Here is a 259,645-nt window from a genome sequence, read left to right as displayed (position 1 = left end):
TTCCAGTGCAGCTTTTAATTTCATCAGATGGGCTGATGAGGCTGCTGTGCCCTTCAGCTGTGAGCTCTGGGGGGCTGCCCTGGGGTTTGGGGTGACAGGGGTCTGGTAGTGGCTCTCTGGCCACAGACAGCCATACATAACTTTCCAATTGTCCCAGCAGGCCATCCCCAAATGAGTAATAATTAGCATTGACTCTATGATTTACAGAAGGCTGATCAATCTCTTTATTATATAGATCATTATTAAGAAACTCATTGCTTTTATAGACAGTTATGATACACCTGGACCTTCAATTATAATTGGTCCTTCAATTATAACACTATTGCCATTGGTTAACTAAGAAACTGCTCTTTGGTAAACAAATCTCCATACCACATTCCACATGTTCCCAGTACCAGGTGCAGTGAGTTCAGATGAGAATTGTTCCTCACTCTTTTCTCTGATCTCTCGCAGCCTTGCCCAGAAAGGCCTGGGGCAGTTGTGCTGCTCTCGGTGGCCAGGGAGCTGCAGGTGCCCTCAGAGGTGCTTTAGGAGCTGCTGCCTGCAGGGTTCCCTCTGTGGGAGCAGGTTTGCTGGGGCACAGAGCTGCTGTGCATACCCACTGCATCTGAGCGCTGCCAGAGCAGGGTGAGCCGATTAAACCCGATTAAACCCCTGAATGAACCTTTCCCTGATGGGGTTTCACTCACCTGGAGCAGAGGAGGGCTGGGAAGAGCCTGAGCTCCACGGCTAATTGGATCAGGAGGTGGGAATGGCTCTGCTCCCGTGGGACCAGACCCTTTGTCTGCTGAGGGATCACTGCCAGGCACATCCCAAATCAATCTGTGCCTGGCCAGGGCTCCTGGTGCCTCAGCCCCTGGACAGGAGCTGGCAGGTGCTGGGCTGCTGCTCCTCTGGCTGGCTCAGAGCTGGGAGCAGATCCTGGCAGCTGCTGTGGGAGCTGCAGGGCACGGGGGGATTCTGAGAGCATTTTAAGGGAGGATGAGCTGTGAGCGTGTTTTAGTGGAATTACTGGAGGATTGCAGGATCAGACTGCGTGTCCTGCATTCCTTCACTCTGGAATTCCTTCACTCTGCAGCCCCTCTGGAGCCAGGCTGGGGCACCTGGGGGGCTCACCTGGAGAGGAGAAGCTCCAGGGAGAGCTCAGAGCCCCTGGCAGGGCCTGAAGGGGCTCCAGGAGAGCTGCAGAGGGACTGGGGACAAGGATGGAGGGACAGGAGCCAGGGAATGGCTCCCAGTGCCAGAGGGCAGGGATGGGTGGGAGATTGGGAATTGGGAATTCCTGGCTGGGATGGGATTCCCAGAGCAGCTGGGGCTGCCCCTGCATCCCTGGCAGTGCCCAAGGCCAGGCTGGACACTGGGGCTGGAGTACCTGGGGCAGTGGGAGGTGTCCCTGCCATGGCTGGGGTGGCACTGGGTGGGCTTTGAGCTCCCTTCCCACCCAACCCATTCCTTCATCCTATCAAAATCAGTTTGTGGGGCAGAAAGCCAGGTTGGGCTTCCTGTGTGTGACATTGTGGGGTCACACATTGGCCAGCACAGAGTGTCACTGCAATGGCACATCCAGCTGGGAAACTGCTCAGGAGATTTCCAAAGCAGGTTTAAGGGGCCCCGTGTGCATTCACTCATCCCTGCTGCTCCCCCGAGCAGAAAACAGCTGCTGCAGGGGGTTTAGAAGCTGCTCTTATTTACATCTGAAAACAGGAGGTTTGGCTAAAAGGGTTCCTGAGCCATTGGAAAATGGATTAATGCTGAGCTCTGATCCTGGGGGCTGCAGGCTGCGAGTTACTGAAATGTTCTGCTTTAAAGCCAGTGGCACAAACAGCACTGGGGGGGTTTCAGGGCTGCTCTGTCCCTCTGCACCCCTCAGTGTTCCTGAGCCTCCCCTGGCTCCAGGAGCTGGGGGTTGTGTTGGATTCCCTGTAAACAGGGCACGGCTCTGGGCACAGCAGAGGGGAGCCCTGGGCAGGAGATGGTTCCCCTTTCCTGTGTCCAGCTGGAATGAAATTCCAGCAGCTGGAATGAAAATCAGATTTTAGAAAGCATTTTATGAAGAGACAGAGAAATTTTAAAACCCTGGTGTAATTTCTTAATTAATAGAAATTCTATAATATCATATAAGTCATATAATAATCAGTAATGTTAAAATTCACAATGTGCTACACGTAGAGAGCTCCTAGACGTGATTCTTTATGTTTATACAGTGTACAAGCAAGTTAGAAATGCATGGGTTTATTATATATTACTTTAACAGATGTTTGCCTGGAAGAAGGAATGCAGAAGGAATACGGAAGGAATATAAAAGGAATACAGAAGGAATGTAAAAGGAATACAGAAGGAATACGGAAGGCAGGAGCAGCCCAGCCCCGAGCAGGGATCCCTTTGAGGTGTTGCTCCCTGGCGCATCCCAGCCTGGTCCTGGTCCTGGGCCATCGCTGCGGCAGCCGGAGGGGTCTGGGGGCGTTTGTGCCCCCAGGAGATGCCCCCGGCCCTGGAACCGAGGGTTCCAGTATCGACGTTTCACGGCAGCTTTGCTTTCAGGAAATCAATCGTGCTGCAATTTTTATAAGGCGAGCCGGGCTCTCCTTTCGGGCCGGGCTATAGAATGGCCTGAGCATCGCCCCAGGGAACACGCGGAGCACAATGGCCCCGACACCCCGACAGTGCCACTCCCGGAGCGACAAATCGCCGGCAGCTGCTCTCCTTTAACCACCTGAGACTGAGGGCCCTGGGAGCTGCTCTCCTTTATCCACCTGAGAGTGAGGGCTCTGGGAGCTGCTCTCCTTTATCCACTGAGAGAGACTGAGGGCCCTGGGAGCAGCAGGGAGTTCCTGTGGTTAGCAGAACGATAAACACGGGAGGCTGGGGAAGCACAAAGTGCCTTTATGCAGCTCTTTGGGAGCTTTATTTGGCTTTGGATAACCAGCTTCCACATGGAATTGGATAACCAACTCCCCCGTGGAAGGTCCTGCAGGATCTCGTGAGGCTTCAGCTCGTGTGTGTGTTGCTTCACTGCTCAGGGCCGGTGTAAAGGCTTCTGGAGCTGCTGGAAACTCCAGGAAGAAACCTCCTCATTTTCCTTGCTGTGAAGCACTTTAAAGTTTAAGGATAAACACGTTGGATCAGGCACAGGACTAAAATGTTTTAACAGCTCAAAGTTTGAGCTGTTTTTCCAGACTTTTGCAAAGTTTCCAGTGAATGTTTTAGTGCCATGTCTGCTGAACAGGTTGGATAGTGCCAGTTCTGGTTGGAGGTAAATTTTGTAGGGTTTACTCCAAAAGGTGACGGAACTGCCTTCTGGAAAAGCACCAAAAAGGGGTTTTTTTTGTCCTGTAACCCCTCTGGCAGCACGGTGAGCCTCCGTGTGTGCCTGCAGAGCAGCAGGAGCCCCTGCCAGGCTCCCGGCCCCCCTCACCTGCACTGGGACTGGCCCAGGGCGTCCCCGGGGCTGGGGAGAGCCCAGCAGGGCCCACCTGGCTGGGAGGGGACCCACAGGGCAGGGATGGATCACGGCGGGGACCCAAACCCTCCTGGGAAGCGCCTGGGGGTCAGGCGGGGCCCCAGGCACAGCCTGGAGCATGGGATGGATGCTGGGAAGAGGCCGGGGGAGCCTCCAGGCTCGGGGCAGGGAGGGGAAACCATCCCGAGCTGGTGCCGGCCCTGCTGGGAGCGGGACACTGCACCAGGGCCCCCGAGCTCCCTTTGCCCCGTCCCCGGGACACCCTGCGGGGCGCGGCGGCGATGGCCCCGCTTTGGGGTGATCACGGCGCTTTTGGGGCAGCGGCTCTCAGACCCCGCTGCCTCAGAGCGCTCTGGCTCTGGCTCTCTCGCACACGGCTCTGCCCGTGCTCCCGAAGTGGCCGCTGTGATTAGAGCTGTAATCTCCGTGCCAGCTTTTACATTTCCGACCGGAGAGGGGAATTAATGCGATTCCCGAGTCCGCCCTTTCGTGCATTTTACAAACACCGCTTGCCCGGGAGCGGCCGGAACTTTGCTCTCATCCTAGGGGGGACCAAATCCCCAAATTCCTTCAGATCCCGTGGGGAACAGAAGTTCCTGCTGGATGGGGCACCCGAGGAGCCGCATGAGGAGGAGGAGGAGGAGGAGGGGAGCGATGGGCACGGGGATGCTCCGGGGATGCTCCGCGCTGCAATTTGCCCGGGCCAGCCCACGTGGGGCAGGGCTCGCCCTCAAGGTGACACGTGTGGCTTCACCTCCGATGCTTGCGGCGCCGGGCAGCCGCACGGCTTTTCCAGAAGCCTCCAGCGGATGCCCTCGCTGCTCCGAGGCCGGCAGGGGCGCGGGGCTGTGCCCGGGCTGATGCTTTTGGAGCCCCCGGCACGCCGCAGCCGCCGCAGATGGTTCCATGAGAAGGTCGCAGCTCTCCTTGCCGCTTAAGCCCCGCAGCCGCGTCTCTAATTACAGCTCAGAGGCCGGCGTGAGGCCACGGAGGGAGAAGGAGCGCGGCGGTCACTTGGGATGACTCGAGGCTGAGCGCTCTCGCTCCGAGATGCTGGCGGCGCGCACCGGGACCGTGGGCGGCAAGAGCGCCGAGGAGTCGCTGAAGCTGAGGAAGCCGTCGGTGCTGTCCCTGGGCAGCCGGGAGCGAGCCCTGCGCAGCTCGGCCGACGGCAGCAAGGAGGGCCAGGCCCGGGCCCGGGCCGGGCAGCCCCAGCAGCGGGCGCGGCGCCTGGCGCTGCTGCGGGAGCTGGAGATGAACTGGTACCTGCGGGTGTGCGAGCTGTCCCACGAGTTCACCATCGCCTACACCACCGGCATGCCGCACAGGTACGTCCTGCCCGCTGGCCCCGTGTGCTGCTGCCCGCGGGAATCCGGACAATAATCATCACAGCGATGGTAATAATCATAGAAAGGTCTTTGGTTTTGTAAGTCTGATTTTTCTGGTTATTCATGCTGTACAGAGATGAATATCCTGCAAACTTCTCTGTTGGTTTCCCAGAACTTCTCCAGCACAAGCTGCGTGTGGTTGTTGAGCCTTGTTTCTAATTTGCCCGAGTGAGTGTGGTTTTGTTTGAATAGAGCACAGAAGTTGCTGCTGTCGAGCAGGGACCGTGTGGGTGGCAGGAGGGTCCCTGTCCCCCCTCCCTGCCCGAGGGCTCAGCCTGGGAAGGAGCCCCAGGGAAGGGGAACCTGCAGAGGCTGCATCTCCCATCCCATCGGTCTTAAATGTCGCAGCCTCCAGAATCTGATCTGCTCCTTTAAAAAAATATAAGGGGATCTTGGTATTAGTGGAAATTAGACGTGCGAGTCTCTGATCTCCTGTGCGGGGTCAGACCCTCACTGAAATCGGAACCGCAGCAGGAACGGCCCGGCTGATGCTGCCCCAGCCCCGGGAGCTGCACCCGGGGCAGCTCCGGGACCGCGGGGACGGGAGGGCTCCTGCACCTGGCCCGGGGCTCTCCTGCACCTGGCCCGGGGCTCTCCTGCACCTGGCCCGGGGCTCTCCTTCCCCCCCCGGGGCTCTCCTTCCCCTCCCTTCAGTGTCCGCCCGGGATTCCGGTTGAGAAGCGGCCGAGAGCCTCCCCAGCCCCGGGCAGGATGGGGGTGCCTGCAGTGCCCGGCACAAGCCGAGCTCTCACAGATGTGCTTGGGTAAGAAATGAATCAGAATGTCGGGACAGTAACCAGGAGGGATGGGATAAGTGGAAGGAAAAGGAAGTAAAAGTGGGAGAAAGAGCGAGTGGGTGTTGATGCAGGAGAGTTCACCGGCACCTGAGGGGAGCAGGAGGGGTCTGGGGGCTGGGAGGGGGCAGATTCTGGGCCCGGTGCTCCCCAGCCCCTCCTGCCTGTGGTTGGCACCCAGGGGCTCCAACAGCACCATAAACACAAAGGGCTGGGGAATAACTTTGGGGAGAGCTGAGTTTCTAAAGATCCATACAAACCCTGATCCTCCAAACCAGCAAAACCCTTGTGTCCAGAGAACTCAGGGGAGCTTGCAGGGATATTTCTCAGTGCTGGTTCACCTTTATTGCATTATAGATGAGCTGGGGCTGGCAGGAGGTAAAACCAAAGGCAGCTGCAGCAGAGATCCCAGGAACAGCCCTGGAGTTACACTGCAGGGAGGAAACACAGAGCCCAGGAGGGACAGCCCTGGGGACAGGGCAGGGACAGCCCTGGGACACGCTGCCCTCCCTTGAGTGTCCTTGGGCTGCAAAGAGTTGGGTTGAGGTCCCCCTGCACCCACAGGACCCCATCCTTGGGCAAGACCCTCCCGGGGACACCCAGGGCCACCCACGCCCTGGTGTGACAGTGACACGAGAAGAATAACGGGGTAATGCCACTGTTCCTGCCAAACTCCCCTCTGTGACATTGAATTATCAGCTTTTCAAATATATTCTGGGGCTGGGATCAGTCTTTCTTTATCTGCTTTGAAAGATTTAAGGATTAGTTGAGTTCATGATACATCCATCACTTGATTATTTAACTTATTTTTCTAATGTATTTGGGGCTGAAATGGGGTGAGTTTTTAAAATAGAAGAGTCTCAACATCTGCCTCAGTGGCATGAACCAGACCTTGGCAGGATTGTCTGCTGTGACCAGAAAATGTCACCGTGGCCCTTCTGGGATGGAGACCATAAAAGTCATCCCTGGATTGTTCAGGCCAGGTTGGACACTGGGGCTTGGAGCAGCCTGGGGCGGTGGAAGGTGTCCCTGCCATGGCAGGGGAGTTTGGAATGAGATGGTCTGTAAGGTCCCTGCCAACCCAAACCATTGTGTGGATCTATGAGCCAGAACCTTTTTGTTTGCTGTTCAGCAGTGGTGAAACCATTGTTAACATCATCATTCAGTTCAGATGAGTTGTCACACCCCAGGAGGCTGCAGATGCTGGAGAAGTTCCCAGAGCAGGTAACCCCAGCTGTGAGAGCTGGCAATGCCCTGTGACAGAACAAGATGTTCCCGTGGGCTGCAGAGGAGATGCCTGCAGAGTTCATCTGGCCAGCCCAGGGCCTGAAATACACCCTGGGAGAGTATTTGGTGTATGTTTGTTGGTCTTGGGTCGAATCCCAGGCAAATATTTCTCATTATCTAAATATAAAACCTGGGGAATGGGGTCAGTGCTCTATTCCCACCAGCAGCCCTCACCCCTTGGAGAGCCGGGCCAGGAGAGATCTCAGCAGATGAACAAGATTGCTGATCTTGGCTAAAATCCACCCTGGGCATCTCCCCAAAGGGGCTGGTTGCAGTGGGGTGAAGAACATCCAGGGGAGCAGCCCTGCCCAGCTGGGGACCCGGCACAGGGAGGGCTCCACGACCCAGCACAGGGAGGGCTCTGGGCTCTGTCCCTGCAGGAGCTGCTCAGTGCCAGCCCAGTGGTGGCCCCGTGTCCCCATGCACCTGTACAAGGCGGCGTGCACCAGCATCCCCCCGCCCCGGGTGTGTGCCCGGCGGGCGGGCGAGGCCCCGCGGGCACGGAGCGCTGCCAGCTGGGCCGGGGCACGCGGCCCCCACGCCGAGGGGACACGGCTGGAGAGGTTCCTGCAGCTGCACGGGCTGGGGCTGGCCCTGAGTGACAGCGCCTGCCACCGCAGCACCATGAGCTACAGGTACAGGGCACCATGGGGTACGGGGACGGGGACAGGGCTGTGCCACCATGGGCTACAGGTATGGGGCACCATGAGCTACAGGTACGGGGACAGGGCTGTGACACCGTGGCACCATGAGCTACAGGTACGGGGACAGGGCTGTGACACCGTGGCACCATGAGCTACAGGTATGGGGACAGGGCTGTGCCACTGCGGCACTATGGGCTACAGGTACAGGGACAGGGCTGTGGCACCATGGCACCATGGGCTACAGGTACGGGGACAGGGGGGCTATGCCACCGCGGCACCATGAGCTACAGGTATGGGGACAGGGGGGCTGTGCCACCATGAGCTATAGGTTGGGGACAGGGCTGTGCTACCATGGCACCATGGGGTACGGGGACAGGGCTGTGCCACCATGAGCTATAGGTTGGGGACAGGGCTGTGCTACCATGGCACCATGGGGTACAGGTATGGGGTACTGGGCTGTGCCACCGAGCATGCACTGGGCATGCCTTGGGGGGCTGGCAGCATCCTGGGCTGCCTCAGGGGCTTCTCTGATTTCTCTGGGTGCTGTGGGTATTAGGGTGGCTTTGAGCAAAGCTGAGTGCGTGTGAGCTGTTCTCTTAAAACACTGAATTTGATCTTTCTCTGCTGTGGTGTCACATCATGGAATGGTTTGGGTTTGGGTTGGAAGGGTGACAGTCCATGGGGAAATTTGGTGACAATGCCCAGGGATGAGTGGGGCTGTGAAAGAGCAGTTTTGGAGTCAGAGCAGCAGAAATAGCAAAGGGCTTTGTGCCACTGTGCTGCTGGGCCAGCTGGGCATCCTTGGGGTTAGAGAAAGGGAGTGAGCCCACAGTGCAGGGGGATGAGATGGGAGAGTGTGCCAGGGCCATGGGTGGGCATCCCAGGGCCATGGGTGGGCATTCCAGGGCTGCTGGGCTCGGAGCTGTGGCAGGAGGAACCCCGGGGCTGGCAGGGGCACTGCTGTCCCCAGACAGATCCCCTCATTCACTGGGGCTTCTGGCCTGGAAACTCCACACCTTTAATGAGAAATTCCTTTGCTCCTTCTGGTGATCCTAATCCCACGTTGCAGTTGTATTTGAAAAGGTTGGTGTCCTTTTCGGGACAGGAAAATCCCCATTTAGCTGGTTTCTCTCTGATTCTGCACTTCCCACGGTGCCAGCCCACGCAGACACGATTTAAAATTTTCCCCTCAGTGAGGAGCAGAGGTGTGGGTTCCCAGTGCTCCCACAAGGGCCTGTGATCCCCTGTCTGAAGTGTGTTCTCTCTGTTCTGCTTCACCAAAACGTGCCCAGCCCCGGGGAGAACCTGCAAAGAGCTTGGGGAGAAAATCTCTGCAGGGTTGGATTTGGATGGAGAGGGAGTTTTAAAGCCATAGAAAAATGTGATTAATGAGAAACTGGTGTGGGGGCAGCTGGGGCTGCACACACTTTCAGCCACCTCTGTTTCCTGGCTTAGGCAGTGGAGTTCCCTCGTTCAGCAGAGCCATCAGTCGTGGGCAAATAAAGCATGTGCTCAATTTGTGCTGAAGCTGATGGATTGGAGCCCCTGCTCCATTGTAAGTGCTCACATTTCTCACAGATGACAGAAGCAGCTGTAACTTACTGAGATTTATCCTGTGGGACAGGGGCTGGCCAGGGATGCTCCAGCAGCTCCCACCTGCTGCTCCCACAGGGTATTTCTGTTCCAGAAGTACAGGGACTCTTCTCTCTCACTGTGAGCTTGGGCATTTTCTTCTTCTGCCTCCTGGATGTGTTTTCAGCTCTCTGTGGGTCCCGTCTGAAGCCAGCACAGTAGCAGCTCCTTTTTTATTAGGATTTATTCAATTACACGTGGGAAGTAATGAATTGTGAACAAGAAACACTTACTAAACTCTTGTAAGCTGGTTCATTTGCAGGCTGAGCAGCTCTTCTCCCTTTCATTGCTTCAGCCAGTGCAGCACAGCTCTGCTGTCACAGAAGAGCCCAAAGTGCAGCAGTGCCTGAGCTTGGCTCGTTTCTGGTGACAACAGGATTTCCCTCAGATGAAACACCACTCACAAAGCAAATTTGGTGTTTTGTTACCCAGGGAGGTTCTTGTTCACTGCACAGCTCCTCCCCGTGCACTTTGCTGGGCTGAGGCTCAGGCTGTGGAACCTCCCAGGGTTCTGCTCCCTCCCTGATTCCAGCAGGGTCTGTGAGCTCGGGCAGCTGCTCAGGGCCTGGGGGGAAATCTCAGAGGAGAGGAGGATGTGTCTGCAAGAGCACCCAGGCAGCCCTTGCCGAGCATGCTGCTGGCAATTGCTGGGCTGGAAAGCATTCATGGAGCTCACAGGGCCCCAGGCAGGGCTGGGTTAACCCTGCTGCAGCTGGGCTGGGGCTGCACTCCTGCTTCATCTGTTTGTTAGCTGAGGCTCTGCCCAGGAGGGAGAGCCCTTCCTGCCCACAGCACAGACACCCCTGGCAAGCCCACAGCCTCCTTGGGGTGTGCTGGGACACCCTGAAAGCAGGGACACCCTGAGCTCCTGCAGCCCATCCCAAGGGAGCACTGTCCTCCTTTGTGACCGTGTTCACAGCGGTCTGAGGATGAGGGAAGAGATGAGGATCTGCTCCATGTTCCAGAAGGCTTGATTTATTATGTTATGATATATATTACATTAAAACTATACTAAAAGAATAGAAGAAAAGGTTTCATCAGAAGGCTGGCTAAGCTAAGAATAGAATAGAAAAGAATGATAACAAAGGCTCTGTCTCGGAGAGTCCGAGCCAGCTGGGCTGTGATTGGCCATTAATTAGAAACATCCACACGAGCCCAATCCCAGATGCACCTGTTGCATTCCACAGCAGCAGATAACCATTGGTTACATTTTGTTCCTGAGGCCTCTCAGCTTCTCAGGAGGAACAATCCTAAGGGAAGGATTTTTCGTGAAAGACGTCTGTGACACACTCCTTCTGTTGCTTTTGTTGGTTAAACAATGAATTAAAACCTGGCAATTGAGGATTGTGGAACTCTGATGCAGACTGGCCAGCAGGCAGCCCTTTGCAGGATGTTCCCTTTCCTTTCTCCTTTTCTCCTTCCCCATTTTCCCTCTTCCTGTTTCCTTCTCCCTTTGCTGCAGTGGGAGCTGTGAGGAGCTGTCACCAAGTCCTTGGCCAGTGCTGCCCATCCCATCCCAGGGGGATTCAGCCACCTGGGCTCTGGCAGGGGGTCTGAGGGATGGGATTGTCCTGCCCTGGGAGATTAAACAGGCTTTTGGCTTAGGGAAAGATGATGGACAGGGATTACAGATGTGTTTAAACCAGGAACAGCCTGCAGCCAGTCACTCACCGTGTCCCACAGCACAGGAACTGGGGCAGGGGGAGCAAAGGACGTTTTGTACGACAGGTTTGAGCACAGGAGAGCTTTCCCAGGCTCTGTAATGGAACTGGGGAGCTCCCTGGCACAGGATGTGCTGTGGGCTGCTGGAACTCCAGCAGGCTGAGGGTGTTACCAGGTATCAGCCAAGGCTGATTCTCCATCCCAGGTGCTCAACACCAAGGGGAGATTTAACCCCGAGCTTACACCCCTGCAGAGCTGCCCCAGAAGAGGGGAATTTGGGATTAATCCCTTTGCCATAGCTGCTCTTCCAGGCTTCCTCAGCAAGGCCCATTTTGTGCATTGAAGCTTTAAAATATCTAATCTTTAGATGGCAAAATATAGGAGGGCTCTTGATGGGGTCCTGTAATCCTGCCCTGTAATCCTGTCCTCATCTGCTCTGAGTGCTGCTGCATTATATTTATTGGGATATATCTCCCAGCCTTAATGTTTCCCCTACTTCCTGTGCAGATTGATCCATGGAGCTGCACCCAGCTGTGTCCTTTTTTAAGCAGTCCCTGCCAGGCATCCTAAGTGGTTTTTTACTCTTTTTTAGCCTGTTCAAAGTACACAGCAGCTACCTGGTGCAGTGGTGACAGGACACTTCCCCACGTCTGGCCTTCTTCCTGATGATCTCAGTTCCTTGGGGTTTGTGTTATTTTTGTAGGGTTCTCTCCCTGCCCAGGGATGAGCTTTAAGGTCCCTTCCAACCCAAACCATTCCAAGATGATTCCCTAAAGTCCTCACAGAGCCGTGCTCAGGCTCAGTGTGCTGCTGCTTCCAGGGCCATTCCCACCTTCCTGAGGGAAGTTCCCATGCTGTAGGTGCTGGGTTTTTGGGGAAAACAAAGCAGATTTTGCCATTTTACCCTCCCCATTCCCCACTGCCGCAGTAGATCCCAGCTGACCCTCGGCTGCTCCGGCTGCTGCCCAGCAGGAATTTGCACTTTTTTTGCTGCTTTTCCCCACTTTTGCTGCTTTCCCCCAGCCCTGCTGCACCCGTGGGGGTCTGGCTGGCCGGGCTGGGCCGGCAGGAGCTGCTCCATCCCGGATGCTGGGCAGGAGCCCCTGCTGAGCCTCCTCCTCCTGCTGCTGCTGCAGCCGCTCCTGCACGGGGCTGACTCTGGAATCTGGGATGTTCCTGGTGTATTTATAGACAGGTTTGAAGGCTGCACCCTGGGATGGAGCCCAGCCACGTGGTCCTGGCTAAAAGAGGTTTTGTCTGGAGTCTTTGGGCTGACTTTGGGATGTGCTGAGGAAGGGATGCTGCCGGATGCCGCGCCGACACAAAGCGCTGAGCAAATCTGGGAGCAAAACCTCCTCCCGTGGCTTGCAGCTTTATTTCAAGGCTGCCTCCTTTAGGAATGATGATAAATGCAGGCCCTGGCAGGGCTCAGTGCCAGGGGACAGCAGGGCCTGTGTCACCAGCCTTGGTGCCAGCCGTGCCTGGCACGGCTCAGCTGGGGCTGCTCTTTGCACCCCTCTGTGAGCCAGAACTTGGTTTTTTGCAGTCCAAGGCAGCCAGAGCACTCAGCTGAGGTGTGTTTGCACTGCTCTCTGGGTGCTCAGTGGAGCCTCTGCCCTGCTGTGGGGAGGGGGAGCCTGGAGGAGAGGCAGCTTTGCCATGGACAAAGCTCCTGTGCAGACCTGTCACTGCCTGATAAGCCTTCTCCTCCTTGTTTCCAGTGTATTTGCACGGTTGCTGGCTTCACCCCTGTGCCAGAAAGGCTCCAGAAGCCAGCACAGTGTTTCCATCATTCCAAGGGCACGGGGGCTGCTTTTTCCAGAGGTCTTTGTGGAGAACACGGGGATCCTTGGAGGGTCGGGGGGACAGAGGCTGCTGGGGGAGCTGCTCCCTGTGACCCTGCTGCTGCTGGGCTGGGGCTCTCCCCAGCCCCAGTGTCCCACCCCAGATGGGGAGAGGGAACCGTTGTTCACCGCAGAGAAAGACACAATCTGTAGATTGCAGGAGCAATTATTCATTTCCCCCGAGGGCCTAATGAGCGGTTATGCATTTGGCAGTAAGTAATGATCCTCTTGCAAATCTTTTTGTTAATTAAATGGGCGCCTTTCCAGTGCAAAAGTGGTTGTTCAATGTTTGGGATGTGCCCAGAGATCAGGGACTACTTGCCCGGCCTGGGAAATGCAGAAATCCTTGGCTTGGACGTGCTTGGCAGCGGCTGGAGGTCACCTGAAGTGATGCACTCGATTTGCTAAAACGACACTGCCCCTGCATCCCTGGCAGTGCCCAGGGATGGACGTTGGGGTTTGGAGCACCTGGAGCAGGGAAAGGTGTCCCTTTGGCAGGGTGACACTGGAGGGATTTGAGGGCCCTTCCAGCCCAAATAATTCCGTGCCATTGTGCTGCTCTCAGGTACATGGTGCTCTTGCCTCGTGGGCCAAAAAGAGCATAAAAAAAAATGAAAAGCCTTTGCAGAGGATTCTGGAAGTGAAGAGAGCAAAGGAAAACTCGGGAGCTAAAGAGTCACCCCAGGCTCCTGGCTGGCAGCAGAGTGCTGTGCCTGCACCTGCCCAGGTGAAAAGCACATCCAGAGCTCCTGAAATGCTGATTTTTAACCAGCAGTGTGGGCTGGTAACTGGGAGGCAGGGAAGTGCTGACACAGCAGGTTTTGCCAATCGCTCCCCCAAGAGGAGCCTGGCAGAGGGAAAAGGATCCATTAAAATTAACGGGGCTGAGGATGGTTCCCTGGTAATCTGCTGGGTTTCAGCACAAACCATTGTCCTGGGTGGCTGCTAATTCCCCTGGGTGATTAATTCCAGCAGATGCCTGGTTCTGTGGGGATGCTGGGGGGTGAGGAGCAGGGAGCAAGGGCTCGTGTGCAGCTGATGGGATTCACAGCCTGTGACACTCACGTTAATAATTAGAAATGCTGCTGCAGCTGAAAGGGAGGCTCTCAGGAGAAGACTTAAAATTCTTCTTTGAAAAATGCAATTTGGGAAGGTGGTATTTTTAATAGTGCTTATTATGCAGGGGTGACTTATATAAGATAATGACTGATGGAGACACTTGGCTTTCTCTCAGTTGCTCAGAGGGGCCAAGTCCCTCCTTTGGCTGTAGGAGGAGGTGAAAGCTGAGGGATTCCAGAAGAGGGGGAAGGTTTTTTGATGGGGTGTTCATTGGAAAAGAGTTTCCCAAACAGCACAGTATGATGTAGCTGATCTTTGTGCTGCCCCTCTGCCAGTTAATGTCACAGAATCAGAAATTTCTGCTCCATAATTGCTCTCAGTGTGCTCCAGTGTGTCCCAGAGCGTGCAGCTGGAGCTGTGTGTGTTTGTACCCAGATCCAAACCCTGCTCCTCAGCAGCCCTTCTCCAAACAAGTTAATTTGGAGCTCTAAGCTGTTACAAGCAATGCTCGGGTGAGATCTGACGTGTGTGGATAACACAGCAATGTTCATAATTGCCTGAAATCTGCTATTCAACAAGCACAGCCAAGCTGCAAGAACACAGCTTGGGCTGGGCTTTATTTGGAATACATTTATCCATCGGGTGATGCGAAACACGCGGGGAAATTGTGCATTTTGTGTATGCCCAGGGTAGAACACGAGCATGGCAGAAGGGAAAATCATTTCTGGGCCTCGAGCTGGCACAACAGCCCTGAGTGCCCGAGGGTGCTGCTGCTGCTCTGCTGCAGGCCTGGCATGGATGCTCAGTGCCTGGATACCACGTCAGGGCTCCCAGGGGGAATAAAACACAAAACCCTCTTGTACTGTGCTGTGGAGCTTCCTGCAGCTCTGAGTGTTCTGATACCACAGAATCACAGAGTGGCTTGAGCTGGAAGGGACCTTAAAGACCATTAAGTGCTCAGTGTAGCACGATACGTTAATATAATGGTGACTTCTGGAGCCCTTCATGTGAGGCACTGGCTTGCAGTCAGCTGAGAAATGGAATAGATAGCATGGGAAAATTGAATTACCTGCTTAGGAGCAGGGCTCAGCAGCTCATGGGCAGCAGGCTCCTGGGGGGGTGTTGTCTCCAAGCAGCCCATTAATTGGATTGGGCTCTGATGAGTCCCACCCTCCATGTCAGACACGGAGAGCTCCGCGCTGCCTCCCAGGGCTGACTCCTTCCTGTGCATCCAGAGATTCTTTATTTAATGTTGCCAGAGCTCCTCGGGGCTCCCTTGGGCCGGGGGTGCCCCCACACCCAGGGTGGGGCTGGCCTTGGATCCTGGGGGAGCTGGGGATGGGATGGGAGTTTGGATTTAGAGCAGCACAGAGTTCCAGCCTGGTTTGGGTTGGGAGGGACCTTGGAGCCCATCAGGGCCACCCCTGCCATGGCAGGGACACCTCCCACTGTCCCAGGCTGCTTCAAATCCCGGTGTCCAGCCTGGCCTGGGCACTGCCAGGGATGCAGGGACAGCCCCAGCTGTGCTGCTGGATTGATCCCAGCCTTATCCCGAGTGCTGGCAGGGCAGCGTGCAGCCCTCGGAGCTGTCACACTCCCAGGTTGGGTCCATCCCCATGGATGCAGCCCTCGGAGCTGTCACACTCCCAGGTTGGGTCTATCTCCATGGATGGAGCCCTCGGAGCTGTCACACTCCCAGGTTGGGTCCATCCCGGGCAGGAGAAGCCCTCAGAGCTGTCACACTCTCAGGTTGGGTCCATCTCCATGGATGCAGCCCTCGGAGCTGTCACACTCCCGGGTTGGGTCCATCCCCATGGATGCAGCCCTTGGAGCTGTCACACCCCAGGTTGGGTCCATCCCTGTGGATGGAGCCCTCGGAGCTGTCACACTCCCAGGTTGGGTCCATCCCTGTGGATGCAGCCCTTGGAGCTGTCACACTCCCAGGTTGGGTCCATCCCCATGGATGCAGCCCTCGGAGCTGTCACACTCCCAGGTTGGGTCCATCCCCATGGATGGAGCCCTCAGAGCTGTCACACTCCCAGGTTTGGTGGAGCCCTCGGGGCTGTCACACTCCCAGGTTGGGTTCATCCCGGCCCGATGGAGCCCTCGGGGCTGTTACACTCCCAGGTTGGGTCCATCTCCATGGATGCAGCCCTCGGGGCTGTCACACTCCCAGGTTGGGTCCATCTCCGTGGATGGAGCCCTCGGAGCTGTCGCACTCCCAGGCTCGGTGCAGCCCTCGGAGCTGCCGCGGGTCCCGCAGGTGACAATCCCGTGTGTCACCAGAGGAACCCGCTGGGGCGCTGCCCCCAGCCTGGCTCAGACCCTGCCAGAACGACGCCTTTTAACTAAAAACCGTTTAATGGGAATTTGGATCAGTTTTCCTCAAGTGCAATTACAAATGCAAATGGAGTTTTTGATGTGAAAGCAGCGGAAATGTGATGGCTGTGGGCTCGATAAGCGCCGGGCTTTTGTTCTGCAGCTCATTTCCCCGCGCAGCTTCCAGCAGCGTTATCAAAAAGAGCCAAAAGAGCCATTCCCGGCGGGGCCGGCTGCACCCGAAGGGCTCCGAGCGCCGGAGCGGGGGCTGGCCCTGCCTCGGAACCGGGACGAGCCCCGGGAAACCCGCCGGGAGCTGCCCGCCCTGCTCCGGGGACAGCTCAGCCCGCCCTGCCAGCCTCGCAGGGCACCGAAGGGTCCCCGGCATCCCGGAGCTCTCCCTGCGGCAAACCGAGCCCAGCGGCTCCGGGCAGGAGCGACGGGCACGGGCTGGGGCTGTCACCGCTCTCACCGCCGTCCTTGCGGCCCCAGGGAGCTCCCACTGGCACTGGGACCGGGACTGCCCTGAGCTGTCCTGCGGCAGTGACGGGGGCAGGCTGGAAATCAGGGATGTGGGATCGTTCTTGGGCTCCGGGTGTCTGGAAATCAGGGATGTGGGATCGTTCTCCCACTCCTGATGTCTAGAAATCAGGGATGTGGGATCATTCTCCCACTCCTGGTGTCTGGAAATCAGGGATTTGGGATCGTTCTTGGGCTCCTGGTGTCTGGAAATCAGGGATGTGGGATCGTTCTCCCACTCCTGGTGTCTGGAAATCAGGGATGTGGGATCGTTCTCGGGAACCCACTCCGGGTGTCTGGAAATCAGGGATTTGGGATCATTCTCCCACTCCTGGTGTCTGGAAATCAGGGATTTGGGATCATTCTCCCACTCCTGATGTCTGGAAATCAGGGATTTGGGATCATTCTCCCACTCCTGGTGTCTGGAAATCAGGGATGTGGGATCGTTCTCCCACTCCTGGAGAGAGGCTGCTGCCCACAGTTTCTGCACTGGCTCTGGGGAATATGGCTCTGGGGCCCTGGACAGAATGTGGCCAGCTCTGGGCTGTTGGATAAAGTAAAGAAAGGCCTTTTTTTGGGTGGAAAAGCTCCAAGGGCTCAGATTTTGGAGTAGGATCCTGCCCCCATGGCACTGCCAGCAGCATTTTCAGTGCTGCCATGCCATCTCCCGAGGTCTGGTCCATCCAAGGGCATTGCATGCAAACTCTCACTGAGCATCTGTCTAAATGTCCAGTGTGGCTAAAGCTCTCCTCGTGAAGGCTGAAACCATATTTTTGATGTGTCCCCAGCCTGGAAGCACTGACTGTTCCATCCTGCTGCATCTGCCTGGTCCTGGGGCTGCCTCCAGCCCTGGGAGCAGAGAGAATGTCTCTAACATTGATCACAGAGTCCCACAATGGTCTGGGTTGGAGGAGACCTTGTTGTGCACCTTGTTCCACCCCCTGCCATGGGCAAGGACACCTTCCACTATCCCGGGTTGCTCCAACCTGGCCTGGGACACTTCCAGGGATCCAGGGGCAGCCATCACCTCTGTCATGGGCACTGCTGCAGGTTTGCTGCTAAATTCAGTTGTTGTCCTTTCTCAATACAGAAGAATTTCAGTTAAAGAGCTTAGGCAGGCTGGGTTGGCATCGTTACTGTGACCTGGATTGCTGGAATCACAGGCTGCTGTGGCTGGAGGGGGCCCTAAAGCCCACCTAATCCCAACACCCTGCCATGGCAGGGAGGGTAAATAATTTAGCCTGTGACTGCAGCCACGAGAAGCAGAATCTGCAGCCAGACTTGGCATCCTATTTCAAAGGAGCTCCACTATAAGGTAAAATTTAAAAAAGGAAGGAGCAATCAGCGTGCTCAGCTCCAGCCGTGCTGGGCCAGGGCTGCAGCAGCTCACGAGGTTTCACCCAGCCCAGACTGCAGGACCTTGATTCATGTTCATATTTTGGGCTGCAGAAGCATCCTCCTGCCTCTGGATGCAGCCAGAGCCGTGCTGCCAACTGGGCCTGGAGCTCTGGCCCTGCAGGGAAGGGAAGGGAAGGGAAGGGAAGGGAAGGGAAGGGAAGGGAAGGGAAGGGAAGGGAAGGGAAGGGAAGGGAAGGGAAGGGAAGGGAAGGGAAGGGCTCCTCCCTCAGCCCCGCTCTGAGCCCTGCCCCACAGCCCCTCCAGCTCTGCACGGACCCCACCGCGGCTGCACAAAGCATTTATTCCCTTTTGGGGGTTTCCATCCTGCTCACCGTGGGGTGTACATCACCCTGCCCCTGCAGGGGACGGCCCTGGGGCCATGGAAGGGTTCGTGCAGAGCCCCAGGCAGCCCCTGCTGCCCTGGCCCTGCTGCCCTGGCCCTGCTGGCTCTGGATTTGGCCCCAGGGCTGGGCTGGGGGGTCACAGGGTGGTCACAGGCAGCCGTGTTAAACCGCATTTGCTTGATGAAGCATTTTGAGCGAGTCATTTAATGAGTGCTCGCTGTCTCGCTCAGGGGGAATTGCATGGGCACGTTGTCACAGTGATTTGGTGGCGCTGAGGTGTCACAGGGAGCCCGGGCTCGGCTCGTGGCTGAGTCCTCTGCCAGGGTTGTCACGTACCTCGTCTTCCATAAGCTCAGGGTTTTCATCATGCAGAATTATGTGACTCCAACGTTTCACTCTAGAAGTGATTATCTTGCTCAGGAAATGAAATAAATCCCATATTTAAATACATCTTCTGTGGAGACTGTAACCCCTCCAAAGCTAAGCAGCTTGAGGTGAGGTGCTCTGTGGGATGTGCCAGTGCAGATGTGGCTGTCCCTTTCTGTCCCCTCCCCTGGCACCGCTGGCCATGGGCAGCCCTGGCCGTGGGGACCCGGGTGCAGTGAGCTGGGCTCATCCCCAGCACGGAGTCACAGCACATGGCAGCTCTGGGGCAGTGGGAACTCTCCAGGATGTGCAGGACAGAGGCAGAACAGCCAGAACACCCAGCCCAGCCAGGGGTGTGAGGCCAACAGGGAGGGGAATGTTCCAGGTTTGTCAGTCCTGCTCTGGGCTCTGAGACACAGCTGGGCTCCAAAACCCCGTGGGTGCTGCCAGCAGTGCCCCAGCTGCACCCCCAGTGCCAGGGGGACCCTCAGGCTGTGAGGGGCACCCTGGGCTCAGTGACCCAAGGCTTGTGCCCCCCGATGCCCACTCTGCTGGGTTTACTGGTGCCCTTCAGCGCTGACTCACTGGTGAGGGGTCTGGAAACTCTCCCGGGGGTCCTGCTCCCCCCAAACCCTGCCTGAGGGTGACTCCAAGGAGACCACTCAGAGCTGGGAGTTCGTGGCTCTGCTGCATGATTAACTGTTAATCCTCTCTGGGGAAATATCACACGGCAACTGTCTTTGCTGGGATTTAATGCTCTCCAGCCCCAAAGGGATGTGCTCGGTACCTGTTAATGAGCCATCCAAAGGAGCTGGCCCTGTCAGGGCTGGTGGGTGGCCCTGGCTGGCTGCCAGCCTCCCCCAGCCGCTGTCACACGCCCCCTCCTCAGCAGGGTGGAGGGGACACACGCCGTGGTGCGCCCCTGCTGCAGGGCAGGGCAAAGCTCTGTCACCCTGAGCTCGAACCGGGCTGTGACCGCCCCCCAGCACCCCCAGCTCGCTCTGCCACCGCTCCTGCTCCAGCCCGGGGTGCTCGGGCGGGTCCAGCAGGGGGGCCCGGCCTGGGAGCTGCTCCCACCCCGAGGGGAGGCTCAGGGGCCTGGCAGTGAGCGGGGTGGGCACCAGGAGCTCCGGGCGTGCCCCCAGCTCCAGCCCCCCGGGCAGCCTGGGGCAGGGTGGGGTCTGGGGAGCCCCTCTGGACCATTTCCCGTGGCCAGGGTGACCCTGCCCTGCCGCCCAGGGGCAGCCTCTGCTGTGGGGCTGCACCAGGGGCACGCACTGCCCGTCCCTGCGCAGGGCACTCTGCTGGTGACAGTGACAGTGATGCACGGGGGTCCCCAAACCCGCCCACCCTCCACGGCCTCGGGGTGCCCTCGGTGCCCAAAGCCAGCGCCCGGGAGGGGTGACACAGGGCAGTGCCGGGCTGGGAGGGCAGGCTCGGCCGGGGATGGGATGGGATGGGGATGGGATGGGAGGGGATGGGATGGGGATGGGGATGGGGATGGGATGGGGATGGGATGGGGATGGGATGGGATGGGATGGGATGGGGATGGGATGGGGATGCTTTGATCTGCTCAGGGATGGGGATGTTTTGCCTCCAAGCCTTGCACTGCGGCTCGTTCCGCTGGCGATGCTGGGGGAGCGGGATTAACCCCGGCCCTGCTGCCATTCGGGGGCTGCGGGCGGCGGCTCCGGGAGCACGGCATTAAGGTGTTAACTGCCTCACACACCGGAGCACAGCCATTTTCCTCCCCCTCCCCCTATTTTTTTTTTTCCTTTCCCCCACAATTAACCCATTTTAACAGCGGATTGCTGCCCGCTCTGGAAGACCTCGCTGAGCGATGCCGGCAGCGATTTTTGCGGGCGGATCTGCCTGAACGCCTGCCTTCCCTGCGAGCACAAAGGAGGCCCGTCGCTCGCATCCTCCCCATCGCTGCCATCCTTGCCATCCTTCCCGCAGGCTCTGGCGGGGGATCCCGGCGCCGCTGCGGAGCCGCTGCCAGCGCTCGGCGGGCTGCCATGGGTGGGAGGTAGCGCTGCTGCGCCTGGGCGAAGGAAGGAAGGAGGGAAGGACGGACGGACACCGATGGATGCTGCCGCTCCTTAGGGACGCGCGGCGAGGTTCGGGGCTCGGCTGTGCCTGCTCAGCGCTCGGCGGTCCAGCACTCGCAGGATGCTCGCGGTGATTTAAAAGCAGCGGCCGGGAGCCCGCAGCGAGGCAGAGCGGCTGCGGAGCGATCAGCATGAAGGAGCGGCGCTCCGGGAGCACCTGACTGGATGGATGCTTCTGGCTGAGCAGCAGCAGCGCCTGAGCCGCCGAGAGCCCGGAGCGAGCCCCGAGCCGCTCCCGCGGTCGCCGCCGCCGCAAGTTCGCGTTCCGGGGCCGGCGGCAGCGGGGGCACCCAGCGCGGCTCTCCCGGAGCCCCCGGCGCTCGGGGGGTCCCAGCTCCGCGCTTTGCCGGCCGTGCCGGGCAGCTGAGCCCGTGGGGTCCGCCCGCCAGCCGGCCGGGGCGCCGCGGGCGCGATGCAAGTGTCCATCGCCTGCACGGACCACAACTTGAAGAGAAATGGTGAAGACAGGCTCATCAGCAAGCAGAACACCACCACCCCGAACGTAGTGAATGCAGCCCGGGCAAAATTCCGGACAGTGGCTATTATCGCTCGCAGTTTGGGGACATTTACCCCGCAGCACCACATTTCATTAAAAGAATCCACCGCAAAGCAAACGGGCATGAAATATAGGTATGGGCACGGTCTCGGTCTTTGTTCCCTTGCAGTGTAATAGCTCTTTACTTTGCCTGCCTGGATGCACCTGGTTTTGCAGAGGAGCTCTCTCCTCAGGTTATTAATAGATTTTTGAACTCGGGCATAACTGGGAAGCTTTGGGGTGTCTATGTTTTTGCAGGCATATGCATTTGTGGTTTTGTACCCAAAACCCACTTGCTCGGGGAGATTCTGTGCAACGCCGTGAATTTGTGACAGTGGTGCTAAGATGGTTCCTATGAAGTGTTCAGTGTAACTAATACTGGTGCTAATGAGCAGAAGAATCAATTAGCCAGGCATGCCTGGGGCCGGGCAGGGAAAGTTGGTTCGCAGTGCGCTGTGTGGAGCAGAGGCGTGTGCCGTGGGTATCGGCCCACCGCGGGGGCGGCTCACCGACTTCTCACCCGCTGCACTCGGGCAAGATGAGATCAAAGCCAATTTTAGGCAAATGCAGAAAATAAAATCTCGGGCATTCTTATGGAATGCCTCCTGCTTCTCACAGGTTTTTATTTCTCCTAGCCTAGGCAGCAAAAATGAAGAATGGCCGTGAGTTGGGTCTGAGGTGCTGAGTGTGCGAAGCTGATCGGCTCCTCTGTCCTGCCTTTGGCTGTGAGTGAGAAGGATTTGTGTGCCTTTGGGGCTGGCTTTTGCCTGTCCAGGGTGTCCCTTCCAGCCACCAGCGGGGGAACAAGGGCACAGCCTGGGATCTCTGCACCCCGTGCCCGAGGTGGAGCTGCTGCTGGGGAGGCAGCTGGCGCAGGAGGGCTCCAGGGCAGGCTGAGGGGCTCCAGGCAGCTTTGTCCTGCCAGCCCCCAGCCCGTGGGACACCAGCCAGGGCTCCCGTGCCCCCAGAGCTGCCCAGGGGAGCTGCAGGCTGCAGTTTTGTGGTAATGCTGGCTTTGGGGTCCTGGGACAGCTGCAAAGGCACTCTGGGCTCAGCAGCCACTCCCAGACCCAGGCGTGGTGCAGACAGGGCAGGGGGATCCTGCAGCCTGGGAAATGCCGGTGCTCACTCTCCAGGAGCTGCAGGGCTTGGAAGCAGCGTGGATGGGCTGCTCAGATGTCATTTTCTGTGGTTTCCTTGGATGGTTGGTCAATGACAAGGAGGCTTTGCCCCAGTGGAAGCCCAGCCTTTCCAGCTGCTGGTCCCTGTCCTTCAGCCATGACCAACTTCCAGCAGGGACGTGGCACCCTCCTGCCCTGGTGCTGGCAGCAGAAATCCTCAGTGAGCCCCTGGCCAGGGCAGAGCTGCTGGTTAGTAAATGTTCCTGGAGCCAGCTCCCAGCTGGGCAGGGGCTGGGGTGGCAGGGCAGGAACAGTGTCCATCCAGGGGATCCTGGCAGGGGCAGTGTCCATCCAGGGGGATCCTGGCAGGGGCAGTGTCCATCCAGGGGGATCCTGGCAGGGGCAGTGCCCATCCAGGGGGATCCTGGCAGGGGCAGTGTCCATCTAAGGGAATCCTGGCAGGGGCAGTGTCCAGGGGGATCCTGGCAGGGGCAGTGTCCATCCAGGGGGATCCTGGCAGCGGCAGTGCCCATCCAGGGGGATCCTGGCAGGGGCAGTGCCCATCCAGGGGGATCCTGGCAGGGGCAGTGTCCAGGGGGATCCTGGCAGGGGCAGTGTCCATCCAGGGGGATCCTGGCAGGGGCAGTGTCCATCCAGGGGATCCTGGCAGGGGCAGTGTCCATCCAGGGGGATCCTGGCAGGGGCAGTGTCCATCCAGGGGATCCTGGCAGGGACAGTGCCCATCCAGGGGATCCTGGCAGGGACAGTGCCCATCCAGGGGGATCCTGGCAGGGGCAGTGCCCATCCAGGGGGATCCTGGCAGGGACAGTGTTCAGGGGAATCCCAGTTCCCAGGCCATGGGGAGGGCAGTGCTTGGGGCATGGCAGAAGGCCTTGCCCAAAGGCAGAACATGCAAGATCAGTGTAACTTGTCCTTTAATCACCTTCCCAGTGGAGCAGTGGCAGCCAGCAGCTCCTGTGACCCCTGACCCCTCTGGCAGCCCCATCATGCCTCAGTTTCCCCCTCTGTGGGAGCAGAGTCTTTGATGGTGTCCCTCAGAGACAGCACCTGCTCCCAAGCCACGCTCGCTGGCTGCAGGGGCACTTTGTGTCAATTGCCAGCACTTATCTCCTGATTTCCCCGGGCTCCCTGCCCTCTCCCAGGGCACCAACACCGCGGAGAATCGCAGTCTTTGCTCCTGCAGCCTCCAGACTGCAGGAGGGGCCTTTGGGAGTGCTTTCTGCCTTATTCCTGGATGAGGTTTGGGAGTGAGGGTGGCTTGTCCCACCGGAGTTCTCACAGCCCCGGCGCTCCGTCTGCCCCAGACCCGGGAGCTGCACCAGGAATAGCAGCTCGTTGGCGACAAGGCTGAGGTTTTATCTTTATGACTAATCTCTGTTTCTGCTCGCGGATCTCTGCGTGTGCAGAGCTGATTTCTCCCCAGGAGAAGCAGCTCAGGGGAATTTGGAGGAATGGCTGAGTAACCCTCGGGCTGAGCTGTGCCCTGCCAGCCTCGGGAACCTTTGGGTGGGGAGGTGCCAGTGGAGCTGGAATTCCGTGCTCACCTTGGGACCCGTTCCTCAGCCCGAGGGGAATTCAGAGCCAAAGGCTTTTCCCAGCGGCTGCAACCATAATTCTGCGAACTCCTCAGCTCCCTCACATTTTGAAGCTGAAGTCCTTCCCAATTCATTTTCTGCCTGAATTACGTCCTTGATGCTGAGCTCTGCAGCGCGGGCTGCTCCAAACGCCACCCCAGCCAGGCTGGCCCTCGATTGACGCTAAAAATACCGAGAGCCGCCCCCCGCGCCCCCGGCAGGGCTGCCCCGAGCCCCGCTCCGCTCGGGATGCTCCGGGCCCGGCCGCCTCCCCCGGGACAGCGCTCCCCATCCGCTGCCATTATGTAAAAGGGAGAGACAGCGACTACGCCTGTGACAGGGCTGGGGGCGGGAGAGGAGCCAGCTCGGGGGCTTCTCAGCGGGTGACATGTTTCTGGCCCCGCTCCAGCTCGGGGAGCGAATTGCAATATGAAAGGCAAAAGTTTACGGGAATAAACGCGTTCATCCGCCGGGGAACAGCTGCAAGTACGAGGGCTCAGGTGCGTCCCCGCGGCGCTCACCTGAGCAAACCTCGGCTCTGCCTTCGCAAAACGAGCTCTGCGCTTGGCCTCCTCCCCGGCCGGCTGTGGCAGAGCCGGACAGGGGCTCCCAGGCATCGCCGCCGCTGTCCCCGCCGGGCACGGCCTCGCTGCCTCCTCCTGCGCCAGGCGAACGGGCACAGGGCTGCTCTCCTTCATCCTTTGTAATGCTCCAGTTCAGTCCCGCTGGGGAGCCGGCCCGGAGGCTCGGGGGGAATAGCTGGGATCACTTCAAGCCTTTCTTTGAAAAGGATGCGGTTGCAGCTCTCGGCTTGGGAAATTGCAATCTGCCGCACCGCTGCCGGAGACAAAGGATGAGCCTTTGCTCCCGAGGTGATGCACGGCGGGAGCAGGGACGGCAGCCCGGCTCTGCCCCTGCTTTGGGCCAGCCACAGGTCACTGCCCCGCCTCTGCTCCCTCCTAATTTGCCGTACCTTCCTTAAAATTCTTCTCAGTAAAATGGATCCAGCCCTGCTGCTGGTGCTGGGGGCTGTTTGAGACGTGGTGCTGCTACTGCAGGAAAAACTTCTCCAAGTGAGACTGGCACCGGCCTGCCTGCTCTCAGACTTCCCATCACACCTCTGCAAGAAGTTCTTACAATGAGGCTGTGGATGCCTTGGCAAGGGTCTTTAAGGTCCCGTGTGGCCCAAACCATTCTAGAATTCCCATATTCTTTGATACCACCCCTATCCATCGCAGCTGCAGCACTGCAAGCCTTGCCCAGAGCGCCCCACGTACCCAGGAGCCTGCTCTGTGCCCAGGGTGTGCCCGGAGCTGGGATGTGATGGGAACTGGAATGTGCCCGGAGCTGGGATGTGCTGGGATGTGCTGGGATGTGCTGGGATGTGCTGGGATGTGCTGGGAGCTGAGATGTGCTGGGATGTGCCCGGAGCTGAGATGTGATGAGAGCTGGGATGTGCTGAGATGTGTCTGGAGCTGGGATGTGCTGGGAGCTGGGCTGTGCTGGGATGTGTCCGGGATTTGGGGCCATCAGCAGTTCACAAATAACCCTTTTTGCCGAGCCCTGCCCGCGCATGGGCACGAGGGGCCCAATTTACAGAGCACAACTCTCTATTTGTGCTCATCCATAATTGATGGAGGCAGCTTTGACCATTAACTGCGGCGCGAGCCTAAACAAAAAAATTTATCTGCAAAGGCGAAGTGGTGGAGTTCATGTTCCGGGGAGCCTGGGCAGGGTGAGGAGAGGCCGGGCACCATCCCCCGAGGGGAAACCCATCCTTCCTACCCAAAGGGGTGAGAATCTCCCCTCATTGGAGAGGTGTTACTAGCGTTTGTAAGATAAGAGCTGAAGAACAAGGGAATAACGCAGAAGGGAGGGCAGAAAAGGGCTGTGTCCCTCCCCAGCACTGTTTGCAAATCTGAGGGCAGCTGAGCGTGCGGGGACGGTGAAGGTACAGGGAAGGATCTGCGGAACAAAAGCTGCTGACACTGGAATTACGTAAAGGTGATCTGGGCAGATAAACCTTGAGAAGTAAAGTTTGCTTTCTTCCTCATCCCCTGGGAAAGAGGAGAGATTTATAGAAGGTTTTTTGAAGGAATTGTTCTCTGTGAGGGGGAGGCCCTGGCACAGGGCGCTGCCCCTGGATCCCTGCAGTGCCCAAGGCCAGGCTGGAGCAGCCCGGGGCGGTGGAAGCTTGGGGTGGATGGCAGGGGTGGCACTGGGAGGGCTTTGGAGTCCCTTCCTCGGCTGCGATGATTCTGTGATTGCGCGGAACATCCCGAGCCCTTCCTGGAGGGGTTCCCGGCGCAGCTGCCGAGCGCTGGCGGAGGAGGAGGAGGGATGGGAGCCCTGCGGAGCCCCGGCTGTGTCTGAGGGACCGAGCACCCCCGGCCTCCGCCGTCCCTCCCCGCTCCGAGCGCGCCCCGGGGCTGGAGCTGAAGGGCTTTTGTTAAAATGCCAATTCCCGCTGGGGCATCGCGCAGCGCCTGGCGCTGGGTGCCCTGCAGAGCCCAGAGCAGCCCGGCCCGACGGGCTGGGACACGCACACGGGTCACCTTGGGCTGCGGGATTCCCTTGGGAATTCTGGGCTGTCTTGTGCTTGCCAAGGGGTGTCAGTGGAAGCAGGTATTTCTTAGCAGCGTTCCGGGAGCTGTGTCTTTTCCCTGCGTTTCATTTTCCAAGCATTAACCATAATAACTACCTCACATATTTAGGAAATTGTGGTTTATTTAAGTCTTGCTGCAATTACGAGCAGTTTTAAACTCTCGCATGCAAATGGCACAATTATTTTGGTATCGAGTTCCATATTGTTTCAGTACTCTCCTCATCAGGCTGACTTTTATGGCTCATCGTCTGATCTTCATTTTCCTGCTGCAAATTAAGATTAATCCAGTGAACAGAATGGATTTACGCTGAATTCACAATGCTTTTCCCCCTAGGACTGTAGCTTATCATGGCTACAAAGGAGGCAGGAATAACTCAGAGGGGAAGGAAAAGGAACCATTGAGTAAACAAAATCTGCTGATTTGTGCTGCCTTCACCTTCCCAGGGGCTCCCGGGAGTTCGCAGCTCCCAGGTGAGCCTGGGGTTTGGAGGGGTCTGGATTTCTCTGCTCTCCTCACACTGCAAGGTGAGCTTTGGACACACATTCACCCACAGCTCCCCTCCAAACCCAGGGCAGTGCCCGGGGCTGGGCAGGGCCCCTGTGCCTGGCACTGCTGCCTTGGGGCCGGCTCTGCCATTCCCCAGCTCTTCCCAACCTCAGCAATTCCACAATTCCCTGGCAATCGGGGCCTTTGCAGGTGCCTGTGCTGGTGTGAGCACTGCAGGTGGATCTCCTCCTCCAGGTGCCAGGGGAAGCTAAGCTGGCTCTGCTGGGCGGTGCCTGCCCTGCCCTTCCCTTCCTGCCTGTCCCTGCCCTGCCCTGCCCGTTCCCAGCCCGGCGTGGCCCTGGGGACAGCCCTGGGGACAGCCCTGGGACAGCCCTGCCTGCCGTGTGGGTGGCACTGTGGGCACCGGGCACTGCTGTGATCCCGAGGGGAGCTCAGGAGAGCAGGGCAGGGTTCCCACGGCTCAGCTCTGCATGAGGAGAACGATGGGATTGGAGGAATATTTTAAATAATGCACTGGGACTGTGGGGGCTGCGGTGTGGAGCTGCCCATGGCCAGGGGGCACAGGCGGGACGAGGGCATGGCTGGGTGTCCCTGCCACCCCTGGGTGCCCTTGTCACCTGTCGGTGGGTGTCCCTGCCACCCCTGGGTGTCCCTGTCATCCTTTGTCACTCATGGGTGGGTGTCCCTGTCACCCCTGGGTGTCCCTGTCACCCCCTGTCACCTATGGGTGGGTGTCCCTGTCACCTGTGAGTGGGTGTCCCTGCCATCCCTGGGTTTCCCTGTCACCCCTGGGTGTCCCTGTCACCCGTGGGTGGGTGTCACTGTCACCTGTGAGTGGGTGTCCCTGTCACACGTGGTTGGATGTCCCTGTCACACGTGGGTGGGTGTCACTGTCACACACGGTTGGATGTCCCTGTCACCCATGGATGACTCTCCCTGTCACCCACGGGCGCTGTCCCCATCACCTGCAGCTCTCTGTCCCCATGCCCCACGAGTGGCTGTCCCAGCAGTGCCCCTCGTGTGTCCCCAGCCCCGTGTCCCCTGTCTGGGCAGTGGCAGTGGCAGTGGCAGTGGCAGTGGTGGCTGTCCCCTGCGTGGGGCACCTCCAAGGCTGGGCCAGGTCCTGCCCCACAGCTGCTCAAACCCAGCCTGCTCCACCCTCCTTCCCTGCAGCCTGGTATTTTCCATCTAAAGGCTGCCTGACAGCTTTAATCTAATGCTTAAATGGATGGGAGAGGAGCCGTCGTGCAGGAAGGCTGTAATTTAATTACTTGGGAAGCGCACAGTTTAAGACATTTCAAATGTATTATTTTAGCCTGGCTGCTTTGGCAAAATCCAATTGGAATTTTGAGCGTGCTTATTTTTATTTCAGACTAAGGCTACAGAATGCCTTCTGTAGAATGTGTTTGTTAAGAAATTAATTGTCTTTGAGGAAAGGAAAATGCCCTGGGTGGGACTTGCTCCTCGAAGCATCGAAATGAGTTTGAATTGGTTCTCAAACTATTTTTGTAGCACCATAAACCCAGCTCAGACAGGAGGGGAGCAGGGCCTGGTGTCCTGATCCCTGCCTGGGCTGGCCCTGTGCTCCCTCAGGGCTCTGCAAACGAGTTTTGGGAGATGTTTATTGGCAAAGCTCTGCCCAGAACAGAAATAATCACTGGGACACGGGGTGTGAGGAGCAGGAGAAGCAGGAAGCTTATGGAAAATAAGGTCCTGAAGCTCCTGGATGCCCCTTTGAAGTCCTGGTGCCCTGTCCCTGGCAGCTGCTCAAGAGGGAAGCCGGAGCAGGCTTATCCTTGGTTTTGGTTACAAAATTCAGGGTTGGTATGAGAGCCTGTGCAGGGCCCACAGCACAGGGGGTGCTGTCTGTGCACAGAGGGTGCAGGGCAGGAGGGCTGGGCTGGGCTCTGGATCTGCCCTCAGAGCTCCTGAGCCACCAGGGAAACGTGCCCTTCATGTAAACAAGCTGCTCTGGAGATATTTTGAGGATGAAGTCATAAAAGTTCTATGGCATACCTATATTTTCCTTTTGGCATTGAATTCACCATAAAAACTGACACAGAAAAGCATCTTCAGCTGTGCTGGCTGGGAAACTGCTGCAGCTGCTTCTCAGAGCCATCAAAGCAGCCCACAGTGGGCTGGGTTGGAAGGGCTGCCATGGGCAGGGACACCTCCCACTCTCCCAGCTTGCTCCAAGCCCTGTCCAACGTGGTGATTTTTTCCCAGTATTCCATCCATCCCTGCTCTCTGGCCATGGGAAGCCATTCCCTCCTACCCTGTCCCTCCAGGCCCTTGTTCAGCATTTCTTCAAATCTTTCAAAAAATTTATTTTCTCTGTTAAAAACTGAAAGTCCCGTGCAGGAGTTAAAACATAAATTCCATTATTTTCCCCAGTGGTTCCCCTACCTCAGGCTGCTTGTTTTTATAACAACTCCTGCAAATCACCTTTACCTAACTATTGTGGCAAGGATAAATTGTCCCTCCAAAGGGCAGTGTCCCCTTCCCGGGCCATCCCTGAGGGTGCTGCTGGATGCCAGTGGGATGGAGCTGTGCTGAGAGCCCAGAGTTCCCCTGGGGCTGCTCAGATCCCTTCCCCAGCCCCGGGGCTGTGTCAGAATCAGCCTCTATTGACTACGGAGAAAGTTCCTGGTTCTCATTTCCAGCTGATCACCCACTTCAGCTCGGTGACTGATGCTTCCCACGGTGGGCCAGGGGATGGGGAAGGCAACCCCTGAGAGGCTTTTCCTGGTTTTGGTTTGTCTCTCTGGGTGTGAGGTGGCATGGACAGGAGGGCAGGTGGCATTTCTGCTTCCAGCCCCGAGGGGTTTGGTGGCTGTGCCCCCTGCATGCACGCAGGCATGACTCGGATGCTGATTTCCAGAACTTGGGATGCGGTCAGCGGGCAGGGCAGGGCGTGTCCCAGGGCTCTGTGTCCATCCCCAGCAGGGCTGGGGACCCCAGGGGACGCTGGGGACAGCAGGGACAGCGATCACCCCTCGCACGGACGGGACGGGATGGAGCTCTCCCTGCTCCCCTTATTTCTGGCAGTAACTCGATTCCATCAAGGGTGTTTTGCACGGAACACGTAATCCCCTCAGCCACCTGAAACCCTGCACTTTAAAAACCTCGCTGCAGAATGACAAAGAGGGTTTTTATCCCTCGCAGCCGGGGTCGGGCCGGTGACAAAGCGCAGCGGGGGCAGCGCCGTGGGCTGAGCTGGGATGGGCTGGGATGGGATGGGCAGGGATGGGATGGGCTGGGATGCGCTGGGCTGGGCTGGGATTGTGCTGGGATGTGCCGGGATGTGCCGGGATGCGCTGGGCTGGGATGGGAAAGGTCCTGGGCAGGAGCTGTTCCCATGAAACCCCCACCCCGGCATCCCCGGTGGCCCCACAACTCTGGGGGTCCCCGGGCAGCCGGGCACAGCTCTGGGCGGGCTCGGTGGCCGCGGGCTCGGGGCCATCTCCTCTGCCTTATCTACATTTAATGCGTCATCTGCAACTTGTGCGAGCACTGAGCCCAGGGAAGCGCTGGGGAATTGCAGCTGAGGCGCCCACCCACACAGCCCATGGCCCTGCGAGCTGGGAGGGGAGTTGGGAAGTGAGGAGGGAGCCAGGGAACGGGGGCTGGGCGCCCTTCAGGCACCTGCTCGTCCCCTGTGCCATCCGTGCCTGGGCTGGGTGCCCAGCTGGGTGCCCACTGCTCGGGAGCCTCCTCCTGCCTCCCCCAGTGCCTTCCCAGCCTGTCAGCACGGCCCTGTCTTGTCTCTGCAGCTCCTGCATGAGGAGCAGTTCCCTGGTTTGTGCCACTGACCCAACCCTGAACATCCCTGTCCTGCCTGCAGCAGGGCCTGTGTGCCAAGGAGGATGCACAGAGGGACACCTGGGGTGGGCACGGGCTGGAAGTGTCCCAGGCTGGGCTGGACAGGGCTTGGAGCAGCCTGGGACACTGGAAGGGGTCCCTGCCCCTGGCAGAGTGCAATGGGACAATCCTTAGGGTCCCTCCCGCCCCGAGCCATTCTGGGGTTCTGTGATCCTGCCCTGCCAGCAGGGAGGCAGCTCTGCTCCAGGGGCTCCCCCCTGCACTGCCACTGCAGCACGAGACCCACATCCAGCTCCCTCTCGTTTCTGTAACAGGTAGGAGATCACACAGCAGTGTGCAGAGCAGCAAACACGAGCGCAGTCACACAGTGCAGGTGTCAGATTGAGTGCCAGAGCAAAGTGAAGGATGCACGTGCTCAAGAAGAGCAGAAATCTGCGTTTTCAGCTTGCACAACTTGGGCCACCTACGCTGGTCCAGCTGCTGCAGCTTTGTGTGTTTATCTGTGCTGCTCATCAGTTGGGAACAGAGGTAAAAAATCCCTGAAATTGGTGCTCTGCATAAACATCCAAACTTCATCAAGCCAGAGCAATGCTGTCAGGGATGCACAGGTGGGATTGCTGGGGTGGCTGTGCAGGGCAGGGCTGGGACTGGGTGATCCCTGTGGGTCCCTTCCAGCTCAGGACAGTCTGTGATTCTGGTTCTGTGTCTGTGCTGCAGCTTTGTGGCCTGGAGCTCTCCTCACCTCTGTCCACACAGGGAACCTTGGCTGGATGTGGTGCCTTGCTCTGGGCACACAAAGGTGCCAGGGCCACGGGCTGCTGTGGGGAGGAGGTGGCACTGTGGGGACAGGTGGTACTGTGGGGATGAGGTGGCTCTGTGGGGATCAAGGTGGCACTGTGGGGACAGGTGGTACTGTGAGGATGAGGTGATGCTGTGGGCACAGGTGGCACTGTGGGGATGAGGTGATGCTGTGGGGGACCAGTGGCACTGTGGGGATCAAGGTGGCACTGTGGGGATGAGGTGGCACTGTGGGGATGAGGTGGCACTGTGGGGACAGGAGGGCCCCTCTCAGCTGGGCTGTCTCCGTGGATGGGACAGGGCAGTTTGGGTCATACTGGGGTGAGACAGGTCCCATTTAGGAGCAGGGGATATTTCCGAGGCACGAGCAGGCAGGGGGGCTGTGCCAGAGCAAGCAAAGCTGCCCAGCAGGGTTTGCTCCACCCCACCCTTTTTATTTTGCATTATTGACGGCTTTAACCCCATCCTCGCCGAAGCCAGCAGTGAGCGCTTTCTGCAGCACCCCCAGAGCAGTGGGAACGCTGGGCTTTGTCCCTGCCCGGGGTGCTCATCACCCCCATCCGTGCAGCAGAGGGGTTTGCAATCCCGGGGCAAAACTCGGGGTTTGCAGTCCCGGGCCAGCCCAGAGCTGCTGCTCTGTCGCTGCAATCCCCGCGGCACGGGTGGCAGTCCAGGCGAGCTGCTGTGTGCCTTGGGAAGTGTTTTGCTCCCGACGTGACACAGAAAGCTTTATTTGCCTCTCCTGCCACCCACGGCACGCAGAGACAAGCTCCTGCCACCGGAGCCCGGCCCGGGGCAGCTGCTGACGGCCCGAGAGCCGCAGGGCTTTGGGAGCCAAGGGAGCGGAGGAACCCGGCGCTGAGAGCAGGAAAGCACCCAAGTTAATTAACGGCGACAATTAGCAGCTCCGTAGGGCCCAGCCTCGGCTCCCTGCGAGCCTGACCCCTGTGGATGGTGAGAAATGGATGTACCCGAGGTGTCAGCACCTGCTGAGCATCTTCCAGGACGTGCAGGGAGAGCGACTTTAGACACAGGCAGTGATGGGACACGGGGGAACAGTTGAAACGAAAGGAGGAGAGATTTAAATTAGATGCTGGGGAGAAATTCTTTGCTCAGAGGGTGGGGAAGCCCTGGCGCAGGCTGCCCAGAGAAACTGGCAGTGCCCAAGGCCAGGTGGACACTGGGGCTGGGAGCACCTGGGACAGTGGGAGGTGTCCCTGCCATGGCAGGGGTGGCACTGGAGGGGATTTAATGTCCCTCCAACCCAAACCATTCTGGGATTCTGGGATTCTGTTATTTTCCCCTGCAGGAGCCAGGGATGGAACTGGGGTCAAGGCCAAGCCAGGTGTCATTGTCCCCACTCCACAGGTGACAAATGAGGGACACCAGACAAGCTGCAACAGGAGAGGGAGTGGGGAGGGTCTCTGCTTTCATCAGGATTTGGTGTCTCTTGAAACAGTCTCTTTTTTCAGGGAATAAATTACATATTTTATTCATTTTCTGTACAGAAAGGAGCGGTTCTGGAGCCCTGATGGGGATGTTTCTAAGCAACGTTGTTTTCCTACCACCAGCGTCAGGAGCAGTGACTTTTTTACTTTTTTTTTTTTATATTTTTGTAGCAATAAGACAAACTCTGTGCAGTTTATATCAGGAAAGCTGTGCCATGATTTCCCCAGTTTGGCTGTATCCCCCACCTGCAAGGGGGTGTGTGAGGGGTCCCCTGGGGGTCACCTGCCCCCGGGTTCCTGCGCTGGGACCATCCCCTCAGGTTTTATTTTGGTAGAGTTTGGCTGCTGTGGGCACAAGCACAGACACAGGGCAATGAAACCAGGCTTGGAAGGAGCCAAAAGCAGCTTTATGTGAATTCTGTGGAGCTCTCCCAAGCCTGGAGGTTCTTCTGTGGGTGTGGACTCAGAAATGTTTTAGTCATTGTATGTGTTATTGCAGAGATTTTATTTAAAACTTCTGGTTTTGCATAGGGGGAAAAGCCTCTCCTTTTCTGTCTCATTTCTGATAGACGGGTGGGTGAATAAATGGGAGATGGATGGATGGATGGATGGATAGATAGATAGATAGATAGATAGATAGATAGATAGATAGATAGATAGATAGATAGATAGATAGAAGGGGGAATGGATGGATAGATAAATCAATAGATGGATGAATGGATAGATAAATGGAAGGAAGGAAGGAAGGAAGGAAGGAAGGAAGGAAGGAAGGAAGGAAGGAAGGAAGGAAGGAAGGAAGGAAGGTGGATGAATGGATAGATAAATCAATGGATGGATGGATGGATGGATGGATAGATGGATGGATACACAGATAAACAAGCAGCTAGGATGGTTATTCTGATCCCCTCCAGCTGGGAATGCTGCAGGGGAAGGGAAGGTTTGGGCTGATTTGGGGGGTGTTAATTGGAGAGGCCAAGCCCAAACTGTCCCTGCTCCAAACAGTGAAGGGAAGCAAATCCCCACCTGGGAATGTGTTGTGCTGTAATTGCTCTGTCCCTGAAGGACACAGGAACCGTTGTAGGTTAACGAGGTAATTAAGCAGCACAAGTGTCTCAGGCCATAAATCTCTGCCAGGGAAGGGGGTGGGTGTTGGTTGTGTGCCTGTGTGGGGTTTGTGCTGCTGCTCCAGCTCCGTGCGCCCTGCAGGAGCTGGGCTGATGGGTGGGGAGGCATCCCAAGGAGGGGAACTGGGAGGTGGATAGTGAAGGTTTCCTGAGGAGGGGAATTGGAGGTGGATGGTGAGGGTTTCCAGAGGAGGGGGATTGGAGATGGATGGTGAGGGTTTCCCAAGGAGGGGAATTGGAGGTGGATGGTGAGGGTTTCCCAAGGAGGGGAATTGGGAGATGGGTGGTGAGGGTTTCCCAAGGAGGGGAATTGGGAGATGGGTGGTGAAGGTTCCCAAGGAAGGGAACTGGGAGATGGGTGGTGAGGCATCCCAAGGAGGGGAATTGGAGATGGATGGTGAGGGTTTCCCAAGGAGGGGAATTGGAGGTGGATGGTGAGGGTTTCCCAAGGAGGGGAATTGGAGGTGGATGGTGAGGGTTTCCCAAGGAAGGGAATTGGGAGATGGATGGTGAGGGTTTCCAGAGGAGGGGGATTGGAGATGGATGGTGAAGGTTTCCTGAGGAAGGGAATTGGGAGATGGATGGTGAGGCATCCCAAGGAGGGGACTTGCCCTTCCCTGCTGCTGGCTGAGGGGTTTGCCTGGGGCTGGGCTGTGTTTGGGAGGATGGAGGTGGCCCTGCAGGGACAGGGACAGCCCCTGGGGCTGCTCCCAGCTCCCCCAGCCATTGCAGAGCACTCGGTGCCCCTGCTGGGCTCTCACCATTCCCCTGCTCCAGAGTTAATTACAGCCTCACAATTACAATTGTTTTCTGTGGCACGGGGTGCTTTGCAGGGATGTTTCACCCCTGATTTCTCTCTTTTCTTTGGCTGAAGAGCCTCTTGGCTGTGTCCCCTCTGCAGTGCCCGTGTTCCCCGCAGGGCTCTGCTGTCCCTGTGGCCTCAGCAGTGGGTGGTCACACAGATGTCACCACGCTGGGTTTTTCTCCTAAAGCCTCGATTTGTCTGCCAGAGCTGAGCCTCCTCCTCCCACAGCCCTGCTCTCCAGTTCTCCTTTCTCCTGGCTCCCCAGGATCCTGTGCCTGCTCCCCTGGGAGCTCTCTGCTCCGGGCTCATCCCACATCTCTATGTACATATATACATTGCAATTCCTTTCGTTCTCCTTCAGCTCTGCCTGCACACTCAGCACTTGTCCTTCCCAGGGAATAATTCCACTCCAAACTCCCATGAAAAGCATGAAGGAGGCATGGGGTGAGGGAAAGGCACAAGGAGGGCTGGGAATTTTCCATGTCACGCTCAGTCCTCGCTGCTGCCCTGTGCTGAGGGAGGTTTAGGCTGGGCACTGCTGGTTTAAGGCAGGATTCTGTGCAGCATCCACTTCCCAGGAGCAAGAGAGGGTGAAACCAAATCCCAGGGGATTTTTCCTCGTAATGTGGCCCTGGTTGAAGATTGGATTATGTGTGTAATGTTGACTTCAGTTAGAAGACTCTTGGAAACCTGTGATATTTCCCCGTCTTTTTGCTGTCAGGTTTTATCCCAGATACCTCTGTGCTGCTGCAGGATGTGTTAGTTCTCCCTTTCCCTTTGTGCCATTTTTGACTTTCTGATGTTGAACCTCAGGGCTCCTGAAGCTACAAATGGTCACCTTGCCCTTTGGTGTGCATGTTGGACCCTGGTGCTTTCTTTGGCCACAGAATGAGCCTCCTCACCCAGCACTCCCAACTGGGTGCCTCTCTGTAGGATTTTCCTTGGTTTTGCCCATCATCTCCTTGCAGTTAGGTGGCTGACAAGCAAAATGATGGCTTTTCCCCCAGATTTGAGGAGCTGGAGGGTTTTGCAGCTCAGGGCTGGATCTGGTGCCTCCGTGTCCTGCACAGGCTGGTGTCAGCCCCTGAGCCCCCTGCATTTAACAAAACAATGAACTTGGGCTTTTCCAGCTCTGAAGCAGAGCCCAAGTGTCTGTTCTGAGCAGCATTTCTGCAGTGTGGGGAGGACTGGGGTGGCTTTGGGCTGTGGTGTTTCTGTGGGGGCCAGCTGTGGTCCCCACGGGCTGAGGAGCTGTGTGTGTGCTGGGACTGAGCCAGGGTGGGTCAGAGCCTGCGAGCCCAGATGTGATCCCTGCTGCCAGGGAGGGCTCTGCCCTCTGCTGCAGCCTGGCCAGGGCTCTCCAGGTCTCTGTGCAGCTGGAATGGCCCCTCCAGCTGCAGAGCTGGTGCCCACCTGGGGCAAATCCCTGAGCTCATCCCAGGGAACAAGAACCCCAGCAGGCAGTGGGCATGGAGGCCCTGGTGTGGGTGAGGATGAGGAAGGAGCAGCATGGCTGGCATTGTCCCTGGCAGAGGGGGTGACCAGCCCTGGGGATCCTGTCAGCAGGGAGGTGCCACCCGGGCTGGGCTCACAGCTCCTCACCAGCCTTTTCCCTGCCTGGCACCTGCCTCTGTGGGCTTGGCACAGCTCCTGGGGATGCTGCCCTGGCTCCCTGCAGGGCTCCTGCCCAGCCTGCCAGGATCCCTCAGGGGTGAGGAAAAGCCTAATCCAGGGAGATGCCAGCCCTGCTGGGTGCCCCGGGGCGTTTCCAGCATTGTGCCAGGCTCCAGGCTGTGTTTGCTGTGACTCAGAGCTGGCTCTGCTCGCCAGGCTGTGCTGCAGGGACCTGCTGCCAGCCCAGGCTGCTGCTGGGCAGGGAAATGGCACCCTTGGGTGCTGCCAGCACAGCAGGGCCCAGCTAGACCGGGCCTGGGGGAGCGGGGGGGCCCGGTTAGACCGGGCCTGGGGGAGCGGAGGGGCCCGGCTGGACCGGGCCTGGGGGAGCGGAGGGGCCCGGTTAAACCGGGCCTGGGGGAGCGGGGGGGCCCGGTTAAACCGGGCCTGGGGGAGCGGAGGGGCCCGGTTAAGCCGGGCCTGGGGGAGCGGAGGGGCCCAGTTAAACCGGGCCTGGGGGAGCGGAGGGGCCCGGTTAAACCGGGCCTGGGGAGCAGGGCTCTGGGGGCTGAGGTCCCCTTGTCCTTGGCTGTCCCCTGGTCAGTGCCAGGCACCAGCACAGCCACTGTGCTCACCTGTGCCAAGGCTGCTCCCTGGGGAAGGAGGCTGGAAAGGCTTGAAGTGAAGTTAAAATGCATCTTAGAGCTACAAACAGCAGAAGGACTGGGGTGTCCCTTCTCTCCCCAGAATAAAGCAGTGCCCTGAGGCTCTGTGGGCTGAGGTGGCTGCACCTGTCCTGCCTTGGAGGTTTTGGTGGCCTCAGGATGTTTGTACAGCTCCACTGAGGGCACCGAGAGGGGCTGTGCCATGCTCTGCCCCAAAACCTCTCCTTGTGCCCCTTTCCCTGTCCCATCCCCCTGTGAGGCCTCTGCAGGCCCAGGCTTGGCTCAGCTGGAGCCCAGCTTTGGGCAGCACAGCAGTGTGATGCTGCTTGGCTTTGGGCTCTGGCTTTAAAAGAATTCCAAGCTGAGGTGCTGAGCACCTCCAGGCCTGGCTTGTGGTGCAAGTTTGGGGTTAAGGCAAGGAAAAGGAGGCAGTTCCAGCCTGGGGGTGGGGGCTGTGTGAGGGGGAGCGGGGTGGCTGCAGGGCTGGGGCCCAGCACAGATAAACCCTGTGTTCTCTGTGTGCTGGGCACTGATCTGTGGCAGCAGAGCCATCACAAAGCACAGGGGGCTCTCGGCAGCAGCAGCACACTGGCTGTGCTAATGGAAAACAGGAGAGGATGGATCAGAGCTGACTTTCAATCAGCTGCTTTGGCCAGGCAACCTGATCCTCAGAGACCAGAGGCTCCTGCTTTGTCCTCACTAATAGCTGCTCTCTCACAGAGAGGAATTCCTTCCCAATATTCCACTAACCCACTATTCCCACTAATGGGAAGCCATTCCCTCTTCTCTAGCTCTCCTGGAGCCCCTGGAGCCCAGCAGCTCCAGGTGAGCACCCTGAGCTCACTGGCACAGGCACCCAGCAGCTTCCCAGGAGGATGCTCAGCTGTGCACAGCCAGAGCAGATGGTCCTGATGGGCTGGGATTTGTTCCCATCCCCAGCACCTCCCAGGCCCTGCACCCAGCACAGCCATCCTCGGGGAGCTGTGGGGCTGCTGCCAGTTCAGCTGCAGGCACGGAGCTGCCTCATTGTCCCCGAGCCCAGAATAAGTGCAAGGCAAGCACAAAGAGCTTTTACTGCCCCGTTACTTGGAGACAGCCCATTGATTGTACTTGGCAATTGTGCAGCTTCAGGCACGTGTCTGTCTGTGTGTCTGTCTGTCTGCTCTGTCTCCATCTGCATCCTCCTGGCTGCTGCAGAACGGGTGTAGATGGAGATATATGTGAGTATTTGCGTGGTGGGTTTGTGTGGGTTTGTTTCTTCTGCTTTGGGAGGCAGAGGAGAAGCAGGTCTTGAATGACAAATTCCTGCCCTGCAGGAGGAACCAGGGCTGGGCTCAGTGAGCTCTTACACAGCCCCAGGGCTGGGGCCAGTTCCCCCAGTGTGACCAGTTCCCTGTGCTGCTGGGGCCAGTTCCCCCCAGTGTGACCAGCTCCCTGTGCTGCTGGGGGCTCTCTGCACACCCGGGGGTGTCTCCAGGCTGCCCCATGGGCTCAGCAATCCCCCTGCCCAGCACCTCCCAGCTCCCTTTGCACAGGGACCTGGCCCTGCGGGGATTTGGCATTTCCAGCATCAATTTCCCAAATATCCGGGTCAGGTGTGTGCTGAGCAAATGGCAGAGCTCTGGAAATCCAAACACAGCATTCCTGCCCGCATTTGTTGGCTGGGCAGGCTCCTCACAGAGCTGGGTGTTGCTCCCTGGAGCAAACCTGGTGTGTTTTACCCCAAAAGGGGGGGAGCAGCCCTGGCGTGGTGGCACAGGGGAGCTGTGGGGAAGGACAGGACCATCACTGGGGGCTGGGCTGATCCCACTGCCAGGGGTGGTGAATGCTGTAAATGCAGGGAAACAGCTCAGAAATGCACTCACACCGTGTGTTCCTACAAATGGACTTATCTAGGGATATATACAGGGGTGTATGGAGAGGATCTGCATTTGCACATAGGTACTGGGAATATCTCTGTGTGTAGATATAAGAAGGGGTTTATATAAAGGGTGTGCCCATGGATATAGAGATTTAAAGGGTATATGTGGGTATTTCCATAAAAGGTTACACATAAAGGATCTGTATATGCATAGAGCTGAAGGGCATGTGTGCAAAGGGGGTATGTAAAATATATTTGTATATGTGCAAATATATATAAAGGGTGCATGTGTAGATGTGTATTGATATTTATGTGGAGAGAGGAGTTCATGGCTGAGCTGTGCCCACAGACTTTGAACAGCAAAGATCAGGTTGGTGAGAAATAGGATTAAAAACCTATAAAATAATTGGAAGCTGTGAGGGAATGAGCAGCAGCACTTGACTCCAAGGGGTGTTTTGGGGTGGGTGGGCTGTGTCCAGAAGGAATGCAGAAATCCCCATCCCATGGGTCTGGGAGCCTGGGATTCCTGCCCTCAGTGCTGCAGCTCTGGGGCTTTGCCTTTGAACCTCCCAAGGGTTCCAGTCGTGCTGGGGAGGATGGGGAGGATTTGTGCTGCTGGTGGGCAGGCTCCAGCTGTGTTTGCACTCAAAAGATGGGGAAAAAAAAAAGAAAAAGGGAAAAAAGGAAGGAAAACTAGAAAAGGCATAAAGAAGAAAAAATAGAACACACAGACAAAAAAAAAGAGGTCAGTGCCTGCCCTAGCTGTGCTGTGAGCCTGGGGGCTCGTGGGGCTGGAGATGCAGCTGCAGCTTTTCAAACAGACCTGCAGGCCAGGTTCCTGTTCTCCCAGCAGCTGAAATCCCCATTAGCAGCACTGAATTTTGGGTGCAGCAGTGTGTTAAGGGGTTCTGGAGTGGTGGGAGGGGGGCAGTCCTGCCCCAGGGTCTGGCTGGTGCTGGGCTGGTCCTCCTGCCCCCCCAGGATGCTCCTCAGGGAAATGGAGCTGTAGGAATGAAAACCTGAACCAGCCAGGAAATCCAGTGTGGAAAATGGGACGGGCTGGAAGCACAGGTCAGAGCCTGGCTGTGCTGTCCAAGGGCTGGAAGGGTTTGGGTTTACTGGCAGCCCTGAGCACTCAGGGAGGAGGAGGAGGAGGAGGATGGCAGCACATCCACCCCTCCCCAGCCTGGGTGCCCACCATGGGAGATGTGCCCCTTTTGGAGGAAAACCCACCTTTGGGCAAAAGCTGTGGCTTGTCCCCTTCAGCTGCTGGCTCCCCATGGGGTTATGTTGTGTGTCCCTCAAGGGCTGAACTGCAGTCTTTAATTATTTTCTTTTTCTTCCAGAAACCTTGGCAAGTCTGGGCTGAGAGTGTCGTGCCTGGGGTTGGGTGAGTACCTCTGGCCTCTGTGCTCAGCCCTCTGGGGGAGCTGTGGGAGGGTTTGTGCTGTAAAACCCTGGGGTGTGCCCAGTCTCAGGATGGAGCAGCCTGCAGGGATCCCATGGAGTGTCCCCAGGAGCCCTGAGGGCCAGGGCCAGCCTGGCCTGGGGCAGAGCTCAGTGTCCTCCCATGGATCCCATCCCATCCCATGGAGTGTCCCCAGGAGCTCCAAGGGCCAGCCTGGGCTAGGGCAGAGCTCAGTGTCCTCCCATGGATCCCATCCCATCCCATGGATGCCATCCCCTCCCATGGCTGCCATGCCCTGTGTGCCCTGTTTTCCCCTGGCTCCAAAGCCCACAATTCCACACCAATGGTTCATCCCCCACCCCGTGTGCTGTTTCCTGGGGAAGGGCTCTGCTCAGCTCCTGCTGCCTTTACTCAGAGCAATGCTCTGAAGTGCAGCCCCTGGACACAGACTGAGCTGTGATGGACACCCAGCCCTGCAGGGAGCAGGGTGAGCTGTGCTCTGAGCTCCTCCTGCAGTGCCAGGCTGGGCACCAGGACCCTGCAGCAGCCCAGGGATGGCACATTTTGGTTTGTTGCTACCTAGGCAGAGCATGTGGAGGGAAATCGGGTTCAAGTCAGGTTTAAATCAGTGTGCAGTGGCTGGAGTGGATGCTGGCCACAGGAGGAGGGGTGCAGAGCAGGAGGGAGAGCCTCCCCTGCAGCCCTGGGGGTCAGAGCAGCCCCAGCACCAGGCTCAGCTTCAGAATGATCAGTGCCTCAGGCCTGGGGGGTTTAGCAATGCTCCATCAACACCACAATAGCAGGCCTTAATCAGTTGACTAATTTAACATTTATAAAGTGACTCAAAGGATTTGCTATAAGCACAACAGGCGCTTAATTATGAATCTAAGCTAATTACCAATCTAAGATGGCAAGGTTCATTCTACACTTACTCAGAGTATTTAAATCAATTGATGTACCCACAGATCCAAGGAGTCTGCAGCAAGCTTTAAACCTGTGAAACACTTCAGGGAAACACTGCTGTCTGTAGACTCACAACCTATGGCATGCTTGGCTTTAGTCATCAGGAAATTTCCATCCTGGGTGCAATTTGGCTTGGGAGTTACTGGAATTTTCTTTGAGAAGTCCAGTTATAATAATAATATTATTATTTAACAATTCTATTATTATTATTAGGTCAGAGCAACCTGGTCTACTGGGCAGTTTCCCTGCCCAACAGAGGGGTGGAATGGGATGGGCTTTAAGGTCCTTCCAGCCCAAACCATTCCATGATTCTGTGATTATTCTGCTTAGGCTGTTCAGACAGAAAAATAAGGCCTTGGGGCCGTTTGTTGGAAACCAGGAGTGTGGTAGAGCACAAGCTGTGAGAGCAGAGGGAGTCTGGGGTAAGTTCCAGGGGTCACCTGCCCAGGTGAGCATTGCCAGGGTGAGGAGGTGCTGCTGCCTTGGGGCAGGTGAGGACCTGGGGGGCTCTGCCTGATCATCCCTGCCAGGGATCCTCCCAGGGCAGCTCTCAGCCCTTTGGGATCTGGGCTCACACTGGAGGGAATTGTGAAAGTCACCCTGGAGCACAAGTGGGACAAGCAGGGCCCGTTCTGCCAAGAGCTCTTCTGGTTAAAATAGCCCCAGCCTTGGAAAGAACTTGTCTGGTCTGTGCAGAGGCTTTATTTATCAGTTTTATTTATCAGCCTCACAGCTTCCCCAGGTGCTGCTGCTGTGGTGGAGGAGAAAGCCACAGGAAGGAAGCAGCAGCAGGAAAAGAAAAAAAAGCAAAAACAGTTTTGCAGAGCTTTTCTTTGATTTCAAGTGGAACTGCAGCAGCATCTAAATATACTGAGCCTTTGTGAGTGCAGCTGTGCAGGGGCTGGGGGGGCTGCTGGGCACCTCCTCCTGCTCCAGCACAGGGAGCCCTGAGCCCTGCCCTGTGCAGGGAGAGAAGGGGAGCTGGGAGCCTGAAATCCAGAATTCCACATTCCCTGGGGTGGGCAGGTGTTCCTCCTGCTGCACAGCACCTTTTCTTTTGGGTGCTTGGGTTGGGTTGGAGGGAAATTAAAGCTCATCCTGGTCTCTCCCTGCCACGGCAGGGACACCTCCCACTGCCCCAGGTGCTCCCAGCCCCAGTGTCCAGCCTGGCCTTGGGCACTGCCAGGGATCCAGGGGCAGCCCCAGCTGTGCCAGGGCCTGCCCACCCTGCCAGGGAAGGATTTCTCCCCAATATCTGATCCAAATCTCCTCTCTTTCAGTTTAAAACCCTCGCCCTGGTCCCTCCTGCCCCTCTGCACATCCTCTGCTCCCAGCTCTGCTTTATCTGACTTTCCTAAATGCCTTCTCTCTTGCAGTTCCCCAAAAGATAAATGTGTTTCCCTATGTTCTCTGCAGCATGAAAATCTAATTTAGGGCTCACTGAAGTTTCTGAAGGCTCAGCAGTCTTCCTCAAAAGCCTTGCAAAATCCCAGCAAGGTGGGAGTGTGCTTCATCCTGCGGGATGGGAAGTGCAGGAGAAGGTGAAGGGGGGCAGAGATCCGAGGTGAGCAGGGACCCTTTGGTGGCACCCTGCTCCTCCTGGCTCAGGGGAACGAGGGAGGGCCCTGAGCCCCTGAGAGCAGAGCTGAGCATCATTCCTGGGGCACTGAGCTCCCGTGGAGCTGGGCCTGCTCAGCCAGGCTGAGCTTCCCTGGGAACAGCCCAGCGCTGGGTCCTGCTCCTGCCTGGCTGAGTTTGGGCTGAGCTTTGCCCTCCTGCCTGGCTGAGTTTGGCCTGAGCTTTGCCCTCCTGCCTGGGTGACTTTGGGCTGAGCTTTCCCCTCCTGCCTGGCTGAGTTTGGGCTGAGCTTTGCCCTCCTGCCTGCCTGGGTGAGTTTGGGCTGAGCTTTGCCCTCCTGCCTGGCTGAGTTTGGGCTGAGCTTTGCCCTCCTGCCTGGCTGAGTTTGGCCTGAGCTTTGCCCTCCTGCCTGGGTGACTTTGGCCTGAGCTTTCCCCTCCTGCCTGGGTGAGTTTGGCCTGAGCTTTGCCCTCCTGCCTGGGTGAGTTTGGCCTGAGCTTTCCCCTCCTGCCTGCCTGGGTGAGTTTGGCCTGAGCTTTCCCCTCCTGCCTGGGTGAGTTTGGCCTGAGCTTTCCCCTCCTGCCTGGCTGAGTTTGGGCTGAGCTTTCCCCTCCTGCCTGCCTGGGTGAGTTTGGGCTGAGCTTTCCCCTCCTGCCTGGCTGAGTTTGGGCTGAGCTTTGCCCTCCTGCCTGGGTGACTTTGGGCTGAGCTTTGCCCTCCTGCCTGGGTGAGTTTGCTCCAGGTGAGCCTTTCAGGGACCTGCCAGCCTGGCCCTGGGCTGCTGCCAGGCTCTTTGCTTGGTGCTGGATCCAAAATGTGCTTTTGATTCCAGGGAAAGCCAGGCCATGGTTTTCAGCTGTGCAGCTCAGGGGGACCCTGCCTGTGGGCTCCTGCAGGTTTTGAGAAAACCTTGGCCTCCAGAGAGAGGATGGGCCCTGACTGCAGGGAAAGGAGCAGGGCAAAGCTGCCATCCCAGTCCCATGGACAGAAGGTGACAGCTGGCTGCAGAAATGGTGTTTTGTGAGCCCAGAGGGGGCAGGCAGGTGCTGCTGTCCCCTTGGTGCTTGCTCTGGGGTGGGGTTTGGCACAGGCACTGTCCCTGCCAGCAGCAGCAGCAGGGGCTGGGGCTCAGCCCTGCTCCTGCACAGGTGACACTGGGGCTGTGACACTGGGGCTGTGACACTGGGGCTGTGACACTGGGGCTGTGACACTGCTCAGGTGGGCTCTGCTTTGGCACCACGCCCTGCTGGGCTGCAGTGGGAGCCAAGGCTGGGCCTCGGGCAGGAATTCCCCTTGAGGGTGAGGAAATCCACTTGGAAAACCTTTCAAGGCAGGAGGGAGGAAGGTGATGGGCAAGGGGCAGTGGTGGAATTCTGTCTGCCCTGGGGCAGGGGATGCCTTTCCAAACCATGAGCTGGGCTGGGTGAGAGAGAGACACTCACTTGGACAGGGGAAAGGAGCAATTTAAAAAAATATATGTCTTTCTCCAGAATATTTTTCTTCCCAAATGAGTGTGTTGGCTGAGGTTGTGAATCATCCTTGGCTGTCGTTTGAAATGCCAAATGCTCCTTGTGCTTTTTTTTGCCTTTTTTAACGTGCAGAGGGAGGGGAGCAGCCTGTGCCTCTGCCTGGATGGGGGTGCCTTCCCTGCTCCTGGCTCCTGGAGCAGAGCCCTCCCCTTCCCCAGCTCACCCTGCTGAGCCCAAACTCACATCCCTGCCTGGTCTTTGTGATAATAATGGGGGAAACCCCCTTGGAATCCCCAGCCGTGTGCTCCTGCTGGTGCTGCTGTGCCCAGCTGGGGCTGGGGGCTCAGGCAGGGCTGCCCAGCAGCACAGACATTTATTCCTTGCATTTCAGGGGCTTTCAGGTGCCTGTTGTTCTGATTCGAGCTCTCCCTGTGCCCCGAGCACATTGTCACTCAGTGGGATGTGCTTTGTGTCACAAGGTGGATTCTGAGAGGATGTGCACTCTGTGGGGAGGATGAATAATCCTCTTCCTTCTCACCTGTGCACCTGTGTGCTGCTTATGCAAAAGGGGAAAAAAAAATCACTTTGAGATAAACAGTCTCAACCCATTTTTTGGTACAAACACATTTTAATGTATTCCTGTAAAAATAACACCTCTGAAGCTTTAACATGGAAATCAGGCTTCATTCGGTTATTTTTTTATCTGCATGAAGAAGCTTAAAGATAAAATGAAAACAGGTTTCAGTTTTATCTTTGTTGTGCAGGACCAGAGCATTTAAACTCCAATAATCAGAGAAAATACCTCTCCTGAGCTCTGTAGCCAGCAAGGTGCAGCAGGGGTATTCCTGTCCCATTATTGTTGTCCTTACAGAGCTAAAGAAAATACAAAATTAGCCAGAAAATGTGTGCTCTTTGCTCATTTGTTTAGTTTCCATTTCATCTCTGTTCTGTGGCAAACTTGGCTTTTCCAGCTCGGGTTGTTCTGCGGGAAGTCAGGAGTTGCAGTTTGAACTCACACTTTGTGCATCTTTAAATAGCTTTATTTGCACTGAGAGAAACCTGACGTATTAAAAAATTCAGATTGGCCTTTTTCTGAGGGAAAGGGAGCGAGCTGCTGCTGCCAGAGATGAGGAGGGGCTGTGCTCTGAGCAGGGCTGATCAAAGCCACCCCAGCCCTTCCACCCCTGCTCGGGGTTCATGTCCTGGCACCCAGGGACCCCATTCCTCTTTGATGAGGGTCTGGGAGCAGCTTTTGCATCTTCTCAAGTGCAGGCAGGCAGGGGAGCTGCAATTCCTGTCCCTTGGCAGCATCAGAGCTCAGCCCTGGCCCTGCAGTCCCCGTCCTGCTCCATCCCTGCGTCTCAGGTGGGCTGGGAGGGGGTCCCCCAGTGCCACCCTGTCCTGGCAGGGGCACCTCCCACTGCTCCAGCCCTGTGCAGCCTGGCCTGGGACTCCTCAGGGCTGGGGAAATCTCCCTGGGTGTCCCAGCTGAGCCCCTCTGTCAGTCAGAGCTTTCAGTTCTGGGCAGTGGTGAGGCCACGTGAGCTCTGCCCCATCCATCCGGAGAATGGCTGAGTTTGGCCTCTGGGGTTCTGTGGGGCCCTGCAGGGGCTCAGAGGGACCTTGGGCCAGGCTGGCAGGAGGCCCAGGGCAGCAGGGGTGTCTGGGCACCTGTGACCTGCTGCTTGCCCAGCTCCCTGCAGCCTCACCCGCTGCCTGGGGAGATCTGTATTCCTAAAAGGAGTAATACATGCATGCAAAATCTAGATACAGAAACCCTGTTCCTATGGGAATTCCTTGGGGTTGGACCAGCTGACCTTTAAAGGTCCCTTCCAATCCAAACTGATTTATGATCTTTAAATCCACATGCTGCTTCCACAATTTTTTTTAATTATTTTTTTTTTATTAAGCAATGATCATAAAGAGATAATGCCCCAAGTTTTCCTAATAATAGACCAGAGTCAGCAACTGAGCCTAAACTGCAGCAGCTTTAGGAGCCAGCCTAGGGAAGGCAGTGCCCTTGGGCTGGGCTGGCAGTGGACATTGGCTTCATGGAAAAGCTCCCAGGGAAAAGTCACTTTGGGTTGGAAATCTTTCCTGTCAGAAGAAATATTTCTCTTTTTAATGTCTTTTTTTTTTCTTTTTTTTTTTTTAATTCTAATTTTGACTTTCAGGATGCTAAATGCTGAAGTACATATTTAAGGAGAGTTTCATTCCTCAAATGATGTGCTGTGGCAGCATCACAGATTTTTTCCAATTTGTCAAATTGAAGCTTTGGAAAATGATTTCTGACTTGGAAAGAGCTTCAGATTTCAGGGCCTGGAAGGGTCCCAGGCCAGCCTGGACAGGGCTGGGAACACCCTGGGACAGTGGGAGGTGTCCCTGCCATGGCAGGGGTGGCACTGGATGGATTTTGAGGTCACTCCAACCCAACCCATCCCATGATTCGAATCCAGCTCTGTGTTGGGCACCACAGCATCCCCTGGGTGCTGCCCTGGGCAGCTGCTGGTGCCAGTCCCACCTGGGAGCAGGTGCCCTGTCCTGCCTGGCTGCAGGAGCTCTCTCAGGGCTGCACCCCCCCTGAGCCAGCTCACCCCATGTAAAACCCATTTAATCCCAAAGGGAATTCCGGTGAAGTCTCATTTTTGATGTGGAAACCCTCTTGTAGTAACAGATGACTTTGCTTTTTCCAGGGACCTGGGTCACTTTTGGAGGTCAGATCTCAGATGAGGTGAGTGCATGGAACACCCCACACTCTGGAGGGGGTTTAATTTCATTTTTAAATTAAATTGTGGCTCCTGGAGCCTTCCTGCATGGAGAGACAGCAGGGAGTCACTACACAGAGCTCTGCCACAAGCCCCTGATGAGCCTGACCTTTCCAGAGATGGACTCTCACAAGCCCCATCCACCCCTCAGGGCCATCTCCTGTCCTCTGCTGTCCCCAGCAATGTCCCCTCCTTCCCCTGGGCTCCTGCAGTGGAGTTGGGAACTATTTTTGCGTGTGGACATAATGGACAACAGTCCTAAATACAGTCATGGCTGGCCTTACCAAGGTGATTTATTTTTGACATAATAAGTTGAAACCGCTGCAAACAAGCTCAGGTTTGCCCCGTGCTTTTCCCTGGAGCAGATGGCTCCTGATGCAGGGAATCACCCCCGGAGCCTGGGCTGCACGTGGGCTCCTCTGCAGCCCAGGAGTCACAGATGTGAGTGCCCAGGGACAGCAGCTGCCTGTCCCCAGGATGTGGAACAACCCCAAAACAGCTCTGGCGTGAGGAAAAGAGTCCAGGGGCCTCCATTCCAAGGGATTTTCCTTTAAATTCACTCCATCTGTCAGGGTGTCACTGCTTCTCCTGGTGATCCCCCGGCTTTGGTGCCAGTGGCTCCCCCAGCTTTGGTGCCATGGATCCCCCGGCTTTGGTGCCATGGATCCCCCGGCTTTGGTGCCATGGATCCCCAGCTTTGGTCCCATGGATCCCCATCTCTGGTCCCGGTGGCTGTCCCGGCTTTGGTCCCATGGATCCCCCATCTTTGGTCCCATGGATCCCCAGCTTTGGTCCCATGTCATGGCACTGTGGGATGATGACCAGTCAGGTGATGCTCAGTCAAGGCCAGTTTTGATGTCCACTTTGCTCTCTGGTCCTCCTGCCCCCCTTGCTCACCATAATTCCGTGCAAAGCAGGACAAATTCCGTAGAAAAGGGGGACAGAAGCACAGCCCTGTCCTTGGGGCTGCTCTCCTCGGGATGCTGAGCCTCAGCCTTCATCCCCCTGGGGGCAGCAGGAGCCCCAGGACTCCTCTGGGCTCCACAAACGACCCTCAGGCATTTCCCCACCCCACGGCATCTCTGGGGAGCTGCAGGAAGGCTGGCAGGCAGCCAGAGGAACGCTAACCCCCCAAATTCTGTGTTAAACCCTGCAGAGCATCTCCTGTAACCCTGTTAAATTCCTGGCTGCCTTCCTGACGGGAAGCTCCTGCGGGAGGAGAGGAGCTCCTGCCGGGCTGGCTCCGGGGGGAGGTGGTGTAAATCCGTGTTTTGGTGTCCCTCAGTCCCTCCCTGGTGCCCTGCCGGGGGTGTTCCTGGGCAGGGGCCGTCACAGCCCGGCTGGGCTTGTCCCGCTGTGGGGCTTTCCCTGCTGGGTGTGGTGTCACCCGCTGTCCCCCGTGCTCCCCAGGTGGCCGAGCAGCTGATGACCATCGCCTACGAGAGCGGCGTGAACCTCTTCGACACGGCCGAGGTGTACGCGGCCGGCAAGTGAGTGCCCGGGGGCAGGGTGTGCCCGGAAAGGGCCGGGACAGAGCCACAGCTGGGCAGGTGTGCCCGGAAAGGGCCGGGACAGAGCCACAGCTGGGCAGGTGTGCCTGGAAAGGGCTGGGACAGAGCCACAGCTGGGCAGGTGTGCCCAGAAAGGGCTGGGACAGAGCCACAGCTGGGCACAGAGCCACAGCTGGGCAGGTGTGCCCGGAAAGGGCTGGGACAGAGCCACAGCTGGGCAGGTGTGCCTGGAAAGGGCTGGGACAGAGCCACAGCTGGGCAGGTGTGCCTGGAAAGGGCTGGGACAGAGCCACACCTGGGCACAGAGCCACACCTGGGCAGGGTGTGCCCAGAAAGGGCCGGGACAGAGCCACAGCTGGGCAGGTGTGCCCGGGAAGGGTTGGGACAGAGCCACAGCTGGGCAGGGTGTCCCCGGAAAGGGCTGGGACAGAGCCACACCTGGGCAGGTGTGCCCAGAAGGGCTGGCAGAGCTGCACCTGCCTTCCCTGGGCTCTGGCCGTGCTTGGAAAGCCTCTTTGTCCCTGAGTGGGACGGGAGAACCTTTGTATTTGGGGTACCCATCAAAGAAACCCAGATAATTAACCCGAAGCCTCCTGTACCCAGCAAAGGCTGGAGAGCAGCACCAGTGTCGGCACAGGGAGAGAAACCCCCTGAACAAATGGGAGATCACTGTGGACCCCAGTGCTGCTGGGTGCCTGGGGCTGGCACAGATCCCGGCAGGAATCCCGGGGAGAGCCACTCTGGCTGCTCTCTGAGCCACTGTGGGGTGGGGGACATCACCCGTGCTAAATGGGCCTGGGGTGACCAACAGGGCTCCCAGCTGGGCTGGACAGCGTGTCCTGCTGAGGGACCAGCCCAGCCTCAGGCACCAGGGGCCTGGGAAGGGGCACCGGGGGACAAGAGGCTCTGTGCTGGATGGATCTGTCCCAGCTCGGGGTCACTGTCACCAGGGCAGGGCAGGGCAGCTCAGGCTGGGGGCACTGAGCATCCCTGCCCCCCTCACACCGCGCTCTTCCTGCACAGGGCCGAGGTGATCCTGGGCAACATCCTGAAGAAGAAGGGCTGGAGGTACAGTATGGCACTCCCTCTGACTCGGGGGATTTCCCTCGTTGGGGCCCTGGTCCCACAGGAGCAGCCACACCTCCCCTGGGATTTGGGGTATCCCGGGTGGGAGGGTGGCTGTGGCACCTCATCCCTGCTGGGGTCAGGGATGCAGAGCCCTGCCAGCCCGGGAGGAGCTGACACCTCGTTTAAAGGATGCACATTAGCATATGTTGTGGGTTTTAAGGGATTTGCATAATCCTCAAAGGCCTCCCCTGTGTGTGTGTGTGTCCTAGGCAGGTTCAGCTGAAGGGGGCTCTAGCAGGGCTCTCTCCACACCCAGCCTAGGGGATTAGAGGGGTGAGTGATTACTTGGTAAGAAATACTCTGGGTGATGTGGAGGAAATAAAATGAAGTCCAATAAAAGCTGGGGAAATTGTGTTGTACATGTCTGGTTATGCAGCAAGGTAGCTGGAGGATGATAAATCTTTGATTTAATATGGTGTAGAGTTTACAGATTAATTCAGATGTCTCACACTGGAGTTCAACAGCTCTGGGAGTGCTGCCTGGCAGTGAGAGGCACAGGGCAGGATGGCAGGAGGGAACAGCACTGAAGCCCCTGGAGAGAGGGCTGGATGCTGCTTACTCAGTGATTACAAATGTCTGGGGGTTTTGGTCACATCATTTGGATTCCATTTGGTTTCTATCCCAATGTCCAATCCAAACTTCCCCTGACTTCATTCAATTTCCTCGTGCCCTGACTGTTTATGGGCATATTTTACCAAAACACCTGCAGGATATTTCACTTTCCATCTTCTGAAGGAGCTAATGCCTGGATTCCTGTGCAGCTTACCCCACTGGAGAGGGACAATGCCCTGAGCACAGTGGTGCCATTCCCTGAGGCTCCTGCTGATTCCTGGGGTCTCCCTGGCTGCCAGAGTTCCATTTGCAGGGAATTCCCCCCAAACCAACACTGGAGTCAGTCTCCTCAACGTTTCACAGCTGCTCTTGGCTGTTTGAGCATCCCCAGCAGAAACCCTGCACCCAGGTTTTACAAGTTGCTGATGGGCAGCATCTGTGTTGTTGCTGTTGTTATTATTATTATTATTTTAAAGAAATTATATTAATTTTCCTGTTCTTTTTGCAGGAGGTCCAGTTTGGTGATAACCACAAAGCTGTACTGGGGTGGCAAGTAAGTGTGACAGTCACTTGTCCTGGGCTTTGCTGCCCCAGCCCTGCAGCCAGAGGAGGTCAACGGCACCTGGGGTGCTTTGCTGCTGTCATTGCATTTCTGTTTATTTTACCAAGTGTTTTAAGGAGTTGGAGTTTCTCACCTGGAGAGGAGGAACTCCAGGGAGAGCTCAGGGCCTGAAGGGGCTCCAGGAGAGCTGCAGAGGGACTGGGGACAAGGATGGAGGGACAGGAGCCAGGGAATGGCTGCCAGTGCCAGAGGGCAGGGATGGGTGGGAGATTGGGAATTGGGAATTCCTGGCTGGGATGGGATTCCCAGAGCAGCTGGGGCTGCCCCTGCATCCCTGGCAGTGCCCAAGGCCAGGCTGGACACTGGGGCTGGAGCACCTGGGACAGTGGGAGGTGTCCCTGCCATGGCTGGGGTGGGATGGATGGGATTTAAGGTCCCTCCCAGCCCAATCAGTCCGGGATTCTGTAATTTTGGGGGTGTTTAAATCAGAGCACAGCTCAGTGCTCCCAGGCTCTTGGCACCTCTCCCAGCTGTTGCTGTTTTTCCCTTGCAGAGCAGAGACTGAGCGAGGCCTTTCCAGGAAACACATCATAGAAGGTACCTGGGCTGGGCTGGGGCTGGGGCTGCCCTGCTGGGCTCTGTGCACCTGATCCCAGTGCTCTGCCATGGGCTGGGGCTGCCCTGCTGGGCTCTGTGCACCTGATCCCAGTGCTCTGCCATGGGCTGGGGCTGCCCTGCTGGGCTCTGTGCACCTGACCCCAGTGCTCTCCCATGGGCTGGGGCTGGGGCTGCCCTGCTGGGCTCTGTGCACCTGATCCCAGTGCTCTGCCATGGGCTGGGGCTGCCCTGCTGGGCTCTGTGCACCTGACCCCAGTGCTCTCCCATGGGCTGGGGTCTGCCAGGGGCTGGGGCTGCCCTGCTGGGCTCTGTGCACCTGATCCCAGTGCTCTCCCATGGGCTGGGGCTGTTTGATCCCACTGCCCCCGTACCAGTCCCAATGCAGAGCAGTTCCCAAACTCATCCTGAAATGCCCAAAATGCACCCAAGGATTGTTTTGGCTCCCCTCAGAAAGTGTCAGTGAATGGACTGCACTGGCAGCCCCCTCACTCCCTGGGGCCTGCTGGCTTTGGGGAGCTCTCTGCACACCCCAGCCCTTCCCCATGGGGCCAGACGTGGCCAGGGGTGCCTGGGCTGCCTTTGGAGCTGGGAGGGATGAGGATGAGGATGTGGCATGATGTCAGCCTGCAGAAATAGCCTCTGGAGGGCTGCCAGGCCCCAGCTGGCACAGCTGAGCTCTGCTCCTGGTGCTGCTGCTCCTCAAGGGCTCTGTTCTGCTGCCCCTTCCCTCACACTCCATCCCCTCCTGGGGTTCCTGACCGAAATCCCTGTTCCCCATCCCTTCCTGGGGTTCCTGACCCCAGTCCCTGCTCCCCTCTGGGGTTCCTGACCCCAATCCCTGCTCCCCATCCCTTCCTGGGGTTCCTGACCCCAATCCCTGCTCCCCATCCCCTCCTGGGGTTCCTGGGCCCAGTCCCTGCTCCCCATCCCCTTTCCCTGCTGCTCTGCCTTGTCCCTGTGGCTGTGTCCCTGCAGGGAGGGGACAGCAGGAACTCTGTGTTGTGTTTGTCCACAGCAAAGCCTTGGCTGTGTGTGCTGGGCTGGACCCAGAACTGGCTCTGCAGGCTCAGCTCACAGCACAGGGAGAGCAGTGCCAGGAACAGAACCGTGCCTGGGGACCTGAGGGTCACCTCCTGTGACATTGTCCCTGTGCGAGGAGCCAGCCTGGGCTCTGGAGCAGGAGCATCCTGCAGCTCCTGGGCAGGGGAATGCTGTGGAGGGGCATTGCAGGGCAGTGCCAGCCCCCAGCAGGGCAGTGCCGGCCCCAGGGGAGGATTTCTGCCCCAGCTCCCTGGCTGTGTGCCCCATTTGTGCCTCCTGCCCAGGGGATGTGCAGAACCTGCTGCTGGGGCTCAGGGATGGCATCCTCGGGGCACAGCTCCTCCTTTCTGTGCTGCACACCTGGGAAATGGGAGCCCCAGGGCAGTGTCTGGCTCAGGTGGGGTGGGTGGGGTCAGCAGCCCCTGCCTGGGGTGCAGCTTTGCCTCCCTCCGTCCTCTTCCTTCCTGCTCCTGGCAAGTTTTATCCAGAATTCCTTGCAGAGTTTGATCTTGGAGTGTTCGCAGGATCCTGGGACTTGCCCAGTAAGGTAATGCTGGAGAAAGCTTTTCTTGTAGCAACATTTTGTTGGATTTTCATCTGAATAAACTTCAGTGAGGCGGTGGCACTGAAGGAGCTCAGGGAGGTGGCAGATGTGTCACAGGCACTCCAGACCCATCCTTTCTCATTTCTTGTGGAGCTGCTTCATGAAATGACAGAAAAGCACTGGCAGGAGTTGGAATAATTTCACAGAACACCCAGCAAACAGCGTTAAGGTCAATGAGAGATATTTTATATTTTTATATATATTTATATATATATATCTGTGTGCGTGAGAGAGAGAAGAGGATTTTGAACAGTTATTTTCTACAAATCTTCCCAAGAACAAAATGTTTTTATGAATGTTCATGAAGAATGAGTCAAAATAGAGCAGGCTGGAAATGTTTGCTGAATTTTGAGCTGGATAAAATGCCCATCCTCTGCTCGCCCTCTCTCATACACTCATACATGGATATATAAATATATCTGCAGGGGTTTGATGCCATCTCCCATCAGATCCTCACAGGAAGGCTCTGAAAACCTGGACATTTATGGACTGAGCTGCAGAGGGCTGGGGCTTGCTGTGCCCAGGTCCCTGTGCAGTGTGGGTGGGCACAGGTTGATGCTGTACCTGCTGCCCATGGCCAGTGGCACCACCTGCCCTGCAGTGTCCCCTGGCCTCAGGAGCTGGGCTGGAGCAGGAGAGGCTCTGGGGCACAATGCAGACTGGATTCCCTGCAGGGCACTGAAGCAGTGCCTCTGCCAGGCTGACAGGGCTGCTCTGTAACCAGGACTGGTCAGCACGAACCCTGGAGCTCTGAATAAAGCACATTCCTGGGCAAGGAGGGGCTCTCTGTGGGGCCACACTGGTGCTTTCCTCTCCAGGTGGCTGCAGGGACGTGGGACAGCATCATTCAGCACCCCTCTCACACCCTGACTGTGTGTATCTCTATAAATGTGTGCCTATATAAAAATACATGTATTTAAACACAGCCAGCTGCGTTTGATCCCGTTTTGGGTCTGTTCCCTGCCTCCCTCTGACCCTGCCTGTCCTTGTCTCTGCTCTCCCATGCCCAGGGCTGAAGGCTTCTCTCCAGAGGCTGCAGCTGGAATATGTGGACGTGGTCTTTGCCAACCGGCCGGACAACAACACCCCCATGGAAGGTTGGTGGGAGCTGCACTGCAAAGGGTTAACCCTCAGTGCCTGCTCTGGCCTAAGGGCTGGCACTGAGGAGGGCAGGAAAGGCAATTTGTAATCAGTTATTCAGGTGGGGCAGTTTAAATGTGAAATATCTCATTTTGGTAGCCAGCTCCATGGAAGGGGTCCCTGCCCATGGCAGAGGGTTGGAATTAAGTGTCCTTTAAGGTCCCTCCCAACCTATTTAGGGTTTCTCTGTCTACCCTGCCGTGACGTGAATTTGTGTATTTTGGAAGGAAATGGAAGTTTCCTTTCTGTCCCAGGAGTGGCTTCAATGTTTGGAGTATTTCCTTTCCCAGTTCCTTCAAACAAAGAGGATTTGTGGCTGGATTTGAGGCAGGTGTCCATGGCAGGTGGCACAGGAGCTGTGGTGGATGTTCCATGGGAATCAAACAGGGCTGGAGCTCTGTGTCAGGAGTGCTGGCACCTTGCTGGATGTGGGGCTGTGCCACCCAGGGTGGGTCAGGGACCAGCCTGGGGTTTCAGGAGCTTCCCCAGGAGCTGCTGAGGTCAGGGCAGACCCTGTGTTGTGTCTGGGAGGGAGCTGTGCCCTCTGTGCTCGCTCTGCTGTCTCTGAGCAGCGTGGAGGGGCTCCCCTGCCCAGGGCACAGCTGCTCCCACACCCCAGTGCCAGCCCTGGCACCAGGCACAGGCCCTGGCACTGGCTGAGGCTTGAGCAGGGTGAAAAAAGGGACATTTCTCTTATGAATGGCATGCTGGAGATACTTCCCATCTTCTTCCTGCCTTTTTTATGGCTCACCCACTAAGGCACTTCCATCCCAGAGCATCTGCTGGGCCATCTGTCAGTGCTGCTTGCTGAGCCACTCCATCCTGCTCAGCACCACACACGCCTCAGCTTCTCCCACAGGGAGCCATGCAAGGCACCTTGGAGCTCATCCCACTCCCTGCCACTGTCCCAGGCTGCTCCAAGGCCTGTCCAGCCTGGCCTGGGCTCTGCCAGGGGTGGGGCAGCCCCTCCTGAAGGAGGAGGTGACCTTGAAGTGTTCCCTACTCGTGGCAGCACCTCTGGGTCAGGCTGAGCAGCCAGCACGGTGTGAGCAGGGGGGCACAACCAAACCAAACCAAAACCTGAATGTCCTGTTTGTTTTCCCTGCCTGCTGCTTCTCCAGATCCTTCTGTGAGCCCAGCCAGGGCAGATCCCTCTGCCCAGGCTCTGCTCCTGCCCTGGGGAAGGAGCAGATGAGCATCCATGGGGGTTTCTGTGCTGGCACTCACTTGGGCCTCAGGGCACCTGGCAAAGCTGCTTAACCTAACCCCCCACATGTATTTCATGTTCTTAAAGGTCTCTGAGCAAATTAAAATAGTAAAAGCAGGGGGTGTTGGAGGCAGGGAGCAGCTGGAGAGGAGCACCTTGGGCAGCTCATGGCACGTGGGTCTGGCTGTGCCCCCTGTGCCCCAGGGCCAGGCTGGGGCTGAGGGCTGCCCACCCTCCCTGGGGCTGGCTCAGCTGTGTGTGAGTGTCCTGCCACCCTCTGCCAGCCCAGTCCCTGCTCAGGGGATGGCTGGTGGCACAGCTCCATCCTCTCCACAACTCCTGTGTGCTCTGTTCCTCGGGATGAAGATCTCACCCCACAGCTGGGCAGGCAGGGCTTGTCCTGCATCCCAAGGGGCTCCTCCAGCAGGGGAGAGGAGGGTCCCTGGTGTGTCCCAGTGTCACAGAGCCAGGTGCCCACGCGTGCCCAGCAGCCACACAGGGAGGGAAGGTGGCAAGGTTCCTACCAGGGAACTTTAACCTACCCCAGAGTTATTGTTATGGTGCCAGGGGCTGGTATTGGGATTTGAAGCATTGATTTATCTTTAAAAAAAAACCCAATTCCTGTTCTTGAGTGCTGCCATTTGGGCATCCAGCTGGCAGGACAAGAGATGTGGGCCTGTGCCCTTCCCAAATCCCATTGCTGTCCCCTGGCTCTCTCAACAAGGAGATATCTGTGTATAAATATATTTATATACGGTTTCTGAGTTGACTTAGGAGTTTTTTTGAAAGGAGTAGAGGCTGGAGAAGTGAAAACAACCCCGGGCTGAGATGTGTAAGAGGCGTGTGACGAAATGTTTTCCAAAACTCTGAAATGGTGGCAGGGCAAAAATAGAAAACTAAACCCAGGGAGAAGCTGCTGAGGAGGGAGGGAGGGAGGAAGGGAAGGATCACTTACAGGCTTAGGCTGATGGTGGTAGGAAATGAAAAACAAATTTTAATTAAATATTCAGATGGAGCAGCTTGCAATTGCTCATAATTGAGTTCTGGAGCCCTGGTCAGGTGGAAGGTGTCCCTGCCCACAGCAAGGGTTGGAAGAAGAAGATTTTAAGGTCCTTTACAACCCCAACCAGTCTTTGATTCTATATTTACACTTCACTGAAATGAATTGGTGTTTTTCAGGAAGACCTGGAAGTTTCCTTTGCACGCCAGTGCTGGCTTTAACGCCCTCTGGGGTTTTTATTCCTTTCCCTCATTGCCTCGGATCAGCGGGTTTGTGTTTGGGTCGGAGGCAGGTCTGTGTGTCAGAGCAGCCCTGTGGGTTATGCATGGAGCCTGCAGGAGGGTCCCAGCAGTGCCCAGGCTGGCTCTGGAGCTGCTCTGTGCCAGGCTCCTGCTTCCCTGCCATAAGCAGGGTGAGAGGGCAGAGCCCTGCTGGGCTCGGGGCAGCAGTGCCTGCAGCCCTCACCTTGCCCCTCACCCTCAGGGTGCTCTGGGCACTGCAGGCTCCAGGGCAGCCCCTCAGAGGGCTTTGGGTGCTCAGAGCTGCTGGGGAGGGCGGGCAGTGCCCCCTGACCATGGGGTGCCACAGGCAGCAGTGCCCCAGAGCTGCTTTCTGTCACTTCCCATGTGGGTTCAGCTCATTTCCCCACTCTGTGGGCAGTGGTTGTGGCCCTGCTTCAGCCCTGTCAGAAACAGGGTTTGTCACCACAGCCAGGGCAGGGCTTGGCTGCTCATGGGGACTGTGACACAGGCAGGGATGGAGATGGGGTATTGGGAATTCCCCTGGGAGATGGGGAAATCCCTGGCACAGGTGCCCAGAGCAGCTGGGGCTGCCCCTGGATCCCTGGCAGTGCCCAAGGCCAGGCTGGACAGGGCTGGGAGCACCTGGGACAGTGGGAGGTGTCCCTGCCCAGGACAGGGTGGCACTGGGGGAGTTTTAACATCCCTTCCAGCCCAACCCAGTCTGGGATTCCTTTAAACTCAAGTTCTCGAGGGTTTTTTCACCACCCCAGGCAGGCAGGGAGGTCTGAGGGGTGAAATTCAAGATCCTGTCCTGGTGTGTGTGGCCTTGGAAGCTTCCATATCCCAGAGAGCAGCACTGGGGACCAGGGCACTGCTGTGGTGCAGAGGTGACACCTGAGGGTGTCAGGTGGAGTCAGGTTCAATCAGCCATTCTTGCAGCTTTGTCCCTGGTAAAGAGAGGCAGACCCAGATATGTGCTTTCAGGAAGAAAATTAAAAAAAAAAAAAGAAGAATTTATTTTGAAGTTTATTTTTCCACTGTGCTGCCCTCTTGTGTTCCGTTTAGGAGGAAATGTCCTCCTAAGGCCGTGGAAGGCAGGAGCCAGGTGGGAAAAGCAGTTTTTACCCAGCTGCAGGGTCAGTGTCTCAATGTTCGCACTGAAAATGCTTTTCCAGCCACCCCTGGGCAGGAGAGCAGAGCAGGAGCGTGCTCAGGACTGTCAGTGTGGGGTGTTTGGGAGTGGGCTTGGTGGAAATGTGGCCTCTGGGCCCTTCTCACACTCCTTTTTTTGCTCTCCTTCAGAAATCGTGCGGGCAATGACACATGTGATCAACCAGGGCATGGCCATGTACTGGGGCACGTCCCGCTGGAGCGCCATGGAGATCATGGTGAGGGTCATGGTGGGCCATGGAGATCATGGTGAGGGGCCTGGGGGCCATGGAGATCATGGTGAGGGGTGTGGAGGTCATGGAGATCATGGTGAGGGTCGTGGTGGGGCCATGGAGATCATGGTGAGGGTCATGGTGGGGCCATGGAGATCATGGTGAGGGTCATGGTGGGGCCATGGAGATCATGGTGAGGGTCATGGTGGGCCATGGAGATCATGGTGAGGGGCCTGGGGGCCATGGAGATCATGGTGAGGGGCCTGGGGGCCATGGAGATCATGGTGAGGGTCATGGTGGGGCCATGGAGATCATGGTGAGGGGCCTGGGGGCCATGGAGATCATGGTGAGGGTCATGGTGGGCCATGGAGATCATGGTGAGGGTCATGGTGGGCCATGGAGATCATGGTGAGGGTCATGGTGGGCCATGGAGATCATGGTGAGGGTCATGGTGGGCCATGGAGATCATGGTGAGGAGCCTGCCTGGGGGTCATGGTAAGGAGCTTGGGGGTCATGGTGGGGCCATGGAGATCATGGTGAGGGTCATGGTGGGCTGTGGAGATCATGGTGAGGGTCATGGTGGGGCTGTGGAGGTCATGGTAGGGGCTGTGGAAATCATGGTGAGGGGTGTGGAGGCATGGAGGAGCATGGAGGTGATGGTGAGGGCCACAGAGGTCATGGCATGGTAACCCAGGGCACACTGGGTTCCTCTCCAACCAGGCTTTCCACCTCAAGTAATTTAAAAGGCTGTCCCAGAATGAGCCCAGTGCTAATTAGAAGATGGGCTGACGTGTGGGGGTTTGGGTGGTTTGTTTGGGTTTGTGTCACTTTGGTTTGACTGAAGGCAAGTCCTTCAGTTTGATATCACCCATGGCAGGGGGTGGAAGGAGATGGGCTCTAATGTCCCAAAGCAGGCTGTGAGTCCAGGAGATGCCAGCATTGCAGCATCCTTCTGGTGCCACTTGCCCTGGCCTTGGCCATCTCCTGTACCCTCCTAGAACGTGGCCTGGCGTGTGCTGCAGACATTTCCATTTTCTGAAGGGTTTTCTCCCTGGTTGCCCTCTGCAGGAAGCCTACTCCGTGGCCAGGCAGTTCAACATGATCCCCCCCGTGTGTGAGCAGGCCGAGTACCATCTGTTCCAGAGGGAGAAGGTGGAGGTGCAGCTGCCAGAGCTCTACCACAAAATCGGTGAGGCTGAGCCTGCTGGGCCTTCTGGCTGGGCAGGATGGCCTGGGCCTGCAGGTGGGACCTGTGACAAAGCCAAGTCTCTGTCTCATAGTGACCCAAAAGAAAAACCAGCTTACTGTGCCTCTGATGGATTGCTTAATATTATCTGTTAATAACTAAAGTACGTTAATGAACATATTAAGTATTAATTGGCTTGGCTGCTCCTTGCCCTCTGAGATTCATGTGGTCCATTAAGTGAAATAAATCCTTCAGGGCATCAGCAGCACATTCCTGCAGGAGCAGCTGAGCGTTGCTGCCCGTGGCAACAGAAACAAGCAGCCACCAGTTTGCTCTTGCTTTAGGTTTTGAGTGGAAGCTGTATTTTTGCTACAGCTCTGATCTGTCCCACTCCCCTCAAAGCCCTTTTTCTGTCCTCTCTGCAGGGGTGGGAGCAATGACGTGGTCTCCCCTGGCCTGTGGGATCATCTCAGGGAAATATGGCAACGGGGTCCCTGAAAGCTCAAGGGCTTCACTCAAGGTATTTCTGGGGCATCTTTGAGTTGTGCTGCTTTTGTCAGGGCAGGAAAACAACAAAGGGGAAAGGGCTCCCTCGTGAGAAGGAGGGCTCTGCTTGCATGGATCAGCTTGGTTTCTCTGGCAACCACGCTCCAAAGAGCAGCAGAATCTGGGTTAGAGCCAGCCCAGGCTCCCCACGCAGGGAGCTCGGGGGGCTTGGGGCAGCTCTGGGGGCTGCAGGGGGCTGCTGTCCCCACCCTGCACCGAGGGACATCACCACGAGCCAGGGGCTCTGTGGGGCTCCAGGCTCCTCACTGATGTTAACCCTGGAATTTTAAGGTTGGAAAGGACCTCCAAGGTCACGGAGTCCAAGCCTGAATGGATGCAGCTGCTGCCACTTGCAGCCCCCTGAACCACGTAGGTCCCACAGGCTTGGACATCGTTTCCCTGGGTACCAGCCTGGGCCATGGGGGTGCTCAGCCCCCCAGGATCCCCCCAGAGACCCCCAGGCCAAGGGCAAGCCCACTGAACACCCATGGGCTGCTGGGGCTGCCCTCTCTAACAGGTTTTGGGATTCTGGTGTCGCCACAATTAATTGTGGATTCTCCACAATTATCCTGATTTTATTCTTATTGAGAGTTATGGGATCCAAAAAGAAAACTGGGGAGATTCCAGGTTCTGTAGTGAGAATAAAGCCAGAGAGCTGAGGACAAGAGGAGACATTCTGGTCCTGCCCTAATTGCTTTGGGTAGCCCAGCTTTGTGTTACTCAGCCCCACGACCTTCTGGGCTGGACATGGCTTTTCAAGTGCTGCTATTTATAGATTATAATTACAAATCGCCTTAAACTCCTCACTTTGGAGGCTGAAAGCTGACAGCCTGATGTGCTGTGATTGCCCTGCAGTGCTACCAGTGGCTGAAGGAGAAGATCATCAGCGAGGAGGGCAGGAAGCAGCAGGGGAAGCTGAAGGACCTGTCCCCCATCGCCGAGCGCCTGGGCTGCACGCTGCCACAGCTGGCTGTTGGTGGGTGCCTCACAGCTGCCAAAGGCTAACACAGGAAATCTGCTCCCTTTCCACCCTGGTTTGGGCTGGGCCTGCAGCTGGAGATGTGTTTGTTGTTTAAAATGCGTCAAAAATTATTGATCCCGCAGGGGTTTGGGGTAGAAAGGAATTTAAAGCCCATTTTGTTCCAGCCCCTGCTATGGGGTTCCACTGGCCCAAGTTGCTCCAAAGCTGTCCAGCCTGGCCTGGGACACTCCCAGGGATGCAGGGGCAGCCACAGCTGCTCTGGGCAACAATTAATTAAAGCAGGATTGTTTCCAGCAGCAGCACCAGGCTGTGACTGACAGGGTCAGAGTGTCCTGGGCATCCCCAGGGGTCCCAGCTCCCTGTTCCCCTGGATATCCCCCCTCCATGAAGCCATCACCTTTATGGTGCTGGGCTGGCAGACAAGAGAATGCTGTTCTAAATGAGATCTGGGGTTTTTTCCTAATAATTATCTCCATGCTGCTGAGAGCTGAGGCTGTAAAATACCACATGTCTGTCAGAAAGGTGATCCCTGGTTCAACATCCCTGCAGTGAATCCTTGTGATGGGGAAAATCCAAACCCCACAGCCAGAGAGGTGCTGGGGCAGGGAGCAGGCTCAGGATCCTGGAAGATCTGTGGGGTTTGATATTTGATCTGTGCACCTTCCCCTGGATAGTGCCAGAGGAGCAAAGCTGAGACAGAGAATGAGATTATTGCCAAGAAGAGACAGAGGCTCTGTCAAACACCAGGGACTGGAGCAGGGCCCCGTGAGCCCCCCTGTGTCCTGACCACCTTGTGCCTTTGTTCCCAGCATGGTGCCTGAGGAATGAGGGGGTGAGCTCTGTCCTCCTGGGATCCTCCAACCCCGAGCAGCTGATTGAGAACCTCGGAGCCATCCAGGTGAGTGCAGGGAACACCCCCGACCTCAGCACCCCCTTCTCTCAGCACAGGGCTCTGTCTCTCAGCTCCATTCATGCACCCTCATCAGGCCCATCCCTGCTGTCACCATGGCTTAGCACCTTTTGGGGCATTGCAGGCATGTCCAGTGACAGCATCAGCAGCTTTCATGCACCTGAAAATGCGAGTGAGTCCAGGGCATGTTGTGACAGATTCTGTGCTGCCACGTGTCACCTGCACCCTCCTTAATTATTCCCTGTTGTTTTTCCCCAGTCAGAGCTGCCTCTGCAGTCCTTGCCACCAGCTCGTGTCCCAGTGCAGCCGAGCAACATTCCACACACAAAGCTGAGAGGCTTTGCTGTGATTCTCTCACTGAGTATAGATCCTCCAGAGGTTTTTCTTTTAAGGGAGAAAGTTATTAGATGAATGCTTAATATCTGTCACACAAAAAGCCCAGAGGAAATGTACTTTGATAAAATCTAGGTTTCATTTTGGAACTATCTCAATTAAGCATCGCTTTCTTCCACCCCAGGTCCTTCCAAAGATGACATCCCATATTGTAAATGAAATAGATAATATCCTGGGCAACAAGCCCTACAGCAAGAAGGACTACAGATCCTAATGCAATGCATGAATTTCCTGGACTGCATGGTTTAGAAGTGCTCTGTACTCCAGTACAGCCCTGAATTACTCTCATGAGAATCATTCAGCACTTGCTGCTCGGTGTCTACTGTCACTGGATCCTTCGAGATGTGTGCTCTTGCTACTACTCTGCAGTGAATTTAAAAGCACAGTTGATCTCTCTTCTAACCAGGAATAACCTTGTATTTTCTTACCTTCTTGACCGAGTTCATTAATTTTTACTTTACTCTTTGCACCTCATGCTTGTGCTGTGACAAACACTTGTAAAGCAAAAAAAAAAAAAAAAAAGAAATAATTTATAACCTTCAGGTACTTGGTAATTAAAGAAGGATGTACAGATCTATTTTTTCAATGAAGAAAAGCCAGATACAACTTCAGGTTTTAATAAAACCATGTTTGGGAAATCTCAACTATAAAGTTTCTTCAGGTTAACAGATGGAAGGGGCAAGCTCAAACATTGCTTTTTTATGCTGAATATAAGCTCTAGGATTTCTTTGTAGTTGAATAAAGGCTGTGAGACAGAGAACTAGTTAGCAAGTAGATAGTTCAGCTCCTAATTTTACAGCTGTTCCAGCTGTGGAGTGCTCCTGGAGCAGTGCTAGGAAGCCCAAACACGCATGTCAGGTTACTGAGCACGACAGCTCTGCAAAGTTCTACTTCTCCATAAACCTTAAGCCAAGAAAGCCATGATTAAATATTGGGTTTTGCATCTATAGAAACCTGCCTCTACTTCTGCCTGCTTGTAGACAGAGCTACTGCAAATTTCAATATTCAGGAGCTTTTAAGGATCTAGATACTCTAAATATATACAATATATAGCTGCTAAGAGCTGCAGGAACAATCAGGTATGTACTCCAAAAGGCTACACCTGCTTCCACTTGCTTTGGAACCGGGGATAAGTAAATGCACAGACACATTTTAAACAGATTTTTGTGAGCATTTACAGGAGTTGACAGGAAGAATTTACATCTGGATTTGCCCAGCTCAAGCCCATATTGTACCTTCCCAAGGATTTGCTCTGTACCATGCTCCTCTGATTGCAGTCTGTATTTCTCCCGTCCCTGCTGGGACACAGCTCTGTACAGTATTTGTAGGACCCTTGTACTCCCCCTGCTGCACTCACCTGGGCCAGGTGAGCAGCTCCCCACACCCGAGTGCTCTCCTCCTGTATTTGAAGCTGTGGTGTGTGTAAATGACTCCTGCTGTACATGAGAAATGCAGTCTGACTGGAATTCTGCTTGGACACAATAAAAGCATTTTGTGCATCTACCCTGAGAGCTGCAGACCCGTTACTGACACTGGAGCTGTTCTGGGCCAGCAGCAGGGCCTTCTGCTGAGGATGGGGGTGATGTTCCCCAGGGAATGTTCCAGCTGTGCCCAGGGAATGTTCCAGCTGTGCCCAGGAGGGACGGCAGGGAGCTGGGCTGGCCCCAAGGCGCTGCTGGCCCTCAGTCCCCAAGGAGCACAGCAGTCCCAGGTAAGGTCTGTCCTGTCCTGGCCTGACAGGGATGGGATGGGATTCTGGAGTTCCTGGGTCAGATGGGATTTTGGGAAGGAATTCCTCCCTGGGAGGGTGGGCAGGCCCTGGATCCCTGGCAGTGCCCAAGGCCAGGTTGGACATTGGGGTTGGAGCAGCCTGGGGCAGTGAGAGGTGTCCCTGCCCTGGCAGGGGTGAGGCTGGGTGGGATTTAAGCTCCTTTCTAAGCCATGTTCTGTGATCTGGCCTGGAAGGAGCCCAGTGCAGCTGTCCCCAGCCTCCCCAGGTGACACTGCCAGTCCCAGCCAGCTGGGGTGGAGCCCACCTTGCCCTGCCCTGGGAACATCCCCACTGCTGCATTACCACTAACTACTGTTAATTTTTACAGAGCTTCAACCATTTCACAGTTAACAGCTTTATTAATTTAATATAATTATCCTCCCAGTAACAGACTAATTCCTTTTCCTCCCCCTGGAGGTATAATTTAATGTTCTCTCTTCCCCTTCTCATGTACTTGGGAATCCAGTAATGTATTAAAACTAGATCAATTCCCAGCTTTAATTGAGGAGATGGCATTGTCCCTTACAGGCTCTGAGGGCAATGTAGGGCCAAGCAGCAGCCCTGCTTCAGGTTAACCCTCAGCATTAGACTAGAGAAATATAATTTCAATGTTTTATAATGAATTTTTTATTTATCATTGTAGTGGGGATTGCAAGGGAAAAACCAAACACTGCCTCTTAAAGAACAAAAAAACCCAAACTGAAAAAGTGAACAAAAATCCAAATGCCAACCAAAAAAAAAGGCCCAAACTTTTCTGTGGAAGCTCAAGATTAGTTTTTTTTCAGAATACATCCCACCCCACCCACCCACCTGCTTTTGTTTCAGGCTGTCAGTGCTCAATGTTCCCTCTCCAGGAAAATTGTGACATGCTAAGCTCCAGGCCTCAGCAACTGTCAATACCAAAAAAGCCTTAAGAGAAGATGAAAAGCTGGTAATAAAAGACTCAGTGAGCCGACAGTAATGGCAGAAGAAAGTGCTGCTTCCAAGCACTCTGCAGACAGCAGATTTCCTGGGGAATACACCTGCTAAAGCCCTGCCAGGAAAGTGAGTATAACATTGTCTGTTCAAGGCTTTCAGTTCAGCTCTGGGGGCTCTGAGAGCAACAGAGCAGAAACAGCAACATCAAAGTCCTGCTGCTCCCAGAGGAGCCAGCCTGGCTTTGAGCTGGGCTCTGGATTTTGGAGAGGGCTGTTAAAAATCTGCTCTATGTGAGCTAAATACTCAGCTAAAACCCAGCAATTATATCCCTTATAAGAAGTGAGGCCAAGGAAAGGGAAACTGGCCAAGGCAGGCAGCAAGTTTAGGGAATGTGTCCTTCCAGTGCTGAATAGTCAGGCAGAAAGGATAAAGAGAAATCCATGTATTTTGAGAGAAAACAGTTAATTAAAGAGTATTAAACGAGCAAAAGTACTTGAATTTGTCAGAAATAGAGCCATTACTGTCTCCTGCTCATCACATTCTCTCCATTTTACTCTATTTTCCATTTAATCTTATTGAAGCCAAGATTAGCAGAGTAATTGTTACATTAAATCTCATCAAAAACTTTCTTCTCTCTTTAGGATCCCAAGTCTGTAATGGCAGGATCTGTAACTAGAATTCCATTAGTATCAGTAGAGTTTGGCATTTAAGTGAACAGCTGCTCCAGTGATAGCCAGAAAATAAGGCACAGGATTGTCTGATAAACCCATTATGAAGAGCCAGCTAAAGCATTTTTCTTAAGCTGTGCAGGGAGACTGGCAGGGTTTTTTATTTATTTACAACTTGGAAGATTAATGGAAAAAAGTGCATTCAAACCACTTCAAAAGTGTTTTCCTAGGAGATTCAGGTTTTGTCCTGACTCCATGTTACTCAGAAATGAGGAGTGCTTCCAAGGAATATATTAGCTTGTAGATGTCTCCTCTCTTCTGGAAGCAGAAAGAGTTGACAAACCTAGACATGAAAATCCCTGGTTTTTAAAAAATGAAGAATGAAAATACAAGGAATCAAATGGCAAAAAAAGCTCCTTTTAATTACAACTTTTCAAGTTACAATGATAAATGGATTGTCCCCAGGGTGGAGCTGCAGAAAGAGGATGTCTGCTCACAGCTCACACACCCCACTCCCTCTCCTTGCTAAGTAAAAAAAAACTGAGTAACTCCAGTATCAAATACCATGTAAAGATACCAAAAGTAAATACAATTCAACCATTTTGGATTCAAACCCTCCCCACGTTTTCCTCATGCTAAAAAACAAAAATATTCCTATTCCACCCTTAGGCATTTTCATGGCAGCTGAAGCCTCTCTCAGGAACTGCTGAGGGTTTTGTGTCTACTTGGATCCTGTGGACAGCAGAGCAATCAGTCCTGAGGAAGCACTGATAGAAAGGATGTAGTTTCTGTAGGGAACAGGTTAAGGAATTGTCAAGATCTTTCTTTGGTACACAACATTTGGTAGGAGTTTTATGAAAAGGAAGGAATCGAAATGATCTTTCTCTGGAGTTTTAAAACTGGAGTATTGCAAACACAGCTTCAGAACTCACCTTCAGAATTAAGGCACCCATAAGGTTTAGCCTTTTCTCTTACAAGTTTTATAAATACAGACCTTGAATTAGCTGCCCTGTTGGCAAAACTAATATCCTTCAGGAACAAAACACTTTACATGTGAGCTACTGGAGCTGAAGCATCCTGTCAGGGAAGAGCTCCTGGCACCCAACACTGACACAGTGTTTGCAGGAAACTGAGCTGTGTCCTCACTCCAAAATTACAATGGAAATGGCAAAGCCAGGAGAATTCTTATACACTGTCCAAGCAATACGCTGAAAACATCTCATGTTTTAAGGGACTTTAATTGGGAGACTTTAGTTTGGTAAACTCTTATTTTTGTTTCAGCATTCTAAGCTGCTGTACTAACCATGAGCTGCAGGTACCAAGAGAGGAATGCCACAGCCCACAGGACAACCACAGCCAGTGGTGACAGCCAACAGGAGCGGGGCTGTGGGGGCTTTAGGGTGGGGATAAAGGATACACAGTGGGGTTGAAGTTCTTCAGCACGAAAAAGGAAGCGATGATAACCAGCACCAGAAAGAGGGTGTTGTTGTAGAAGATGGAGAAAGTTGTTGCTTCATAGTCTGCAACTTCATTTTTCTTCCACAGAATCCTAGGAGCAAGTGGAGATAAAATTTCAGATATATTTAAATCAATGGATATCACAGAATCCTGGAATGGTTTGGGTTGGAGGGACCTTAAAGCTCATCCCACTCCACCCCTGCCATGGCAGGGACACCTCCCACTGTCCCAGGCTGCTCCAGCCCTGTCCAGCCTGGCCATGGGCACTGCCAGGGATGGGGATATCCTGGACACCCACATGATGAAGTGTGCAGTAGTTTTTCCAGAAGACACAGAGTCTGGCTCCCAAGCTCCCCTCCTGCACAGTCCCAGTGGGGATTCCCTCTAACACCGAGTGCATCTGAGGCCTTCCCTTAACAACTCACCTCAAAAGCTGAACCACGAGCTACCCTGCAGCTGCTGCTTCCCAGAATACAGCAAAACAGTGCAAGCACAGTCCCTACTGCCCCACCCAGAGCCTCCAAGACATTTAAGGCCCTCCTACAACAAGGGAGAGGAGGAGGAGGACAGAGAGATCACCTTTCATCCTTCTCCTTGCGGGACATCTTCCTGTTGTCTGCCTCAGACAGCTTGCGAGTCACCTCCTTGGAAACAGCATCTTCTCTTTTCTGGGCTACTCTGTAAGTACCACCACTCATGTCACACTTCAGAAAGGAAAAAACCCCACAGCCCAGCCCTGGCTTTACTGGAAGTTTTATGCACAGTGAAGAATACAACTTAGCCAAGATACCCGACAGTTTTGTCAAGGTGAAGGGATAAGAATTAGTAATATAATTCACATCCAATAACTAAAATAATTTATAATTTAAACATAATTTGTGGTGATACCCAGGGAGCACAATGGTGGATTTACTATTTCACCATACTCTTAGCTGACAAGATCTGACTATAATTACAAGAGAAACCAATTAGGAGGTACTTCTAAAAATATGTTTGGAAAATATGTTTTGGAGTAACATTTCAGGCATTCTTGTTAATTAAAAACTACAGTAGTAAATGGCAGTTTTGTTCAATTGTTAAATGATAAATTCAAAGAGGCACCAAACTTACTTGTGTTTGAGGACAAACTTGACGTTTTTATACGCAAAAGCCACGAGATAGGTACTGATGAGGGTCATGACGCTGTACAGGACTGCAGACTGAACAAGATCCATATGCCATATTCTCCAATAAAGCCCTTAAAAAAAAAAAAGAACAATGATACTTGAAGCAGTTTCTCTCCAAGAAAAACGCCCCATACTGGAGACCCATAGAGGATCTGAGCTCTGTAATTCCACAGTCTCTGCCTGAGCAAAGCCAACTCCTCCAAACTCACTCGGGGCTCTTTGAACTGCATTGAAAGTACTTTGGAAGGGGGAAATGAGCTTTGCGCGTGGCTGGAAGGGGCTCCGTGAGAGCACGGCCGAGCCTGCGGGCAGCGCTGCTGCGGTGACACGTCAGTGATGCTGCCCTGCCGGCCGGAACCGGCACCGAACACGGAACCGGGAACCGATAGGGCTGGAACCGGGACCCGGCACCGCTCGGAACCGGGATCCGACACGGCTCGGAACCGGGATCTGACACGGCTGGAACCGGGACCCGACACGGCTGGAACCGGGATCTGACACGGCTCGGAACCGGGATCTGACAGGACTGGAACCAGCACGCGACACGGCCGGAACTGAGACCCAACACGGCCGGAACCGGGACCCGATAGGGCCGGAACTTGGACCTGACACAGCTCGGAACCAGCACCCGACAGGGCTGGAACCGGGACCCGATACGGCCCGGAGCCAGGATCCGACACGGCCGGAGCTGGGATCCGATATGGCTCGGAACCAGGATCCGACAGGGCTGGAACCAGCACCCGATACGGCCCGGAGCCAGGATCCCACACATTCAGAACCAGGACCCGACACTGCCCGGAGCCAGGATCCGCCGGGGCTCGGAGCAGCGGCCCCGGGATCTGCCGCGGGCAGCGGGACAGAGCCCGCGGTGGGCAGTGGGGAGCCCTGATCCCTCTCCCCAACCTCCTGATCTCCTCTGGGGCTGCTGATCCCCCTCTTCCACAGTATTCTGCTCCCCCCAAGGTTGCTGATCTCCCTCTCCCAGGGTATTTTGCTCCCCCCATGGCTGCTGATCCTCCTCTCCCCTCAGCACCCCTGACGGCTGCCGCCCGCCCTCGCCCGCTCACAGATAGGGATGGCGGAGACGATGAAGGCGTTGCCGAAGAAGAGCGCGGAGGACTTGGCCGAGAGGTTGCGGCTGAAGTCCTGGAGCAGCAGATCCTCCTCGGACTGCTGCCGGCCGCCGGGGCCGCCCTTGGGAGCCATGGCGGGACAAGGCAGCGTCAGCGCGGCCGAGCGGCTCCGGGTCAGGCGCCACGGGGCGGGGCGGGCCCGGCGGGCCGGGAGCGCTTCCGGAGCGCGGCCCGATCCCCGCCTCAGCCCGGCCCCGAGCCCGGCCCGATCCCCTCCCTCAGCCCGGCCCCGAGCCCGGCCCGAGCCTGTCCCGATCCCCGCCTCAGCCCGGCCCCGAGCCCGGCCCGATCCTGTCCCGATCCCCTCCCTCAGCCCGGCCCCGAGCCCGGCCCGCTCCCCTCCCTCAGCCCGGCCCCGAGCCCGGCCCGATCCCCTCCCTCAGCCCGGCCCCGATTTTAGGTCCGATCCCCATCCCGATCCCATCCCTATCCTAGTGCCGATCCCGTCCCGATCCCTGTGCCAGTCCCACCCCGATCCCATCCCGTTCCTATCCCGCTCCCATCCCGTCCCGATGTAGCCCCTCTGCCCGCGTGGCTGAGGCAGGTGAGTTCCCTGCGGGCCGGGATCCCTCCGGGCTGTCTCAGCTCTGCTGGGAAGCACTGGAAATGGGCCCTGTTTTCTCTCGTGTTTTCCCCCGCTGTGATAAACCCCACCCTGCAGCTCCCACAGCCGTGTTTCTGTCTTGTTGTAGGCTTTTAGAACCATTGCTGCTCTGCACAGCTCCAGCCCGGCTTGGGGGGCAGTGCAGAGTGCCCCATTTTTCACTGTTTTTAACGTTCCCTCTGCAGTTTGTGGTGACAGATTGCCCGCAGAGGTTTTGGGGATGAACATCAGTGTCCAGCATCAGTGGGGAGCACTTGCCAGTGGGGTACAGGCGTTGTCCCGATGGCCTGGGCTGGCTGCAGCACTCCTTGTCCCCTGGACTGCCAATTCTCTTCATCTCTTTAATGTTTTGGTGTCAACTTCATTTAGCAAAGCATGTATTTCTCTAAAATTTAATTCAAGTAATCTCCCCCATTTATTTCCCTCCAGTTACTAGTGTTCTCTGCTTCCAAGAAAACACTCTCTGTGCATGCTATGAGGAAATGTTACATGGAAATGAGATTAAATTTAAATGAGGTTAAATAGGATCAGAAAGAATGCATTGTGATAGAGCTTTATACAACACTCGAGTGCAGTAGGACTCTGAGCTCATAATAAATTCCCAGGACCAAGCAGAGCAGATTTTCAGACTGAGAGTGTGTTGATGCAGTGTGCTAACAGGATCTGTTGATGTCATGTTATCTGCAGCAGCTATGGGAGTTACACCTCTGCTAGCCAGGCCTTCCCCCATGCTGGGCAATCTGTCTGCTGCAGGGATGCCCAGGCTGCGTTTGCGGAGGCACCAGCCCGTCAGATGAAGCTCAGGAGCTCTGAGGAGCAGCAACAGCACCTGTGAGTACCATTGTGGCCACCCCTGCTGCCACAGCAGGCAGGCAGCCCTCCCCTCAGCACGGGATCATGGAATGGCCTGGGCTGGAAGGGGCTTTAGAGCTCAGCTCATGCCAGCCCTGCCATGGGCAGGGGCAGCTTCCACCATCCCTGCCCAGCCTGGCCTTGGACACTGCCAGGGATGGATGAGCCTCTCCTGAAGTGCTGTCAGCAGTTCCTGGATGCACAGGAACTGGGAAAGGCAGTTTGCCCACAGGTGGCATCCCCAAACGTGTGCTGAGCATGGTTCTTCAGCAAGAGTGGAGATCTGGGTTGGTTTATTTGTAAAACAGGTTAAACCCACAATGTCCCTGCCCATGGCTGTGGGGTGGAACTGGTTGGGCTTTAAGGTCCCTCCCAACCCAAACCCACTCTGTGATTCCAGTAGAAAACATCAGTAATTAATCAATGCTGCCAATCATGTGATTTTTTTATTAAAGAGCATGCTTAGAGTTGTATAAAGTAGTTGGAAACTGTGGGGTAAATTAACTTTAAGATGGTTTCAAGATTTAGATTAGTCATTATTTCTGCCCTTGCCCAGATTTCTTCCTTCCTCTCATCTGGCTAAATTTGTTTTGTGTTGTGGTGGGATGCAATTAAGTCTTTTTGTTCTTGGTTTGGCTTACATGGGAAGGATGCTGTCATTTTGGAATGAAATCTGCCCAGTGACCATCTGTCTCCCCATTAGGATGAAACAGGACATTGATTTAGGCAGTGGAATGATGAAAGATTTTCTTGAAAAAACAAATGAGCACTTTGCTTTTTTAAAGCCCCTGCCACTGGCAAAGTGTGGCCCCAGGCAGAACTCTGTGTACAGTGAGAGCTTCATACCCTGAGTGTCACAGATGCTTTCCCAAAAATACACAGGGCCACCACTTTATTTATTTGACAATAAATAAAACAATCCCAGGTTTTGTTTTAAGTGCCTACATTTGTATCTTGGCTACATCCTCATTCAGAAGCTGTTGGAAGTGTGAGGCATCAAGGTCAGAGGAGCGATGGCTCCTTGACCAAGAAGCAAAAGTTCTCTTGGTAATAGGAAAATGAATGCTGTTGTCTTTGTAACTTAGCAATTAGGTTTCTTATCAAATTTCTTCTGAAGCACAGCAGCAGTGATAAATATTCTGAAAATACATGGATTTGTCTTCACTCCTCATGCTTTTTCTCCAAATTTATAGGTGGACTAAGCTGGAAAATTTAAATGAGGGCAGTGACATTTCCTGTCAGGACTTGCTTTGTTTATTTTATTGTTGCCACTTACCTGTGTATAGAGTCAAAGCACCTTTGTGTCAGATTACTGCAATTTATGATGCAGGAAGGGATTAATGTGCTGAGTTTGGGATCAGCTGATGGGGAATTGTTTAAATACAAAGGAAAACCTCCTTTGGATGAGCGTGACACTCATGAGCTGAGCAGCTTCTCCCTGTGTGTGAGAACTGGGTGAGTGAGAGGCTTTCCAGTTCTCCTGTGTGCTGTGCTTTCCCTGTAACATTCTGTGGTGTCTGAGGTTTAAAATTGGAGCCATAATCTGTGTTATTTTCCAGACAAATCAGTCCCTCCATGTGGTTTAGAATCCCAGAATGATTGGTGTTGGAGGGGACCTTAAAGCTCATCTCCTTCCAAGCCCTGCCATGGGCAGGGACACTTTCCACTGGAATGTAGCCCCCCAAAGAGGTGCCAATCATATCTAAAATCTGGGGAATTGCTGGATTTCTGTGGCATTTGCTGTCAGTGAGGGAAGCTCAGCGTGTAGCATATGTGACCCATTTTTTGATGTCTTGAAATGGTCTCATCTGCTCCAGTTTCCTTCTTTAGCATTTTTAAGGTTCTTGTGCCTGTGGACCACATGAATGAAATCATGTCTAGGAATAGATTCAGCCTTGCTCAGCATTTATTCTGGGAACAGTTAGGAACTGGCCACTTTTGCAAAGCAGCATCAGAGGCACTGTTTGGAAGATAACCACAGCACAAAGGCAGTCAAGCAGCCATGTCCATGGGGGACAGTGAGCTCGTGTCCCTTGGGCAGCAGCCCCACAGGGGCTGTGTGTGATGCCACGCTGGGAGGGGTGAGGTGAGGATCCTGGTGCAGCTCAGCAGGCTGGATCCCTGGCAGTGGGAGGGAGCAGGCAGATGGCATTGCTGAGGCAGGATGTGTCATCCTGGCACCCGCCCACGCCTGTGCTCCATCCCTCAGCACTGTGGGATGCAGGGCTCGGGGTGCTGCTGCCACTTCCCACCTGGGTCTTCTCCAGCCTTCCCCACTCCTGCAGCCTCCAGCTTGGCAAGCACCTGGGCCTGAGCCACAGGAACATTTTGGCCTGTGGTGTGTGGTCAGAAGAGCTGAGCACCCCTGTGCTGAGTGCTCCTACAGTGCTAATACCTAAAGTAAGAAGCATGAGCTAAAGCTGAAGTGCCACGTGAGGAATGGTTGGCTGGGGGAATAGAAGGGGGTGTTACTGCCTGCTTCATCTCCTGGAACAGTTGGGGATTTATGCATCCACAGAAAATTTGTGTTATCCAGCTGACCAATCGTGGCTCAACCTGAGCCTGGTTAGAAAAAAACCTTCCAAGTTTTTTTTCCCTAATTTTAAAAACTTTAGGAAATGGAAAAGACAAAAAGTCATGAACAGAATGAACACAGTAAGGCAGTATCCTGTACCCTTCAGGAATGCTGGATCCAGCAACACACAGATGGATGAATCCCAGGAATAAAGCATTTCTGGTGTGCTCCCACACAGAATTCTTGTGGAAAGAAATGTCCAAATCCAGATTCTCATTTGCAGAGCAGAGCATCTCCTACTCACAGTGCTTCAGGCTGTTTCCAAGAACAGCTGCTGAGCAGAGCAGGCATTTGGCTGTTTCTGCATCATCCTAGGGCTGGTTTTATTTAGGCGTTCTGCAGCCTGGGCCCACCCAGCTGCTCCCTGAGCCTCACATTTTGGTCCTTCAGTTCCTTCATCTTACAAGAAAAAGTGTTGTTGGATTTAGCATTGATTTTGTCCATTCAGTTACGTTATTCTCAGTCTAAAGTGTTTACACTCCTGTCCTGTTTCCCTCCTTGCTGTTTGACTCCTGCAGAGCCTGGGAGGAATTCAAATTTACAAGGCCTCTCCCTTTACTCTTGTACAATTGACCTTTTCCAGGGATATCTACAGGGATCTTCATTCACACCTTCAACTTCTCCAGGAGCAGCTCTTAGCTGGTTGTCACATGTAAAACAGGCCAGTGCTGTTACCTTCCAGGCATCCTTTTGTTAATTTGATGGAATTTGGGGTTGAAGAATGAACTTTATTTGCATGTATGTAGTAAATTACCTGTTAGTAAAATGGAGCTAAGTGTTAATTACATTATTTATTTGAATGTAGATAGTGACCTGTCTGTGTGCTAGGTAGAACTAGCTGGTGATTTTAGAAAATATTTTGCTTTTGGTTGGCCAACACTGCATTGTAAAGGAACATTCCCATTTTGTTTAGTTTGAAAAGGAGTTGGCCTAAAGGAGAAGGACTAAAACACTGCCATCCACACCTTACTGCCCACGTGGTGGCAGGATCCACGTGGCAAGTGTCCAGAATCATCATTATCCTTAAAAAATCTCAAAAGTTCAGTGGTGTTTTATGAATCAGTTTGTTAAGGATTGGCAAGTGTTGCTTTGGCCTTGAATAAATTTCCAGGGTTTACAAGGATTTAAGAGACTTCCACGAGAGGGTGCAGCAGTTCAACAAAATCCCATCTAAACCAGCTGAGCCTGTCCCCACTGTGGCCATATTTTGACTCATTTCATGTATTAATTTGGGTATTTACACCAACTTCCAAATCGGGTGGGTGCTTCAGCAAATCAGTTCAATGTCCCAGAGTGTCCCTCCAGTCTGGTACTTTCTGGTGTCCAGTGTCACCTGGTCTCAGTCTGTCCCTGATTCCCTGCAAGTGCTCACTACATGCATTTTAAAAGTAAAGTGTAGGGATTTTTTTTAAATATTATTGTTTTAGTTTGGAAACATCATAATTCCCCCCTCAGACTGGTCCAGCTGCAGAAGGAAACTCTATCTAGAAGGCTGAGTTCTGGAGAAACTGCTGACCTGAGTGTGGGTGATAGAACAGAAAGAGAAACAAGCTCTGTGCCAAATGATTTCTTGTTCCATGAGATAGTCAGGAGTGACCCAGCTCTCTGGATGGCGCTGCTGTGCTGACATCCTGAAAGCACAGAGGTGGTGTCTGCTCATGGCCAAGGGTCAGGGTCCATTCCTCTGCCTGGGCCACTAAAATACCTCTGCAGAAATGATTAACTCCTGACAAATTTGCAGGAAAAGGGCCCACCTCGGAAACACGTGCTCCCTGTCCAAATTCATCTGTCCTAATCACTTCCTGAGATAAGATTATTTGACAGTGAAATAACCAGAGGTGTGGTGATACTCATGTACAATACATGACTGATAAATGCTGTTTTTACCAGACTTGATATTCAGTAGGAGAAACAGCATGTTGTGCTTTCAAAACTTTTAATTACTAGTACAAGATGTTAAAAGAGGGAGAACTTGAAACCAAATAAATTACTTTGGTTACTGCCAGCTGCAAATGTAAAAGTTGGGTCTGAATTCAAATGGTTTCATTGATCAAGTGGAACCACTCTAGTTTTGGGACTTTTCTTTTGAGCAGTGTAAAAAAGAAAAATATGAGGTTTACTAAAAAATCTCCAACACCCAGTGAATATGTAACCAGCAAGACAATTTTTACTTTAAAGATTAGCGCCACCTTCTTCCATTGACCTGCTCTAGATTATCAGGTATAAACAGATAAGGCCTGGAGATTAATAGAATGAATGAACAGAACCAAATGAATGAGCAGGAAATCATTATAATGAATAGAAATTCATTAATGAATTTAATAAATAGAGAATCTCATCTTGACATGTTTTGACTGTGACGTTTCTGCCTTCCTTGTCTTGAGGACTGACCAGAGCAGGGTGAGCCCAGTAGGTGTCAGTCCAGCCAAGGCTTCCTGAGCGAGTGGAGCTGTGAATGAACTCTGCTGCCCTCCTGCCCCTTCCTTCCCACCAGTGAAACCTGGCTGGCATCATTTCCCAGCACAGAGACACAGCCAGCACATCACAGGTTCCCTTGTCCCTCCTGTTCACTTTGGATTAATGTCCCTCCTGTTAACTTGGAATTAATGTCTGCATCCTTGACCTTTCCTTTCCCTGGGTGCTCTCCTCCCCTGGTAGAGCTTGGGGTGGTGTTTGCAGGGCATTACCATTTGCCATCAAGCACTGGGATGAAAAAGCACAAATCCAGGCATTGGGAGCTGCCCTGAGCATTTGAATTTGGGAGCTCCACATGGCCTGACCTGGCCCAGAACCTTCCCTGCCCCATGCCCTGGGCTGAGCCCCAGCGAGGGCAGCAGGGGAGGGGAAATTCTGCCCCACTCAGGTGAGACCCCACCTGCAGAGCTGCCCCCAGATCTGGGGAACACCATCAGGAGGATGTGGAGGTGCTGGAGAGAGGCCAAGGAGATGCCCCGGGGGCTGGAGCCCCTCTGGAGCCAGGCTGGCAGAGCTGGGGGGGCTCACCTGGACAGGAGCAGCTCCAGGGAGAGCTCAGAGCCCCTGGCAGGGCCTGAAGGGGCTCCAGGAGAGCTACAGAGGGACTGGGGACAAGGATGGAGGGACAGGACACAGGGGCAGGGATGGGTGGGAGATTGGGAATTGGGAATTCCTGGCTGGGATGGGATTCCCAGAGCAGCTGGGGCTGCCCCTGCATCCCTGGCAGTGCCCAAGGCCAGGCTGGACACTGGGGCTGGAGCACCTGGGGCAGTGGGAGGTGTCCCTGCCATGGCAGGGCTGGGAATGAGGTGAGATTTAAGGTCTTTGTCACCCAAACCATTCTGTGATCCCTTTGTTAGTTGTCAGCACGGTGCTGTTTGTTGCCTTGTGTGAAACGCTAGAAAGGACAATGAACTTTCCTGTGCTGGGATGTGTTCTAGGAAGTGAAGAATGTTCATTGTGCAAGAGTTGAGGTGGAAAAGGAGTTCTGTCATTAGAAAAAAATGTGTTGGAGCCTGAGAGCTTTGTTGTTTTATCACAAACATTTAAGTCAGATGTTTCCCCTCTTTTCATCAGCGAATCCAAGTGTGCATACTGATTATCCTGTATTTGCAAGTCAGAGTTGTAAATTGCTGTATTCAGCTGGGGCCGTTTACCATCTGAAAGAAATAATTAAATCTTTCTTTCTCTTGCTTAAGATTTAAACATGTATTTAAAGATGAGATCATGCTTTCATGGTGGTCAGAGTTTCTTTCTATATTTGTGTTGGGTGGCCTCAGAAATGGGTGTCCAAGGGTCTGGTGGCTGTGTTTCCTTTAATTATATATTTGTTTGGGGAAGGATGGCTATTCCAGCCTCTGTCTTTGCCTGGTTCCATCCTCCCAGCCCCAGTGCAGCGGGAGCTGTGCCCATCCCACTGTGCAGATCAGCCATATGTGCCTCTTATTTATAGCTCATGCGTGAAGGGAGCCATTCCAAAGTGGTAATTTCTGTTCTGGTGGTGGCACATAAATACAAGTGTGTGTGAGCAGCTCCTTCTCCCTGAACGAGGATGTGACACATCCCAGTCACCCTGCTCAGGAACGCTCCAGTCCAGACAGACTGGGAGGCTCTGTCTGATGCTTCAGACACTCAAGAGCTCAATTAATTTATAGATGATAATTTGTTTTCAGCTCCTGAAGATATAGATGCCACCTTTACTCAGCCTCTCTTGAGTCATTCTCTCTCCAGCTGCATTGGAGAGGGACTATTTACAAGGACATGGAGGGACAGGACAAGGGGGAACGGCTTCAAAGTGACAAAGAGTAGGTTTAGATTGGATCAAATTCTCCCCTCTGAGGGTGGGGAGGCCCTGGCACGGAGAAGCTGTGGCTACCCCATCCCTGGAAGTCCAAGGCCAGGTTGGACCGGGCTTGGAGCAGCCTGGGACAGTGGAAGGTGGGACTGGATGGGCTATAAGGTCCTTCCCTACCCCAGAAAGTCTGTATGGATTCTATGGAGCTCCATTTCTGTAATTTGTTGGGGAAATGGCATATCCTACCTGCACTCTAAATGCAGCTGTGCAATATTTTCCAACTGTGCTGTACAGTTTGGGCCACCTTAAAACAAGTTTCCTTCCAGCTGCCTTTGTTTTCTGTGTGCATAATTTCATAAAGTCACTGGGCACAAGGAATGAAAGACTGGCTTTAGAAAGAAAACAAGAACACGAGTTGTGGGAGGGAGCCCAGAGCGGTTTGGGATGGAAGGACCTTAAAGCTCATCTTGATCCAGCCCCTGCCCTGGGCAGGGACACCTTCCAAAGGTCAGGTTGCTCCAAGCCCTGTCCAACCTGGCCTTGGACATTTCCAGGGATGGGGAGGGAGTCAGAGGCTCTTGGGGCAGATGATACAATAGGTGTCATCAACACCAGTGTTGCACTCTGAAGTTATTGCCTCCTTCCCAAGTTATCTTATCTGGCCGTTATTAGCGCTGTGGATGCGCCGGCTGTGGCTGGTGTCCGTGTGAGCGGCTGGCCGTGCCCCGCTGGGGTTTCTCGGGAGCAGGCGGTGATTCAGCAGGGAAGCATGCCAGGCCGGCACGGACAGCTGAACCGGCCGTGCTCCCGCACACGTACAGCCAGACGGCGACAGCCCGGGCACGGCGGGGACACAGTGGGGCTGGCTGCTCTTAACCAATCCCACCTATAAAACGCTCTGTAAACAAACACGAACTGCCTCCAGTGCCTTGTTACAGCGCGGCTTGGGTTGGGAAGGACCTTAAAACCGGTCTCATTCCACTGCCTGCCGTGGGCAGAGACACCTCCCGTAGCCCAGGTTGCTCCAAGCCGCCTCCAAGCTGGCCTTGAGCACTTTCCGGGCTGGGACAGGCAGAGCCTCTCCGGGAAACCAGTTCCACTCCACGCTCGCTTTTCCGGAGTGTGTCACCGGCAGGAGCACAGCCCCGATCGGGGCAGCGCCGTGCCAGGGGCTGCGTGTGGGTGCACCGAGTGAGTCAGGGTGACTTTGTTCTGGGACGGGCTCCCTGGTTGTCTCTTACTCATTAATTAGCGCGGCTGGAGAGGAGAGCTCGGCGGCGCGGGGAGGCTCAGGGAGCCGTGCTCGCCTTCTGTGAGGACGGAGTGTTCCTCGGTGCTGCGTGACTGGAGCGCCCGGGCTGACACGGCCCGTCCCCGGCTCGCGTGCGAGCCCCACGCACGCAGCGCCGTGCTCGGGGACATCGCTCCCTCCCCGCCGGCCCGAAACGAAACGCTCGGTGCGTGATAAACGAAACGCGAAGGGGCCTCGCCGTCCTATCGCTCTCGGGAACGGCCTCGGGCGGCGCTTTCGGTTCAGGCCGCTGACACCGGCGCGGGGCGTGCTGCAGCCTGGCCGGCGCCGCGGGGGGACCGGCCCCGGGGCGGGGAACCGGCCCTGCCCGCCCGCGCTCCGCCCCGGCCGCGCTGCCCTCGCGGCTGCCTTGGCAGCGCTATTTAAACGGGCGGCAGAGCGAGCCGGGGGAGCCGGGCGAGGTAGGGCGGGATGCGCGGCCACACGCGGCCCTCGGTGCGGACACGGCGGTGCTGACCCCGCACCGGCCGCGGGCACGGTGTCCGGCACCGCCCGCCGCGTTTATTGCAGCTCCCCCCCGCCTGAAAAGTGATTTCGCTCTGGAGTTACCGTGGATTTGGGTCAGAAGGCGGGAGCAGCGCCGAGGGAGCCCGCGCCGGTAGGTCCCAGCTGCGGGCTGGCTGCCCGGCAGCTCGGCCGCGCTCGGGGTCTGTGTCTGGGCTCCGCGTCCTTTGTTGGTTGTTGCAGCGTGTGCGACCGGCGGAGCGGCTTTCAGCGCACAGGAGGCGCGGCTCGCGTGCCATGGCGAGCGCTCGGGGAGCGAGCCCGGCCAGAGAGCGGCGGCTGCGGGAGCATCGCTGCGGGAGCGCTCCCGCTGCTGCTGCTGCTGCTGCGGCAGGGCTGAGCCTCGTCCTTCCTGCCGCTTTATTTTTAGAGCCGTTGGGGGATCCGGCTCTGCTCACTGAGGCGCTGCTGTAAAAATAGCAGCCAAACTTAAATGCTGGTCGAGCGAGGAATATGAATGTTGAAATGGCAGCGAAGGTATGGCTGAAGGAGATCAGAAGTCACTTGCTCAGCACCTTGGCGCTGCAGGGATCCTTGAGCCCTGGCGGATCCTCTCGCTCCTCGCCAGGGCAGGGAGACCTGGGCTGCAACTGCGGGAACGTCTCATTCTCTCCGGAGTCGAGGATTTTTAAACCTTTGGAGTTACCTGAAGGTGCCTTTGGTGGTTTGGAGGAATTGCCTGGTGTCTGTGGAAGAATAACAGATACGCCGATTACCTTGGGGTTAACTGCCAAACAGATGTACCAGTTGCTTTAAATTTAATCTAAAAATGGGAAAACTGACGAGGCACAACTTTTTTTTTCTTTTCCTGGCAATTGTGACGTGCTGTTTCCCAGGGAAATGGAAAAGCCTTATAAATGAATGTTCCAAAATACAGAAGGCTCAATGAGAAATTTTCCAGGGGAAATCATCAGTAGTAAGAGATTATTTCCAAATTTTCTCTGGTGTTTTGGATTTTGTTTTGAAGCGAGGAGTAACTTTGCTCGGAATGCATTTATCCAGGAAGTAATCCTTAATGTGCTCCGCTCTGAGCATTGAGCCTGCATGCGAGATTGAAGAAGGTTTAATTAGATATAATCAAATATTACAGGATTCCTGATTAAAAGGCATAGCACTTGCTTTTGGTGACGTGCGAGACACACTGCTTATTTGTGCTTTAAAATAATACAATTCTGCAGCTTGCAAGCGATGCCTTTCTCGGTTCCTGAGTAACCATCACCCTCCTGTTTGCTTCCCTGCCCAGTTTTAATTCCTGGTGCCCAGCGTGGCGAGAGGAGCCGGTGTGTCACGCCGGGTGCCACAGGGCGGGGACAGGGACAGGGCCGGGCTGGGAGCTGAGCGATCCCGGGAGCCCCGGCAGGGCCGGGCTGGGGGCGATCCCGGGAGCCCCGGCAGGGCCGGGCTGGGGGCGATCCCGGGAGCCCCGGCAGGGCCGGGCTGGGCACTCTGCGATCCCGGGAGCCCCGGCAGGGCCGGGCTGGGGGCGATCCCGGGAGCCCCGGCAGGGCCGCACGGCGCAGTCCGTGGGAAGTTGGCCGTGGCTCTCCGCAGGCAGCGGTTCGGTTCCGCCGGGCCGTGGGAGGTGACACGAGGGAGGACACATGCCAGTGGAACGGGAACGTGTAGGTTTGCTCCTCCGGTGGGAGAGGAAACGGTGCAGGAATGTCTGAAATGCGGGCGGGGGACGTGTCTCATGCTGCTCAGGTCTGTGTGTGAGGGAGGCACAGGAATCAGCGCTGTCGTGTTCTCTTTTGTGGGATAGAACGAAGCCAAGCGCTCCCGTTTGTGGAACATCCTGACAGGGAGGAGGCGTCGGACCATCCCCCTTTCCTGCCCACCCTCGGGGGACTGCGTGTGCGTGCCGGAGTGTCTCAGAGCCTGCATGTGCCGGGAGAGGAGGAGTGTGGGTTTGGGATTAATTAGCCTGACTTTAGCTGTTTTCATGCTTTACGTGCCTAAGGGCTACCCGCAGTCACAGCGAGGGGAGGAGTTTGCTGTTGCTGGCTCAAAATCCTCTCCAGGGGTGATCTTGTTCGTGTCAACCATGAGCAATTAGAGAGATTAACTGTCTTGTTTTCCTTTCTGCCCTAGGTTGGTTCCTGGGAGGCTCTGGGACGTTTGAAAGTGATTTGGAGAGAGCAAAGTCTGTGTCCGATGGACACCGAGCCGCAGCCGGCGTGCGTGGTGCCCCAGGTTCCCTGCCCAGCCATGAAGTGCTCTCCTTCAGAGGACTTTTCTCCCCAGGTGAGGCTGGCTGATAAGATCCCCCCGGTGAAGCCTTGCTTCAAGAAGAAGCAGCAAGTGCAGAAGAGACTGGACACACAAACTCTGCGGGCTCTGCGGCCCATCTTCACCAGCCTGCTGGGAGCTGGGGCCTTGGACAGGGTCTTTGTGCCCCGAGGCCAGCGTGGGGGCCATGGTGATTTATGTGAACCTGCTGTGAAAAAGACTCTGGACCTCGGTACCTCTTGCCCTCAGACAGAAAATAATGTGACTGTGCTGATGCCAGCAGCTCCAGATGTGCAGGGTCAGCTGCCAGGAGCTCGTCCTTCCCCTGGGCATCCTGAGCAGGACGTGCAGTCAGGAGAGCAAGGTTTCTCCCCAGAAACTCCTGGAACTGCTGCTGATAATGGTAATGAATCATTCCAGGATCATCCTTTGCACCCAAGTGCTGCTGATGGTGCAGCTTGTCCTTTGTTTCCTGACAAGGTTCTGGAAAGCTACACATCTGGCTTACTCCAGGAGAACAGCTGTCCAGTGCAATACAACTTGACCCCGAGCAATAAATTCAGTGCTGGGATATTCCAGGACAAAAGTGAAGAAGCTTCCCTTGACCTGGTGTTTGAGCTCTTGAACCAGCTGCAGTATCACACCCACCAGGAGGACGGGATTGAAATCTGTGTGGATTTTCTCCAGGGCACTTGTGTTTATGGCAGTGATTGTCCCAAGCATCACACGGTGCTACCCTATCACTGGCAGGTGAGGAGGACAGCAACCCAGAGGTGGCAAAGTGTGACCAACGATTCCCAGGAGCACCTGGAGAGGCTTTACTGCAACCCTGACAACGACAAGATCAAAGTCAAGTATCGGTAGGTAACTGAATCTACTCCCTTGCTGGGAAGGGTGCAGAAATATAACAGGATGTGCCTTTTTTTTCCTGATACTTGTATCCAAGCGTGTTATAAACACTGGCATGATGTTTCTTGATTTATATCCAACAAGTTTAACTGGGCAAAAAATTTTGTACACTTGTAAAACTGTAATTTAGCATCTGGAATGTGTTCTTTGAAGCTGGAGGACTTGGAGTGTGTGAAATAAGAAAACTTCAGCTCAGTAGGAATTCAGAGACTGTTGTGGAATGCTGTGCTTGTTCTTGGCGTTCCTAATTAGTGTTTCCTCTGTGTTGGACAAAGTGGCAGCATGAAAGCCTTGGCAGCGCTGGGGACAGGGATGACAGAGCAGTTGCTGTGTGTCACTGTGAGCACAGCCTGCATCCTTCCCTCCCCAGCAGCTAAAGCAGAGGGGAGCTCTGCAGGGCCCTTGGGAAGGGGCACATCACTGTCAGTAAATGAGGATGTTCCAGCTCGTTCCCTGTGAGCAGCCTGAGCCACACGGTCAGAAATGCTGATCATCTCCACTGTTAAAGCAGTTATTGAAGTTATTGTTTTCCCTGTACAGCTTGTTTATTGACTCATTTTCTAAAATTAGCCAGCAGCTGTTAGGTTGATGTGGTTGTGTGACCTGTGTGGGCTCCTGCACCCCGAGAGCTCATTCTTCAGCTCCTCCCCTGCAGGCTCCAGTTCGAGGAGCAGTGGGGAACAGTGATGTTTGCAGGGTCCAGTTAGTGCAGGGTGCAGACTGGTCTGGTTTATTTTTTTGTTTGTTTTGGGAGGAAGTGTGTGGTGCACGTTGTGGCAGGGCAGATAAGAGAGGAGAAGTTTGCCAGGCTGGCACAACTCCAGTTCAAAGTGACATTTCTGGAGTGAAAACTGCACATTGCCTTTGCCACCTGAGCCCGTGGGGGTTCTGCTCACTGCCTCTTCCTTTCAGTTCCTGAAGCATATCCCTACTTTCTCAATATTTTATTTTCATTTATTCAGCTGAGATTTCTCGTTTGGTGCCAGACCAAATCTAGTGCTTAAAGTCAGCGTGAGTCTTTACTTTCACTTAATTTGATGTTGGATTAGACACTGAATTCAGCCTTTGTCATAGACTGGTTTGGGTTGGGAGGGACCTTAAAGATCACACAATGCCGACCCTTCCATGGGCACCTTCCACTGTCCCAGGTGCTCCCAGTGTCCAGCCCGGCCTTGGGCACTGCCAGGGATGCAGGGGCAGCCACAGCTTCTCCAGGCATCCTGTGCCAGGGCCTTTTCAGTGATGGCAATATCGGAATATGGATGCCCCACACTGAAGTGAAAATGAAGTAGGGTATGTAGTAGGGAACAACTACATTTTATAGAATTGTCTTGAAGAAATATGCCAGTCTTTAATAAAAATTGAAAAATCTTCTAAGTGCAGAGCAGATAAAATTTACTGTATTTTACAACAGAGGAACTTTTATTTCTCAAGTGTTAGAAATGATTTCTGAAAACAAAACAGCACAGCCAGAAACGAGCCCCTTAAATGATTTAACTTTGAATTCAGTGTCAATGAGCAAATGGTTTTCTTTTAGAAGTTGTGTCACCGAATCCATCAATGCACATGAGCTCTGTGTCCTAAAGGATGGACTTGGGAATGATTGATGGGAAAGGACACAGTGCTTGGTCATGGCTTAGGCACCCCCGGGCTGGGAGGCTGCTGTGCAGTGACATCTCCCTGCCCTGGCTGTGCAGGTCCCAGCCTGCTGGGGCTGCTGGCACATGGGTTTCTGCCTGTCTGATCCAGCTGGGGACAGGTGTGTGCCAGGGACAGGACGTTCCCTGAGCGTGAGGGAAGGGACAGGAGCAGCCTGGGCTGGGCACAGCCCCGTGGGACCCAGCCCTCAGAGCCTGGCATACAGACCTGGCCTTGCTGGGCTGAGTGGGTCCTGCCAAACTGCGGATTCACACTGGCTGTTGGGGAGAAATTCCTCACTGCAGGGTGGGCAGGGTCTGTGACTGTCCCTGGATCCCTGGAAGTGTCCCAGGCCAGGCTGGAGCAGCCTGGGACAGTGGAAGGTGTCCCTGCCATGGCAGGGGTGGGATCAGCTGATGTTTAACATCCCTTCCAACCTTGGAAGAGCCACATGGCTGGATATGTGTCAGTGAGACCTTTGGAGGGAAGCTCTATTTAGGACCAGAGCTTCTGATTTCAAGCTTTGAGTCTAATCCTCCTTGGATCTTTGGCTTGCCAAGGTTTTAAGCCAGGTTTTGAGGTGGGAGGTCAATGTTTTAGTGTGCATCATCAGCAGCTGCTTCTTATGCAACATCACCTTGTGAGGAACACCTGGCAAGGTGTGGGGAGCCCCAGGTCCCTGGTGGTCACTCAGGCTGGTGGCAGTGTCCCTGTGCTGTGTCCCTGTGCCCAGTGTCCCCAGCTGTGTCCCCTGGCAGTGGCAGCCCGGAGCTGTGCCCGTGCCCCATGGTACTCAGGCTGGTGGCAGTGTCCCTGTGCCCAGTGTCCCTGTGTCCCTGTGCCCAGTGTCCCCAGCTGTGTGCCCTGGCAGTGGCAGCCCGGAGCTGTGCCCGTGCCCTGTGGTACTCAGGCTGGTGGCTGTGTCCCTGTGCTGTGTCCCTGTGCCCTGTGTCCCTGTGTCCCTGTGCTGTGTCCCTGTGCCCAGTGTCCCCAGCTGTGTCCCCTGGCAGTGGCAGCCCGGAGCTGTGCCCGTGCCCCGCCAGCACCGCGTCCCATGGTTACAGCGTTATTTGTTAAAGCCATTAATCTGCCGTGGTCAGACGAGCTTTGCAGGCCTGTCTGCTCCCTGGCAGCCAGAGGAAACGCCTGCTCAGCACTCTGCCTGCCCAGCCAGGCTGCTGTTTGTGCTGCTCCGTGTCCCACAGCTCTGGGGTGTGGTGGCTGCAATGATCCTGGCTGCCCCCAGGGCGCTGGGCCCTTCCACCAAGTGTTGGCCATCAGCTCAATTAGGGAATGAGCTCTAAATCAGGGTGTTCTTCAAGGAGCTATTTATATAAACCTTCCTTCCTCTTAATTATTGGGATGAGTAATGATGGAGATAAGTTATTGAGATGAGTAATGTAAAATACACATTAAGTTGTTGCCTCTCACCTAAGGGAATGTGATCTCAGAGGAGTGGTAAACCTTGTTTAGTTACTTTGTAATGCAACTCCTTCAGCTGCTTCTTGCAGTTTGGCCTCAAACTACAATCATAAATTACTTATGTGTTTTTTTTTGTATTCTTGAGTCTGCCAAGTATGTCGAGCCACATACCAAGCTATCTAAACAAATGGGGGAACATCAGCTTAAGCAGGTTAAAGTATTTAGGAGCACTCAGTTTTCTTCATGGATGTGAGGAGAGGCCCTGGGAGAAGTTCCAGCTTTCAGCAAAGAGAGAGCAGTGCCAAGTGCTGCTTTCCAGCAGGAGATGCCCACGTTGGGATATTTTAAGATGCTCTTTGCTAAGGTGAAATACTTGGCTGAGGAGCTGAGCAGGTTTCCCCACGCTCACACACCTGTCCCATCATGCACACATTGCTTTTCAAAACAAGCAGCAGCATTAGAGATTACAGCAGGATTTGTTTAAAACAACTCTGCAGTTCCTGACCCATCAGTTCCCCCTGCTTTGGCTGAAAATTCCACTTTTCCTCTTGGCAAAAAGGGCTCCCCACTCGCCTGACACAGCAGCTTCTTGCTGTTGCTTTGATTTCTTTCCTTTTCCCATTTTCCTTTGAATTTCTGTAAGTTTATGGGATTCCTTTGAATTTCTGTGAGTTTATGGGATGGCTCCTTGTAGCTGGGAGAGGGGCCAGAGTGGAGTGGCTGCAGTGGGGAAAAGCAGGTGGCTCCCAGTGGGACGTGTCCTGCTGGGAGCTGTTCTCCCTGTGCTCACCCCTGGCCCTTGGGTGAAGTCAGGAAATGACAGCACAGGAGGAAACTCGAGCTGTCCTGGGAAGGTTCAGCTCGGGTATCAGCAGGAATTTCTCCTGGATAGGGTGGCCAGGCACAGGAAGGGTCTATCCAGGGAGGTTTGGAGTGCCCATCCCTGGAGGTGTCCCAGGAATGATGAATGTGGCACTCGGTGCTCTGGGCTGGGCTGGACTCGGTGTTCTTGGAGGGCTTTTCCAACCTCAGTGATTCCATGGCTCTGTAAATACAGAGTGTTCCACTGCAGTTATCAGGGGCATGTGAAGGGACTGGGAAGGAGAGGCATGGACACAACAAAATGTACAGGAAACTGGTTTTCCTTCATTCCTCTGTGTGTGGGATGGCTGCTCCTCTGGTGCTGACAGAATGTGCCTGACGTGTTAAAATCATACAGAGCACAGTGGAGGCATTTCAGGATGGAATCATGGAATCACAGTGTGCTTTGGCTTGGAAAAGACCTTAAAGCCCAGCCAGTGCCACCCCTGTCCTGGCAGGGACACCTTCCACCATCCCAGGCTGCTCCCAGCCCTGTCCAGCCTGGCCTGGGACACTGCCAGGGATGGGGCAGAGCCGCAGCCTCTGGGGCAGCAGCTGTGTGGGGAGTTCTGCAGGTCCTTGGCCCATCAAACAGTTAAATTTCAGGAGTTTTCCGTGTGATCCCCACAGTGCCACAGCGTGTGAGATAAGGCGTGTGTTAGTGATAACAGGGAGATGGGAAAGCAGCTGAGAGTCCCTGTGTCTGAGTTTGGGGGAGGTTCTTGGCTATACCCTCTGAGTGGCTGGGAGCTGCTTTTCATTCCTTTCCAGCAGGAATGCAGGCACAGAGCCTCGAATGAAACTCCTGAAGTGCTTTTGGAAGTGTTTGCCTTGTGCTGTGTGGGTTCCTTTTTGCTGCACTTGGCAGCACCATTTCCATATGAAATGGAACTAATTGGCTCGGAGCTGTACAAAGGCAGGGAGGCCCTGAGCCCGAGGAGCCGGCAATCGCTGCCATCCCTGCTCTTGTTTCCTGTCAACAAACAGATTGCACTTTGGGGAACAGCTGTCACCTGGCTGAGGTCAGCCTGTCCTGGCCATAAAGCAGCCCCTCCTGACACGGAGATCAGGGCTTGCTCGCAGGAGCTGCTCCCAGCTAGGGCAGCAGGCTGGGTGCTGTGACAGGAGTGCCCTGCCAGCACCCAGGGACACAAAAGGGCTGTGACAGTGCTGTGCTCAGCAGGAGCAGTGATCGGGAGGCTCCTTCCTGCTGGGTGCTCCGAGCTGTTGAATCAGAAGGATGAGTAATAATTGGGAATCTGATTCCTGTAGTCATGTGTACACAGGAGTGGTTTCTTTGGGGAAGTTGGTTTTGGAAGGTGTGATGGGGAGCATTCATTTTTAGGAAAAGCCTGGAATGACAGGACAGAGGGGATGAATTTCCACTGCCAGAAGGCAGAGGTAGGTGGGATGTTGGAAAGGAATTCCTCCCTGGCAGGGTGGGCAGGCCCTGGGTCCCTGGCAGTGCCCAGAGCCAGCTTGGAGCAGCCCTGGACAGTGGGAGGTGTCCCTGCCTGTGGCACTGGGTGAGCTTTAGGCTCCGTGCCTGTACCAGCCCTGCAGCACTCAGAGCTGTGCTTGTGCTCCTCTAAAACACCAACAGTTTAGGTTGGAAAGGACCCTTAAAGGTCATCGAGTCCCACCCCTGCCAGGAGCATCTTCCACCGATTTAGCAATGAAACAAACAAAGCAACCCCTCCCAAACAGATCCACATCCCAAGCACATCCACATCCCAAGCACATCCACATCCCAAGCACATCCACATCCCAAACACATCCACATCCCGAGCACATCCACATCCCAAACTCATCCACATCCCAAACTCATCCACATCCCAAACACATCCACATCCCATCCACATCCCAAACAGATCCACATCCCAAGCACATCCACATCCCGAGCACATCCACATCCCGAGCACATCCACATCCCGAGCACATCCACATCCCAAGCACATCCACATCCCAAACTCATCCACATCCCAAACAGATCCACATCCCGAGCAGCTCAGAGCCCCTGGAGCCCAGCAAGCACAGGACCCTCTGTTTGTGCTGCCCTGCAAACAGCTGGGGTTGGAATTAGGAAATAGGGTGCCTGTGCAATCCTTGGGAGAGGGGGACGTGTTCAACATCCTCATTGCTGTGGAGTTTGAGAGCTTACCCATGCCTACACCCCAGCCCCCCTGTCCTAGGACCTCATGTTCAGGAGTGGCCAGGAGTGGGTTCCTGGGAAGAACAAACAACTTCTGGTACAGCCTCTTCTCCTCCAGCAGCCCTGCCTCAAGGACTTCCTGATCCAGAGTGGGGGGAACATTATTTTTTTTTTTTTTTTAATTTTTTTTCCCCTGCCAGGCATTCATCCAAGCTGTACATGTACACCTACATATGCAGGCCAGTGTGTCAGCAGTTGTTTCAGGTTCACAAGCTGCCCCCCTGGCTGTGAAAATTCCAGAAGATTGCTTTTGCAAGCACCCCAGTCACCAACTGTAAAGGCAGGGGAAAACAGTGTTTCCAGCCTTGAAAAAATAAACACAGGAAAAGCAGAAAAGTCACTGCTTTTGGGTTCTTTTGTCCCCTGAGGACAGAGCCTTTGAGCTGAGAGGGAAATGTGTCTGCAGCATCTTTCCCCAGTGTGAGGTGTCACCTCCCACGTGGCCCAGGGTCACCACAGAGAGCAGCATGACTTGATGAGAGGGCAGATGCAGTAAAATCTGAAACTCACGTGCTGCCCTGGCCCTGGTGCCCCTCTCTGGGGTTTGAACTGAGAGGCCCTGATAAGATCAGGCTCAGAGGGGTTGTTTGTGCTCTTGGCCTGCTGCAGACGTTCCTGTGTGCCTGGCACAGCCCAGTCCTGGTTCCTGCTGTGCTCCCACTGCTGTGTTGGGAAGAGCTGCTGCTGAACATCCATCCCTTGGGAGCGTTCCTGGCCTTTCCTCCTGCTGTGCCTTTCCATGGCAGCACATTGGCTCTGCTGTCTGAGCTCTGCTGTTGCTATTTCAGTACCTGTGCTTCCAAACTAAACCCTTGGTTGGGTGCCCAGCCCTGGCACAGGCTGCCTGGTGGAGCCCCATCCCTAGAGGGCTTTGACAGCCCTGGGGAGGTGGCACTTGGGGACATGGTCAGTGGTGGCCTTGGCACTGCTGGGGGAATGGTTGGACTCATGGGTCTGCGGGAGCTTTTCCAATTTAACCAAATCTGTGATTTCCATGATCTTTTGATACCAATATCCTTTAAGTGATGTTTGGTTTCATACAGGAGTTTGAACACTCAGCCCCCCCACCCAAAGCTGGGCCCATCTGTGGGAGGGCCCTTCCCCTGCAGCTTCCATCAAGTGCACCAAGGAGATAAGATCTGCTGCCGTGGTGTCAGCAGCAGTGTCAGAGCCTGTGCAGTGGCTGAGCTCAGCGTGGCTCCCCCAGCCCTGAGCACAAACGTTTCTCGTGCCTCCTCGGGGGCCCTTTGCAGCCCCTGGCTCCGGGGGCCGCCGGGCTGTTGCTGGTGCAGGGAGGAACTGGTTGAGTCAGAGAGAGAAGCTCAGCAGTTTCAGCAGGCAGGGAGCTGGGCTGTGAGCCGTGCTGTGTCTCACAGCTGTTCTGCTGGGAGCAGCTCTCATTTCCTGCTGGGCCCTGCTGCTCGCAGTGTTTCTGTTTTTCTGAACCTGTTTGCGGTAACTGGCGCCACGTCCCCGAACTCGGAGAGGAGCTGCAAACCACACATCCTCCTCCCAGAGCACTCACAAACTGATTTCTGTGCTCATCTCTGTGTACGTGATGTCTGGAGAGTGTTTGTCCTGCTGGGGGGAAAGAGCCCGGGGGATTCACAGACGGGGCTGCAGTTCTGCAGAAGGATGGGAGGAAGAGCCCAAATATCCTTGTTGTGGCTGCACCAGTCTGAAAACATCTATCAGTACTAAAACTTGCCAGTCAAGGAACCTGCTCAGTCCAGTGTCCTGCAAAGTTTACACCTTCTGTTATTTCTTACATTTAGGGAACAGAGAAAATGAAACTTATTATTGGGGTCACATTCTGCTGTTGAGAGCTTGTGGGGTTTTATTTTGAATTGTGCTGTTCTGCAGCACCAAATTTGGGTTGTGTGCCCTGTTCTTCTGAAAGTTCAACGTGCTCATTCTCGCTGTGCAAACAGTTCCACTGAACTGCTTTATTTTATAAATAGAGACCTTTATTTGGTGAGTTGGTAAGGAGAAATTCTTCAGAAATCTGTTCTCACCTCTCAAGTCTCTGTGGGACCTTTAACAAGGGCACTTAGTGCCAAGACAAGGGGAAGGCTTTAAACTGCCTGAGGGCTGGGCTGGATGGGATATTGGGAATTGGGAATTGTTCCCTGGGAAGGTGGGCAGGCCCTGGCACAGCTGGGGCTGCCCCTGGATCCCTGGCAGTGCCCAAGGCCAGCTTGGACACAGGGGCTGGCAGCACCTGGGGCAGTGGGAGGTGTCCCAGGGGTGGCACTGGATGAGATTTAGGCTCCCTCCAACCCAAACCATTTTGGGATTCTACACCTCAGACATCTGCTGGGTTTGAGGTTTTGTCCCTCTGTGCTGAAAACCACGTGTTTAATGGCATACAAAAGGTGAGAATTGTCTCTTTCTCCCATTTTCCCCAGGGGCCAGGAGTGCTGGGTGGATCTGAACCTTATGAAGTTTTATGAAAGCGCAGAGTTCGACCAAATGCGGCGCCTGTCCACAGCCTCCTGCCCCAGCTCCAGCTCCAACTGCTACACGGTGTGGAAGTACTTCTGCAGGGACCACTTTGGCTGGAGAGAGTACTCCGAGGTATGGCCCTCCCCAGCCCTGCTGCTGGGCTGCAGCACACTCTGATACATCCATGCTCAGCCTGGTTCCTCTGCAGCTGCTCAGGGAGCAGATTTGGGGATCCTGGGAGGACGAGGAGTCAGTGTTGAGCTGAGAAAGCAGTGAAGGGACAGCTCTGCTGGCCTGGGCTGTGGGTCTGTGATCCTGTGACTTGAATTACCCTGGAAGCATCAGAGACACCAGGGCTGGCCAGGCTGTCCCTCTGGGGGACAAACCAGCTTGTGGCAGTACCAAGGAAGCTCTTCTGGAGCCTGATTTGGTTTTATGGCAGTGGGACAGCTTCTGCAGCCTTCAGAACAGCACCTCCATTGACCTTGGCAGCTTTTAATTGATTTCCCTGTCCCCAGAGCTCTGCTGAGGCAGGACATGCACTGCCCGAGCTGTGGGGTGCAGCCCTTGGGCTGATGTTTGGAGTGAAACCTCATCAGTGCTGGCAGTCCCAGAAATAACTCCTGAGTGTAAGAGCTGCAGAGAGTTGAGCAGAAACACCACAAACAACACAGTGAGGGTGTTTGAGCTGCGAGGAGAGCTGGGTTTGTGCAGTGTAGAACAGGAATATGAATTTTGGAGCGTGTGGTTTCTCATGTGTACATTTTCCTTCGCCGTTTTCCCCTCCTTTCCCCCCTTTCTCCCCCATTTCTTCCTGTTTTTCCCTCCTTTTCTCCCCTGTTTTCCCCTGTTTTTTTCTGGTTTTCCCTCCGGTTTTCCCCTGTGTTTTCCCCCCATTTTTTCCCCTGTTTTTTCCCCATTTTCCCCCCGTTTTTCCCCCCTGTTTTTCCCCCATTTTCTCCCCTGTTTTCCCCTGTTTTTTTCTGGTTTTCCCTCCGGTTTTCCCCTGTGTTTTCCCCCCATTTTTTCCCCTGTTTTTTCCCCATTTTCCCCCCGTTTTTCCCCCCTGTTTTTCCCCCATTTTCTCCCCTGTTTTCCCCTGTTTTTTTCTGGTTTTCCCTCCGGTTTTCCCCTGTGTTTTCCCCCCATTTTTTCCCCTGTTTTTTCCCCATTTTCCCCCCGTTTTTCCCCCCTGTTTTTCCCCCATTTTCTCCCCTGTTTTCCCCTGTTTTTTTCTGGTTTTCCCTCCGGTTTTCCCCTGTGTTTTCCCCCCATTTTTTCCCCTGTTTTTTCCCCATTTTCCCCCCGTTCTTCCCCATTTCCCCCCCCCATTTTCCCCCCGTTCTTCCCCATTTCCCCCCCATTTTCCCCCCGTTTTTCCCCTCTGTTTTCCCCCCGTTTTCCCCTGCAGCCCGTGGTGAGGCTGATTGAGGAGGCGAGCTGCCGCGGGCTGCGCGAGGTGCGCTTCATCACCTGGCACAACCAGTACATCCTCAACATCAAGGATGGCTTCCAGCAGAACTCCTGCTTCCGCAGGGAGATCAAGAGGAGGCCCCTGCTGCGCTCCTGCCTGCTGCTCATGCCCTTCCTGCAGTAGGTATCCCCAAAACTGAGCCATTCCCACTGCCCTTCCTGCAGTAGGTATCCCCAAAACTGAGCCATTCCCACTGCCCTTCCTGCAGTAGGTATCCCCAAAACTGAGCCATTCCCACTGCCCTTCATGCAATAGGTATCCCCAAAACTGAGCCATTCCCACTGCCCTTCCTGCAGTATCCCCAAACTGAGCCATTCCCACTGCCCTTCCTGCAGTATCCCCAAAACTGAGCCATTCCCACTGCCCTTCCTGCAGTATCCCCAAAACTGGGCCATTCCCACACCCCTTCCTGCAGTATCCCCAAACTGAGCCATTCCCACTGCCTCTCCTGCAGTATCCCCAAAACTGAGCCATTCCCACTGCCCTTCCTGCAGTATCCCCAAAACTGAGCCATTCCCACTGCCCCTCCTGCAGTATCCCCAAAACTGAGACATTCCCACTGCCCTTCTTGCAGTATCCCCAAAACTGAGCCATTCCCACTGCCCTTCCTGCAGTATCCCCAAAACTGGGCCATTCCTACTGCTCCACATGGGGCTGGATGGGGGAGTTTAATTCCAGGCTGTGACATGGAGCAGGCTCTGTTGACTGGGAAATGGGAACGAGAACCCAAAATCTGGGTCATGCTGGCAGCTTTTTCCCCTTCTGCCACTTTCCAAAGGAACATTTATCTGAGGAACTCCTTGTTTAAATGTGTAATGTGCCTTGTGGATGTTGGAACATTGGCTTTGCCAATTCCTGTCCATTTTCCAGCATCCTGGGCTGTGGGAGGTGTCCCTGCCATGGCAGGGGGTGGCTCTGGATGGGGTTGGAGGCCCTGCCAGCCCAAACCATCCCGTGCTGCTGCAGTGGCAGCACTGGGTGTGCTCACAGAGCCCTCACCCCTCTGGGGTTTGGTCACAGCCTCAGCACACGTGGGCTGAGAGGTGTTTTTAGATTGAGGGTTTTTTAGATTTAAGGTTTTACAGGAAGGAAACCCCAGGTTATCAGAGAGAAACTGGAGGGTGCCAGTAAAACACCAGTGGACATGCTGGTTTGAGCAGTCCTGCTTCTCATCCTAATGAAAAATGAGGATTTCAGGGCTCCTGTTTTACCACTGCTAAAATTATGCAATTCCCAACTAATTCCCAGCTAATTTTCTTGGACCTTGAGGGCTCCACACTCGTGAGGGATTGACCAGAACTGTCTGTGCCAGCTACCAAACCTAGAGGCTAAAATCTGAGATTCTCTTCTGTACCAAACTTCATTCTGATTTTATTTATCCAAAGACCTTTTAAAGCTCACTTAAATCATGGATTATTGGCAAGAACAAGAGTATTTTAAATATTTATGGGATCTATCCTTGGATCTATCCTTCAGGAGACAGTGTTGCCTCCGCTTCCCACATGATGCTACCTGAGATTTGTTCTTTCCCTCACCTCCCACCTGCTTAAATCTGTTCTAGAATTGGAAAAGAATCCTTGAGTAGGAATGAAAAATGTTGACTTTTTAATGGCTTCCCCTGTAGAATAAATAACATAAATATTTTACACCAGTCAGAAGAACTGAACAAAGTACAACAAGGGATTGCAGGATTTTTATTGGATTTGATTCTTCCTCATTAATCCACAATTTACTGGCAATCTCTGCTTGCTCTTCCAGTCCAGTGTGAGTGAGGCCCTACAGGAATATTTTTTTCCTCATTTGCCCATCAAAGAGGAACACCAAATTAAAAACAAATGCCCACTTTGGTATTGGATTGCTATTTTATTAGCAATTTGTAGAACAAGTTTCTGGGTTTCTGCTCAGCTGTTAATAACCAGTGAGAAGAACTTGGAGTTGAGTCAAATCCATGCAAATGAAGGGAATCCTGGCCTTGGCCTGGAGCAGGAGGGAACAGCCAGAGAACACTCAGAGAGTGTTTCTGCCCTGAAAAGTGGGAGGGCTGTCACAGCTTTCCATGTGTTGGTTTAAAAATAGACCTTTTTCCACTAAACTTCCCCTCCCAATGCTTTTCCTTGGGCTTGATTTGGTTTCTGGCCATCTGTGGGGTTTGGAGAGCAGCTCCACCCTGGGCTGGCAGCAGCCAGGCCCTCTCCTGCTGCCTGCCCCAGGGCACTGAAGGGTTGGCAGCTTTTCCCAGAGAAATGCTTTGGGAAAATCCTCCTTGGTGGACTTTGGAGCTGGCCCCACGTGTTCCTGCAGCTGCAGGAGCTGTGCTGGTGTGAGCCAGGGCCCTGCAGGTGCCACACGGTCCCAATGGTCCCCTTGGCACAGGGGGGAGAATCCAGGCAGCGAGGAGTTACTCAGCTGAGTAAGGGCTGCTCTCTCAGGTGGGAGCAGGGAACACGAACCACCAAGGGCACTTCTCTCAGTTCAGCAGCTGCCAGAGTGTGAGGATTGCACAGAGCTGCAGGGGTAGGAGCAGGGTCCTGCTGGTCTCCTTTGCTGGTTTTCCCAAGGGCTTTTTCCTGGCATCCATGGGGCATCTTGGCCACAGCTCCCTCCCTCGGCCCTGCCTGTTCTCCAGGCAGCATTCCCAGAGGAGGGGCAGGAAAATAACCAGCTGCAAATGCAAATCCACCTCTGGCTGTGTAAATGGCAGTGAGAATCTGCCTGTTTGGGAAGGGGCCCTAAATCCCATCCAGTGCCACCTCCTGCCACAGGCAGGCACTTCCCATTGTCCCAGGGTGCTCCAAACCCTGGCCAACGTGGCCTTGGACACTCCCATGGTTATCAGAGGCTTTTCAGCCCCGCTGGGGATGAACTGGGGGTGACTGGAGGCTGCTGAGGGTGTCTGAGCACAACCTTTGTCCTCCCCAGGACCCTGGGTGGCAGCTCTGCCGTGCCCTCGCCGTGCTCCGACCCCGCCGCCGCTCACGACCTGTCCCCAGCTGCTGTCACCTGTCCCAGCTTCTACCCCGAGACCTGGATTGGAATGGATCCAGCTCAGGACTTCATCCAAGTGCCTGTTCTGAAGGAAGACAAAAGCTACAGAACCATTTACAACCTGTTCCACAAGACTGTGCCAGAGACCAAATACAGGATTTTGAAAATCCTGCGAGTGCAGAACCAGTTCCTTTGGGAGAAGTATAAAAGGTAAGAGAATTGCAGTTCTTTAATAATGGATATTCCTAGAGGAGGACTTGTATAAGAGGGATTTGCATCTCCTCTCACAGCTGAGCTCTCCCAGAGGGTGATACCGTGGTGAGACCTGCAGCGCACACTCACCCTCGTTCCCATTTTGCGTTCCAGGAAAAAGGAGTACATGTCCAAGAAGATGTCAGGGCTGGACAGGATCATGAACGAGCGGCACCTGTTCCACGGCACGTCCCAGGACGTGGTGGACGGGATCTGCAAGCACAACTTCGACCCGCGCGTGTGCGGCAAGCACGCCACCATGTTCGGCCAGGGCAGCTACTTTGCCAGGAAGGCCAGCTACTCCCACAACTTCTCCAAGCGCTCCCCCAAGGGCGTGCACTTCATGTTCCTGGCCAAGGTGCTCACGGGCAGGTACACGGTGGGCAACCACACCATGAGGAGGCCGCCGCCCGTGGAGCCGGGCAGCATCACCAGCGACCTGTACGACTCCTGCGTGGACAATTACTTCGAGCCCCAGATCTTTGTCATCTTCAACGATGACCAGAGCTACCCCTACTTCATCATCCAGTATGAGGAGGTCAGCAGCACCGTGTCCATCTGACAGCCTGTGCTGCTCCCTGCCACAAACCTCTCAGTTTCTGTGGGAGAGGTAAAATCTGGACACTTCCTAACTGGTGGAATGACTTGGAAGGAAGGTCACTGAGGTGACCAACTGTGCACTTGCCGGTTGATTCCCTATGTGGAAATTGTACATATTTTTCCATTGTTTATAGTTGAAAATCTGTGCCTTTTGTTATAAAACACTGTTTATTTATGTTAGTAAATATTCATGTTTCAGAATGTGCCTGTGGTTGTCATTTCAGTGGCGTTCTGTGCCTGTCACACCCTGATCTCAGCATTTCAGTGTGGCTGTTTCCAGGGACTCAGAACCACATTTCATCCCAAGCATATTAAATAAGACATTCCCCAACCACTACTTCTTATTATCATATATCAGAGACACTGGGGGAGAGATCACAAAACTACCCCCTCCTCATGCTTTGCATTATTGAACAGGACTACACAAATAGAACATTTTCTAAATGCAAGGAAAATCAGGAAGAGAATACCATGGTCTGGGGGGAGGGTTTAAAACCTGGGATGGCTTCCCAGCAGGAGCAGGGACACACAGTCTGTCACTTGTTGGTGTCCCTGCCGTGAAGGGGCTGGTGCAGGATGGGCTTCAAGGTCCCTCCCCTCCCAAACCACTCTGTAATTTTCACCTCCAGGCCTGTGGTTTGGATGTACCTGAGGTGCCCTGTCCTCACTGGGACCTTTTCCAGGGATTGTGTGTCCCTGTGCAGCTCCTGCAGCAGCCCAGGTGTGGCTGGGAGCCCTCACTGCCCTTCATGGAGCTCCTGTGGGGCTCAGGGGATGGGGAGGGACCCTCAGGCTCTGTGTTCCGGGGCTCTCCCCAAACTCAGCTGTGCCCTGCTCCTGTCAGCTTCCTGGGGCCTCAGGGAAACCTGTTTTACCGTGGGAGAGAATTCCCTGCTCCCACCAGCACCAAGAGCTGGTTTCTCTCCTGCTTGCCTGGGATCAGCTGCAGGTGAGCAGAAGGGGAGGCACCACCAGCTGGATCCAGTGACCCCAGCGTGGGCAGCGCCCACGGGAGGTGGGAGCTGCAGCAGGGATGGGCAGCGTGGAGCTGCTCCTGCCCAGGGCTCAGGCCCCACGGGATGGCTGCAGAGAGGTACCGGGGCCAGGGAGGAGGGCTGGGGGCTGCCCCGGGAGAGTGGAGTCACCGAGGGGCTGGAGGTGCCCAAGCTGTGGCACTGGGGGCTCTGTGCAGCTCCGAAGGGGTTAGCACTGGGCTGAGGTGGCTCCAGAATGGAGATTTTGGGTTGACTTCGGAGCCAAAGCCTTGGAATGAGGGTTGCTGTTCTGTGGGGTTGTGCTGAGTCGTTCCTCGCTCGAGGCTGGGCCTGGCATGAGCAGGATGGGAGTGGGAGGTGGCACAGCTGCTCCCCCCGGGTGGGGACACCCTCTCCTCTCCCACTTCCCACGGGCAGCAGTGCTTTTCCTTGGATGTTGTCATGGGGTTTTGCGTTTCTGGGTCCTTCTCCTCTGCAGTGCCTGGGGACACTCCCTGGGAGAGTCTGCTCCCACCTTCCCTTCCCTTCCCTTCCCTTCCCTTCCCTTCCCTTCCCTTCCCACCTTCCCTGGCGCTGTGGGATGGGGCGGGAGGCGCCGCTGACAATGCACTGAAAATATTTATGGTGTTTCCTTGCCAATGTGCTGAGTGTCTGAGCCACCCTGCAGGGCTGAGCCCACGGCGGCTCCGCCTCGGTGACACGGCCTGGGGTTCCCTTCTGGGCCACCTGAGCCTGGCCCGGGGATGGTCCCGGGACTGGGCATGGGGGCCACAGCCGTGTCCCGGTGTCACTGTCCCGGTGTCACTGTCCCGTGTCACTGTCACCGCAGGGCCCGGCCAGCGAGCACTGGTGACCCCCATGGTCCATGGGGGATTTGTGGGATCGCTCCCAGCTCCCTGGGCAGGGGCGGTGGGGCAGAGCTGGCAGGGGCAGAGCGTGCCCCTAATCACGTTAATTGTTAATTGCGGCCCGCGTGCGCCGGCCGTGGCACCGTTTGCTCGAGGGACACCTGAGCCGGGCCTGAGAAATCGCCCGTTCCCAAATCCTGCCCCTGACAGGGACCCTGACATGGAACGGGCCCGACCCCGGCTCTGCCAGGGGATGTCCCCGCTCTGTTCGTGCCGGTTCAGGTGACAACGGGCGGTGACATGGATGGAGCAATAGTGCCCCGCTCCAGCCCCCGCCCTGTCCCACCCGGGGCAGCCTCTGGAGCCCCCAGCCCCTCTGGGGCCAGTCCTGCCGTGCCCCTGCCCTGCTTTCGCTGCTGTCAGCGGGGGAAGGATGGACCTGGTGACAAAGTGACAAAGGAGTGTTTGCGATAAGGATCTCGCTGTGTCACTGCCGGGGTGGTGACACACCTTTGGGCAAGGCCGGCGCTGGGAAAAGCCCATCGGGGACCTGGTGGCCCTGAGGGGGTGGCACCGGTGGTGACATGGCCGAGGGGGCCTGGCTGGGCTGGCTGGGCCATGAGCGGTGCTTCTGTTCCTGTAGTGGGGTGTGGGGTACCCCAGGAGCCTGGGATGGTGTGGGGGTACCCCGGGGGCTGTGGGGGTGCCCCAGGGGGCTCCGGTGACTGCCTGGGGACCCTGCACCTGGGGGCTGCCAGGTCAGGGAGGCACAGGCGGGCAGTGAGGCGGTGCCAGTGAAGGGTGAGGTCACCCCTGCCGCGGTCAGTGCCGTGCCTGGGATGTGTCAGGAAACAGCCTGTTCTGGACAGCGGGATAAAGGTGCCCCAGAGGCCGGGAGGAAGGAACAGCCTGAGCAGGAGCTGATCTGGGAGCTGGGCAGAAGGGCAGGAGCTGTTCCTGGAGCAGCCTCTCGAGTGTCAGCAGCCCAAAGGTGCTCAGGAACAGCCAGACCGTGCCCCCTGCCCACAGGGCACAAACAGGAACAGCCAGACCAGACCATGCCCCCTGCCCACAGGGCACAAACAGGAACAGCCAGACCGAGCCCCCTGCCCACAGGGCACAAACAGGAACAGCCAGACCGTGCCCCTGCCCACAGGGCACAAACAGGAACAGCCAGACTGTGCCCCTGCCCACAGGGCACAAACAGGAACAGCCAGACCAGACCGAGCCCCCTGCCCACAGGGCACAAACAGGAACAGCCAGACCGTGCCCCTGCCCACAGGGCACAAACAGGAACAGCCAGACTGTGCCCCCTGCCCACAGGGCACAAACAGGAACAGCCAGACCGTGCCCCTGCCCACAGGGCACAAGCGCTGCTCCCGGGGCAGCCACCCTGGCCAGGGGCACACACAGTGCTCTGCCCTGCCTGGGGTTTGTTCTGGTGACTCTGGGGCTGTCCAGCTGCAGGATTTCACCAGAGAATGAGCCTGGAGTGGGAAATGTTCCTGTGCCCTCCTCCCGGGCTGCCGGGCAGAGCTCTGCAGGGCTCTTTGGGGAAGTGGCTCCAAGGAAGGCACAGGCAGAGGAGGGGAAGGTTCCTGGGGAGGTTCCTGTGAGTGAAGGAGCCTTGGGAGGTGTCTGCACCAACGTCCTGCTCAAAGCAGGGTCAGCTCTGAGGTCACACCAGGTCCTTCAGGGCTGCATTGAACCAGCCCTGGGAAACTGCAGGGCTGGGCCTGCCCAGCTCCTGCACAGCCTCCAAGCACAGCAATGTCCCCGTGAGGGGTAAAACCCCCTTAAATGCAGGATTGTGGTGGCCCAGGATGAAACACCCCAGCTCCTGGGCTGCAGCCTGGGTATGTGACCTCCAGGCTTGGGGCAGGGGCTCTGGGAGAGGGGCTGGAGATGAGTGGGACCATAAATGGGTGCAGTGAGAGGTTTCTTGGGAGCAGGATGCCAGGGCTGGGTGGCTCTGCCAGGACTTCCGTGGGATTTCTGTGGCTCTCCCATAGCTCACCAGAGTTTTGCCTGGAAAAAAAAAAATCCCTTTGCTTTCTGCTGGGAGAAGCAGAGTGAGACAAGGCCGGGGTGCCTTGGTGTCACAGCAGGATGGGCACAGCCTGGCCCTGGGTTTCCTTCTGCTGGAGGGGAATTTGGTCCCTCATGAGGGGCTGAGTCATGGGTGGCACAGAGCACAACACACCAGAGCCTCGTGATCCCAGCACCAAACCCCTGCCCAGCCTGGGGGCAGGGATCTTTTTATTTGGAGTTTTTGATGTGCAAATCTGAGGTTCTCACACAGGAGTGAGAACTGGGGGTTGGACACAGGGAGCATCTCTGGCTGCCCCTGGGGTTCCTCCATCCCCACCGTGTCATCCCCATCCAACCATCGCAGAACATCCTCTGCATTAATATTTATTTTTCTCTTATGGCTACAAAGTCTGTTTTTATGAGACTAATTTCCCACAGACCCAACAACAAATGTCAGGTTGACCCAAGGGTTGTTGTTGCCTCAATTTTCTTCGGGCTCCCTCTCGTCCAACCAGCCGGGTACAAGTTGTCTCATGCGTAATTAGCCCGTGATAAATCATCTCCTGCCTTCTCCCCGTGCACGAGGAGCACATTCCCATGTGCTGATCCACGCTGGGGTTTGTTTGTCTGTGCACTCTGTGCACTCCTTGTACCTCTGCAGCTCAGCAGGGCCAGCCTCGCCCAGGCCCCTGCAGCTGCACGGGGCAGGATCCATCCAGAGCCTGGGCTGCAGCTGCTCTGGGATGGGCTCCTGGCAGGACATGGGCCCAGCCTGGGCGAGATCCTCCACAGAGCCTGGGGCTGCCCCTGCATCCCTGCCAGTGCCCAGGGCCAGGCTGGAGGGGGCTTGGAGCAGCCTGGGACAGTGGAAGGGGTCCCCAAGGGCAGGGGGGCACGGGATGGGATTTAAGGTCCTTTCCAGCCCAAACCATTCCGTGGTTCTGTGACCCATGGTGGAGGATGGATCTGCTGCCCAGCTCATGGCCCAGCCTGGAGCCTGGGCCCCTCTCTTAGTCCATCCCCAGTGGTGGGGCAGTTCCTGGCTGTTCCCACCTCAGCTCTCCTCCAGAGCAGGTTTTCCCAAGCCCTGTCCAGCCTGGCCTGCTCGTGCTGCTCCCCCAGGCCGGGTGTTCATTGAGAGCCACCCCAGACCCCCTTGGCCGGGTCACAGGAAGGACAGGACAGGGAAGTGCTGCAGTAAATACCACTATGGAATCAAGTTGCTGTTTGTTTCCCATGAACTCGGTGTTTGCACAGGCAGAGCAAAGGGCTCTGCCTTGCACTCGGATGCAGCTCCGAGGCCAAGGCACCCACTGATGCCTCTTCCAGATAATCTCAGCTGGGATCTGCTGAGCTCAGAAGTCTCCTGCTGACAGAGACGTTCCAGGTGCTTTCTGTCTCATTCCTGCCCATTTTCCAGAGCATTAGGCATGGGAAGCACATTTCAGAACTGTCTGATAAAACCACACAAGTGTTTATAGTGCCCACATTTGTACCACGTTCTGGAGGCCATTGTAGTGCACAAAGAGCAATAATTATTGCAGGCAGCAAAGCAGGGAAAGGAGGAATATTGGTTTGCATTCAGGGCACCCCGTGTGTCCTGGTCTGGGGCTGCAGGGGTCAGGCCAGAGGAGGCCAAGGAGATGCCCTGGGGGCTGGAGCCAGGCTGGGAGAGCTGGGGGGGCTCACCTGGACAGGAGCAGCTCCAGGGAGAGCTCAGAGCCCCTGGCAGGGCCTGAAGGGGCTCCAGGAGAGCTGCAGAGGGACTGGGGACAAGGATGGAGGGACAGGAGCCAGGGAATGGCTCCCAGTGCCAGAGGGCAGGGATGGGTGGGAGATTGGGAATTGGGAATTCCTGGCTGGGATGGGATTCCCAGAGCAGCTGGGGCTGGGTCGGTGTCCTGCCAGGCTGGTGATGAGCTCCTGCTGATCTCGGGGTTTATCCGTGTCCGTGCTGCTGCTCCAGGGGCCGCGGCCGGCCGGGCTGGCTGGGATCGCACGGAGCTGCCCCGCTCCATCCCCGGGGCTGAGCGCTGGCTGCTCCTCCCGGCTCTTCCCCGCGTCCTGCCCCTCTCCTGCAGCCCTCCCGAGGGGCTGCAGCACAGCTGGGCAGCTCCAATGGCTCGTTTGTCACTGATAAGGCTGCGATAACGCCGCCGAGAGCAGCACGGGATGTACAAACGATGCCGGGGTTTGTTCTCCCCGACCTCTGCACGGCTCGGGCTGGCCCAAACCTCGGCACGGGCGGTCACAACACAACCCGGGGAGCACAGCTCAGCCTGGGCTCCTCTGAGTGTGCCGGGCAGGGGCAGGGAACCTGGTGAGGCACCGAGGAGATTGGGGAACCGTGGTGCCTCCGAAACCCTCGTCACCTCCCACGCCAGGATGTGAGCAGGGAAAAGGCAGGATTGATCACCCTGGCTCTCAGGGATACAAGAGGGAAAAGGCAGGATTCATCTCCCTGGCTCTCAGGGATACAAGAGGGAAAAGGCAGGATTGATCACCCTGGCTCTCAGGGAGGCAGCACCAAACCCCCCATTCCTGCCTGGGGCATCACCATCCCTGGAAGGGTTTGAGATGTGGCCCTTGGGGATAGGATTTAGTGGGAATGGGGGTGCTGGGTGGAAGGCTGGGCTCGGCAGATTCTCGGAGCCTGGCTTGGAAGTGCAGCATGAGCATCAGCTGCTCCTGTGAGCTCCGTGCTCCCGGCTCGGTGTTGCAAACATCTGGCAGGCCCTTGTTTGTTTGTTTTTCCACCTCACACACATTTTCGTCATTTCTGCCGGGGGTGCTCCGGGGAGGCCGCAGGAAGCCAGTCTAGCCAGGGCAAATCTGGGCTTGCTTTGGGAGGGAAGTCGGGAAGAATGAATATTTGCCCTGTGGCATCAATTTCCTGTCTAGCATTCTCCAGAACGCAGCTGGAGAGGGCCCAGGAGCACAGATGTGTGTGCTGTGTGTGCCTGGCACCCCTCTAGCAGGGCTGGGAAGGGCCCTTTGCTCTTCCCCTCCTCCTGCCAGAGCCCTTCCTCCCTCCAGAATTCCCAGAATCAGCACTTTGCTGGGGAGCTCCTCTGCTCGGGAAACACCAGTGCATTATTCAGTTTAATGGCCCATGTGGGAAAATGCAGATGCTGCCTCGGGACACGGAGTGATGCAAGGGATGGGTTGGGAAGGAGGGAGGGAGAGAGAGAGGCTGGGCCACTGCTGGTGATCCCTGAGCCCCCTGGGCTGGGCAGGCACCTCCTCACTGCCTGAGCTTTAACTGGCAGTGAATTTTAATGATCTCCTTCAGGAGGCTGAGGAGAGGTAGCTCAGCGCCAGGTCCATTGCTGGCATCCTGGTGGGGTGGGAGGGCACAGGAATTGCTGCTGGTTGCTGTGTAGTTACAGTAATAACAAAAAAACCCACTCTAAACCTGATTTATTTTAAATGTGCCTTGTCTGTGACTGACATTTTGTTGTGGGCTTCACGTAGAAGGCTTTTGATGCCTCGGGTTTGGCATGTGTCAGGTTTTACTGGATCACAGAACATCCTGAGCTGGAAGGGACTCACAAGGATCATCGAGTCCAGCTCCTGGCCCTGCACAATCCCAATATATTCCATCTGATCACAGCCTATGATTCCCACAAGGACAAACATCAGCTAACAAAAGCTGGCTTCATGCGGGCCCAAACGAAACCTCTCACCCTCATTTTCACCTTCCTTCTCGCAAAATTTATCTGAGAAAGCCTTTCTTTGTCACTTCACAGAGCGCTGGCAGTTGTTGGTTGTGGTTATGGAAATGCTTTATTTGAATAGTTATGGGAACGAGTTTCAGCTGAGGGCTGGTTTGGCTGCAGCCCCACCCAGCAGAGCTGGAACTGCCCTGGCAGCACTAGGTGGGTGGCACCGGCCCCAGCGCTGCCCAGGACACCTCGGGAGCACCAACTCCCTGCAGCCACCTCCATCCCAGCCTTGTCCTGATCTCCTCATCCTTTGTCCTGATCTCCTCATCCTTTGTCCTGATCTCCTCATCCTTGAGGGCTGATGGAATCAAAAACCCTGCCTGGTTATGGTTGGGAGGGACCTTAAAGCCCCTCCCATTCTCCCCTGCCCTGGGCAGGGACACCTTCCCCAGACCAGGTTTTTCAGAATTTAAACTTTACTTACAAATCAAATACATGCTGAAATTCAAGTGCTCCCCTGATACCGTTGTGGGTTTGGATTTTATTCTTCTTTTCCTATTAAGTCATGTGCTGTGACAGCATAAGTAATGTGACTGAGTGTCTTTGGCAGTCTGGTCATCTGCGGTGTGTCTCGAGGCTTTTGAGGGGGTAAAGCCAGAAGAGCCGTAGCTGTTGGACTGAGCAAGGCTGTGGAAAGGGGATCAGTACCCGGCTGCACAAATAAGTTGATTTTTTTCCATCTTCCAGCGTCTGTTTTCCTTTTGCTGTGTCTCTTATAAGGCCAATTAACATTAATGGGAGTTGTAGAAACAGACCCTTACAGGAGGACCTCGTTAGCTCTTTCTTCCTGTGGTTTTCATGCTGAGTTGCTAAGTTTTATGGATTAGCAAGAATGCTAAAAGATATGGCAAAGCAATGCTGGCTCTTGCCATACTGAAGTGCTTAGTGAGTGAGTTTAACGAGTCAGGTTTGGGAACAGATTGGCAGGTCCATAAGTTACCAGACCTCTGGAAAATCCATACCAAGGCAACCTGATCGGCCAGCTGTACAAATATCCCACTGACCTCTTCCTCCGCTCAGCCTAATTCCTGAGAAACTCTGTTTCCAGGGGAAAACCACAAGAAATTCCCACAAACTTTGCTTTCCCAACCTGCCAGGGAGGGAGTCACAGCCGGGGGCAGGCCCGGGGGATCTCCTTGGCTCAGCAGTGCTGCAAGGATTGCTGATTTCCTGGGATAACTGCGAGTCCCAGCCATCCTCCATCCAACTGAGCTGGGATTTTTGTGGGTGTTGTGTATTTAATTCAGCTGTGAGAAACCTACAGCCCCTGACATCACTTCCCTGGCCTGGGGATGCTTGATTTTTCCCACGTTATGGTGGGATAATGAGATGTGTTTTCCTGTGTGGTCTCCCAAGGGGCCCTCAGGCAGGAAAGATTCTTCCCTCTTTCCCCTTTTCCCCGTGAATTTGAGGGAATGCAACAGCATGAGGAACCTGGGTTGTATCACAGAATGTGAATTTGCAGGTCAAAGAGTGAAATAGCTGAATTTCAAGTCTATCCATGTGGATTATTTATCAGGATCACGGGATAAATGAACGTGGTTGAGCAGGAATGACAGAACTGTGATGGAGAACATGGAGTTTGGGAAACGCCCTCCTTTTTAGAGAGGCAAGTTTAGGAAATCTTAAATAAATGTAAGATTTAAACAGAGAAATGCCCCTGTGCAGTAGCTATTTTGATATTGCCAGCTCACCTTCCAAACCCTGTTGCTTTGAAATGAGCTCTTGGGGTTGAATTTAACATCCTTGCTTTCAAAAAACCAAGCACACAAAAGGACAAGGTTTCCTTTCTCGTTTTTACTGCTGTTTCCAGTCCGGCTCTGTAATGCTATTTTTAGAACCCTGTGTTTTAATGCTGTGGCATGAACTGCTGAGATTTCCCCTGGCTGGTTTTTAAAAGAGAGGATCTGCACTTTGGTATTAGCAGTCAGCCAGGAAATCCGTGCCTGGTGCCAGAAATGGGCCTTCCTTCATAAATCTGTATTTATTTTCATTTCCTTGAGCAGTGGTGACGTGCCAGATCAGCTGTGCTGCTGTCCTGACACATTCTGGAGTGCCATGGAGCAGGGGAGGCTGGGCTGGGAAGCAGAGACAGGATTTGCCTCTGATTCACTGGGGACACACACAGCTGGGAAGTGCTGCCTTTCAGGGAATTGGGGACGGGACTGTGCTCTGATCCCATAAAGAACTGGCAAAAGGCACTTCCACAGGGAGCTTCACACATTTGCAAACATAAGTGATCAGTCCTGCCTGATTGCCCTTACCACCTTGACAGAATTGTCTGTTGTTGATCATAGATTTATTACAAAGCAGGAAAGCTGTGATCCAGTGGGCTGAAATCAATGGAACAATCCCTGGAAGTGTCCAAGGCCAGGTTGGATGGGGTTTGGAGCACCCTGGGATAGAGGAAGGTGTCCTTGCCCACTGCAGGGTGGAATGAGATGAACTTTAATGTCTCTCCCAAACCAAACCATTCCATGATTCTATAATCCAGAGATCTGGATGCTCTTTCGGCTTGGCCTGTCTGAGCAAACCTTTCTTTCAGTGTAAAATGAGGATTATTCTGCCAGTTGATCATTTCACCATCCCTGGAGGCGTCCAAGGAAGGCCTGGCATGGCACTCAGTGCTCTGGGCTGGGGACAGGACGGGGATTGGTCACAGATTTGGTCTTGAAGGGCTTTTCCAGCCCCAGTGATTCTGGGATTTTATGGTTCAATCCACTTTCTGTGCAGTCTGTGAAGGAAAAAGGCTCTGTATAAATAACCTCCAATTACACTTCTTTTTGGCTCCAAGTTAATTCCCAAAACTCCTGTGTACTGTTGCTGGTCCCTTCCCCTCCACTGGGAAGGTTTTACAGGGTAAGGGTTACGTGAAGCACTTTCTAAAGTTCTATTTTTGAGTTCTGAAAGGTGACACCTGTGTGGAAGTTATTGCCATCCTTAAAATAACCGGGGTGGCAGCTCGGGGCACTGTGACATTGGTGGTGAGCAGGGACACACATGGCACGGGGGGAGTGGGACTGGCTCTTATCAGGGTTTTAGAGCACCAGGTACCGTGGAGCTCAATCCTGACAGGGCCTCAAGGTGTGACAGCTCGATAAATATTGAATGTGCCCTTAATCTCGGGGTGGGGAGTGCTGTACCCCCAGCAGGAAGTGCTGATCCTCCCTGTGTGAGTGCAAGATACTACAGCGAGTATCTCCCACCCTATCGGCCCAGATATGGGAAGTGTACTCAGAGGGATATTGTGCAAAGAGCAAACAGCAGCAGGGAGAGCTTTTGTTCTGCAGGCACCGAGCCCAGGTCAGCAGGTGACACACTGCAGAGCTCCCAAAATGCAGGCTTGGAGTCAGATCTTGACTCGGTCTGGAAAGGGAGGTTCCCTCCCCAGAAAGGGGGGCTCAGTGTGGTGCCCTCCCATGAGGAATGGGAGAAGGGAGAGTACAGGCACAGTGGGACACGTTGTGAGCTGATCCCAGTGCTGGGCACCCCAAATCCTGCTGGGGGACGTGGCTCTCACCTCGCAGAACAACCCACGGCCCTTCCTCTCAGCGCTGGGGGAAAGGCCAGCAGGTAAAGGTCAGGGAGCTTGGTGTGTGTGTAACTGTGGGTCCTGCAGGGAGACAGCCATGGCTCGTGAGGGGAGGCTGCAGGGTGGGATGCCGGGCTGGCTGTGCGTGGTTCCCGTGGCGCAGCCGTGACTGATGCCCTGTGACAGCCCGTGCGTGGCGCCTGCTGGTGCAGCTGGGGACTCTGTCACTTCTCACCATCACCACACGACAGCAAAACTCTTTGGGAATGAAATTTTCTGCCGTGAAATGGGGACTCACGAAAGCACTCACTGCAAGCCCTGGGAATGAATTCACTTTTACTTTACTACAGTGCCATGAGAAAACAGTGAATTCTGTAGTGCACTGTCCCTGTGTGGTGTGACAGGGCTGTGGGGTCCTGAGTGGCACCTTTGGCTTTAAGCCATCAGCTGCTGCACTTTAGGATGGACCCACAGAGTGTGGCAGCAGCCTGAATCCCTGCAGGAACCCCAGGTCCAGCCTGAGCTCCCAGCAAGGCTTGGTCTTGCACACAGTGATGAGATCCCAGGATCCCTGAGGCTGGAAAAGCCCTCGCACAGCTTTGAGTCCAAGCTGTGACTGATCCCCACCTTGTCCCCAGCCCAGAGCACCGAGTGCCACCTCCAGCCCTTCCCTGGACACCTCCAGGGATGGGCACTCCAAAGCTCCCTGGGCAGCCCCTGCCAAAGTTTAACCCTTCCCATGGGGAAACTCGTCCTGGGGTCCACCCCTGGCCCAGCCTGGGGCCGTTCCCTCTGCTCCTGTCCCTGTTCCCTGGAGCACAGCCCGACACCCCGGCTGTCCCCTCCTGCCAGGAGCTGTGCAGAGCCACAAGGGCCCCCCTGATCCCCCTTTTCTCCACGCTGAGCCCCTTCCCAGCTCCCTCAGCCCCTCACAGGACAGACTGGATGCAGGTCGTTGTTGCCATTCCCTGAGGAACAATTCCCTGTGACATATCTGGGCCACCCTTGGTGTGCCCTCCCTCGTGCCCTGGTGGCTGCAGGCTGGGGCTGCATCTCCTCCCAGCCCTCCTGCACTGCAGCATCCTGTGGCAGGGCCGGGTTCTGTGTGAGCTGGGGACCTCTTCAGAAACCCTCTGGCAGTGTGTTATCACCATGGTGTGTCACCACGGCTTCCAAATGGTGGTTGCAGGCCACCAGAGATGGGGACAAAGCTGCTGGTGCCATGTTGTGTAAACAGGAAGAAAATCTGCCTGTTCCCTCGGTGACTCCATGGTGACCAGGAAACACTGGCCCATTTCACAAGCCTCCCCTGCCTCTCATGGGTCACACACAGGGTTTGCTTTCCCCAGAGCCATGGACACCTCTCTGTGTGCCTCTGACAACTGAGTCACAGCTGCTTGGGCTGCAAGGGACCTTAAAGCTCAGGGATCCCCGGCAGGGAGTCCCCACTCTTGATCCCAAACACATCAACAGCTCTGGGCCTTCTGCTGGCAGCTGTGCCAAGTCCTTCAATAGCTTTTATTTGGGATAAATCACAAAGAAACCTAAAGATTTTAAAGCAATTTAATCTAAAATCTCCTTCCTTAAACTATTTAGGATACTTTGAAATAGCAAACAGCTTATGGAAACCATCACGTGCTGACAGATCCCCAGGAATGGGGGCAAAGTTTGTGATGCTGAGCAGTGCTAGATGAGCCTCAGAACAACCACGCTGAGGGGTCTGTGCAGGGTTCTGCAGCAGAGCCCTCAGGAAGCAGCCAGCACATCCCCAGGCTCCATGAGCTGCCAGCTGAGATGGCATCGGGCCATGGGTCACCTCAGGTGGCCACGGGTCACCGCGGTGTCCTCAGGACACGACGGCCGAGCTCTTGGTCAGGGCAGTACAGAGGGCCGTCCTCTGGCCATCACCTCCCCCAGTATCTACCTCCAGAGAGCACAAATAACCATTTCTGCACTTCAGTAAACATTATCTCTGTTTGGATGTTAGCTGCAGTCTTGCCCTTGCTCCTCTTGAAGTCAGTGGGTTTGACAGATGAGCAAACAGGTTCTAAAGCAAAGCAAGAAAAATCCTATCCCGCCTTATTTTCATCCCAGTTCCGCACATATAAGGGTAGGGCTGCTTCTTAACAAGTCTGTTGTAGCAACAGCCTGCAACCAACACACACGTGCGGTTATCTCTTTGTGGGAGATAAATTTACATTGTCAGGCCATGCCATGGAAATGCAACATTTGCATTTTCCTGTCAGGATGTGCCAGGACGCTGCAGGGCAATCCCAAAGCAGGAGCTGGGCACTAAGGTGAGCTGGAGGAAGGAGCAGCCTGACCTCCTGCCAGGCACTGCCTGCTGCTGTTTAAAAGGGTTTACAAGGGGATGGAGAGGAGCCCAAACAAAGCTCCAGAGCTGTGTCACCACTAAATATCATAACACAGTCTCAGGGCTTGCAAAGACTGTCCTCACTAGTCCTTACTTGTATGGGTATTCTCATTCCTTGGAGGCTTTCCTTCTAGGCTGGGAGACCCAGGGATTGTTTTTGCATGCTGGATCTCAGAATGATGCACACACACTGATCTTGCCCCCTGGATTCGAGTGAGCCCCACCATCCTCCTTGGGATGCTCCATCCTCTAAACATCCTTCACTTTTGTTTTCTCTTTATCTTTTCCTGTTTGACAGTGACTCCACAGTTCCTTCATCACTGCCCGGTGTTTCTTCCAGTAGCTCACCAAGGCTGTAACATCTGTCTTGTTTCATCCATCCTTGTCCCCTTCCAGTCAGTGGGGAGGGCTTTGTGTGCAGTTTCTGTTTTGGCAGGATTTTCAGGTTTGTTTTTTTTTTTTTTTTTAAGGCATCAGTAGAAACGTTTTGCTCCCTCCAGCTCCTGTGTTTAAATTAGGAAAGAGCAGATTGCTGGTGGCTGGGGGGAGCAGGGAAGATTGATGGGGTTTCTGCCATCCCATGGGAGTTCCCTGGCAGGCTCCTGGGAAACTGCTGAGTCCTGCACCTCACCCTCGTGGTAACAGCTCTGTTTTGCCTGAGGAGCCATCAGGAGTGCCACCATCATTGTCACCCAGGAGCATTAGGAGATCTTACAGCTATGCCCTTGAATGCCTTAAAAATAGAGAACAAAACCTCCCACCCCTCTGCACCATCTCCCAGGGGTTGGGCTTTTGGTTGGACCTTTTGACACAAGAAGAGGAACCAGCCTCAAGCTGTGCCAGAGGAGGTTCAGGTTAGACATCAGGTGAATTTGTTCATGGAAAGGGTTTCTCAGCACTCCAAGGGGCTGCCCAGGGAGGTGTCCAAGGAATGACTGATGTGGCACTCAGGGCTCTGGGCTGGTGACAGTGCAGGATTTGGTCAGTCAAAGGGCGGATTCCATAGTCCTGGGGATCTTTTCCAGCTCTAATGATTCTTTGATTCCCTCTCCAGATTCCATCCTGCTGACTGGTCAGTGCCCTCTGCCCCTCCGTGCCCCTTCCTGACTGCCAGAGCTGCCTCTGTGCTCTGCATTCCCTCCTCACTCCAGCCCTGTATCCCTGACGCTTTTCCTGGCACCCTTCCCAACTCCTCTTGCTGCCAAGTCAGACTCAATACAAGCGTCTTGTATTCCCTTTCAAATCCTTTCCTATCGTGGCAAATAAACCCACTGTCCTCCACGCACACACTCCTGATATTACCCTTGACAGCTCTTCACTTCTGGCACTCAGCTGCTGCTTAATCATATGGTTTCTTTCTCTGAGTCACCTCGTGTGCTCTTGCAGCCAAGAGCTTGACTTTGATTTGGCAATGTCACAGCAGGAGCACATCCCTCGGGATGCCGGTGCTGCCCCGCATGTCCCACTGCCACCAGCACACTCCTCTTGCTCTGCTGTGGGGCCACATCGGTGCCTCTGGGGAGTGGGACCATTCCCTCCCCTCTGCCCTCCAGCACACACCACCAGCACCCCGCTCCATCCTGCTCTCCCTGATTTTATCATTTCCCTGCTGCTCTGCAGAGTTTCTGTTCTTAGCACAGAGCGACCTGCCTGACCTTGACTCCCAGGTAGCCCTGGCGCTCAGATCCCTTCTCCAAACATCCTCCCACTGAGGCCCCTCTCCCCTCACTCTCGTCCTTGTGACATTTGCAAAGAGGGGGCAAACGGAGCAAACCAAACAAACCCAGCAAATAGCGCTGGAAAAGGGGAACCAACGCGATGTGCAGGGAGCACCGGGAATAAATAACCTCACTGCCTTGCGAGCCCTGTCCTTCCCCTGACCCCTCCTGCCGCACGGCTGCTCCGTGCTGCGGGCCCGGCACGGGACCCCCCGCTCCTCCCCAAATCCCCTGTGTACCTACGGAGCGATAACCGAGCTCTGCTCCTCCCTAGGAAAACAACCGGAGCTTCCCAGAGGAGCTGTTTGCAGACAATGCTGCAAAAGCGCTTCCCCGCACCGCTCCTTGTACCGAGCCAATGTAAGGGCAGCCTAAAGCCAGAGGGCTGGGATAAAGTTGGATTTCTCACTGTCCAGAGAATGCTGCAGGTGTGGACACACCTATTCACCCTCCCAGCCCCTCGGCCGGTCCCGCTTTGTGCGAAGAGGGTGTTGATGTTTATTTCCTTTTTCCCCAGCTGCACACTGGCACGGACTTTGCTCCTCTGGGCTGGGATTTCTAAGCAGCGGGGAGGCTTTCCACGTGTGTTTGAGAAGGTACAAAGCCTGCCGGAAAACAATGGAAATAGCTGCCTTATGACTGCTGCGTGTCACGCACTCGGTTCTTGCCCGCTCGTTTGTCCTTGGAGCTGCTCGCGCCGCCTGGAACCTGATCCCGAGCGGTGCCGGGAGCCGGGGCTGGCACGAACAGCGGCACCATGCCACGGGCACGGACACGGCCATGCTCCGGCCCGGCCGCGGCTCGAGGCCTCGGGCAGGGCTGACCGCCCCCCTCAGCCCCCGGAGCCAGCGCGGATGTGTGGAGCGGGCGGTGGGCTCCGTGAGGAGTTTGTCAGGGCTTCCTGCCGGGAGGAAACAGCTGCTTCAGAGCTGAGTGCTTCTCCCGTGCTCTGCTTCCCACAGGGCTCTGGCCTGGGAGCATCCCGGCTGGCCCAGCATGGCTCTGCCAGGGTCTCCACACCTCCAGGACAGGATCTCCCCCGATCCCCTTGGACATCCCCTCAGCCTTCCCGAAGGACAGGCTCCCTCTGTGCAACCTTCCCTCAGACCCCCAAAGACAGGATTTCCTTTATTTCCTCTACGATAGCCTCCCCTCAGCCCTCCGGGACTGGATCTTCTCATCCACAGGCACCCCTTGGTTCATCTCTTTCAGGTCCCCAAGCACAGGATCGCCTCCATCTCCACAGGACTGGATCCCCTCACCTGCTCCTCCAGCACAGGCTCCCCTCAGTCCCTGCCAATAACTGGATGCCCTCAGAACCCTCTGGGACAAGCTCCCCTCAGCCCCTCCAAACACGGGATCCCCAAGACCGGATCCCTTCAGCTCCCTCTGGCCAAGCCCCCTCCAGCCCCTCCTCAGCGGGCACAGCCGGGGGGCCGGGATGCAGCAGCCTCCGTTCCCCCGTCCCTTCCTGCCTGCCTGCCTGCTGCGTGCTGCAGCCCGCCTTCCCCCCCGTCTCCCCCGCCTGCCCTGCCGCGCTCCCCCCGCTCGCCGCCCGCGGTGATCCGCGCTGAGCTCACGGCCGCGCCTCACGACACCCCGGCTCGGCACGTCAGCCCCGCCATCGCGTGAGAGCCGCCGCCCGCCGCCGCCCCCCCGCCCGCCGCCATCACGCACGGCGGGAACAGCTGCCGGCACGGCGCGGCCAGACCCCGCTCCCAGCCAAGGCGGGCTCTCGCCAGCTCCTATTAATGCAGATCTTAATTAATGACCCCCGCGGGGGGCGAGCCGCCCTTCACACGCAACGCGCGCTCCCCCCCGTTCGCCCGCGCCTGGCGTGGAAGCACGAAGAGGTTAAAATGGAGGCGGGGGCGTGAGGCGGCTGCCAAGGCGGGATTAGCGCGGCTCGGAGCTCGGCACGCAACGCGGGACGGGGCACGGCGGCCACACGCGAGGGACCCGCGGTGACACGCGTGGCACCGCCGTACCAAGCCGGGGGGGAGGCGGAGGGCGCCGGGAGCCCGAACGGGCGCACTGTGCTGCCCTCCGTCTCCCCCCGGTTTAGCATACCTCTGTTGAGACAGCACTTATTCACCCATTTTTCCTTTTTTTCCCCCTTACTGATGCAATTTTCCTTTTTTTCCAATAAAGCTTTTGTTTCTGTCCCCTAAAATTCACCACTTTCTTCAATCCAACTCCCCTTTTCTCCCCTATACGTCTCCCAACCTTACTGATGCTTCACCTCAGAGATGGGTCGTGCATAAATTTAATTAAGGTCACCTCGGTTTTGGTTTTTTTTGCCATGGCCTGTCCCCAGTTTTGTGTGTGTGTCCCTAAATTACGGTTTTGGGGGCCTATTGTTTTATATAAGGCTGCAGGGAATGTTTTGGGGATGTAGGAACTGCTTTGGGGATGTAGGAATTCCTTTGGGCAGATGGTCCCTGCTGTGTGATAAAGCCAAGTCCCAACAGGGACTGGGATTTGGAGGAAACAGGAACCCATCAGCGCTGGAAAGAAGGGCAGAAAGTGGAATTAATCCCGCTGAAACTGCCGAATCTCGCTGCCAATCCTTCCCTGATTTATTTATTTTCGTGACTGTGTGTTCACTCCAGTGGGTCTCACCGGGAGCTGGCGGCTCCCGGTTCATCCCGAGGTTGAGCTCGTGCCTCGGGTGTGACACGCAGATGACCCGGCTGGCAGGGCCGGATTTGGGGTGGCGGGGACTAATTGGGGGTGTCAGGGGTGGCTTTGGGGTGTCACAGCCGAATTGGGGCTGGTAGGGCTGAATTAGGGGTGCCAGATGCAGGTTTGAGGCGTCAGGAGGGGCTTTGGGGTGTCACAGTTAAATTTGGGCTGTCAGGGCAGGCCGGAGGGGGGCAGAGGTGGTTTTGGGGTGTCAGTAGAGAATTTGGGGAGTCAGGCACAGGTTTGGGATGCCAGGTCCAAATTCGGGACGTTGGGGGTGGCTTTGCGAGTGCAAGGCCAAATTTGGGGTGGCAGGGCCGAATCTGGGGTGTCAGGGTTTCCCTTCGGGGTATTGGGGGGCTTCGGGGTGGCAGGGTCGAATTTGGGGTGTCAAGGTTTGTCTTTGTTGTGTCAAAGCCGAATTCGGGATTTTGGCGCCGGCTTCGGGGTGGCAGGGTACAATTTGGGGTGTCAAGGTTTGGCTTTGGGGTGTCAAGGCCCAATTCGGGATGTCGGGGCCGGCTTCGGGGTGCCAGGACCGGCTCTGGGGAGCCGTGTTTGCCATGTCAGGGCTGGCTTTGGGGTGTCAGGGGGGTTTTGGGGCGCATTTAACCCCGATCCTGCAGCGGCGCTCCCCTCGCCGCCCTCACCTCAGCCCCTGTGACGCGCACGCGCCGTTGCCGCGGTTACGGCGGACGCCGCGGCCACAAAATGGCGGCGGCCGCCGCGCCCCCCCCGCCCCTCACGGGTCCCCCCGGCCGGGACCCCGGCGGGCCCTGACCCCCGAGCCCCGGCCGCTCCCGGAACCCCGAGCCCTCCCCCGCTCCCGGAGCCCGCCGCCCAGCCCGCGGGAGGCCATGGAGCGGCGCGGCCCCGTCCACGCGCTGCCCGAGGAGATCCGCAAGGTACGAGCTGTGGAAATGCCAGACCCCGACACTCGGAGCTCCTGCAGCAGTTCAGGGATGTTGCACAGGCCTGTGAGCACCGGTGCATTGTCTGCACATTTTGGCCCTGGGTTAGGTTGGGTGTTGGGTTTCCTCACTCTTTTGTGCGGTGTAATTACGGTAATTCTATAGGAACCCTGCAGAGGAACACCTGAGTCTGTGCCGGGGCTGTCACTGCAGGTGAGTTTTGGGGAGCACCTCGCCCTGTGCCGGGGCTGTCACTGCAGGTGAGTTTTGGGGAGCACCTCGCCCTGTGCTGGGGCTGTCACTGCAGGTGATTTTTGGGGAGCACCTCGCCCTGTGCTGGGGCTGTCACTGCAGGTGATTTTTGGGGAGCACCTCGCCCTGTGCTGGGGCTGTCACTGCAGGTGAGTTTTGGGGAACGTCTCGCCCTGTGCTGGGGCTGTCACTGCAGGTGAGTTTTGGGGAACACCTCGCCCTGTGCTGGGGCTGTCACTGCAGGTTGAGTTTTGGGGAACATCTCGCCCTGTGCCGGGGCTGTCACTGCAGGTGAGTCTCAGATTTCCCCTGTTCTGGCGTGTTTTGCTGCCGGGAGCTCGGAAGGACTGCAGAGCATGACATGTTCCAGAGGAGTATCAACACACACAGGGACGGAACATTCCCCTTCCTTTCCCCTCGTGTCTTTGTGTGTTCCTTTGTTTGCCAGACAGATGATTGCCGGTGTAACAGCGCTGCTGTTTATATGGCTCAATTTAGGAGGAGGCTGCACTCAAGTGGAACACGAGTCACTTTTTGTAACACTATCAAGTTTTCACTCTGGCAGTACAACACCCAGCTGTCCTCATTCCTCGGTCTGCAGCTCATAATTGACAAGTCATTTAAAAGCTTTGTGTACTCAGCCTGGAGAAATTCTCCCTGGCTTAGTCCTGGAAACTGTTCAGACAATTTCTGAGATGATTTCTGAGAAATCAAGGATGGGTAAGATGGATAAAGAAAGGGAAAATAAATACTTAGCCTTAAAAAAGAAGAAGGGAAGAAGCTGTGGAACACTTTCAGACTCGTGAGCAGCTGTTTTGGTGGCAGGAAGGATCCCACTAAGTTTGTTAATTTAGCAGTTAGTTTTTTAGCCCCAACGGGGTACAGTGGTGAGCAAAAATCAGTGTAAGCTTCTCCCAGAAACAGTTGTACCAAACTGTTGAACGAGGGAATCCTCCTGGAGCTGGTTACTGCTTAATATTTCCTTTAATGACTTAAAGCTGCAGTTTGGTGGCACTTGGGCCTGTTTTATGTTGGGATCAGTTCCTGAGGCAGTTCCTGCTCCATGTGCTTGGCGTGTGCTGGCACAAGGAGGGAGCAGCAGCCAGGGCAGGCACAGAAATGCAGGGACATGAGTTCTGTCAGCAGCAGTGTCAGTGGCTGCTGGTTACTGTTGAGCCAGGATCTTGGATTAAAATAAGGCATTTAAAATTAATCCAATGCATCAATACAAAATCCATAATAACCCCCTTGTCAAACTTAACAGTCTGAGGGCTGTAATCAGGTTATAAGCAGAATAATATGAACAAAGGGATATTACACAGAAAGAATCTATTAATGTATTAATAGTTTGAATATCTCAATAATTGTAATAGGAATCACATGTGAAACTTGGGTCTTTGTTGTCCATCTGTCCAGGGCTGTTGAGGTTTCAGTTCTGAGCTGCAGGCTTTAAAAGTAATGACGTGACTGATGGGAATTTAGAAAAGAGCAAAAATAGTAAAAAGAGCTTTAAAATCTCCTAAGAAAGGATAACAGAACTGGGTTTGCTCATTCTGGAAAATACCTGAAGGCACAGTAACTGCTCACAGGAGGTGGTGGTTCACTTCCAGGTGCAAATGAGTCTTTTCCTCACATTTCTGGGTGTGCTTTGGTTGGCTGCTCTGAAACTCTGGAGCTGTCCCAGGCCGATGTGGAATTCTCCCAGTGGCATTGTCACTTCAACCTGTCCCTCAAAGTAGCGAGGCAAATCTCTGGAGGTGCCACCAGTGCTGAGTACAAAGGTGATCCCTTTGTACCTTTAACAAAAGATCTGGTGCAGAGGACACAGGATTTGCAGATATGGACAGAGTTCTGCTCCTGTCCCATCCTCCTCGTGCCACGTGTGAGCTCCAAGCAGCGACAGGCCGGGGTTTGGGATGGGAAAGTGCCGGGGTTTGACACATCCTGTGCTGTGCTCATCTCCTCCTCAGCATGGTTACAATGCACTACAAGTCATTCCCACCATTTCCTCTCCTTGTATCTGCCGTCCTTTCTGCACACATGTGCTCCTTCCCTTCCCGTTCTCTGCTGCCCAGATTTTACAGCCTCTCCTTTGGGATCTCCCTGCCAGCTGTGGCTGGCTGTGCCAGCTGTGGCTGGCTGTGCCAGATGGAGCACAGCACGGGCTCCCAGGGTGGCTGTGCAGGCCCAGGGAGCACATGGGGCTGCAGGGATGGAGCCTCTCAGGCACTGAGTGCTGCCCAGAGTGAGGGATGTGCCCTGGCCAGGCGCTTGGATGGAGGGATGATGGATGGATGCATGGATGGATGGATGGATGCTGGATGTTGGGTTGTGGCACTCACATGGCACCCAGGAGCTGCCTCACAGGAAGGGCTCTCATTTTCCTCTCCTTGGAGCTGCACAAGCTGCTTATCAAGGTTTTATTTTCAAGGAGGTTTTAGTCTAGAGGGAAGGAGATTTCTCAGCATTTTGTTAAAGGAATGATGTGAAGGGACTTTGGTTCCTCATGTTCTGATCTATTTTGCCTCAGAGAACTGTGTAAAAACTTCTATGTGTCCCTGCTTTCTTCTCTCTCTCATTCCTCCTGCTCTCACACCCTTTTCACAACATTGCATGGAAGGAGATTTCTCATTTTTTAAGGGAATGGTAGATGTGAAGGGACCTTGGTTCTTTATGTTCTGATCTATTTTGCCTCAGAGAAGTGTGTGAAAACTTCTACATGTCCCTGCTTTCTTCTCTCTCTCTCATTCCTTCTGCTCTCACATCCCTTTCACAACATTGCATTTCACATTCATTGCAAGATGGGTGCTAAATTAAAAAAAAAATCAATAGGTAAATAAAACATCTACAAGTCCATTATTAAAATTTATAGTATTCTTTTATATTTATAGTTGCATACTTCTTGGGAACTAATTGTTAGTAAAGATGGAAATCAGTGGCTTTTAATGCCTACTTGTAATGTATTTACATAGAGTTTCTGTAAGCAGCTCAGCCTGAGAGGTGTCACAGAGCCCAGCAGAGTACAGAAGGGAGTTAGTGTTTCCTTGACCCAATGTCATGGATGTGTATTTTTGGGGACTTCTGGTTTTGTTGCTTGGTTAATGTTTTATTTTGGTTTAATTTTCCCTCAAGGCTTTTATATTTCACCTTGGTAGTTGTTTGTTGCCAGTGGTAGATGAATCATTTTTTTGTGCCTTTGGACTTTAATTAAAGTTCTGTGGGAGTGGAGGGAAATAGGAGGGAAGATGCAGCTTTGCACTGAGGATCTCCCTGAAACAGGAAACAGAACAGCAACAGAATGACCCAAGTCCTCAAAGCAGCAAACACAGTTGTATTTAATTTCATATTTTATTTGAAAAAAAAAAAAAGAAAAAAGAAAAAAAAAAAAAAAAAGCTTTGTTACCATAAATCATAAACTTAATAGGGCCGAGATCCCCTGAGAGATTGAGAGCTGTCTGAGGCCAGGAGTGAGGAGCTGAGGCCGGGGCTGTTCCCCACGAGGACAGAGCGTCCTGTGGTGTCCCCAGGCTATCGGGTACACCACAAGCAGCAAGGGGTGCCCGGAGCCTCTCCACATGTGCTGTAGCCTGGGCACAGTATGGGCTCTGTGTGAGCACATCACGGCACCTTCCCCTCCTCCTGCTCTCTGTGAACCCAGCACTGGGGTTTTCCTGTGGAAGGTTCTGGAACACAGAGTTCCAGCTGTGGCTGGGAGCCCACAGGCCTGTCCCGTCCACCAGGCCAGCACAGCTCTGTGCTTGGGACGTGCTGCAGTGGCACCAACAGGCATTTAAGAGCAGATAAATTTCCAGTTTGTGCCCTCTAGATAAGCATGGTAGGATGGCAGAGCCCTTTTCAGCATCCTGCTGGCCCCCTGGATGCTCCTGGAGGTGATGTCCCCCAGCTGCTCCAGTGCCCACGGAGGTTTTCAGCCCTCAGCTGTGGGATTTGTAATGTTCTGTGCTCTTGGGGTGTCAGGCTCCAGCTGTGGGAGTGTTCTGAGTGCTGGGGAGTGCTCTGGGAGAAAATCCTGCAATGGTTTGGGTTGGAAGGGACCTTCAGGTGCCATGGCAGGGACACCTTCCACCACCCCAGGTGGCTCCAGGCCCCTGGGCACTGCCAGGGTTGTACCCAGATGGTTCAGCATCTGCCCTAAGGGACACTCCCTACCCTCTCTAGGCACTACAGCCAAGCTTTTCTCATCACACCAGGGCTGTATTCTCTATATCCAGGGTTTTCTCACAAAACCAGGGCTGTATTCTCTATATCCAAGCTTTTCTCATCACACCAGGGCTGTATTCTCTATATCCAAAGTTTTCTCACAAAACCAGGGCTATATTCTCTATATCCAAGGCTTTCTCACAAAACCAGGGCTGTATTCTCTATATCCAAAGTTTTCTCACAAAACCAGGGTTGTATTCTCTATATCCAAGGTTTTCTCACAAAACCAGGGCTGTATTCTCTATATCCAGGGTTTTCTCACAAAACCAGGGTTGTATTAACTACAACCAATCTTTTCTCATCAGGCCAGGGCTGTATTCTCTATTTCCAAGGTTTTCTCACAAAACCAGGGTTGTATTCTCTATATCCAAGGTTTTCTCACAAAACCAGGGTTGTATTCACTACAGCCAAGGTTTTCCACCTTTTCTGCACCAGTGTCCAGGCGTGCTGCTGGGACTGCAGGGACTGGCATCTCCTCACCTCCCAGTTACAGCCAGGAGGGGCTTCCTGACAATCCCACCTACGGCTGCAAAGTTACTCGGGCAAAGCTCTGGTTAACAATGGGCTAAATCACGCTTTGTGTGCTGTGTTTTGTCACGAGATGCTTGGCGGCAGCCCTGGGGCGGGGTTCTCAGCTGGAACGTGCCCTGCCACATCCCGGGCAAGGTGGGGAGCTCAGGGAAGGGGTGCTGGGCTGTGCTGCTGTTGCAGGCTCCGTGAGTGTGACAGGGTTAGGGTTCATTATTCTGTTTCCTCCAGGCTGCAATGGGTTCAGCTCCCTGAGCTCCCACTGCTGTTTCCTGTAGTGACACAGGGATTTTCCCAGGGCATGTTTTGGGTGAAGCAACCTCCTGGTTTTACTCCCAGCCTGTTTCTCCACTGTTCACGTGTTCAAAGCGAGCACAGGGATTTTTATTTTGCAACTGTGATTTTTATGGGCAGGGAGCAAATAATGATGTGAGCAGAGTGGCTCAGCAGTACCATCTGTAGTGCTTTGGGGTAGATGCTGATTGAAAACTTGGCTCAAAACACACTTTGTTTCTTTTAAAAGAAGTGAAGTTTCTACTGAGACCTTTTAAAAATATTTCTTTCACTAAGGCAAATATAAATTTCAATCTGGTACCTCCTCATTTTGTATATACATCAAAAAGACTCTCCTTTCTTCCTCAAAAATCAATGGTGTGGTTTGAGTCATCATTTCTTTTTGTGCAGTAGGGATTGACTGGTGTGTCAGAACAGGGACAGACAGGATGAGAAACATGAAAATAATGTGGGAGAGGAGTGAAACAAAAAAGAAAGTAAAATTTGGTAATAAAGTAGAATAAATCAACATACAGAAATAATTCAAGACCACCCAGATGCAGCATAAGGATTATTTATTTTTTCTTGACTTTTATGTTTCCAGCTACAAGTTTAATTTGGACAAATACGGAGTTTTTTGGTTTTGACCAGTCCTTGCTGACTCAATCTCAGTCCTGACAGATCCACCAAGGGAGCAAGGGCTGTGGACCAAGGAGCACAGGGGGGTGTTGGGAGGAATTTCTCCATGGAAAGGGAGAAATCCCAGCCTGGCCCAGCTGTGGTGGGGTGCCCAGGCCTGCAGGGGTTTCTCAGCCCTGTGGATGTGGCACCCGGGGGTGTGGGTGCTGTGGGATGGTGGCGTTCCATGGCCAGGCTGAGCAGTTTGGGGGTTCTGTGATGAGTGGTTCCTGTGCTGCGTGCTCTAACGCCAAAGCCCTGCCAAATGAGAGAGGAGCTCATCCTCTAAACAGGAATCCAGCTCTCCATCCGGGGATGTTTGTGGGTGGAATGTCAAATTCCAGAGGAGAGGGGTGGTGGTGCACGAGCTGACACACCCTGGAGTTATTTGGTCAAGTTCAAGTGGTACAAATTCCTGTCTCATCGTTCAAAAGGCTAAAAATGGTCCAGACCACCAATTTCTTTTTTTTTTTTCCTTGCAGCTTATGCTCTACAGATGAAACTGAGTCAGACAGATGTAATTTGAGTGATTATCCCTCTTGGCTCAGTCCTCCCCTTGCCTTGGTAGCTAAAGAAATCTTTGTAACCAGGGGATAATATTTCCTTCCAAAACCAACTGCAGAGTGGAAACTGCTCCCCCAGATGCTTTACAGCATCTGTGCATCACTCACAACTGTAGCTCAAAGTCTTATGGATAAATATCTTCCCAGATCAAGCCCTTTGTCCTCAGCAAAACTGGTTTTTCAATTCCTAATTGATTTTTTCTGTTCACTGCTTGTCCTCAGTGCTCACTCAGGACACGTAAGTCCCCTTTCTACTCAGAGCTCTGGTAGTTTCCTTTTCTATTCCTTCCAAACTGATTTTCCCCTGATTTTTTCCTGCTTTGAAGTTAAGATGACAACAGTGTTTTTATCAAATGGAAACAGTGAAATATGGAATCTGAAACCATGATTTTGTGTTTAATACACATCCTTTGTGGTTACTCAGCAGTTTCACTGTTCCAGAAAAGGTCAGAAAAGGTAATTTGTAAGCACAAGAGCTGATGAGTTTGTTTCCTACAGATTTTGTTTAAAGGTTGGTCAACTTTGGTGCCCAAGAGACAAGGCCTGGTGGAGCTTTTCTCCTGGAAAGACCATTTATTTACAAGGCTGCCAGGGGGCAGGGATAGATGGGATATTGGAATTCTTGGGTCAGATGGGATATTTGGAATTAGGAATTGTTCCCTGGCAGGGTGGGCAGGCCCTGGCACAGCTGGGGCTGCCCCTGGATCCCTGGCAGTGCCCAAGGCCAGGCTGGACACTGGGGCTGGAGCACCTGGGACAGGGGAAGGTGTCCCTGCCATGGCAGGGGTGGCACTGGGGGGGATTTCAGGTCCCTCTTAACCCAAACCCTTCTGTGATTCCATGAGAGAGGAACCTTGGATTTAGGATGGGAGATCAGGTCAGTGCCTTCCTTGCTCTATTCACGTTCATCTGGGTCCTGGTAATTTTCCAGGTACACTGGACAGATGTGCAGGGTTTAAATTAACTGTGGCTGGCATCACTCAGCGTGTGCCAAATCCATTCCTGGTGCCAGGGAGCTGTTCCATGTATTAAGGTGGATATTTGGAAGCTGTTCAATCTGTACACTTACTGCAGTGCTTGCAGGGTAATTATTAATGTGCAGAGCAAGGTCCTGACTTACACAGCATTTCCTATTCTGTGACTTTTTGACTCTGTAGCAAATACTGTAAAAATCCAACCTGATCAGGAATCCTCCCAGATTTTCATTTCACCTGAGGAATGGATGGGAAGGAGAGCACTTCCAGCTGAGCCCAGACAGGGAGTATTTGTTGTTCTATGACTTCATTTATTTTGACATTCAGTAACAAAACTGTAAACTAAGAAGTTTTGGTACATGCACAAGCCCTTTCCAGTTCAGCCCCCTGGTGATTCTATCTTGTTTTTGATGGGAGCAGCAGTGAAAGTTCTCAGCTGTTTGTGTGAGCAGCAGCAGTGGCCGTGCTGCACAGAGCACCGTGTCCTCCCTGATAAACCCCCTCCTCCTGCGCTCCCTGCACAGCTCGTTTTGTCCTTTTCCACTCATTCCAGTGCTTTGGAACTTCGGGGTACTTATCCTGAAGAACAGTTTCAGGTTTCCAAGCACAGGCTGCAGCTGCCAGGAAAAATAAACTTGCATTTTCGGCTCCTCCAGAGCAGCTGCAACCAGGGGGGGTTTAAACTGGAGCAACACTAAGAAATGGGGAAATAAAGCCTGTCTAGGGCACCCTAAAACGCTGTTTATATCAAACTGTATTTAAACTCCTAAAGGTTGTTGTATTAGTCTTCAATTTAAGATTTTTGAAAGTTCTTTTCTTTCCTCTCGGTAGGGTTTCTTTCTGTTTATCCCAATGTCTCAAAACATCATTTTTTTCTTCTGTAAAGCAAAGTTTCTTAATTGGATTTAAACTGTTTGAACAGGTGCTTGCATGTTCCCTGCTTCAAGGTTAATAACCAGCTCAGTTGGAAAAGTCTGTTTCCCAGTTTAATGCATGGCCTTTCCTCTGTGTTTTGTAACCAGTCCTGAGTCCTTCATTCCTGGCAAAGGGGGTGCAGAATCCACAGCACCCCAGTGCCATGGACACCACATCAGCATCACTCATCGATTATTTTTGTGAAGATTGTGGACTACCTCACTTTATTCACTCTCCCTCCTCTTGCCTCCTTCACTTGGATTTGAATTGTCGGAAACCCAGAGAAATAACATTTATCTGGTAATCCCAGATTCATTAATGAAATAGCTTTATAAAACACAGCATTTCATTTTCCATTAATACCTCCAACCTAACTCAGAAGCACTTCAGCATTTCAGTGGGAGTTCCCACATATCAAATTGATGTATCTTGGGAAGTTGCCAGGAAGGAAAAGTGCTGCTCTAGCTGGGGTTCATTTTGTTAATGAAAATCTTTGTCTTTATTTGCTAAAGCAATAACTTCATCTGATCTTAGCATTAGATTATTTCTTAGCATGACTGAGGGTTTTTTTAGCTGAGCCTGTTTCTCTGAGACACTCTGAAGCATTTCCTCTCTCTGTAGATGCCCCGGGACCAGACAGTGTGCAAATACTGCGGAGTCAGCTACCTGACACTCCACGAGTTCAAGGTGATGGAAGACAAAGTGAAGGCAATGGAGAAGGAGATTAAAGTTTATAAGGGAAGCCTGGAACGGGAGCAGAGGCTTCAGGCAGAGTTGCAGGCCCTCCACCACGACCTTGAGCGCTGCCGGGCTGAGAGCGAATCCAAGACGGAAAGGTCAGAGCACATCATCTCCTCTGGAATCCTCTCCTGTGTGTGGCAGGGAATTGCAGCACAAAGCAGCTTCAGATACAAATAACAGTTGTATTTCTGTTCTCAGATGGCCCATGTACACTGTAATACTTGATTTAAATCATCTTTCACAGCGTCCTGGGGAAGCAGGTTCAGAATTCCTGAGCAGTTTAGGAGCAGTCAATATGTGGAAGGTGAAGGAAAGGCCAGAAGCACTCAGAGGGATTTCCCCTGCACACACTCCCAAAGGGAAAAGATGAATATCTCATCTTATCATCTTATAATAAATCTCTAATATTCCAAATGAAATTCCACAGGACTGGGAGTGCCACAGGTCTGAGATTTGGGCTGGCTGTCTCACAGTAAAGAATTCCCAGTGCTTTTCCCTGGCAATCTCAGGATTCCCTCTCTGCAGGGCTGGTACAGAATCCTAAAGCAGTGAGGAACAGTCTGGCAAATGCCAGGGGCATTTTGCTTCACAAACAGGGGGTTTCAAATCCTTACAGATATGGGAAGGCCCCAGTTAAAGGGGGAGTTTTGTACCATGAAACTCCAGTAATTAATGATGGATCTCAGAGCCACGTTTGGATTTTCAGGGCACAATTAGGACCTTCAAGTGTGTTCTTTCAGCTCATACTTACAGGGTCTGTATCCTTTGCCATGCACACATTTTGGAATCTATTGTTATATTCCATTAATCAATTACAGTAGGACTATAAAGAATTGACGTTTATAGTCAATTAATAAAAGGTATTTTGTAAAAATGCAGTTTGCTCAAGTTTGCTGCTGATGGATTGAAGCTACCAGAAACTCCTGGGTAATTTTTGGCTCATCTGACTGAAACAGACAGAAGTTTTTTTTGTAAGGATGAGGTTCTTATTTTAATTATCAGCTCAGTTTGATTTTTGGGATCCCTAGGAGGGGTGTTCCTTGTGTGACTGCCTCACACCAAGGGATGTAGAGCTGAAGGTGCTCTTGAGATTGGACTGAAATGCTTTGGAAACTTGCTTTTTTGGGGAGAATCACTCAAATACTGTTAAAAAATTAATTAATGGATTTAGTTAGGCTTTTGCTTGCTAATATTAGTAATAAAAGATTCATTTTAGAGCACAAGTTCCCACGAAAGTGAACAAAATGCATTTATCTTGTAAGTTACTCATGATGTTTCTTGCAATATCTTTTAAATTTAAATTTAACATCTTCCACCCCTCCTTCCCGATATTTAATATTTTCTGTGGTTTAAAATCTATTTTTAAAGCTTGTTTGCTCCTTGTCCCTTTAACGACCCTGGGTGGCAGCTCTGGTGGCAGTGTGTGAGCAAATGCACTGACAGCACATTCTTCTTGTTGAGGCTCATTTGCCAGAGCTAAACTTTAAATTTTCATTGAGCTGACTTTCTGTAGTAAAGCTGGAACAGTTAATAAAATTTTTATCTCTGCACTTTTCTCCCCTAAGGCTCCGCTTGATTTAAAAGCTGCTGAAATCAAGTGGGATACTTGCAGTAGGTTTCCATTCCAGCCATAAATCAACCATGGTGCCTTGTTAAGAAACTTGGCTGAATATTCCTTATCTTCTCCTTGCTGTCCTGGGCCTCTCTGACTACCTTGTGCTGTGGTATAAACTATTCAACATCCTGGGTCTGGCCAGGCTGACAAATCACTGCTCCCAGAAGCCAAACATGCCTTTTTCTTACTTTTATCTCTGCTAGACCAAGGGATTGAATCTCTTATCAGTTGCAGGCTGTTTCAGGTTTCTGTTCCCTCTAGGTTCAGCTATCCCTGTTGGTACCTGTGGTTAACCTTGAAAGCCACCTGGGAGTTTGCCTGTCCTTAGTTACCTTTCCTTTGGGATCCTGGCAGGATGAGGGGAACAAACTGCACTGATCCTACTGCTCAACCTTATTCTGTGTTAGAATCACCTCAGTCTTGGTAATTAATTCGATTATTATTAATTTAATTAGCGACATTCAGCCTCATCCAGTGCAGGAAATGTAAAATAGATGTAAATGCTAAAGATGTCCTCAAGTGCCACATCCACATTCCAGGGGTGGTGACTTCACCACTTTCTGAACTGAAAACGAGCAGCTCCTGGCTGTGAAATGAAAGTGAGCAGCTCCTGGCTCTGGGCAGCTCCCCCAGTTTCATGGCAGTGAAAATGCTGGGGTGGGGCCTTTTCTGGACAGGGTGTTCCAGGCTGCCGAGTGCCTCTGTCCTGGCTGGCAGTGCCAGCGCTGCCCCGTCCCACCGGGCCAGGGGAGCTGCTCCTCCTGCTCTGGCACCCTCAGGGTGTTTGCAGCGTGTCCTGACACCTCCCTGTGCCCCAGAGCAGCACCGGGGGATGCCAGCACAGGCTGGGAATGCTCTCTGAGATCAGCCTGTGCCTAGCATTCTCCAAATGCCAGCTTCTGACCGTCCACTGCACTCGCCCTTTGTGCTAAAATCCCCCAAAATAACGGGTTTATAATGGTCTTGCCTTTTCCACGGGTTCTTTAGTGTGTGACTGAGCAGGAAGCATCCCTTTCATGTCAGCTCTGGAATGGAAAGAGGAAGAAAATGTGTCTCTCCTTATTTTCCAGTTTCTTTTTAATCCAAAAGATCTTCAAATGCTCCCCATTCCAGAATGAGAATGGAAAATGAGCATCTGGCTCTCCCTGGCTCCCAGAGTTTGGATTTGTTATTGGTCACTGATAAATCCCCGATTTTTTCCTCAGCTGCAAACTGATTTGAATTCCTGTAGCTGTTTAGGGGATGGACATTTTCTTGTAAGTGACAACAGTTCTGCTGCCAGTCACAATCCAACAGATTTTCTCTCCACCTCCTGGAAATTTGCAGGTAGCAATGGGTAAAATTTCCTAAAAAGGTAATGCCAGGAAGGTCTTCAGTTTTTTTGGAGTTTTTTTTTGTTCCAGGGTTCACAACTGAGCCCCAAAAACTTGCTTTCTAACCCCCAGATGTTCAGTTCAGATTTTGTCAGAGCTCTGCAGATCCAGGTTTCTTAACCAGAACTGATATTGTTTTAAAGGTGCATTTTGGTGCTGATCTGTGTGATAACAGTAACTAATGCACTGTCATAGTTCGGTTTAATTTTTATATATTTTCAGCATAAATCATCCTCGTTCTCTTCTGCTGTTTCAAATTGAAGCCAAGGCTGATGTAGTGCTTCTGCCAGCCTTTGGTTTTGTAAAATTCTTGTCTATTCAAACATTACTTATTTACTTGTGGCAATGAGTCACCAGGAGACAAATAGATCATTTTCTCTGTGTGAGCAGTAGGTGTTGAAAGCTTAAACAGGGGCTGGTTTTTAACAGATGCTTGTCACTGGAGTGGTATTTTTGGGGCTGGAAGGCTGCTTTAGGATGGTTATCTCCAGAAAACAGCTGGGGCTGATGTGCTGTGTGGGATTGTTCCTCACATGTACCACAGGAAGGGAACTGGATTCAGCTCTTTTATTCCTGTGCAGTTCCATTCATTTCCTGACAATTATGGGAGCAAGTGCTGAATTGTTGAAAGAGCAATGTTTGAACTGTGTTTATTTACACTGGGATAGCTGTGCCTGAAAAACAAACTGGTGCTGCAAAGAAGGTTCCCAAGGTAAATGTTAGAGGTGAGGAACACCTCGAGGGGATGGGTCTGGAGGTGTTTGCTGTGCCTGAGGCCAGCACAGAGCTGCCTCCTGCCCTGAGAAAGCTGAAACCAAAGTTGGGGGTTGATTATTGCTGCAAACAATTCTGATTATTGTCTTTATGTCTCTAGGATAAAAACCCTGACGGTGGAACTGAAAACCAAGCAGGAGGAGATGAAAACTGTGAAAGCTGATTTGCAGTATTTCCAAGAGGAGAAGGAAGCTGCCTACAAGCAGTCACAGGTGCTCAGGTGAGAACCCAAAAAGAAATGCTGATGTTGGAAGTGCTCTGTTTCTTACATATATATTATTTATAAAGACTCACCATAAACCTGGGCATACAGGCATTTAAACATGATTACTCTGATTTCTCAATTAAAAATGATTGTACGGTTTCCTGTACCAGATTTTGAAATGATGAAACAAACCCAGTTTTCTTCATGTATGTATAAAAGCTCTAAACATTTAGATGGAGAAACTTATAATACATATATTCAACACACAGCACACTTCATACACTGAATTATTGTAACCCAATGCAGTATAAATTACCAGATTATGGCAGTGTAGTTGTCCAGCTTAGTCCAATTCCCAAGTTTTATTTCCAGAATAATTTATAAATATACATCTGGTATCTTTTCTTTCTTGCAGAACTACCTTGGAACACCATTGCTCCACCCTGAGCAAGGCTGTCTCACTGTTCCCTTTCATTAGAAGTGAATTAGACAGTATTAAAGAGGTCATCTCCAGCAACATGGAGAACTTTGCTGCCATGAAGGAGGAAATTTTCCGGCAAATAAAAGCCATGAGCAAAGAAGCTCTGACAGGTAAAGCATCCTGCAACCATTTTGGGCAAGAGAAAAAAGGATCCTCCAGGGTGCTGGTCCAGCACCCCTGTGGGAGCTGCTGGAGTGTCCTGCAGTGCTGCCCCCCAAGCTGGACAGGCTGCCCCCCTTCCCTTCCAGCTGGCTGGGAGGGCAAGTGAAGAAAAAGGGGAAAATAATGAAGGTGGAGAATGCAGTCCTGCTGTTAATCGCCCATCTTAAGTAGAACATCAGGCTCTGAGGGTAAAATTCAAAGAATTGGTCTCATTTTGAGTGCAGGACCAGCAAGGACCTCTGGAGCAAACCCACACCCAAGAGCAGCAGCTCTCCCTGCTCCATTCCTGGGTGAGAACGAGCTCTGCCAAGTGCAGCCCCCCTTATCTGAGGGGTCCTGGGGCCTGCAAGGGGCACAGAGCAGCCTCTGGGCTGGCCAGAATTCCCTTGGCCCCTTCCTGCTCCCACAAGGGCCAGGAGAGCTGGAGTGGAGCCTTTCTTACACAGGCTCTGTATCCCTCATCCAACATTTCCCCTTCAGACTAGTGCCACACCAGGAATATCACACCCATCCTCAAATCCAGCTTTCCCCATCAAAACTGTTTAGCCCTACTTATTTTTGCTGGCCTGTGAATGCCATTTTAAAAGCTTTGATGTTCTTGTTCATGACTAACATAAAATAGCAGCAGTCTGCATGGGTTTGTTTTGCCTCCTCAGAAATACCCAAATTGAACCAAAGATTGGCAAAATCCCAGCGGGAGAACGAGTGCCTGCAGGAGAAGGTCAAGCACCTCACTGAGGTGGCTGACACAGTTGAGCTGAAAACTCAGCAGCTCCAAACTTCCCTTCAGCAGGGCAACGAGCTCCAGAGTCGGTGCCGGGAGCTGCAGAAGGAAACTCTGGGTAAGAGAAGTTCTTATCTTTTCTAGCAAAAATCCCAGGGGGGGAAAAAGTGTTTTTAAAAGCACCAGAGTTGTTGTGGTTGTTACTGTGAAAAGACTCAACAGGCCTGAATAAAAGGTGGGTGTCTGCAGTGAGAAGGAGGGAATGTCATTCCAAGGAATCTGGACCCTGCTGGGAGCACCAGGCAGCTGGCTGGGAGGGCAAGGCAAGAAAAAGAGGGAAACAGTGAAGGTGGTGGAATACAATCCTGCTGTTAACAGAACATCAGGCTCTGAGGGTAAAATTCAGAGAATTGGTCTCATTTTGAGTGCAGGACCAGCAAGGACTTCTGGCTCTCAGAGCAGGACTGAAAAGCAGCACAGGTCAGGCCAGGCCCTTTCCTCTGAGTCATTAACAGCAGACTCCAATGATCTGCCCTTAATTGTGTCCCAGGAAGCAGAAAATGCTCTTGGGAAGGATGAGAGCAGTGACAGCACTTAGAGTGACACCCTGGGAGCTGTGTGCAGACAAAAACTCACTGCAGAAGGATTATGTATGTGGGTGCCTCTTGGATCTCTTCTCTCTTGCATTCACAGCTCTGGCTCAGAGGTATTGGGATCTTGGGAACACAAGTGAGGTTGTGCTGCTCCAGGCAGGGTTTGCAGTGCCCAGGCAGGCACAGCAGTGCCCAGCTGCCCTGTGCTCAGCCTGGGGACACCCTGAAAGCAGCAGCTCACAGTGATGGTCACTTCCCAGTGATGGTCACTTCACAGAGATGGTCACTTCACTGCTCCTGCAGCACCTGTGGAGACAGCAGGTGTGAGATCCCATCCCTGAGTCACCATCCCTTAGCATGGACATGTCACTCATTATTAGATTGTAATAACAGAATAATATCTTACTATTGAATTATTTATTTTTATAACAATACTGCTAAAAAGCTCCAGCAACGACACCTTCTGTCTTTGTAGAAATTATAAGGAGCAGTGCACATAAATCTCACCAGATGGTCTCTCACACTCTGAAATACATCATAACATCAAACACTTGTATTGCTGTGTTTATGTGATGGGAAAACTGCCCTTAGCTGAGGTTCCCTTTCCCCTCTGTTTACTCCAGAGGTTGCTGCAAACAATGGGTTCAGGGTTTGTTCATGAGCATGGGAAACAAACACTTCCAGTTTCAGCTTTGCCCCCTTTAACTCCATCTACAATTGCCTTTTCTTATCTTAAAAGAGAGGTTTTCACAGTCTCTATTTTATTACATCTTTTAAAGGTTGTTCAATGTGTTCCATATTTTTGGGGCGCCTGCATGGCTTCTTGGATCCTCTGAAAACCTGAATTTGCTTCCTTCCTAAATTGGCATGTTGCACCAGCCCATCACAATTAATTATCACAGAATCCTGGAATGTTTTGGGTCGGGAGGGACCTTAAAGCTCATCCCATTCCCCCCCCTGCCATGGGCAGGGACACCTTCCACTATCCCAGGCTGAAAATTTGCAGTGAAATATAAAACAACTGAGATTTTATGGAGAAAACACAACTAAAACCACAGCTTATTCCATATAGGGAATTCACACAGAATATTAGGACCCTGCAAAATCTTAATGATGAGTAAAAATACCATCTAAGCTGGTTGATGTTTTATGTGATACATTTTAAGATTGATTAATAAAATGTAGCAGTCACTTGCTAATAAATGAGTTATTAAGGAGCAGTTAAACGTTTGATGTGGGTATCCAGAAGGAGTTTCAAGGCAGGAAAGCTGCTGGCTCAGGCATTTGGATTCCACCCTTCCTGAATGGATCAGTAAAACACAAATCCAGCAGGATTTCAAGGGGTCTGGCTCTAGGGAACACATTGCTGGATCAGGGTAATAAACCCAGTTAATGCACTGCTGATAAAAATGGTTCTCTTTGAAATACCAAACAGGGCTGTTTCATGAAACAATCATTAAATATGAAATGAGTTTGCCATTGTATTAAAATAAATGAGTGGGAACAAACAGCATCTTACTGGAAATCAGTTCCAGGGAGTGGATTTGTCCTGTCCAAAGTGGGGTGTGGAAATCAGCCACATCCTCAGTGTCCATGCTTTGGGGGGAGCTTGGGGTTTTGCCTTATTTTGCTTTTTTTCCCTCCCACAAACTACCCCAAAGTCCCTCTTTGAAATAATTTGACACTCCAGAAATAATAAAAACTACCAGGATTTGTGATTTACGTGTTTTTAAAGGATTTTCCTTTCTGCAACCAATATTTTGAAGATTATTCTGTTGCATATTTCTCACAGAATTGCAAAGTCATGATTATTTCCCACCCCAGCAGGCATTTGCAAGAGCAGGGGCCAAGCAGTTGTTTCTGGTGTTGTTTTTTGCTCTCATGCTTGTGGAGGCTTTCTGGAGATTCCCTTTGTGGGGGATTTGTGGGATCAGTTGGATTGCTGGCTTCAAGGCCCTTTTCAGCCTCACAGAGCATCACCCAGTTGAGGGAGGTGACAGGTCTTGACAAGTGCTCCACACAGGGTAAGGTCTGCTGGGGAATTGTTCAATCAATCAGACTCCCCAAATCAAAAACCACTAATGGTGATAATGTGTCTGTGTTCTTGGTGCTGGCTGCAGGAGCACGGGCTCCTAAAGGATTTCTGCTTTCATTTTATTACCAGCTAGATCCTTTACTTCATCACAAATCAAAAAATCATTCTTCTTCCCCAAAGTCCTTGTGGCTTTTCTTTAGCTCTGGCCTTGCTCTGGATGGGTTGAAATTGCTGGTGATGCTCCCAAAATCTGAATTTTCAGTCTTTGGCTGCTCCTGCTCCACAGGCTACTCCAGCTCCCAGTCTAAACCTGGTGGTCTGCTGCCATGATGAGGCTGATGAGAGAGGATGGAAAACTGCAGCTGGAGAGGGGAATGCAAGCACTCCTCATGGAAAGGAGAGGGAATGCAAGCATTCCTCGTGGAAAGGAGGGAATGCTAGCATTCTTTATGGAAAGGAGGGGAATGCAATCATTCCTCATGGAAAGGAGAGGGAATGTTAGCCCTCCTCATGGAAAGGAGAGGGAATGCTAGGATTCCTCATGGAAAGGAGAGGAATGTTAGCCCTCCTCATGGAAAGGAGAGGGAATGCGAGCATTCCTCATGGAAAAGAGAGGGAATGGTAGCATTCCTCATGGAAAGGAGAGGGAATGGTAATACTCCTCCTCATGGAAAGGAGAGGGAATGTTGGCATTCTTCATGGAAAGGAGGGGAATGCAATCATTCCTCATGGAAAGGAGAGGGAATGTTAGCCCTCCTCAAGGAAAGGAGAGGGAATGTTAGCCCTCCTCATGGAAAGGAGAGGGAATGTTAGCCCTCCTCATGGAAAGGAGGGGAATGTTAGCCCTCCTCATGGAAAGGAGGTGTTTTCATCTCCTGGAGCGTCTTTAATGGCACTTTAAAAACCACTTTGAAGAGCTTTGAAAATGCAAAGGGGGAAGAGTTTCCTGAGCTGAAGGTAGTGCAGACAGCACTGTTCATGCTCCAAGTGCTGTTGAAATGTATTTTTTTATGAATTCCAGCTGTGGTGGGAAGGCTGGGGAGGGTCAGAGCTGGGGGGTGCAGGGCTGCTGGTGGAGCAGAGAGTGAGGCAAAGGCTCATTAGAGCTTTTCAGCAGCCTGAGTGCCACAGGAGGCACAGGAATCCATGGCAAACAATCCCAGCTCCTGCCAGGGGCTGGGACCAGGCTGCTGCAGAGAGTGACTGAGGGAAGGGCCACACTTTGCTTCCAGAGGAGAAGCAGGAATCCAGGTTCTCCTGTGGAGCCAGGAGAGGAGCAGCTCCAGGGAGAGCTCAGAGCCCCTGGCAGGGCCTGAAGGGGCTCCAGGAGAGCTGCAGAGGGACTGGGGACAAGGATGGAGGGACAGGAGCCAGGGAATGGCTCCCAGTGCCAGAGGGCAGGGCTGGGTGGGAGATTGGGAATTGGGAATTCCTGGCTGGGATGGGATTCCAGAGCAGCTGGGGCTGCCCCTGGATCCCTGGCAGTGCCCAAGGCCAGGCTGGACACTGGGGCTGGGAGCACCCTGGGACAGTGGGAGGTGTCCCTGCCATGGCACTGGGTGGGATTTAAGGTCCCTTCCAACCCAAACCATAATTCTGCATTAAAGGATGTGTCTTTATTGTCTTTATTTTATTTTGTCTGCTTGGCCTAAAACGCTGAGGGTAAAAAATTATCCCCAAGGAAAATTAAGGTCAGAATCTCCATTTTTTTCCTGTTTAGTTTTTCCAGTATTTCAAAGTAATTTTAATGTGTAGGAGAAGCAGGTCTGTAGGAATTGTGACATATCCCAGTTAGCTTGGCTTCAAACAGGCAGGAATACAGGCAGAAAATTCAGGCTTTAGACCCAGGCCTTTGATGGTGGAGTGTGAACTCTGGCCATGGAGGAGCAAATCCAATCCTTCTGAGTGCAGGCATGCTTGCACTGTGTCACTGGGGGCGTGGGAGGGGAGCAGGCTCTGCCAAAATAACATTTTTTCCCTATTTAAGGATTTTGAAGGTCTTGGAGATTGTCATGTTTGCACGGTTGCAGTTGTTGGTTTATTCTGTTGAGGCTGCCCTTGGTTTGTGCCACTCAGAACTATTTAGGATCCGGTCCCTTTTTCTGCTTTTCTCTGCTGGTTTTCTGCATGAAGGTGTAAGAGCGAGGCACAGGCCCGTGGAGCCCAGCCTGGCAGTGGTCAGCAGCAAATGCTGGGGGACATAAACCCCAGCCCCTCCTCCCCTGGCACATCCTCCCAGTTCCTGGCAGCTCTGGGTGAGTTGGACACTTCCTGATGGCACTGCTGAGGTCTCCTGGAAGGATCGAAATCTGGAGTCCATCCCTGGGCTCCTTCCAGACTTTTGTGAGTCACAAATTAAAAGAAGGACTTTGTTGTGTAGACAAAAAAAAAAATTATCATAGAGAACACAGTACATGAGCTATTAGAAATACAAAGAATTAGTTCTGTTCTGTGCAGGGCCTTGGGGTGTTACTTCACTGCTTTGGTCTCCTTAGAAACACGTGGTGAGGCAACGTTTTCCTGCCTGACACTGTAATTTTTCATGCATGTATTTCATATTTCTCACAGATTGCCTGCTATGCTCTTTAAATAAATGTACTGGGAACTATCTGTGTTAAGTGTACATCTGAATTTGCCTGGAATTGGTGTTCTGAGAAAAATATTTTTGCCTCCTTTGGCGCAGCTGATTGGCCAAATTCAGGGCCCATACAAGGGGTGGTTATTAAGTAAGTTTTAAATAATTGCTACAAATTCCTATTTCCCAAAATCCAAGAGGAATCCAGCACGAGGGGCTGGGTTCCAGTGTGCCTTGGCCAGGGATCTGTGTGCTCTCAGTTCCAGTTCCTGGACCATCTCTGAGCTCCCAGTGGGTTCCAGGCTGGTCCCTGGGGCTGAGGGTCCCCAGGGGAGGGTGGAGGATCCCAGCTGGGGATGGCAGATGAGCCTCAAGCTGTGGCTGCTCCTTCCCTGGAGGTGTCCCAGGCCAGGCTGGGTCAGTGGGAGCACCTGGGACAGTGGGAGTGTCCCTGCCATGGCAGGGCTGGTGCTGGATGGGATTTAAGGTCCCAGCCCAAACCATCCTGGGGTTCTGGATTCCATGATCTGTTTGAGCAGTGCTTATGAACCTCCCCATGAAATCTGAACTTCAGGGAAATAATCTTCTTTTTTGTGCACATGTATGAAACATCGAGCTTGTATTTAGATTACCCTCAAATTGTCAGCAATTATATTGGTTTGGATTTTGTAGGTTTTGCAGGAAAAGCAGAAAATTACACAGCTCTACCACGTGTGCCTCTGATCCGGCCTCCCTGGGAATCTGTTAGGAATTAGCTGTGGAGCTGATGGCTTCCAGAGCGGCTGCTTACCCAATGTGCTGCTTATTATTTTCATTTTTCACTGAAAACTTTACCAGTTGTTGCTGTTTCCAGGCAGGAGCTGGGGCACCGTGCCCTCGGATGCAAACTGGGTGGTTCAATTCCTGCAAGCCAGCTGTGGGCAGGCTCTGCTGCCTGCTTTGCACACACCAGGGGCTGCAGTGATGCAATCTGCCCAAGGAAGAGGAAACAGCCCCCAGTTTGCTCTGTTTCTGTTTCTGTGGTTCCGCAGGTCCTCGTGCACGCTCGGGCCGTGCCCCCGGCCCCTGTCCCTGTCACAGCACAGCTCACAGAGGTTACTGGAAGGTTGGTGACTGTGCTGGGAGCCATTCTGAGTCACAGCAACGAGTCAAGCTCAGCAGGAATGAAACTGAGATGGGTCTGGCCTGCTGGGTCTTTGAGCCGTGGTGGCTGCTGCAGCACTGGGCCCAGTATCAGTATTACACAGTGGGAGCTCTTTCTGTTGGCTTTGCATGTTTTGCAATTGGCTTTATTTTCATTACCAGAGAACATTTTTACATAAGGGTTTGAATACATTTTCCTCTGTTCAGCAGGTTTGCAGCACAAGTTTCCCTTTGTATTGCCATTCTCCTCATTAGCTGCCTCATTTTTGCCATGGTTTTCACTGGAATCTGCCTCCATGGGTGTGGGACTTTCTGCTCACCAGCTCCCATTGACTTTGGTGGGAATTCTCTCAAGAGAAGACTTGCAGAAACTATTTGTGTAATTAAATCCATCTCTTCCCTCATGAAAAACTCCTGTCCATGCTCAGTGAGCATGAAAACTTCTGAGAACAAATGGAGTGAAAGAGGAAACAGCTTTGAGGGAGACCACCCAAAGTACAGAACCAAACCAAGCATCATCCCTCTCCTTTTCCTTTATTCCAGAACTTGTGTCCACACTCCCACACTGAGGGAGAAGAGAAAAGACCACAGTCATTAATCATTGGCAGAAATCTTTTAAAATAACAATTTTAAAAAAGGTCAGAGAGAGTTGTTTGGGAAAATCTTCTGCACAGCAGCCTGTGAGGATGGGCAGAGGGTTCTGCTCCTTCTGGTGTCCACCCACACCGACGTGGGCTTCGTGTGTTTGCACAGGGTCACGTTCCTGCTGGCAGGGCTGTGCTCACATCTGCTGGGCAGCTGCAGCCACAGCTTCTCCCTTTCTGCAGGAATTCCCACAGGCTCTGCCAGGAATGGAAGCTGGGTTCCTTAGCTTTGGGAAGGGCAGGACAGGGCACGGCTGAGGAGTGCCCAGTGAGGGCACCAGCAGGGACTGGTGTGTCCAGAGGGAGCTGGGCCACCACTGCTGGCTCAGGGAGGAAGGAAAGTGCCACCATTGTCACAGCCTGGGGCTCTGCTCACCTCGGTCCAGCTTCCACCCGTGGCAGGGACAGCACCTGAGGGCTGTGCCACAGGTGCAGTGCACAAAAATTACTGATTTGTTTGTTGTTTGATTTGTTTTGGCACCCACAGCAGGTGGTGGAGAAGCTGCTTTTACAATTAACTTCCATGATTTTTCCAAGGGTTCAGAAAAGTCCAAGAAATTTTACTTTTCTCTTCAAAAAGCTCTTTATAAATGCTGATAGTTTGATAGATCCAACAGATCCTGTGTGTTTTACCCTGTATAATTCTCTCCCTGATTTTTTTTTTTTGTTGCAGTCTTATGAACAATTTTCCTTTTCCCTTTACTGAAAAGAGGAGACTCTTCCACTTGTAGGATTTATCAAGATAAGGTGTGGCTGGCAGGAAATCCCACACTGGGATCATCCATCATCATTGCAGGAAATGGCTGACAGACACATGTGGGAAAAGTTATGGAAACTCAGGGAATTGGGGTGAAATGATAAATTTAAGAACAGGAGTGACATATTTGGCTCCTGGGAAGGTATATCAGGGAGCTTTGAAGGACTGTCTTGGGAGCTGCTCCCTTCAGAGACAGGGACACTTCACTTTGCTGTTGCTTTCTGCAGAATAATCTTGTTTTTCCTTTCACTTCCACACCTGTTGCAACGATTTGTCATTGGATTTTTTTCCAGGTATCTTTTGGTACTGTCCTTTTGGTAGAACCTTTGATTTCAAATCATTCCTAGGTTTCCTGGAAAGGCAGCCCTGGTTCACGAGGATGTTTAGAGATGCCCAAGTTGCTGTGGCTGCCCCATCCCTGAGGTGCTCCAGGCCAGGCTGAATGGGGCTGGGAGCAGCCTGGGACAGTGGAGGGGAGCTGGGGCTGGAGGAGCTTTGAGGTCCCTCCCAAGCCAAGGCATTCCATGATTCTGTGAGATGTTCATGGAGACAAAAATCTGATTAAGCCATGTGCTGCTGCTTCAGTTTAAAGGGCTTCACATCTGCAAGTTATGGCTGTTCTCAGGGTCTGAAAGCCTAGAAAAGGAGGATATAATTTAACTAAAAAACCAGGGGTTGTACTGGGAAAAAGGCAGTGGCTGATGGGAGCTGAGGTGATGTGTTCTGAAGGATAACATGTAGAGGGTAAGACAAGTACAACACCATTTAATTACTGCCAGGGTTTCAGATGAAGGGAATTCCAGGTGAGTTTTGGGGCCACCTTCCTGCATCTGTTTGCTCTCAGCTTTATGTGCAAACAATCTGATTTAAAGCAAACAATCTGATTTAAAGCATTTCATGTTTCAGTGCAGTTGAAGTTGGTGTTTTCTGGTGGGATAAAAAGCCCCAAACACACAAACAAACCCCAGCAAAAAGCTGTAAATTCACTCTGCTCGTGTGCCCTGCTCTGCCTGAGGTGGGAGTGAGGAGCTGCAGGTCTCACCTGGAAACAAACCACTAAAGTGGATTAATTTAACATTAACAGAGACACAACCTCGTGTTTTTGCTTTCAGATTTAACAAATCAGGTGGAGACAGCTGGCCTGCAGCTGCAGAAGGTGACAGCAGAGATGGACCACTACAAGAAGCTGTTGCTGTAAGATTCCCATTCCTTGATTGCTTCCCACTGCACATAAAACACATCAACCACTTTTTTCTTCCAGCAAGTCAGAAGACTTTTTCTTCCTGCTTGTCAGAATGCTCTGAGAAGGTTTGGACCAACAGAGGAACTGTTTTATCTTCATCTGATTATTTCTAAGCACCTGCCTGAGCCATGGGAGCAGGGCTGCCTTCCTGCAGCAGGGATTGCTGGAGCTGCAGAGGAGGGAGAAGGAGCCTGATGCAGTGCTTCACCTAACACACAGGTGTAGGAGGCATTTTGGAAAATCCATGGAACTTGAGGATAAAAATGTGTATATACACGTTTTTATGTAGGAAGGAAGGGAGGAATCTATAGTGGTAGAGCACTGCCAGAGGGCAGGGCTGGGGGGGATATTGGGAATTAGGAATTGTTCCTTGGGAGGGTGGGCAGGCCTGGCACAGGTTTTCCAGGGAATTTGTGGCTGTTCCTGGATCCCTGGCAGTGCCCAGGCCAGGCTGGATGGGCTGGGAACCACCTGCTCTGTGCAAAGTGTGGGTGGAACAAGATGGGCTTGGGGGTCCCTTCCAACCCAAACCATTGCAGGATTTTCTCCCATTGCCAGAGCACTCCCCAGCACTCAGAACACTCCCACAGCAGGAGCCTGACACCCCAACAGCACAGAACATTACAAATCCCACAGCTGAGGGCTGGAAACCTCCGTGGGCACTGGAGCAGCTGGGGGACATCACCTCCAGGAGCATCCAGGATGCTGGAAAGGGCCAGGTTGTGTTTGAGAGGCTCAGGGGTCAGAGCTGGCACTGCCAGGCTCCTGAGCACTCACCTGCACTCTGTGCCCCTGACTGCCTGGAACCTGAGCACAGGATTTGTGCTGCTCTGCACCTCCTGTTCCAGCTCCTGCACTCAGGGGTCTGACCACGAGCGAGTTGCAAATATTTGGGATGCTTAGCAACAAAGTGCTCCAGTGATAATGTAAGGATTGAGTGGGAAACAAAGATGTCATGAACACAGTTAAATAAACACGGAGGGCTTTCCAAGTGTAAATTAACATTTCAGCGTAATATGGGCACAGTTTAATAAAACAACATATTCTATATCTGTTTAAATGTAAATATGAACCTTAACCATGGTTATTAATTGCTGCAATGGTGACATAATGACATGAAACCTGCAAAGTTTCCAGCCCTTTTACCTACAAAATTGGGATTTGTTCCACTTTATTCATTTATTACTCAAAATTGTCATCAGTGTTGCAAGATCTCCCTTCTTGTTTGCAACATTTGTGATCCAGGTCAGGCTGAGATGGCACTGGAAGTGTAACTTCCAATGGCCAGTAACCATTGCTGGAGCTGACAGAACTTTGTGTTCGTGGCCTTTTACCTGAAATGGAAAATGCAAGGAGGAAAATACACCCAGAAGTGATCTCGAGGCTGCTGCAGGAGGAAAGGCTTATTCCTTTGGATAATATCCTCTTTCCCAATGTTTTTTAGGGTGAAGTCAACAGAACTTGATGTCTGTCAAAATGAACTGAAAAAGATCAAATATGAGAATGGAATTGCTGAGTCCAGGTAAATGCTGAAATGATATTTCATATTTTTGAGCAATGACAGCAAACATTTTATTATTTTAATGCAGTTTTTATGCAATAAATAAAAAAAAATCTGTCAAGTCAGTAGATTTAACTTCATAAAGAACACATGGAGTTTTAGCCAATATTTTATTTTCCAGGCATTATTATTTCTGTCTATAAATAAGAATATAGTAACTACAATGCTGTTATTTCTTTATTTCATCTGTAGACTTACGAAAGAGCTGAAGGAAAAGGAGGAATCCCTTCTCCTTTGCCAACAAGCCTGCAAACATTTACAGGAGGAGGTGGCTGAGAAAGAAAGGAGAGAAGAAGATCTGAAAAGAAGAACTGGGAGATCAGAGAGTGAGCTGGAAACCCTGAAAGCTCTGCTGAGCCAAACAGAGCAGGAGGTGCTGATGCTGAAACAGGAAAGGTAAAGGGAGCTGAGCTGGACTCAGGTGCTCCTGGAAATTCTGGAGATTTTGGAGGTCATTAGATTGGGATTTTAAATTATTATGGGAGAGACAAAACTTGGATGAAGAGAAGAAAAAGTACTGTTAAAAATAAGAGTAGAGAAGTTCTGCTTGGACTGCAGAGCTTCAGCTTGAATTTAATCTGCGCTCCAAAGCCCCATTTTTGCAGCTGTTCAGCTGCTCTTTGTGCTCAAGGTGCAGGGAATATTCAAACTCTTGAAATGCAGAACAGTTGGTGCCTCCTGGCACTTCTAAATGCTGAAATCAAGCCTGTGGCTGTCAGAGTAAAACTGGAGATGGAGATTCTGCTGCAGGTAATTAAATAAAAATGGATTCAGGTTGCTGAGTCCAAAGCAAAGGCACTCAGGGCAAACAGCCCTCAGCAGCCCAGTGCTTTATTTTGCACATCTCAAAGCAATCCCAGGGACAATGGAGCTTTGTTCACAGCTGAGACCCTTCAGAGCCAGGCTGAACTGGTGGGAAGCTGCTCTCACACCTCCCCAAGCACCAGATCCTGTCCAAGAGCCTGGCTGAGGGAATATTGAGGCATTTTTGAGGTGGACAAGTTGTTAACAACATCAATGAAAGGAATTTACCCTCTCCAGGAGTCTCACCCTACAAGCCCCACGTAACAAACAGTTCCTTGAACGACAGAAAGCACTCAGTAGTTTTCATTCCAAACCCATTACAATTTTTAAATTAATGATCCTAATATTCCAAGCTCATGAAATACAAGTTCTGGGTGGAATATTTTAAGTTTCTCTGTGTTCTTTGAGATTTGTCTTGAAAATATCAAAGAAATATTAAAATGCCATTTGAAGTGGAAGATCAAGCACTGTATTTCCTTTGAAACATTAAATTAAAACATTAAATTCAGGAGGCAAGTGAGTGCATGGTGGGGATTCCAAGTGGTGATTCCTGGGGCAAGGACGAGCAGGACTTCATTTCAAGGCAAGGGGGTTGCAGCAGTGTGGCCAGAGCCCAGGTTTACATGGATTTTGTGTTTTTAGGGAGCTGCTGAAGAGCAGGACAGAGCAGCTGCAGGAGACACTGAGGCAGAAGGTGCAGAGTGAGGACTCCTGGAGGGACAAGGTGACTCTGGGGGCTCTGCTCTGGGGGTTCAGTTCCACACAGGGCACTGGGAAAGGAAACCAGGGAATGATCTCCTCCAGTGCCACGGGTGGTGCAGCCATGGAATCACACACAGCCTGCTTTGGAAGTGACTCAGCCAAAAATTCTGTCAGGAACACACAAATGGTGTTTGCCTTTGGCCTCTGGGGCCTCAAACCCCTGAATTCCCAGGGAAGGCTTTGTCTGGGGAGCCTCCTGTTTCCAAAAGCACATTTAATGTTGGTTCAAGTTCATGGAATCCCAGGATCTCAGCCTGGTTTGGGTTGGAGGGACCCTAAAGCCCCTCCAGTGCCACCCCTGCCATGCAGGGACACCTCCCACTGTCCCCAATGTCCAACCTGGCCTTGGGCACTGCCAGGGACCCAGGGGCAGCCACAGCTTGTCCCTAATGCCCTTTGTCCAAGGAGTTCTCCTGCCAGCCTCTTCCAGTGGGATTTGGGAAGCTGCTTCCCATGAACAGCTGTCACCATGTCAACCATCTGTGTTTTCATCTGCAGCTTTCTCCATGAGCACCAAAAAACCCTGAACTGAATAAGAAATAAAAATATATTCATCTATTAATAAGAATAAGAAATAAAAATATATTTATGTATTAAAAAGAATAAAAATATATATTAAAAAGAATAAGAAACTAAAACAAGTGCATATATCAGTGAAGGAAAATTTGAAAGCAGAGTTGAACAATAACTGTGACTTGTCTGATTTTAGCCTCACATAATTGGTGACTGAAATTACTGTATTTTTTGTTTCAGTGTCTGAAAGCTTTATTTAGTCCCAGGAAAACTTGGGGACTGGTAGCAATTAGGATCAGTTACATTTCTTTGGAAACCCCTTCCCTTCCTTGTCACAGGATATAATTTGGGAAGGGGATCAGGCTGGCTCCATAATCAGAGGTTTTCAACCTGACATGAGGACAAAATAAAGATTGGTGTGGGGGAGAGGGAGCAATTTCAGCTTTGGTGTCACAGCCATTAAAATGCAGCCACAGCAAGGCCCCAGAATTCAGCTCAGCAGCCAAAAAAAATCAACAAAGTGACAAAGTGACAACGTTGCCTTTGGTTGGTGCCACTGCAGAGCAGCAGAGGGTCAAGTTTTCTGTTTAAAATACATAAACCTGAAATGGTTTGAGTGGAACAAAAAGAAGTCACTTTCAGGAAGTAATTTAAGAAATAACTCCATTGGAACACAGCAGATTCATGGAATCCCAGGATTACTGAGTTTCCTCTGGGTGCCACCAGAGCCCTGAGTGCCACTCCAGTCATGCCTGGGCACCTCCAGGTGTGCTCCTGTCCTTCCTGAGCCACCCTTGCCATGGAGAAATCCCTCCTGGCAGGATGGCTGCACACTTCTATCTTCCTGTTTAAATATTAATTAACGAGGGGCATGTAAGTGGCTGTAAATAAATTAGTGGCCAATGTGCTCTCTTGGAACATCAACCTCCACTTTATTTCTGTCCTGGATCTCAGCTTTATTCATTTAAAATATTAAATGGGAAATGTTTTGTATGAATGAGCTCAGGTTCTTATATTGCCTTTGATTGTTTAGTCTGTGGAGTCAAGGAGCCTCCAACAAGTGATCAGGATCTGCAATAATAGGTAGAGTTAATAAATCTGGGAATTTATGTTCAGAATCCTAACTCCCATCTAAGAGCATAGAAATAATAATAATAATAATAATAATAATAATAATAATAATAATAATAATAATAATAATAATAAATATAATATAATTATAATCAATAATATATTTCATATAATCATTAAAATAATATATCATTATTGAATAATTATTATATATAATAATATTAGTATCACATAATATTAATTACTAATATTATAGAATTATAGACTATTTAATATTAATTACATAATAATTATATTTTGAATAATGATAATTATACTAATATAATTATTGTTACTATATTAATATAATTTAACTATATATAATATAATTATAGTATAAATACAATATATTATTATTATTATTATTATTGTTGTTGTTGTTGTTGATATTGTTGTTATTATTATAATAGTCTACTTTGGGCATCCTACAAATACAGCAATTTTTAAGCTATAACTTAGTGGGGAATTTTGCACCTCTTCCACACCCTGAATTGGGTATATTTTGCTTTAAAAAATAATGACAATATTTCCAGTTTCTCTTTTCCCCCTAAAGACATTGGGGAGATTTATTATACTTCTGCTCATAATAATGTGTGGAATTAGATAATTGTAATTAAGCTCATTGTGGGCTTTTGTGCTTTTAATCGTTGAAATAATTAGGTTTGTGTTGTGCATTTAATGTGCCTGTTGTGCTCTCAGCCTGCTGCAATTAAATCCATCAGAATCAGCTGCTCAAAGGGAATAGGAACAGCCTGGGAAAGGAAAAGTGTTCTCCTAAATGCAGCCTTCAGGGTTTCCTCCAGAATCCAGATTTTTCTATTGCGGAAATGATGGCTGAATTTATAATGTGAATTATTGGAGATGCTGTAAGGGCTGGGAAATTTCACCCAGTATTCCAATTGGAGAAATTTCACCCAGTATTCCAACTGGAGAAGGGTCTGGGATGAGCTCCTTGTGACCTTGCAGGGCCTGAAGGGGCTCCAGGAGAGCTGCAGAGGGACTGGGGACAGGGATGGAGGGACAGGAGCCAGGGAATGGCTCCCAGTGCCAGAGGGCAGGGATGGGTGGGAGATTGGGAATTGGGAATTCCTGGCTGGGATGGGATTCCCAGAGCAGCTGGGGCTGCCCCTGCATCCCTGGCAGTGCCCAGGGCCAGGCTGGACACTGGGGCTGGGAGCACCTGGGACAGTGGGAGGTGTCCCTGCCATGGATGGGTGGGATTTAAGGTCCCTTCCAACCCAAACCATCCCATTATCCCATTATCCCATTATCCCATCATCCCATCATCCCATCATCCCATCCCAGTGTGACAATGGCACTGACCCCTCTTGTCCCCCAGCTGGAGATGGACCTGGCCAAAGGGGAGGCTCGGCACAAGGAAGCAATTCTGAAAGTCAGGGAAGAGGCCAGAGTGGAGCTGGAGCTGGAGAGACAAAAACAGCAGGAGCTGATCACAAAGTACCAGAGAGAACACGAGGAGCTCCAGCAGAAGGTGTGCAATGCTCCGGAGAAAACTTGTGGCAGAAGATCACAGAAAACTGTAAAAAATGGGAATGTGAAGGGATAAAACCTCCTCTGTGTGTCATCCTCTCTCTGGATGATACAATGCTTTTTCACAGTCTTTGTATATTTAATTTTTTTTTAATGGAACAAGCTGAAAATAACTATTCCAGTTCAAGTTAATTGGTGTGGAAGTTCTTTCTCATCTTGTATTTTCACCACCAAAACTCCATCTATGTCCCCAGAGTTGCTAATTATATATTTAATCTGACATCATCACTTCTTAAAAGCTTGGGGCTGTTTCAGGCTATGATGAGGTGCCACAATCCCACCCATATTTTTCCCCTTCCCAAGGGAACCCAGCAGCTCCAGGGCCAGTAAAACCTGCTGGGCTGGACTGGTGCTGGCACCACAGGGGGCTGGGAGCTCCAGATCCCCCTCAAGTTTGATGCAGAAATTGAGAAATTGTACCTGGAACCTGAGTTTCCAAAAGGTTTGATACAATTCCTGAGAGAACCTGGGAAATCTGGAAAAACGAAAGGAATGTGATGAGGTTTTATTATTATTTAAAATCGGGGTTGTGGTGATTTAGAGCTGAAAATGAGTTTGGCTTTGTTCACCTGGCAAATGTTTAACCATGGTTTTTAAACCCTGAGGAAACACCGACTTGCAATAAATTTAACTTGAAGTTAAATTTCCCCTTTTATACCTCAGTGTCTCTATTTGATCTTGAACACACAAATTAATCTCTGTGTTCCCAGTGAGTGGTGATTAATTTACAGCTCTCTGGTGTCCTCTGAGGGAATTATGTAGATTCAGAGCTTTTTTTTCTCTCTGAGGACCTGCAAGTTTGAATTTGTTGGTTTTTTCCTCAAGTCACCATTTGTCTGCTATTACTTCTCCATATTTAGAGGTACTGAGATTAATTCCTGTCTGATCTCACCCAGATCCCAGGTTTAATATCCAGTGCCACCAAGAGCTTGAGGATGGAGATGGAAATTCTGGAGAAGAAGCTCCAAGATGCCCAAATGAAAGTGGCAGAGAAGGATGGAGACAAGGAAAAAGAAATCCAGAGCCTTAAAAGGCTCATCAGTGAGCTTGAGTTCCAGCTGACCATGGAAAAGAGCAACAATGAATCATTCCTGGATAAACTGAGGAAAGAAATTAAGCACAAGTCAGATGAACTGGAAAAATTAACCCAGGAGAAGACACAGCTGATTCACAGTTTGAGTCAAGTTCAAGAGGAGGTAGGAACAGGACCCAGGAAATGCCTGGTTATTTTTACTTGGAGACATGTGATTTCTAAAATCATTCAAAGGTCTGTGACCAGAAAATCCATTGAAATGCAAAGATTTCTCAGACAAATCCATCATCATTTCCTAAATACGGTACATCACAAAAGATGTGAACTTGTAATTCAGCAAATGCTTAAATTAGTGCTTCATAGAAAAATATATTACTAAAAATTATTTTTCAGATCCTGCAAGACCTTTCTTAGTTGGTAGCCTACATCCCACTGCCCAAACATGAGTAAACAATGAAGAATTCCCAGTTTTTAGAGTAGAAGCCATGGGTATTTCTCATTCCTTGAACTGGTGCCCCAGCTCCCACCAGTGCAGCCACGTTCCCTAACTCAGGAATGCATCAAAATGAATTAAATGCAAAGAGAAATTCAACTGGTTGATATTCTGACCACAAACATTTGCTGAATGCTTGGAATATAGTGGGAAGGGAGGAGAGAGCTGCTCCATGGGAAATGTGGAGTCAGGGACTGCAGATAAGATTAGGCTGGAATGTCCAAAGCAATTCAGTGGCAGGAAAAAGAATTGGTCAACAGTGAAAATAAAACTCTTCCAAGTGAATTGGTGCTGGGGTTGGTACTGGTTTATTCCTTGGAAAGGTTGGAAAGGTATGAGTGGAATTCCAGTGAGGCTGTGCCCAATCTGTGCCCAAGGATGGGAGAGAAGGGCCTTGGCAGTGCTGGGACAGCAGGGGGACTGCACGGCCTAACCATGAGTGATTGCATGATTCCATGTGTTCATCCCTGGTTCCACACCTGGTTCCATTCCTGATTCCACACCTGGTTCCATTCCTGGTTCTACACCTGGTTCCACACCTGGTTCCATTCCTGGTTCCACACCTGGTTCCATTCCTGGTTCCATTCCTGGTTCCACACCTGGTTCCATTCCTGGTTCCACACCTGGTTCCACACCTGCTTCTATATCTGATTCCACACGTGGTTCCATATCTGATTCCATTCCTGGTTCCACGCTTGGTTCTATTCCTGGTTCCATATCTGATTCCACATTTGATTCCATTCCTGGCTCCACACCTGGTTCCATTCCTGGCTCCAGGCTCCAGGCAGGCTGTGCTCTCCCACTGCAGAGGGTTACAGGGAAAAGCAGCATTAACCCCTTGGTGTCACTGCACCTCTGTCCATTACTGCCTTCCCTCCCCAAGAGCAGCATTCCCAGTTCTCCCCGCTGGGCAGGAGAGCAGGAACAGCTTCTGGGCACTTCCCTGCGATGCCCCACTGGCTCCCCAGGGAACAGCAGGACAGTGCAGGGCGGGTCCCTGTCCCAGGAGAGTCCAGGTGTGATGGCTGGCATATTCCCAGTGTTTCTCGTTGCAGAATTCCCTGCTGCAGGACACGGTGCGCCGGGAGTGCGAGGAGCGCTTCGAGCTGACGGCGGCGCTGGGCCGGGCCCGGGAGCAGGTGCTGGAGCTGCGGCGGCTCAGCGGGACCCTGCCGGGCTCGCCGCGCTCGCTCCCCGCCGGGGGTCTCCGCCTCTCCGGAGCCCTGGGCACGGCCAGGGCTGCCCGCGGCCCCGGCTCGGGCCGGCACGGCGGCAGCAGCGCCGCATCCCTGGAGCCTCCCAAGGGAAGGGCGGCCCCGCCGAGCGAGCCCCGGGGCCGGGTCCCCGCCGGGATGAGGCACCGGCCGAGCCAGCTCTGACAGCTGGGAAACCACTCCAGCCTCCGAAGGAACAGCTCTCGAACTCATCCATTCCTACAATTTAAAATCTAGTTAAATATTTGTTTATTTTTGGTGCAGTAACTTTTATCTGTCCAATAATTTATTCATGGTGTAATTAGATGCTGGGCGCATTTCAAGATGGGAAAAGTGAAAAGAGTCTCTCCAAGAGGAGCACAAAGAGTAGCACATCTTCAAAGAGTGGGACTGAAATCAGAAAATCCCTGGATCCCAGAAGGTTTGGGTTGGAAAGGACCTTAAAGTTCATCCCATTCCAATGTCCTGGCCCTGGGCAGGGAATAATGGCCCAGCATCACAGGATCCAGGAGGGATGGGGTTGGCAGCAGCCTGGGACAGGAACTGGAGGAGCTTTGAGGTCCCTTCCAACCCAAACCAGTCTGTGATTCCATGATTCCATCACCTCACACCTGGGCTCTTATCTCCCTGTTTGTGTCCTGGGGCAGCAGCTGCAGTAAAGGGGGAGCGTGGCCAGGGAGGAACAGCACGTAAAATAACGGGAGCAGGAACAGGATCACAGCTCAGGCACGAGGGAGTGGCCAGGTCCTGGAGCCAAACCAAGTCCAGAACAAATATTTCCCTTCTCCCCCTTCCTCCCAGAACCCAGAGCTTCTGCTGCTAAGCAATAAACAAAATATGGAAATGTCAGGGACCCTTTTTTGCTGGCTTTGCAAACAATGTAATGAATCTCACCACGTCAAGGAAAGTTTACCAAGTGTTTTCCATGGTGGGATGACAGGCAGAGCACAAAGTGCCACGGAGGATGTGGACACCTCATTACAGCCCTGACATTTTAGGAAATCCAGCTTCCTGCAGGAAGTTCTTGTAGGAGTGGTGTCAGGGGCCTTGCCCTCCAGGACTCGTGGCACGAGGCAAAGCCAAACAAAGCTCCAGGAACAAACTTGTCCCTGTGGATCCTGCCCTGCTGGCTGTGGGCAGAATTCCAGCCCTTCCCTTGGAGAAAACACCCCATGGCACAGGGCTGTCCTGTCCTGCCCTGCTGCAAAGGCTCAGAGTGCCCCTGGCAGAGCCAGGCTGGTGCCTGCTCTGGAGGGAGCTCCTGCAGCCCTGACCCTTTCCAGAAAGGATCAGTCCCCTGTGCCAGGCAGGGAAATGGGGCTCGGTGGGCTGGGGCTGGTGCTCTGTGTGAGCCCCAGACACATCCCTGGTGTGGCCAAACCCTCCTGAGTGACCCTGCCAGGAGGGTGGGCAGGGGGATCCATCCCTGCTCCCAGGGGACAAAGGGACAGCACAAGAGGAGCCCTGGAATCTCAGTCAGTGCCTCAGTGTGGCTCATCCTTTTCCCACCTGAAGTTGCCCAAAGTGTAATGTTCTCCACAGATGATTTGATGGAGAGTCCAGCTCCTGTCTGGTCCTGCTGCTCCTTCAGCAGAAATTGGGATCAGCAGTGGCCATGCACAGCTTGCCATGGATATCACTTCATTCCCACTGGGATATCACAAACCAAAGCTGGGATGATCACTAGACCTTGCTCTGAGGTGTGTGTAGGATCTGGGATCCTGACTGTGCCTTGCAGATGGAGTTTTTCTACAAAAGAAGAAATTGGACTGCAGGAAAAAGCATCTTAGTTCCCAAGCAGTGTTAAAAGTGCATGGAAATAGAAACTGATGCCACAGATCATTAAAATGTATTAATCAGAATAAAAGCATGACTGTCTTTCTTTGTGCTGTGCATTTTCAATACCAAAATAGGAGTAAGATAATGAAACTGGGGAGATTTCCTTTCACAGACAACCCCCCAGAGCTGCATTTTTAGTTATTTAAAACAGGCCCTTATTTCCATCATGAAAATTTGATGTTGGTGGTTACAGGTGGTTGAGAGAGCCCTGTTGAAGGGAGAACAAACCCCAAACAGCTGTGATGGTGTGAAACACTAATCCAGGGGTTTCATCCTCACAGCACACACAGAATTCATTGGGGTGGGATGATAAAAAGGGCTGAGATTAATGCTGGGGGATTTTCACACCAGGAATATCATTTGTGTGGAGCTGCTCCCAGGTCATGGCCAGCTCCCATGGATTGTTCTCCTTGACCCTCCAGGCTCTGGAGTGGGGACAGGGCTCAGTGCCAGGGGACTCTGCTCCTGCCCAGAGAGCCAAGGCAGGGGCACGGGTGCCACCAGACCCCTCAGGGGGATGGAGACCCTTCCACGGAGGGGCTTGGCCCAGGGTGTCCCTGAGGCCACTTTTCCAGACCCCACCCTCCCCTCTGCTCCCTGCAGGGGGATGTGGCTGAGACCAGCAGGGCTCAGGCACTGGTGCCAGGCACGGAATTAACTCAGGGTGGGAAACGTCAGGGAAAGGGGGGAATAACCCAGGGGGTCCAGATGGGAGGAAAGAGCTGACATCTGGAAAGGAAAGTCTCAGTGTGAGAGAGAGGAAAATGCCCTCCCTGGAGCTGTGCAGCCAGGGAGGATCCCTGCAGTGGTGGAGCCCCTGTGCTTGAGTCATTCCAAGTGGGTGGGAAACATCCATGGAAAATGTCCTGGCAGGAGCAGCCCTGCGCTGCAGGAGCAGCTGAACCAAAGGGGATTTTCCATCTCCTGATTTATGGTTTGTGGAAAGTGGTTTGGTTTGGCCTGGCACCATTCCATGGAGCAATGCCCAGCTGGCAGTACCTGCTTGGAGCTCTGGGGAAAGAGTCCTGGAAGAAATCTGGTGGGCATAGAGGAAAGGAGCCTGGAGAGCCACAGAATGCAGCAGGTTCTTCTTCCTGCAGGAGGGTCACACTCTGTCCTGCCCAGATATCCTTCACCATCACCATCATCATCATCACAGACTCTGTTGAGTTGGAAGAACCTTAAATCCCACCCAGTGCCACCCCTGCCATGGCAGGGACACCTCCCACTGTCCCAGGTGCTCCCAGCCCCAATGTCCAGCCTGGCCTTGGGCACTGCCAGGGATCTGGGGCAGTCCCAGCTGTGCCAGGGCCTGCCCACCCTGCCAGGGAAGGATTCCTAATTCCCAATATCCCATCCAGCCCTGCCCTCTGGGATGGGATGCCATTCCCTGTGTCCTGTCCCTCCAGCCCCTGTAACTCAGGCACTGCCCTCTCCTGACATCCCTTTCCCCAGTCCAGGGCAGCCGAGCAGCATTTCACTGGCAGCAGAAATCGAGGCTGAAGCATCCCCCAGGCTGAATTTTGGGAGTTCCCTCTGCCCTGCTCCACGGCCGGGGCTGGGGGCGGGCGCTGGGAATTCGGGAATGACGGGCGGGGTGGGGCTGGCTCGGGAATTGTGTTGGTCGGGAGAAGCTCCTCAGGAGCCCGGGGCTGGCCCCGCTCGCCAAACATTTCCGTGAATCATTGGCTTTTATGGAAATCCGTTCCAGCATCCTCTCCCCAGCTGTTTCCTGTGCACTGTGCTGGCCGCAGGGCTTGTTTTAACTTTCCGGGACTGAGCGGTCATTTTAATCACCACCAAGTTCTGAACAAAGAACCACGAGTGCCTTTGGGGGAAAATACCCAAAAAAGGCTCCTCGGGAACAGCTGGGAGGCGCCCGGGCAGGGCAGGCTCCGTGCGTGTAACCCAGGAGCAGCACGGCCCCAGTCAGTGGCTGCCAACCCCATCCTGTTTGCTGGTGTCTGGGTTGAGGGGGTGTTTTTGTGGGTTCCCTCTAAAAATAACCCCAGCATCTCCTTGGAGGGTGGTGGAAGGAAGCAGTAGCTGGAGCTGGATGAGGCACAAATTCACCTGCTCAAGTTGGACACAGGGAGAACTTGGATGTCTGATCTCTGGATGAAAGGCTGGTTCTGGAGACCAGGATTTTCTGTGGATTTTCTGGATTTTTTCAGGATTTTCTGTGTTCACAGAAATCCACAGAAATCCTTTCCTCTGGCTGGCTCTGGGAAAGGATGTTCCAAACCTGCTGAAGATCCATCTGACAGGAAAACAGTCCCTTGTCCACAGGACTTCCATCGGGAGAGGATCTGTGTGTGCACCTGACCCTGGCAGCAGCAGAGACCTGGGGGAACCACGGCTGGCAGAGCCGTGCAGGAGGGCTCTGGAACCAGGGCTCAGATCCCCATCCCAGGATCTGTGGGACATCCCTTCCCCTGGATCACAGCACAACTCAGGGTTCATATCATGAGCAATTAATCCAAAGGCAGTGCCTGAAATAAGAGGAGAGCAAAACATCTGGGCAGGCTCCTGGCACAGAGCAGGATGTGTGCAGGAGATGCACAAATCCCAGAAGGCAAAAGTCTCCAGGGATCTCTCTTAGCCTGACCCAGGGAAAATTATTCTGGGACCTTAAAGCTCATGATCACCACAACCTGAGAGCAGGAGCAGGACACTCGGTGCTCGGGGTGTCCACAGAGCTGGGGCTGCCCTGGACCCCTGGCAGTGCCCAAGGCCGGGTTGGGCAGGGCTGGGAGCGCCTGGGACAGGAGGAGGTGTCCCTGCCGTGGCAGGGATGAGCCGGTCTCACCTGGGTTACAGGTGGCTGAGAACACGTCACTGCTCGCTGGCCACGCCGAGGTCACTGCTGGCTCTGCAGAGGGCAGGGGAAGGGTGGCGGTGCTGCCTTTGTGTCCCCAGCTCTGGCATCCCAGTGTCGGCTCCGCTGCTGCCGGGGAAGCCACGAGGAGCCCTGAAACAAAAAGCAGCCTCGGGGCCATCCCGTCCATTAGGGACGGCAGCCAGAGCTCGCTGATCGCAGCCAGATGTCAGAGATAACATCTCCGCTCGTTCTTGCGGTTTCCTTGACGGCAAAGCACTACTGTGCTCTCACCCTGCCTGGCCACGGCATCGGAGCATCCTGGTGGAGAAAGATACGGAATTCTGGAGGGCTGGTTTGGGGCTGGGCTGGCCCGGGGCTCCCAGCTCGGAGAAGCTGCCGGGGGATGCTGAGGGGGAGGAAGGAGGGTGCTCTGTGCCCTTGGAGGGCGTGCTCTATGCCCTTGGAAGGGACAGGGTGACAGCTCCAGCCTCTCCCCTCCACTCTGTCCCGTTTCAGTCACTGTCACCCCGCTGTCTCCTCAGCATGGGGGGCAAACTTTGAACCATCTCCACCTGGCAGACACTGAAAGCGTTTCCTTTTTTAGAGCTATTGAGGCATAGAAAAACCTTCAGGCTTTGATTAAAACCTCAGGTTCTCACCCTTTAAACGGGTATTGAGGCATAGAAAAGCCTTCAGGCCTTGAATAAAACCTCAGCTTCTCACCCTCTAAATCACTTTAAAACGGGGACCTCAGGCATTTGAGTCTCAGCTCCTGATTGCTCCATACAAACCTGGGTTCCCAAGTCACAGGGAATTTTGGGAAGCTGCAGCAATCCCTGAACAGGGGTAATTAAATCTGTGAGGGCCTTTCAGGACATTCACTTGCTTTAAGGCAATTTTGCTGTGGATTTCCCCCCTCGGCTCCTGCGCACAGGCCCTGGGCCCGCCCAGCCCCTGCCGGGCCTCAGAGGGATCACCCTGGCCTGGAACATTCCAGGGATGGGGCAGCCCCGGCTCCTCTGGGACATCTGGAGAGCCCAGGCCAGGGTGAGGGATCCCCCTTCCCTCCCCTTTGGGGTCACTCGGGGCTGTCCCCGGAGCTGTCCCTGTCCCTGCTCACTCCCGGGGGATCTCCCACAGCTGGTGGCCGGTGCCACCCCTGGAGGCCTTGATCCATCCCCGGCTCCCAGCAGCTGGAACTGGGGGCTCCCAGCAGCTGGAATTGGGGTGTCCAGCCGAGGCCATGCCCCAGGGACGGGGCTGCTCTGTCCCCATGGCCCAGGGTAGGACATTTGTCCCCTGCTCACCTCGGTGTCTCTCGGTATACGCTGCCCCGGCAGAGCCAGGAGGCTCCGCTGGGCTCGACAACACTTCCACCTACAGAGGGATCCCAGAACGGCACCCGGGAGTGAGGGGGGATCCTGGGAATGGGGGGGGATCCCGGGAATGGGGGGGGGAACACCGGGAGTGAGGGGAACCTCGGGAGTGAGGGGGGAACACCAGGAGTCAAAAAAAATTGTCATAGCTACTGAGATAAGAGCAGAGTGTAACCTCAGGTGACTCTGGAGATCAGCACAGGTGCTTGAAGTCCATCAGCCCTGCCGAATGATTAATTTCTGTGACTCAGCTCCATGAAAACGTCAAAATTCAGGGATACTTCACATCCAAGTCTTAGGAGAGCCAGGAGCTGTGGTGCAGGGGCCGTGCCCAGCAGCTCCTCCTGCCAGGTGCTGCAGGGAATGGGGCATTCAGGGTCCCACAGCCCCTGGGCTCGGGGAAGGGAAGCTCTAAGGCACAGAGCGGTGCTCAGTGCTCATACAAACCAGGGCTGAGCCCTCCACGGGTCACTCCAGCACAAATCCCACACCCAAGGCAGGCAGAGGTGCTGCTCCTCCAAACCCAGGGTGTCTCTCTGCTCTGGACTATCTGAGCAGTTCTATCTGGGGGAAAAAAGCTCCTTCAATTCCCATAGCAACAACCACATTTTCCTGAACACCACACACACAAACACAGTTGTTACAGACTGAAAAACAGTGGTAACCAAGAAACAGACATTTTCTTTTCCTCCTTGAAAATACTCACTTTCTGCCTTTCCAGAGCAGCTGCAAAGGGGGCCCAGCAGGACAGGGCAGGGATGAACCAACCATGGAGCTCCTGCTCAGGTGTCCTCTCCTTGCTGGGGCTGTGGAACACCTGCCCAGCAGAGCCTGGCCATGCCCCTGTGACAGGGACCAGCCAGCAGCACCTGGGCCCCAGCCAGAATGGGGAGAGGCACCTGGGGAGAGCCCAGGAGAGCAGGACAGCAAACACCTCTCACCTGCAGGCTCCAGGTTTGGTATTACCTGAGCAGCAGCTGAAGAATCAGATCCTCCTCTCCCCTTGCAGCTCTCCTGTACCACAGCAGGCACAGCTCCAGGCATGGCCCAGCAGCTCCTGCTCTCACAGGGCACAGCAGCAGCCCAGCCCTGCCTCACCCCGCTGAACTTCAGACAAGTCCATGACCATTTATTCCAACTGCTGCGTGGCTCCCCAGATGCACCCCCAGGAGGACACAAACATCCAAAGCTCTCCCAGTTTTCCCCTCCCAACAGCAGCACACCCACATCCCCGACTCCCACTCAGGCACAGGGGTCAAAGCTGTGGTGTGTAAGAAAACCAAGTTTAGTTTCCACACATTTGGCATCCAACAGGCAGTAAAAAAAAAAAAAAAGCTTTATATTTTATTTTTTGTAAAAATCTTTGAACACATGCAGACTAAAACCAGTGTAAGAAAGTCTCCACCATGTTTAAACAAATAACTATACTTAAATATAAGCGTCTGCAATTGACTGGTATAAAAATAATGTACGTTTTGCTTTTTTACAGAAATCCTTTCTCCAGTTCTCAGCTCAATAAACAATACACAACTCTAATACATACAGTGAACCTGATCGTTTGCCACCTCTGGGATACTGCTAAGGTATTATGTGCAAAAGTTGGTAACAGTTTCTTTCCCACGAGAAAAAAAATTCTTCTACACCTTTTAGGAAACCAGATGGGGTTGAAGCTGCTGCAGCCCTGGCAGTGCCCCACAGCCTGTGCACTCCATGCTGGTGCCAGGGCTGGCCCAGCCCCACAGTCCCAGGGATCAGCCCCGCAGCCCCAGGGATCAGCGGCAGTGCCGGAGCTGGCCCAGCCCCAGGGTCCCAGGGATCAGCGCTGGTGCTGGCCCAGCCCCGCGGTCCCAGGGATCAGCGCTGGTGCTGGCCCAGCCCCGCGGTCCCAGGGATCAGCGCTGGTGCCGGAGCTGGCCCAGCCCCAGGGTCCCAGGGCTCAGCGGCAGTGCCAGAGCTGGCCCAGCCCCGCGGTCCCAGGGATCAGCGCTGGTGCCAGAGCTGGCCCAGCCCCAGGGTCCCAGGGCTCAGCGGCAGTGCCAGAGCTGGCCCAGCCCCACGGCCCCAGGGCTCAGCAGCGGTACCAGAGCTGGCCCAGCCCCGCGGTCCCAGGGCTTGGTGCTGGTGCCGGAGCTGGCCCAGCCCCGCGGTCCCAGGGATCAGTGCTGGTGCTGGCCCAGCCCCGCGGTCCCAGGGATCAGCGCTGGTACTGGCCCAGCCCCGCGGGGCCCCGGGGCTCAGCGGCGGTGCCGGCCGTGGCCCGAGCGGCCGCTGCCGTGGTGCTTGCCTCCCTTGTGGGAGCGCTCGAAGGAGCGCGAGCGCTCGCGCCGCTCCCGGTGGTGGCTGCGCTCGTGCCGGTGCTTCTTGGCCGCCTCCGAGTGCTCCCGGGATTTGCTCTGCGAGCGGGAGCGGGACTTTTTCCGCTTGTGGCCGTGCCTGCTGCTGCCCTTGAGCTCCTCGCGGCCGTGCTTGGCCTTGGCGTGGGGCGAGCCGTGGTTGTGGTGCCGCCGGGGGCTCCCGCTGTGGCTGCGCGAGCGGCTGCGCGAGCGGGAGCTGTAGGTGCCCGACAGGCTCCGCCGGTTGTTGTAGCTGTGTGAGAGACAACAACAGTTACAGCGTGTCCCCACGGCGGGAAAAACAGACATCAGCGCTTACAGCTCCCAAGGTACTGCAAGGAATGAGCCTTTGTCCCTCAGGGTAAGTGAGGGAGGACAGGGAATGTCTTGGAAACTGCCCCACGGAAGGCTGGGGTCAGTGATGTGGGATTAAAGGTCCTTCCAACCCCAACCACTCTTGTGAGTCTTTTAGTTGAGCTCATTTGAAATAGACAGCTCAAACTAAAACCAGAACTCAGCATCTTTTGTCCACCTTGTCTCAAGGGTCTTCTGTCAACACCAGATCACTGACTGGGTGTTGCTTTTTTCCTTCAGTGACTACACTGAGCTCTAAGTTGGCAGCCTCCAGTGTGAGCCTGAATGTTCTTAGGAAACCCTATTTAAAGCCAGCAGCTCTCACTGCATTCCTCTCTTCCTGTACCACAAGAGGGGCAGAGCCCTGAAGAGCCAGGCACTGCACCAGGGAGCACTGACACAAGGAGGCTGCACACCTGGGGCACTTCTGTCCCTTTCCAAGGGCACTGTGCTCCCACAGACTGCTCTCACTTGTAATGGGATCCTTGTGAGGACTATCAAGGGAAGACTAGCACCAGCCCAGCACTGACTCCCCAGGTACGGTGCAGTTAGGACAGGCTAATTTTACAGCCTGAGCTCTCAAGCACAGCCCCACACGCAGCACTGAGAGCCTGAAGTGAAGCCAAGCCTCTCCCCCTCCCTTTTGCTGGCCAGCACTCAGGAGTGCCCCTGAAGGCAGCAGCCCCCCAGCCCATCCCCATCCCCAGCCCAGCCCCACTCACTGCCTGCGGGGGCTGTGGGAGCGCGAGCGGGACTTTGTCCGGGAGCGGGAGCGGCTGGCGCTGCGGCTGCTGCGGCTCCTCTTGCTCTCCTTGCGCAGCCTGCAGGGCACAAACCCAACTGCTCAGCACTGACACACCACAGGGGCTTGGGAGGAGCTCCCTGCACTGCATTTGTACTTAAGCCTTCTCTTAGCAGGAGAGTTTTACCTACCCATTGTAAGGGCTCTTGGAGGTTTGCTGCCTCTCTTCTGGCTCTTTTTTAATGGTTTTGGTATTCACAGACACTGGAGATTTCTCCTCTGCTTTTACTTCTCTTGGGGAAGCTAGGAATTAAATTTCAATTCAGAATCAGTTCTTTATTCATCCTTTGTCATCAACACACTGTACACTGCTCAGGCACCTTCACCAGGACTTGCACTAAGTGTAGATACAAATTCTACATTTATTATTTCATCCCATCTCTCCACTTGTACTCACTCCTGGAATGGGATATTCGTGGGGAAACCCTCTGCATATGAAGGAAAAACAGCACTGGCACCTTCAGGGCACACAGCCATGCTGGCCTGAGGCCAAAAGGTACAGAACAGAAGCTGCCCTTGTACCCCACAATACAGAATGTGTTACCTTGGCATTTATTTCCAATGCTATAGAAAGGACTAAGCCTGCCCAGCAAGATTAGATTTCATCTTTACAATAATGGCACAAATATAAATGAGTAACAAATAAAATTACCCAGTTAATATGTCAGTCTGTCTCTACAGACAGTTGGTACAGCTCAGAGATGGATTCACTTTTCATGGAAGGGCTGATAAGAGCCCACCAGAGCTCCTGCTTTTAAACTGTTCCACCCTCGGCTCGCTCCTTGCAGAAAACACTTCCCTTGCTCCATCAGAAATTCACACTGCCCAGCCCAGAGACCTCTGAACACTCAGGACTCTTCAGGAGAAACCATGAGAGTTCAGACAGACTGGCCAGTTCAAAATACACGTTCCAGTTAATTCCCTGTGATGCCAAGGCAGTGCTGGGCCTCTCCCTCCTCCATTTCCTGCCCACCAGCTGTCTGCCCTCACTGCACTAAGCAGTTGCCAAGCACATTAAAAGCCATCAGGGGCAGGAATTTTCACAGATACCTACTGCAAAAGGGGCCATGAAGGCTACTGCAGCACCCCCAAATTAAATCCAAAAAGCCATTCTTCACATCACAGAACACACAGCAACCTCGGCTTCATTATTCTCTTAAGGGTGCATATTATTAATGTATCACTCTCACATCTGGGGAAATGTGGAATAAAGCATCTCTTTTCTTTCTAATCTGGTTTCAAGGTTTTGAGACTGGTTTTAAAATCTATGTTTAAACAAACAAAAAAAAAAACCTAAAAAAGTTTTTCTATTCAGAAAACAGACTTACATGGTTTGGATGCAGGAGAAAAGCCACCCAGCGCTGAGAGTGCTGGAGTTCCATCTGGATTTAAACCTTTTGCTTTCAGTTTTGCCTCCTGTAATGCCATTTTCCTCTTTTCTACTTCTTTATCCAGAAATTCATAATTAGGCTGTGGAATTAACAACCAGATAAGGAAGTGAACTAATATAATTTATATTTCATCTTATTTCTGAAAAATACTGAGTTGGCTTTTAATGATCTGTCCAGTAATGTAACTTCCAGAATTTGTTCTCTCCTTACTGGAGCCCTTCCCATTAGCACATCTGTATTAGGCATTCCCAAACTTTTCTGGACAACCATAACTCAGCTCAAGCTGCACTGAGCATCAAGCAGCAAACCCCAGCATGTCAAACTCACCTTCTTTCTGGTATAAAGCTTCAGAGTTGTTAAGCAGATCTCCTGAATCTCCTCTTCCGTGGTGCCAAAGAGCAGGAACCAGTGGGGACGGGTAGGCAGTGGGATCTGAAAATCAAGCAAGGAGAAGCTTAGTGGAGATTTCAGGTCAGGTTTTGATGAAATATTTCCATGAATTTCCTTGGAAGCAGAGCAGCAGCAGTGGAGGGCAGGGCTCACCTGCAGGGCTCTAGCAGCGAGGTAAATGCACGCACACGCGATGGTCTCCGGCTGGAAGCGAACAAACACGTTCGTCCGGAGGCTGTCGTTCATGTAATTCCTGAAAAAACAAAGCAGCACCGGTTGGAACTCCTGCTTGCTTTTCTTTTAGAGGATAACAATACTGGAGACTCAATTGACTTTATTATTTTTTCTGTTGTTACATTGAACACGTGATTTCCTTCAGGTTGTGCTGGATGTTTACATGTGTCACTGTGACAGTCTGCAGCACTGCCACCGTTTTAAACGCCACGGCAGTAACGTGTAGCAGAAATCCAAGTAGGGTGGAATGGCCACTTCCTAGCTGAAGTTACCCTGGAAGTGTCCACTGAGTTACAATTTAACAACTGTTTTGCATCTCTCCAGTTGATTGTTTTAAACAGCAATGGGTCTGCATTTAAAGATCAATGTAGAACTCAAGAGCCAGCAGGAGAGCAAGGTGCATTTTCAACCTGCCGTTATCCAGAGGCTATGTGCAACCCCCAGAGTTTGTAAAACTCTGAGCACATTTAAATTTGGTGTGCTTTGAGCCACTTTAACTTCATCCAGGGAGATGCACCCCATTTGCTCTCTGAGTGTTGGAAAAGATGTGGGAGTTAGAACTGGGCCCCGACCTCCAGAGCTGCTGCGGTCGCAGAGAGTGGCACTGCCAGTAACACCCGCCCAGAGATGGGGTGAGCAGCAGAGCTCCATGATTTCCAAATTCCCAACATGGGAGAGAGAACAGCAGTCAGTCAGTGAGGACTCTACACCCCCATGCCCAGCCTGGCTGCTAAGTGAACATGCTGCATGCACTGTCACCCTCTGTTTAACTCAAGGGTAAATGTTAAATCAACGAAAGAAACGCTGGCAGAATCGTCCCCCACGTGTCCTTTAACATACAGCAGGTAGGTAACAAAGACATTGAGAAACAGTTGTAAGAGTTACTTCTAGAACCAAATATACAAATCCTGGCGCCAGGACAGAACTAGGAGGTGCTGCCCGATGGCTTTGGGTGACGGCAGTGAATTCGCTGAGGCTTGCACTGGCTTGGCTGGAGAGAAGGGCAGCCAAAGCAGCCATCCCCAGGTCATGGGCTGAGGTGCAGAGGGCAGAGCTCTATGACTTACCAGCAGGGACTACCCTTCAATCAAAGAGTAGAAAAAAGAACAAAGTTAAATTGAGTTCTCCATCGCTACGCTGCAATCAAGCCATGAAAATAGTAAGCAGAAACAAGCACCACGAGATTGTCCAAATGTGTTTGGGTGGTGACTTACATCTCATTGCTTTGCCTAGGGATCAGCAGGCTTGTTATTTCTGCTACTATTTTCCTGGCTAGGAAAAGAATGGAAAATAGCAACTTACCAGGCTGTCTGTACCAGGGTTTGATTACGTTCACATTCTAGGACTTGTAAATACATAACAATGATCTGAGGAATAAGGAGGGGGGAAAGAAAAAAGAGACTCAGTTTCAACACATAAAGCAGGAGTACGTGTATACATGTATCAAAATGAAATCCAACAGTATGCCCAAAGGATGGGGGCTCCTTCTCTCCAAGCACACACTCTAAGCTCTCATACCAGCCCACCACATTCAGACAATTCTTTATCTCACTACTTTCTGCTCTTTTCAAACCAGCCACCTTTACCCTTTCCCAGGGAAGTGACTTTTTTCACAGTCCAAAGGCTGTTTGCCCAAGTACTCTAGCAAAAGCTTTAATAACTATAGGGGAATAAAGAGAAGAATTCAGGTCATTCTGACACCTGTGTTTCTCGTTCCACAGCTCCCAGTGATGCCACCAAGGTAGAGTAAGAATTACAATTACATTATTACTGAGAACTCACCTTATGAGGATGCTTGACATGAACACAAAATCCCAACTCCTTCAGTACCCTCCTTTCTGCTTTGATTACTTGATTTTTGGTGTTTATGTAGTTCTGATCAAGTATCAGTGGGCTTGGAGTCCTATAGTTTGCAAGAAATAAAATCAAAACTGTTTTGCATATCCAAAAATAACGGCAACTCTGTTTTCCCTTCCAACCAACTAATGGCAACAGAAACCGGTTTTCAACTCCTGCAAGCAAGTTTAAGCATTAATCTTGTGCTGTCCAAGTTTAGATAAACTAGTTTAGTTGCTGCTTTTGGCTAGCTACAGATTAGATGGCTGAGATAAAAAAAAATAACCTTCTGCTCCTGTGTATGCAAACTGCACTGCTCCAGCTGCTGGAAGGAGTTGGCTTGATGGGGGCACTCCCAAGAACTTCTCCTCTGCATGCCAGAGGTGGCAGAAGGATTTGCCAGGCAGGATTTCAAAGCAGAAGCCAGACCAGGGTTCTCACTGGCATTAAAGTAGCAACTCATGCCCTAAAAACTGCAGTTTCCTATGCACTGAAGAGCAGCTGATTGGCCCTTCAGAGAAGCCAGCCCTGCCCTGTGATGTGTGAAAAGCACAGGATTAACTCGGGACACGGAGCTGCCTGGGACTCTGGGCCTGCTCCCCTCTCCAGGGGCACCAGGGATGATCCTGCTGCTGTCTGCATGTGCAGAACAACAGCTCACTTCAGAGAGACATTTTAAACTCCAGCACTGGCAATCCTAATTCCTCCCAAGTCCGAACCCTGAACTGTCTAGAGCATGTTTAATCCCAAAAACCTTCTGTACACTTGATCACAAGTGTCACACTCCATTGCATATTTGCTTTGCCCGTGCTTACACTTGACCTTTCAACATTCCACATGGGATATTTTACTCCACTTCCTCCTGAAGACAGACCAGCTTTTTCCCTGTAATACTCCTCACACATTCCATGTGCTTTCCAAAGCAGAATAATGTTTTTGCAGCTCGTTATGCTCTAATGAACCACGGTCTGTGTACACGATACACCCCAAGCATCGGTCACAAATTTATTTTATGTTACCTTCAAAAGAAAAAAAAGTAATGCAAAGTGGATTCAAAACACAGCTTTTGTTGTATCAGACAAAGTATTTCACTGCCAACTGGCAAATTACATGAGTGGATCTCACTTCTCTTCCCTGACAGGTCACAGAACAGAAAAAAATACTGAAAAAACCAAGGTTCCCACCCAGGAAGGGTTAATTAATGACAAGGCTGGAATAACCCAGTTTATGCCATGACCTCTGCAGTCACCTGGACAGGCACTGATGGCCACAGGCAAAGGACATCACAACCATCTCTAATGAAAGCATCTTCTTGTAGCACCATGCACCTGAAGCATGAACTGTCCCTGCTCTTCCCAAGAGGCTGAGATGCAGCTGCCAGCTCTGGAATGAACAACTGCAGCTTCCTGGTGCCAGGCTGGACCTGCAATCCAACTACTGCCTCATTATTTAAAGGTTTTTCCATGTTCCAGCAGAGTAACTTCTCTAGTTAAGCGTTACTCTCACTCATCAGGGCAAGTTTACAAAGTTTTTCATTTCAGCTCCTCTAAATAAGCCCAAAATCGGGAGATTTTTTCCTTCTGTTTATGGTTGGCTGGTTTTCTTTTCTCCCCATAAATTAACTGAAAATGCAAAGTTTTTCAAGCTCTTTAGGATAACTACTTCAATGAGGAGCTGCTTTTGTCCAACACTTCAGCACCACAGAGACAGGCTGAACAGTGCTCTGGAGTGGGACAGTGAACAACCCAGCTGAGCTCTTCCCAGCAGTGAAGCTGATTCACTTCCAACTCATTCCCATCAATTTTACTGGTGTTAATAACCTTTCCTTCAGTACTGCTCTCCACAGTTTCATCTCCAGATCACTGGCTTTAACAGGATCTGCAGAGCAGCACCCACAGGAGCTCAGGCTGTGTGTCAGCAGAAAGCTTCATCACAGGTGGGAGATCTCGGGTTGCACACTTAGGACAGCCATGACTTCCAGTCCATTAACACAACCTCCAGTGGGACTGCTCAGGATCATCCAGCCCACCTTGCACATCTCCCTGCATTCCCTGAGAGCTCTGGCAGGCAGTTCAGGTGGCTCCAAGTGCAGCAGGACACATGGGAGCCTTGACTGCATTTTAAGTTTTCACTGTCCTTGCACGGGGCCACGGGATCAGCACCAACAGGTGACACCTGGCCCAGGTTCCACAGCACAGGGACAGCAAACCCAAGGTGCCCAGTGTGCTTTGCTTTACTCTGCTGTCCCACACTCCTTTGGTCACGAGTTCTACAGCCCTAAGGAAGCCATGAAAACCATCAGTTTATCCAGACAGGACTTCCACATACAGCCTTTTATCCACTCATGGAAAAAGAAAAATCTGCAGGAGACTTTAAGTGTTTTACTGCACCTTATAACTGGCACAGGTAAGTTCTGCAAGTTCTCTACTGCATTGATTCACCAATTTAACACTTTTGCCATAAGATCTGCAATGTTGGTAAACAATTAGTTACAAGTTAGAAACTTCAGAAATTCCCCTTTGAGAAACTTCTTTGTTTTCTACTCCAAAAAAAAGAGGAACTTTGCCAGTGCATTTGCTGCACTTAATTCTCAGTCCAAGAATTATCTTTGGACCAAGTACCAAAGCAGAGAAAAAGAATTTATAAGCTTATATATGAAATATAAGCTTCAAACTCTGTATAGCCAAGGAGTGTTGCAAGTTCCTACTGGGAATCTGTTCCTACAGACCAGCACTAGAGCTCCAGGCAAGACTTCATCTTTAAGAACAGAGCACACAGTGGTCCCTCTGGGAAGTCAATGCAACACTTAGATAAAAACTTGACTGGGATTCAGATCGTGTAACAACCCAGAAGAATAACACACACTGTAACGTGTTTGTAACAATAAATAAATTACAAATACCTTCTTTAAAAATCACACTGACAAATGAGACCTAAGTTCTCCACACAGCTGCAGCTTCATTTGGTGCAATATTGAACTCTGATGTCTTTGGCATGACTAATACTGGGAGGAGCAGTGCCCTGCGTGGAGTTTTGTTCCTAACGAGCACAGCACCCGTGACAAGTACAGCAGGGCACCAGCACCTCACGTCAGAGCAGAGATCTGCTATGCTGGCCAGTACAAGAACACAGCTCTCTGTTTGTCTCCAGGATCACAGCCACAAGCAGCACAGGTTTGCAGCAGTCTGAAGGCACTAAGGACGTTTGTCATTAATGCAGCCCCAGTGCAGGGCCCCTGAGTGAGGAACAGCTGACTGAGCACCTCAAAGCACCATGTGAGATTACAGCACCACTCCAGTCACATTTCCAGTCTCAGGACCTTCTGCAGCTTTCAGGCACAGTTCAGAGAAATAAAATCAACTTCAAACTACATTCTACATTAAACAACAGTTGCACTTTGCTCAGAACAGAGAGGTTTTGGCACACAGTTATTTAAAAAGCAGTTTTTCCATAGTACGAGCTTTTCTCCATGCACACAAACATTTTTACATGCAGTTCTACATCACATATGCTCGTAAAGATCCCAAAGAAAATATGCTTGTCCAAAACACTTGTTTAGCTTTTTCTTACTTCTCAGCATTAGAAATACCACCTCGGTTGACTACATGTCTCATAAAAAGAAAATTCCAATGCAATTCCCAGTTCTGCAAACAAGTACATAGAAGGGACTGCTTACATCATAATTGATAAAAATATACAAATTCAAGACTTCTGTACCCTTGTTTTACTGTGAATTCAAGCTGCAATTATACAGAGCCAGAAAGTGGAACTAAGAACCCAAAACTGGTTAAGAAAGAAAGCAAAGCCTACCCAAACTACCCCAAATTCGTGTGCAGGTTAAGAGCTTCAGTTAACAGAAATGCTAGACTAAAAAAGAAAGTACAGCAGCCTGTTTCAGTTCTGGGTTGTGTATGAGAGACTAACTACAGCCTAAGTGTTAGCTTCAGTAAAAAATAAAATAAAAAAAGGTCAAGCTAGTATTCTAAAAACCTGGACAGCAAAGAAAAAAGCTTATAACAAGATACAGGAGTTCTTCCAAATGGTTCACCAGCGGCCAACCTGTTAGTCCCCCGATTCCAGTGACCTATGCTCAGAGCACTGGCTTCTCCTTGGGGATTTTCGATACTTCACTCACTGTTGCCATGACGACAGCTTCATCTTTATGTACCACTCCACATCACCCAGGCTTTGGTAAATGTAGCTGGTCGCTGTATAGTCGGTTGCAAGGGAAAAAAGAGTTGAAGTTAATAACGTGTACAGGTGATGGGAATTGTCAGCTTGTAAAAAGTACAGAAAAACGTTTACATCCTGCTTGCTAAAAAAAAAAAAAGGGGAGGGGGTTGTGCAAGTCTGAATGTCAGACTGCAGCATTTTTAAGGTTCATTTCATGCAGATTCACTCAGAATCGCAGAGCAACAATACCCATTTCTCCCGAAAATAATGGGTAGCAGTGCACGATTTCTCTGGACATGATGCACTTTAGGCACCACGTAACATGCACAAGTTGGGATTTGGAACAGGCTAGCTGGAAAGATTTAAATTCACAGGTTAAGTTCAGTTTCTCTGATCCTTCACACAGCACAAAGAAACAACTAATTTGTATTCTCGTTGCAAAGAAAAGCAAGGCATATGATTAATTAACCTTCACTGCCTGGATAGAGGCCAGAACGCTACTAATCACTGAGCCTGCTCCAGTAATTCCAATAGCCAGACTCCCTTCCTAAGTGTGGAACACAATCCCACTGAATTCACACCTGGCATAACCTCACACAGCTCTCTCAGGGCCATCGGGGAGAACAGCCTTAAAGGCCAGCCAGAACAAAGCTAAACTCCAAAGTTCAACACCAACTCTTCCTTCTCGGATCTAGAACTAACTAGGACAACGCCATCAGGAGGCAGTAAAAGCCAAAGCTCCGGCTTCAACAGAAGCATAACCAGAATAAAGACGCCAACAAACAGCTGGCTTCCCTAAGGGATTTCTACTCTGTTTCTCAGAAAAGCTTGCACAACACGAGTTTAAATTCCTGCCGTCACCTGGTGACACAGGGCAAGGAAATGAAGTGTGAATTTAACACTGTAGCTGAAAGCAAAATCCTTTTTTAACTACAGAGTACCTGAAACTTTAAGCAATCAGGCACCAGAAACCAAGGTAAAATCTCCAATCCCAGACTGTGACACTGCTGGCGGACAGAATTAAGGAGATTTCGTGTTTAACAATAACCTAGAGAACTCTTTCCCTTCAACCACGCCTTCCTCCTTTCAATGCATCGGTTATTTGCTTTACACATAAAAAACGCTGCTTTCAACACGAAGAGCAGCATTAGAACTCAGATCTGGGACAGCTCTACCCCAGCTGCACACGGCCAGGTGAGCCCCACTCCACCTGCACAAACCACACCAGAACAACGCCGCTCTCACCTTCTGCACCTAAAAATGCCTTCAGCCTCCCAGACTCAATTACACGCTCCTCACCACTACCGCTGCCAACACTGCAGGCCAAACCAGGCCTTATCTCAGGTACTTTCTAAAATAGCTTTTTCTAAAAGGCATTGGCACCACTGAAAGTTCAGCTCCTTCTTAAGTGGTACTTTCTTAACACCACAACCACAGTTGGACAGCCACAGATTAACGAGAAAAAAGCATCAGGACTGCTAAGTATGGCTAAAAAAGTGGAGAATACACAGCAACTCACTAACTGGCTACGCATTCCTAAGACTATCTTACACTAACTATGAGACGCCAAAAAACCAACAAACAGACCTGAAACCACAACCATGGTCCTAAAACTAGAACCAATACTTGCAAATTGTAACTCGTAGCTACGTCAACAACGACAAACGGGTCTACCAAGCGAACAAAAGCAGAAGCAGCCGAGATTGCACTGTACTGCCTACACAGCAGCCAACGGGCACTCCCTTCTCAATTTTAGGTCGTTGAACTTAGCCTGGAAAAATACTGTGAATTGAGAACTGCAGCGAACATTAGTGGTAACAGGTGCTTATGCTCATAACGAAGCTGATCTTACCTTTTTGCTCTTAACTGCCGCAAGTGATGGAACACGTTGATCACGTCCCTTATCCGACGAGGCGCCTCTTCGATTTTGGACGCGAGATTGATGCAGGCCATTGCAACAATCTGAAAAGAAGCCCCGTTTCCGTTAAGCAAACAATTTCCAACCCAGATAAAGAGAGAATTACGTAACTTAGAAGCAAATCTGCCAGGCTCGAAGCGAGCGGCCTGCGTGGCGCGTGGCCGCCCCAGCCGCCCTCTCCCGGTGCCCCCGGGCCGCGCTCACCTCGAAGCTGTGCTTGACGAAGGACTTGGAGTAGAAGAACCGATGGAACAGCACCTGCCCCGTCGCCATGGCCACCTGTGAGGGCAGAGCAGGAGGAGGGAGAAGGAGCCCAGTCAGTGCCCTGGCCCAGCCGCCGCCATTTTGTGTGAGGCGCCGCCGCCCCCCCGCGCCGCCTCACGCCCTTCCCGCCGCCACAATGGCGGCGCCCGCCCTTCCCTTCCCTTCCCTTCCGTCCCTCCCGGCCCCCCTGGAAGCCCCGGCAAGGGCCCACCTGCGGCAGCCGCAGCAGGATGCCGGCCGCCTGGATGAGCTCGCAGCCCAGGATGCGCAGGTCGGTCTCGCACTGCAGGTCCAGCCCGTCCTGCATGGAAGGGGTGGGCGAGAGCCGCTCCTCGGGGATCAGGGAGTGGTCGATGGTCAGCGACACCTCGGAGTAGAGCCGGTCGCCGATGAGGATGCCCGGAGCGGCGGGAGGAGGCGGCGGGGCGGGGGCGGCGGGCGCGGCGGGGCCCGGGTGCGCGGCGGCCATGGCGGCGGAGCGGGCGCTGGGTCCGGGTGCGTTCCCGGCAGCGGCCGCGCGCCGACTGCGCGGCCCCGCGCGTGACGCACGCGCCAGCGCCGCGTGCGCGGGGGGCGGCGGGAAAAAAGAGTCCGCGGGACACGCCCCGGGACCGGGAACCGGGAACTGGGAATTGGAACCGGGAACGGGACAGGCACGGCAAACGGGGGCTTGTGGAAGCAGTGCAGAATAACGGAGGGAGCGGGAATAGTGCTGAATAGAGCCGGATCACCACAGGAGTTGCGGCTGGAAAGGCTCTTCCAGGGTCAATCCAGTCCAACTCCTGCCATAGGCATAGATGTGGTACAGAATAAACATAAAAATATAGAAATAGCGTATAGGTAGTTAACCAGGGCTCGGGATCTGGATCCAAGCCCTGCTTTAGAGGTTTTGGGGCTCGGAATATGTCACATAGGGAAAAAGATCCGTAAACTTCAATAAAAATAAGGTGATTGTGGATTAGTATTGACAAAAAGCGTGCTGCGCCTTTCCACACTGGAAACATCCGGCGGAAAGTTACCTCCAACTTCAATATTAAGGAAAAACAAAATAAAAATTACCAACTCTAGCAGTTTTAGCCGTTCTACGTAATAAATTCACAATAAACGAGAAAACATTCCCACATGGCGATAGGCGCGGAAGAGCACAGCGCCGCGCACGCCGCTGCCTCCGGACACCGCGCTCCCGAACGCTGCCCTGGCAGCGTTCAGTGTCAGCGCCAGCAGTGTCTCAGCGTTCCCGGCAGGGCCCGCATGTCGCAACATCCCCCGCCGCTGTCGCGACCACGCGGGACGCGGTCACCGGGCCAGCCCTGGCGGTTGCGTCACTTCTGGGAACAGCCGCAGCACAGCCGCGCGCCCCAGATCCCTCCGCGGCCGTCACCGCACGCGCGCGCCAACGGAGAAACCCCGCCCACCCGCGGCCCCTGATTGGCTCGCTGGGTTTGAGTGGCAGCGGCACCTGAGGGGCCGTGCCCGCCATGTTGTGTGGGGAGCAGGGAGCCCCGCCTTGCCCGTGTCCGCCGGGGCCCTTGGGAGCCGTCACAGAATCCCAGAGGTTGGAAAAATCCTCCAGCATCGAGTCCAAGCCGTGACGGATCCCAACACTGGCAACAGCCCAGAGCACCGAGTGCCACGTCCAGCCCTTTCTGGGACACCTCCAGGGATGGGCACTCCAAAGCTCCCTGGGCAGCCCTTGCCAAAGTTTAACCCTTCCCATGGGGAAATTCCTGCTGATATCCACCCTGAGCCTGCCCTGTCCCAGCCTGAGGCCGTTCCCTCTCCTCCCGTCCCTGTTCCCTGGAGCACAGCCCGACCCCCCGGCTGTCCCCCCCGGCAGGAGCTGTGCACAAGGTGCCACAAGGGCCCCCCTGATCCCCCTTTTCTCCAGGCTGAGCCCCTTCCCAGCTCCCTCAGCCCCTCCTGGGCTCCAGCCCCTTCCCCATCTCCCCCAGGATCCACGGGATCAGCCGTGAGGAGGAGGCCGAGGTGCTCATGGTCTGCTCATCCTCCTCACAAGGTGTGGAGCAGCGCCTTGTTTCACACCACAGTTATAGTTGCTAATAAACCTCGCCAGTTTTACAAACACGTCTTTTAGAAAGGTCACCACAGTACGTTTGGTTTTCACCTTTCTTTTCCTGTTATATTTTGTGACTTCAGAGTCTGTAACTATCACCAAAATAGTCGGTTTTTAATGGAAATAAAGCATTTAATTGAGAGCTGTTTTATGTGTAGGTTCATGGCTCAGCAGGGATCCTGGCTATTTGGAAAGGACATTATTTATTATTCACTTATTTGGAATAGTTCACCCTATTTTCCTGGCCCTTTGACAACCTCCCCTTTTATAGACATGTGTTGTACAATCCCTGAGATTTTAAAAACAATTTGACATGGAATAAAAAAATCTCACCACCCACCTGGAACAGTCTTTGGAGCTGTGATAACAGAGCCAAAAAAAGTCCTACGAACCCAAATGCTGGTGCTAAACACCTCTGCAATGGCAGAAGCAATTTACAGCCCACAGAATACACTGGAGGTTAAAGAAATAGTGGTAAAAGGAGAGCTGGGAGCAGTTGAGTGTGACCCTCGGGTTACCCTGGAGTGAAATCCCGGGTTAGGTGGTATTTGCAGAGGGCAAACTGCACTTTCCATTTCCCTGCCAGGTACCACCGTGTGCCAGAGGGGCTGGAAAGGAGCAAAAAACGAGTCATGGAAGCAGCAGGTGTCAGCACAATGGAATTTGCCCTTTTTTTTTTTTCCATGCACACACCCATCATTTATAGCTTTTAACGCACTCCAGTTTTCCAGGTCACCCTTTGAAATTTCAAAAAGCTGGAGAGATTTGCTCTGGCTCTCTGTACGCAGCTCAACCCGCCTGACCGTTTCCTTGATGTTTTTTTTATGTGAGTATTTTTGAACTCGATCAGGACCAGCAGTGCCTCGTCCCCTCGGCAGCAGGAGCAGCGCTTGGTTGCCAGGACACTGCTGGAAAATAGCATCAATCAATAATTGCTGCTTGAGTCATGATGAGGCATTAACGAGCCTGCTCCTCCTGGAAGCCCTTTGGCCTGGAGCTCTGCAGGCCATGGAAGCTCCTCTTCAAATCAGTTGTACACAAATGTAAACTGATTTTGTTCTTCCAGGTGTCTGGTTGCAGTGAGAGACACCAAAGCTCAGTGACAGAAAAAGGGGAAAAAGGAAACACCTCATGGAAAGTGAGTTTTGGATATCCCAAACTCTCTCTTCTGGTGGGCAGTGCCTAAATCCCCTCAGGATTTACACACTTGGCAGCTAATGTTTCCCAGAATAAAATACAAAACGTTTCTTAGAAAATTACTAAGAAAATTACACACAAATTGCAGCGTGCAATTACCTTAACAGAAAAGAAGGGATTATTTTGGGAAAATAAGAATTTGTGATGACAGAAAATCTGATTTCCTTGAAAAATGATGGCTGTAAGAAAACAACGTGACAGGAATTTAGGCAGCAAAATATTTTGACATGAGCTGATATCTAAAAGTTTCTGCTGTCATATCAAATAGACAAGACTAAGGCAATGCAGAATATGCTTAGATCAACTTATTGATCAATTTATTCAATAAATTCTAAATTCTCCGTAGTAAAACATCAGTTGAAAGGTGCTAATTTCCTTTTTTTCCTATCAAGTAATTTAGGAGATTGACTTTAATTCTTCATGCTGAATGTGATAAATTAACTGAGAATCTGGAATTCCCTTCCATCTCAGTCATAAAAATCTGCATTATCAGCTGGAACAGGATTTCTGTGGCAAGTACAGCCCCCGCATGTGTCGAGTACTGGGTTTGCATTGATAGAAAAGTTTGGTGCCAAAAAAAACTTGGCAATGGGATTTATTCCAGCTGGATAAACAGTGTTTTGCTCTGCCAAATTATAACTAGAAGAGAAATTCGTTAGATACCTTTATGAAAGATTGATAGAGACTCCAATTTGGGGCTCTGAATTAACAGCTCAGAGGAACAAGGAGGATTATTTGACATCGTTCCCAGAGGGCGAGTTCTTTAAGCTCTTACTCACCGGTTTTGAAAGAGAAAAGAGGAACCGAGCGGTGGAGTCACACCCTGCAGCTTGCACGGTGAATAACCGGCTGTGAAACCAGGGCAGTCGGGGTACACTTGGCTCTGAATGCTTCTCTGTTTCAGCTTAACCGAGCCTTCACCTTCCATTCCCCCAGTCCCTCCCTGCCTCGGTTTCAGCGGAATTCCTCTCGCTCATTTCTCATTTACTGCAGCGGAGGCGCAGCTGACGACTGGCTTAAAGTACCGAGAAACGATTTAAACATTGTTCACGTATGAAAGCAGGTTTGTTTCAATGATTCTGTCATCTAGAACGTAAAATTCACTGTAGAACTGGAAAATTTCTGCTCTTAAAACCTCTTACTCAAGATGTGACATTTGTTGCCTTTTGATTTCTCAGTAAATCTGCATTTTTGTGAGTGTTATACAGATTTTTCGAAGATTTAGTGCCTAAATGAAGCCCATTTCTCTCAGTTCATGAATTTATAGACTCGAGGCTTTAGGTTTCCCATCACAACACACACAGATTGCTTGAACTTCCACCAGAGGTATTGGGAAAACAAGGAAGTAAGGAATACTCACCATGTATTAAAATTAGTTTTTCCTACCTGCTCACCTATCTGCAGCAGCAGTATTAATAGAAACAAATATACAAATATAGCAGTTTGATGCATTTACAAATTGAACATCAGCCTTGAAGTCACTGAAGTTCAAACCTATTTTCCAGCACATTTAGACACCGGTATTCCAGTGCTTTTCTGCACGTGGAATTTGATTTATTGGATCTTATCAAGTCCCCCTGGGGCGTGGATCAGCAGCAATAACGACCTTTAAGGCTGGATCCTTGGGCTCCTGGTGTGCAGAGGTCGGGTGTGAGCAGCTTTAGCCCTTCCCCAGGGTGTGTCCATGCACGGCCTGGCCACGAGCAGCGGGAATTCGGCGTGGGCAGCAGCGGGGGTGGAAGGAGAGCTTTGCACGGCCGTGAGTGATTGCCCCACAGCGTGACAGCGATCTGGTGACACCTCTGCTGCCTCGTGCCTCCCAGGACAGGCGGTTTCTGCTGCGCCCCGGGTTTGACTCAGCACCGCCGGTGACACCCGAAACCGTGAAGGTGGGACAGGAACAAACAGGCTGCTCCAGGCTGCACAGCCGGTCCTGGGCTGTGCCAAACCCTGCTGGCCACCCTTGGGAACGGCGAGAAACGCACAAGCAGCCTGGGTGACACCCCACCGGCGTGTCACTTGAAATCCCATCCAGCCCATGCTGTGGGTCTGCTGGGGTTCCCAGCTGGGGTAAACTGGGAAAACAGCACCTGGGAGAGATGATGCTGAGCACGGCCCAGGTTCCCAAACCCACTCTGCTTCAGCAGGGGGCTCTTGCCTGCTGGATCCTCCTGATGGGGAAAGACCTGAGCAGGGAACGTGTCCTTGGGGTCCATCCCCTCCTGTGTCCTTGTGTGCAGGTGTGGCTGTCCCAAGTCTGTCCCTGCTGAGCGGTGGCAGAGCAGGAGGGAGCAGGGAAGGGCAGGTCAGGGCGTTCAGCTGGAGCAGGTCACGGCAGAGCCCCTGGCTCAGAGGGGACAGAGGAGAACAGGCTGTATCCTGCACGGCTCACATCAGGGACAGATATAGCTCCAGCTCTGGCAGGAGCGCATTTGTCACTATGACGAGACCCCTGAACTATTTTGAGAGCTTTCCTCATGAGTCTGCAGCTTGGAAGGACAGAAAAAGAAAGATGAGGCTGGCTTGGCTGGCCAGGCTTACCCGGCTCTTGTGGGGCAGGAGCTGAGGAGTGAGTGCCAGCAGGGACAAGGCACCTCCAGGAGCTGAGGAACCCTGGACATGGACAAACCACCTCCGGGAGCTGAGGAACACTGGACATGGACAAGGCACCTCCAGGAGCTGAGGAACACTGGACATGGACCAAACCACCTCCAGGAGCTGAGGAACACAGAGACATGGACAAACCACCTCCAGGAGCTGAGGAACACCTGGACAAGGACAAACCACCTCCAGGAGCTGAGGAACCCTGGACATGGACAAACCACCTCCGGGAGCTGAGGAACACCTGGACATGGACAAGGCACCTCCAGGAGCTCAGGAACACCTGGACATGGATAACGAACCTCCAGGAGCTGAGGAACCCTGGACATGGACAATGAACCTCCAGGAGCTCAGGAACACCTGGACATGGATAATGAACCTCCAGGAGCTGAGGAACCCTGGACATGGACCAAACCACCTCCAGGAGCTGAGGAACACAGAGGCATGGACAAGCCACCAAGTGCAATGTCTGGTTCTATCATAACTGTGGCACTCGGCCCACAAAGCCCAGCATCACCTGTGCTCACCTGGGCCAGCAGGCCGAGCCCAGGTGGGCATTCCCAAGTCAAATCTCGGGATTCCATTAAGATGGAGTAGCTTTCCCCAGGAATTGCCTCGCTGTTCAGGCTCAGGGCATTGGGAGCCTTGGGGTGTTTCCTGCCCACCCAGACTGTGTCAGCAACCCTGGCATGGCCCAGAGGGACAGTCCAGTCCCAAAGGGGACACCTCAGTCCCTGAGGGGCACCCCAGTCCCAAAGGGGACACCCCAGTCCCTGAGGGGCACCCCAGTCCCAAAGGGGACACCCCAGTCCCTGAGGGGCACCCCAGTCCCTGAGGGGCACCCCAGTCCCTGAGGGGCACCCCAGTCCCAGTCCCACCCTGCTGAGCAGCAGGAGGCACAGGTGCCTGTCCCAGGCAGCTCTGGGGACACAGCGTGGCTGTGAGCCCCGAGAGGCCCCGTGTGAGCACAGCCAGGCCACATCCTGCTGCTGGGGACAGGGCTGTCACCAAAGCCCTCTGATCAGATCACGGGGAAGGAAGCATCGAGCTGCAGCAGCCCAGGGTGCCACAGGTGCTTCCCCTGCTCAGACACAGCGCTACAGAGCTGCTTCACCTCGTGGAAACACCGAGCACATCTGTCACCACTTCAGCATTTGCACATTTGCATTTCCCGAGCTGTGATCAGCGCGGGGTGAGGGTGAGGTGAGGTCAGGAGGTGTCTGGGTGCACGGCTGGAGGGGCCAGGAAGGCTCCTGGGTGTTCAGATCTGCTCTGCAAGGGCTCTCACACCCTCTCCTGCTCTGCTGCTGGGGTTTTGTGGCCACAACTCACTGCTCTGCTCGTGAGGAAGAGCTCTTTTTGTGTATAAATGAAAAAAGCTGCTTTAATATTAAACAAGCTGTTACTTCTATCATCCAAGTGTTAAAATACCAGCTGGCAAAGCAAGGAGGGCACGGAGCAGAGTGAGGGTAGAGCTGGGGTGATGTCAGCTGGCCCCTTCTCTCCCTGCAGGAATGAATTCCTGTCATGGTCTGTGCGCCCTTCAAGCATTTCTTCATGGCTTTGCAAGTTTGTTCTGCTTTTAAAGCATCTTTTATGCTATTTTTTCCCCCTCAGAGAATGATTCACAGCAGAAAGATCAGGGCCATCAGGTCCTTGCCTCTTCATCTACTGCTCTGCCTGACTTTACTTCTCCTGCAGTATCTGAGTGACCTCTGAGTCAGTGACAAATTCCCCTCTGGCTGCAATAAAACATGAAATTCTGTCCTTGTGTGGGGAGTGGGGCAGCACAAGCTCGTTGAGGTGTGCATTACACTGACACAAGCGGGAGGGTGAGCTCAGGAGGGCACGGGTGAGGAATTCCTCCCTGGCACGGGGTGCCCAGAGCAGCTGCGCCTTCTTCTGCAGCGCCCTGGGACCGTGCAGGTGTTGTCCCTTTAAAGGTCCCTCCCAACCCAAACCATTCCGTGGAAAAGCTCATTTGGGACCTCAACATCCGAGAACGTGAAACAGCTTTAATTTTATATCTTACTACGTGGTTTTTGACAGACTTCGCTGTAGTGTGGGGTTAACTAAAAGCCAAAATGTAACTCCATGAACGGTTTGCCGGTGGTGAATTTCACTGGCTTTGTTTAAATCAGTATTTGTGGGCCTTTTCAAGGAGTTGTTTGCCATCTAGTGGGTTGTTGGGATTTTGCAGAAAAGCCTCAGGATTTTTTTTTTTTTTTTTTTTTTTTGTGTACCCCCTCCATCACGGGACGGCCAAAAGGGACACAAATAGCAAGAGCCTCTCCAGGAAAGGGAGGGGAAATCAAAGTGAGAATATACGGGCAAGATTTTCCTTACTGATGCAACAACAGCAATATTGAACACACCCAGATATTGCCACTGACAGCCCCGTGAGCCATTTGTAAATAGAATAAATTGGTTATTTGAAATAATTGGTTATTGGTGTCATCCAAAAGCTCTCCATCCCCAGAGCACCAAGAGAAAATTGACATTTCAGCATATAGAAGGTGGGCACTGCCAGGGTGTACTGGTGTATAAATTTAGTCTGGAGTATCCATACCTATTTTCAGTTCCTTTTAGTTAAGGGAATTGCAAAAAGATATAAAATTAATTTTTAAAAATCATGTTGATAAGTAATTTATGAGGGTGTGGGAAGACATTTTTTTCAAGGATTGACAGAAATAGGGATTTCTGCCTTTATCAGCAAAGTTGCCCCACAGTGTACAGTATCATAGAGTAAGGCTTTTCTTTAATATAAATCTCCTTTTAGTCAACATTATTGAGTAATTCTGTCACTCATTTTTGGAACAGATCAGAGTCTGAACTAAGGGATTCTTAAAGACGCTTTAGGCCTTCTCTAGTTTCTGAAAAGACTCAATATAATTTTCTAGTATTTTCCTAAATTATTAAAAACATGGGCTTTGGCAAGGACGTGTAATAATAATGCTCAGGAGTGTCTGCAAAGCCTTTTCCAAAGTCCAGGTGAGAGAAACCCTCTGTAATAAATTACTGAGCAGTCTCTTTTACAGGGCCCTGCACCCACCAGGAGGCAGCACTTTGCTGCAAAACAGCCCCAAACTTCGTCACTTCTCTGTGCGACCTCAGGTAAATCTCAATTGTGAGGCGAATTAAACTGGAAAAAGTCAAAATAACACCCGCGCTCTGGTGCCTGTGTGCAGCAGCCGTGGCAGAGCCGGGAGCGGCTCCTGAGTTCTGACCCTGCCCAGGCAGGGAAGGGCTCAGCCCCTCCAGGGGAGGGTGGCAGCTCTGGGGTCCTTCAGAAGGGAAATTCCACATTTCTCCCTCAAATGGGACTGTGCTAGTACAGGGTAATGTCAGGTTCAAAATGTGTTAATTCTGATTTTGTGGCCCTTTTGTGCCTGGAGGTGTTGCCAGGAGAGCTGAAGAAAGACTCCTGACCCCGTTGTGCAGCAGAACAAGACTTGTGGTGATTCCACCCTCAAACCATGCCAGAAGTCTGTTCTGGTATCACAGAGGAACCCAGAAGGGATCAGCAAAATTCAACTGCTCCCCTAAAGCCCATTTGCACACATCTTTATCAAGACATAAGTCCCAATTTACCACAATGACCATTTTTACTGCACTGGAGCTGAATAGAAAAGCTGGATGGCTCAGCCAGCTGCAAGCACCAGAACCCCAGCCATGCATGGAGCAGTTCTGGCTCTCCCAGGCCCACACCACACCAAAATAACCAATTTGGGATTTCAGGCGGGTGGATTTCACAGGCTGGGCTCCCCCAAATGATTGATTGCCCCTCTCCTCTATGTCTGGAGCAGAGCAAGGCTGTCCCTAAAGCTCTTGGCTCCTTTGGGTAACACCAAAGCCCAGGTGCTGGACACTCACCTGCTTCCCTTGGCACACAGGGAGGTGGGACCAGCTGGGACCTCCTGAACCCCAAACCATCTGGATATGAGCAGACATCCTGCTCCTGGAACTCTTCTCAAGGAATCCAGGACCACACCATGGCTTTCTCCAGGTCACCTCCCAGCTTCCAGCACATCCAGGAGCTTCATGGGTCACAACCAAGCATGTTGTTCTTTTAGGTGGACTTTTCCCACTCCACATTTTTGGCCTGTGAGCCAAAAATCTCCCCCCCCCCAGCAGCCCTGAGCCACAATCCCCTCTTTCCATCAGCAGATCCTGCTCACCCTCTCCATGCCCACACCATTTATCCCTCTGCCACTTGCACATTACTGCCCAAACGCCTGCAGCTGGACCTCTGTCAGCACGGGGAGCCAGGCACTCTGCTCTCTTTGCCCACCTTTCCAGGAGCTCAGGAAACCTCGTGTGCTCCATGAGTGATGGGGATGTTCTGGGCAGCTCTGGCACAGTCCAGCTGAGAGCTCTGCAGGGCTGTTTGTCCCAGGCCACATTGTGGGATGCAGCAATGGCTGAGGGAGTGAGAGCTGAGTAACCTCACACTTCAGCCCAAATAAAGGAAAGATGTCTCCATCACAGGCCTGTCAGGGTTTAGGCTGCCCAGACAATCTGTGAGTGTTTAACAAGCTGCTGAAAACCACTGGTGGACAAAAGGCATTTCTGGCATTTTTGGATTTCCTGTCAAGCTGTGCTCCCTAACCCAAAATGTAATGATCAAAACAAGATGCACCTCTCTGGACTTCTGCAGTGACCAGGCCTGGTGGGAACTGTGGCTGTAAAACATCAGCAGCAGCCCCAAGGTGTTGGTGGACACTGTGCTTCCATGGTTTCCCTGGTGCTGGCGTGGTCCTGCTCCCTGGGCAGAGGGACACAGAGGGACTTCATGGAAGCAGCAGCTGTCCCTGGAAGTGTCCCAGGCTGGGCTGGAGGGGCTTGGGGCACCCTGGGACAGTGCAAGGTGTGGGATGGGGTGGGACCAGGTGGTCTTTAAGGTCCCCTCCAATCCAAACCGTTCTGGGATTCTGTGACTCTGTGAGCTGAGGCACAGTGACAGACAGCTGCAAAAACAGACTCTGCTGTTGCCTAAACACCACCTGCACCGGAGCAAAGGCTCCTCACACTCGAGTCCTTCAAAGCACAAACAACGCCCTGGTCACGAATGTTTTCCCCTGGGCTGGAGGCCCCGCACGCAGCCAGGCTGGGCCCTCTGGGCTGGCTCTGCCCTGGGACACGTGGCCTCCTGCTGCTGTGCACCCCAAGGAAAGCTGCTCCCACCTCAGGCAGCCCTGCAGCCTTTGCTGGGAGCTGACGCAGAGTTATCCTTTACAAACTCCTACAAACAAAACCCTCTCTCACACATCTTTTCCACAAAGTGCTGCCAGTGAAAACCAGGGGTTTTTGCTCCTAACCCGGAGGCATTGGCGTGGCTTCTGTCATCCTGGATTTTCAGTGACCTTTACCCACGCTCTGGGTGGTGCAGCCACATCCAAGGCAGTGGCTGAGCAATGCCCAGGGTGGCCGTGGTGCCACTGAGCCCAAGGAGCCACCTGCTGTGGCACTGCCAGCAAAGGCATGGCCTGCTTGGGGACCGGTGTCCCCATCCGTCCCCTCCAGGACACACAGCCACCAAGGTCCACGCTGACTTTCCTGCTCAGGAGGAGCTGGAAGGGAAGGGCAGGGGCAGAGATCAGGAGGCAAATCTTGGCTCTCAAACAATAGCTATTGTGTAAATGTATTTTTACGTCTGTCCTAAAAAAACCCAAGTGATTTCGGTGTGTCCTAAAAGTTGCGGTTCGTTAAATGCCAGGATTTTTGTGGAATCGTAAAAGGGTTTGTGTTGGAAGGGACCCAAAGACCATCTTGTTCCACAGGCAGGGCCATCTTTCTCTATGCCAGATTTGTGCAAGCCCCATTGAACACTTCCAGGGCTGGGGAGTGGATATCCAGAGAAGATGGACACAGCATTTATATTACAGTGTCTGCACCTGTAGAAGTAAATAAATCTAAATCTGTTGATGTCCTGAGACAGTATGAGAGCTGTCAGGGCTGCCTGGGGGATGCCCTGGAGGGGCAGGGACTGGGATCACTGGGGTGGGACAGAGACCCTGGCCTGGGGCACTGGGCTCCCTGGTGGGGCCAGCCAGGGACATCCATGTCCAGGGACATCCATCCAACCCCAGCACAAACTGATTTGAGAGCTCCGGGTCATTTCAGTGAAGCAGTCAAATGAATCAAGTCTGATTTTGCTTCTTTCTTCGCCTAATTAGACAATGGAGAGATTTATGGAATAACTGAGCCAACTCAATGTAGCTGTAATTTGACATCTAATAAATCAATGTCCTGCTCCTTCACAGGTGCAATATCAACCCTTCCTAACTGCTGCAGGCATGTCTCTCGTTTCTGTGGAAAAAAGCCCCAATCAAACCCCATTTCTTGTTTGCTCCTGCCCCTGGAGCACAGAAGCTGCAGGAATTCTGTCATTGCCTCCCAACAGCAGAGGTGACCTGGCTGGGTGCTCCCATCCCCTGATCCCATGGGACGGGCTCAGTGCAGGCTGCTGCAGGCACAGCTGCCTCCTGATGCTGCTAAGAGTTTGGGAAGCAGCTTTTCACACCAAAATACTCCTGGCTGCCCAGTGGGTGCCAAGGTCTGTCTGTGGGGAGGGAGGGAGGGATTGTGTTCCTGCAGCTGGCCGAGCCTGGGGAGGGCAGGGAGCTGCAAAGGAACCACCAGGACACGCGGGGATCCAAGGAAAATCCTGGCCCTATTAGAGTTAATGGGAGTTTTGCATTTGACCTCAGCAAGGTCAGGGATTTTACCCAAGGAACATTAGTCAGCAGCAGCAGGATGAATTAGAGGAGTTGTCAACAAGAAACAGGCAAGGTTGGTCCCACGGGTGGCTGAGCTCGGAATTGGAATGGCTGGAAAAATAATGTGCAGCTTATTCCATTTATCCCTGTGCTGTGTGCAGCACCTCAGCATTCCTCCCTGCTCTGCTCCAGCCCATCAGACACGCTGGGGACCGCTGGGTTTGGGATGGAGGGGAACTGTGGGGTAACATTTCCTTGGGAAGCTTCCCGGAGCCGGGCTCAGCTGTCCCAAAGCAGCCCTGGGCAGGCTGTGCTCAGCCCATGTTCCCATTCCCATGGAATCCCATCCAGCCTGAGTCCCACTGGCTGCAGGGTCCAGCCCAGGGATCCCTGGGCATTGTGTGCATTGCAGGCAGCTGGAAGCTGCTCCCTCCCTGCCAGGGGAAGCTGCTCCCGTGCTGTCCCCTGCACGAGGGGAGGTGACAGAACCCAAGGTGGGAGCCAGCCCTTCCCTGCCAGAGCCCTGGGATCATTCCCAGCTGAGCCCAGCTGGTTTTGGGTGTTCCTGAGGCCACACCCTCACCCAGACTCACATCCCTGAAGGATGCACGGGATGGGGCACGGGAGTCACGGGGTACATCAGCTCTTCAGGAAAACATGGATTATTGTCCTTGCAGAAACCTGCTCGTGGAAGTGGGAGCCAACATTTGGCAGGATTTGTTTCCTAGAGAAGCAAAGCTGATCTGTGAAACTTGGAGGGTTTGGAAATTGCTCACGTTCAGGAATGAGCAGGGCCAGATTTTGGGTTGGTTTAGGTTAAACCCTAAAGCTGGGCCTGTGCCCCCAGGACGTGGGAGGGACTGGGGGTGCTGCTTTGGACTGGGAGCTCTCTTCCATGGCAGAGTCCTGGAGCTGTGGGCTCTGAAGAGGTTGTTTGCATCCAGCCCTTTTTCCAGGATGTGCCCTGGGAGCCTCAGTGAGCTCTCAATGCTGTCACTGCCAAGGACCAGGAGGGTTCCTGCAAGGGTGAGCAAAGCAGCAGAGAAAATACTGCACAGTCAGAGCTACCAACATGTTCCTGGTGGATATTTAAATCCAAAATGTTTTGGATACTTAAATCCAAAGTGGTTCAGATATTTAAATCCAAAATGTTTTGGATATTTAAATCCAAAGTGGTTCGGATATTTAAATCCAAATGTGGGGTATACTTAAATCCAAAAGGTTTTGGATATTTAAATCCAAAATGGTTCAGACATTTAAATCCAAAATGTTTTGGATATTTAAATCCAAACTGTTCTGATACACATTTGAAAACGAACCAACAAAAGCTATTTATACATTTGCTTGAGAAGTTCCCTGCTCTCATTCTTCACTGCATTGATGATCTCTGTGTTTCTCCTTTTAGGAGGGTGACTGCAAGAGGCTGCCAGCTGAATTTCTGTTTTATTTTCCGCCAAGTTTTAATTGAAGTCAGGAGAAGTGTGGCTGGGCTCCCTATTTTAGGGAGTTATTTCCTGGCACAGCACCCAGGGTGCCTCTGACTCCAGAGCATCCCATATTGCTCCCATCAGGCTGGGGACAGGCCTGGGGACAGCAGGTGACACAGAGCTCTGTTGGTGACACCGTGACATCAGTGACATCATTCAGAGGTGGCAGGCTGGGCCTTGGCTCCCAGGGTAGCAAACACAGAGTATTTGGTGGGTAAAAACTGGTTTTGATGGCCAGCTCACCGTTATCTGTGAACTCAGGGTGAATTGCAGGATGTGATTCTGGGACTCAAGGCAATAAATTCCAAGTTCTCACCTGTGAATTTACTTCATTCCCCACAGACCCAGTGGTTTGTCCTGAGGGCAAGGTGAGGACTGGCTGGTCCAGGTGTTGAAGATCAAATGGATGAAATCTCCTTTCCTCATCTCCCAGGCCTCCTGTGGAAATCTCCCATTGTGTGTCCATCCTCAGCCTTGCCCTGCTGCTCTTCCATATCTTCTGTGACTAAATTTGGCTTTAACAAGGTTCTTCTGATCAGTCTGCCACATTCCAGGATCTGACACCCATCTCCATGTTTTAGTTGATACAAAGATTTTCAGGAATCTGAACATTTCACGTCTTTCCCAAGAGCTTTGGGAAGTCTGGAGCCAGTTTTGAGTTCTTTGGTTTTACTCCCCACCCTGCACTCCCTGTGCTGAGCCCACCTGTGGCTTCACCATCTCCCTGCAAGTCCCCTGAAGCACCACTGTCCCCTGGGGCCACCATAATGGGAAGTGATTAAAGCTATGGGGAAAAAGCCAAGCAGGGGAAGGCAGAGTGAGACAGCCCAGGAGGAGAAAGCAAACAGCCTTTTCAGCTCAGCCTGGTTTCCCTGTCCCTGGCAGTTCCTTGCTCCAAGGTGCAGGGTTCCTCCCCAGAGGTTTGAGGGCGTTTGGGTGGATCAGGCTGAGAACCCCTCTGTGCAGCTGCCAGGGCAGCAGAGCTCAGGCACCCCCGTGCTGCCAGCAATTGATTTATCCTCATTCTAATTGGGGTGAGTGCTCCTTCCCAAACGCTGGCACCTCACCTGTCAGGATAACAAGCAGCAGAGCTCTGGAGCCAGGGAGACAACGCCAGGAACACTCAGTGCTTGTGAGGGACCAGCTCCAAGGACAAACATTTGCATTTTGTGGGACAGCATTCCCAGCTTTGAGCCAGAACCCTGGGCAGCAGCCCCACCAAGGGAGCAGAACCCAACACCCTGGCAGAGCCCTCAGGCCCCGCTCCCTCCACTCCCTTTGCAGCCTCAGGCCATCCTCCTCCTCCTCCTCCTCCTCACACACTGCACAGCCACACTGGGTAAGGCCAGCACCATCCCTGCTCCAGCCCTGCAGCCACTGAGTGTGGAAGGTACAGGAAAAAAACAAACAGGTTTTTCCTCATTTTTCCACATTTCTGCCAACTTTTTTTTTTTGCCAAAGATACATTTTTCTAGCTTGGAAAATTTCAAATTTTATTTCTACTCAGCCTTGAATGATCTCTGAGCTCATTTCATCACCTGCAGGCTTCTCAGTTTTTTTTTTTTTTTTGCCCACCTTTTTTCCTTTCAGTCTCTTCTACAGCACTTCCTCCACTTTGGAATCATTTGAAAGTAACAAAGAAAATCAAACAAACTGGGGGTTTTCCAGATTTGCAGAAATTTTGAAAAGTTACAGAATAGAGAAGAGAACTTAAAAAAAAAAAGGAAAATATAAAATTTACATTCAGTTACAAAGTAGAGCAGCAAAAGCAGGAAAAAGAGGGAAAATCAAACCAGTTAAATATTTAAAATTATTTTCCAGTCATACAAAATCTTTCAAATTTCCCAATTTAAACCTGAAAGCAGCAGCAGCACAGACACATAAAAACAATAAAAAGATAAAGTCCACCGGGATTAAATAAGGAAAATTAACTTTTTACATCGAGTTGATTGAGGAAAGCAGAAAGTCCTCACTGCTGGCATTCTCTTGGCAGTGTCCCACAGGCCCTGGGGTGGCCTCATGGCCGTCCTGTGGTGCCACTCGGGCAGGGTTTGGTGGCCCCAGGGTCACAGGTAGGTGGTGGCCCCAGGGTGGTGGCCCCAGGGTGGTGGCCCAGGGTCACAGGTGGGTGATGGCCCCAGGGTGGTGGCCCAGGGTCACAGGTAGGTGGTGGCCCCAGGGTCACAGGTAGGTGGTGGCCCCAGGGTGGTGGCTCAGGGTCACAGGTAGGTGGTGGCCCCAGGGTGATGGCCCCAGGGTCACAGGTAGGTGGTGGCCCCAGGGTGATGGCCCCAGGGTCACAGGTAGGTGGTGGCCCAGGGTCACAGGTAGGTGGTGGCCCCAGGGTGGTGGCCCAGGGTCACAGGTAGGTGGTGGCCTCGCGGCTGTGGCGCTGGCGGGCCTGGGCCACGGCCACGTTGAGGCACTGCAGCCACTGCTCAGCGTTCTTCTCGTCCTTGGCCTTGAGCACGTAGCTCCTGCTGTCCGTGAAGATCTCGAAGGCGCGGGGCAGGCTCCGGTCCCGCCGCTTCTTGGGCAGCACCTTCACGCTCTGCACCTTGCTCAGCTCGATGGGACACTCGTCAGGGTCGTCCTTCTGCAGCACAGGGGCAGGGCAGGGTCACCCGGGGAGGAACCACCCCTCACAAACTGCCCAGGGCTCTTGGCAGCGTCCCAGGCCAGCTTGGACAGGGCTGGGAGCACCTGGGACAGTGGGAGGTGTCCCTGCCGTGGCAGGGGTGGCACTGGATGGCACTCTGGGATTCTGTGAACTCGTCCTTCTTTGTGGAGATGTTCCCAGGTGCCACCAGCTGCTGCTGCCACATTGTGTGGCTGCCCTGTCCCTGGAAATGTCCAAGGCCACAGGGCTTGGAGCAGCCTGGGATAGTAGAAGGTGTCCCTGCCATGGCAGGGGGATGGAATGAGATGGTCTTTATGCCCCCTGGAAACTGGGGACTCAGCAGTGACAGCTCCTGGGCACCACTCTGGCTGCCCTTGGTGTCCCTGCCATGCACTTTGTGAGCGGGAAAACCACCATGGGCGGGCAAAGCTGAGGGGTGACAACCTCTGGGAAAACCACCAGGGGTAAAGCTGAGGGGTGACAACCTCTGGAAAAACCAGAACAGCAAAGCTGAGGGGTGACAACCTCTGGGAAAAGCAGAAGACCAAAGCTGAGGGGTGAAAGCCCATGGGGAAAGCAGAATGGGCAGGTGTGAGGGCTGCAGCCCCGGGAGCAGGGCAGGGAGCAGGAGCAGGGCAGGGAGCAGGAGCAGGGCAGGAGCAGGAGCAGGAGCAGGGCAGGGAGCAGGAGCAGGGCAGGGAGCAGGAGCAGGGCAGGGAGCAGGAGCAGGAGCAGGGAGCAGGAGCAGGAGCAGGGAGCAGGGCAGGGAGCAGGAGCAGGGCAGGGAGCAGGAGCAGGGCAGGGAGCAGGAGCAGGGAGCAGGGCAGGGAGCAGGAGCAGGGCAGGGAGCAGGAGCAGGGCAGGAGCAGGGAGCAGGAGCAGGGCAGGGAGCAGGGCAGTGACTCTGTCACTCACGGATTTGCCCCTGCGGAACAGCAGCTGGTTGCCAGCCAGGGTGAAGTAGCGCGTTTTCCACCTCTTGATGAACTTCCAGCGGACCTGCTTCTCCTTCAGCTTGCCCTCCATCAGGGGCTGCCCATCCTGGTTCACGCCTGGGCAGGGGGAGCACACGGCCAGGGTTAGTCCTGCCCTCCCTGTTGCCAGCCAAAGGCTCTGCCATGCTGCTGGAAGGTCCTGCTGCCTTCCTCATCCTCCCAACGTGCAGCATTCAGCTCTCACTTCACACAGACAGCTCAGCCCTCAGCTGTGTCCTGCTGGGGAGGCTGAGCAGATGGAGCTGACAGCTCACACCCCTCTTCCATCTCCTCTCCTGCTCCCTCAGCCATCCCAAACTCCTCCTCACTGCACCTCCCAGCAGCTCCCCAGCCCTGCAGTGCCCGTTTCTGGCCTTGGGCACTGCCAGGGATCCAGGGGCAGCCACAGCTGCTCTGGGCACCCTGTGCCAGGGCCTGCCCACCCTCCCAGGAGGAATTCCTTCCCAGGATCCCACCTAACCCTGCTCTCTGGCAGTTTAAAGCCCTGATATGTCCTAGGGGTCTCTTTCCTTTCTCCTCTGTCTTTCCATCGATGTCCTGAACACACAGAGGACCAGCCAGACCAGAGGGCAGTGCAAGCACTGCAGTCTGAGCAGGGATGTTTTGGACGGGGTGTTTGCCTTGGAGCCCATCCCAGCATCTGTCAGAGGGGCAGTGATCCCTGGCTGGCTCCTCTCCCAGCCCCCTGTTCCTCCAGCCCCACTTTTCCTTGAAAGCCTTCACTGCCACGGGCAGCTCCTGAGCCCAACGCTGCCCAGGTGCCACCCAAGGGAGTGCCAAAGCCTTTATGGCTTCTGGGCACCCTGCCCCTGTGTGGAAGAGGGCACACGAAGGCCAAGACAAGGCATCAGCTGTAGATAAAGGATGTGTCCTTCCCCCAGCGCTGTTTTCCTTGGCAGCGAGGCTGGCGGGGGGGGCTGCAGTGTGGACTCGTGCAATTTCCTCAGGAAAGACCATAAATATTTCTGTCTCTGCAGGCAGGGAGCGCCTGGAAGGAGATGGATGAATGGAAAGGGGGTTGGCAGAGCCTCAGTGCCGGGGGGAGCTGCAGCTGTGAGTGCCACGGCAGGAGGAGGCCGTGCTCTGCTCCACGCAGCCACTGCAGCCCTGACTCCACAGCCATTCTGGGTGTTCCTGTGCCAGCACCAAACACAGCACCCAGCCTGCCATGGGACACAGGAAGGCACAGGCTTGCTTTCTCCCTGTGTAAATATTGTCACTGCAAAAGGGGATACATTCCCCAGGAGGCTGCTTTGGGGCTGCACCCTCTCCCCACCAGGCTCTTTAGTGGGACAGAACCACACTTTAGCGTCCCCTGTACTAAAACCTTTGTAATTTTGTTAAATATTGTTCCCTGCCTGGCTCCTGGTTCCACAGGAACATCTTCAATCCCATTCCAGAGCTGTAGAAACATGCTTCAACCAAACTAGGAGGGGTGAAGCACAAAAGGCTCAGGGACCAGATAATAGCGAGATAGTTTGTGGTCAGGAGCACAACATGAGAAGGGAAGTGAATGTGCAATTTTGGCCTAAAGTGAATTTTTATGGCCAAAATCTTTCAAACCCAGGATTTGCTAAGAAATGTTGATGTCTGTGAGGAGCCAGTGGCTTTAGGCAATGCTACCAGAGGACTTCTCCTGTGTATCCACAGAGGAGCCCGGGGGAGTTCTGGAGGCAGCTTCCAAAGTGGCCGTAATGAATCCGATGCCAGCGTGTCTGAGGGGCTGATTAGGAGAGAGAGATTCAAGCAGGATAAGAATAAAGCTCTTTTCCAATGTTTTTCTAAGTCCTTCTGCTTATTTTCCTTGCGGTTGACTTCACAGGATCCCAGAATAGCTCAGCTGGAAGAGAGCTCCAGGGGTCTCTGCTCCAGCCCCAAGCAGGGTCACCCACGGGGTCAGACTGGGCTGCTCATGGATTTATCCACTGGGACTTGAAAAATATCCACAACATCCCTGGGCAGGCTTGATATCCTCATGGTGGGAAAGCTTTCACTCACAGGGAACAATTCCTGTCCAATATCCCTTCTAAATCTCTCCCCTTTCAGTTTGAAAAGGTCATGAAATATCCAAAGGTCTTGAAACACCTATTTTTTCTTCAATCATCTCAATTTAGACACACTGACTCCAGTTTAACCCTGAGTAGTTCCCGTTGATGTGTCTGTTGGAATTTTCTACTTTCCATCTTGCTTTCTTTGCAGAACTACAAGACATCCAGCTCTAAGTAGTTTGGGTACTGAATAAAAAGTTAAAAACCCTCCAAACTCTTCCAAGATGAACTCGAGACAGACAAAACCCAAAGCCTTAAATCTTGAATTTGATGAAACATAAAATCCTCCACAAGAATTCATGAATGATCTCAGTGATAATAAACCCCTATGAACTTGAAAGAATGGAATGTGTGGCAGATAAATGCAATTAACCTCAGGGAATATGGATCCAGTCTCTTCCATTAATCACCACGTTGGGTTTTGCTGAAAACCTGGAAGGAACACATGGCTGGATGCCACTTTTGCTGATTTCCCAGTGAGGATTAGAGCTGGGCTCCTTCATTTCTCTGGATAGCTGGCACTGCAGGAGGGGGATAAATGTATTCCCAAGTTAAGGTGGCGTTGGCTTTCCCAGGGAATTGCAGTTTTCCAGAGGAATTCCCAAACACCCTCAGTTTTTCCCCAATCCCAAATCCTTGCCCATGGCTCCTCTGCAGCCCCCAGGGATCCCTGCCTGTCTTTGTGAGCTTCCAGAGGGGGGCAGGAGCTGGGATTGCCTCAATTCCCTCGCTGCTCTCCGGTGGTTTTGCGGAATGTTTTGTGCAAGAGCTCCTGGAGCCAAACCCCCGGTGCAGGGGGTTGTGCTGGAATGAGGTCCCAGCAGGCAGCTTGTCCCAACAGGAGGAATCCTGGTGCTTTCCAGCACTCCAGGTGCCTGGTGGCTGTGCTGGAACGCTGTGAGCTGCTGTTCCTCCCCTGAGCCAGGGCAGAGCAGCAGGGGCTGTGGGAATGCTGCTCCTCAGAGCAGGAAAAGCCAATCCAGGGTGACTGAACAGCACTTCTGGAGAGGTGTGGTTGGACAAGACATGCTTTGGCACCAGAAGAATGCATGAGAAGGAGTCAAACTTTCTCCAGTTGTCACTGTGGGTGCATCACCACTTTGCTTCACCTTAACTGGTTCTTTCCACACAGGATCAGCTTCCAGCCCCAAAATGCCTCCCAGCTACAGCCAACAGGAATCACAGAAACATGGAATGGTTTGGGCTGAAAAGGATCTCAAATATCATCTCATCCCAGCCCTGCCATGGCAGGGACACCTTCCACTGCCCCAGTGTCCAGCCTGGCCCTGGGCACTGCCAGGGATCCAGGGGCAGCCCCAGCTGCTCTGGGAATCCCATCCCAAGGCAAGGCCAGGGCTTTAAGGCAGTCTTTGCCCAAGCCTGGAGGATAAATGGCATCTTGTACCATGGCATCCAAAAAATGCAACAAAACCCCAGCAGACAATAATAGAAAAAACAATTTGCCTCTGAATTCCTTCTTCAACAGGAATTCGGTTGCTAAACAGAATTGCTGAGAGGAAGGAGTTGCTTTCTTGCCTCTCAAAAGTATTTCAGATGTCAAAGGCTCTTTCACACTCTGGAATGAAAATAAAAGATGTTTCACAGCCTTTAAATTCCTTACCAGTCCAAGGAGAGCTCCAAATCCTTGCTTGTGTCAGATCCTACCAACCCAGAGAGACCCTGCAGGGTCCCCCACTCTGCCACAGCTCTGCAGCACCAGCACAAAGCTGGAGTTGTCACTCCCTGCAAATTTTCATTCCACTGAGCTCCCTCTTCCACGTTGCCTTCCTCAGCTTTCACATGACCCATTCAGGGAATTTATTTTCTTGGTTTTCTAAAGGCCTTTGGAGCTCAGAAGCAAATCATGATACTCACCATGAGCGTTTCTTACAGAAATTCTTTTAAAGTGAGACAAAGAGAGGAACTGCTGATGAAAAGGACAGTTACAGCCAGGAGAGCAGGAGTGAGGCAGGGCTGGACTGCTTAAATGTCTTTGGAAATTCAGACCAAAGTTGCTGCATTAAGCTTTGACATTTCAAGCAAGAGTCTCGTTTTCCTCATCGCTCAACATCCCTGACGTGATGGAAACCACACTGAGAGCTCTGTGGAGATGAAGTTTTAACTCAGAGCAGGGTTTCTGTCCTGGTCCTGGAGTCCCAGGGAGCTGGGGCAGGAGAAGATGCTCAAACACCCATGGAGTGAGCAGGGGCAGCACAGTCTGCAGCAGCTGGGCCACTCCTGCAAGACTTCCTAAATTCGGGGTTGATGCAGTCTGAAGAGACACTAACTGTTAGAATAAATCTATGAAACAGCCAATTAGTCAAGCACTTGGCCAAAATAGCCCAAATTCTTGGCCAGGACTGGTCAGACTTTTACAGAGTGGCAGAAAGCATCTGAGAACGAGATTCCTCTGCCTGTCAGGGTACTGACCTGGCACTGCTGCCTGCCAGAGCTTCAAAAGCAGAGCACCAGGAGCTTAGATCTGGGAAAAAGCCTGGTTTTCCCCATTTCCCACTCACCCTCTTCTCCAATACAGCTAAAGTGTTATGCCTTTGTAAGACTTAGTCACATGTCCCTGAGGAGATGTGCACTGTGGAGTAAATTATATTAAAGCAAATAATTCTGAGAGTGAAGAAAGCAGGAACCAGGTGTTGTTTCTGTGCCAATGTGCCCTGACTTGTGGCACCTGGGTGGGCTGCAGGGGAGCTGGGATGTGGTGCAGGAGATGCAGTCCAGTGTCTGGGATGTGGTGCAGGAGGTGCAGTCCTGTGTGTGTCTGGGATGTGGTGCAGGAGATGCAGTCCTGTGTGTGTCTGGGATGTGGTGCAGGAGGTGCAATCCTGTGTGTGTCTGGGATGTGGTGCAGGAGGTGCAATCCTGTGTGTGTCTGGGATGTGGTGCAGGAGGTGCAGTCCTGTGTGTGTCTGGGATGTGGTGCAGGAGGTGCAGTCCTGTGTGTGTCTGGGATGTGGTGCAGGAGACGCAATCCTGTGTCTGGGATGTGGTGCAGGAGGTGCAATCCTGTGTGTGTCTGGGATGTGGTGCAGGAGATGCAATCCTGTGTCTGGGATGTGGTGCAGGAGGTGCAATCCAGTGTCTGGGATGTGGTGCAGGAGGTGCAGTCCTGTGTGTGTCTGGGATGTGGTGCAGGAGGTGCAGTCCTGGGTCTGGGATGTGGTGCAGGAGGTGCAGTCCTGGGTCTGGGATGTGGTGCAGGAGGTGCAGTCCTGGGTCTGGGATGTGGTGCAGGAGGTGCAGTCCTGTGTGTGTCTGGGATGTGGTGCAGGAGGTGCAGTCCTGGGTCTGGGATGTGGTGCAGGAGGTGCAGTCCTGTGTGTGTCTGGGATGTGGTGCAGGAGGTGCAGTCCTGTGTGTGTCTGGGATGTGGTGCAGGAGATGCAATCCTGGGTCTGGGATGTGGTGCAGGAGGTGCAGTCCTTTGTCTGGACACTGGAGGATGGGTGCAGAGCCCTCCCACTCCCCAGAGCTCAGGGATGGTGCAGATTTGGAGTTGTGCCCCTCTAAGCACACACCAAATCAGGTTTGGGCCTGGCTCCCTCACCAGAGATGACTTTAATGGGGAATTCCAACTAAAATAGCCACTGGAAGGTTTGGGTTTCCCTTTCCCCACCACGGCCACACACCCATCACGAGCAGTGAGCTTCACCCCAGCACTGCAGCCCCAGTGGCAGGGGCAGGACCCCTCTGTACCTGTTGCCTTCTCAGGGTTGTTGCACATGAAGCACTGCCAGGCTCCTGCCTCCTCGCTGTAGCCAAACAAATCAAAGAACCTCACCTCCTCCAGGTGCATCTGAACGTTCTCCAGATCCTGGAGGGAGGAGAGAAACCAAACTCATCAGGTGGAGAAGCACCAGAACCCCAAATCCAGAGGGACACGGGGGGTCCTTCCCATGGCTCCTGCAGAGGGACAAGGGGCCAGGGCACTGAGCTGGGCAGGAATGGGCACTGAGCTGGGCACTGAGCTGGGCAGGACAGACAAGCACACAGGGACAAGGCTGACAAAAAGCCCAGGAGCTTCCCCATCTCGTGAAAAATCTGGTGGTGGCTGCCATGAGGCAACTCCGGCCTGCAAGAGAGCAAATCCCACTGAAATATCAGTGCAGAAACCTGCCTGCTCCACTCTGCACTCCAGCACACTTTAAATAACCTGCAAGGAGCCACTTGTTTCAGGAGGGAAAACCCTACTTGGAGAGGAGAGATTTATCTCATCCCTGTGCTCCATCAGCCCGAAAGGCTCAGAGAGCCCTTGGGGCCAAGGTGGCCCTTCCTTCTGCCACAGAACAGAAAGGAGAGGGGAGAACGGAGCCACCCACGGCCCCAGAATGTTAACTGTGCTCTTAAAGCAGCAAAGGGATCCCCGAGGGCATCACATGGGGCCAGTGAAGCAGCCAGCAGCTCAGGGCTGGCACAGAGGAGCCAGGAGGGCTCAGCAGCTCCCTGGGCTGGGCACACTCAGGGCTCTGCACAGCCCAGGGAGCCTGGGAGGAGCCACATCTGGAAGTGCTCTGCTCCTGGCACACCTCGAGCCCTGCTGAATGGGTAAATCAATGTTTTCTGTGGCATGGAGAGGCTGCCCAGTGGAACACAGCGAGCTCTGTGTGAGCCAGGCCCTCAGTGCAGCTCCAGGGATCACCACAGCTGAAGGCATTTCTCAGAATTCAGTCTGGAGTGAAGCACTGATGTCATACATGACCCTCCAGGTTTGAAAAATGCTTTAGAATCCATATTGGAAAAAAATTATCACCTTCCACTGTCCCAGGTGCTCCAGCCCCAGTGTCCAGCCTGGCCTTGGGCACTGCCAGGGATCCAGGGGCAGCCACAGCTGCTCTGGGCACCTGTGCCAGGGCCTGCCCACCCTCCCAGCCAGGAATTCCTTCCCAATATCCCATCCCACCCTGAAAAAGCATTTCAGACTCTGCTAGAACACAATGCATAAGCTTAGTCTCAAATATAGCAGCCAATGTTGATGCTGCATTTGCATCAACACACTTCAAGCTATTGAAAATTAGAAGTGCTGCACTTAATGAAGCAGCCACACCCCCAGAATTTTGCTTCCTGGGAATAACACCAAAAAATACAATAATTTTGTCCAATAATTCACAATAATGCACAATAATTCACTAAGTCCTGTTAGCAGTGAGAAGAACTTCTGAGATGACAAATTGCAATTATGACAGAAGCTGAGGAAAGTAAGGACTAGGTCACGCAGGGAATGTTCCAGGCAGATTTTTTGGAATTGCAAAAGCTAAAGAAAACCTTCCTTATGGCAGTCCTTGTCCTCATTCCCAGAAAACTGAATGGGAATTGCACTAGAGACAAACTTGGGCTCTTAGTAGTAAACAAAACCAGAACAAGCTCTGGTTCTGTGTTAATAAACAAAAGCAATCCAGAAAGTCAATGCAGCAGCAAAGAGCAGAGCCCAGGAGGGGACCTGCAGAGCCAGAGCAGCTCAGGGGGTTCCAGCTGCCCCTCTGTCCTCAGCCTCAGGGCTGCTCCCTGCTCCAGACCCTGCTGGATCTCAGGATCCCCTCCCAGCTCTGCTGCTCTGGGAACTCTCAGGGGTTGGAGCCCTGGTCACTGGGAATTTCAGACTTTCTGTGCTGCCAGGCACTGACCCCTGAGAGAACACTGCACTGGCCTGGGGCTGTGGAGAAGCTTCCAGAATGGAATGATAGAACTGGGATGGTGGGTGTGGAGTTTGAATAGAAATGTGTGATAGCACAGGGTGGGAAACCCAGAGTTTAAGGGTTTAGAACACAGTAATATACATAAAGCAAGATGGAGGTTTTAGGGCAGAGGCTGGTCCTTCTTCTCCACCTTCTTCTTCCTGGGTTTGGGTGGTTTTGTGTAATTGGACAAAAAGTCCCCATTGCCAGCAGGGTGGTTGGTTTTGGGTTAAAAGTAAAAATAATTGAGGTGTCATTTCTTAATTGGACAGTTTATCCTTAAAAGGCCTTGCAGAGAGAGAGAGAGAGATGGGGCTCCATTTTTAGCCTGTTAGAATGAAGTGCTGCAGAACTCAGGGTTGGTGAGACTGTGACATGGATAAGAACTAGCAAGCATCTGAGTCCAAGCAAGTCAAAGCCATGCTGAGCAGCAAAGCTGCTCTAAAGCCTCTGCATGAGCCAGGCTTGGATTCAACAGCAGCTCAGATCCTTAGCACAGCTCCTCTGTGCCTGAGTAAATCTGGCCCCAAAGCTGCTCTCAGATGTGGGGCTGCCCCACTCCTCTGAGCCCCAGCAAGAGCTCCCACTCCTTCACCACATCACCCTGGGAGTTCAGAAGGTGTTCCCAACAAAACTGTGGTTTTAAATCAGCCATAGTCTTGGTAATTTAATCCTATTCCACCAGACATCTTCATGCCCACAATATTCTGAGAGAGTGTTGTAAAATCATGTTTGACAACTCATTTCATCCAAATGAGCTGCATGGAGATGCTCAGGAATAAATAGATATTTGTTTTCCAATCCTACAGTGGCCTTTTCCAAGCAGCTGATGAATAGCTTGGAAAGAGCATTCACTGAAATCCTGGAGACAGAAAAGAGCTTTGGGCTGCAATCCCTTCAGCTGGTGGGGGTAACTAATGGCACATGTGCAGACACATAACTCCATAAAATCCAGGGCTGTGTGTAGATGGGGGAACTTCCAAGGGCTGCCCAACACCCCACAGCAGCAGCTGAGCTGAGCCTGGAGCTCCAGACTGAGAGCAGGACCAAACCCACGTGCAGCATCCCTGCTCTTCATGCCATGGGTCACTTCAGGGATGGGGAACCAGCCTGGACACCTTCCAAAGCTCAGCACAAAACACCCCTGAACACAGAAAAGGCTCCAAAGTGCAGGGCCAAGTCCTCCTGCTCTTTTAACCAGCGAGGAAAGCGATCCCTTACCTTCTGGTGAGGGAAGGTGGACTGGATCATGGCAGCCTCAAAGCTGTGTGTGCCCTTGAGCTGTGTCTTCTCCCACAGCGCCTTGAGGACTTGCACAGAGCTGCTTTGGGTGGACAAAGGTTCTGCAAACAGGCTCTGCAGGAAACATTGGGGATGATTTCAGGTGTTTTTTCACTCAGGTGTTACCAAAGAGCATCTTGTGCTCACAGTGGGACAGCCAGGAGAACCAGGGGTGAGGCCTGGGCAATTCTGATGGGTCCATGGACTCACAACTGGATAAACACCAAACACCTCAGTTCCTCTGGGCTTTCTGAAGCTTATTGCACATCCCACAGCTCTGAGGAATGAAGATTCCCCTTCAATGGCCACTACACGACCCGGTTCTGTATTGAAATGTGAATTTATCACCAGGCAGCAGCCCTGGCCCCTCTGTGTGAACCACACACAGAGACCTGGGGGAGCTGCATCCCCCTGGGCAAACCTGGCATTTCCAGGCAGAGGGAGGGGGTGCCTCCCACCCCTGCAGGGTCTGTTTGGAGCTCCCCAGGTCCCAGTCCTTGAGCAGAGCCTGAGAGTGCCCTGGCCAGAGGGTGGGATGAAGCACAGGAGGGAGAGCTCCACAGGGCTCTCTGTTTAATATTGATTCCAAGAACAGCCCAGTACTTGCACGTGTGTGGAATTTCCTAACAGGTCACAAATAGTGTGAAACTAAGAGAGAGCCCTACATTCACACTTCAAGGTGCAACAGGTGGGGTTTGAGCTGAAATACAATGTTCAGTTTCTTAACACACACAGAGCCTTTCACTGAGGTTCATCCCATCCTCAGGCAGCCTTGGGAGCCCCCAGGATTCATCCAAAATTAACACAGTGAGGGATGCTATGGATGGAACAGCCTGAATTGCTCTGCCCTGGGTGTTTTCCTAGAAATAAATACTTTTCAAGAACACTGGTCAGTTCATTTAAAAAATAATAATGGAGAGTTCTACTGTGTTTCAAAACTCTTGGATAGAAATTGGGAAATTATTAGTGCAGGACAGCAGGATTAGGCTGGATGGGTTTGCTCAGAGAGAGGAGACAGAAAGTCCATCCAGGAATCCCACGTTTGAAGGACATTGCCCATATTGTGAAATCGAATATTTGCAGTATGGAAAATCAGATTTGTTGTGCACTCCCATCTTGGCTCCTGCGTGTAACTGCATGCTTTAATTAAAAGATCACGGAGGAGATGGAGGAGAGGCACAAGTGTTGCCAGCCACAGGGCAGCTGTGAGGGCAGGGCTGCTGGGTCACTCACTGTGCTGTGGCCCAGGGAGCTCTGGGGGACAGCAGCCCCCAGCAAGGTGTCACCTGTCCTGCCCAGGTGCTGAAACTCCTGCAGCCCGTGCTGAGAATGAAACACAGTAGAACTCTCCATTATTATTTTTTAAATGAACTGACCAGTGTTCTTGAAAAGTATTTATTTCTAGGAAAACACCCAGGGCAGAGCAATTCAGGCTGTTCCATCCACAGCATCCCTCACTGTGTTAATTTTGGATGAATCCTGGGGGCTCCCAAGGCTGCCTGAGGATAGGATGAACCTCAGTGAAAGGCTCTGTGTGTGTTAAGAAACTGAACATTGTATTTCAGCTCAAACCCCACCTGTTGCACCTTGAAGTGTGAATGTAGGGCTCTCTCTTAGTTTCACACTATTTGTGACCTGTTAGGAAATTCCACACACGTGCAAGTACTGGGCTGTTCTTGGAATCAATATTAAACACAGGAAAATCACCTGAGGGGTGGTAGAACAGCACTGAGCTGATTTACAAATCCTGCTCAGTCCAAACCTCTGCAGTAAAACCCCAGTGGGTTCTGCCCCTCCAACCTCCTCCTGCAGCCTTGGGGTTGGGGCTGCTCCCCTAAAATCCACTGCCAGCTCCTGGCTGCTTCCCAGGCACCTGGGAGTTCTGCCTGAATAAGAACAATATGCTTTGGTCCCACTTTTTTATCCCCAGACTTTGTAATCTCCCCAGCCAGTTTGAATTTGGGCTATTTAACAGAAATAGAAAAACTTCTACAGCACAAAACAACTTCAGCCCAGTGGGACGAGTTCCTGAGGGACCACAAGGGTCACAAATGGCTGTGAATTAGGGGTGCATTTAATGAGTTTAACCATGAAACATTCTTGTCCAAGTGGCACAGGAGCAGCCCAGAGGGGCCCTGGCTGGTGTGGGCCTCACCTGCTGGAACAGGAACATGATGTGGATCCAGAGGGGAGGCTGCTGGCTCACCAGGGTGAAGCTGGATTTGCTGTACAGGCAGTAGTGGCCCTTCAGGGGACAGCTGAAGAACAGCTTTGCCACACAGCTTTGACCAGTATCTGCAAAGGCAAACATGGCAGGTAAAAACCAGCTACAAAGCAGAGAAAAAGCTCAGTGCCCGTGCTGGGGTGCCAGAGCCACGGGGGAAAACATTCCACTCAGGATTTGGGGCACTCCTGCAGCCAGCAGGGCACTGATGTGTCTGCACCCTTAAAGAAGGAGAGAAATTCAGTGTTCAGTGCTTCAGATCTTACCCTGTAACCCTTTACTGCCAAATGCAGGAGGGACAGCACAGCCCAGCCAGGCTGTTCATAGTCCTTGTGCTTTCTCACGTGTTTGGGGTACCAAACCAGCAGGTCCATCCAAACTGTGTCTCCCTTTTCCTATTTAAACAGCTCGTTGGGAAACCCCTGCCCTGGCAGGGCCCAGCCAGGTGGGGCTGACATCTGTGGGATCCCTGCTGAGGTGAAGGTTTGAACTGGAAATTGAGATGCAAAATTCTGCTTTTGCTAAATATTATAGATCATGGAATGGTTTGGGTTGGAAAGACCCTAAATCCCACCCAGCCCCACCCCAGCCATGGCAGGGACACCTCCCACTGTCCCAGGTGCTCCCAGCCCCAGTGTCCAGCCTGGCCCTGGGCACTGCCAGGGATCCAGGGGCAGCCCCAGCTGTGCCAGGGCCTGCCCACCCTGACAGGGAAGAATTCCTAATTCCCAATATCCCACCCATCCCTGCCCTCTGTCCATATGAAACCATTTCCTCAGCAAACCCAAACAGCTTTGTCTGAGGATGATAAAATGGTTTCCCCTTGCCAGCTTCTGGGGTTTGCTCCCAGCCTCACAGCCACCTGGCCTCTCTGCAGCATTTCTGGCAGGTTCCAACACCCCACTTTGAGATTTTCTGCATTTTCAGGGACAATCTGTGACACCGACACTTTGTCCTGGCAAGGCATTCTTTTGTAGCTCTGGTAAACTCATTCCTCACATGTGACACCTTTACACAAAACACTGAATTTATTACATTTCCCTCCTATGCATTCACATCTTGATTAGATGGAAAATGTTAAACCCAAGCATTTCAAGCCCATCTGTTGTGGACACACAGGCTGCCCCTGCTCTTGTCAGCAGATCCAGAAACCATCTCTGCTTACTCACATTTTCTCCAAAGTCTCAGCTCATTTTTTCAGCCAGGAGATTTTCTTTGAGCATTTTCTTCCTTCCCCTTCTCCCCACGGTGACTCACCAGGACATCAAGGGGCTGACTCACATCCCTGCATGGCTGGCCCATGAGCAACACCCCCCAGCAGGGAAAAACGGGGCATGAACCCCCTTCTCTGGGAGCATGGCATAAAATGCACTCACTTGGATTGCTGGCTATGGGGAAAACTTGAGTTTCATTACCCAGACCTGCCAGTTCTCACCCAAACCTGCCAGTGCTCATGTTCACTGCAACAGAGGGGTTGGGGAAGCCAAAGGGGTTAATGAGAGCCATCCTGGATCCTGGGGCACATGAAAGCACACAATGACATTTCCAGGGAGGCTGCTGACAGATGCTCCTCCAAACTGCAGACCCCTCACAGATGCTGAAATAACCTTCACTCATGCACTCAAGCAGAAATCGGGCTTGGCCTGGGGCCAGGTGTGTGGAAAGTTGACGTTTCAAGATGGGAAATGACTCTTAGCTAAAAATGACCCCAAAGCACGTGAAGAGGAAGGTGAAGAGGAGCAGGCAGCTTGTCCTTCCTCTTGCCTGGAACACAGCCATTACTCCCCCAGTTCCAAACACAGGGACTGACAGAAATCCTGGGAGCAGGGAGAAGGGGCAGGGCTGCAGCCCCTGATGGGAGAAGGCACCCAGGGAGGACCTGCTTGGGGGGCTGGGAAGGACATTCCTGAACGCTGATAAAAATGGCAGAGGATCTGTGGAGAGGCTCCTGAGGAAGCGCTTAGCAAGGGTTTGTGGTGGCACTGAGGAGCACACGGAGGCCAAGGACATGTGCCAAAATCAACGGCAGCTCCAGAGCACAGCCCTGGCTGCCTGAGCACCAAGTTCCTGGAAAACTGCAGCCCTCATTTGTCACTACCACTGCAGAAAGCTCCTTCCCAGATGATCTCCCAGGCTCTGGAATGAGCTGAGCAGCTCCTCAGGGCTGCCCTGCTCTGTTTGAAGTGCTGGTTTGGCACTGGCTGAGCAGCAGCCCACATTTGCTACGTGCAGCTTTCAGCAGCTCCTGATGAGCCACCGGGATCCACCTCTGACAGGGAATATCAGTTATTCCACTTCAGCAGAACCACGGAATTGTGGAGCGCCTTGGGTTGGAAAGGACCTTAAATATCATCTCATTTCAGCCCTGCCAGGGCAGGGACACCTTCTACCAGCCCAGGCTGCTCCAGCCCCAGTGTCCAGCCTGATCCTGGGCACTGCCAGGGATCCAGGGGCAGCCCCAGCTGCTCTGGGAATCCCATCCCAGCCCCTCCCAGCCAGGAATTCCTCCCCAGCCTCCCATCCATCCCTGCCCTCTGGCAGTTTAAGACCATCTTCTCCTGTCCTTTCATTATCTGCCAGGCTCTCCTCCTTCCCCAGCCTTGGCAGGAGAGTCCAAGCAGCACAAGGAAAGGATTTTGAGACACGAGAACACGTGAAGAGCACCACGAGGCACCAACCCACCCACGGAGTCACCAAGTGCCCCAGAAGGCTGGTCAAGACCCCAAGGCAAGGTTCCTCAGCCAAGGAACATTTCTCAGCCCAGCTCTTGGCGCGTCTCTGCCTTCCAGCAAGGGAATAAGCAACAGCTCCTTCCTCCTACAGGAAACAAGGGAATATATGTTGCAATTTTAAAGTTCACAACTGAGTGGTTGTGCCTGGGGAAAGGGAACAAAATATAACCAGAAGAATGTCAGCAGAGCTGTTAATTGTTACCTATTCCAGCTTCACATGCTGGGCTGAACCAGGAGGGTACAGAGTCACTGGCTCTGGGAACAATTAATGTGTTATTTGATTTACATTGGTGATCCTTTACTATTAAATGAAATCTGTTAATAAGAGTAAAAGTATGCTCATAAATTTCCTGAATAGAATCAAACCCATGCATAAACATGGAACCAATAAGAAATGGATGCAACTTTTTAAACTTTGGGTTTAAGCTTTTTCAGCTTCCTCAGTTTCCTTTGCCTGACCTCTTCAGTTTGGGTTGCAAAAAGTATGCAAACAATAAATACATTTATAGGAGGAGAGGGCAATTTTTAAAGCAAGCAGCTTCAAGAAGTGCTGCTTTATATTGTTTTTAACACACTAACTTTGTGTGCAGGGCATAACTCAGTCCAAGGTGTGAGTTACACCAACATCAAGAGAAGGCAGGGCTGTAATGGGGGTGGACACCAACAACGAGGCACTCAGCACAGACTCCACATCCAAGGGGCAAGTCCAGGAGCTCAGAAGCCATAAAATCATCCCAGAATCACAGATGGGGTTGGAAGGGCCTTAAAGCTCTTGTTCTACCTCCCCTTCCTTCCCCTAGACCAGGTTGCTCCAAGCCCCGTCCAAGTCCAAGCCCTCTGATTGATGCCACCACCCACAGGAGCGTCCCAGCTGCCAGGTGAAGCCCACCTAGAGAGCAGCCTGTTCTGAGGGCAGCTGTGAGGCCCCCAGGATGTGCCACACATGTGTGAGGGCAGCCAGGGGACAGCTGGTCACATCCCCAACACTCTGCTGTGGCGCTGGGAATCTCTCCTTGGTCTGACAACGTGGATCACCAGGAGCACCACGGCCATCCTGAGCTGTGGCACTGCCATCCCCAGCAGTGACACTGCCATCCTGAGCTATGGCATTGCCATCCCCAGCAGTGACACTGCCATCCTGAGCTGTGGCACTCCCATCCCGAGGTGTGGCCATCCTGAGCTGTGGCACTGCCATCCCCAGCAGTGACACTGCCATCCTGAGCTATGGCACTGCCATCCCCAGCAGTGACACTGCCATCCTGAGCTATGGCATTGCCATCCTGAGCTGTGGCCATCCTGAGTGGTGGAATTGCCATCCCCAGCAGTGGCACAATGGCCATCCCTAGTGGTGGCACTGCCATCCTGAGCTGTGGCCATCCCTAGTGGTGGCACTGCCATCCCCAGCAATGACACTGCCATCCTGAGCTGTGGCACTGCCATCCCGAGGTGTGGCCATCCTGAGTGGTGGCATTGCCATCCCCAGCAGTGACACTGCCATCCTAAGCTGTGGCATTGCCATCCCCAGCGGTGCCATTGCCATCCCCAGTGGTGGCCATCCCCAGCAGTGACACTGCCATCCCCAGCAGTGGCACTGCCATCCCCAGCAGCTGTACAATGGCCATCCCCAGCAGTGGCACTGCCACCCTAAGCTGTGGCCATCCCCAGCAGTTGCACAATGGCCATCCCCAGTGGTGGCACAATGGCCATCCCCAGCGGTGGCACTGCCATCCCCAGCGGTGGCACAATGGCCATCCCCAGCGGTGGCACTGCCATCCTGAGCTGTGGCCATCCCCAGCGGTGGCACTGCCATCCCCAGCAGTGGCACAATGGCCATCCCCAGTGGTGGCACTGCCATCCTGAGCTGTGGCCATCCCCAGCGGTGCCATTGCCATCCCCAGTGGTGGCACAATGGCCATCCCCAGTGGTGGCACTGCCATCCCCAGCGGTGGCACAATGGCCATCCCCAGCGGTGGCACAATGGCCATGCCCAGCGGTGGCACACTGGCCATGCCCAGCAGTTGCAGACTGGCCATGCCCTGCCTCCCTGGCCCCTGGGGCACTGGGAATGCCAGCCGTGCCGATGCGATGCCAGCTGATGCTCACAGGGCAGCTCCCTGGGAAGGCTCTCCCAAGCCTGCCCACTCTGTGATCCCCCTGCAGGACCCGAGGCCCATCTGTTCCCAATCAGGGGCTGCTGATGGAATGCTGGAATCCACCAGGGCTGAGCAGGGCTGAGCACTGCAGGGGAGCAATGAGCTCTTCCATCCACGCCGGCATCTGGTCCCCATTAGCCCTCAGTACCACATAAAACATAATAACAACCACATTGGGGGCCAGCAGGCTGCAACCTGCTCCCCCTGCAGCCTCCCCCTCTGCCAGGGCTCCCAGGGAATGCTCATGGATGGATTTCCTCCTGCATGGCACCAGCAGCCAGCAGGGACTGCTGCAAAATGGTTCCCATGTTTTTCCATGGGTGTTGCTGACCTGGCCTCAGTGAGCAAGGGGAAATGATTCCATGGTGTCCGAGGGCTCTGTCCTTTCAGAAGGAGCCTGGAGATGGCAAATCCTCCAGCATCCTTGACACACAGATATCATCAGATGCTCTCCTTCCAGCAGCTCACCTGACATTCAAAGCTCTGGGCATTAATGGCAGCTTTTTTATCCAAATTACCTAAAAATGGAGCAGAACTAGAGCAGAACACAAGGGCCTGTCCTTGCTATCCCCAAACCCAGCAGCTGTGCAGGTCCTGCCTGGGAATGGCTGCACCCATTCCAAGGGCAGGGTGCACAGGGCCATGGCTCTGAGGCACTGTCCTGGCAGGGGTGGGGAACAAGGAGAGCAGATCGCAAATCCTGATCAGAAATCCTGATCCACCAGGAGAATACAGCATCCCAACCCATCCCAGAAAATATGGGCTGAGGAAAACACTGCTGAACTCCATGAAAACTGAAGAGCCTGACAAATATGGTGGCCTGTTTTTTTTCTCTTCTTTTGAGGAAAAGATCCCCAGGATTAAGAAGCTTTAAGTGATGAACATAACATTAAAAAATGCCTCAAATTGCATCAGGTATGTCAGAGATGTGGGTCAGGGCTCAAGGCTCCAGGCTAAGCAGGAACTGAACCAATAAATGGCTTTTTTGAGGGTTTGGGTTCCTTCTTTCTGCCCCAGCTCAAATCCCCTCTCTGACTGCAGTGTTATTCCAAAAAAATCCCTTATGCACATGAGCCTGGTGTTGCAGCTTGTCTGCTCTGTGAAACACCCCCAGCTTAAACCTTTCCTTTAGGATAAAACCTTCTGGCCAACAGCCCAGTGCTAGCACTGCTCCTGCTGTAGGATCATCACCCAATTCACAGCTCTCCCCAAGGCACAGCCAGCCAAAACCAGTAAATATTAAACAACACGGCTGACATGGCAATTTTTCAAGGTCTGTAGGAGGCATCTTCAAACTGGCACAGACAGTTCATGGATCCACCCTGACACTTCTTAACCTGCAGCCCTTCCCAGCTGTAAAATCTGACACTGCAGGTAATATTGCATCCATTTGGACAGGGAATATAAATTGAATGAGCTTGGAAGTCAACAAGGAGCCTGCAAATCACACCCTGTAAAGCAAAAATACTCCGTGAGGGGTAAGACCTACACAGCAAACATCTGACTCAAGAGCAAAAAAGCCAATTTGCAAATCACAGACAATTTAGCAGAGCAGAGGTGCCTATTCTGCGTGTTTTGAGCTTGCCTCTGACAACTTCACGGCATGTTCTCCAGTGCCTGGATGGGGGCAGACACTCAGTTAATCCTCCCAGTCACTGGTGATGTTGCAAATCTCTTCTCCAGGCTGCAGAGGCCATTTATCTCCACATGGAGGTCTCTGATTTTCCTCACACTCCTGCAGCCACTCTCATCCTTTATGCTCCAAATTGAGGCTCTAATTAATGCAGGCAGTCCCACAATGGTTTGGGTTGGAAGGGACCTTGGAGCCCCTCCAGCTCCTGGCAGGGACACCTTCCACTGTGTCACTACTGCCCAGATCTGAGGGTCCTGCAGGAAAATTGGGACATTCCCAAGGTTCTGTCCTCACCAGCACACCCCAATCTGGAGGAGCCCCAGTCTGGGGTTAGGAATGAGGAACTCTCCCCATTCCCAGACAGGCTGCCCCAGGTCAGACACCACCAGCAGCAGAGATGCCAGCAGGGGTGGAACTCTGGTCAGGAGAGCAGAATTTGGTCCATCACCCCTTGGAAATTCTTCTAAATTCTTCTTTATTAACACCCTGCTGACCCCCCAGAGCTGCCACTTGAAATCCCAGGAAAGGCCTGAGCAGGGAAAGGAAAGGTTGGGAAATGTGCACTCTTGCAACACATTCTGCCACTATTTCCTTCAAATGCTCTGTGTCATGAGGGGCTGCTCTGGGGTTCTTATCTTTTCATATCTTCCATGTCTCACACATTAAATTTCCAGTTCAGACTCCCCCACAGCCTACATAAAATCAGCCAACTATATTTATTAATGTTTTCTAATCTTGTGGTTTTTTTTTCTGCTAAACACGTTGGTGAAATGTAAAACACGCCTTTGAGTGGGCCCTGTTAGAGTTTGGGGATCTCTGAAGTGCAATAACTGCAGGTTTTTGGAGAGCTTTATGCAATATCTGAAATATTAACAGAGCTGTCCCCTGTGGAATGAGCAGGGCTGCATTTCTTCAACAGATTTAGAGCGAGTCCCATAAATCTCTGCTCTGCACATATGTCCCTGCTCAAGGAATTTCCCTAGGAATGCTGGTTGAGGATTTTCAGGAAATTACAATAGTTTGAATGAATTTAGAAATAGTCACATGCCTAGGATGTATCATAAGAGGTATTGCAGAAAGGAAACTGAGCAATACATTAAAAAATATTCAATATATGGGATTTCATTAATGTGGGGTCAGAGCACTCAGCACTTCAAAAACCACATTGTTCACTCTCATGTTTTCACTGGAATTTTATGCAACACAAGTTTTGTCCTTAATTCTACCAGATAACTATTTCAACTACTAACCCTGGAATTTAAAGTATTTAGGAAACTCTTCAGAAGCATAAGCTTTTAAAATATATATAGAGAAAAAGAATTATATCCCTTTTATGAGTGGAAACTGCTTTTCCACTTCTTAACCACTCAGAAAAGAAAGAAATAAATCTTTTATCAACTTTGGTTGATGCTTGTTGGAGCTGAAGTGATGCTGTATTAGAAGGTGATGTTTGAAGTGACTGGAAATTTAATTTATTAAATTTAATTTAATTGATTGAGGCAGCTGCTCTTTGGGATCAACGTGGCCCATGGAAGGGTTGGGCTGTGAACAGCTCATGGCCACCACTGAGGGGGTTGGATGCACCCAAATTCACCTCAAAGGGAATAAAGGAGGAGGCTCCCAACCCAACCCAACCCAACCCAACCCAACCCAACCCAACCCAACCCAACCCAACCCAACCCAACCCAACCCAAAGCATTCACTTCAAAGAGGAGCAGATCACAGACCCACCAGGGATGAAAGCAGCAAACATGAAAGCAGCCCAGGCATTGGTGAGATGGGATCCAGCCCAACCCAGCCCATGGGGATCTCACCCCGCTGTGCCCTTCGGGAGTTCTGTGGTTGGAATGTGCTGCCCTGAGGGTCCTGCCCTTTGTTGGCCCAGTCCAGCTGATCATGAGGAAGGAGGCCCAGACTTGCCCAAACCAACCCAGCAGGAGCCTCACAGACCAGCACGGGGCCCATGGCACGTGGGCTGTGCAGCACACATCAATCCCTGACATCCCAGCCGGCCCCGCAGCTCCAGCCTGGAGCTGGCAATGTCCCTTCCTGCCCTGCCTTGTTCCCAGAGGCTCTGCCACCCTCAGGGCTCACTCCCCACCACATCCAGAGGGAAATGTTCACCTGAGCCTTTGTGGGAGTCTGGGAGAGGCACGGGATGTGTCCCTGGAGGAAATGGATCCTGGAAGGGTTTAAAAGATTCCGTTTGGGAAATGCTGTTTTCTCCAGCTGATGTTCCTCCCTGCCTGTGCTGGGGGTCTCTGCTCCCCTTTGGGCCCTGAGGGGGGTTTGGGTGGGTACAGAAGCCCTTGGGGGGCTCAATCTGCTTACCTTCGATCACACACTGCTCAGGGATGGGAATCCTCCTCCCCATCTCCATCACAAACTCCTTGACCTTGCCCAGGTTCTCCTTCAGGTGCAGGTACAGCTTGTCCTGGTGCTCCACAGGGCCCGTGGCTGCCTCTGCCCTTCCCTCCAGGGCCTGTTCTGGGGCCAGCTCTGGCAGGCTGCCTGCCTGGGGGTGATCAGCACTCTGGTGTGAAAGCAGGCAGCTCCCCAGGTGCCCTGCCCCAGGCTGCACCCCAAAAGGCTCCTGCTGGTGCTCCTGGCTGAGGCACAGCTCGGAGAAGGAGATGCCAGCAGGGATGTCCCCACCGTCCTCGTCTGTCCCTCCCTCTGAGCTCAGCCCCTTCACCCTGAGTGTGTGCAGGGCCAGGCTCTTGGACCTGCAGGGAGGAAAGGAAAAAGGGTTTGGAACAGAGGCAGGGCACAAAAATCCCCCCAAAACGTGCCCTGTGCAGCTGCCTCAGAGAGCCCAACGTGGGCTCACCAAGGCAGGGGCAGGAACCTGCTGGGAAATCTGCATTTCCTAAGCCAGGCTCAAGCCCCAGCTTTAGTAAGCAAATGAAATGGAACAACATCCAAATGATATGCACATATCCCAGCATCTGCCATGGGGGAGTGAGGCAGCCCCTCTGCAAGGATCCTGGAGCCCTGGGGTGGTGTGGCTGAGGTACCAATCTCACCATAAAAAAGGGAAGCAGTAATTTCACTGAACCAGGACCCTGCCTCCAGCCCTTCCTGCCCTGCGTCCCTGCTGGGATGGAGGGGAGCAAAGAGAGCAGAAGTGGCTGAGAGGGCAAATCCTGGAGCAGGAAGAGCTCTGTGTGGGGCTGTGGAGCAGGGACAGCCCCACACAGCTGTCACTGATAAATACTGTTAGTGATAACACCCTGAGGAAAGCTCTCAGGGCCTTCCTGTCCGTGATATTTCAATGCAGGGCTTCTTTTTTTTCTTGCCCTTTTTTGCTGCTTTAGGGAACAGAAAAGATTAACTGGGTTTCCCAGAGCAGCTGTGGCTGCCCCTGGATCCCTGGCAGTGCCCAAGGCCAGGCTGGATGGGCTTGGAGGGGACAGTGGGAGGTGTCCCTGCCCATGGTGGCACTGGATGGGCTTTGAGGCCCTCCCAACCCAAACCATTCTGGGGTTCTGGGATTTAGAAAGATTTCATCCAGCCCTTAAGTTGATGGATGCAAAAGCTGGTTAAATTCAGGTTTATGCTGCCTGTGGGTATTCCATGAGCAGACCAAACCCTCCGTGTTTGGATAAAGTTTTATGACAGACCTGATCTCCCTAAACCCCTCACACATTTTCCAGAGCCATACCTGTTAAACCTCATATCCTTCCTTTCTTCTTTAGAGACCTGGCCCAGGCTGTATCTCCTCACTGAGCCGGGGGTGCTGTTGTCCACATTTATTTTCTCTTCAAAAGCCTGGATTTTAACTTGCAGCTTTTCATCTTCTTCACTGCCGTTCACGACAGATTTTAAATCATCCAGTGGTACAGGACATTCTGCCTCAGGGTCCTTTTCCATCCTGAGAAAGCACAAAGCAGAGGTTTAACTCTGGCACACTCTGTTCATTGTGCTGATGCTGTGTCTGTGCCTGGGACTTGTGGTTTGGATCTGGTAAAATAATTATGTTTAAACAGAGATTCCCTGAGGTTATTTTCAGGAACATCTTCTAGATCAACATCTCTGGTGGATCAGAAGCATTGAACATCTCTGACAACCCTGGCCTGGAAAGCGCCAAGCAGCAGCAAATCACAACTCTGTCCCTGGCAGTTAAAAGTTTTTCATCTGAACTCAAATAATTCTCTTGAAATTGCTAAACACTGACTTATTGCATTATTTTCACAAGGCAAAAGTCAAGTTAGTTGCAGACTTTATAGAATTCTGTGGTTTTAAAGCTTTGACCAAAGTACATGCAGTTCTTACTGAATTATTGCCCTCTGAGAAATAAAAATACCTTTTAAAACTCAGGAAAAATTATGAGCAATGTGACTCCAGCTCAGCAAAGAGAAAATGAATAGTTAAAATGAGCTTGTAGGACTGCAGGGCAAGTAGTTCTGGTTTGGATTTCTTATGTTTGTCTTAAAATCACAGAATCAGAGAACCAGGGAATGGTGTGGGTTGGAAGGGACCTTAAAGCCCATCCATGGGCAGGGACACCTTCCTCTGTCCCAGGCTGCTCCAAACCCTATCTAGCCTGGCCCTAGGCACTGCCACGGATGGGCAGCCACAATATGCAACATTTTAATGCAAAATTCAAAGGTAACTTTCAAATAAATTGAAGGGAGGCCGTTGATCTTACAGGACAAAATTAAATCTGCTGGAAAAGACACTGTTGGTAGAAATGTGCTGGGTTCCCTCAAACAGCTTTGGAAATGGCTTTTTCTGGGTTCCTGCATCACTCAGAGCCTGCACAGAGACTCAGCTCCCCTGAATATTTGGCCATTTGCTGGAAATCTGAATTTTGAGTGTGGAAATTTGAGTGCTGGAAATTTGAATTTTACAGCCTTGGAGCTGCTGTAGGACTGGATTTCCCAGGGACCCACAGCAACAGCATCACTGCCCTGCTGGGGTGATGTGAACATTCCCCCCTCACTCCTGCAGCAGGGAGGAACTGGCCCCAAAAACCATGGAGCAGCACAGAGCAAACAGGAATCTCTTGGAGAATCAAGGGGGATTGGACACTATTTACTTTTTAAACTCCACCCACAGCTCTAAAACAAGTTTGTTATGCTCCTGACTATTTCTTTGTTTGATTTTCTTTTTCTTCCCCCTGATGAACAAACATCTGAATAGCTAAATCTGTAAACCATGGATATATAAAACCACAAATGAGGGGTTTAACACAGCCCTTCCAAAGCAGCAGAGTCTCACAAGCCACGCTCGCAGTGGGGGAGCCCATTAAAAACTCCCCAAACTGCACATTACCAATTGTAAAAAGCCAGGTTTTTACAAAACAACCAGAAATGTGGCATCACAAAATGCACTTTTTCACTTGTTTTGATAAAGGCAGCTCAGGATATTTCTCAGGGGAGCTGGCAAGTTTTGTCTTGCTTTGTTTTTAATTCAAGCAAGATCTCATAATATATTAACACTGAGGAGCACTTGAAAAATATTCTTCTGCAATAAAGACCCTTGATGTGACCTTTCCTAACAAATCTTTCTGGGGATGTAGGACAAGATTTAATTTATTGGAAAGCAGTCACTCCACCACAGCTCCCAACACTGCTGCCATTGTGGGAGCTGAGCTCTGAGGAAAACTCCTGTTCCCTGTGTAAATATGGGCAAAGCCTCAGGCACAGAGAGGGGATTGATGGACTGATGGGCCTTGGGAGGGACAGACCCCAGCCAGGGAGCCCTGGTGATGTTAGGGATTAAAAATGGTGTTTCAAACAGCACCTCTTTGTGCAGCCTCCTCCTGCTGAGCTCCCATGCCTTTGTGAAGGGAATGCAAGGAAGTTCTTCTCCTAAAGAACCACAAAATCGTTATGGTTGGAAAAGAAACATGGATGAATCCTATTTTATGTATGCAGAGCAGAAAAAAGGGTGTGGAGGGTGGGCTCCTCAAGGCACCATCCCACTGTTGCCCCTGCTGGTGCCAAGATTCCCAAGTGGGAAGCAGAGGGTCTCCGAGTGCCCAGGAGCTCTCCTGTGCACCAGCCCTGTGCCCACATCAGCTCCTTGGGAAGCCAAAGGGACAAACCTGCACAAAATCCTCAGTGAGGGCTCCATCCCACTCCACTGAAACCCTGGCAGCCCTTCCTGCTGGGCTCCCCTTGCAGCTCCTCTCAGACCAACCATTGTCTGCAGCCTTGGCAAGAGGCACTGCTGAGGCTGCTGGAGCAGGATCAGTTTACACCAAAGCTGTTTGCAGGAGGAGGAGGAGGAGGAGGAGGAAGGTGCACGAGCTCATGGGGAAACCATCATCCAAAAATAGTGCCAGGCTGCTGATGGCTTCATGCTTTAAATCCTCTGGGCAAATGCACCCCAGTGCCCAGGTGATGCATTAGCACAAAGGGCATTTCTCCACACCAGCACCAGGGTGCTCACCGTGGGGAAAAGAGCATCCCAAAGGGAGACTAATGAAAATACACCTGGGCTTGTGGCCAGGGCTTCACCTCTGTGCTCATGGAGGCCACAAGGATGGGTCAGGTGTTCGTGGTTTGTTAAGGGAGAGAAAATCACCTCCTCAAACAGGATGGACAAGAAAGTTTGAAGAAGGGGTGGAGGAAAGATCATGGAACTGTCAGCAGAATCCCAGACTGGTTTGGGTTGGAGGGACCTTAAAGATCATCCCATTCCACCCCCTTCCACTGGGACCTCTCCACTGCCCCAGGTGCTCCCAGCCCCAGTGTCCAGCCTGGCGTTGGGCACTGCCAGGGATCCAGGGGCAGCCCCAGCTGCTCTGGGCACCTGTGCCAGGGCCTGCCCACCCTCTGAGCAAAGAACTTCCTCATATTTAACCTAAATCTCTCCTGTGCCAGTGCCAAACAATTCCAAGCAGCCACAGCACTGAGAGTAGCAGCATTGGTGCAGCCCCTTAAGCTCAGTTCCTACCTAGAACAAGGACTTGGAAGCTTTCTTCCCCTTTAATTGACTGCACTGCCCCTCTAGGTTGGCTGAGTCCATTAAAACCCTGCATATGTTCTTTAAAAGCCCCTCTGGGACTGAATAACTTGCAATTTTGGGACAGTAAGGAGCAGCAGGGCATGGCCTGGTTTTAATTATGCTCCCCAGTCCCTGCATGTAAAATTCCCTGTGTCAAACAACACCGGGCCAGCCATGGCTCTGAAAAAATCAGCTTTTCCTTATGTAAACACAGGAGTTTTGGAAGGAATGGCTATAATCCAGGCCCACAGTTTAAAATCCTTCTTTCCCTTCACAGCACAACCACTCTGGATTGCTGCTCTTTAGCTCAGTGACTGCAGCAGCTCCAGAGCTGGGAGAGCACTTCCACCTTCACATCTGGACTGGTCCCACTTCACAAGCACGAGTCAAAACCAGCTCTGCTTAAATCAGCAGAGAGCTCTCATTCAGCCTTGTCTGATCAAGCTGATACTCTGCCTGAAATGTAAAACCAAATAGCTAAAAACTGTGAAAAACCAGCATTCTGCTGTGATCTTTCACAGAGATACTGAGGGCACAGAGGGTTGGGGAGGGAATGAAATTTAAAATAAATAAAGAAATAAATAAAATCAAGGAGCAGAGAGAGAAAATCATCTGTAACCACACTCACACAGACAATAAAGCTTCTACTCTTCAGCCAGTCCTTAACAAAGAGAATTTCAGCTAGAAACAGCCAGATTTTGATGAAAACCTTGTTTTTAACTAGGTTTTCTTAGCAGCTCTAAGAGATAAATGTGAAGCCCAGAATATAATAAGGAACAGGAATATCACCGTGTTTTAACAAAGTAATTTTTCAACCATAAATGGGGGGACCACGATGGGTTGGGAATGCCAAGGGCTGCTTTCTGCTGAGGTTCTGCCCCCAGGTGAGGCTTGGACATTTCTCACAGCCTCACAGTCAGATGAGGGGCTCTGTCTGGGTTCCTCTCCTTTCTCATTTTTACCTCTCTCCAGGACACCAATTATTTGTTTCCCCACTGACCTCAATGTTTTGGCTCCACTGCTCCCAGTCTGGCTCCAGGGCTGGCCTTCACTGTCAGGAGTTTTCTGACACCTCTGTTCCATTTTCCCAAAGAATCACTACTCCTGTGTGCCCCCCTGACCTATGCAAGATACACAACTCAAATTCTCAGTCTCTCACTAATTAGAAGTGACTGCCACCCTGTATTTAAATAACATTCCTATCCTCACTGTGACAAACCCCACAACACTTCAACCTTAGGATGCACAGCCAGAAGCAGCTGAGCAAGCAGAACATCTCATTGTGGATGCTTCAGAAATTCTTTTCAGACTTTTTTTGGGGCAAATCTTCATCAGGGAGCTCGGCCAGCCATTGTTCTCCTCACCCTCAGTGGGCATTTTCTAGAATAAACTCACTGATAATTGTGAGCTTGACTTCACTGATTTATTTTTAACTGAGGTTTTTTTAGCTTGCTTAAATTTACTTATCTGGGGTATGGCTTTCTTCATGGCAATGGGAGCATATTTAATGGGAATTTTGGTGCCTCACAGTGATGCCAAAAGAGGCTACCTGGAAAAGAGGCTACCTGGAACAGAGGCTAGACAGAGTTAAAGGAATAAAGTACGGAATTATTAAAACGCCTTCAAAGGAACTTGGGCACTACAAGAGCCTGGCCGGGGCTCCACCTAAGATGGACCCAAGATGGACCCCAAGTCATGATTTTTCACACTTTTACAAGTTTTGGTCCATTTCCACATTGGGGTTAATTGCCCAATTCCAGCTCCAGGTGATGCAGTCCCACCCTCCCAGTTCGCTCTCCTCAATTCAGTGTTTGCACCTGTTGGGCGCAAAGCAGAGGCGTCCTTGGGAACTGCTGACACTTTCTGTGCAGCTCAGAGTCGCACACTAGGGCAGCACAGACTCTGGAAACTGTGCAAGCCAAGCTGCAGGCCCGAGCGGGGCAGTGAGAGAGCAGCAGTACCTGGCGGCCGCGCCGTCGGCGCCGAGCTGCCGCGCCAGCAGCCTGGCGATGGCAGAGAAGCTGTTGCTCATGCGGTAAATGTCCCTGCTCTGGGAGCCCAGGATGCTCGAGAAGCTGTCGGTGAGGCTCTTGATCTCCAGCAGCAGGAGGTGGTGAAAGGAGTGCTCCATGTTGGCCAGCTGGTTCACCAGATACAGCAAGGAGGTTCTGGCTCGCTCCTGGGCAGCGTGGGAGATAAGAACAGGGCTGAACACACGAATTCATTGTTTGCTGCTGTCAGGGGTTTGTTTGTGTGCTGGGACTGAGTCACCGTCCCTGGGGAAGAGTGGCTGCCCCACCATGACACAGGCAGCTGCCTCAAACACAGCTTATTTGTGGTTACACTGAAGTGACTTTTGTTCCTCTTGGTGTTACCTAACCCAGACTAACTCAGGACATCTTGTCTCCTCCTCAGACCCAAGCCAGATCCCTGAAGGCTCTTTAAGGGCCCTGCATCCTTCTGGGTTGGTGGATCAGCCTGGCTCAGTGATCAGGGCCCCAGCAGCACCAAGCTCCCCTTTCACCTCTGATGAGCCTGACTCAGCTACTTCACAAAACCAGAGAATGGTTTAGAAGGGACCTTAGAGACCACCCAGTCCCACCTTCCAGATTGCTCCAAGCCCCACCAACACCTCCAGAAATGGGGAACATCCAGCCTGGATCTAAACATCTCCAGATTAGGGCTCCTCTGTTAGAGCTGTCCTAATTAGATTGGGTTCCACAGTCCTAAAAACACCCAAGTGGGAAAAGCAGTGGAAAAACCAGCAATTAACTCAGGAACTCCCATCAGATCCTTCACTGGGGGAATCCTTTTACTCAGGGAAGCCCACTTGGTCCTCAGCAGATTGATGGAGAACTGGGAGATGTTTGGATTTCAGCCTGTGCTGAAACACAAAGAAAGGCAGAAAAACAAACAGCTTTCTTCTTCCCAAGGGCCAGCAGGGAGCTCATGTGCCACGCACGTGCTCTGGGCTCTGCAGGGTCCCAGCCCCATTTCCTCCTCTCTTCTGGGACCTCCTAACCAGAGAGAAAATCTGCTGAAAGGTTGATTCCAGACCCAGCTGGGCTGTAAAAATACCCAGGAGGCTTTGGCAGGACATGGCCCTGCATCACGGGTGAGGCTTTTTTTGAAGAGCAAACCAACGTAATTCAAGGAAAAGCAGCTCTACCATGACAGAGATAAATGGCAGGAGTGGATCAGACAAACTGCACCCTTCAGCCATATGGGGGAAAGCTCCAGCTACACCCTGGGCTGGGCTGATGTGACCAAGGTTTTTCCTCAATGGCTTGGACGAGGTTGACTCTTTGGTGCACAGTTACTCATTTATTTGAAAGCCGATCCTTCCTCCAAGAGATAAACAGAGGTTCAATTAACATTTAAAACACATTTTTGTTTTCTAAACAAACTGTGCAGCAGACTAAATGGGGAGCAGTTTTGACCATTTTCCTGTCACTTTGATCCAGCTGGAGAGTCTCCAGCCATGCTGAAATGCTGCTACTCGCCTGGAGTGAGGTAAAAGAACAATAAACTCGCCTGAGTAATATAATATGTAACTGTTATACAAAACAAAATTACAGCAAAACAGCTCAACATGAAAGCAGCCGTTATCCCTGCCACAGTTCTAATCCAAAATGTTTCACAAAGCCTATTTGGATGCACATAACCTCTTGTTATTTCAGCAATGCCTGTTTGATGTATTCGTGTATTTTCTCGTAAGCAGCCCTTGCATTTTATGGCATTACATCTGCCAGAAGGTGAGGAGCTAAAGCACAAGCAATGAGGTGTGGCAAACTGTGCTTTTTTCTTAAAAACAGGTTCAGGAGACTACAAAAAGATCACAAGGCTTTCAGAAATAACTCCAACTCCCAGATGGTTCCAAACATAGGGGAAAAAAATAAAGTGTCCGACTGCCCTGGGCCCCAAGATGGTTTTTCATTTGCACAAGTTTATGGTTAAGGGACAAGTTCTGACTCCAGCTTGCCCCTTGAGAGTGTTGCTGACACCAGCAGAAGTGGTGTGTGTAAACAAGGGGCAACCTTTCAATTCCAGAGCTCCCCTCTCTCCTGGAGTCCCTGGAAGCACAGGAGGCTTTTTCTAGGAGCCAGCAAGGATTTGCTGCTCAGATCCACAGTCCCAACCATCCAGGGCCAAGCCTCCATCCTTGCCACCTCTTTTCCCCAGGCAAGCCTTCCAGTGAAATAAAACATCAACAAATAAAGTCCCAGCTCTGCCATTGATGTCTCCTTGCCTGCTTGTTTTGCTTGGCTGGGCAGGGGACGCCGATTCCTGTCTGAGAAGTGACAGAACATCCATGGCACGCTCGTGTCAGGACAGGGGAGAGGGGACAAGGGATGAGGGAGGGTTGGGAAGGCCCTGACACAGGGGCTGTGAGATGGGACCGTCAGAGGCACACGTGGGTTGGTGGTTGGACTCAATGGTCCTGGAGGCGTTTTCCAGCCTGGCAGATTTTATGATTCCATGATCTCACCTCTGCTCAGGAATCAGCCATGGAGGCATTTCCTTCCCCTCTTAGGTGAGGTGATTATTTTCATCAGACCAGCTTAGACAGGGTTTGGAGCAGCCTGGGGTAGTGGAAGTGTCCCTGCCCATGGCAGGGGAATGGGATGAGCTTCAAGATCCCTTCCAACCCAAACCATTCTAAGATCTCCCATAATTCAGAATTATTCACACTTCCTAACCTTTTAGAGAACAAAACAAGAGAGGAGCCGTTGATCTCCTGGTGGAACATTCACCTCTGCCACCCTCTGTGTGTTGTCTTTATCTCTGGTTTTGAGTCTGGAGCACAGGGTCCCTGGATGTCAGTGACAAACACAGCAAACAAATGACAAATGTGTCCTCCCCACGGGCTGGGATGCTGCTGAGTCAGCAGCTTCCCAAAAAATCAGACTCCTGGCACAGGACATGGTGAGAGCTTCCTCAACATTTACTCCAGGGAGGCTGGACATTAGTTATTCAGTGCAGGCTGTGTGTGCTCCACTCAGTAGATTGGTGCAGCCATGTAAACCAACAGGTTAAAAACACGAGGGGAAAATATTCTTTGAATCAAGTCTTTGTAAACTTTACTCCAGTGTGCAGTTTCCAGCACTACATGGAATCCAACAGGGCCAGTTGGTTCCTCGCTCATTCTTGGTTTGGTATAAAACAATCACAGCAACAAAAGGCAAAATAAATAAATTCAGGCCCTTTGAAGTAGCAGAACTCAGCGGAAATGGAGCCTCAGAGACACCCAGATGGGGAGAGCTGGTTCAACACCCCAAAACACAGAATCCAAATGAAATCCTTCAGTTCTGAGCCCAGCTGTGCTCAGCTGAGGATTGGCTGGTTAGCAACCATAAAGTTTCTAGAAAATGCTGACACTCAAATACTAAACACAGAATTAAATGTGGTCACCTGCAGGTCTTATAAAAGTAAAACTTGCTGGGGGATGGAAGTAAACAAGGAGAGAACAAAAAACTTCATTTGGCTCCCAGGCCCCAATGGGATTTTGGCTCCTCTTTCCACCCAACAGAAATAAGATTTATGAAGCCAAACCAAATCTGGTTTTGATTCTTCTGAGATAAATTTAATTTTACATGAATGCAAAGCTCCAGATCAGTAGAAACAGTGAGGATGGTGTCTTCCTGTGCTGCTCAGACACATGAGGCCCAGCCAATACACACCCAAATTATTTGCAAAGGGGGAAGGACTGGAATAAGATCATCTTTAAGGTCCCTCCCAACCCAAACCATTCCATGATTCCATGGCAGGGCAGTCAGGTTACTAGATAGGAAATATGTGGATGCATTACTTTGTACGAGAATAAAAGCAACCCCAAGCACAAACCCAAGCAAGTCCTCTCGTTTCCCACCATACCTCATCAAGATGTCCAACAGCTCCAAAGATTTTTGCTGTCTGCCCAATCAAACTGGGAAAACTCTCCCCAACTTCCCTCAGTGTGGGAAGAAAAGGGGCCAAGGCTGCAGGTTCGTAGCTGGATATTTCCAGAAGGATGTTTAGAATCACCTCGCTGTGGTTGGGGTCCCTCAGGTGTGCAAATAAAAATGGCAAACACTCTCTCAGCACCTGTTAAAATATCAGAAACAAATTGGATCTCTGTTTTGAATTGTGAACACATATAACCAGAGGAGACACAACCACCAGAGTGATAAAAATAAGCCACCAGACTCTGAGTTAATAGAAGTTTTCCACCCTTGGTGACCTTTGCATGGAGCTATCACTGAGGTCAATCCAAGTTCAACTGAACATATGGAATAAGGGTAAGCTCTGCTTTAAAATATGGCAGTTATGCATAAATAAGTAAGGAAATGCCCAATTAAAAAAAATACCAAAACCCACGTTTACTAAATATTTTCCCTGCTCCAGGCCAGTCTTTATTTTATTGATTAAAAGAACATAAGACTCAGCCTTCCTCAATAATACAGTAAATTAAAGTACTTGCAGAAATTTTTGGGTTCCACCAGAAACTAAACAATGTGACAAGGTCAGGAGCTGGAATAGAGGGAAAAATGGGGGGCAAGACCCTCTCTGCATAATAAATGTGCTGTAGGTAAGTTGTCATTTCTTGTAAGAACCCAATGTTTGGGAGACTGAGGGTGTAGTCCTCAGAGTCACCTGCCAAACAGGATGCAGTTGTGTACTGAGGGATTAATTCAGGGTACACAGGCACACTAATGCACCCTGGATTCAGGGAAACTGCTGCAGTTTGTGGAAAAGACATTCAGACACAGACATGGGGTAAAAAACAACCTCTTCTTCTGTTCTTTCTTTTGGGGATTATCAGTTCTCATCAGTTCCGAAATCATCTTAATTGTGCTTGACGTGGATTTTAATACAGTTCATGTATACTGACAGAAACACAGTGACGGGAATCCACACTCAGCTGACAGAGGAAGAGCCAAAAACATTGGAGACAAATGGTTTAACCCCAACCTTTTGGTCCAGCAGAGTCTTTGCTCTGTTCTCCTTACATCTAGTGGAGAACTTGGGATGGAATTAGAGAACTGACAGGGAATTAGCACAGGAAGGCACTGTGGTGGTGTTCACAGGGGTCCCAGGATGAGAGAAGAGACGAGGATCTGACTCCACATTTCAGAAGGCTTGATTTATTATTTTATTATATATATTATATTAAAACTATGCTAAAAGAATAGAAGAAAGGATTTCACCAGAAGGCTTGCAAGGAAAGGAGAGAATGGAATGATAACAAAATCCTGACTGACCAGTAAGTCTGAAACAGCCAGACTGTGATTGGCCATTAATTAGAAACAACCACATGAGACCAATCACAGACCCACCTGTTGCATTCCACAGCAGCAGATAATCAATGTTTACATTTTGTTCCTGAGGCCTCTCAGCTTCTCAGGAGAAAAAATTCTAAGGAAAGGATTTTTCATAAAAGATGTCTGTGACAATGCACAGCCCTGCACGGTGCCATTCCTCCCTCACCGAGCCTGTGAGACCCAACCCCCCAAAAGGAGGGGCAGGCAGATGTTCCTGGCGTGGCTTACCCCCAGTTCTCTCTTCCTGGCCACGGTGTGCAGGAGCCTGAGGAGGTGGAGCTGCTCGGGCGGGTCCAGCTGGGCCATGGGCGCCACCAGCTCGGGCAGGCGGGCGCGGATCGGCCGCGGCTGCTTCTCATAGAGCGCAGGCAGCACCCGCAGCAGCATCCAGTTCCCTGGGGACACAGCAGGGACAGAGCTCAGCCTGGGAGCTGGGCCTGGGGGAGCATCCCATTTACCACCTGTCAGAGCTGGGGCAGTTCTCTGCTGTTCTTTGGGCAGTTTTCTTTATCCCTTCCACAGCCAAGCCTCCCTCCAGATCTCTTCTGTTAAAGGGTTATTAATTATGAATTATCTCCTGTCCATGGCCAGTGAGTGTCCCTGCATGGCTGATCCAATCCCATCATCCCATGGGGAGATGCTCCGCCCAGGGAGGAGCCAAGCATTCCTACCTGGGTACAATCTGAGGTTTGGGACAGCACAGCAGCCTCTGCCCCCTGCATTGCCAGAGGAGCAGCTTCTGCTGCCCTGCATTGCCAGAGGAGCAGCTTCTGCTGCCCTGCACTGCCAGAGGGAGCCCAGGCCCATCTCCAGCAGCCCTGGAGCTGCAGAGGAAAACTCCCCCCTTGTGCAGGATCCCTGCTCCAGCAGAGCCACAGCTGGCACTGCAGGAGGGCTGAGCCCCCATGGGATGGGGCTGTGCCACCCCCTGACACACAGGGGACAGGGCCTGCTCTCACTCTGGCAGTGGTTTGTTTTCTTTTTTGTACTTTTGTATTTTTAAATTTCCTAATAAAGAACTGTTATTCCTATTCCCATAGCTTTTCCTCAGAGCCCCCTAATTTCAAAAATATAATATTTTGGGGGGAGGGGGTTTACACTTTCCATTTCAGGGAGGCTTCTGCCTTCCTTAGCAGACATCTGTCTTTCCAGACCAGCTGTCAGTCAGTGCCCAGCAGTGGGCAGAGCCCCACAGCACCAGCACGCTCTGGAAACAGCAGGTTAGCAATCACAGAACATTTGGGTCAGAGAGACCAGGGAGGCATAAAACTGTAGAAAATTATATATTGGGCCAAGAAACCAAAAAATTATCAAAATAGAGAAAATCATTGCAGGCGTAACGACACTATGTAAGAAAACCCCACTAATTCCTATTAATTATAATTTTATTTCTGAATATCATAAGAATGCTGCTTAATGAGCTATCAGTTTTGGATGATGCCCTGTTGAGTCCCAGGCCAAACTAAGTGTGATTTCAATTAACAAAGAAACGAGAGAAGAAAGGAGGAGAGAAATGACAAAGAAACAACAAAAGACAAAAAATTACAATTCTTCTTTGCTGAGATTCAGATTTTCAAATTAAATAAGCATCACATGGAAGGAATAGTTGGTGCACAGAGAGCTAAACATGCATTTGAACAGAAATAGTTAAGGATGCCATTTCCAGGAATAGAAAGGAGCCAGAGAGAGCCAACTGCAGACAGACAGAGATATGCTAAACCCTCTCTCACACATTTTCTTAAGATGTCTGTGCATAATTCAATTTGAAGCCCAGGCTCATACCAAAATATATAACTTCACATCGCAGTACATGCCTGCCTCAATGGACTTAAGTTTCACTTGAGCAACATATGGAAAACATCTGCCTATTGCAACCTAGTATGGCTCCTTTCTGTAAACCCTTGGAAGTCCTCACGGCCTCTTTGGATTTGGTTTCCAAGAGGAATCAGCTCTCTGGCCTGCTGCTTTTCCTCCCATTTACATCTGAGCCGGATGATTTCAGAAGATAAGCAGATCTGTTCATGGATGGTAGGAAAAGGATATTTGGGTTCAGACTGGAGCACGTGGGGCTCCTGCCAGATACAGAAAATGCACCCCAGAACACAGCTGGGTCTCACAACCTCCCCCTGAGCCAAGAAATGAGCACATAACTCAGGGCAGGTTCAGACAGCTCTGAGCCCAACAGCTTGTAATGATCCCTGAGGGTCCCCATCCTTCTCAGGAGTGGCTCTCCACTCCAGCCAGCCACACTTCTGCACCTTGTCCTGCTTGGAGAATCCCTGGCTGCTTCCCAGGGGCTGCCCCGAGCCCCCCGTGCAGCCCAGCAGTGCCAAAGGCCAGGCCAGACCCCACTCCCACCTCACGGACACGGCAAACTAATCTTGTCCTGTTCTACACAGTCACAAAGGCCAGGGGCAAAGGAATGAGATTTGCTGATGAATCACCCTGAAAAGATGAGCAAACTGCTCCACTCTGGCCATTTTCTAACCATGTTCCCTGGGCTCTTCCCAGTGGATCTGGATAAAAATGTCACCGCTAACATTGCATGGGATTGATGCCAAGCACCCATTCCCCCAGAGGAGCACCTGGAGATCAGGGCAAGGTTCTTCCCCAGAGGGTGCTGGCACTGCCCAGGCTCCCCAGGGCAGGGCACAGCCCCGAGGCTGCCAGGAGAGTTTGGACAGCGCTGCCAGGGATGCCCAGGCTGGGATTGTTGGGATATCTGGGCAGGGCCAGGGGTTGGCTGGGAGGATCCTTGGGGGTCCTTTCCAGCCCAGGATGAGTGTGGATGCACTGGAACTTTCATAGACTCATGTCATAGCTTGAAATCAAAACATTTTGTACTGAATTATTTTCTCTCCAGATGACGTCGTGCTTCCAGCACTAAGTCCTTTCTTTGCACTGGGAGTTTTCTGCCCACATGGAGCAGAGCCCTTAAACTCCAGTCAAATTTCAGCAATGATTGCAAAAGATGAAATTCCCGTATTCCTGGACAGGCAAATTTCCTCCCAGCTATAGAAGTGTGCTGGGAAGGAATCCAAGAGGCAGAAACAGAAATAACAGCTTTAAGCAAGGAAAGACACCATCCTGAGCCATGCTATTGCCTAAGCTGGGATGTCAGGGATAGGAAGGGATCTGGAAGGGAAGACTGATTATTTAGTCTGGCAAAGGAGTGTTTGGAGTGTGGGGTGTATCAGAGAAGTGATGCAATCACAGATGATGGACTGCAGCCACCAAACCTCTCTAACAAAAAATACTTTGTGCTAGCACAGCTTTGGGCAGCTTCCTGCAGCAAACACCGCTGGGCTGATATTCCCTAACCAAGATAAATGGAAAGCAAAGGCAACCAGAGCAATCCCCTCCCTCTGCAGGGAGATTGAAGTGACCTCACTGACATGGAATTGCTTTTAAGTGAAGAACCTGTATGCACACACGTGTAAATAATCCCAGATATCCCAGTTTGGGTCTGTTCTTCAGAGACCTCAAGAAAGGTCAGCAGGCACAACCCAGTTGGCCACTTTCTGGTCTTTTCATGTTTGAGGTAGCAAGGGATACTCAGAGCTGTTTGTTTGTCACATCTTTATGGGCTCCCAGGGGATTTATGCACACCCAGCTCCCCAAGCCCCTGATTCCCAGAGCTTGGACAGCCAGAGGTGATATCGGGAATTCTGAATAATTCATTTGTTCCCAATCTTGCTTCATCTACCTCAGTCTAAACTAAGAAAATGTTTGTTGTGTGAGAATGGAAAAAACCATCCCACTCAACTCCCTAAATGCCTTCCTTCCCTGTTCCTTCCCTGCCACCCTGACCCCCAGTACTTTCCAGATTAGATTTCCTCACCCTTCCCAAGCAGACCACACGCTGGGAATGGCACCATTCCAGCACACAGTGTCCTACAGCTGGGGACACTCCATGGAGGGACCCCAGGGGCGTGGTGGGGTGGTGCCAGCCCTGCACCCACTCCTGGCAAAGGCTGCCCTGAGCTCCAGCTCTGCCCATCCCAGCAGCACAGAAAGCTCAGGAAGAGCGAGGGCCCTGGAGCGCATTGCAGTGTCCCGTGGGCAGATGGGTTTTCACTCCAAAGGGAGTTTCCAAAGACAAAACTCAAGCACCAAGACTAGTTTTTCCCCCAGGATGACTCAGGTTTGGCACATACCTGCTGGAAAGTCATGGAAGCATTTAGGTTGGAAAGGACCTCCAGGATCAGAGTCCAAGCTGTGCCCCATCCCCACCTTGTCCCCAGGGAGGAATTCCTCCCCAGCACCCAAGGCACAGGTAGTACAGGTTTGTATCAGCAAAACCAGAGACACAAATGGAAAGGGAGCACAGATTCCAAGTCAGATGTAATTACAGGAGGGTTTTTTTGCTATTCTCTGGATATTTCATAGCCAATACACAATTTGTATGAGATCATCCCTAATCTCACCTAAGCAAAGCATCTCTGACATGATTAACAGCCTGTTGAACCAATAGGATTACATTATTTAAACTAGATTAATACCAATAAGACTTAGACTAAATTAATGTTTCATCCAAAAGCACCTTGTTTTCCTTTTTCAAAGGTAACAGGCACAACTCTGATTGTGCAGCTGCAGATTTACAGTTCCCAAAACAGGATACAGCACCAACTGATTATCCACGGAATAATGGTGGTGTAAGTGCTAATTAGTGCTGGAAAAGCAGGACCCTAACAAGCTGTTAGAACTCCTTAAGAGCTCTCCTCTATTACTTAAAGCAATAAATTGTTGGTATATAACAGAATTTATTATACAGCAGCACCTAACCCTCCAAAAAAGCTGCACTATTTAGCTAAACCAGACACATGTATCCAAACCAACTCCAGGTATGTTTATTTTTCTACCAATCCCCTCCACAGCCCTGGCACACACCGACCACAAACTGAACTTGCAGGGAACACTTTCTTTCGCACAAGCGACACAAAACAACCCAACCCAACCCGCGCAGCCCCAATCCGCCCTGGGGCGAGCCCGGCTCCCCCCTTGGCCACTCAGAGCATCCCGCAGGCCAACCTGGAGGGCTGGGATTGAGCAAACTGCCCGCCCCTTCCCTTCCTTCCCCAGCCGGCCAAAAGGCGCAGCCGGGAGCGCTCGCTCATTCATTGGGCTCGGGCGCTGCCAGCGCTCATTCGCGGCTCTGCTGCGGCTCCTGCAGCCCCTGCACAGCCCCGGCTGCGCTGCAGCTCTCACAGCCCTGCAGCCTCTGCACAGCCCCGGCTCCGCTGCAGCCCCTGCAGCTCCTGCACAGCCCCGGCTCCGCTGCGGCTCCCGCACAGCCCCGGCTCCGCTGCGGCTCCCGCACAGCCCTGCAGCCTCTGCACAGCCCCGGCTCCGCTGCGGCTCCCGCACAGCCCTGCAGCCCCTGCACAGCCCCGGCTCCGCTGCGGCTCTCACAGCCCTGCAGCCCCTGCACAGCCCCGGCTCCGCTGCAGCCCCTGCAGCCCCTGCACAGCCCCGGCTCCGCTGCAGCCCCTGCAGCTCTCACAGCCCCGGCTCCGCTGCAGCCCCTGCAGCTCTCACAGCCCCGGCTCCGCTGCAGCCCCCGCACAGCCCCGGGAGCGCCAGGAGAATGCTGCCCCGAGAGCTCCTGTCCCTGCTCACGCTGCTCTGTGCTTTCAGGGCTTCTGGCTCTGTGGTGGGTGAAGACGATGACTACGAGCTCATGTACGTGAACCTGGATAATGAAATCGAAGGTCCAGCTCCTGCGACTGAGGAAGGTGAGTAAATTTAAACTCAGTTTAAGTGCAGAAGTGCCTTCGGCGCTGCCTAGCTCTTGTAAGAGTTATTACTGCAAACATAATTTACTTTTTCCAGAGGGAGAAGCTCGTGGCAGTGGGTTGTTATGGGCAGTAAAGGTAAAGCCCTTGGATGGGGTGCCTTGGGCTGTGCTTTAGGCTCTTGATTTCCCAGTTTTCCTGCCAAAGGCTGCTGCTGTCCCAGGGGTTTAGGATCTCTGTAATCACACCCCTGCACGGTTCTGTCCTGATACAGAGGGAAAGGCACTGGCCCCAGCACGGCAGGAGGCTGGAACCAGATTGTCTGTAAGGTCCCTTCCAGCCCAAACCAGTCTGAGCCCACGACTCTGTGACAGTCTGGAGGACACAGCCTTGCACAGAGCCAGGTTTTGCCCAACTCTGCCGTGTAAAACTTGGTACCAAGGAACAGCAACATCCGTACGTTCCCTTCCAGCTGCTTCGTGCGACTGCCAGCGGGAGCACAGCAAGTGGGACAAGCTGTTCATCATGCTGGAGAACTCGCAGATGAAGGAGAACATGATGCTGCAGGCTCTGGATGAGCTGCCCAGGCCGGAGCTGCAGACTCTGAAGGCAGAGCTGAGCCAGCTGGCCACCACCCTGGCGGGCACCGTCGCCACCGTCACCTCGCGCGTGGTGTCCCAGGTGGAGCAGGCGCTGCTGAGGAGCAGGGACCAGGCTGAGGAGGCCAGGAGGCTGCAGGAGTCGGAGCAAGGGAAGGTTCTGGAGCACGTCCTGCAGCTGAGCCACAACGTGTCGGCGAGGCTGGGCTGGCTGGAGAGCGCCTGGCGCCGCAGGGCCGAGGAGCAGGCACAGCAAACAGCCCTGCAGCAGGACAAACAGCACGGCAGCACCGGGGACAGCCTCATCCTGAGCTCGCTGTGGAAGGAGCTGCAGCAGACCCGGGCTGAGCTCAGGGCGTCACAGCAATGGGCAGCTCAGCACCTGCTGCCAGCAGGTAAGGCCAGCCTGAGAGCTCGGGGGAGGCCACTCCAGACTGACAGGGATCCACAGACCCCCTCCAGGGCACCTCCTTCTGCAAGGGCTCCAAAGCAGCCCCAGGAGCTGCAGGGCAGCTTGGAACAGGCTGTGTGTGAAGGGGGGAACCCCAGAACTCATGGAAAGGGAGGCACTGAGCTTCTCAAACATAGGATCAAAGAAAAGTTTCATCAAAGTCCTCGTGCAGGGCAGAGCCAGCCAGGATCCCACCTCCTCCCGCTCTCCCAGATCAAAGCCATTGTCAGAGAGCAGTAAATGTATTTTAGACATCCAGATTATGTTCTCTCACCTTTTGCCTTCCCAGCTGGTGACTCCTGTGCGTTTTCAGCAGTCATGGAGCTCTCCAGTTCTCCTGCATGTTCCCACTCCTTCCTCTTCCTCCACGGGCATCTCCTCACCAGCTCCGGTGCCCAAGAGCTGGACATGCTGCTGCCAGCCAGCCAAGCAGCTTCCAGGGCAGGGAGGGCACATTCCCTGCATGCCAGTGGGAATATTCTGCCCCGAATATTCCCACTGGCACAGAGAAATCAGTGACCCGTGCTGCCGTTGTTGGGATTTTTCCTTTTCCAGAACATTTGCACTGGTGAGTAGGGTGGCCATAGAAAGGTGGGCTCACACCTCAAATCCCAAACTCAGCTTTTCTGTGCAGGGCAAGGAGACACCCAGAAAAGCAGCAGCAGCAGCAGCTTGGGTGTGGCAGAGCAGCCCCTCATTTGTTGAAATGTGGGTGCAGAATCACCATGTGCAAGACAAACTGCGCTGAAATCACCCTGCCCACCAGTGAGCTGTCACTGCCAGGCTTCTAACTGCTGGTAAATGGCTCTGCTTTCCACAAATATGAGTTATTGCCACCTAAACCCCCCCAAAATCTACCCCTGCAGGGTGGATGCATAGGAGGGAGGGGGTGCAGCATCTCCAGAGGGAACTCTCACATCAGGGAGCAGAGAGGAGCAGTAATTGCCACAGCAAAGGCAACAAAAGCCACAGAATTGTTCACATCAAAGCCTTTCCAGCCTAACCTGAGCCCATCCCTTCACGCAGGGCAGACTCAGCCTTAGAAGTAAATTGTTTTCACTGCTTTATCACAACACTTCAGAAGTCTTTGTGTGTTGGGAGGAGGTCTTTGAGCAGATTCCTCTTTCCCCCAAACACAAACCTTGCAGAGAGCATGATCTCATTCCTTACCTCCCTGTATCTCAGCCAGCCTCAGCAGCTACTCTGCACTAGGTGAGAGCAACAAACTCTATCTGCAGCGAGGATCATCAGTGGAAATTCACTTTATTTCCACTGGTTCCCACATGATTTTACATAAAACAACCATACTTGTAAATTTAAAGGCTATGTTTTAAGTACTTCCAGAGTATCTCTCTGGATTTTTTTTCCAAGGGAATTTTTAGCAACTGACTTTAATTTTTCACATCTTGACTTACTGCCAGCCATACTCTTGAGGGATTTTCTAATCACACTTTTTTGTTCTTCACTGAGGCTGGTTTTAATTTTGTTTAGGCTTTGATAATAGAGCCTGAAAGCCTTCTAATTAAAATCTTTTTCACAATAGTGCTCCTAAGTAGCATTTTAAGGAGAATCCCCAGCAGTTGCTCACTGACCCTACTCCTCCTCAAAAGGGTCAATGGGAGATGTAAAATCTGCTCAAAGCTGGAGGGAAGCAGCCCATGAAATACCACAGCAGCTCAGTCCTGGAGGGCACAAAGAGTCCTTCATTCCCTGGAGCAGAAATTTCCACACACGTTTTAGACATTTCGGATCCTCCAGCTTCTTTAAACAGGAAATGAAGCAGCTTAATTGGAGAAGGGGCTGCTTGTTCCCTCCTGTCACTTTGGATATTAACTTAGGTGCAACCAGGGAGCAGCACAGAAACCACCAGAAATGTCTTGGCTTCACTGATCACCAGTTGCATTCCCAAGTTGCATAAATTTCTGTTAGTGGTTTTAAATAATCTAATTTCTATTTTCAACACTTTGATTGATTGGACATGAGAGAAGAGCTGGTTAAAAAGTATCAGTTGTCTCATAATTTCCCCCATTTAACCAGTGCCCGTGAAAACTCCTGACCAAAAAATCCTAGAGGCAGGGCCAGGAAAGGAAGTCATGTAAATTAAGGAAGCAAACCCATCTCAGCATGTTCCTGCCAGCATTTTCTGCTTCTCAGCAGCTCCTGTGCCCTGATGCCCATTATCCATGGCACAGCCTCCAGCAGTTCCCTTCTCCAGGCACAGCCTCCCCCCCTCTCCTGGGAATGCCAAACCTGCTGTTTGAGGGGATCCCTGACCCCTTCCCTCTGCACAACATTGGTATTTTCACTACCCCAGACTTAGAGGATAAAACAACATTCAGTGGCGCCGGGGGAGGGTTGGTTACCCAATTACCTGGCAGAATTACCCAATTCCTGGGGCTGACAGAGTCCCTCTCCCAGGGGTAGTGCTCTGTTCAGAGCTTCCCAAAGGAAGCAGCAGGGCAGACAGGCTGCATTAACCCTTTGGATGTCCCAGGACTGTACAGTGCCCGCTGTGCAGGCAGGGAAGAGCCCAGAGATTCCTGCAGCCAGATTATCCCCTGCCATAGTGTCCAGCAATTCCTCCACCAGCTCTGACAGCTCCTTCCAATCCTCCTGGGGTAGGTTCCTGCATCCCACTGGATGAGCTGAGCTCTTGGCTCCCTTTGGGAAGCCTGGAAGTGAGCACTGGATCATTGGGACAGTCTGCCCAGAGGAGTGATGGAGTCCCCATCTGTGGAAGAGCTCAAAAATGGGTGGATGTGGCACTTGAGGGCCTGGTTGAGTGGTGAACACGGTGGTGCCAGGCTGGCATTCACAGAATGATGGAATGATTTGGGATGAAGGGATCTTTAAAGATGATCTTCTTCCAATCCCACCTGCCATGGGCAGGGACACCTTTCCCTGTCCCAGGCTGCTCCAAGGCTCAGTGTCCAGCCTGGCCTTGGGCACTGCCAGGGATGGGGCAGCCACAACTCAGTGATCATAGAGGTCTTTCCCAACCTTAATGATGCCACGCAGTGTCAAAGGTCCCAGCTGTGCACATACAAATAACCCAGTTCCTGTTTACCTGACAATCTCCTAAACCCTTCCAGGCTGTGAAACCGCCATTCTGTTCCCCATGCGCTCGAGGAAGATCTTTGGGAGCGTGCACCCCACCTCTGGAATGACCCTGAGCTCCTTCACTGCCTGCATCTGGCTCAAGGTGACCGAGGCCTTGGACAAAACCATCGTCTTCTCCTACGGAACCAGGTTCAACCCCTACGAGATCCAGCTGTACCTGAGCCGGGCCTCGGCCGTGCTGGCCGTGGGCAGTGCCCAGCACAAGCTGGCCGCCACCAACGTGGTGGTTCCTGGCAAGTGGCTCCACCTGTGCGGCTCCTGGAGCTCGGAGAACGGATCTGCCTCCCTGTGGGCACAGGGGGAGCTGGCAGCCAGCGCCTGGCACGTGGCCGGGGCCCACACCATCCCCGACGGGGGCATCCTGCAGCTGGGCCAGGAGAAGAACGGCTGCTGCGTGGGAGGGGGCTTCGACGAAGCTCTGGCCTTCTCAGGGAAGCTGACTGGCTTTAACCTGTGGGACCGAGTGCTCAGCCCCGCCGAGGTGACAGCCCAGAGCACGGGGGACACCTGTGGCACCCGGGGCAACGTGGTGGGCTGGGGGGTCACCGAGGTGCTGCCCTATGGAGGGGCCCAGTACGTGTCCTAAAGCTGGGGGCTGCACAGGGATGGATTGCACGGAGCTGAACATCAACATTGCAGCAGCCAGAGCTGCAGCAGCCCCTGCCTCTGGAATTCCCAAGCAACAGCAGCCCTGCAAGGTCACAGAAGGAGGCACTGTGGAGATGGGATAGATCTCTGCCTGCTGTCCTGGAGAAACCCTGAAAACACAGCCACACACCAAGGGGTGGCACTGGGAAAGCTGTTCCTGGGGCCGGGCAGCTCTGCCTCTCCAGTGCAGGGTTTCTGATGTATAAAGTGAGGGTCACCATGGACATTCAGGAGCCAAATGGAGCTCCCAACATCCCTGCAGAGGAAAATCTGACCTGGCTCTGCAAAACACAGCAGCTGTGGCTGTGGCCTCTGGATTCCTTCCTGGCAGTGTCCCAGGCCAGGTTGGACACTGGGGCTTGGAGCACCTGGGACAGTGGAAAGTGTCCCTACCAATGGCAGGGGGTGGCACTGGATCAGCTTTAAGGTCCATTCCAACCCAAACCATTCCATGCTCCCTCCAGTCCTTGGGTTCTATACTGCTAATGTGAATTTTAAGAGGAACCACCCAAATCAAGAAATGTGTTGTCTATTAATCCTTGTTAGTAATGTGTAGGCTCTAAGAAAGCTAGTTCCTTGTTTAAAGCATTATTTATGCCATGGATTGATATAAAAATAATATTCCCCATCATAATCTGACCTGACATTGGGAGGAAATTCAGCTGTATTATATTGTACATTGACTTTGTGATAATTTTATTGAAATTATTTTTGTAAAGTTGTTTTGTAAATAAAGATACTTGACTAGACTAAAACTCTCTATTCTTCTCATAAACCAAAATTCTGAACCAAGTCGCAAGTGAGGCTTTTTCCACATTTTGAACCATGCAGTTTTAGCTGCTGATAGAGAAAACACCAATAGCAACATCTCACAGGAGCAGGGACCTCATGCACAATCCTGGCCCTCTAGGGCCAGGTTTTAAGGTACATTTGGACTTGTTTGCTGTCCTCAGAGAGTTTGTACAAGATAGAATTGCTGCTAAGTGCCAGTGATTCTCTTCTCTCTCACACAAACTTATCCCAAATCCCCTAAAAGCCTCGGGCTGGATACAGAGCACAGCAGCAGCTGCAGAGAGCCAAGGAACTGCTGATGATTTTCATGTAGAAAACAGAGCTCAAGCAGAGAATGATGAATACCCTACTCAGTGGGTATGTAACCATTTACAACAAGAACCATTACTTGCTACCTGTTGAAGCCTCTGAAGAAGTTATCATGAGGAATGTCTTATTCAAACAATTCCTATTTCCCCTGGAAGCAGCCCATCCTTCTTCTCTAGTCCCATGTTTTCTTTCATTCTCCACAGATGTCCTGATAACACACTTTGACAAATTTCTTGACATGTTCCTGCTACACTTCCTCCTGGCCATGACAGATCCTTGCTGCCCAGACACAAAAGTAGTAAAAAAAGGTAAATTCCACTTTCCTGTGCCATTCAAGAGGGTTGTGCTTCATACCTAAAGTTATACGACCTGCTCCAAAGTTTTGGCAGCACTGCTTATTTAAGGGAAAAGAATTGCTCTGATTGCTGGGATTTCTCCTGTTACCCTGCAATAAAAATGTATCTACGTTATAAATGCTTGGCAGTAAACTTGACAAAAATCCCTCACTAAGTAATATGTGCAAATAACCTTAGCTTGAGAACAGTGAAATACTACCTCTGTTCATCTCTGGCAGCCAAAACCCAGATCTTCAGAGTTACAAAAACACTCAGGGTCCCACCATTGTGCAATGGCAAAACCACTCTCAAATCCTCCCTCTGCTCAGTGCCCTCCATTAAGTGAAAACAAATGTCCCTGAAATGCAGCAGGAAAAGGAAAATCCTCAAAAAGATCTCCAGAAATCCTTGCTGGCTGCTCCTCTTACTGCAGCTCATACCTGAAATGCTTTGTCTTGGAAGCCTTCTCCTGTCTCAGCTCAGGTTTGGCAGAGGACCAAAGGCTAAGCCAGGCCTTCCATCCTCACTGACTCAGCTGGAAAACTTCCCTTTTCCAGAGTGCTCTGCTCTTCCTTCACAGAATCACAGAATTTCTAGGTTGGAAGAGACCTTCAAGATCATCGAGTCCAACCCATGTTCTAACACCTCAGCTAGATCATGGCACCAAGTGCCACATCCAGTCTTTTTCTAAACACATCAAGGGATGGTGACTCCACCACCTCCCTGGGTAGATGATTCCAGTATTTGTCCATTCTTTCTGTGAAAAACTTCCTCCTTAATTCTAGCCTCTATCTCCCTTGGCGCAGCTCGAGACTGTGTCCTCTTGTTCTGTCTGTTGTTGCCCCAGCAGCAGCAAAGCTCTCCCAGAGCCCAGCAGCCCAGCCCACCTCCTCCAGCACAATTCTCTCCTTCCTTCCTCGCTCAACTGCGCTTTCCTTTGGAGCAGTTCGGAGGACAGAGCATTTTGGGCATTTTGGGCTCCAGTTATGAAAAAACCTCCGCAATCCTGCCCTGCCAACACAGATGGGGGAGCGAGGCTGAGCACAGCCCAGCACCACAGGATGCCTGAGCTGCCCTGGAAGGTGGAGCAGCCACGGGGCGCTCGGATTACAGGGCAGAGCTGCTGCTGTCCCCCGGGAATAAACGGGAATGAATCCGTGTGAGCCCGGTGCTGACGGGCGGTGTCAGCGCAGAGCTCAGAGCCCACGCTGCTGCGGCAGAGCAGTCAAACCCTTCCCAAAGAGCTCTTTTTTGGCTAATGAGATAAGAACCTGCTCGTGCAGCCAAAGAGTTGCCCCAAGTAACGAAAAACTCCAGTTCCTCTCCAGCATTTGCAGGCAAGGGGCCAAAGTTTGCTCAGCCTGGTGCCACGAGGCTGGGCCCCGTCTGTGCAGCCCCACAACACGGCTTTGTCTCCAAAAGCTGCCTTGGAAATCCATCCTCGGCAGCCAAGCCTCCCGCCCCCTTCAGCAAACACTCAGGGCAGCTCCGAGTTCCCAGCCTGCTGCAAACCCAGCCTCACACACCAATTATGCGCAGGGTAATTAAGTCATTACGCCAAACAAATCGTTTTGCCTGTTCCGAGCGGCCCCTTCCAGGCTGGAATTCCCAAACCTGATATCCACAGCAACATCTGCTGGTGGAAGAACATAAATACACAACTCGGCCGTGCTGAAACCTTCCGTTGTGGCTGTGCATCACTTTTCCCAAAACCATGGATATATTCACTATTTCTTTCTCTTACTACCGCACAAAGTACAGATGGCAACACCTAACGTTAGCACATCAGTAAGTCTTAAAAGAATAAATTTATGAATTATTTTATAAATTAATAAATACAGGATACACACGTTTATTTTGAGGGCTTAACACCTTTAGAACAATGTTCTTTTAATAATTAGTTATTGCTACTTACTGCTATCACCCCTACTCGAAGGAGAACACTGATTTTACCACTGCAGTAGCACTGTGTTGCAACAAACACTGTGAACTTTATTACTCCAATTCAACTGGAGTTCCTTTTATAGAGGAATGAATATTTTTGGCTTTTTAAACCACAAAAAATAAAACGTAAAGAGATTAGCAACATTGTTCTATATAAAGCTAATAACATAGGCAAAATGAAAGAACCACTACAAAGCTTTTATATCTTCCATCTGACTATTCCACCACAGAATGGGATTAATTTCATCCCCATTTCTCTTTTGGAGCCTTGCCAATGACACTAAGAGGAAGGATAAGAGCTCCATGGCTGGTGCCTCATATCAGGGCTGATAATTTGGAGTCCATTAGCAGGGAATATTAACGAGTACAGATGTATTTCCTGCCCTGTGGGTCAGCCAATCCATACCAAAACCTCCAGAGGTGCAGTAAATTCACATATTCCTTGAGAAAGTCTGTTGTTAGTGTGATTAATACATTTGATGACATTTATGGATATTTCCATAAGTCTGCTTTATACAGCTCATATGATTTGGTGAATGGTCAGATTGATCCTGGAGTCCTTCCCACCCTTAAAGATTGATTGATTCTATAAGACCATGGCTCTGTACCTGCCCAGCACAGCCTGATGTGGTCACACACCTGGATTAAACCCCAGCTCAGGGCTGGGCCTACCTTGCAGGACACTCCTGACAATGGTTTCTGTGTGCTCAGCCAGCAGCTCAGCCTTGGCAATGGCAGCCAAGGACAGGTAGCTGGACATGTTCCTGCACAGCTCCTTGTTGCCCCTCTGCAGGAACTTCACTGCCACTGGCACAGCCAAGGCCATCACTGGAGGCCGGTTGTAATTCTGCAAAAACAGGGAAAAAAAGATTTATATAATAGTCTTGTGCTGGGCAGAGTAGGGAAACCAAAGTCAAAGCAACAGGGGGAAAAGAGAAAAAAACTTGTCAAGAAAGGTCATGTTTTGGTACCACCACTGTAGGCAGGAGTCAAGGAAAGAGCAAATACAGAAATTTAAAACCACTGTAACAGGAAAAGTTAGGAATAGTCCTATTTTTGTCTTCTGCTAGAGGAAGCAGAAGGGCTTTAACAAAATATGCAGTGCATAAATAAAAATCAATATAAATAAAATATAGAAGATATGAAGTGCACTAAGTACATGTTACCATTTCTAGTGAGACATCTTGTGTTTGGTGCTCCCTGGGAAGACAGAGGCTGTATCCATCATCCCAAAGCACAGGAAACACCTTGGAGCACCACTCACTCCCTGGAACTGCACTGGACACTTGCTCACAGTGTAACAGCTCTAGTATTGATCAGTAATTATTCTGTAATCATTAAGATTTCATTTTTTTATTTAAACTCACAGAATCCCAGAAGGGTTTGGGTGGGAAAGGTCCTTAAAGCTCACCCAGTTCCAGCCCTGCCATGGCAGGGACACCTCCCACTGTCCCAGGTTGTTCCAGCCTGGCCTTGGGCACTGCCAGGATCCAGGGCAGCCACAGCTGCTCTGGGCACATCCACCAATTCCTCTGAACACTGAGACCTTTCAGGAGTGCAAACTCCTCTTCCTAAAATGGCTCCAAGCTTCTGAAATCTCAGGGTCCCTGAGTGTACACTGAGGTTTGGAATCAAGGTCAGAAAAGGTTTTCTGCTACTACCTATACAGCAAATTGTGTGTACAAAGCACACACATCCATTGCCTGCTGAATTCCCACAGCAGCAGGACACATTTGTGTGTCACTGAGCACCCACATTCCTCTGGAGCCTCCTTAACCAGTGCTGTGCTCTCCTCTCCACTCAGATCTTTGAAACTGGAGCACACCCCTTTTGCTGAAAATAATCCTGCAGTGTGATTGTGTCTAATTAGCAGCTGAAATCCCAGGCAAACCTGGAACCCAGATGTTTCAGACAGCAACAGAACAGTGCTAAGGAAGGCAGAGCAGATTTTCTGGGCTTTCATTCTGGAGCAGCCCTGACTAGAATAAATTTAGACTGAGAAACCCCAAATCTGTTATTCCACAGAGCCTGAGTGACTCTGAGGATTTTCCCTTGGAGCAGAGACTTGCCAAGCAGTGGACACTCCCTCCCAGAGACCCCTGAGGAAGAAGGGGCTGCAGCCACCCCTTGGTGTCAAGACAGATCATTCTGGCAGCTGCCATATGACCAAAAGCTGCATCTTTAATGAGAAAAGCCCTTCAAATAAATGGAGCTTTCTGCAGCAGCATGTTTAAATCAACATAATGCCTTGTTATGTTTGGCTGAGACACCACGGAGCAGGAGCCAAATGCTGCTCCAAGTTATTGCTCTGCTACTCCACACAAAGAATGGGAAGATAAGGCTTGGCTCTCTGACTAGGATTTAAAAGATCTAAGACAATTCCAAAGAACAATTCTTTTTTTTTTTCCCCACCCCTTACAATAAAGATAAAATCCTTAGTTAAGAAAAGGTTTGGATTCAGAGGGAAGGAGAAAGGTTTCATTTGTTCCATGATAAACATCAGGGCAGGAAGGCACACTCAGAAGATGGAGAGGTGACAATGAAGAGCAGATTTCAATAAAGTGATACAGTGACGTTTGCAAACCTTGGGGACCTCCCTGCTGCTGATATCAACAGAGCCCTGCCTGAGATCCAGCCCAGCTGGCAGATATTCATTATTGTTCCAACTGTCCCCCACATCTGCTGGAAAACCTCAGTTTATACCTCTTTGTTTTAATGCAAAGGAACTTGCCAATAAAAGCTTTGGTTTAGGGAGCAGCAAATGTACTTTTAGAACTCAGCTGGGGCTGCCCCTGGATCCCTGGCAGTGCCCAAGGTCAGGTTGGACAGGGCTTGGAGCAGCCTGGGACAGTGGGAGGTGTCCCTGCCACGGCAGGGGGGGCACTGGATGGACTTTGAGATCCTTCCATCCCAAACCATTCCATGGTTCTATGAGTTACCTCAATGATCTCAAGAGAGGAGGAATCAGAGCAGTGCAATTCCCCAAGCTCTGAGTTTTAAACATCACCACTCACAAGCACCCAAAAAGAGAGTTACCAAAGCATTTTAAAAAATAAAACCAAAACAATTGGCAATGAGAACACAGCACCGCTGCTCTCAGCCCAGCTCTACCTGCAGGATACAGCTCATGATGTCAGATGCAATTTTGGCATGGGGGGCATCCTCATCCTTGCCAGAGGGCGTCAGGTTGTGCTCCAGGCAGGACTCCCAGAGAGCCACCAGGGCCCTGCCGTGCCTGTCGATGGAGGCAGTCTCCCTGATGGCCGTGGTGATGCGGGTGATGCAGATCTCCACCACAGCCTGGTCGTTGTCGTTGGTCTGGTAGTCCTGGGGCAAGCAAAACACACCTGCAGTGAGCTGCTCTGCCAGCACCCACCAAATTCAGGTTTTGTAGCAGTCCAGGGTCCATTTTTCCATGTCTGCCTTTACAACAAATGTTCAGCGTGACAGAACTCCGGAATTTGTCATCCCACAGGTCTTAATTCTCATTACTGGGAAGGTATGGACCCCTGTAACCTTATATAATCTTTAATATGTTTTAAATAACTATTTAATAAAAATCATTATGTTTCAAGTTTATTATATCATTATATACAATATATATAATAATATAATATAATAAACTATATTATATATAGTTTAAACATATATAGTTTAAATATATTATATATATTATATTTAATATAATATACATTAATATAATAATATATTATATTTAATATAGTATATATTTATATATGTTATATTCAATATAATATATATATTAAATATATATATTATATTATTATATTTCAAGTTCATCCTTCAAGATGAACTTGAAATATCTTTGAATCTGGTGGGAACTGGATTTTGTCAGCACATTTTTAAATATTTAAGATATATATTTTTATATAAATATATATATATAAAGAGACTATATATAAATATAATATAATAGATATATAAAATATATAAAATACAGAATTTATAAAATATTTGTATATACATATAATATAAATAAGATATAAATATTTCTAATAATTTATAAATATATTTTAATTATTTTCTCTTCAAGTCTTATCAGAAATTTAAATTGTTTATATACCCCCCCCCTTATTTAGACAATATCATCTAATAAAAAAATTTATTCAGTACAACGTTTCACTCACTGCAGCTGAACTAATGATTCTGATCTGTTCAAGAGCTTCAGAGAGGCTTCCTTCGATCTCAGCATCCTCCAGGGAGAAGAGGTCCCCTGCCCGGGACAGGTCCTTCTGTGCCAACACCAGCCCAAAGAGGTGATGCATGGCCCTGCTCAGCCGCCCTCTGCGGGCACCATGGGCACTCAGCTGGGCACAAAACGGGAACAGTCCCAGCCAGGAGCAACCGGGTTCATATGAAGGACAAATCTGGGCTGTATTTCAAGGCTTCCTTGGCCCCAGTCTTAAAGAAAACAATTACAAAAAAAAAGAAAAGGTGGCAATGCATTGATTGACATATTCCAGTTTAGCAAAGATTTTTAAGTGTATATGAAAGCTCCAGAAAGGACCCCTGAGCCAGGGACATCCTCAAGCACATTCATGAACTGTGTGAATTTTTACCTTCCAACACTAAGTAGCTCAAAATTAGATTAAAATATACATAATAACTGAACCAAAGGTTTTCTTTTCTGGGCTTGTTACCTGAGCAGGCTGGTCCCTGGACCAGCTGCTGAAGGTTCTAAATCCCTTTCCCTGGTGAGGAGCAGAGCTCCAGGAGGAGGAGGGTGAAGCCTCTTCCTTTCTTTCCTGGGTTGTTGTGTCTTGACTCCAGAAAAACATTACTAGCAAGATTGAGAAGATAGCGAGCTTTGTTTAGAAAAAAACTGTCACTTTTGTTGCCAAAATGATCCCTAGGGTCTTTTAAACTCCTGTAAAACAAAGCCTTGGCTGAGGTGAAACTCTGCTCTTCTGCTTGGCTGAGGAATGGAGCAGAGGCTGAGCCAGGCTCACTCTTTGGGAAGTGTCCTGCACTTGAGTCCCAAAACTCTGCTTAGGTCCCACGTGGATTCACTGCATCAGTTTCTCTGGATTCTTCTCTGGAGTTGACAAAGCCACAAGATATATCACTTACAATTATTATTTGAGATAGGGAGTACCCTAATCCCTATTTTATTATCTTTTTCAGAAAAAAAAAAAAAAAAGGCAAAATATAATCACAGAATCACAGAACATTAAAGAGTTGGGAGGGACCTTAAAGCCCATCCAGTCCCAGCCCCCCTGCCATGGGCAGGGCCACCTCCTCCCACTAGCCCAGGTTGCCCAAGGCCTTACCCAGCCTGGCTTTGAATATGCCAGGCTTGGGGCATCCACAGAGGGGGCAAAACCAAGGCAAAACCCTGAGAACCTTCTGGAAGCAGCTCGCTGGACCAATCTCTATTTTAATAGGCAGCACACTGCACTTGCTAATCCAAATCAGGGCTGTTTTAATTTCCTCAGCTCCACCAATGCCATTCCACAGGACTCCCAGTCCCATCGAGCAGAAGCAGAAAGGAGCCGAGATTGCAAAGCCCGAGGCACAAATCACCCACCTGAACCACGGGGAGGGTGGCAGGGCAGATGCTCTCACCTGCTCACACTCAGCCATTCACAAACCCAAAACCAGAAGGTCAGAAAGACTCAGACATAGATTTTTTTACCTGCTTGTGATCCCCCCAGGCCATCCTCAGGGATGGGGCCAGGTGCTCTGGGGACAAAGGCTGCCCCTTTGCTCCTGTCCCCCCGGGCAGCAGCCAGGGGCAGCAGGAAGGCTGGCAGGCAGGCAGGCATCCCGGGCTGTGAATTGCCACAGGGAAGGCATCCCAGGAATGCAGACTAAAGCAGCCTAAAAGTTACCCTTGGCTCCGTCAGGTGACCAAAGAACCCCAATGCAGTGAGGCCTTATCTCTGAATGAGCTGCTCTGTTTCCAGGGCAAAACACAAAGCCTGCTCCACTTGAGGGCAGTTGTTTTTAATAGAGGAAACAGAACTCTCTGTGTTAGTGGAAAGCTATCCTTCCCAGGGAAGGAGGGGAAACAGCCCTCAGTAAGCTCACACTGTTTGAAAGAAAGAGAACAAGTGAACAGCCTTGCTGGAGAGGAGATTTCCTGGCCACAGGAATAAATGCTGTCGTTCTGCAGCCTTTAAGTGAGCACAAAAGAGGGTCTGAGGTTTGCTTTGCCTTTTAACATGAGCCTCAGGAGCAGCACAACAAAATGTGCCCACATAATGCAGAAAAGTGCTGCAGGAAGGAGCCCTCCCCTCGGATCAGCTGCTCTGAAACACAGCAGCCCTTTCTGCAGGAGCTGGGCTGCATCATCCTCCTGAGTCCCCTCCAGCTCAGGATAGTCCCTGATCCTTGGGAATACCATTGGCCTTTTGCAAATGATCCTCCCCTGGGTGTGCTCCTGCACAGCAGTTTCTCAGAGAGCTCCTGAGCTCTACCCGAACAGAGAATTTTATGTGAGTTTTATAGACAACACTCAGGATAATGCAGGAAAACACTTATTTATTGTGAGCTCTTGGAAATGGAATTATAGCAAATCCTCTTAATGCTTACATTGTGTAACAGTGCTGGAAATACTTTCCCTTCCATCAGCATTAAAGAGAATTGTTCCTTAAGCATTTCCTTGCTCACTACAAGATTTGCTATTAATAGGCAGCAGGCACTGAGCAAGAGAGAAAACAAATCATGCGTCTTATAAAATGTCATTTTTAAATTTTCTTTTTTTAAAGGGTCAAGCTTGGCAATGAAATTGCTGCAGGGTGCAGCTCCTGATGTGTCTCATCACCTTGAATCTCCATCAGCTTGACTCCACGCCACCCATCAAAGTTTTCTCACTGCCTGTATTTGTGTCCCACACACAGAAGGAATGGAGAAGGCAAAGGGTTCGCCCAAAGTTTGTCCATCCTGCCTGGATCCCCCTGGCACTGCAGAGGGAATTCAGAGCAGGAATTCACACCTTTCCAGGGCCAGAACATCGGGAACAAAGCAGGAACTCTAGCGCTCAGAATAAACTTCAACTCATCATTATGCAGGAAAACACCCTCAGCTTATAACACAAACCACTTGCACTGGTTCTGGTGCAGTCCCACATTAATTCCAAGGTTTGATCTGGTTTTCAACACCTCTTTTCCCTTTTCATGCCAAGCTGAAAGAGCCACCCTTTCCCTGGGACCTTGAAGCTGCTCCCCTCCAAGGTGAGTCTCTCCACTTGCTGCAGGCACACATTCTTACCAAAGCTCCTTATCAGAAGCAATCAGAATAAAAGCCAGCCTGACAGGTTTCAGAGCTTGAAGCTACTGAATTGGTCTGTTTGCAAAATAATTCCCCCAATAATAGAAGAGTAACAATAAAAATCCCATGTAAAAGGGCAGTCGGACCTACAGGCATCTAAAAGCCATTGAACTTGAGCTGAAAGGCTGAGCCTTAGAGTTTATCAGGAGCTCAGCTTCTGCAGAATGACATTAGAAGGACAAGAAAAAAAACCCTCTTAAACCAAAGAGGAAGAGACAAAATAATTTTTTTTTAATATATTTACAGTGAAGGAAATTCTACAAGAAAATGATTTCCTTAACATCCAAAAGACTTGAAGTGTAAATCCAGCTGCTTGATTTTTGGGGTGTTATTGCACTGAAAACAGAACCACAACCTTCAAACAATTGTGCAATGACATTTTTTGTCTAGTACTGTACTACACAACATCCATCAGGAAAGCCTTCACTCTGTTTAAGGAATTTTAGGGAACTCAGGCCTCTGGAGTTCATGTTAAGTGAACCTTTACAGGATTTTCTGGTTTCTCCCTTGCTGGAGCTGCAGTGAGGACAGGGATGCTCCCATTTCCAATTTCTTATTCCCCACTGAAGGGCTGAGCCATCACAGGTGCCAAAGCTCTTTGCTAAACACAAGGACAAGCTCATTTTCTGAAAAAAATCTAAAAGGTATAGAATGAGCAGCCGGTTCAAAAATGTAACTTCAAGTGTCCAGTAAATTCCACAGGAGAGGAAAGTGATCTGGGAATTCCTTCAGCCTGGAGAGACTCATGTTAGAGAACTGGGAGCTGTTTTATTGTGGGCACAACACAGCCCAGAGCTCTGAGTAACCTTAAAAAGGAAACAAAAACTCTTTCCTTACCTCTCAACCATGTTGCCATGCTTAACTCATGGATTACACAGAGTGCTTTGGATGAAAGGCACTGGAGGAAAACAGAAGGAAAATAGTGTCAGTGACTCCTTGCCTTTCCAGACTGTAAAAGTCCCCCAGGACTGCTCCAGGAATGATTGGTTTGCACCAAACAGGGTTTAACCCTCAGGACCCGGGCCCTTAAGGGCCAGGAGAGCAGCTCTGCTGAGCCCTGGGCTGGTTATTCACACAAGCACAGAGTGAACAGAGCAGGTCTGGATTTCCATGCTCTGGACTTTGCAGCTTGTAACAACTGCATATTTACTTGTCACTTCCTTTTCCATGAATGGCAGGAAGATTAGAACCATCCTCAAAGAAAAAATTGAATTTCAGGTAGAATTCCCTTCTGTTGAAATTCTTCTTCCCCATCTTACAAGAAAGAAATTCCACAAAATTCTGTCTCAAAGAGTTACAGAAGTTTGTAATATTGCCAAGACTGCTGGATACTTCCTTCCCCCCCTACACTGACCCAGGGGAAAAAAAAAGGCCTGGACACATTTCCCAAGAACATCCACATATGCAATTCATGGACAGAATATTACAAGATATTTCAGAGAACTTTTCCCCTCTGTGTTGCACTAATCAAATTTTTTTTTTTTTATTTTTATGCTTGGAAAGCATTTACTCCCTAAAACAGAGCATTCTTTCAAAACTTGGAAATAAAGTTCTCACATTTTTCAGTGAAAGGAAAGGATTAAAGATTATATTGAGAGAGCATCATTTTCACACAGGGTGAATAGTCTACAGCAGTTCCCATGGGATCAGCTGCATATATTTAAAATCTTCCCACAAGACAACCATTGTTTCCTATGAGCCTCTCTCTTTTTTTCTGTCAGGACAGGTTTCCACACTTCACATCCTTTGAAATTCCATGGATGCTGAGCTGGACCAGATGATTAAATGATAAATTATGAAGTCTATTATTTATTTTAGCTCCTAAAATTAATTGTAGGGGTTAAAACTGGTTTTTACTGATGGAACACCTCGCTGCAGTGCTGGGAGCTGGCTTGCTCTCAGCATCCAGCTCTGGACACAAGGAACCCGTGTCCATCCCTGTGGAGGCCACTGCAGGACCATCAGCAATTCCAGAGCCTTGTCATTCTATCCTACCAGAATTCCAGGGCTGGGCCACCACCAGAGCCTGAAGGCAGCTCAGGGTCCCTCCAGATGTGGGAATTTTCTCCCCTGTGATGCACTGGTTTAATCAGCAGGGTTATGGGGCAGAATCTGCCTGAGCTGAACCAGATCTCACCGAGCTCCAAGGCAATTTTGGCTGCACAGCTTGTGCAGGAGCTGCTGCTGCAGAGGGGTAGGAATGTACTTAGGAGCTTGGCAACTTCTACTGCTGCAAACAGACAACTTGATCAATTTTTTATATACATAAATTACTTGATAATCTGGGGGCTGTCAAGACAGTTTGCTCTGATTTTCAGTCTATAAGAAATCCCATTTGGCTGCTGGTTCAGCACACACTGATGCTTTATATAACACTTCATAAGACGTAGCATTTTTAACATCAGTGAGGCAGATTTGTAAGAATTCCATGTTTAAATGTCTCCGTGATATTAAATATTAGACTAAACTAAACAACACAGTGCTAAAATGGAATAAATTGCTCCATAACAAACACCAATTCCATCACTGCCACAATGATGCCATCAAAAGCTGCTCATTTTCAAGGCTGCTTAATGAGCTTTTAGATCTGTGACTTATTTTCAAGACCACAGTGATGTTACAGAAAAAGAATTTGGTTTAAAATTCTACACAGGGAAGAATGTGTATTTCTGTCTAAAGGGAGTGAAGGAGGAAATGGGCCAGAGCATGAGAGACTACAGAGTCAGAATACAGGGACCCTGTCATGAGAAATGCCACTCTGGCAGGGAAAATTGGACTAGAGCAGTAAATAAATGCAAAAATCACTGAACCTCAAAGTGTCCTGAAGCAGCAGTCACCAGACAAGCACTGAATGTCCTCAAGTTCCTCCCAGGTACCTGGCAATCCACCCCAGTGTCTCTCCAGCTGGTGATTTAATAGGACCAGCAGCTCCCCAGCATGCCAGGGTGCCCCCAAAGCAAGGCTTTAATTCTGGAGCCCAAGGACAAAGTGCCCCCAAGCACAGTGAGGGGAAGGAGGCAGCTGAGCCCCAGGAGGCTCCAGGGGTGCTGCAGGTTCATGTCCCACAAACAGACACAGCTTCTCCCTTCCTGGCACCCCCAGCCAAGTGACAGCACTCCTCTCAGGCACCACTGTAACACATTTCTACATCCCACAGCCCCAGCAGGCAGAGAAACCCAGGCACAGCCACGCTGCTAACGACCACACTCCCTCCAAACTGCCTCCATTATTTAACACCCAGCCCTGCTCCCCAGCTCCCCTCCTCGCAGTGATTTATTCATTATTCTAGCTGGTACACCAACACACATTTAAGTTATTCATACCTCTCAGAAGTGAAACCTGGGAAAAACATGAATAATTGATGGCAAATTGGCGCTCTGTGGAGAAATTGGGATGGGCTCCATCCCAGCTGCCAGTGCCCCTTCCATCCCCCTGGCTCTGGTATGTGAGCCAGGCTGCTGGCGGGTGCTCAGCCCTGTCAAGCCGACCGTACAGCCTATTCAGTTACCCTGGAGTTGTCATGTGGAATCAAGCAAACAAATATCTTCTCTCCCTCTGCCCCAACCCCGGTGCTGGAAAACACATCAGGAATAATTCCTCACCCAGCTTAACTTGGGCAGCAGATCGAGTGAAAGTGCTCCCAGCTCGATAGGGAATTTGAATTAGTTAAAAGGATTTATCAACAGCCAGTGGTTACATTCAGTTAATTAATAACCTGCTTAAGAGTAACAAGGAAATTGCAGAAGTTAATATTACTTATGGGGCCTCTTCTCGAAGGCTGGAGCCTCTCGGTGCCTCTGGAGGAGCTTTAGCCCAGAGAGAAGTCAGGGGAGAGCAGGACACTGAGGAAATGCTCCTTTCAGCTGACACTTGTGGTGTCTCACCAGCTCCTGAGCCTCAGACAGCCCTTCCAAAGGGACCTGCCCAGGTGGGACCCGTGCCCAGGACCTACCTGAGCACCTCCAGAGCTTGGCAGCTGTAACAGGAGTGATCTCCAAAGCATTCCAGAGGCGTTCTGCACACACTTGATCCTTCCCCACCAAGCACGTCCATGCTTTTCCTCTTAGCTTCCCTCTGACAAATGAATCCCAGATTCCCACCAAGTCAAGCTTAACTAAAACTGACCCTAGGGATCTGAGCCTGGCTGTGTCCTCCTCTCCTGGGAGAGCACAGCAGCAAACCCCCACTGGGAGTGTCCCAGCAAGGACATTTTTCTAATAACAGCCAAAGAAATATCAAAGGAACCAACTGGGAACAGCCAAGTGTAAGGTCAAGCACCCTTGGGCAGCTGCTGGGAGAAAGGAAAGCCTGTTTGCCCAAAGATAATGAGGAGAAATGTTTGTACAACTCTTGTTAGGGCTTTTGTAATACTGAAGGAGTTTATAAATAAGAGTTTCTTTAAAAAATCTGCTCCTTAGAATACACATTCAGTCACACAGGTCCTCAATTTTGATGGCAATTCTTCCTAATGGCTTTTTTGCTCCTGTTCATTGCACCACAGCCTGGGCAATCAAATACAAAATTAATGGGGAGTGAAGACATTCTTTTAATGATGGTAAAGTTATTATTGTTGTTGTTCTTGAAGGGAAATCCAATTGTGTGTTTCCTACATCATCCTTTTAGCTCAGGAACGACAGGAACACAGCTTCTCTCCCACTTCCATGAGACTGTAAAAAAGCTTGTGAGATGATGGCAGGACAGAAATACTCTCACCCTGAAATTCATTTTCTAAACAGGAGATTTTAACATAATAAATTTCACAGGGCAGAGGGGCCTAACTAGGAGAGCACAGGCAAGGGGTTGGATTTTATTTCTGCATCTGATAATAAAGGAGCACTTTATTCCTTGTACAGCAGGAATTCAGAGCTTCCTTTGCTCATCATGAACCTAATTTTGATTTCTAATAGCAGCCAAAATCACCCAGAGCTGTGGATTCCCCATCCCTGGAAGTGCCCAAGGCCAGGCTGGACTGGGCTGGGAGCAACCTGGGATAGTGGAAGGTGCTCATGGCAGGAGGTGGAACAAGATGAGCTTTAAAGTCTTTGCTGTAATAATAAGACAAACCAAGATATTGTGGCAATAAAGCAAAAAGGTTCACATACATATTTCACCAGCTGAAAGAAGAGAATGTACTTTATGAAAATAGGTTTTTCCCCCATCCTGAAAAAAAAATTAATTGGTTTTAATTTTTATTACAACAGCTACAATGAATGACGCCCTTTTTCAGCAAAGCCCTGGAAATATTTATTTTGTTAGACTTTTAAAAACAAACATCTTGTTAGGGAAGAGACAGGCTATTGTTCTCCCTCTGACTAATTGGGGAAAAGCAACAGAATATTCCATATTCATTACATTTCAATTACATTTCACAAAAATGACTCATGTTATCTTCCACCCAGACAAAGTGTTTTAATTTTAATAACGACAATGCCGACAGCTACAATACTGTTCTTGCAGAACTTTGCTTGTAAATAATTAACAATTGTTGTATAATGACAGAGGGGGGGTTGATAGCTCTATTAATTTCACAGTCAGGCTGGAGTCTCTTTAATTTTGAGTATTCATAAGAGCCCATTCCCCTCCCAACATAAAAGGCTAATGGCAAAATCAGGTTTACGCCCCTGCAGCCTGTCCCGACACCACAATCCTGTTGGTATGCCAGGAATCAGCCATGGAAAACCAAGGAGAGTTGTGCAGGACTCACAGATCACACCTCCAGAGGGTTTCAGTGTGGCTAATAATTGTCTGGGCTGGAGGCTGAGATCTGGAACAGGATAAATAACAAGTTTCAAATCCTGCTCTGTGCTGGGATGGCCTCAGCAGGGGACAGATCCAGGACATGGCACCACTTATTAATGGCCTTGAAATCTGCACTCCAAGCAGAACACCCATGAGTGTTCCCATAACCCACTCATATTCCTAAAATCAGGCAACGTTCCCCTGGTTCTGCTGGAATCAGCCAGGACACAAACACCTTGAGGACCACGTGAAGGTTCCCCTTGTTTCCATACCAAGTCTTGCTTATTCTCCAGTTACCGTGAACCAGCCACAGTCACAGCCCCTGCTGAAATTGAAAGAGGTTTTCCCTGAATAAAACTCTGGGATTATGGCCCAGGTCTTGGAGGAGCCAAACCCTGCCGAGCCCTGGCACTGCTGTTCGGGTTTGCAGGTGGGTATTGCCTGGTGCAATGCTCAGAGCTCATTAACAGCTGCCCTGCTCCGAAGGCTCATTTGCATCACAAACCCAACATCTGCTGCGCCACCGTGGTGATAAAGTTGATCACAAACAGGGGAACTTTGCATACTCATTTCTTTATAACCACTGCTGGTTCAGAGAGGTCTCCAAAATATTCACAAGCAACAGAAGAAGTCACCTCAGCCTCCCTTTGGACAAACTCAAACACACCCAGCCTTGTTTTCACATCCCCACACACATTCACATTTCACATCTCAGGTAACATTTTCATTAACCACCTGCATCATTTCCCCACTGAACGCATGTTTTATTACTTCAGACATCTCCTTCCACTGGCTTGGCTTTCCACAGACAGGGCTTCCTTAATTGAGCCGCATAGTTTATGAGCTGTGCTAATTGAGCCGCATACCTGCGCTGCTGCGGGGGTTTCAGACCCTGAGCCCGACCCAACTCCGAGCGCTGGGTCCGTGCCACTGGAGAGCCGCAGCTCTGCGCCTTGAGGAGCCCTTCCACGGCCCTGCGCTGCCCACAGAGGAGCCCTTCCACGGCCCTGCGCTCCCCACAGAGGAGCCCTTCCACGGCCCTGCGCTCCCCACAGAGGAGCCCTTCCACGGCCCCGCGCTCCCCACAGAGGAGCCCTTCCACGGCCCCGCGCTCCCCACAGAGGAGCCCTTCCACAGCCCTTCCACGGCCCCGCGCTCCCCACAGAGGAGCCCTTCCACGGCCCTGCGCTCCCCACAGAGGAGCCCTTCCACGGCCCTGCGCTCCCCACAGAGGAGCCCTTCCACGGCCCTTCCACAGCCCTGCGCTCCCTACAGAGGAGCCCTTCCACACAGCCCTTCCACAGCCCTGCGCTCCCCACAGAGGAGCCCTTCCACAGCCCTGCGCTCCTCACAGAGGAGCCCTTCCACGGCCCTTCCACAGCCCTGCGCTCCCCACAGAGGAGCCCTTCCACAGCCCTGCGCTCCTCAAAGAGGAGCCCTTCCACAGCCCTGCGCTCCTCAAAGAGGAGCCCTTCCACAGCCCTTCCACAGCCCTGCGCTCCCCACAGAGGAGCCCTTCCACGGCCCTGCGCTCCCCACAGAGGAGCCCTTCCACGGCCCTTCCACAGCCCTGCGCTCCCCACAGAGGAGCCCTTCCACAGCCCTGCGCTCCTCACAGAGGAGCCCTTCCACGGCCCCGCGCTCCCCACAGAGGAGCCCTTCCACGGCCCCGCGCTCCCCACAGAGGAGCCCTTCCACGGCCCCGCGCTCCCCACAGAGGAGCCCTTCCACGGCCCTGCGCTCCTGACGTTCCTGGAGGCTTTTCCCACTTCGGAATACCCGAAGGGCTCAAAAGCCGCATTCGGCTCGCACAGGGTTTTTTAAGGACAAATGAACAAAGCTGCTGCTGACAGCCCGAGGAACGAACCCTCCGTCCCTGAGAGCGGCAGGGAGGAAAACTCACCCAGGAGAGCAAGAGCGGCTATCCCACACAGGAAAAACCCGCCCGGCTCCAGGGACCGCTCCGAGCACGCTGCTAGGTCCTGGGTAGGAGCCAGGAGCCTCTAAAAGGGTCCTGGAAGCAGGAAGGAGGAGCGGTATCGATGGGTAACCGTGAGGAGCTGGCGGTCCCAGCTGCCCGAGTTAAGAGCTCAGCAATCAGGGCAGAGACACCGCGTCTGGAGCCAGGGCTGGTTCCGCACAGCATCCAGCTGTTTCTCACCCTAATTAACTCTACAGGCTAACAGGGATTATTAATATTAATCACCCGGCCTCTGAAGCTGCTAATGAAACCAGCTACTCCATAGCAGTGTGAACGAACACAGGGATTTGTGCTGAGTTACAGGGGAGAGAAGCACTACCTGCTCTACAAAGTGCTCACACCTTGCTTGAGCACCGGTGTCCTCCTGGCTACAGAGAGATGCCTCAGTAAGGCACAAAAACCCCTAAAACATCTGCTGAATAAGCTTTCCACCATTAAAGCTGCACCTCAGAGGAGCACAGGGCTTTGAAAGGGGAACAGCTTCCACCAGCAGCTCATTTCACAGCAGCAGCATCACTTGGGAGTGTAAGGAAACCAGGCAGGGGAAAATAGAACAGAGGCAGCACCTCACAGGAAACCTTATTGAAATTAATTCATACCAGCACTGATGTGGAAGGGGCTTGGCAGGAAAAGCTTTGTTTGCTAGATTTGTGGAATTCTTTGTGTAAATAAACACGAAACTGTAGAATGTTGGATTGGAAAATCCTCGAGCTCACCAAACCTGTTGAGGCAAGAGCTGTCAGGTCTAGGCTCACCTGATGTTTGTCCTGATGTTGCTTCCCTAAGCAAAGCTTTCCAACATTCCACAATTAGGAAATTACTCATTAGCCAGAGACTTTTCCCCACTCCATTAGGAACAGAGGACACCAGGTCACTGGTTTGTTCCTGTGTCCGAATTAATGATTCTTTGCTCTCTCAAATGTCTCCTTTTGAAGGAAACATCTCTTTATTTTCATCTCTTTCTCACTCTGCTCATGTTGTCCTGTCCTGTTCCTGAGCAATCCTCACTAACTTTTAATTTCCTCAGTTTCTCTGTGTTTTGGGGGTTCTGTTAGTTTGGGTTTGTTTATGGGGTTGGGGTTTTGGGGTGGTATCCCTGTATCTGTTTTTCCTCCATCATCCTCCCTGACCTGAGAACCTCCTGCTCCAGAAACCAACTCCCTGAATTTTCAACATATTTTGCAGAGAAACCATTTTCCTCTCATAACTTCAAAATTTAAACCAATAGATCCTGTGAAATAAAACAAGATCTGATCCTTTGTGTCCAGAATGTGGTTCCTGGCTTTTCCCCAGCAGGTCTGAATTTATCAAATCGTGAGGTGTACACATTGCATTAAAGCCACGTAATAGAAAATTCAGTGTTCACCTTTCAAGTCCAACTCAGTAGGAAACCAATTCAATTTTGCTGTCAATTACGTTAGGGAGAAATAGGAGAAAATAGAAAAAAAATCAGATTAATGCATTCTGAGATAAATGGTATTTCAGATAAGTTTAATCTTACTTTTGAGAGGTGCTAACTCATCCACGTGCATCTACATTGAGGAGCCTGGGAGGCACAACACCAAAATTGTTTCACCTTCATTCAACTGAATTAGGGTTTCCTTTTTTTCCCTCAGCAGGACCCACAGGACAGGACGAGGATTTCAGCTGGGGGCTGAAATTCCATATCCAGTTTAACTGACTTTAACCATAAAGGCAATTTTCTCCTGATCAGAAGTGAGATTGGCCCTCTGGTCTCCCTTGTCAGGCTGTAAATAGATGCTCCCCTCTCTCCTCAGGAGGACAAGGATTAAAGGAAAGCAACATGGAAAAGAGATTGGAACCCACAGGAGCTCGGGGTGGAGACCATGAACTTCAGAGATGTTTCCAGGAGGTTCCAGATCTCAGCTCAGCAGATTCTTCACTTAACTTCAACCATCTGAGTCAGAGTCTCATCTCTGTAATTATTCACTGTCCCATCCCTTAGAGCGGGGCTGAGGCTGGAAGGTGCCTCCAGTGGCCACCAAGCCCAGCCCCAGCAGGGTGGTCAGGGCCACCTCCAGCTGGATTTTGAACCATTTCCATGGCTCTCCCCTGGATTCAGTGCATCCCCATCCTTCTTGTACCGAGGAGTTTGTTTTTCAGAAGTGAAGTGCATTTATCATCTCTCATCCACAGAAAAAAATCCTTCCTGAATGTCTTCAAATCCTTAACATTACTTCACCTGTAAAATGATAAAATCTACTTTGATTTGTCACTCTAACAGTGCCTTCACCCACTCTATATTTTGCTCCCAGGAGGGGTTAATGTCACACATATGTACACACAAAGGATTTTTATAATTTAATAGCGAGGCAACAAAGAAATTCACTTAATGACAAGTTCTTGGACTGATGCATTATTCATTTTGTTATGTGACAGCAGAACAAAACTGTAGCCATAAATATATAATGTTACACAGCACTTTTAATGTCGTTTACATTTATGGAGTAATTGGCTGTCTTCCACATTATCCTCTCTTTAGTCACTTCTTTTTTAAGGGAGTGTCATGAAATGCAGCTCGTGGCATCAAAGATGTGTTTATTCAGGAACAGGGACAGCAACAGGCCTGGATAAACCCAGGAATCTCAATCTCTGTTTCTGAAAACTGTTTTTAGTCTCCGGAAGGATTTTAGAGGTATCTTTACACCACTTTTTCACATACAAATTGCTTTTTTGCTCCTTTTTTCCTATGATTAACATGAGTTTTTAAATATTCAGGAACAAAGGGAGACAAGGTGAGAAAGAGGACCTGTGACAAGGCTGCAGCAGAGATCCGAAGGAAACGGATGGATTCAGGCCAGTTGGACAATGTGCTTGCATGAAGGGTTGGTCCATCCAGGAGCTCCCCTCCTGCAGCCACAGAATCCTGGAGTGCTTGGGATGGAGGGGACACCTAACAAAACCCATTCCTTGCACAAGCCTGCCACCAGAACTGTTACAAACCCTCCTGCTTTTGCCCATCCCCAACAGATGAGTGTCATGGACAGAACAGGGAATTTCACTGTGCCAGACAAATGCAGCTCAACTGCCAAAACCAACAGTGAATCATTGCCTGAGCAGCAATTAAACTAGAACAATGCAGATACCCAGAGCCTGCCTTTAATCATTCCCCCAGCCCTGTGTTAATTAGCTAGGCTGCAGCAACCACTGACATGATGAGCCTGTATGAGAATAAAAAGTAAAACTGTATTAAAAATTCAGTAAATTATACAACACTCTTCCCTATCAAAATATTCTAAAATATTCATGTTTGGCTTTCCAGGACCTAAAGGGGGCTTGCAAAGAGGCTGGAGGGGCACTTTCTACAAGGGTCTGCAGTGACAGGACAAGGGGGAATAGCCTTGAGGAGGAGAGTGGGGTTAAATGAGATTTAAGGGAAAAATCATTCCCTGTACAGGTGGTCAGACCCTGGCACAGATTCCCAGAGGAGCTGTGGCTGCCCCTGGATCTCTGGGAATGTCCAAGGCCAGGCTGGACAGGGCTTGGATCCACCTGGGCCAGTGGGAATTGTCCCTGCCATGGCAGGGGTGGAACGGGATGGGATTTAAGGTCCTACCAACCCAAACCATTCTGTTTCTAAAAGGACAAAGATCCCCACAGAGACCCTAGGATTGTTAATTAGAATTCTTTGTATTGCAGTTTTTATTGATCAGATTAAATGCATTTAAGCCAGCAGGGGGGAGCTGATGCCGCACTGGGAAGGTGTCACGATGCTGCTGCAATTCCCGCAGGTCAGACGGTGATGCCGCCCCTCTGCCCAGCCCTGGAGGGCACATCTGGGCCCGGGGAGCAGCTCACCCTCTGTGAGCCCTTCCAGCCTTGCCCAGGCTGGGATTCAGGGATTAAACCCGCGCTGTGTCCGGGCCGCAGGAAGGGCCCAGAGCCGCCCGGCGCCGGCGGGCCCGGCCCTCAGGGAGCTGCGGCCGCAGCGCCGCCCGCCCGCCAGCAGGGGGCGCCCCGCGCCCGCGCTCTGAGGCGATGGCGGCGGGCAGGGCCGGACAGGGCAGGGCCGGGCAGGGCCGGGGCGGCGGCTGTGGCGACCGTGCTGCTCCGGCCATCCCGGCTGTCCCGGCCATCCCCGCCGTCCCACTGTCCCCATGCTCACCTACTCCCTCCCCGCACGCAGGGTCTCCCTCCAGGCGAGCCCGCAGCCGCAGCCCTGCGGATCCGCACCGGCCGCGCTCGGTCCGGGTCCCCGCTGCCGCTGCCCGGGGCCGCTCCCGGCGCCGTTCCCGGTTTTATTCCCCTGTCCTGCCTCTCCCGTTCCCGTGGCTTCCCCGGGGACCCGCCCCCTTCTCCGCAGGGAAAAGGGGAAGGGCAGCTCTGGGAGCCCCGTTCCTGCAGGGATACGGCTCCCCGGGATGGGATGCTGGGCTCTCCAGAAAGACGCGTCCTTCTCTTCTGGTGTTTGGTATATTATTGTTAATAACACCACAAAATCCTAGATCACAGAATCAAAGAACCCGCACTGGTTTGGGTTGGAAGGGACGGAAAGCTCATCCCATCCCAGCCCTGCCATGGGCAGGGACACCTTCCACTATCCCAGGTTAAGATAAACTGGGATTGTTCTCTGGGAACTGCCTTGGTTCCCAGGTGAAATCTGGCCAAGCAGAATTAATGACCAGGAGTGTCCAAAATGCTTTCAGAGAACAGTTTTGGCCAAAATCCAGTGACCAGGTTAATACTGGGACATGCTTGCAGAAGCCCTGGCTACTCCATGGCCCAGCTCCACCTTTTCCTTCCCCAGCAGGAATTAAATGATGCACACTGTAAAACTGAACCCCTTTTGGGGCTTGAGCTGCTCTTAACTGCACTTTAAAGACCTTTGGCACACCAGCCAAACACACATCTGACATCCTCATACATCACTTGCAGTCCTGGGTATTTGACATCCAGAGCGCAGGGATGTTCACGGCAGCTGGAAAGGCAGAGGAGCTGTGCCAAATCTCCCAAATCTCTCAAATTCCAGGGAAAACCTGCATTTCCTCATCTGCACTCAGAGGCTCTTCCTAAGCACATCGATTTCACTTCTAAACCATGGTCTATTTCTGTTTACTCACTCCAGAGTAAGATACTGAAATGAGAAAAAGTGTCCAAGCAAGAGGCTCGGGTTACTGATTCCTTATTCCTAAATTCCTTGGACCACAACAGTGTTGTTTGTAGCTGGACAAGCACTAAACCTTTGCCAAGGTCCAGGTCACACCTTCTCTGCAACTTCTCCATATGGAAGTAACCAGTGTTTGAGCAGCAATCTCAGACAGAATATGAGGTTACAGGCAAAGAATTGTTATAGGAACATAAGCCATTTTTAATATAATTTTATAATTTGGGGGTTGTAACTGGATGATATTTAAGATCCCTTCCAACACAAACCATTCTATGCTTTTCTCATCACTGACAACTTCAATACTACAGCAAGCAAAGAAAAGTTCTGGCAGTCTCCTTATCCTCTTTTCATGTGGAATTCCTGGGTTTGCTCTTCCTGGGACAGGATATTTTGCCAGGGATTTAAGAAAAGTAGCAATTTTTGTAATAGTAAAATTATAGTCTCAGGGACTGGCAACACAAACATTCTGCTGCATAAATATTGAATAATAACAACCCAAAAAATCAAATTTAAATACCATGTCTTGTTTTAGTGAGTCTGCTCAGCTGCACAGTGCCAGAATGGGATAAAAAGTACTTGAAACACTACTTGCAACATTTTTTTTAACTTTAAAATTTATTTTCAAAGATGGCTGCAAAGTCTAGTAACTTCCCCAGTATAAGCAGAATAAACTGAATATATCCTCCAGGCTCAGGTGATTTCTCAGTGTATAAACGTATTTTTATTGTTTAATTGGTTTAGGTCCAATGATGACAGTTCTCTGGAGAGGCAGCCAATTCCTGCAGGAAACTTGTTCCAGCATTTAAAGCCTGAAGTCTCATGGAAAGAAAAAGAAGTTTCTGGCTGATGAGCAAAGTGTGTTCTGATTTTACAGGGAATGATACTCTGTGAAAACAAATTTTGAAACTTTTTCGATATTTGAATAGTTTGGTGCGTAATGTGGCATCATTTAGGGAATTTGGGGGCAGGATCACCCTACATTTGCCTTCTGCAAGTTTTTTATGCTTCCCATGTTTCCTGTGGAGTGTTAAATAACACAAACTGTTTGACACTGTGTAGAGTCACTGATTAAGCTGGATAGATTTTAGTGACTTTAAAGCCCACCTGGAATCTGAGTCATAACTTACTTCTTGTTCACAGCATTATCTCCAAATTAATTGCATGGAACCAACAAATAGATAAACATTTTATATAAACATATTTTTAAGAGTGAGTAGCATGTTCAGAATTTGAATAAGTACATTGTAATGTTATCAGAATCACATTGAACATGAAAAATCAGAGTTCTGGTCTTGGATTACAATAAATTCCCTGGTTTAGCTTATCCTGGGGCAGATTTCTGGCCCCTCAGTGTCACCAACCGCCTCATCCACCACGAGCTCACACTAAAACGCTGCAGTGATAAATCTGGAGTGTTGCACGTTGGATCCACAAAGCGTTTCTCTTTCGTGGAAGTGCAGCTTGTGTCTGGATGAGGAAGAGGAGCAGCAGTGTGTGGGTGATTCCTGCTCTCCCCCAGAGGGGCTGTGTTTGTTCCCTGCAGTCTGCAGGCTCCTCTGGGCATTGGGGCTGCCTGGAGCTGCTGCGGCCGCCGGGATGTGCAGGGCTCTGCACAGAGGATGTTCAGCATCCCTGACCGGATTTGGGGATTTGCACGGGGTGGGAATGGAGGCAGGCAGCAGCTCCTGGGATTGGAGCCCCATGCAGGAGCGGTGGCTCCTCAGCTGCTCTCGGTCCCTCCCAGCAGAGAGCAGGAGCCTGGCTTGGGCACCTCCTGCAGGAATGTGCCAGGGATGTGTGGGAGGGCTGGCACAGGGCTCGCTGCCATTGTCTGCTCGCTGCCTGCTGCACTCCCCGAAGTTGAAAGTCTTAAGCAGTTCTCAGATTCAAACATGAGTAATCTTGCCTGAAGCCTTTTGCAAAAGCTGCCTTTTTTCTTTTTCTTTTTTTTTTAATTTTATCTTGGATATGTTCCTCTATCTGCATAATACAGATAGAATAATATGCCAGAGAAGCATGTTGTTCATGTTTGCAAAAATATTTGGTGGTTGACAAATGAGCTTGATGTACTGTGCTGTTGTACTGACTTGACACTAATCTCTGCCACTTAGAGCAAATGAGAATAAATCACCTCTCCTCTCTTATCTTCTCCACCCTGAGTTGTGTGTGCACTTGCAGCTCAAGCTGGCTCAAGGTTTATTTAAATCCATGCTCTCCCAGCAATCCTGTCCTGCCAAATCAGTTTGGGTTGGGAAAAGGTCAGGAGCAGCCCTGGAGTTGGCACTCGCACAGTGCTGAATCACTTGGTCACTGAGTTCAGGTTTCAGAATGCAGGTAGGACATGACAAAGGAAAAGGGGGAATGATCTCAGCAGCTGAAAACGCCTGGAAGAAAATGGGGTTGACTCCAAAGTCTGTTCCCATAATGGGGATATAATTTACTGGCCTGGTAAAAGGGCTGTGGAGATCAAGTGGAATAAAACCACGCTTGCTCAGCTGTTGAGCTGCAGAAATGTGAGCTGAAATATTAATTGGAGAGGGGCTTTACATTAAAACGGTCATGTTTGTGAACACAGAATTCAGCAAGGCATGTCCAGTGGGCTCAGGTTTGGGATTGCTCCCTAGTCCTCACTGTCAACCTGGATCACAGCTCTCCAATTCAGGGGCTTGAGTGGAGTTGTGAGCCCTCTGTTCATCCTGAGCCCTTCTGTGTTTAACACAGGGTTCTCTTATTTCTGCCATCTATAAACCCAGTCACAATTGCCCAAATATTTACACTGATGTTTATTTCTGGCAGTGATTTGGTGTTTGTCATTCACATTATGATTATGAAGCAACATTTCTGTGCAGTTGAGAGGTATTTCAAATTATTTGCCTACTGAACAAGCAAATGTTTCATTTCCTTCAGATTGTCACTGCTGCTTTTTATGAGAACAAGGACCTAATTATGATTTCACAATTTGTGTACTGTAAGCTCAAGAATCAGAAGGTGAAAAAAGGTAAGATTTTACAACAATAAATGTTTTCCATGATGTAGCACAGTCTTTACTGAGAGATTTTCCTACAGCATCTAACTACCTTTTATTTCAATGGGAACCAAAAATAGAGTGTACAAATTCTGGAGTTCTGAGACCTGTTGCCTCCAGTTTTTCCTTGCTTCTCATTTCTGACCCGCACACATCTGTGAATATTTTCCATGGAGTACTTTCAGTTGATATAAAAAATGCAATAGATTTTTGGAATCTGGTTCCATATTTTAACTGGTTCCATGGTTTTTGTGGAAATGTGTGGGAGTTGAAACCAAGCCTCATTTCTTTGTGGGGTTCAGTTGGTTTCCTCCCCGTTGATTGAAAGTGGGCTTTACTTGCTTATAGCATAAAATATGTTGACATATTCATGTGTCCTGTTTCAATATATGCATTTAAAGAAACATATTCCAGGGAATGAAATTACTGGAGTTGTGCTTGAGCAAATCCTGGTGGTGGCTGGAATGTTCAGCCTGCCCAAGGACTACTGTTTTGTCTGAAATGGAAGACAGCTCTCTTCACGTTGGATCAAATCAAAACCATTAACTCATCAATTTAAAAAAAAAAATTAGGAAAGAAAATCCATGGTACAGCAGAGGTTACAAAAGGCTGAAGTAAACCAGATGCCTCCCCACAAACTAAATGGGGGTAAAGCAGATTCAATATGGAACTGATAATAAACCTGGAGATAGGGCAGTGCTGAGGGGTTTCCTTCCTGCTGCCTCCTCTGGACACAAACCCAGGATCTGGAGCATGGAACGGCCACTGCCTGGTCCAAAACGACCCAGTCATCAATATCTTAGTGAGATTTCATTAATTCACATTCCAAATATCCTGGCTTTTGCAGTTTTTTATCAAGGTGCGTGGCAAGAAAGTTACATTCTATTCTCTTCATCAGTTTTGTTGATTAGCTGCTATTTAATCATAAATTAGATCTCATACATAATCCTAATATTAGAGAGAAGGTGAGAATGAACATTTCCTGTCAGGAGCAATGTCCACCAAGGAGTTCCCCAGCAGTTCCTCCACTGCCACCCTCAGCACTGCAGCAGAGAGCAGGGCTGGGCACAGAGCCCAGAAAAAAGGGGTGGAACTTCCACTGCTGCCAAGAAAAAGAGACATGAAATTCTACCTTTACATTTGCATATTTGTACTGCAAACAGAAAGTGACCTCAAATCAACAGCAGATGTTATTTTTCAGCTAATTTGTTTGTGTGTCATTCCAGCCAGTCCCAGCCTGAGGAATTTGGGCACAGCCTGGACTGTGGGGTGTGGAGCTCTGAGTGGCACTGCCCTCTGTCAGCTGCTCCTCGGGAACCAGCAGCACAGGCCAGCAATCCTAAGGAATAATGTCAATTCTTACCTGTTTCCATTAAAAAAAAAAAAAAAAATCCCACCCAGAAGTGTCTTGAAAAGTTTGTGTACTTTAAAAAAAAAAACTGGAGGATTTTTTAACTAGGATTTAGCAATCATGTATGTGGATGTTTTTCCCACCCATCCCAAAATAAAGAAGTTATAAAATTGCTTCTTTCAGCGGCTTCCCAGGCTTGTTGTGTCCTTTGGGCCCTGAGGATGCGCTGCTCTGAACTAACAGAACAGAAATGTTGTGTCTCTGCCTGCGGGAAATGCTGTAAACATCCACGTGGACACCACAAAAAAATCAATAAAAGGGGAAAATCACCATTGTACCTGGTGCTGTCAGTGCAGCAGGAAGGTTCACAGCCCATTCCAGCAGTTTGATGGCCCTCCTGCTAATGCCAGGGAAATAATTGTAATCCAGCGGCATGGCCCAGCAGGGAGGCAGCTTATTTTCAAAACACAGCCACAGTGAGAAAACCAGCAACTCTTCAGCTGTGAAAAATGAGGAGTTTGCTTTCTCCAGACAGGATGATTTTTTTTTTCTTGTGGCTCTAGCTACAGTTTTTAGTTTTGATTTGAGTTATTGTGCCCGGGCTTTTTTAGCAGGAGGACTGGATTGATATCAGTGTCATATCCCAAAGCCTGGCAGCACTTTTGATCTGCACTGTTGTGAGATGAAGATTAAACCCTTCCTCGGCCTCTCTGGTCACCTGAAGAGCAGCACTGCCCTGCCTGAAAGGAGCTCTGTCCACAAACCCAGCCGCGGGCTCTCAGTTTAATCCTCGGAAATGCCTCGGAGCATTCTTGCCAAAATCCGTGTGCTTTTCCTGTCCAGAGCTCTCCTGACCCGACTGAAATGCCAGGCTCCATTTGTGGCTGTGGGTGCTGTCTTGTCCTGGGCAGCAGATTCCCTCAGCTCTGTGAGTGCCTTTGTGGCACTTGTTTATTTGATTTTCTGCTCCTTCCAGCGTTGGGCTGTCCCTCACACCAAGCCCTCCTCATCTCAAATCCCCACTTTGATTTTGTGACTGAAAAAAAGGTTGTTTTTTTTTTTCTCCATTCAGAGAAGGATGATGAGAATTTTAGGAAAACACTGGTCTTTGATTGCTGGAAAAAGATTGATTGGCAGGGGAAGAATTTACAGCTGGATTTATCAGCAGAAATCTGCTTCTATGATTGTTGTCATGAGCAAGTAGAAAGTAGAAATATGCTTTCTTGATTGTTGTCAAGCAAAAGGCATCCCACCTTTTCTTTCTCCAAACTATTCCATCATGGGAATAAAAGTTAGAATTAGAGGAAAATTTGTTTTAAATCTGATCCCCTTTTCACCAACATGCCATTGCCTTTCACCACAGCCTCTTCACTATCAGTATATTTTACAAAACCCAACAAACATATCAAAAGACCAGAAGATTTTACTTTGTCCATTATATACACATATTTTAACTGATTATGGAAGTGATGAATTAATTTCTAAGCCTATTCATATTCCCTCTCTACCTGAAATGCCACATTATTTTAAAAAAGGTCTGCTAAATACACTGCTACAGCCACAGATTCCTTCAAAACTAGTTACCATTTGGAAAGAGATATTATCCCTGCTGTTTGCACTCCCACAAAAATGGCATTAACCAGAGATCTAAGCACTGTAACGGTTCCTGAATTTTCAGTGATTTGTGCTGAAACTCAGAAAATTCAGAGCCCCAGAAAGACAGGACAAGAATGACTGAAAGTCTTTGAATGGGTTATACCACAAAAATGCTCATATTATCTCTAACTGGCTACTGTGGAGTACATTTTGACATTTATTTGTATTTATAAAACTGTTATTTTAATAATCTGTGCATAAAATTTGTGTTTAGCTCCAGAGAAGATGCACAGAAGGCACCTTTTACCTGCTCTTTGCCTTGGATATGATGGGAATCTGCACCTGTGGACTGAGCCTTCTTCTAAAGATGCCAAAACCCAAATCCTCCTGGGCTCTCTGCTTTGTTCATCACCTTCCCTGGCTCACTGGGAGCTTTGGAGTTTTGTTCCTTGACATTTTGGTATCATTTTCCTGTTACAGCTAAAGACTCGGGGTAGGCTTATTAATAAATAGATCAGAAATGAACTTGATTCTTTTTAAAATAATATTTTTTTCTAACCTGATCATAAAACCTTCTTGCTGAACAATAATTTGTACTCTTTGTATAATGATAATTCTTACAAGAATAGCAAGTTTATAGAAAATAGCAATATTAAAGCTACTTTAAACAGGTTAATTTATAACTTGGAGTCAATCAGTAGACACTAAAAGTTGGGAGAGGTTGCACATGGTGCTGGGGTGTTTTTATATTTAATATATTCACACCCAGTGTAGCAGTTATTGTTAGTCATGCTCTTTGTATTGGCATTTTGTGATCAAGAAATGAAAAGCAAAATCTTCAGAGAAACTTTTGTACCTTGGTGAAAAGGAATGGTTTGGGGCTGTGCACTACAGTCACCTGTCTTGCTACCAGAACTTGGATTTACACTTAAAAGAGCAAAAAAAGGAGATTTTCTGATTTTTTTTCTGTAGGAAGAATTGCAGGTTTGTGTGTGAAAACATCTCAGGGCTTAACTCCATGAACTGGAGCCATAAACCAGGATGGAACAAGGAGGGATTCCAGGCATTTTGCATTAATCCATTCCAGATTAAAAGCAAGTTCTTCCCCAAATTTACCTGGAACTCTTCCAGGAGTTCTGATTCCCAGGGGTTATGATTCCATTGGTGTTGTCTTTCTGGCTAGAGGAGTTTCAGAAGGCCCTGCAATCAGAGCAGTGACCAGGCAGCCCTGGCCTCGGGATGAAATTCCAGCGCCATTCCCAAGCCCCAGGCTGTGGGCTGGGTGAAGCCTTCTGCACCATGGAACACAATCCCCCACTGAGCTGGGGACACTGCACTGTGGCTCCTGGCCTCTTCTGAAACAAATTCTGCTTTTATCATTTATGGGACAGTGCATTCTGTGAGCAGACTGTGGGATTCAGGGGTTATTCCATGAACAAACTCCTGACTTTCTCCTGCTCCAGCCCACAGCTGGAAACATAAACCAGGCAGTATTTATTTACCCAAAACCCCCCAGAACTTGATTTTGATGACCCTCACAGTACATTCTGTACAGATTTACAGATGCTTTTCTATGATAGACGCTGAAAATCAACTTTTTATTGCCCCCAAAGCTCCCCTGCTCCATTCCCTGTCCCGGGACTGCAGTGCCAGCCTGCACATGACATCAATTCCTGGGCTCTGCCTTGATTGGGGTCTGAATCCAATCTTGTTAATAGTCCTCCAGTTCAAATTGTATTGGAAACAGATGCTTCCAAATCAGGTTGAGGAGCTTACAGGAATCTGGTCAAGTATAAAGTGTTGGTTGGGAATGGATGAAGTACTTGTAATCAAGGGAAAACAAAAGCAGACCTCCTGCTTGGAGAGCCCTGAAGGTAAGGGAGGCACTGCTTTTAGAAAGAGCTCCACTGCTGCCTCTTGCCAAGCAAGAAAATAAAAATCTGGCAAATTTATCCATCACTTCAGTCCAGAAACCAAAGGATGGGCTCACCTGGGTCTTGGAAAACAGGACTTAACCCCAGAGGTCCTAATTTCTAGGAGGGGGCTGTTTCATCATT

General features: G+C 51.8%; 7 protein-coding genes and 1 long non-coding RNA gene across 16 annotated transcripts; 5 read left to right on the top strand and 3 right to left on the bottom strand.

Annotated features, from left to right (window-relative positions):
• The first annotated feature begins 20,337 nt into the window (after nt 1-20,337).
• Nucleotides 20,338-64,018, top strand: KCNAB1 (potassium voltage-gated channel subfamily A regulatory beta subunit 1). Of its 2 annotated transcripts, none has more exons than XM_054639174.2 (14): nt 20,338-21,457; nt 40,675-40,718; nt 47,440-47,477; nt 48,922-49,001; nt 50,046-50,090; nt 51,211-51,255; nt 51,818-51,861; nt 54,538-54,624; nt 58,419-58,504; nt 59,567-59,687; nt 60,110-60,204; nt 61,086-61,206; nt 62,022-62,110; nt 62,640-64,018. In XM_054639174.2, the coding sequence occupies exons 1-14, from the start codon at nt 21,240-21,242 to the stop codon at nt 62,727-62,729; spliced, it is 1,203 nt and encodes a 400-aa protein (XP_054495149.1). In that variant the 5' UTR covers nt 20,338-21,239; the 3' UTR covers nt 62,730-64,018. The 2 variants fall into 2 exon arrangements, with proteins under 2 accessions (XP_054495149.1, XP_077040357.1); XM_077184242.1 differs by lacking the exon at nt 20,338-21,457 and adding an exon at nt 31,599-31,621.
• Nucleotides 64,019-66,268: 2,250 nt separating this feature from the next.
• SSR3 (signal sequence receptor subunit 3) lies at nt 66,269-69,849 on the bottom strand. The gene is made up of 5 exons (XM_054639279.2): nt 69,564-69,849; nt 68,441-68,567; nt 67,910-68,008; nt 67,290-67,421; nt 66,269-66,660 (listed from the first exon to the last, which is right to left on the bottom strand). The coding sequence occupies exons 1-5, from the start codon at nt 69,700-69,702 to the stop codon at nt 66,594-66,596; spliced, it is 564 nt and encodes a 187-aa protein (XP_054495254.1). The 5' UTR covers nt 69,703-69,849; the 3' UTR covers nt 66,269-66,593.
• A 113-nt stretch (nt 69,850-69,962) lies between these two features.
• TIPARP (TCDD inducible poly(ADP-ribose) polymerase) lies at nt 69,963-96,974 on the top strand. 7 transcript variants are annotated; one of them, XM_054639274.2, is made up of 7 exons: nt 69,963-70,173; nt 70,924-71,064; nt 81,838-82,835; nt 91,426-91,594; nt 92,874-93,055; nt 95,856-96,131; nt 96,288-96,974. In XM_054639274.2, the coding sequence occupies exons 3-7, from the start codon at nt 81,901-81,903 to the stop codon at nt 96,733-96,735; spliced, it is 2,010 nt and encodes a 669-aa protein (XP_054495249.1). In that variant the 5' UTR covers nt 69,963-70,173; nt 70,924-71,064; nt 81,838-81,900; the 3' UTR covers nt 96,736-96,974. The 7 variants fall into 7 exon arrangements, with proteins under 7 accessions (XP_054495249.1, XP_077040354.1, XP_077040356.1 ...); XM_077184239.1 differs by having other exon boundaries at nt 70,921-71,064; XM_077184241.1 differs by lacking the exons at nt 69,963-70,173; nt 70,924-71,064 and adding an exon at nt 79,202-79,387.
• Nucleotides 96,975-115,357: 18,383 nt separating this feature from the next.
• On the top strand, nt 115,358-149,980 carry LEKR1 (leucine, glutamate and lysine rich 1). The gene is made up of 12 exons (XM_077184236.1): nt 115,358-115,586; nt 124,618-124,832; nt 128,600-128,719; nt 129,120-129,295; nt 130,004-130,189; nt 138,931-139,012; nt 140,506-140,583; nt 140,815-141,018; nt 142,069-142,150; nt 145,151-145,303; nt 146,259-146,558; nt 147,944-149,980. Exons 1-12 carry the CDS (start codon nt 115,539-115,541, stop codon nt 148,265-148,267), a joined length of 1,968 nt encoding a protein of 655 aa, XP_077040351.1. The 5' UTR covers nt 115,358-115,538; the 3' UTR covers nt 148,268-149,980.
• Nucleotides 149,981-155,469: 5,489 nt separating this feature from the next.
• On the bottom strand, nt 155,470-168,370 carry CCNL1 (cyclin L1). The gene is made up of 11 exons (XM_054638947.2): nt 168,045-168,370; nt 167,774-167,848; nt 167,504-167,613; nt 161,425-161,545; nt 160,945-161,009; nt 159,562-159,661; nt 159,346-159,450; nt 158,956-159,097; nt 157,759-157,870; nt 157,548-157,646; nt 155,470-156,724 (listed from the first exon to the last, which is right to left on the bottom strand). Exons 1-11 carry the CDS (start codon nt 168,300-168,302, stop codon nt 156,373-156,375), a joined length of 1,539 nt encoding a protein of 512 aa, XP_054494922.2. The 5' UTR covers nt 168,303-168,370; the 3' UTR covers nt 155,470-156,372.
• Nucleotides 167,637-180,028, top strand: LOC143694908 (uncharacterized). Its single transcript, XR_013183726.1, has 3 exons — nt 167,637-168,104; nt 176,744-176,819; nt 177,101-180,028. It is a non-coding gene; the product is annotated as an uncharacterized LOC143694908 (long non-coding RNA).
• A 3,368-nt stretch (nt 180,029-183,396) lies between these two features.
• On the bottom strand, nt 183,397-242,265 carry VEPH1 (ventricular zone expressed PH domain containing 1). Of its 2 annotated transcripts, XM_077184235.1 has the most exons (15): nt 242,092-242,265; nt 239,606-239,666; nt 235,624-235,897; nt 234,587-234,802; nt 232,148-232,322; nt 217,771-217,937; nt 216,116-216,325; nt 212,203-212,420; nt 206,949-207,158; nt 205,616-206,010; nt 196,698-196,837; nt 194,483-194,617; nt 191,286-191,403; nt 185,447-185,583; nt 183,397-184,507 (listed from the first exon to the last, which is right to left on the bottom strand). In XM_077184235.1, exons 3-15 carry the CDS (start codon nt 235,759-235,761, stop codon nt 184,271-184,273), a joined length of 2,496 nt encoding a protein of 831 aa, XP_077040350.1. In that variant the 5' UTR covers nt 235,762-235,897; nt 239,606-239,666; nt 242,092-242,265; the 3' UTR covers nt 183,397-184,270. The 2 variants fall into 2 exon arrangements, with proteins under 2 accessions (XP_077040350.1, XP_054495490.2); XM_054639515.2 differs by lacking the exons at nt 239,606-239,666; nt 242,092-242,265 and adding an exon at nt 237,132-237,259.
• On the top strand, nt 223,018-228,774 carry PTX3 (pentraxin 3). The gene is made up of 3 exons (XM_054639519.2): nt 223,018-223,277; nt 223,750-224,271; nt 227,420-228,774. Exons 1-3 carry the CDS (start codon nt 223,130-223,132, stop codon nt 228,031-228,033), a joined length of 1,284 nt encoding a protein of 427 aa, XP_054495494.2. The 5' UTR covers nt 223,018-223,129; the 3' UTR covers nt 228,034-228,774.
• Nucleotides 242,266-259,645: the final 17,380 nt, after the last annotated feature.

Source organism: Agelaius phoeniceus, chromosome 10 (genome assembly GCF_051311805.1).
Source record: "Agelaius phoeniceus isolate bAgePho1 chromosome 10, bAgePho1.hap1, whole genome shotgun sequence".
NCBI lineage: Eukaryota > Metazoa > Chordata > Aves > Passeriformes > Icteridae > Agelaius > Agelaius phoeniceus.
Note: the sequence above shows the minus strand (reverse complement) of the source record. Positions and strands in the feature narration are given on the sequence as shown.

What these genes read in the sequence shown, in the direction of transcription:
- KCNAB1 (XM_054639174.2), top strand. Translation starts at nt 21,240, where the DNA reads ATGCAAGTGTCCATCGCCTGCACGGACCACAACTTGAAGAGAAATGGT. An exon ending in CAGGAAACACATCATAGAAG is followed by an intron (nt 51,862 to 54,537) that starts GTACCTGGGCTG and finishes TCCCATGCCCAG; the next exon opens with GGCTGAAGGCTTCTCTCCAG. An exon ending in CAACAACACCCCCATGGAAG is followed by an intron (nt 54,625 to 58,418) that starts GTTGGTGGGAGC and finishes GCTCTCCTTCAG; the next exon opens with AAATCGTGCGGGCAATGACA.
- SSR3 (XM_054639279.2), bottom strand. Translation starts at nt 69,702, where the DNA reads ATGGCTCCCAAGGGCGGCCCCGGCGGCCGGCAGCAGTCCGAGGAGGAT. An exon ending in AAGTTTGTCCTCAAACACAA is followed by an intron (nt 68,009 to 68,440) that starts GTAAGTTTGGTG and finishes TGGTACTTACAG; the next exon opens with AGTAGCCCAGAAAAGAGAAG. An exon ending in AAGAACTTCAACCCCACTGT is followed by an intron (nt 66,661 to 67,289) that starts GTATCCTTTATC and finishes TGTTCCCTACAG; the next exon opens with AAACTACATCCTTTCTATCA.
- TIPARP (XM_077184237.1), top strand. Translation starts at nt 80,200, where the DNA reads ATGAATGTTGAAATGGCAGCGAAG. An exon ending in ATGTTGAAATGGCAGCGAAG is followed by an intron (nt 80,224 to 81,837) that starts GTATGGCTGAAG and finishes TTTCTGCCCTAG; the next exon opens with GTTGGTTCCTGGGAGGCTCT. An exon ending in CTGCTCATGCCCTTCCTGCA is followed by an intron (nt 93,056 to 95,855) that starts GTAGGTATCCCC and finishes TGTCCTCCCCAG; the next exon opens with GACCCTGGGTGGCAGCTCTG.
- LEKR1 (XM_077184236.1), top strand. Translation starts at nt 115,539, where the DNA reads ATGGAGCGGCGCGGCCCCGTCCACGCGCTGCCCGAGGAGATCCGCAAG. An exon ending in GAGCAAAGAAGCTCTGACAG is followed by an intron (nt 129,296 to 130,003) that starts GTAAAGCATCCT and finishes TTGCCTCCTCAG; the next exon opens with AAATACCCAAATTGAACCAA. An exon ending in CACTACAAGAAGCTGTTGCT is followed by an intron (nt 139,013 to 140,505) that starts GTAAGATTCCCA and finishes AATGTTTTTTAG; the next exon opens with GGTGAAGTCAACAGAACTTG.
- CCNL1 (XM_054638947.2), bottom strand. Translation starts at nt 168,302, where the DNA reads ATGGCCGCCGCGCACCCGGGCCCCGCCGCGCCCGCCGCCCCCGCCCCG. An exon ending in CGGCAGTTAAGAGCAAAAAG is followed by an intron (nt 161,546 to 167,503) that starts GTAAGATCAGCT and finishes TGCAAACTATAG; the next exon opens with GACTCCAAGCCCACTGATAC. An exon ending in TCGCTGCTAGAGCCCTGCAG is followed by an intron (nt 159,451 to 159,561) that starts GTGAGCCCTGCC and finishes CTTGATTTTCAG; the next exon opens with ATCCCACTGCCTACCCGTCC.
- PTX3 (XM_054639519.2), top strand. Translation starts at nt 223,130, where the DNA reads ATGCTGCCCCGAGAGCTCCTGTCCCTGCTCACGCTGCTCTGTGCTTTC. An exon ending in AGCTCCTGCGACTGAGGAAG is followed by an intron (nt 223,278 to 223,749) that starts GTGAGTAAATTT and finishes GTTCCCTTCCAG; the next exon opens with CTGCTTCGTGCGACTGCCAG. An exon ending in TCAGCACCTGCTGCCAGCAG is followed by an intron (nt 224,272 to 227,419) that starts GTAAGGCCAGCC and finishes AAACCCTTCCAG; the next exon opens with GCTGTGAAACCGCCATTCTG.
- VEPH1 (XM_077184235.1), bottom strand. Translation starts at nt 235,761, where the DNA reads ATGCATCACCTCTTTGGGCTGGTGTTGGCACAGAAGGACCTGTCCCGG. An exon ending in GAATCATTAGTTCAGCTGCA is followed by an intron (nt 234,803 to 235,623) that starts GTGAGTGAAACG and finishes TGCTTGCCCCAG; the next exon opens with GACTACCAGACCAACGACAA. An exon ending in TGTTCCGCAGGGGCAAATCC is followed by an intron (nt 184,508 to 185,446) that starts GTGAGTGACAGA and finishes CCTGTGCTGCAG; the next exon opens with AAGGACGACCCTGACGAGTG.